General features: G+C 45.0%; 1 protein-coding gene across 1 annotated transcript; it reads left to right on the forward strand.

Annotated features, from left to right (window-relative positions):
• Positions 1–29,270: 29,270 nt before the first annotated feature.
• ATP2B3 (ATPase plasma membrane Ca2+ transporting 3) lies at positions 29,271–229,340 on the forward strand. The gene is made up of 21 exons (XM_029614564.1): positions 29,271–29,424; positions 37,691–37,813; positions 67,330–67,524; positions 70,128–70,385; positions 71,801–71,926; positions 95,034–95,159; positions 98,447–98,488; positions 103,944–104,108; positions 109,424–109,638; positions 110,954–111,196; positions 111,759–112,000; positions 115,250–115,484; positions 116,351–116,530; positions 145,151–145,238; positions 146,674–146,780; positions 147,533–147,724; positions 148,212–148,425; positions 150,568–150,779; positions 151,469–151,576; positions 181,877–182,059; positions 228,491–229,340. Exons 1-21 carry the CDS (start codon positions 29,271–29,273, stop codon positions 228,809–228,811), a joined length of 3,729 nt encoding a protein of 1,242 aa, XP_029470424.1. The 3' UTR covers positions 228,812–229,340.
• The last annotated feature ends 35,313 nt before the right edge of the window (positions 229,341–264,653 follow it).

The following is a 264,653-nucleotide window of genomic DNA, read 5'->3' on the forward strand; positions in this document are numbered from 1 at the left end:
TTAACAAGGAAAATGTTTTATTGATGCAGGTCTCTAAAGCCTTGTGTCTGCAGAGTTTGGTTTTTATACTAAAAAGGCAGGACCGCCAGGAGCCTTGGCATGCTGGAAGGCTGGGAAGTTAGAACTTAATGTGCTATGCAATAAATTTTACCGAGGGCAAGCCAAAATTAACCCTCAATAGTGTGGCTCCCCTCCGTACTAATGAGAATGATAACACAGGAAAATGGCTCGGCCACGCTAGCTGCTGGGAAATGCTCCTTGCTAACCAGTTCGAAGTGAAAAGGCCAGTTAGGAAGGAATTTCCTACCTTGCAACTTCTCCATAAGGACTGTGCTGAACCCCCTCCCTTCCCTTAAGAGCGATGTAGCCTCATCTGGGGCACTCCTCTCCCAGTTGGGGTTGCCAGCTCTGGAGAAACATTTTTACTGAAAGTCTATCAGATTTATACTTTCAAGGAAACTTTTTACTGTCAGAAGTGATGTGGGTTCTCCCCTCCACCGACCCAGTACTCAGATCCTGTCACTCACTGATGTCTCCGGCCCAAAATGCATCACTTATGGCTTCTGCGCATCACGTGCACCAGTGATGCTATAGCAAGCCAGAAGACAGATGTGCCAGGTCCAATTTTTGGCCATTTTTGCAAGCGGTTAGCAACCCTGATTCTTGTCCCCTCCCCTCACCTTGTCGCTTCCCCATCTATTCTCCCCCTTCCCCTTGGCACATTTTTCTTCTCTCTGTCTTCCCCTGGCACACTCTCACCCGCTATCCCCCACCCTCAGTGGTAGCTTGGACCATGGTGGCAGTGGCAGTGGCAGCTTCAGGGCCCGGACCCCTGACTTCAGCGGCATATCGGTAGTTCCTTGGCCCAACTGCAGACACATTTTCAGCAGGATTTTCTAGCCTTACATGCGTCACTTCCAGATACTGAGGACAACAGAGGGCGGTGGAAAAGACAGAGCCAAAATTATGGGCTCCTGTAAGAAATTTTACAGAACTTACATAAAGGTCAAATCTTTACAGGCATCCTGGAAATTTGCTGGTGGTTGGCAACCTTCCTCTCAGTTCTGCCTCCCTCCCCTAACTCACCCCCCAACCCATGTGCTGAAACCCCCATAACAGTCCATGGTGGCCTTGTGACAGAGCTCATTCCTCCTTGCCATACTGTCTCTGTCTGTGGTAGGTGTGAACATATTCGGCTCTAACCCCAGGTCCGGATCCACGTCTTGATGAATACCATGCCGGAGGGCAAATATTGTGAAGCATGCAGCACACGACGATGATATCTATCACTTTCACTGGCAAATAATGTAGTGCTCCTCCAGGGTGGCCAAGGTAGTGTAACCGGCTTTTGGAAATGCCAAATGTACATTCTATGACCACGATGGTTCTCGGGCGCAGCACTTCGTTATATCAAATTTCCGCTGCTGGCTGTGGTACAGACATGCTTTGCAACCATAACTAACATCTCCTGCAAAAAAAAAAATTGGAAAGAGTGAACTGTTGTTTTGGTACTCACCCCATAGAGCTTACATTTTAAATTTTCAGCTAACGCTTTTGGCAACCACACCAGAAAGCTTACATGTATAGAGGAATAGTTTGCACTTTGGCAACATGTACCAGAAAGCATGTACTATTGTCCCTTTGGTACCCACCCCAGACAGCTAACATTTGACTGTACAGCGGAATAATATGCGCTTTTGGCACCATGCGCCAGAAAATGTACACTATTTTGCTTTTGGCACCCACCCCAGAGAGCTTACATTTTGACAGTTTAGCTCACACTTTGCTTCGACTTCTATTTCAAACTTACCGAGCAATCAGCCTTTGGCAAACTTTTGAGCCAGCACCGCTTGTGCAATGATGAAGGAGTCACGGCTGCTTTCGGAAAACTTTGAGACAACACGGGGATGGTAACGCTCAAACTGGTGCGCGGGCGCACACTGACACATGTGTGCTCAGGGCCGCAGTGATTTTATAACTTGCGCACACGTTTATATAATACAGTAGGCGCACACCAAGACGCACCCACATTTAAACGGGCACACATCTAGGCATGTAAATGCCGCTTCTATAATGTAAGTCAGAGAATTTTAAAAGGGGGTGTGCCCGTCCACACTATTGTCAGTTTCACCAGTTCATCCACCAGTTTGCCCAGTAGAGAGCTAGGTTCTTCAAACCCCCCCCGGTTTAATAGTCTGCACTCTCCCCAGTTACCCTGGACTATTTAAATCCCTCCAAAGCAGCTGGGTTTTTTTTTCTGACTTACACCTCCTCCATAGCAGAAGTAAATGTATGCAGCAGGGGACCTGGGTACTTGCCCAGATGTGTAGGTAGATACTCGCACATCTCTTTGCCCCGTCCTGGAATGCCCACACCCTGTCCAAACCATGCCCCACCCCTTTTTGAAACTCAGTGAGATATGAACATAAGAATTGCCATACTGGGTCAGACCAAGGGTCCATCAAGCCCTGTATCCTGTTTCCAGCAGTGGCCAATCCAAGTCACAAGTACCTGGCAAGTACCCAAACATTAGATAGAACACAAGCTACTATTCCTTATTAATTACCGTAATAGTTTATGGATTTATCCTCTAGGAACTTATCCAAACCTTTTTTAAACCCAGTTACACTAACTGCTGTAACCACATTCTCTGGCAATGAATTCCAGAGCTGAACTGTGCGCTGAGCGAAAAAGAATTTTCTTCAATTTGTTTTAAATGAGCTGCTTGCTAACTTCATGGAGTGCCCCCTGGTCCTTCTGAGAAAGTAAATAACCGATTTTACATTAACTTGTTCAAGTCCTTTCATGATTTTGTAGACTTCTCTCATACCCCGCCTCAGTCGTCTTTCTCCAAACTAAACAGCCCTAACTTCTTTAGCCTTTCCTCATAGGGCAGCTGTTTCATGCCCCTTATCATTTTGGTCTTTCTCTGCACTTTCTCCCTTCTCTGCACTTTCTCCCTTCTCTGCACTTTCTCCAGTGCAGCTATATCCTTTTTGAGATACGGTGACCAGAATTGCACACAGAATTCAAGATGCAGTCTCACCATGGAGCGATACAGAGGCATTATGACATCCTCCATTTTATTTTCCATTTCCTTCCTAATAATTCCTAACATTCTGTTTGCTTTTTTGATCGCCACAGCACACTGGGCCGACGATTTCAATGCGTTATCCATATGACGCCTAGATCTCTTTCCTGGGTGGTAACTCCTAAGATAGAACCTAACATTCTGTAACTACTGCAAGGGTTATTTTTCCCTGTATGCATCACTCTGCACTTGTCCACATTAAACTTCATCAGAAGCCCGAGATGCACACGCATCTCTGAGTTATGAAAAGAGAGTGGGTGCATGCAAGCCCGATTTGTGCACGCATCCCTTAATTGATGCACACATTGGGCTTTTAAAATTCACCTTTTAGATTCTTCATGTGCACATTGCGAACAGCTTGCATGTTCAGGGAGTGGAAATGCTTCTTGTTACAGTATGCCATTTCTCTCTCGTGGTGGGGGGCTTGAGAGCGACATGGGTGCAATCGATTGTATCCATTGCATTCGGTATGCCAGCTACATTGAAAAAAGCACTCTTCAGCTCCTGCCACTCCATAAGCTGCTGTGGGTTCTTGATGTATTCCCTGACCCATTTCAGTACCAGGCTAAAATGCCTTGAAAACAATGACTGGTCCATGCCAGCCACCACTGCCACCTTATTCTTGAATGAGCCAGTGGCAAGAAAATGCAAGGTAGCAAGAAGCTTAACCAAATCTGTGAATGGCATGGCCATGATTAGTTAAGAGGATCTCTGATTTCGTCATAGAGAGAAAGTATTACCCTAAGAGCTCAGTCTGTATATCCGTACTACATCTGTCTCTGGTAACCCCAGCAGTGTTGTCCTCAGGCGAAATAGCTGCTGCCTGCTTGCCCTTCGGTGAACAGCTTGATCCAGGACAGCCTGCTCCTCTCGGACCTTCCTTTCTTCCTCAGCAATAAAACATCTTCTTTCTCTCGTTCCCTCTCTCTTTTTTGCTTTTAAAACCTCTGCTGTCTAATTCTTCGACTCACCCGCAGAATGCAGCAAACCATAAGAAAAAAAAAAAAAAAGTACATAATTCATGTTTACCACAGAGAAGCATCTATTCATAGCCACACAATAAACTAAAATGGCCACTAGAAATGTGACTTGAGTTTTACTCCTACTCTGACATGGCAATAAGTTTCCTGCATTAAGAAACATGCAGACTAAAATGTATCCCTGCTAACACGGCTCTTTGCATGGCCCAGTGACAGCTGATAGTGATTTGCATGCATCTATGCTAAGCATATTGCGGGTTTCATACTGTGGGTTCTTTCGGCGCTAAAAGCCATATTACACGTCTGAGTAAGGTTAGTGACGAAAAACCCCTGCTAAAACCCACTGCAGGCTCAATGACATCATCCCCTATGTGAATGAAATTGTACAGCACTCTGTACTATATATAAATATTTTATTACAGTATCACAATTATGATCTTCTATTAAAATAAGTGTGGGAAGACCTCCAAAACTGTGACTTTCCCACTTTTTAGGAGTACCAGATATTCTGGCTGGGGGAGACACTGAAGTTTTATTTCCTAGGGTTTGTGAAAATAAAGTTTGGATTTTTGAATCTGCATTTCTGCAATGTTTCCACTGAATGGCACTTAGTGTAGTGTTGGGTCGGGTACATTGGAGTGATGATGCTTCTGATGGTATGGTATCCACTTAAATCCAAGAGGGTTTTGGATGGGTTGAGAGATGTCCCGGGGAGGTATAAAGTCTGGGTCAGTTTAATGGGAGTTGCCCTTTCTAGGATGGAGTTTAAGACAGAAAGAGACCTTAAGGATGTACTGGACCTATAGTAATCAATCACTCATACAAAAGTAAACCTCAGTAGCACAATTTTTTCCTTTAACAGGTAGTTGGTAGGACCTTCATGACCTCAGCTAGCAAATGGCAGCAAGCTGTATAGACCTCTGGTCCAACTTTATTATAAATTTTATTTTCTTATTCACTCAGAGTCCAAAAAACTTTTTTTAGTTTTTTATCTTTTTTCTATAAAAAGTCATGAAACGTCCCCGGGGTAGACAGATCATATATTTCAACTTCACCCAAGTCCAGGAGCCAAACAAATAACCAGTACTTAGCTTAAATGTCCAAACTGGTTTTTTCCTCAGACTTCTGAGGTTTTTTTGGGCTTGATTTTGTTTGATTTTCTGGACCTATAGTAGCCAGCCTGCAGGCTGGTGGGCCCGGAGACCACCTCAATATGGAGTGGGGCCCTGCAGAGGGTTTTCACCATGTCAGAGTAGGAGTAAAACTCAAGTCACATTTCTAGTGGCCATTTTAGTTTATTGTGTGGCTATGAATAGATGCTTCTCTGTGGTAAACATGAAAAGGCCTGAGGCCGAGGGTGTGGAGAAGAGGCCCGTCCTCCCCTTGAAGAAATGGCCAGGAGGAAGGGATTGTTCTGAAACGAGGAGGGTCCCATGAAGATCCAGGGCATGGAGGATACCGGGAAGACCTGCACATTGCTGGATAGAAGAAGTGAAGAAATCCGAGTGGAAGGTCAAGTGACATGGGAGTCGTGAGTAGACCCTAATGCTGTAATGTTTATGTCCCACATGGATGTGAGTCTGGCGTTTAAAAGGAAGAAGAATCTGAGGAGAGTATTGTACCTGTCCCATGTGCTTGGAATGGGCTGGGATGTGAAAGAATGTGTACCTAAAAGTGGGAGAATTTGGGTTTGTGGAACTGTAAGGAATGTAAGCAATATATATTCCAGTAAAATGTTTGGTATGGGGAATTGTTGGAAGATCTAATTCCTGTTCAAATGAAGGCTGAGAGATTGGTACTTTTACCCTTTGGGGTACCTGATAGTATACTATGGGGAAGATTTACTCTGACAGTTGTATCCCATGAATTCTGAGTATTCAGGAAGAAAATGCCTGCCCTATTCTATTCCTATTGTTTGTGACTGGCTTGAAAAACCAGAAATAAAGTTGAGAGTTTGGGTTTTCCGGAGAGTGATGCAACTCTGTATTTGATGTTTTATTTTGTGCCAGCACTGAGGGACATTGTAGGGGCCAGGGTTCATGGAGAGGAGGAGGTTGGGGCTCCCCCTGACTGGTCAAGGGAACATGAGCTACCCCTCCTCTTTCTGTCCGTGTCCACTTCACCATCTGCATGACCCATAAGTTGGAACCCACCACATAAATGTGTGAGTCTAATCTCTTTCACCCAAGCTCAGTACCCCTTATCATTTTATGTGCCCTGGAGTGAGGCGGGCTACATAGGTTTTGGATAAGAGCTATCTTTGCATCTTGGTACTACAAGTCCCGCATGTTACAGAGAGAATTCCAGGCTCTCAATGCATTTCCCTTAATCTACATATATCAAAAGCTTTCCTAAAAACTCAAGTCTTAATATTATTTTCCTAAATTTACCGCAATTCAATTCCAATTGCATATCAATGAGTAATGCATTCCACAGTAGAGTGTTACGTTGGGCTGGCTGCAGGGTAAGCCCACGAACGGCCAAACTCACCAACAGACCCAGCTCCTGATGTGGCTCCGATACCACTTGAATGCCGCCATGCTCCTTCCCTACCCGGGGCCTCCCTAGGTGCATGCGGTGCACATTGATTCTTAAATGGGCCACGGTGGGCTGATAACATCAGCAGGCCCTGACTATATAAGGGTTCCTTGGATTGCTTATTGCCGCCTCAACAACAGGTCTCCTGCCTAGTGCAGTGTGTGTTACTCCAGTGTTCCTCTTGCATCCTGTTCCAGCCTTGCCCAGCCTGCCTTGATCAGCCTCTCCTCATCTGTCCTTGTCCCTGCTTCGGCCTGATCTCCTGGTACTGACCTCGTATCTTGGACTTGGACCTGACTACGCTTGCCTGCTGCCTGGACCCGACCTCAGTGTTGGACTTGACTATGTTTGCCTGCCACATGCCCCAACTCCTGGCCTGCTTCTTGTATCTTCTGTTTGCTGCCTGCCCTGACCTCGGCGTGGTCTTGGACTCTCGTTGCTTGACCACCCTTGGGACCCACCTAAATCCTGCTATCCACCAGAACCCAAAGCTCAAGCTGCGGAGGAGGCAACTGGTATAAGTGAAGTTCCAGCCTGTCCTGCTTCAGGGTGTGTTTGCCAGTGTCAGCCTAGGCCTCAGAGGTTCGCCTTTGAGGCTGCATCAATTACGCAACAGCACTAAGGGCTCATACTCACACCACTCATCACATAGAGGTTCCTGATATTAAAAAAACAAGCACCTCTGGTGCCTTCTAACTAATCTATGAGAGTAGAGGAAGCCTAAGCAATGCAGGATCACCTTAGCACAAGGCTCCGGTAGGCTGCTGAGGCAAAAGTGACCTATGAAAATATTTTGGTTGTGTTCTAACTAATGCCTTAAACACAAAAACGTAGTACTTTAAATTTGATCCTGCTCACTACAGGGAGCCAACGCAGTTCTACTAGCAATGGTGACACACATGATCACATTTTTTCCATCCAGGAAATAATTTTGCAGCCGTATTTTGAATGAACCCCAGAGGAAGCCCTAGGAAAAGAGTGCTACGACAACCAAGTGTTGATAACACAAGATCACGGACCAGAGTTTGCAAATCATGCATTCCTCCAAAAAAAAAAAAAAAAGGCTTCACAAGTTTAATGAACCTTAGAAAATAAAAGGAAGCACGCACCAAAGCAGAAATGAAATTCAGAAATGTTAAATGTGCATTGATTTGAACCCCCCTCATAGGAATATCCACTTCAGCCATGCTAGATTTCAAACTTTTCTTACCTAGTCAAAGATCCTTGGATTTTGCAGGATTTCACCCTCAGTTGGTTAAGACAGCTATGGAGTACCCCTCCCCCCCCCCCCCCCCCCCCCCCCCGCTGTACCTTCAGAGTCAGAGAAAGCAACCGCTCATTACGTCGTCCACATAAAATTAACAGCTCCAGTCTTGGTCAGGAATAAGTGTTGGCAGCGGTGCTAAGCAGATATTAAATAGAACCAGGGCCAGGGCTGATCCCAGGGGGGCGTCACACAGTGAGGTCCACATTACCCAAAAAGCAAGACCTGTTCAAAAAGCTTCAAAATTTTACTGCATAGGCCCAATAACACATCTATGGGGGGACGACGACGACACACAGGTGAGTTGTAGGCTATTTAGCACAAGAGTCAAGGGTTTCTCCCCACCCTCAGTGTATCCCTAAACCCTGACTGCTGGAAAACAGGAGGATGTGAGGGGAACAGACGGCTTTGCGTGCACTCTCTCTCCTGCACCCACTGGCTCTGAGCTACTGCTGCTTGCTCCCTTGAACAAGATGTTGGGCCAGATGTGCATTTGCCAGGACTGAGTATAGGGAGTCTTAAATTCTTATGAGCAAAGGGAGGGGGCAGGAGTAGTGAGACAGAAAGAGAGGGGTATGAGAGACCTCTCTCCTGCCCTCCCCCCCCCCCCCCCCCCCCCCGATGAATTAAAAAATGCAAGCAAGGCAATCTTGCATTGGGATCCCGAAAGAGATGGACCTCATCTGAGGCTTTCATACTAGGAACGTTGTCCTAGTATGAAAACTACAGACACAATTTAGAATGGGCTTTGGGAGGGGGGGCTGGAGGAGGAATGGAGGTCCACAGAGAACCTGCTTATCGGCTGTTGTTTTCGGTCTGCCGCAATGTTATTTCTGTATACCCAGTGACAGCTTCTGTTCACCTAAATCAAATTTGCTACTGCATCTGGTGGTCTGGCATTCCTGTAATCCTCTGTCGCTATCTTTGCTGTCACCGTCTCTGGCCTGACCCTTTAATATTCCCCCAGATGGGTCCTTTATAAGCCCCGGTGCCTGTCCCCTTCCCCCTCCCTCCCCATGCTGGCTTGCCTCTCCTTCTCCTTGCTTTGATATTGGGGAGTGGGGAGGGACCTGCAGGAAGGCAGAGCCTTTGCTGCAGCATCTATTCTCCTGTGAACTCCAAGAGACTGAATTAAGCTATTTCTCTCTCTCTCTCTCTCCTTTTTTTTTTTTTCTCTTCACACCATAATCAGTTCTGCTTCATTTAGCTGTAGTCAGTGACAGGGAGATAAATACTGCAGGAGTCTGCAGCACAGAAGAGAGGGAGGGGTTGAGACAGCATGAGACACCAACGAGAGAGAGAGAGACTGAGACGGAGCTAGGAAGAGAGAGACAGACCCCCAGAGAAGAAGACAGACAGAGAGAGAGAAGAGAAGAGAGACAAAGGGAGGAAGAGTGAGAAACAGAGAGAATAGCAAAGGACCTGAGAGACAGAAAACAGAATGGAACCGGAGAGACGCATTTTTTCCCCCTGATTTTATTTTTAACCACTTTATGCATTACTTTGGCAACACAGGTACAGATTGTCAAGCCAAATAAAGTTTCCTGAATCTGATAACAAGAACAGCACAGCATCAGGGGGAGAGAGAGAGAGAGAAAAAAGCGGCAGGGAGAAGCTGACTAGCCTGCTGCAGCCTCAAGGACAAATCAAGGGGAAACGAGCGGAGAGAAAAAGAGGGCAGGGGGAAGGAAGGCGTCCACACCAACCTGCTGTACAACCAATCTGCGTAGCGCTGGGGGGTGGGGGCGGGAGAGCGAGGCAATTTTATTTTCTTTCTCCTTCTATCAATTGTTTTTATTTTCTAAGAACATGCTGACACCCACGTTCCAGCTCAGGCAAAAAAAATGTAATTCCCAGGACTAGGCTGCAGAGGTGAAGGCAAAGAGAGAGGAATAGATATGGGGAGGGGGAGAGAGAGAGAACATGCAATCATAAAGTGATTGTATATATATATATATATATTTTGGCCGTTGTGATTTTGAACCTGCTGGTACTTCTCATTTGTACCGCGCCACGAAGCTCCCGCCCGGAGGGGTGAAAAGGCTTGGGCAGAGCCTGGTGCGATTATTTTCTGTCCCGAGAGTAACAGGATCAGAAATGGCAAGAATGTGAGCGAGGCGGCGGAGGAGGCCACCAGGGCTGCCTCCTTGCTGTCCCGGGCGCTGGGGGGGGAGGAGCCAAGGATGTGCATTCGTTTTGAAATTAAATGGGAAATGGCTGGAAAGTCAGGCCAGGTGTTTGAATCTTTGTTTCTTATGTTTTCCTGGGGGGAACCTCTAATTTTGTTAGATGTTCATAAGAAGGATTTCACTGAAGTTCTTGAAAGTCCTGAAAAAATGCAGTTCCACCTTTAAATAAAGTATATTATTTACCATTTTAAAAGAAAACAAGGACTGCTCTTTGGCGGGGGATAGGCAAACTTCTATGGAGATAATCGGAACATATAGATGCTGAAGGATGGAAGAGAGCTGCACTATTGGCGTCTTTTTTTTTTTTTCTTTAAAGAGGACTTTGATCTGGTTTTCCAGACATATTCTCAGAAAGCTTCTTTGGAATTCTGGGTTCAGTGTATCTGGCTGTTTCCTGATGTAACAAAATCGACTCAAGAAAAAAGGAAATTATTTCTTTCTTTCCTTTGGTGCATCTGCTTCTCTCTCTCTGTAAAGCACTTTGAGACACAATTTGCTTGAAAAGTGCCATGGTGGCCTTGTTTAAAAACAGATATCGTACTGATATTTTATGTATACCAGACCGCATGTATGACAGGATATTTAGATTTTAGATTAGCTGGTGAATGTAATATAATTTTATGCAATATTCTTATTGAACAAATGTTCTTATATGTTTATGTTAGATGATAATTAATTGTAATTTAATTATAGGTAATTTAAGTTCTAGTGTAATACTTTATGATGTCACATGCACCCAGCTCTGCATCAACTACTCAAACTGATGTTCAGCTATTACCCCTCATCAATGAAACCCAAAGACTGGAGTCTGGATGTCTCCTAAACTCCAACCTCAGACAAATCAAGCAGACAAAACTGTACCTGGAGACAGGCCACCTGGCTATCCTCTCTTGAATGGATTATTGTAACACATTATCAGGCCGATGCAATACCGTGCGCTAGCCGCAGCACACGGCTCAACGTGCAATTGGATGCGTGTCCATAACCCCGGATGCAAAACAAGGGTTAGCACGTCCAAATACATGTCCAATAGAGTGCGTAGCTAACAGCGCTCATTACATGTAAATTCAAATTGATGAGACTATTATCTATTTCCCCCCCCCCCATGCAAAAAAAAAAAAAAGGGCGCCCAATAGACACATTTTTACCCTTAAAAAGTGTACAGAAAAGCAGAAAATACTGCCTTTCTATACTTCCTCTGACTTAATATCGTGGTGATATTAAATCGTAGGAACACAAAAAGGAGAACTGTCAAAAAAAACATTTTTCTTATTTAAAAAGTGTGCCCGCGGTCAGGTTAGGAAAAGGGACGCTCAATTAACGAGCGTGGCTGTGCACAGGTTAGGAAAAGGTATGCCCGTAAAATTGAGCGTCCGTTTTCCTAACCCGCTGACAGCCCCCTCTCCTGGGTGCCTGCTGCTGAGGAGGTGCTAGGGGCAGAGTTTCCCCTGGCGCCTCCTTTTTACCACAGCAGCCTATTTGCATATTGCATCAGGCTCCCCGGAGAGGTCGATCGGCGCTCATTAGGAGAGCGGGTGCTCAGTCGTGAGTGCCCATTTTCTGCATGCTGATATTGCATTGGCCTGTATATGTGGATCTCCCACATAAACTCCTGTGCTGCCTACAGCTAATGTAAAACGCTACCGCCCTAAAGTTGAGTGCAACTACAGGAACCGCATCACCCAGTGCTCCGGGGACCTTTACCAGCTTCCTACCAGGCCCGATTCAAAACCCTATGCATTGCCTTCAAAGCCCAAGAAGGCCTAGGCCCTAGCTAGCTGAAAGATTCCTCCACCTCCACCCCCCCTTACAAACCCACCTGGAAACTCAGATCAGCCTTCCTACTTCTCTCAGGATGGCCGGAACCCATAATCTCGCCTCCTCTCGTTTCCTCCCCAGGCTCTGGAATACGTACAACACAACCTTTGTTATGTATATTGTATGTATTCAATATGGAGCGAATTCTCAAAAGGGTTCCGGGCGTAAAAATAGCATATATGTGCATAAGTACCATGTACACGCGTATATGCTATTTTAAAAAGATCAAGAGTATGCAGATATTTTCAGTTTCATGCATACATTTTAGCATGGGAGAAAAGGGGCATTCCAGGGCGGGGTTCTGAAGTACGCACTATAATTTATTTATTTATTAGGTTTTATATACCGTCACTAAGACAATCCATCGTATCGGTTCCCAACATATTAAAATACAAACAGTATTTACAGCCAACGCAGTCAGAATAATCAATTGCTATTTTGTAAGAGATGTACGTGTATACATTACCAAACGTGTTCGTGCACTTGTACACCTAATTGACCCATGCAAGTGAAATTGGACTTGACTGTTGTTTGCAGTTCTTGGGTATGCCCAATTTTATAACATGAGTGCGCAGGCGCGTGCATGTTATAAAATCCAGGGTGGGCACACGCAAGGGGGTGCACCTTGCGTGCGCCGAGCTGCGCTGCCTTCCTCCATTCCTACCCCCCCCCCCCCCCACACACACACACACACCACCTTCCCTTCCCTTCCCCTAACTCTCCCACCCCTCAGCCCTAAGCTAAACCCCCCTAAAAAGTTGCGTGCACCAGCCAAGTGCAGGTGTGTGATCCCGGGCACAGCAGTAAATTGCCGCTGTACCTGGAGGCTCCAGAACCGCCCCCAGAGAGCCCCAGACCGCCCACATCCCGCCCCGTCCCTTTTTGCAAGCCCCGGGACTTACACGTGTCCCGGGGCTTTATGTGCGTAAATCCAGCTGGATTTACGCGTGTAAGGTTTTTAAAATCTGCCCCAATATACTGTGTACGTGTATGTATTTTGCACTGTATTATATGTATAGCCTCACCTCCACTACCTATTAAGTTACCTGTATTGTATATATACAGTATGGGATACATTTTAAAATCTGCGTGCACACATGGATGTGCCGATTTTAAGAACATAAGAGGATGCCATACTGGGTCAGACCAAGGGTCCATCAAGCCCAGCATCCTGTTTCCAACAGTGGCCAATCCAGGCCATAAGAACCTGGCAAGTACCCAAAAACTAAGTCTATTCCATGTTACAATTGCTAATGGCAGTGGCTATCCTCTAAGTGAAGTTAATAGCAGGTAATGGACTTCTCCTCCAAGAACTTATCCAATCCTTTTTTAAACACAGCTATACTAACTGCACTAACCACATTCTCTGGCAACAAATTCCAGAGTTTAATTGTGCGTTGAGTGAAGAAGAACTTTCTCCGATTAGTTTTAAATGTGCCCCATGCTAACTTCATGGAGTACCCCCTAGTCTTTCTATTATCCGAAAGAGTAAATAACCGATTCACATCTACCCGTTCTAGACCTCTCATGATTTTAAACATCTCTATCATATCCCCCTCAGCCGTCTCTTCTCCAAGCTGAAAAGTCCTAACCTCTTTAGTCTTTCCTCATAGGGGAGCTGTTCCATTGCCCTTATCATTTTGGTCGCCCTTCTCTGTACCTTCTCCATCGCAATTACATCTTTTTTGAGATGCGGCGACCAGAATTGTACACAGTGGGCCGGATTTTATAAATTAGCGCGAGCGCGTACTTTTGTTCGCTCACCAGGCGCGAACAAGAGTACACGGGATTTTAATAGATACGCGCGTAGCCGCGCGTTTCCATTAAAATCTGGGGTCGGCGCACGCAAGGCTGCCCAAAATCGGCAGCCTGCGCAAGCCGAGCCGCGCAGCCTGCCTCCGTTCCCTTCCACCCCCCTGCACCTTCCCTTCCCTTCCCCTACCTAACCCACCCCCCCCCCCCCCCCCCCCGGCCCTATCTAAACCCTCCCCCTAACTTTGTGCGCGCCGGCCGGCTGCCCCGCTCCATGTTCCGGTCCCGGGGGCTGGTCTGGAGGCCGCAGCCACACCCCCTAAACGTCGCGTCACGCACAACACGCCCCCAAAACGCCGCGTCACTCCGGGCACGCTCCCCGATACGCCCCTCCATGCAAGCCCGGGACTTACGCGCGTCCCGGGGCTTGTGCGCGCTGCAGAGCCTATGCAAAATAGGCTCAGCACACGCAGGGGGGGGTTTGGGGTAGGTTTTCGGGGGGTATGAGCTTATCCTACACGCGTACCCCTTTGAAAATCAACCCGAGTATTCAAGGTGGGGTCTCACCATGGAGCGATACAGAGGCATTATGACATTTTCCGTTTTATTCACCATTCCCTTCCTAATAATTCCCAACATTCTGTTTGCTTTTTTGACTGCCGCAGCACACTGAACCGACGATTTCAATGTGTTATTCACTATGACGCCTAGATCTCTTTCTTGGGTGGTAGCACCTAATATGGAACCTAACATTGTGTAACTATTAGAGATGTGAATCGTATGATCGATCGTCTTAACGATCGATTTAGGCTGGGAGGGGGAGGGAATCGGATCGTCGCCGTTTGGGTTTTTTAAATATCTTGAAAATCGTGAAAATCGTGTAAATCGAAAACCGGCACACTAAAACATCCCTAAAACCCACCCGACCCTTTAAAATAAATCCCCCACCCTCCCGAACCCCCTCAAAATGCCTTAAATTACCTGGGGTCCAGAGGAAGGGTCCCGGTGTGATCTTTTACTCTCGGACCTCTGGTGCTTGTAGAAATGGCACCGGCGCTACCTTTGCCTTGTCATATGACAGGTCAAAGGTAGCGCCGGCGCCATTTTGTTTTTTGTCCCCCGAGGTCAGGAGCGTAGGAGATTGCTCCCGGACCCCCGCTGGACCCCCAGGAACTTTTGGCCAGCTTGGGGGGGGGCCTCCTGACCCCCACAAGACTTGCCAAAAGTCCAGCGGGGTTCCGGAAACGACTTCCTGCATGCGAATCGTTTTTCCGTACGGAAAAACGATTCGTGGCAGGAGATCGCTCCCGGACCCCCGCTGGACCCCCAGGGACTTTTGGCCAGCTTGGGGGGGGCCTCCTGACCCCCACAAGACTTGCCAAAAGTCCAGCGGGGGTCCGGAACGACCTCCTGCAGTCGAATCGTGTTGTCTACGGCCGGCGCCATTTTGCGCCGCCATTTTGCGCAAAATGGCGCCGGCCGTAGACAACACGATTCGACTGCAGGAGGTCATTCCGGACCCCCGCTGGACTTTTGGCAAGTCTTGTGGGGGTCAGGAGGCCCCCCCAAGCTGGCCAAAAGTCCCTGGGGGTCCAGGAGCAATCTCCTGCCGCGAATCGTTTTTCCGTACGGAAAAACCAAAGGTAGCGCCGGCGCCATTTCTACAAGCACCGGAGGTCCGAGAGTAAAAGATCACACCGGGACCCTTCCTCTGGACCCCAGGTAATTTAAGGCATTTTGGGGGGGTTCGGGAGGGTGGGGGATTTATTTTAAAGGGTCGGGGTGGGTTTTAGGGTTGTTTTAGTGTGCCGGTTTTCCCGCCCTCCCCCTTCCCCTCCCCCTTCCCCCGATTTACGATTTTTTGACGATTTAAAATAAATCGGACGATATTTTAAATTGTCAAAAAAAGATTCACATCCCTAGTAACTATAGCATGGGTTATTTTTCTCTATATGCATCACCTTGCACTTATCCACATTAAATTTCATCTGCCATTTGGATGCCCAATTTTCCAGTCTCAGATGGTCTTCGTGCAATTTATCACAATCTGCTTGAGATTTAACTACTCTGAACAATGTTGTATCATCTGCAAATTTGATTACCTCATTCGTCATATTTCTTTCCAGATCATTTATAAATATATTGAAAAGTAAGGGTCCCAATACAGATCCCTGAGGCACTCCACTGTCCACTCCCTTCCACTGAGAAAATTGTCCATTTAATCCTACTCTCTGTTTCCTGTTTTATAGTCAGTTTGTAATCCACAAAAGGACATCGCCACCTATACCATGACTTTTTACTTTTCCTAGAAGCCTCTCATGAGGAGCTTTATCAAACGCCTTCTGAAAATCCAAGTACATTACATCTACTGATTCACCTTTATCCACATGTTTATTAACTCCTTCAAAAAAGTGAAGCAGATTTGCAAGGCAAGACTTGCCTTGGGTAAAACCATGCTGACTTTGTTCCATTAAACCATGTCTTTCTATATGTTCTGTTTTTTTGATGCTTAGAATACTTTCCACTATTTTTCCTGGCACTGAAGTCAGGCTAACCGGTCTGTAGTTTCCTGGATCGCCCCTGGAGCCCTTTTTAAATATTGGGGTTACATTAGCTATCCTCCAGTCTTCAGGTACAATGGATGATTTTAATGATAGGTTACACATTTTTACTAATAGGTCTGAAATTTCATTTTTTAGTTGCTTCAGAACCCTGGGGTATACCATCTGGTCCAGGTGATTTACTACTCTTCAGTTTATCAATCAGGCCTACCACATCTTCTAGGTTCATCGTGATTTGGTTCAGTCCATCTGAATCATTACCCATGAAAACCTTCTCCGGAACGGGTATCTCCCCAATATACTCTTTAGTAAACACAGAAGCAAAGAAATCATTTAATCTTTCCGCGATGGCCTTATCTTCTCTAAGTGCCCCTTTAACCCCTCGACCATCTAATGGTCCAACTGACTTCCTCACAGGCTTTCTGCTTTGGATATATTTTAAAAAGTTTTTACTGTGAGTTTTTGCCTCTATGGCCAACTTCTTTTCAAATTCTTTCTTAGCCTGTCTTATCAATGTCTTACTTTTAACTTGCTAACACTTATGCATTATCCTATTTTCTTCTGTTGGATCCTTCTTCCAATTTTTGAATGAAGATCTTTTGACTAAATCGTTTTGCTTTCTTTCCACCTTTTTTAATGGGTGGAATACATCTGGACTGTGCTTCTAGGATGGTATTTTTTAACAATGACCATGCCTCTTGCACACTTTTTACCTTTGTAACTGCTCCTTTCAGTTTTTTCTAACAATTTTTCTCATTTTATCAAAGTTTCCCTTTTGAAAGTTTAGCACGAGAGCCGTGGATTTGCTTACTGTCCCCCTTCCAGTCATTAATTCAAATTTGATCATATTATGATCACTATTGCCAAGCGGCCCCACCAAATCCTCTCTCACCAAATCCTCTCTCACCAAATCCTGTGCTCCACTGAGAATTAGATCTAAAATTGCTCCCTCTCTTGTCAGTTCCTGAACCAATTGCTCCATAAAAATGTCATTTATTCCATCCAGGAACTTTATATCTCTAGCATGTACCGATGATACATTTACCCAGTCAATATTGGGGTAATTGAAGTCTCCCATTATTACCACACTACCAATTTGGTTAGCTTCCCTAATTTCTCTTAGCATTTCACTATCAGTCTCACCGTCTTGACCAGGTGGATGGTAGAATACCCCTATCACTATAGTCTTCCCCGACACACAAGGGATTTCTACCCATAAAGATTCAATTGTGCATTTAGTCTCATGCAGGATGTTTATTCTATTGGACTCTATGCCATCCTGGACATAAAGCGCCACACCGTCTCCCGGGTGCTCCTCTCTGTCATTGCGATATAATTTGTACCCCAGTATAGCACTGTCCCATTGGTTGTCCTCCTTCTACCATGTCTCTGAGATGCCAATTTAGTCTATGTCATCATTCACTGCTATACATTCTAATTCTCCCATCTTACTTCTTAGACTTCTGGCATTAGCATACAAACATTTCAAAGTTTGTTTTTTTGTTTGTATTTTCATTCTGCTATTTAATTGATAGGGATAAGTTAGAATTTTTTAGCTCAGCTGAGTTTTTAGTTACAGGCACTTGGACTACTTTTCTTATAATTGGAACCTCACTGTCGGGATGCCCTAATTCTAATGCATCTTTAGTATCCTTTGAAGATACCTCTCTCCGAACCATGCGCTGCTGAGCGACTGTCGGCTTTCCTCTTTGTTCTAGTTTAAAAGCTGCTCTATCTCCTTTTTAAAAGTTAGCGCCAGCAGTCTGGTTCCATCCTGGTTAAGGTGGAGCCCATCCCTTCGGAAGAGACTCCCCCCTTCCCCAAAAGGTTCCCCAGTTCCTAACAAAACTGAATCCCTCTTCTTTGCACCATCGTCTCATCCATGCATTGAGACTCCGGAGTTCTGCCTGCCTCTGGTGACCTGCGCGTGGAACAGGGAGCATTTCAGAGAATGCTACCCTGGAGGTTCTGGATTTAAGCTTTCTACCTAAGAGCCTAAATTTGGCTTCCAGAACCTCCCTCCCTCATTTTCCTATGTCGTTGGTGCCCACATGTACCATGACAGCCGGCTCCTCCCCAGCACTGTCTAAAATCCTATCTAGGTGACTTGTGAGGTCCACCACCTGTGCACCAGGTAGGCATGTTACTAGGCGATCCTCACACCCACCAGCCACCCAGCTGTCTACAATCCTAATAATCGAATCACCAAGTATGACGGCCGACCTAACCCTTCCCTCCTGGGCAGTAGGCCTTGGGGAGATATCTTCGGTGCGAAAGGACAATGCATCACCTGGAGAGCAGGTCCTTGCTACAGGATCCTTTCCTGCTGCATCAGATTGATGCTCTCCAATCATGAGACCTTCTTCCTCCAAGGCAGCACCAGGGCTGCCAGTCTGAAGTTGGGAGTTGGCTACTATGTCCCTGAAGGTCTCATCTATATACCTCTCTGTCTGCCTCAGCTCCTCCAGGTCTGCCACTCTAGCCTCCAGAGATCGGAATTGTTCTCTGAGAGCCAGGAGCTCTTTGCATCGCATGCACATGTACAATTTCTCACCGGTGGGTAAAAAATCATACATGTGACACTCGATGCAAAAGACTGGGAAGCCCCCCTCTTGCTGCTGGACTGCTGCCTTCATCTCAAATTTGTTCAGTTCCTACTTAAGTTTTAGGTTGCTAATGTCCTTTAAATGTATTAGTGAATTCACTATATGTGGCCTACATGGGAAAGATCAAACTCTCAATAAGGTGTTGATGTTTTTTTTAAAGTGCACATGTCTATAAATTAAAGGATGAGCTAGGGGTGGGTGGACGAGGGGTGGGAGGGTTGTGAAATGCAAACAGTCTAACTTCAGTTAGTCAGCCAGAGTGACTCACTGCTCTCTTGATTAACAAATGTTGGTACCTAATCAAACCAAATCACACTAACTGAACTGAACTATTCAATCTTTTTACTTAGGTATACACTGCTCCTAGCTTATTTCTAGCTTCTGGCTACTTTTTTTTTTTTAATATACAACACTCTAACTTAGCTTACTAGCTGCCTTACAGACTTTTAAAAATAAACACACTAACTACTGCTTACTAGCTGCCTTACTGACTGACTAAAAATATAAACAGTTTAACTTCTGTTTATTTGCTGCCTTACTGACTATTAAAAGCATAAACACACTAAATAATATTACCAAATAGTTAACTTTGCCCCAATACTTTTAAAAAAGACAATGTCCAAAGCAAAAACTTACTGATTCCTTTCAGCCATGCGCCCATATGTTATAAAATCCATGGCCGCGCACACATGCGCGACGGACTTTATAATCTATACACATATGTGTGGGCAGCACACACAAGGGGGGTAGAATTTATGCAAATTCTGTGTGGCAACGCATTCGGGCCTTCCCTAGTTCCCTCCCAGTCCGCTCCAATTAAGGAGCGGACTGGGAGGGAACTTCTCTACCCCCCTATCTAAACTCCCTCCCTCTTCCCCTCTCTTCTCCTCCCCACCCCCTAAACCCTACCTATCTTTTTTTTGTTGTTTGTTTTAGAACTTAATTCAGGTCCCCAGGCTGAAGTTAGTTGCGTACCCCGGCTGTCTGCTGGCACGCAAGTCTTCGGGACAGCATTCAATGGTGCTGTCTCAGCCCCCCCCCCCCCCCCCTCCGGCCCGCCCCTTTGAAGATGCCCGGCAGTTGTTCACGTACCAGAGTTTACGCGTGTGGCCTATTTGAAAACTTGCCCTTTGTGCGCAAGGCCCGGCCACGCACGTAAACCCCTGGATTTATGCGCGTAGGCCTTTGAAAATCTACCTGTATATATATACATAAACGCATTGCACTGTATTACATGTACAATATCACTTCCACTACCCTATATGATACTGCACTGTATTATATATGTTACTCCCCACCTATGGGAGGGGCCTCATAAATAACTCCACCTCTCAGCTGTGTGATTTAGAATGGGGATGAAAGACTTAACCCACACAATTAAAGGTTCTACCAAGGGATGGGGACAAGAAGCTGGAACAGAAAAATAAAATAAATAAATAATATTTTGTGTTGTATTTTATTTATTTATAATCATTTATGTATTGCTTAACAGAAAAATATCTTCCTGAGTGATTTACAACATAAAATTAAACAATTAATACAATCGGGTACATAATAAAATACAATAAAACAAAATCCAAAAACTATAAAAAATATTCTTTCATCAGACAAGTTTTTAACGCTTTTCTAAACTGAAGCAATTCTGTTTATTCTCTCATAAATGATGGTAAATCATTCCAAAATTTAGGAATCATTCCTGAAAAAGATTTTACTCTCAAGCGAGAAACATTCTAACATCCTGAGCTTTCAGAAGATGACCTGATATTGATCTGAAAGAACGATTGGGTTATACCAAATTAAGCGATTATATAACTGTGGGGAACCTTCACCTCTCAACAACTTAAACACCAGACCAGCTTTTTAAATTTACATCTGGCACTCACTGGAAGTCAATGAAGATCTAATAATAGTGGCTTACCCGGGGTTCTCCTCATACTCCCTGTCACTATATGAGCTACTGATTTCTAGATAATTTGCAATTTATGGGTAATTTTAACAGACAAAACTAGAAATAAAGCATTACAATAATCAAGGTAGAATAAAACCAAGGCAAAAGCTTCCTTTTTCAATACTACTGTATCCAAAAAAGGTTTGTCTAAGCAGTCTTATTCTAGAGTAACATGACCTGATCAAGCCTGAAATATGTTTCTCTAAATTTAGAGAAGAATCCAATAGAATCTCCAAAGATCTTACTTCTTCCTTCAGAAAAATCTCCTCCCCCATAAATTTCAATAGAGTATCACATCTATTATCCCCCTGTTGCGCTCGGGGGTGGACCCTTGTCCTGAGGCTGTTGAGAATGGCTCCCTGGTAGGGACCAGGAAGCAACTGCCCCCAGGGGGCGGAGCACTGGAGGAGACAGAGGCTAGGATGAGCTTCACCACTGGAAGCCCGAGGTCCCCCAGGGAGGAGCCCGTAAGGACCCAGGCCGCTTGGACTTAGATGGGCCTCGCAGGGTCTCTTGGGAAGATGGAAGTCCGGCGTGCCCACAGGCAGAAGGGGAGCGCGGTCAGGTTAGAGACTGGAGTTCAGATGGAACAAGGAGAACCAGAAGAGTGTAGGAGATGACAAGGCTAGGAACAGAGCCAGAATCTAGAGACATGGTCAGACGGGCAGAGGTCAGAGTCCAGGGATCAGTCCGAGAAGTAGTCAGCAAAGCAAAGGTCAGGTTCCGGAGGTCAGACAAGGTCACAGGCAGGCTGAGGTCAGAAGGCAGGCAGCAGGCAGGCAGGTCGAGGAGCAAACCGAGGTCAGTACCAGTGAGACAGTCCAGAGGAATTACCTGGGAGACAGGCAGACGAACAGGAACAGAAGGACGCTGGAGTACTAGGATGCAGGAACAAGGCAGGAACAGAACTGGAACGGAAGGATCCTGGAACGAGGCTTGGAACAGACTGGAACAAGACACAAATGCAGTGACAATCTAGCACGGAGCTGACCTGATTGCCAAGGCAAGGAAGTACAGGCAGGGACTTCCTACATCGGGGAATCAATCAGGGCGCGCCGGGGAACTAGGACCCGCCCTTGGCCCTACAAGAGGCCAGGCAGTCCGCGCGCGCGTAGGGGCGTGGCCAACACAGCCGAGGACGCCAAGCTCCAGTGTGAGGCCTGGTGCGCAATGGAAGGCACGGCGACCGCTGCCGCAGGACGCCGAGGCCTGGAAGTGCTTGCAGCTGCTGCTAGGGAGGCCAAACCGGAACCTGCCTTGGAACCATGGAGGTGAGCAGGCCCGTGTGCGGGTCAGGTGCGGATGGCGTGCGTAACACCCCAAATAAAGAGTCTCAGTCTATATTGCTATTTGCAAATAATATAGGCAAAATCAGTGCATGCCCGAAATCGGAGCGGCCTCCACCTTCCCCTCCCTTCCCCTACCTAACCCGCCCCCCAGCCCTACCTACCCCCCCAACCCTTTATTGCATAAGTTGTGACTGCCTCTGGGCAGGCGCGGGTTGCGCGCGCCGGCCAAGTGCCAGCGCACGATCCCCCGGCATGGCCTCGGTTCCGCCCCCGATTCGGCCTGCCCCCATCCCTGCCCCTTTCACAAAGCCCTGGGACATACGCGCATCCCGGGGCTTATGCGCGTCGCCGGGCCTATGCAAATAGGCTCAGCATGCCTAACCTCCCTACGCGCGTAGGGCTTTTAAAATCTGCCCCATAGTGTGTATGCATTATTTTAATAGTGTTCATCTCCCTTGAAATAAAATAAAATCAGGAAATATCTAAAAATCACTTTACTTGCCTTTGCTACATAATTCCAACTATCTGTCTGAGTATTACTGGATAAGTAATTTTCTTTACAGTAATTAGCTATAAAAAAAAAATACTTCCAGTACCAGAAACTGCTTTTTCTTTGTTATAAGCAGAAAACTGGAAGCTGCAGTTAAACTTTCCCTCATGACATCTTCCCTGTAACTCTCACTCTCTTTGTTCTAGTTTTTTTCTTTGCCTCTCTTCACTTTTTTTCAAGGGGTAGCAGTGATTGGTAATCAGTCTCATTAGCATTCGATCTCCTGCCTCTCATTGGCTTCAGGCAGGTATCGTCCACCCAAACTCTGATGCAAAAATCTACAGTTGATCATTTTAAATTAAAATAGTGTTTCATGGGCTATCCAAGAAAAGTTAATTATAACAGATTCTTCTAATATCTTCCCCTGTACAGTAAATGTCCACTTGATGTCTCTGTTGACCAGCAGATAGCTTTGCCAACTGGACCACATTCTTTCCCAAGGGAAATCAAAAGAAGGTAATAACTGTCATAAACAGGTGTTAATGGCCCTTTTGTTGCTTTCAAATGGAACATTTTCTCTCCTATTTGGAATTTCCTGATTTCTAAAGAAAGTAGGTAGGGGCTATCTCCTTTGTTACTTAATTTTCTTTAGCTAGACAAGGAAAAAAAACCCCCAATTAAACAAGCCACTAGCTTACACATGTATATACCCCTTAACCACCAGCTACAATACCTTCTACCTTGTCTCTATAATCATATAATTGTAAACCACTTGGTAACTCTGCACCTTGCTTTGGGTAAGAAAGCAAATAATCCTTGTAATAAATAAATAAATGCCCTTTGCCTTGGGCTATGATCGTGAAAGGCAAATTAGAAATATAGAAATAAATACTGTAAATAAGAACTCTTTTCCTATTTTGTGCCTGTGGAACAAAATCTTTCTTACATAAGAAATGTCGTACAGTGTCAGACCAAAGGTCCATTAAGCCTAGCATCCTAGCTGTCTGACAGTGGCCAATCCTGGTCACAGCTATCTCGTAGGCTCTCAAAGAATAGATCCAATCCATTTTGATCATAACCAGGAATAAGCAGTGGCTTTCCCAAGTCTATATGGCTAACAATGGTTTATAGACTTTTCCTTCAAGAAAAATCCTTTAAAAAAAACCCATCTATGTCTAAATCCTTTAAAAACCCAGCTATGCCAACTGCTTTCACCACATCTTCTGGCAACAACTTCCACAGTTTAATTGTGCGCTGACAGAAAAAAATAATTTCTACAATTTCTTTTAAATGTGCTACCTATAAGCTTCATGGCATGTCCCTTAGTCCTAATACTATTTTAAAGGGTAAATAATCATTCCCTGTTTATCCATTCCACCTAGTCAAGATTTTATAGATCTCTATCATATAACCTTTTGGCCGTCTCTTCTCGAGACTGAAGAGCCTAGCCTTTCCTTATAGAGGGGGTTGTTCCATTCCCCTTTATCATTTTGGTCACTCTTCTCTATACCTTTCCTAGTTCTGCTATATCTTTTGTGAGATGGGGTAACCAGAACTGCAAGCATGGTGTGGTTACACCATGGATTGATACAGAGGCATTATGATTTCCTCTGTTTTATTTTACATTCCTTTTCTAATAATATTATGCTTTTTTTGTCTGACCCAGTCCCCAGTCTCACAGGGTCCTCTTGCAATTTCTTCCAACTGGCTTTTGATCTAACAACTGTGATTACTTTTGTGTCATCTGTGAATATGATCATAGTCAGGGATAATCAGTATGCACATGAATTGAACCTTTTCCAATGGAGAGAAAGCTGTAGAACTAGCCGTCATGCTCTGAAATGCCAAGGGGCAGACTCTTGAACAATGTCAGGAAATATTTCTTCACAGAAAGGGTGGTGGATGCATGGAATGCCTTCCTGGAAAATGTGATGAAATATAATAATGGAATTCAAAAGGGCATGGGATAAGCACAAAGGTTCCCTAGTGGCTAAAAGATGGAAATGAAGAAATAGGATAACCTCGATGGTAACCATTGGTGCAACATTTCTGCATGGGTGTAACCTGCATGAAGCGGCAGTTACAACCCTAAACAACTTGCTGGGCAGACTGGATGGATTATTTGGGTCTTTACCTGCCATCATTTACTATGTTACTATGATCACCTCATTCTTCACTCCCTTTTTCAGATCATATATAAATAAATTAAAAATCACTAAATCCTGGTGCTAGTCCCTGGGGCACACCATTATTTTCCTTTATCCATTGAGAGAAATGACTATTCAGTCCTACTGTTTGCTATCTTATAGCCAGTCATCTGGCCACAATAGAACATGACCTCCTATTCCATGACTTTTTCATTTACAGATGAGCCTCTCATGAGGGACTTTGCCAAACACCTTTTGAAAATCCAGATACACTATATCAGCTGACTCTCCCTTATCATCTTTGTTTGTTAACACCTTCAAAAATTCTAACAAATTTGTAAGGCAAGATTTCCCTTGTTGGTTCTTCCTCATAAATCTGTATCTAGATGGCTAGTAATTTTCTTCTTCAGAATAGCTTCTTCAATTTTGCCCAGCACCAATGTAAGGCTTAGCAGTCTCTAGTTTCCCCAATCTCCCCTAAAGCCCTTTTAAAAAATGGGCATTACATTGGCCACCCTCCATCCTCAGGCACTATAATTGATTTGTATGAGATTACTAGTAGTAAGTCAGCAATTTTATTTTTGAGTTCTTTTTGAATTCTGGGATTAATACCATCCAGTTCTGGTGATTTATTACTCTTTAGTTTGTCAATTTGTTCTATTATATCTTCCCAGTTCATCATGATTTGATTCAGACCCTCTGAATCATCACCCTCAAAGAATTTTTCTGGTGTAGGTATCTCCTCAACACCTCCTTAGTAAAGACCAAAATAATAAATTCATTTAGTTTTTCTGCTGTGGCTTCTTCCCTGAGTGCTCCTTTTACCCCTTGGTTATCTAGCACTGACTCCCTCACAAGCTTACTACTTCAAATATACTCAGTAGCTCTGGTATAAGGGGCAAGGGGTAATGGTCCTTTCTGGTTATAGCATTTAATTCCTGATAGTCAATGCAGTTGGAGTGTACCATCTTTCTTAGCTACAAAGAACAACCTGGCTCCTGCGGGAGAGGTGGAAGGCCAGATAAACCCTCTCTCCAGGTTTTCCCGGATATACTGCATCATGGCTCTGGTTTCAGGGAGGGATAGCGGATATACCCAACCCCAAGGTGGCTTGGGGCCCGGCAGAAGGTCAATGGCGCAATCAAAGGGCTGGTGTTCTGGAAGTGTTTCGGCCATCTTCTTCAAGAACATGCCCACATATTCAGCATACTGGAGAGGCAGGCTCACGGAGGTTCCTGCCAAGGAAACAGGGGGGCGTTGAATCCGGAAAAGGCAGGCAGTTTGGCACCAAGGCCCCTATGAAGTCAGTTGAAGAGTTCCCCAGTTAATGATGGGGGAGTGAATTTGTAGCCATGGTAGTCCAAGATGATAGGGTGTATCAACTTCTCAAGGATGTAAAATGAAATAGTCTCTTCGTGCACAACACCGGTGCATAGGCACACGGGGGCGGTGATCTGGGTAATCCAACCCGGGAGAGGTTCACTGTGAATCAAAGAGATGACTATAGACAGAGTCCTGGGTAGCGTGGACAGGCCTAGTTGGATAACCAGTTTGCTCGAAATGAAACTCCCACTGGCACCCAAGTCTACCAGCGCCAAGGTAGGGAAGGCGAGCTGTGGCAGGACAAGGGAAACTGGCAGTGTACATTGGGGAGCAGGAGCGGCACAACCTAGGGTCATCTCCCCGCTGACACCTAGGTTTCGCAGTTTCCCTGCCTGACAGGGCATTGAGGCAACAGGTGACCCTTCCCAGCACAATAGAGGCAGAGACCCAGGGAATATCTCTGCTGCCTTTCCTCTGTTGAGAGGCGAGTCCGGCCCAACTGCATGGGTTCTTCAGAGCAAGGCAAGCCGGCCTCTGCTGAGGGATTCGGCACCAGGGTGCACGAGAAAGATGGGGTGAGGACTACTGGTTGGTGGGGTGCTTGGGATTCCCGACGCCGTTGCTGAATGCGATGATCAATTCTCCCCGCAAGGTCTATAAGAGCATCCAGGTCCTCTGGGAGTTCCCAGGCTGCGAGTTCATCTTTGACCCGAGGAAATAGGCCCTCCAGGAAGATGCTTTGGAGGCTATCCTCCCGCTAGCCCAGCTCGTTAGCCAGTGTGTGGAACTCAATGGTATATTCTGCTAGCATCTTTGAGCTCCTCCAGGGATGGAGTATGTCGGAAACTGCAGTGGTTAGGCATCCAGGCTCATCAAAGACCTGTTTGAAGGTCTGCATGAAGCAATGCAGATCCTGCAACAATGGGTCTCCTCGCTCCGATGGGGGAGAGGCCCAGGCGAATACCTTCCCAACCAGCAGGGAGAGGATAAAAGTAGTCTTGACCTTGTCACTGGAGAATTGGACCGGCTGGAGGGAGAAATATATAAACCATTGAGAAAACCCCAGCATACCAATGAGGAACCAGAAGGTGGAGTGTCGTTATTGTGGCTGGAGGTGCAGGTGGAGCCGGAGTAGCAGAACCAGCGGAGGTAGAAGCATCCAAGCGAGCTGCAAGATGCTCTACGGTACTGGCCAGCATCTCCAGGCACTGTTGCTGCTGCTGTATCTTTTGGGCTAGGCCAGAGATGGCCTGCAGACTGGGAAGATTCGCCGGATCCATGCCCTCAGCAAATTGTTGGTCGGTGGACCCCTGTGCCGAGACGAGGTTGGCGCTACCTACTGGAGGTAACCCCCCTGCAGGTCCTCATCATCAGGAGGTGGATAATGTCGGTGCGGAGACCCAACAGGACCTTCACCAATACCAGCCCACGTTCCCTGCAAGTTGAGCCCTTGGGTGCCGGGGCCGGCTGGACTTAGGCGTGGGTCTCCAGTCGTGAAGAATCCCACAGAGTCAGATGATGAGGCATGTCAGACATTCCAGAGGTTGAGGCTGGTGGCAAGAAAACGAGTCCAGTTAGAGGCCAACGGTCGGGGCAGACAGCGAGATGACGAGATCCGATGTACAGCCAGATGGTCGAGGCAGGCAGGAGACAAGGCAAGGTCCAGGAAACGTACCGAGGTCAGAGCCAGAGAAGCAGTCCAAAGAATCTGAGGAGTAGGAGCGGGAACACAAACCCAGGAGCAGGAGCACAGGGTCAGGAACCAGGAACGTGGAAACAGGAGCCAGGAACCAGGAATCGGAGCACGGAGTCAGGAACCAGGAACGTGGAAACAGGAGCCAGGAACCAGGAATCGGAGCACAGAGTCAGGAACCAGGAATCGGGAGCACAAAGTCAGGAAGCAACCAGCTACTCTCTAGGAGCGGGACCTGTTGCTGAGGGAAGAGGGAGATGGCCAGGCTGGGCATATATAGTCCCCGGCCTGACATCATTGGCTGGGGCCGTGGGAAGCTTTCCTGCCGCTGGCCCTTTAAATAGTGGGGAGAGATGCGCGCATGTGCCTAGAGGAGCCGACAAGTGGGTTGGCGTTGGCGGCGCCGGCATCCGTGGAAGCAGGGGCAGACTGGTGGGCCCATGGAGTATGGGACCGGCGGTGGGACGGTGCAGCCAGGAACCGGGTAGGAGTGGGTCTCCTGCCCCTGGAGGTGAGAGACACCGGCCTTGGAGGTTCACGCCTGGCGAGCACAGCATTCTATGGGGAAGATTTTCTCTGACTGTTGTATCCCATGAATTCTGAGTATTCAGGAAGAAAATGCCTGCCCTATTCTATGCTTGTACTTTGTGACTGGCTTGAAAAAACAAAAATAAGTTGAGAGTTTGGGTTTTCCTGAGAGTGATGTGACTGTATTTGATGTTTTACTTTGTGCCAGCACTGAGGGATATTGTAGGGGCCAGGGTTCATGGAGAGGAGGAGGTTGGGGCTCCCCCTGATCAGTCAAGGGAACATGAGCAATCCCTGTTGTTTCTATCTGGGTCCACTTCACCATCCACATGACCCATAAGTTGGAACCCACTAGGGCTCTTCAGCTTAAAGAAGAGACAACTGAGGGGAGATATGATAGATGTCTATAAAATAATGAACAAAATGGAACAGGTGAATGCAAATCGGTTTACTCTTTCAAAAAGTACAAAGTCTAGCAGACATGCAATGAAGTTACTAAATACATCATTTAAAACAAATAGGAGAAAATATTTTTTCACGCAATACATAATTAAACTGGAATTCATTGCAGAGGGCGTGGTGAAATCTGTAGCTGGGTTTAAAAAAGGTTTGGACAAGTTCCTGGAGGGGAAGTCCATAAACCATTATTAAGATGGACTTGGGCAAATCCATTACGTATCCCTGAGATAAGCAGCATGGAATCTATTTACTTTTCGAGATCCTGCCAGGTACTTGTGATGTAGATTGGCCACTGTAGGAAATAGGATACTTGGCTTGATGGATCTTTGGTCTGACCCAGTATGGCAAATCTTATGTTCTTATGTACATAAATTCAGAGTCTGACCTCTTTCAACCAAGGTCAGTACCTCTCATTATTTTATGTGCCCTGGAGTGAGGTGGGGTTACATAAAAATTGGTGCCCAAACATGAGGTAGAGAAGACAGTTTGGAGGGGATACAAAAACGTTTTGAAGTGTTTTTGGAGTTTGGGATTGTGTACGTTATTTTTTGCACAAGGGAAGTGTGAGTTTCAAAAGAGAATAATGGATGCAAGATGGCACCTGGAATATTTGATGCCGAAGACTTTCGCACCAGAAATGGAAGAAAAAGTCTTCTGAAACTGTGTGGATACAAAGCCCACAAGGAGGAAGGGAGGGAGGAGCTTCCTTATCAGCAAGGTGGAGGATGTCAGCAGGGTGTGACGCCAGGTGAGTATTGGGAGCAAATCCTATTGAGTCAAGTGCATGAGGAATGAATCACCATAAATGGAGGGAGTGCCATCTTGTTTTCATGGAGTTTGGTGTTGAAGAGTGTGCAGTGAGCGGTGCAGTGACTGGTGCAGTGACCAGAGCGGAAGGTGCCCACTGTGATCAGAATGCAGCGAAGGTTTCTGAAGAAGGCTCTTCTATGAAGAGTTGCCTCTGGAGTCACTGAAAGAAAGTGGAGAAGTTGCGGGTTTCCCAGTCTGGGACAGTTGCCTGCATGATGGTTGGCAAGGCAGTGGAAGGGCTCCGAAGCCAGGATTTCCCAGTCTGACCTAATGTTTGAGTTAAAGAGTTGGGAGCATGGAGTTGGAGTTCTGGAGCAGGCAAGTACTCAGAATGGAAGGAGGGCAGGTGGCCATCTGACCATAGTGCACATGCTGTGCACTTCAGCTGCATAGCCACCTGCTATCTGGGCCTGGGGTTCACGCGGGGTTAGTGCAGCGAACCAGATATTCAGGAAAAAGAACAGCATGAATTAACAAAAGTGGTGGAGATTCAACAGTTGGTGGCTGCAGGAAATAAGCAGGAGAGCAAGGCTGTGTAGAGCCTCTCGCATACAGCCAGTGGAAGTGAACGGATTAGTAGCAGAGGTAAGGTCTACCCTGGAGGTGGTGACTACCACTAGCGATGTGACCAGGGTCAGGCTACAGGCTGAAGAGAGTGCAGCAGGCATTGGAGTGTGCCCTGCCTTGGTCATCCAAAGCATCAGCTGAAGGAGTGGTGAAGGGTGAGGTGGTGTCGAAAAAACAGGAGCATCACGGGTAGAAGCCAGGCCGTAGTCGGAGGGAGTGCATGCGGTGCTGGTTACTAATGTTCCTGAGGAGATGTATTATCGCAGGCCTACATGCAGCAGGAGTGGGTTGTGGTTCAGGAGCATCTGGGCGAGACCTTGAAGAAGTACAGTATGAGGCTGACCCTTATGGACAGACCACCACAGTGGTTTTTCCCTGGTCCATGCTAGCCTGATTTGTATGTAGTGGAGCCGGCACCTGTGCCTGTTTCTGAAGAGGGACGGATGTCATCAGAAGCCCCGTGGTGCCTGCGGGAAAAAGAATCTAGCAGGCTCTAAAAAGCCAACAACAAACAAAATATAGGGAAAATACAAATCTTTATGGGTAGACTTTTAATGTCCGGTATCTTTAAGGGTAACACCCAAAAGGGAGTACCTCAATGTTAGGATATACTGTTTTTGCTTTAAATTTTTAGGTGAACTTTAGTGCTCATGTTTGTGCAGCATGTGTTGTATATTCTGTCTTGGTTGCAAACTCTCCTTAATAACCACAGTCCTTGAGAAATTGTAAGACTTCTAAGGGAAATTATTACACAAAATATAAATGAAGCCGCCTATACTGGAGCGGCTATTATCATGAGCTGAACTGCTTTTCACCGCGTTGATAATGAATACCTTGATCGTTTGTAACCAATTTCTTTAGGCTCATCCACGCTCTGTACTCCTGTGCTACGTATAAGACAATGTGCTTTGTCTGCCAGTATTAGTAGCTTTGTATCTTCCACATCCTCCAGCACCTGACCCTCAGCCATGTTCTGGTGAGGGGACAGGTTGAGTGAATACTGAATTTATCCAGTTTTACTCTGGGGATTTCCAGGATTCCCGTTTGCTCACTATCTTACAGGAAAACCTCTCTTTGCACATATAATGGAGATGAGAGGTGACTGTGTCAGCACATGAGCAGTTGCTGTGCCTCCCTTTTGTTTCCTGTGATTGAAAGTGCCTGTACGTATCCTTTCTTTCCTGTATACCGAGATGATTGTATCTCCCCATTGTTTTTTGGGTATGGAAATGACTGTACCCTGTACTGATTTTTGGGCTTCCATAAGAGCATAAAAAGTTGCAATACTGGGTCAGACCGAGGGCCCATCAAGCCCAGAATCCTGTTTCCAATAGTGGCCAATCCAGGCTACAAGTACCTGGCAAGTACCCAAACATTAAACAGATCCCATGCTTCTGATGCCGGTAATAAGCAGTGGCTGTTCCTTAAATCAACTTGACTAATAGCAATTTATGGACTTCTCTTCCAGGAACTTGTCCAAACTCTTTAAAACCCAGCTAAGTTAACTGCATTAACCATGTACTCTGGCAACAAATTCCAGAGCTTAATTGTGCATTGAGCGAAAAATATTTTTCTCTGATTTTGCTTTAAATGTTCTACTTGCTAACTTCTACTATCTGAAAGAGTACGCAACCAAGTTTCTGTTTTATTCATCATTCCCTTCCTAATAATTTATAACTTAATGTTTGCTTTGTTGACCACCGCAGCTGATGATTTCAATGTATTGTCCACTATGATGCCTAGATCTTTTTCCTGGGTGGTAACTCCTAACATGAAACCTAATATCATGTAACTACAGCATGGGTTATTTTTCCCTATATGCATCACCTTGCACTTGTCCATGTTAAATTTTATCTGCCATTTGGACGCTCAATCATCCAGGCTCGCAAGGTCTTCCTGCAATTTATAACTATCCGCTTATGATTTAACTACACTAAATAATTTTGTGTCATTGCAAATCTGATCACCTCGCTCGTCGTTCCGCTTTCCCCTTTCCAGATCATTTATAAATATACAAGCCGTGAAGCCCGTTAAAACGGGCTACATCCCTCTGTCTCTCACCTCCCCCTCATTCTCTCTCCCCTCACTCTTCACCACCCCCTACCTCCCTCCCTCCCTCACCCACTCCTCCCCACCCTCCCTCTCCTCTCACTCAGTCCCTCCCTCCCACTCAGTCTCACTCACTCCCTCCCCCCTCTCTCCCTCCCTCTCACTCACTCAGTCAGTCCCACTCACTCTCACTCAGTCCCACTCCCTCCGTCCTCTCCCTCAGTCCCACTCCCTTCCTCCCTCTCTCTCCCTCCCTCTCACTCAGTCCCCCCTCCCTCTCACTCAGTCCCTCCCCCTCACTCAATCCCTCCCTCCCACTCAGTCCCTCCCTCTCACTCAGTCACTCCCTCCCCCCTCTCTCTCACTCAGTCACTCCCTCCCCCCCTCTCTCCCTCCCTCTCACTCACTCAGTCCCACTCACTCTCCCTCAGTCCCACTCCCTCCCTCTCTCTCCCAGTCCCACTCCCTCCCTCAGTCCCACTCCCTCTCACTCAGTCCCCCCTCTCCCCTCTCACTCAGTCCCACTCCCTCCCTCTCACTCAGTCCCTCCCCCCTCACTCAATCCCTCCCTCCCACTCAGTCCCTCCCTCTCACTCAGTCACTCCCTCCCACTCTCTCTCTCCGTCCCTCCCTCCCACTCAGTCCGTCCCTCCCTCTCTCTCTCTTCTCCCTCCCTCGCTACTGGCCGCTACCGCCGCCCACTACCGGTACCGCCGCCGCTCGCTACCGCCGTCGCCGCCCGCTGCTGCCACTGGACGCCGCCCGTTACCGCCGTCGCTGCTACCGCCGCCGCTCGCTACCGCCGCCGCTCGCTACCGCCCGCTGCCGGTACCGCCGCCGCTCGCTACCGCCGCTCGCTACCGCCGCCCGCTACCGCCGCCGCTCGCTACCGCCCGCTGCCCGCTACCGCCGCCGCTCGCTACCGCCCGCTGCCGGTACCGCCGCCGCTCGCTACCGCCGTCGCCGCCCGCTGCTGCCACTGGACGCCGCCATTTTTTTTCTTTCTGACGCTGGCTCAGACCGACGTGCTCGCCCGCACATGCGCGGTAGAGCTGGTCTCTACTGCGCATTTGCGGCACGTCGGTCAAGCTTCGTTTATCTAGTAAGATTAAAAAGCACCAGTCCACGTACAGATCCCTGTTTACCTCTCTCTACTGAGAAAACTGGGGGTATCCTTTGGCATGGCAGATACTACCATAAGAAGCTTGCTGGGCAGACTGGATGGACCATTTGGTCCTTTTCTGTCAGCATTACTATGTAACTATGACCATTTAATCCTACTCTCTGTTTCCTCTTTTTTAACCAGTTTGCAATCTGCAAAAGTACATTACCTCCTAGCCCCTGACTTTTTAATTTTCTTAGAAGCCTCTCACAAGGGAATTTGTCAAACGCCTTCTGAAAATCCAAATACACTATGGGGTGGATTTTAAAAGGGTTACGTGCGAATACCTGCTCCTGCGCGCACCAAGCCTATTTTGCATAGGCCCGGCGACACGCGCAAGCCCTGGGACGCGCATATGTCCCGGGGCTTGAAAAAAGGAGCGGGCGGGGCGATCCGGGGGCAGGGGCGGGACCGAGGCCTCCGGAGGCAGGCGCAACTTATTTAACAAAGGTCGGGGGGGGGGCGGGTTAGGTAGGGGAAGGGAGGGGGGGCAGAAGGAAAGTACCCTCCGAGGCCGCTCCGATTTCGGAGCGGCCTCGGAGGGTACAGGGAAAGCCATTGGGGCTCCGCTAGGACTCGGTGAGTGCAAGGTGCACAAGTGTGCATCCCCTTGCCCGCGCCGACCTGGATTTTGTTACATGCGAGTGGCTGCTCGCACATGTTATAAAATCTACGCCCGCACGTACCTCTTAAAATCCAGCCCTATATCTACCAGCTCACCTGTATCCACATGTTTATTAACCCGTTCCAAAAATGTAGTAGATTTGTAAGGCAAGACTTCCCTTGGATAAATCCACGTTGAATGTGTCTCATTAAACCAAGTATGGTATATCTATATGTTCTGTGATTTAGTACTTTAGAATATTTTCCATGATTTTTCCCTGCACTGATGCCACAGCCAGAGCATAAAGCTCACAAGATACCAGTTGGTCATCCTTTTGCTAGTAGAATACCTCATCCATGCAAACATAGACAGGCTCTCACCAAATACAGAACAAAAAAAGAGACCATAAAGTAGAAACAGAAACATATAGACAAAACATCAAATAAAATCAATAAATGTAAAACTTTCATAATAGTAAAACATTAATAAAAAGAATAAATATTTCAAAGCAGCAGACGAATAGAAAATCCATTAATTAAAAACTCAAATAACTGTTATTTCCCCAAACAACAATAAATATTTTAAAACAGCAGACACATCAAATAATCCCTGAAAATTAAAACCAGTAAAGATTAATACATCTCCTGCTCTATACCTGGGATCTTTTGATGCCAATCACCCTGAGATTGTTGTTGATTGGGGGGAGGGGCACATAAACTCTATCCTCTCTTTTTCTCACACTCACACACTTACACATCTTCATTCTCTCAAACATTCCCCACATGCTTTCTCTCTCTCTCACACACACATGAACAAGCATTCTCGGACTCACACATAGGCACCTTCACGTACACACACTCACACAGGCACTCTCTCAAACACACAGAGGCACTCTCTCACACACATGGACACATACATACAGGCACTCACACAAACATGCATGCTCTGAGGGCCTTGTCTTTGGCCATTGTAATTTGGGTTCCATGGCAGCCCTCGTCTTCAGCCACCAAAGCTCCGCGGCAGACTGTCAGGACCTCAAGTTAGACTGCAGTGGAATGGGTTCTGAGGCAACTTGTGCTCCATGACGACCCAGCCAGTCCTTGTCTTCGGCCCCCATGAGATGGGAGCCATAGTCGCCTGGACTTCTTCTTCAGCCACCATAGAATGGGCTCCACCGCAGTCCCGCCGGACCTTGTTTTCAGCAATCATTTGGGGGAGAGGGGATGTGGATATGAAAGCTGGAAACTCCTGCACACTGTAATTCTCCCCATTCTCAGTAGCCTTGAGTTGGCTGCTGAGAAGAGAGAGGATCATAGCATGCAGTAGGCAGAGAGACGGTGGACAGTACAGGCTGGATTTCTTTCACAAGCTGCAGTTTTTGCTCCAAATATGCCGAATGACCATACCTGGGAACTTTTGACTTCCAGTCACCCTGAGATTACCATGGATTAGCAGGGGGGGGGGGGGGGAGGGCAATTGCACAGTGGGACCGGATGCTCACACTTACAGGTTCACACTTATTTTCACTGCTCATTCTCTCACGTCCATTTACACCTTTACTTCTGCCATTCTCCCACCAACACACACACACTCACTCACGTCTCTCCCTCTTCCATACACACATGCCCACTCACTTTCACACCCTTGCTCACTTGCACTCAGCTCCTACTCACCTACATACACTCTCAGATCTCTTCTTCCTACACAAATACACACTCACTCACTCTCACAGACATGCTCATTCATTCTCTCTCCCCCTCCCCCCTTTCAAAACGCACTAGCAACAGCAGACTCTAACTTGGGCTCCTGGAGCAGCAGCAGCCTCTTCCTTCTCCTCCTGTGCTGCGGAAGTGGACTCTGCCTGTTTCTTACTCCTCGTTTGATGCACGGGCAGGAAATCTCAATGTCGATTGGCCAAGGCAAACAGTATGAGGCGGGCAAGTGGCTGGATACAGGAAACAGGCTGTGCAGGAGCAGGTGGTGTCACGAGGAAGCGAAGTTAAGAGTTAAAAAGGTCCGGAGATGGTAGAAATCACTGTCGAGTTCCTCCTTTTTCAGCCGCGCAAGACCAATGATGTTCCTTTCTTCTTTCCGGGTCCAAGCAGATTGGTTTTGCTGCAGCGCCCGGAGATTTCTGGTATTTCCCGGAGACCCAGTAATTCTTTTAGAATTCCGGAGTCTCCGGGCCAAATCCGGAGATTTCCCAGGTATACGAATGACCACCCCTGGGATCTGTGCAAAGAGTGCCCAAGACATGCAGGAAGCTTGAGAACCTGAGTGATATCTAGATGAGAACCTAAAGAAAGAGGACATGTAAAAGTATATTTGTTTTGCTTTGCTGCTTATCTCTGCTGTTGATTCCTAATTCATTACTTGTGCTTGTCCAACATGAGAAAATACAGCCCTTGCCCTCTGTTTGACCGTTTTTATAATTTCTTGAACTCACAGAGACTGGGGTCAGTCTCTGAATCCTAGAATCAGACACTCATCAAGGGGTCATAAAAGATACAAATGCATCTTCCCTTTGGATATGTGGGTGACTGTATTCCACCCCCCCCCCCCCCCCCCCTTGGCATAGCATGAATATGGCTGTTGTTTTTTTTTCCCTTGAATTCCTGTGTAACTGTAGTAATACCTGAGCGGGACCTGTATCCCCTTAATCTCTCCCCTTGTGTGTGTACTAATTCTAGGACTACCTTAAGCTTTTCTCTGCTCTCTTCCTTTTTACGGATGTCTGAAATAGTGCCCCCCCCCCCAACGCCACAGCTCCCTGGCATCAAGCTTTCTCTGGCATGATGGCATTCTTGCCTTCCTCCTGACACACACACAGAGCCTGGAAAAACTGGCGCTCTGCTAATGAGGTCAGCAGCAGTGCTGCAGCGAGCCACCCACCCGGGCCCTGCTCCCTCGACTGAGAAATGCGCAGGATGCTAGGGGCGGGGGAGAGTACGTGTACGGGAATCTTGTGCATGGGACGAAGAAAAGAGCACGATTGAGAGAAAGAGAGAGAGAGGGAGCGTGCGCGCAAATCTCTTCCGAGCTGGATCCCTGAGGGTGCTGCAATGCAGTGCCCGGCGCAGGGGTCTAGCAGGGATGTCAGAGGCGGGCTCAGAGTCTGAGGCGCCCGGGACAGGGAGGGGGGAGGACGGTTTCACCCTCCCCCCCCCCCCCCCGGATGTGAAAGAGCTCTGCAATTATAGGCTGTGGAAGAAGTAGCTGGATAAGGCAACTGCACATTATAATCTGAACTACATATTATCCCTGTGTTATAGAGAGAGAATATGCAGAATCAGTTTATCTGTCTCCACAGGACCTCCTGCTACAATATCTATTTCTACAGATATCTATCAATCTCTGTGACCATCTATTTATGTCTAGCTAGTTTTACGGTATCTGTCTCCACGATGTTCATCCATATAATTTAAGGTTGCCAAGTGGCTGGTATTTGGCTGGCCTCGTTCGTTTTATGTTAAGGGAGACCACCAGCAGCCGGCAACAACTTTTAAGCTGGCAGTTGCCCATGAGCAGTCTCTTGTTTCTTCCCATTGCACTCCTTCATCCTCCTCCCCAGCTTCAACTCCTTCTCCTTTCCCCCCTCTCTACCTACTCACCTTATCTTAATCCTAAAGCTAAGCTGCCTGGGTAGCAGCGCTGGGCTCTGCTACTGTATCAGCGCACTTGTCCTACCAGTGCCAGGGACCTGTGAGCCAGTGCGTGCTCACAATTCCTGCAGCCACTCCGCCTGGCTCCGGCTATAGCTTTCCTTCTTGTAAGGGAAACCCATGAAGGTGCAGGTGAGGCTGCTGGGGCCCCTGTGAGCAGGCACTGGCTCACAGTCTGCGTACTCGGGCACCAACAAGAGTTTCCGGCACTGCTGGTATTCGGGGATAGCGGCAGTGCTCAGCGCTTGCCAACTGTGCAACTCAGCTTCAGGAATGAGACAAGGTGAGTGAGGGGGTAGAGACGCAGAGGGAAGAGGAGGAGGAGGCAGTGGAGCCATGAGGGTGGGAAAGTTTGGCATTTTATGGGGGGCGGGCGGGGGGGGGGGGGGTGTAGCTGAGTTGGCAATCCTACTACAATATCTATTTCTCATTGTACCCATTCTACACTGTATCTATCAATTCAATTCCAGGAACTTTATTGGCATGACCATTTGTACATTTGTTGCCAAAGTAATGTATTCAAAGTGATAGAAAAAGGGTTGGCCTGGCGGGAAGAGGTGCCTGGTTCAGTCCCTTGGTCAGGTCGTCTTCTGCTGAGGATACTGCGAGCCTCTAAGGGAGGGAGCGAAGGTCATTGTTAAGGGCGACACCTGGTGGCTGGATTTAAAGCCCACGCTGGAATGTTCCAGAATGAAGCCTGGTGCTTGGCTCCTGGCCTCAGGACCATTGTTGGAATGACCAGGCTGAGAACAGTGGGGGGGGGGGGAGTGTCTATTAAAACAGGGGAAACATCCCCAGATAGTTGCAAATGAAGGCTCATGCAGCACTGGTTGCTTCCGAACTGAAAGAAAAAGAAGAAAGGAAGAATGACCAGGCCAAACAAAGGTGATAGAAAGAAAGATAAATCTCTACAATATCTGCCAATGTTATCAATTGGTACGGTATTTATATCTACAATATCTTATCAATTTATTTGTCTCTACAGTGTCTGTCATCAGTTTTCTCTCTTGCTATTTTCCTTTGTTGCTTGTTTCCCCACACACCTTAATCTGAGCACCAAAGCACCACGATGGATGATGAAAGCCCCCCCCCCCCCCCGACCCCCACTCCAATCCTTTCCAAGATGAAACAGTAAAATCTTATAATGCTAAGACCACTCCTCTTCAGAGGAAAATATGTTGGGTGGTGGGTGGGTGAGGAGGAGAGGAGAGGGATGGTGACCATTCTTATTCTTATTTAATACCTGCATGGGTTTTTTGTTTTTTTTCTGCCAGGAGCTGGCTAATTAGAAAGGGCAGTATCCAGCAGTGATAGCTTCACAGGGAAGGTTCACCCCTGGAAAGTTTTTTTTTTTCATCCTCTTCTGTGCTAAAAATAGCCACGACTCTCATGTAATCAGTCCAGAGCACCCTGGAGGGGAGTGGGGAGTGGGGGGAGGGGGGAGAGGGAGTTCTGATGTGCGCACGGAAATCACTCAGACGCAGAGGAGGAAAATTCAGAGCAGCACCACGGGTGAGGCCAAGCAGCCGATCCATAGGTGGTGGTGAGGAGACCAAGCGTGGGAAGGCAAAGAGAAGAATAACCAGGTGGAAGCAGAAATAAACCCAGAGGTCCAGTCCTCTATCCCCCCCCCCCCTACCTCCTGGCCGGTGATGTCTCTAGGACCAGGCAGGAGCGGGGGGGGGGGGGGGGGACAATGGGAGATCAAATTAGATATGGCACGGGGACAAGCTAATGTAACATTTCCATGCATCACATCCACCCCCACAGCATGGCTCCCTGTCATTTCTGCACGCTGCACTGATAATGCACCTTTCTGTATCATTTCCACTCATGTCGTCAAGGCCATAATAAGTGATTTGGAGCACAGGACAGGCTGTCAGCTTGAGGGTCTCCATCATAATTCCTGCAAGCTTTAAACTAAAGATAAGTAACTCGGGGATATAGCTTCAAGCAGGCGTGAGAAGTAAGACAGGGATGTATCCTGAGCCTAAACTTCTTTAACATCTGCATCAGTGATCTCCCCACATCCTGACAAGCTCCTCAGTCCCAGGACGGAAACTAAATGACTCGAGAGATCAAATGCCTGCTGTATGCAGATGACCTGGCTATTTTACTTCTGATCCCAGAAGGTTTGCCAAAGGACCTAAGCCTGCCAGAGGCTTATTGTGAATCATGGGTTCTACAGGTGTGAATCTGTAAAAGCCAACAATTACAATTTTCCATAAAAGCAGTCAAAAATCTCCAACACAAATTCAAATGTTTCCTAAATAACCCAAAATCCGAGCTTACTGTGTATATCTCGACCTGGCGCTAACTGCATCTGGGAATTTTATACTGGCTACAAAGATAACTACAAGAAAAAGTCCCAAGGGCTTTCTATCCAAAGAAAAAAAAATCCCTGTCCAGTTACAATCCTATTGCAAAACTACCATTAACATTATTTGGTAGCATCATTCATCCAATTCCCCATATATAGGAGTGAAGAATGGAGTCTATACAGAATGGGCCAGAACTCCAACGTAAACCCTACACTTCCAGTTACATACCCTGCATCCACAGAAACTCCCCCAGCAAAGGGTACAGAGCAAAACTAGCATATTTCCCCTTACTACTCATTATGCAACAAAGAATTTTCAAATTCGGGTGTCACTTCCACTCTCGGGCACCTTATAAAGTAATATAAAACTCTGCTAAAAGGAACTTACTTAGCAAAGCTGCCACAGCAAAACAGCTAGGACTGAAACAGCAACAGCCCTGCTTTTGAAAAGGCAGCATTGCAAATGTTACATCAGGCCTTAGAACACAATAAACCACCTATAGGAAAAATAGAACAAGGTAGATGGCTATAAATCCCTGCACAGAAACCGCATGCTAGCAAATTACCTCCTCTCAGTCACCCATGCAGAACATGGTGGTTAAAGCAGCGGTCGATGAGCCAGGAGGCCAGGGTTCAAGTCCCACCTTGTACCCATGAGCAAGTCACTTTACCCTCCGTTGCCTCAGGTACAAACTTAGAATGTAAGCCTTCTGGGGATAGGGAAATTCATACTAAATGTAATCAGCTTTGAAGTGCTGAAAAAAGTGCAAAAAAAGCGGAATATAAAAATCTAAATAAAAAAAATTAAGACAGACCCTCACCAAATTACAAAATGAAAGACCATTGTGGAAGCAGCATTCACATTCCATGGTGGGGAGGAATTCATAGTCATCGTGCAATGGTGACATCTAATGATTGGATTTAGGGCTTATGACTACAGGGTTTGGGAAAGAGTCCTGGTCCCTTGTGTGCATAGCCCCTGGCTGAGGACTGTTACTGCAGTGAGTGGGCTAAGTGAGTTGAGAGGAGATATAAAATAGAGGGAAAAAATATCCGTGGGTGAATGAAGGGTCAAGGTACCAGATTCCAGCCTCGGTTTTGATTGAGCAGGAAGTCCAAAGGAGCAAGAGGAAACTGTCAGGTCCAAAAAAAGAAAATAGAAATGTGCAAACAACAACTGAAAGACAAATTCTGCATGAAATGCAATACTGGATAAATACAAATAGAAATCCATTTCCTCCTATATTGTGCAAAATGCAAAAAATAAGAGATGCACATTCCTGAAGTCAACATATTCAGCCACTAATCTGAAAGTAAAATGCTATTTTCTACCTTTGTTAATTGGGCATTTTATTTTTCTAATCACATTGGTCCCACTCTCTTTTTACCACTTTCCTCCTAACAACTTTTCAGGATCTCCTTTCCATTTTCTACTTCTTCACTCTCCTCCTCTCTTGTTCACTTTCTTCCCTACATTTGCCTCTGACAGTATTTTTCTTTCATCTAATTTTTCTCCATTTCTCCCTTCTTTACATCTTTATTCACTCATAGCTAGTTTTCATCCCTCCTTCTCCCCCTTCTTTCCTTCTCAAAATCTCCCTGTCCCAACCCTTCACCTCCCCAACTCTGCCATCTGTTGCCCTCATCGGTCAGGGATGGATTTGGTCTGCTGCGGCCCATCGGCACTGATTTAGTTCCAGTGCCATGCTGCCCCCTTCTCCCAACAGCAAACCTCTCACCTCTGCGAGATAATCCCTGCCCCCAGATCTGATCTTCATAGTGCAGCGAGCACAGGGACTAAACCTAAATTCACAGGCCCTGGCCCCTGCAGGGATGCCCAGAGGGGGTGCAGCCTGTAAGTGCCGGCTTTAGTCCCTGTGCTTTCTATGCAACTGAGGTCCAGGGAGAAGAGAAAATAGCGGTGGCAGTGGGAAGGGAACCATCCAATATATCTGGAACAGGATGGGGAGGATGGCAAAGAAGAGCAAGATATTTGCTCCCCACCCCCCAAATTTTGCTGCCGACGATCTGCTCTCAGCCTTCTATCTCCCCTTCACTGGATTGTTCCCCTTCCCAGTCTCCAGCTACCTGGCTCCCTTGGCCTTTTCCTACCAACAGTTACCTCCTTCATGGCTCTCACATATCTTTCCCTTCCCCACCCTGCCTCGTCATCCCTATACCGACTCTTTCTCTCTCACAACCACCCTCTCTCACTTCTCACAACCGTTCTCTTTCCCTCTCATCCCCTTCCAAGCTCTTCCATCGCCTCCAGTCACTCTCCCACCTCCCTCCTTACCAGCTCTCCACATTGTTTATCTCACACCCCTTCCTCGCCCTTCCACCTCTCTCTCTCTCTGTGTATTATCCCATTGTCCTTCCAAGCCCTCAATCTCCCTCTTACTATTACTAGGGGGTTCCATCAATAAAATCAGCACATCTCGAAGTCACTAGAAACAGAGCCTTCTCCGTAGCATTGCCTGAGCGGGTTAGAGCAATTGAATGTGGCAAAACATTTAAAAAGGCTTTAGAAACCTGCAAGCATTTAGCAACCTGGCCACGTAGTGACCAACCAGGTCTATTTCGGGCAGTATCATATACGCACTAAAGATTATCCCAAATGGAGGATGTGGCCCTTCACATTTTGTTTATTTAATTTTATCAATAAAGCTGTTACATCTTTTGTTTTGTCATGCATTGATTATAGCTTGTTATATTATTTACATGGAATATATTTTTTATGCATATCTCTTTTGCGATTCACCGTGAACATTTGTGTGATAGGCGCAAACTATAAATTTTAAGTAAATTCTAAATTGTTAAATTCTGACTTCTTTTAATTTTTTGCCTACCTCCCAGTTTTCCATCTGCCACTTTCCCAGCCCATCTGCCCCATCTTTCTCGTTCTCTTCTCCTTTATAGCTCTCCAATTGCCCCTCTTTTATCACTGTTTATCAACTTCCTGTTTTCCTTCTCCTACCTTTCACCCACTTGTTACTCCATTTGCAATCTGTGTACTCATTCCTGCCCCAGCCTTTATCTAATTTCTTCTGCTTCTTATCCCTTTACCATCCCAATTTCTTCCCTGCTTTCTTGTCTCTTATATCCTATGCAGTCTCCCATTCCCCCTTCTCCATACATTACAGGAGGACCTTGCAAGACTGGAAGATTGGGCATCCAAATGGCAGATGAAATTTAATGTGGATAAGTGCAAGTTGTTGCACATAGGGAAAAATAAACCTTGCTGTAGTTACACAATGTTAGGCTCCATATTAGGAGCTACCACCCAGGAAAAAGATCTAGGCGTTATAGTGGATAATACATTGAAATCGTCAGTTCAGTGTGCTGCAGCAGTCAAAAAAGCTAACAGAATGTTAGGAATTATTAGGAAGGGAATGGTTAATAAAATGGAAAATGTCATAATGCCTCTGTATCGCTCCATGGTGAGACTGCACCTTGAATACTGTGTACAATTCTGGTCACTGCATCTCAAAAAAGATATAGTTGCGATTGAGAAGGTACAGAGAAGGGCAACCAAAATGATAAAGGGAATGGAACAGCTCCCCTATGAGGAAAGACTGAAGAGGTTAGGGCTGTTCAGCTTGGAGAAGAGATGGCTGAGAGGGGATAAGATAGAGGTCTTGAACGAGTAGATGTGAATCGGTTATTTACACTTTCGGATAATAGAAGGACTAGGGGGCATTCCATGAAGTTAGCAAGTAGCACATTTAAGACTAATCGGAGAAAATTCTTTTTCACTCAATGCACAATTAAGCTCTGGAATTTGTTGCCAGAGGATGTGGTTAGTACAGTTAGTGTAGCTGGGTTCAAAAAAGGTTTGGATAAGTTCTTGGAGGAGAAGTCCATTAACTGCTTTTAATCAAGTTGACTTAGCGAATGGCATCTGCTAATAGTGGCATCAGTAGCATGGGATCTTCTTGGTGTTTGGGTAATTGCAAGGTTCTTGTGGCCTGGTTTGGCCTCTGTTGGAAATAGGATGCTGGGCTTGATGGACCCTTGGTCTGACCCAGCATGGCATATTCTTATGTTCCCTCTTACCTCTTAGGCATGCCCCTTTGCACAATCTCTCACTACCTATCCCATCCTTCACTTCTTTCACATCAATTCTTGCTCTATTCCAATCCTTCATCTCCCATGTCTTATCCCCAACCGCCAACCCACATCCACAGCTTTATCTCACATAACCCCCATGAATGCCCCCCCAGCCAATCTCACACATATTCCTTAGCCCTGTATTACATCATAAGAACATTAGAAATACCATGTTATGCAGTGGTGTAGCCACAGGTGTGCCTGGGTGGACTATGGTCCACCCATTTGGGGCTCAGGCCACCTATTCAGAGCTGCCTGACACTGGAAAATGAGGCCTGCAGAATGGCCATCCCATTGCAGATTCTATCGCACAGCAGCCAAAGGCCACCTTGTGCCCTACCCCATGGCAGATGAAGAGGCCTTCAGCATCACTGCTACAGATCCCATCCTGCGGCAGCCAAAAAAGGAGAGGGCTATTACAAACCTCATCTCATGTCAGTCGAAGAAGGAGAAGGCTGCTATGGACCCCATCCCATGGAGGTTGAAGAAGCAATTAGCATGGCTGTCACAGTCCCATCTCTTGGCAGAAGAAGAAGGGATCAGTCGGTAGCTGACCAAGAGGCCCTGTTTATGTGAATGTATGTGTGAGTAGGAGACCCTGTGTGTATATTGTGTGTCTGTTTGTGAGTGTATGTGATTGGAAGTCTGTGTGTGTGTATGTGTGAATTGAAGCCTGTGTGTGTATGTGGGAGCCTAAGAGAGTGAGAGCCTATGTGTGTGTGTGTGTGTGTGTGTGTATGAGCATGAGAGAGTGAGAGCCTGTGTTTCTGAATGAGAATCTGTGTGTATGTGTATGTCTGTGGAGCGTTCAGGTAGAGCCTGAAAGACTGAGAGCCTATGGGAGTGTGCACAAGCAAGAGTACATGCATGTGTGTGTGTGTGAGTGTGTGTGAGCCTGTGAGAATCAGAACCTGTGTGTGTGTGTGTGTGTGTCTGTGTGTGTGAGAGAACCTGTGAGGGAAGGTATTCGAGAATGAGAGCTTAGATGCGTGAGAGCCTGTGTGTGAAATGAGAGAGCATGTGAGAGTGAAAGCCTATGTGTGTGTGTGCGAATCTGTGAAAGTGAAAGCCTGTGTGTGTGTTTATCAGCTTGTGAGAGAGCACATGTGAGAGCCTTTGCATGTATGTATATGTGGGACAGCATGTGTCAGAGCTTGGGTATGTTTGTGTGTGAGGGTGCCTGTGAGAGAAAGCATGAGCCTATGTGAGTGTGTGTATGATGGAGCCTGTGAGAGAAAGCATGTAAGAACGAAAGCCTGTGTGCAGCCCTGGATTTGTCAATAGGCACCTGTTATGCCTTTGCATTTAAGGGCAGCAGGATAGCTAAAATTTGCTGCCTTCCAGCTCTGCTGAATCTCATTCAGCAGAGAACAGCCCTCTGCTATCCTATAACAGATCCTTTCAGGAGGTAAGGTGATGAAAGCACTAAAAGTGCCTTGGGGCAGCAAAATCCTAAATCCATCTTTACATGTGGGGAGGGGGAGGGGAGGAAAAGAAGAAGATAGGAAGAGACAGAAGAAACAGAAAGAATAAATAGACCCTGAAAAAGGAATTAGGAAAAGACTGACAAGGGGAAGGTGGAAAAAACAGACCAGGACCAACTGATTAGAAAAATAAAGAGGCCAATATTCAGCATTATTTACAGTAGCTGGATAAAGTGAGGTGAAAGAGGCTATTTTAGCCAAAAAATATCCTTCAAAAATTGGAAGAAGGCTCCATCTGAAGAAAATAGGATAAATCATAAGCTTTGTCAAGTGTAAAACATTGATAAGCAGGTGAAGAGAATTTGAAATGAAGTTGGCCGTAGAGGCAAAAGCTCATAATAAAAACTTTTTAAAATATATCCAAAGCAAGAAACCTGTGAGAGAGTCGGTTGGATCCGTAGATGACCGAGGGGTTAAAGGGGCTCTTAGGGAAGATAATGCCATTGCAGAAAGACTAAATTAATTCTTTGCTTCCGTGTTTACTAATGAGGAGATACCAGTGTTTACTAATGAGGAGATACCAGTTCCAGAGATGGTTTTCAAAGGTGATGAGTCAGATGAACTGAACTAAAGAGTAGCAAATCACTTGGACCAGATGATATGCATCCCAGAGTACTGAAGGGACTAAAAAATGAAATTTCTGATCTTTTAGTTAAAATTAGTAACCTATCATTAAAATCATCCATTGTATCTGAAGACTGGAGGTGGCCAATGTAACCCCAATATTTAAAAAGAGCTCCAGGGATGATCCGGGAAACTATAGACCAGTGAGCCTGACTTCAGTGCCGGGAAAAATAGTGGATACTATTCTAAAGATCAAAATCGTAGAGCATATAGAAAGACATGGTTTAATGGAACACAGTCAATATGGATTTACCCAAGGGAAGTCTTGCCTAACAAATCTGCTTCATTTTTTGAAGGGGTTAATAAACATGTGGATAAAGGTGAACCAGTAGATGTGGTGTATTTGGATTTTCAGAAGGCATTTGACAAAGTCCCTCATGAGAGGCTTCTAAGAAAACTAAAAAGTCATGGGATAGGAGGCGATGTCCTTTCCTGGATTACAAACTGGTTAAAAGACAGGAAACAGAGAGTAGGATTAAATGATCAATTTTCTCAGTGGAAAAGGGTAAACAATGGAGTGCCTCAGGGATCTGTACTTGGACCGATGCTTTTCAATATATTTATAAATGATCTGGAAAGGAATATGATGAGAGAGGTTAATAAATTTGCCAATGATAAAAATTATTCATGGTAGTTAAATCACAAGCAGATTGTGATACATTACAGGAAGACCTTGCAAGATTGGAAGATTGGGCATCCAAATGGCAGTTGAAATTTAATGTGGACAAGTGCAAGGTGTTGCATATAGGGAAAAATAACCCTTGCTGTAGTTACATGATGTTAGGTTCTATATTAGGAGCTACCACCCAGGAAAAACATCTAGGCATCATAGTGGATATAATACTTTGAAATGGTCAGTTCAGTGTGCTGCAGCAGTCAAAAAAGCAAACGAAAGTTAGGAATTATTAGGAAGGGAATGGTTAATAAAACGGAAAATGTCATAATGCCTCTGTATCATTCCATGGTGAGACTGCACCTTGAATACTGTGTACAATTCTGATCGCTGCATCTCAAAAAAGATATAATTGCGATGGAGAAGGTACAGAGAAGGGCAACCAAAATGATAAAGGGAATGGAACAGCTTGGAGAAGAGACGGCTGAGGGGGGATATGATAGAGGACTTTAAGATCATGAGAGGTCTTGAATGAGTAGATGTGAAATGGTTATTTACGCTTTCGGATAATAGAAGGACTAGGGGGCATTCCATGAAGTTAGCAAGTAGCACATTTAAGACTAATCAGAGAAAAATCTTTTTTACTCAATGCACAATTAAGCTCTGGAATTTGTTGCCAGAGAATGTGGTTAGTGCAGTTAGTGTAGCTGGGTTCAAGAAAGGTTTGGATAAGTTCTTGGAGGAGAAGTCCATTAACTGCTATTAATTAAGTTCACTTAGGGAATAGGTACTGCTATTAATTGCATCTGTAGCATGGGATCTTCTTGATGTTTGGGTACTTGCCAGGTTCTTGTGGCCTGGTTTGGCCTCTGTTGGAAATAGGATGCTGGGCTTGATGGACCCTTGGTCTGACCCAGCATGGCAATTTCTTATGTTCTTATGTTCTAAGTGGCAGTGGCTGAATATCTGGCTGTGATCAGTGGTTGTCACTTAGGGGGTCATTTTCTATCCCTATCACTCAGAAACGGGACTTTTCGCATGCGATAGCTAGATGGGGCGGAGTCAGGGTGGCGTCGGCACTGGAAGAGGAGGAGTCGGGGCGTCGTCGGGGCAGACGTGGCGGAAACTTCGCTAGCGGCGGAAATGGTAAGACCCCTTATCACTGCCAGTAGCGCGCCCAATAGCACCGCCTTTCACAGTGGCGCTATTGAGTGCAAAAGCCGCCAGCAAAAACACTGTGGTGTTGCGATTGATGCCGGCTATCGCAGGCCCGCCCCCCCGTTACTGCGCGATTCAGGAAGGCGTGCGAAGATAGAAAATCCAGCCCTTAGTTGGAAAAGTAGTTATCTGGAAAAGTGGTGGGCAGGATGTGGGAGATTGGGGAGGAGCTACTTATCTGGTTAACTTAGCCAGATGAGTGCCAATTTTCGGATGCATCCAGTTAAATTAACCGGGTAAGTTAGATCTGCTCATTAACTTTTACAGGGATATTCAGTGGCATAGTCTTATCCGGCTTTTACAGGGATATTCAGTGGCATAAGTCTTATCCGGCAAATTTACATATCTAGATAAATTTGAATATCTACCCCAAAAAGATCAGACAACAAAGGTAAAAAAAGTATATTTTGAGTTTTTAATGATGGAATATGCCATCTTTGGGAACATGCATTTCTAGAATTTTTAGTTTTTGCTTTATTATTTAGAATGCAGCTGTTCTTGTATTCTTGGACTTTCTATTTCGATTTTGTCTGCGTGTTTCTGTTTCTAATTTATTGTTCCTTATTTCTGTATTAAATAAGGGTCAGTCTGTGTTCTGCATGTGTGACAGAAATGCAGTATTCCTGCTACCGTGTAGTTTCTCTGTAGGGACTTGTAGGAATCCAGCTTATTCTAATACCCCAGTAGGTGGTGCATTAGTGTTCTAGGGCCTGATGCATTATTTGCCTTGCTACATTATCATAGATAAGGTTGCTGTTGTTTGAGTCCTGAGAGTTAGTGCTGTGCTTGTATGGTATGGCAAGTTCTATTTTTTTTTTCGCAGGGGTTTATATTACTTTTAGTGTTTAGTAGTGGAGGGATTTTGTTTTGCTGAGGACACATCAGGATAGGAATACATTTTATTTTTTATGTTGGGTTGTAATGTGAACTCTCCTAGTTCTGCTTTGAACCTGTTCTTATGATTATTGCTATTTTATTGCAGTTATGAAGATCTCTGCCTTTGTGGTAAAAGGACTTGTTAAAAATACATTGATATTTGTTTTATTACATGATTAATTGGATCTGATGTTCATTATGGGGCAGATTTTAAAAGCCCTGCGTGCCAGCGCACCTATGTTGCATAGGCTGCCGGCACGTGCAAAGCCCCGGGATGCGCGTAAGTCCCGGGGCTTTGTTTGGAGGGCGTGTCGGGGGTGGCGCGGCATTTGGGGGCATTCCAGGGGCGGGGCCGTGGGCCTGTGCCGGCCCGGGGGCGTGGCCGAGGCCTCTGAACCAGCCCCCGGGCCGGGGAATGGCGGCGCACGCAAGTTACGCCTGCCTCAGGCAGGCGTAACTTTCTTAACAAAGGTAGGGGGGATTTAGTTAGGGCTGGGATTTAGATTTCGGAGCGGCCTCGGAGGGAACAGAGGCAGGCTGCTTGGCTCGGCGCACGCAGGTTGCACAATTGTGCACCCCCCTGCGCACGCCGACCCTGGATTTTATAACATGTGTGTGCGGCAGCGCGCACACATGTTATAAAATCGGGCGTAGATTTGTTCGCGCCAGGTTGCGTGAACAAATCTACGCCCGTGCATAACTTTAAAAATCTACCCCTATGTGTTCTTTGCTTTTTACGTATCTTCTTCTGAATTCATAAACTGCAATAAATATACAATACATTGGAACAGATTAATAAGGAATGTTTAATGTCGGTAAGTGCTTGAAATAATTGAGTTAAAATATTTTAAAGTTACACTCATGACGCATGATCGCTGTTGCAGACTATTTAGAAATCCATTGTCAAGTGCACACTAATAGGCATTATTTAATGATAAGAGTATAGCTAGTAGGGCGCAGACCCATATGCCTACTGCTGAGTGCTCACTCATGTTAACCTTTGGCCCACCCAAAAAGTCAGTTCTGGCTATGCCACTGTTGCTGAGAAGGACCAAGAACAATTGAGCCCAGCATTCTGTCTCCAGCAGTGGCCACAACTACCAAGCATATCCCAAAACGTCGATCTGTTTCACATTCTCAGTCTCAAGGACAGCAACAGCTTTAGCTAGTCTACCTGGCTTATGATTTCAGGGGTTTGACCAGGAATGTGTCCAAACTGCTTTTAAACCCGGCTATGCTAGTCACCTCGATCCTGCAACATATTCCATAGCTTAATTGTGTGCAGAGTGACAAAGTTAATATCTATGATTTGTTTTAAATCTGCAGGTTGTTAGTGTCACGCCCCCTTGACCGCTTGCATCGCGGGGCGTTCCTGGGTCCAGGACTGACCTGGTGGGAGCCCCCTCTAGGGCAGACTGCATCAGTCCTCACGTTCTTGGTGCCTCCACCTGGGGAAGAAGGCGTCAGTGGATGGGATTTCCCTCCCTTCACCCCAGGAAAACAAATGGGATTGTGAACACAGGGCTGGCAGTATGTACAAATATGTGCAGGTTTAATAGACTATATCATTTATGTATTTATTACTTATTCATTTCTTTTATATACCGTCAATCTGTAAACAATCTAGACGGCAAACAAGTAAGAAATACAAGGACTAAGTAAAAGAAAACACAATAAAATTAAAATAGGCAAATACAGAATAAAATTCACATAAGCATATGCATTTCTACATGACTATGTACATGGCTAATAGGATGTCAAGCAGCACCGTTATCCACTCCTGGTTAATAGTCTCAGGCCACACAGCTATATACATTTCTACAAGGTAGCAAGAACATTTAATATTTGGCAATTTGGGGATGTTGGCCCCCACAGTATATCACCGTATAGAAGAGAAGGGACCTCTTGAGTTCCCGCTTAATCAAGTGTTATTATTATCCTCCCCCTTATTTTTTCCCCCCAAGTCTCACCCATGTGAAAAGATGCAACTGGGCTGGTGGGCAGTGTTAGCCTGGGGAGTCTGTTGTACGTAAACCGCTGCCCTCTCCTCTGTGCTGCTTCCGCTCTGCTGAAAGGGTCCGTGCCAATGCTGGGGTTCACGCCCTCCTGGGGGACCACTCGATCTGTCACTGGGATCCACGCTATTCCTGATCTGCCGCCGGGATCCACGCTCTCCCAGGGGACCGCTCCATCTGCCAGTGGGGTCTCCTTACTCAAGGGAGACCCAGGGTCACCTCCCGATCTGCCGCTGTGATCCACACCCTCCTGCGGAACTGCTCGATCTCTGGATCTGCCACTGTCCTTCGGTTCCCCTCCCTTGTTAGGAAGGCTTTTCCTGGCTTGTGTTTATAGCTCCACTAGGCACATGGCTTGTTTAGCATTCAGTGATTCAGACCTTCTGCAGTCTTACCTTATAATCGGGCCGATACAGTAAGGAGCGGTAGGAAGAGCTGCGTTAGTACCGGGCGCACCCGCGTTTGCCGCACGCACAGTCCGGCTCACCTACCGCTCGATACTGTATTAAAATGGCATGCAAATGCAAGCCGCGTCCAAGAAGTGTCCATGAAGTGTTAGGCTCGCGCAATCCATTTTACTGTATAGAGCGCTATACAGTGACTATACAGTAACCTGGGTGCGCTGGTACCTGTCATTTGAAATGTCATTTCAAATGACAGGTACCAGGAAGTGGACGGTTCTCCTACGCTCGGGATTGCCAGTCCTCTCTCCCCTCCTCCCGAAGCAACGTCGGCTTTCGCTAATGCACTGCCTTGAGCGCCCAAATTGCATTCATTCACCTTCGCCGGCGCTCAAGGCAGTGCATTAGCGAAAGCCGACGTCACACGCCGTGACGCCAAACGTAGTGACGTGACGTCACTACGTTTGGCGTGCCTTGAGCGGCCAAATTGCACGCACAGGCGCACATTCATTCATCTTCGCCGCCGGCTCCCTCCTCCTGCCTGAATGCACGCAGGAGAAGTGGCCGCAGCTCAGTAAAGGATTCTCCTGGGAGCGATCGTGTCAGAGGGCCCGTGCCGGCAGCCCCTGGGAGGCAGGGGAGCTGCAGTGCGACTCCGGAGGAGGGCTGCAAGAAAAGTAAGTTACACTTCACATGTCGTTTCGCTTTTCTCCTTTTTCGCTTTTCTTTGCTTCGGGAGGAGGGTAGAGAGGACTGGGCTGCCCCGGAGACCGGCACCCATGGACGCGGCCAGGGCAGGTGAGCGGGGGCTGGGGGAAAGTTTGCCGCCTACCCTTACCCCTGCCTCTAACGCAAGGGTAAGGGTAGGCGGTAAGTTAGCAGGTTAAACGCGCGGCAAAACTGCAGGTTCAAAAAGCGATAATCGGGGCACGCGTTACTGTATGGGAGGGGATAGCTAATCCGATCGTTTACATCTCATATACATGCCGCGGGCGGAAGGTGTTACCCGTTGATTTAAAGAGGCAGTAAGGATGGGTTAAAAGGGATAATGAATGGCGGGTTGGACTAATGCGGCCAAATTGTGAGTAGAAAGGAGGGTTAGAAGCAGGGCCGCACTTTACTGTATTGACCTGAATGATCTTAGCTCTACTAAGCTTATGGCTAGTCATTTGCTGTTACCCAGCCTGGATAGGTCACCTTCTCTTAGCCAAAAGGCCAAGCCCCTTGCAGAACTATGGGAATAAAATGTACCTGGCTTTTTTTTTTTTTTTTTTCTATTGTCTGAGAGCTCAGTGCCCAAGAGTCTGACTTCCCTTGTTAGTCAGGGTGAGAATCTGCTTTCTTCCTAGGACTGTTTTTCAGTACATTTTTCTCACAAATCCCTCTCTCATTCAGAATTCTCCAATGTAGAACTTTTCCAGTCATAGTGCTGTATGATTTAAAGAGCTATTTCACTGCAAGTTACCAATAGTAGGCCAGGGGGCTGTGACATGCAAATTCCCCTACCTGAGTCTCTGACTCATCTATTCAATGGTCATTTAAGCATCTTCACAGTAAGGGGTCTGGCAACCTTTTCAATCTCATTCTGGGTTTCCTGGGCTGGCAACTCATGTTATATAGCTGTGTTGTCCTCTTTTTTCGTCTGCTGTAATTCACTTAAATGGTAGCATGCTCTTTAACCCCTCTCTCCCTTGGGAGGGGGGTTTCATTAGTTTCATTGAGTGTCCCCTTGTTTTAGTATTTGATAAAGTAAATAACTGTCCTTTATTTACCCATTCCACATCACTCATGATTTTAGAAACCTATTTTATCCCCTCTCAGTTGCCTCTTTACCAAGCTGAACAGCACTAACCACTGTACCTCTCTTCTTAAGGGAGCCATTTCATTCCTTTTATCATTTCTGTTGCCCTCCTCTGCACCTTTTCTAGTTTCGCTGTGACTTTCTAGAGATGGGGAGACCAGAACTGCACATAGTACTCAAGGTGTGGTTACATATAGCTCAATACTGAGGCAATATGATATATTTTTGTTTTATTCTCCATTCCTTTTTGGATCATTCCTAGAATTTTGTTTACTTTTCTAACCACCACAGTGCACTGAAGTGAAGATTAGGACTTGTAATCCACAAGGACTCCAAGGTCCTTTTCCTGGCTGGTAAATCCTAATTTGGAATTCAGCATTGTGTACCTGTAGTTGGGATTATTTTTCTCTATGTGCATCATTTTGCAATTTTCCACATTAAATTTCACCTGCTATTCAGATGCATAGTCTCCCAGTTTTGCAAGTTACTTCTGCAGTTCCTCATAATCCACTGCTTTTTTAAAACTTTGAATAATTTTGATCACCACACTCGTTTCCTTTTCCAGATAATTTATGAATATGTAAAATATTCGGAAAAATGACCATATAGTTCTGCCCTCTCTTTCTGTATCAACCCTCACCTCTGATTTGAAGCAACTCCAGCAATATGATGCTCCAAGGACCCTGGCTAGAATTTCCTGTAGCTCTGAACTTCCTTTATAGGTCCTTCAGCCAGGGCTTCCTGTGGCACTAGTGATGACATCACATCCTGCATGGGTATATAAGGAAGTCTCCTTTGACCAGCCAACACCTCAGCACAGGCCATTCTGCTCTGTAGTGCATGTTGCTACTGTGCTGTTCCTGATCTTGTTTGTGCCTCATTCCTGTTCCTGTGTGTGTTTCCTGCATTCCTGCTTCTGTCTGTGTCCCCTGCTTTTTTCTTTGTCTTTTTCTTACCTCTCTCTTCTCCTTGTCTTGACCCTTGCATTCCTCTCAGATTGATCTCTCATGCTTGATCTTGGCCTGTAATCTGACTGTGCCTGAATGCTGCCTGCCATGACCTCTGTGGTATTCAGCTCTGCACCCACGCTGCTTGCCCTGACTTTGGCCTAGTATCTGACTTCACCTATTTACTGCCTGCCCTGATCATTGGCCTGTACCCGGAATTCCTTCGCTCATTGGGACCTCACCTAAGTCCTGCCAGCCGCCAAACTCAAGGACTCAACTGACAGGAAAAAGAGTTGGTAAAGGTGAAACCCAGACCCAGTCCCTGAGCATATCTGCCTACGGATGGCGTGGGCCTACTAGGCTGTGTCAATCATGCCTCAGTCTCAAGGGCTCACCGACCGTGACAGATTGCAGAGGCCATGAGCTCAGCAGACTCCTCAGCAGCTCAGGCCACACCCGTTTTGGCCTTATGAGTTCAACAACAGCAGGAGCAGCTCCAACAGCTTGTGGGCCTCCTTCAAGAGATGGTGGGTCGCATGGAGTCTCTCCAAGCTCGCCTTCCTGCACCAGCTATTCCTGCCTCACCGCTACTGGCTCCTGTCCAGGCTTCAGGACCTATCCCACATCTGGCCCCGCCTCAGACATTTGATGGAGACCCAAAGGCATGCTGGAGGTTTTTGAACCAATGCCTTATGCATTTTGAGCTACAGGCCACCAGCTTCCTCTCTGATCGAACAAAGATCCCATTCATCCTATCTTTGTTGTCTGGTTCCACTTTAGCCTGCCCCTCACCACTGTGGGAACTTAATGAACCCCTGATGCAGAATATGGAGAAGTTTCTCATAGACTTCAAATGTATCTTTGATGAGCTAGGATGTTCCTTCTAGGCAGCCACCATACTCCTTTGCCTGAAAAAAGGAACCGAGACTACAGGGGGATTATGCCATCTGGCTCCAAACCCTGGCTTTGGAATTAAATTGGAACAATGAGAGACTTGTATCCATATTCTGGCAAGGCCGGGCAGAATGTATTAAAGATGAACTTGCAGTACGTTCCTACCAGTCTGGAGGGTCTCATAGCATTAGTTATCAAAGTAGATCCGCGGTTCCAGGAGTGGATCAGAGAGAAGGAAGCTTACCGTCAGCAGTTCAAGTTGGCCTCAAGATTCCAACACCCAAGAAATCGGTCTTGCTCCTGCTACCTGAAGAACCCATGCAACTCAGAATGGTTTGACAAACCCCAAAGGAAAAGCAAGGGAGCAGAGCCCAGAACTTTTGCCTGTACAGCTGCAGGAAGGGATCCTCATGGCGATGGGGCCTAGTGGCAGCAGATGCAGTTCAGGCCCATGTGATGTTGCACGAGATGCAGAGCAGCACAGAATGGGGCAGAAGGTGGGACCTTGCTTCGGCTTGAGGCAGGGTCCTGCCTTCTGCTCCAAGAGAAAAGCAGAGAGTAGAAGTGTAGGACTGGAACGGCTGAGAGCTGCTAGCTGAAGCTGTGACTATGGCCTGGCCTGCCCTGCTTGTGCAGATCTGAGAGCAGGAGGATTCGGAGGTAGAATACGGAAGGTAGGTAGGGGGCACTCCATGAAGTTAGTTTGTGGCACATTTAAAACTAATAGGAGAAAGTTCTTTTTCACTCAATGCACAATTAAACTCTGGAATTTGTTGCCAGAGGATGTGGTTAGTGCAGTTAGTATAGCTGTGTTTAAAAAAGGATTGGATAAGTTCTTGGAGGAGAAGTCCATTACCTGCTATTAATTAAGTTGACTTAGAAAATAGCCACTGCTATTATTACTAGCAACAGTAACATGGAATAGACTTAGTTTTTGGGTACTTGCCAGGTTCTTATGGCCTGGTTTGGCCACTGTTGGAAACAGGATGCTGGGCTTGATGGACCCTTGATCTGACCCAGTATGGCATTTTCTAATGTTCTTATGTAGGGAAGAGGTCAGGAGGAGGGATGCAAGTGGCAGCTGGACTGGTTTGGACTTATTATAAAAGGTAGCAGTTTAGGAGGAGAGGATTGTGCAGCCGTTTCTTTTGATCAAGATGCCAGTGGCAGTGACTGCGTGTTGGGGTCAGTGAGAGTCTGAGAGGCCTCCCATTCTCTCTCAAACTCTCACTGATCCTAATACAGGCGGAGGGGGGACTGGGAAAGTGGGAGCAAGACTACTGGGGATGGGTGCAAGAAGGGAGAGGGGGCTGGGGAGCAAGACTGGGAGGTCTGGGAGGGGACTGAGGAATAAAATGGGTCTGTGAGGGGAGAGAGGTCTGGGGAGCAATACTGCTAGAGTATGGGGAGGAAGAAGGGGGGCTAGGGCACGATACTGCTGGGGACTGAGAGGGGAGAAGGGGTTGAGGGACTTGACTGCTGGGGACTTGAGGGGTGACAGGGTATGAGCTGTGGTTGCTCTTGATTCTGCTTCTGAGATGGAAAGTAGGAAGAGTTTGATTTCTTTCTGTCATTTTTGGGAAATGTGCAACTCTGAATATTTCTGTTGTGTACAGTACAGGAAAAATGTATTTGCTTTTCTTTCTCTGTTGCTGCCCTCCTGACAGAGCCTGGCATTTTGGGTTTTCCATTTAAGCTGTGTCTCACTCTGTTTCTATTTCTAATTTGTAGTCAGTTCTGTATTTGGTGAGGGTCGATCTGTGTTTTGCATCTGGGGACCTAGCTGAGGTATTCCGCTATTGGGTAGTGTCTGTAAAAGGATCTGCAGCAGTCGAACTTGTTATGTCTTTCCAAGCTGCACTTCCCAGTGCAAAGGGTGTATTCTGCTCTAGATCACTGGGCATCTGTGTGAGCCTGAGAGAGACTGCGTGTGCGACAGCGAGCATGCCTGTGAGAATGAACATGTGCGTTACAGAGTGCATGTTTGTTTATATTGTTATGGTATCTCTATTCTGTATTTGGTGAGGCTCTGTGTTTTGCATGGCTAAACAGAGATGAGGTATTCTGCTAGCGAATGATTTCTCTGAAGGGATCTGTATCAGTCTGGCTTGCTCGTTTTCCTAATAGGAGGTGTATTGGTGTTTTAGGGCTTGCTGCAATATTTGGAGTGTTGGTTTTTCATAGGGAGGTTTGAATGCTGTCAGTTTGTGCTGTCCTGGCCTGGGAAGTTTACTGTATTTATTGTAATTGTAATGCAGTTTGCCCAAGGCTTTCTGAGGGTCCCAAGCCCTTTTTACTTCTTTTATAAGATTTTCTGGTGGACACCACAGCAGTGCATATAAATATAATATACAGTTGCAAGTGGTATTTTTTTTTCTCAGAAGGCAGTATTATAAATGTTGTTTTTTTTTCATGTAAAATCTGTTATTCGGAAAGGGCCTAGGATGGAACTGGGGGAAGAGGAGATCTAGGATGGTGTTGGGAAGAGGGGAGGAAATGATTTTTATTTTGGGGTGGGATTAAAGAATTACAATATAAATGAAATTATTGAAGGCTCAATATTATTTTGTGTTGCTTCTTTCATTTTCAAAACAATACAGTGCTGAAATATTTCCAGATTTGTACCTCAGACACACCACCAGAAAAATCTCACTCTTTGGCCTTGAGTCTCATTTACTGGGACATTAAAGCTCACTTGTTACGGGAGTCCGGTGATGATGGTGGACCCTTAGCCCGAGGTGGTGTTGGTACTACCTGGAGGGATAAGCCCCTCCTGGTCTCCACCGTCGAGAGGCGAGGCTGGAGCGATGCAAGGGCAAACGAGAGCTTCGCCACTACCGGCCCTCATTCCCCGCAAGTTGAGCCCTTGGGTACAGTCCAGTGGTCGGTGTGAGGTCCAGTCCAGTGGTCAGTGGCAGGCAGCAATCAGGCAACAAGAGGTCCGGTCCGAAGGTCAAGCCAGGGAGATCCGTCCAAAGGGAAAAACAGGAACCTGGGGTCCAGATCAGGCAGAGGCAGGAACAGGCGGGCAAAGGCAGGAACAGGAAGCAGGAGCAGAATCCAACGCTGGACCAAGCAAGAAGCACAAGGAAGACCTGTTGCCAAGTCGTCGGGCAGAGGTTGCTGCTGTGTATAAATAGGGGCAGACCCCGACATGAACGGGAGGAGCCGGCGGCGTCACCCTGCCGCGGGCACTTTAAATCCGCTTGGGCCGTGTGCGTGCTCGCCTAGGGGGCAGGGCCGAAGAGGCTGACGGCGGCGTCCCTGCCTGCAGTAGGGACGGAGCGGCCCCGGCGGTGCGGGGAGAGCGTCAGCCCTGCCGGGGGCATGCCCACACCGCAACCCGAGGGCCAGAAGCAGCGGAGGAGCAAAGTGGAGTCATCCCGAGGCCGGTAGGCCTAACAGCAAGATAGGAAATTAGGCCAGGAAAGGGTGGCAGGGGAGGGAAAATTGGTCGATTATGCCAGGGAGGGGAGGGGGAGGCAAAGGGAAAGGATTTTGATTATGCCGGGATGGGGGAAGGGAAGTGGATGTGCATTTTTACGGAATCCCCTGCTTAGAATGTCACCGCATGTCACTGCCATCACCAAATTCTCTCTTGGCCTGTCTTACTATTGTTTTACATCTAACTTATGCTTTTGCCTGTTTTCTTCATTTGAGTCTGCTTTTCATTTTTTGAAAGATGCTCTTTTGGCTTTAACTGCTTCTTTCACCTCCCCATTAAATCATGCTGGTAGCCATTTGATCTTCCTTCTACCTTTTTTAATGCATGGGATATATTTTATCTCTGCTTCCAAGATGGCATTTTTAGACAACATCCATGCCTCATGCAAACTTTTAACCTTTGCAACCACTATTTTTAATTTTTTTTTCTACTAATTCCCTCTTTCTCACAGTCTCCCTTTTTAAAGTTAAATGCTACTGCAGTAGTTTTTGCTTAATGTCCTCCCTCCAGTAATTATGTCATATTTAATTGCATTATAGCAGCTAATACTAAGCAGCCCTACCCCATCATGATTCCACTGAGGACTAGGTCTAAAGTAGCTGCCCCTTTTGTCAATTCTAGGACCAGCTGCTCCATGAAACAGTATTTATGGCATCTACAAACTTAACCTTGCTGGCATTTCTTCACGGAGAGGGTGGTGGATGCCTGGAATGCCCTTCCGGAGGAAGTGGTGAAGACCAAAACTGTGAAGGACTTCAAAGTTGCGTGGGATAAATACTGTGGATCCATAAAGTCTAAAGGATGTGAATGAAGAGAAGAGGCATGGTGGTAGCATGCGGGAATTATGGCTACTACCTGGAGATGAATACCCTTATTCAATAAACACACTCACTGTTAATGCAACTCCGGCATTGCTCTATGCTTCAACGGCAAGAGGAAATGTGGAAAAAAAGGATTTGCATTCACAAAAAAAAAAACCAGGGAGTAGCTTGCTTGTTGCGGCGGTTACTACCCCAAACCAAATAAGTCTGATACTTCACTTCAAGGCATATCTAGCATAGCTCTCTGCTTCAACGGCAGGGGGGGAAAGACTGATACTTCACTTTCAGTATATATCCAGCATAGCTGTCTGCTTCAATGGCAGGGGGGGAGAGGAAAAGAGGATTTATATTCAGGCAACAACCAACAAGGAATGAATTACATAGTCTGGGCAAACAAATAATTATGGGAGTAGCTTGCTTGTTACGGTGGTTACTACCCTAAATCAATTAAGCCATATACTTCACTGGGAATACATATCCAGCACAAAAACACTGCTTCAACGGCAGGGGGAATAAAGAAAAGAGGAATTATATTCAGACAACTAACAAGGACTGAATGGCACAGGCTGGGTAAACAAGCGTGGGAGTAACTTGCTTATTGCAGCAGTTGCTACCCCTGACCAATTGAGCTGGATGTTTCGCTTGGATGCAGCTCCAGCGCTGCTCTCTACATCGATGGCTGGGGTGGAGGGAAACTGGAACCAGGGGGTTGCTTATGGGGGGCCAAGAGTAACAGATAAGCATGAGGAAAAAAAAAATAAAGTGGAAAGCTTGCTAGGTAGACTGGATGGGCCGTTTGGTCTTCTTCTGCCGTCATTTCTATGTTTCTATGTTACTGATGAGACTGATGTGTGGGAAAACACATAAGCGTGGGGGTAACTTGCTTGATGCAGCGATTATAAACTCTTAACCAAATGTCTGATACTAGACTTCTAATGCAACTCCAACACTGCACATTGCTCTCTGATTCAATGGGGGGGAGGGGGGGAAGGAAATTGGACTCAAACAGTAACCAACAGGAGCCCTGACCTTGGCGGTCTGAGTAACTGATAAGTGTGGGAAACTGATAACTATGGGAACTTGCTGAGCAGACTGGATAGATCATAGGGTCCTTTTCTGCCGTCACTTTCTATATTTCTATGACACTAATCCAATCAATACTGTGGTAATTGAAATCTATTACTATTGTGTTGACAAATTTATTTGCCTTTCCAATTTCTGCTAAGATTTTACAGTCTATTTCTTCATTTTGCCAGCTGGAGGTAGTATACCCCCGACTGCGATACTCTTACCTATTTATTACACATGGAATTTTAATCCATAAGGTATCCACAGTGCATTTTGTTTTCTGCAAGATTTTTATCCTGCTTGACTCTAGGCTATCCTTTGCCACCCTTTCACCAATTTGATCTGCCCTGTTATGTTGATATAATTTATACCTTGGTAGCACAGTGTCCTGTTAATTATCCTCTTTCTACCATGTTTCTGAAATGCCTTTTATGTCCATATCATTGTATAATGCTATGCATTCTAACTCACCAATCCTATTTTTCAGAAGTCTGTCATTTACATACAGCATTTTATAGTATTTTTTTTAGTTATATTTCTGTTTGTGTTTGTATTCACAGCAAAAGATACAGGCAGTTTATAGTCATTCACGTTTGTGTGCCCTTATTACATATATCTGGGCTACTTCAGCCTTAACCACAACCTTTCTGGGCTACTTCAGTCTTGACCACAATCTTTCTTTTTGAATTTTCTCTGTTCTTCAAGTATCCTTTGAAGATACCTCCCTCCAAACCATGAGCTTCTGAGCAACTGTCGGCTTTCTCCCATGGCCTAGTTCAAAAGCTTCTTTATCTTCTTTTTAAATGATAGTGTAAGCAGCCAGGTTCCCATTAGAATAGGCTCCCCCTTCCCCAGAATGCTCCCCAGTTCCTAATAAATCTAAAGTCCTTTTTTCTGCATCATCATCTCATCCACACATTGAGACTCTGAAGCTCAGCCTACTTCTTGGGTCCGGAACATTGAATGGGGAGCATTTCTGATAATACAACCCTGGAGATTCTGGATTTCAATTTCCTATATAAAAGCCTAAATTTATCCTCCAGAACCTCCCTATGTTATTGGTATCCACATGGACAGAGACATCTGGCCCCTCTCCAGCAGTCTCTAAAATATTATCTAGGTCAGCGATTCTCAGTCGGTGTGTCGCAACACACCAGTGTGTTGCCAAGCACTGGCAGGAGTGTTGCATGATACCCACAGCCGGCAGGGCCAAAGACTGGAGGTGCGGCCGCTGCCGGAGACCTGGCCAGCTGGGCTTCAGACCGAATCTCCTGGCCATCACCGGAGACCAGGCTGGTGGGACCGAAGACTGGAGCTGCTGGCCGCTGCCGGAAACCAGGCTGGCGGGGCCAAAGACTGGAGCTGATCAGCTGAGGGCTAGTGTATTTATGTGTATGTTTTTGAGATTGGAAGGGTGCTTCTGTGTGTGTGTGTGTGTGTATATGTGAGAGAAGGAGGGTGCTTGCGTGTGAGTGTTGTGAGTATGTAAGAGGGGGAGAGTGCTTGTGTGTTTATGTGAGGGAGGGTGCTTCTGTCTGTGTGTAAGAGAGAGATGGAGCATGTTTCTGGTTGGCTGTGGTTGTGAAAGAGGGGGGGCATGTCTGTGATTGAAAGCCTGTGTGTAAGTAAGAGAGAGAGAGCATTGTGTGATTGAGAGAGACTGGACAGAGAGGTGACGTGTATGTGTGAGAAAGACTGATCAGGGAGGTGACTGGTGTGTGTGTGTGTGTGTGTGTGTGTGTGTGTGTGTGTGTGTGTGTGTGTGTGTGTGTGTGTGAAAAAGAGAGAGACTGGTTGGGGAGATGATTGATGTGTGAGAGACAGAAACTGGTCCTGAGGGTGTGACTAGTGTGTGGTGTGTGAGAGAGAGACAGAGATTGGTTGTGGTCTGTAAGAAAGAGGACAACTTGAGCAGCTACTGCTGCTTCTGGTGTGACCTCCAAGGGATAGGAGTAGGAGAACTGCTGGAGAGGTTAAGTAAAGGTGGCTTTTTAAGTTCATTTTTCTTGATTGACTGCCATATTAATTATGGGGTATTGTGATGTGTCTGCTGTTTTGAAATATTTTATTGGTGTTTGGAGAATTTTTAATAATTTTTAAGTTTTTAATTGTTTTTAATTGTTAGATGTTATTCTGTTCATCATCTGTTCATCAGCTATTCTGAACATTTATTCATATAGTTTTACAAGTATTTCTGTGTGGGGATCTATAGCAGCATGGCTTTTTCTGTTTTCCTAATTGGGGGTGTATTTGTAGTGTCGCCTTTTTTATAGGTAGGGTTGTTCCATTTGAGTGCATGCCATAATGCAGGTGTAACTTTGTGTGGATTAGTCTGAGTGCATTATTGCAGATCTTGGTACTGTATTAGGTGCTATATTTCTGTTCCCATTTCTCCTGTTTTGTACTGCATGCAGAGTGGCATTTTGTGTTTCTATTCCAGTTTCTGTCTCCATTTTTTTAAATTTGTGGTCTTTCTATACTTGGTGAAGGTTGATTTTGTGTGTATGACCAAGATGAGGTATGTAACTAGCATGTAGGCTAGTAAAATACCTCACCTTATTTGTTGTATTTTCTCAATAGGACATGCATAGATGGTGAATTTGTCTTTTTATAAGTAGAGTTATTGCGCCTGGTAGTGGAGTGAGTTTGTGTTGCTGTTATTGACATAACGCCAGAATATCCTTTTTGTATGATAAGTTGTACGGGGAATGTTCTAGTTCTGCTTTATACCCATTGCTGAGCGTGGATGCAAAGTGTACATTTAGCCTTGTGTCTGTCGTGTGTTCAGTTTGTCACACATGTGGGAACTATCAGGTGTGTCCCAACAGAAAAAAAGGTTGAGAACCACTGAGCTAGGTGATGTGCGAGGTCTGCTGTCTTTGCACCAGCAGGCAAGCTACCAAGTGATCCTCATTCCCATCAGCTACCCAGCTATCTACATTCCTAAAGATCAAATTTCCAACTACAATGGCAGTCCTAACCCTGCCCTCCTGGGCACATGTCTATGGAGTCACATCCTCAGTGTGAAAGGATAAGGCATCACCTGGAGGGAAGGTCCTAGCTACAGGATCACTTCCTGCCTCACCTAGGTGATGGTCTCCTTCCAGGTGACCCTGCTCCTCCAAAGCAGCACAAGGACTGCTTGACTGGAATTGGTACCACTCTACTATTCCCCTGAAGATCTTGTCTATAAATCTGTCTACCTTATTTTATCCAAGTCTGCCACTTTGGCTGCTAGACATTGGACTCATTCTCTGAGAGCCAGGAGCTCCAGCTACACACATACAACCTCTCCCCAACATGTGGCACGTGATACAAAAATATAAATAGTCTGCACTCTGCATCTTAATTTTTGATGAGTTGTTACATTTTTTAAAGCTATTTAAGGCAGAGACGTTTACATTTAAGGATTTTTAAAATTGATTAGGGTTTAATTTTGATTAAGTATCTTGTATGTTAGTTTGTCAATGAATAACAAGCGGACTAAAATTAGTCAATCACTAAATCAGGGTTAATTGCACATTATACTGGATCACTAATTGACTCTTATTTTGAAGATTTTCTTCTTAATGAGGGTAATAATCTATATATCAAAAAATGTGACTGGATGACTAGGAGATGTGGAGGGAGAGTAGTGATCAGACACCAGCAATTGCTTCTCAGATCAAGCAAATGATCTTTGCAAACTTACAAATATAAACTTTGAATTAAATTCTAACCTTAAACTGCATACAAGATTAATTCATGCTATCTCTATATCCCAGAACATACAAGGTTATAAAATTGGAATTAAATTCTAATCTTAAAGTACAACAAAATTACTTAAGGTGTATTTCCCAGAATACACAATTATAAACAGAGAATTAAATTTTATCTTTAATATATACACAGGATTAATTCAGGCTCTCACACTACTTACCAGCATGCAAACATACACAGATAGTGATAGTTTAATTTTCTTTGCAGATTTATGTACTCTTTTCCAAAAAATCCAGCTAAACTGCCACCATACCAGCAGATGGAGCTTCTGCTGTCAGGAGTCTCGCAGGACTAAGGTTTACGCAGTTCCTGCCTTCCAACATTTCTGTGCTTTTAAGACAATTATAGTACTTGTAAGGCAATTACTTTAAACAAAAAAATCTTCAAAACAATCTCCTCTGCAAGTGGTTTAACAGTTTGACCCTCTCAGCCATTCTTCCTTCTTATTTCTAACAATACTTTCCATTACAACCTTTTCAGATCAAAACACCAGTGACCTAAACTGTACACAAAATTATTCAAGCTCTCTCTGTTTCCCAAAACACACATAATTATACATTTAGGATTCAGTTCTAACCTTAAACTTCACACAAGACTAGCTAAAGTTTTCTCTACTTCCCAGAGCACACCCATAATTATAAGCTTAGAATTAAATTCTAATCTTCAAGTACACGCAAGATTAAACTCTCTTTCCAAGAATTCACACACATATGCATTTAGCATTACATTTTAAACTTAATCTCCGAAGAAGAGATGGGAATTGTAAAGTTGAATTAGTTAAGTGGCTGGGCAGACTAGATAGTCCATACAGACCTTGTTTCCATGTTTATACTTTAACTGTTAGACTGGCACCACTTTCTCCTCCCCGTGCTGTGAAGGGGTCAAAGAGAATCCATGGTAAACTCACTCTAGCTAGTCCACCATTTGCATGACTCAGCAGCGTTTTTGAAGCATTGAGGCTTTGGTAAATATATCCAGGATATGTACAATTAGTGCCTCTCCATTTGATTGTGGGATGTGAACATAGAGCCCATATTACTCCGGTTTTGCAAGCTTTACACTGACTCCCCATGTCTTGGAGAATTCAGTTTAAGGCGATGGTGACTATGCTTAAAGTGTTGCGTAATACTGGGTCAGGTTATCTTTATGCTTCATTTTTGGAATCGGTCCCATCTGGATCTCTGCATTCTTTGTAGGAGGCTCTTCTCTAGGTCTCTACGGAAGTGAAGTTGATCTCAACTAGAAAGAGGTCTCTGTCAGTCTTTGGTCCAGCTCTCTGGAATTCTTTTCCCTGAGAGAACCGTTTTATCTTATTGAAATTTATGCAAGCTGCTTTTTTTTTGCTCTTGTCATCCCTTGAGTTTAGCTGTTGATTTATTTCACACAGATCGCCTAGAGAGCTCTTAAAGATTTTTACTAGATCCTCCATAGTAATATGCTGCATTTAGTACAGTATATAGGGGTCTGGGTTATATATCACCCTCAGTTGAAGAATTGACAATTTCAATTCAGTCATTGTTTTGCAAACACATCCATTTTTAGAGCTCTATAAAGCTGGCAGATGATTGCCTTTTTTTATTTTAGCTTTTAGATATTTTTCATATCTTAGGATTATTTTCAAATTTTTGGCTTCGTGTTTTGGTGTACTTTGGTCTACCAGGGTTCATTTTCAAATGCTGCAAAGCATTCTCTACTCTTTAGCTCTGGAATCCAGATTCTACTGTAAGGGGCAAGCTGACCCGTAAGACCCAAGGGGATCCCACTCACACTTGACAAAACAGACCATAAACAAAGTGTTGTGTTCCAAAACAAGATATAAAGATTACTGAATCAACAAATAAGCAATCCAGCAGTTTAGAAATCCAGAGAAACAGTTTAGCGATAAAAGATCAGTTTCTTAAACAGTATGAGTATGAAAGATAAGGCTGGAATCCTATGCTTGCTCTCCACAAGGCTTTAACTCCTCAATAGAAAACCAGAAAAGCCCTCTTCTTTCATTCAGAAACAACCTAAGTTTGTTCTGGATGCGGTCAGCCAATTTTCTTTCCTGAGACACAGGTTCAAAACTTTCTTGGACTACATTCCTCATATCCATATAATAGCAGAACAGAGCATCCTTCTCCTGCTTGGATGAGAAAAACAGCTATCCTTTCTCTTCCAGGAGCCCTGAAGAGGCCCATGCCTGCTTCTCTTTTGTTCCCTGGAAGATGTCCCCACCCAGTGACTCCTTGAGTCATCTCTATCATGGCTGAAACTAACCCAGCCCTTAGGGGATGGGCCATTGCTGTCACTCAAAATAACAATGGAATCTCTCTTTGCTGGAAGTTCTCTCTCCCTAACCAATGGAAAGGCCTAGATAGCCTTACATTTATATTTATTGAATGCTTATTTTTGTTAGTGCGTGTGTTTTAAATTATTTTAATTTGCTTATTCTTATTTTACTTACAGAATGATTTATTATTAGAACCATGTATTACTGAACGGTCTTTTATTTACTATTTATTATTGAGTAATACTTTAATATTTCCTGTGTTTCAGGATTAAGTATTATATAATTTATTTTTTTACTATTATTATGTTGATGCTGAGCTATACTGTAAATATTGTAATCTGCTTTGAGCTAATATTGTAATAATGGAATATAAATTCAATAATAAAAAATATCTGTGGCACACAAGCCCCTGTCCTCCCCCATACTGAGCTCGCCTACAGTACGAGAAAAAACCCAATCTATATCAATCCCATGTTTAACACCTATTGCTCCCTAGGATTGCCTTGATTTGATTTACACTGAATCAGAATCAGTGACATAATTTAATGCAAATATGCTCTTATTTTCTTCTCCTCTCTCTTCTTTCCTCCTCTCCCTGATTTATTCCTCTTTTTCATCCTTTTGTTATATTTTCCCTTGTTTCTTCCTTTTTTTTTCTTCCTTTTTTGTCCTTTTCTTGCCCCCTCTTTCACACTGCATGCTATTTCACTCCTTTGTTCTGGTCTTGATGTTTCTTTTCTTGTCCTTTCACTGTATTTGTGCTTTCTGCCTTTCATTCTGCTTCTTGTTCCATTTCTCTCTTTGTTGATTTCTTCCATTCTTATTTTTGTTCTGTACTTTGTTTCTTTTTTTATTCTTCCCTCTGTTTCTTTCACTCCTTTTGTTCTGTTCCTTCATTTTCTTTCCCCCTTTATTTCTCTTCTTTTATTATCTCATTCTTTCTTTTGTTCTCTTGCTGCTTTCTTTTATCATTCCTTTTGCTTTGCCTTCATTTCTTTTTCATTCTTTGTATTCTGTTCTTTGTTGTTTTACCTTTTGTTCTGTTCTTTCTTTGTTTCATTCTTTCTCGCTTCTTTTCCTTTATGATCTTCCCCTTCCTTTGCTCCTCTCCCTGACCTTCTCCCATTTTAGGCCTGTTGGAGAATGCAGCGGATTTCGAGAAGAGGAAGCAGATCTATGGCATGAACTTCATCCCGCCAAAGAAACCCAAAACGTTCCTGCAGTTAGTGTGGGAAGCCCTGCAGGACGTGACCCTGATCATACTGGACATCGCTGCCTTCGTATCCCTGGGACTTTCTTTCTATGCACCTCCAGAGGAGAGCAATGGTGGGTGTGCAGCTAGGTCCCCAAATGTATACTATGCAATGCTAACCATAAGGAAATGCAACAAAAGAAGGTACATCGCCAAAGAAAACAGAGACACCAACCTATCAACTTATGATGGACTAATAAAACCACAAACTCTACCACAGACATCTAAGAACTTTTCCCTATATAATCTAACCCTCTATTACCCCCCCAATGCTACCCAACTTTATATTCAAATTGTATTTGTTAAAACTCTAATGTTATTCTCCTAATGTAAACCGTTATGATGGCAAAACCGAATATACGGTATACAAAACATGTTAAAATAAATAAAAAAAATACAACAAAAGAAAACAATCCCTTCAAAACATACAAAAGTTACAACAAAAAATAGAAGGGAAAAATTAAATTTCATGATTTTATTACAATAATTTTAGAGATAAATTTGAATAAATTTAAAGACAGCAAAGTATACAGTTATATAACAATGCCGTAGGTAACACATTAGGAATTAAAACTTCCAAACATACATTTTAGTAAACACCAATAACCCACAAAACATACACACACTAAAAAAAAATCACATTCATAAGCCAACCTACACATGCATACAAGGAAAATTCAAAGACCCCGACAGAGGCCCCCCTTTCACTAATATATATATATATATATATAGCTTCTTCAGGGGGAACTTTTCTTAATATCAATACTGTTTCACAAAGTTTTTAGTACAATAGATGGTTCAAATTGAAACAACCATATTTACAAATGTTCTATGGCATAAACAAGCAAAGGTGTCATGTTTTCAAAAGATTGTGGATGCAGTATATAAAAGGTTTCAGTGAAGTTTCACTGAACCACAGAAGTTTTAAATGTTCATTTTTATCAGCAAATTGAATACGGCTCTGGAGACTGCCTCGATTTGTATAGAGCTCTCTTTTGATTTGAGAGGGAAGTGAAAGCGCTCCTGACTGTAAGCGGTGCTGAGAGCAGCGCTAGCTCAGACAAATCCGGGAACACCACGAAACAGACACTTGAAGATAAACTGCAAGACTGGCTGTACAGATCACATCGTGCAGGGAAAAGAGACATCGGTGATGTCTGTGCTAGGCAATGGTATCACATTGCACTTCCCTGGGGCCTCCTCTCTGGAAAAGGCACCAGGAAAAGACAGAAAATGTACAACCCAGTCAGTCCTCATCTAATCTTCTAAACCAAATGAGTTTCCATACTAGTTTTAAACCATCTCCAGCCACTGTGGAGGTGGTTTAAGAACCCAGCTCCTAGTGCATTTTCCAGAAAGCTTATAGAGGCTGAGCTTCAGGCATGTGATTGGGGCAACCCAGCATGAGGATCCCTTTTCCTTCCTCCCGTACATGGTCCAAAGCGTCCCCCCTGGAAACATTGAACCTCTGCTAAAGAAATGTTATGACTGGCCTTAGGCCTTAGAGTGCCGCTGTGCAGGAGACTCAGGTTCATTTCTTGAGGCCCAGCCCCTGCTTCCTGGACTGCCCGGAGCTGGAGGTGCTGCGGAGACAGTGCTCACAAGTCCTTGGGGAATGGAGTCCCAGCCATCACGCAATGGTGCCAATTACTTGCCATGCAAGGCCCCGTGACCTGCTGAGATTCCTGTACAGGGTACTTGTAGCCTGGATTTATTTATTTATTTATTTAGTATTTTTATATACCGACATTCTCGATACAAATATCAAATCAGGTCGGTTTCCATATAACAAAACTGTCGCGGTTAAGGCGTTACATTAAACAGAGTTTCTGAACATAAGAACATAAATTAAATATTAAATATTAAATAGACTACAATTTGCCCACTGGGCTTGTTTGCCCACTGGGCTTGTTGAACCCATGGTCTGACCCAGTATGGCAACTTCTTACGTTCTTATTACTGACCAAGCTTACATGGTTACTGGGTCTTTGAGGAATCCATAGTCTCTGGCCCTGGTTGAGAATGATTAGGCTTGATGGGAGAGGAGAGAAGTTTATAGGTCATAGGAAAAAATCCTCAGGAAGCTCAAAATGAAGGCTCATGGCACTGGAGCTCTAAGCAGAAGGTGGTTTAAATTGAACTGGAAACCCAAAGAACCAGGAAGAAACTGCTGAGTCACAAATAATAACAGAAAAAGAAACATTCAACACATTGCTCAGGTGGGGAAGATAACTCGAGAACCACCCTGCATGGTAAACACATAGAATACATATGATGGGCACCATTCTTACAACTGTGTAGACTTTAGGGAGTTAGGCTTCTAAATTGGCCTGCCTGAAAATTTATTAGAGCTGAGTGCCTTAATTTAGGCTTCTAGTTTCATTAGGATCCTACATTTAAGAGCCTAAAAAGTGGGTGGCTATGGAGACGCAGTTAGGACAAGGGGAAAAGTTAGAAGCTCAGCACTGATTTTCGGCGGCAGGCACTTAGAACCCTAAATCTAGGCAAATAAATAGCAGCCCTAAATCTAGGTGAATTTAAAGCTCAAAACTTAAGCTTCTAAGTTCAGCTGAAAATAGTCATCTGACTTAGTGGCCTACCTTTAGGCCTCGCAGTGATGTCACTCTCACTTATCACGCACCTTGACAAATCTATATTCTTCCCTTTCTGGTTGCAGCTTGTGGCAAGTTGTCAGCGGGAGCAGAGGACGAGGGGGAGGCAGAAGCCGGCTGGATAGAGGGAGCCGCCATTCTGCTGTCGGTGGTCTGCGTGGTACTGGTCACGGCCTTCAATGACTGGAGCAAGGAGAAGCAGTTCCGTGGCCTCCAGAGCCGCATCGAGCAGGAGCAGCGCTTTTCCGTCATCCGCAATGCCCAAGTCATCCAGATCCCAGTGGCAGATCTCATTGTGGGGGACATCGCACAGATAAAATATGGTGAGCTAGTGCTGGGGTTACAGCAGGGGCCTAGGCCTGACCTTCAGTCTTGCTTTTGGAATCCTGGCTTCTTGCAGGGCTTCTGGATTTTCTGCAGTGCTGGGTCTTTTCCCATCAGCAGTTCCTGTATCTGTTTATTGCCCCTCCTTTTCCCTGTCTGCTCATACCTTTCTTTTCTTCAGATTTTGTATCTCTTTTTAATGCCTCTGCTTTTCCCTGCCTGCCCCTCTCTCCTCAGCAGTTCCTGTATCTGTTTATTGACTCCATTTTTTCCCTGCTTTGCCTCACTGGCCCCTCAGCAGTTCCTGTACGTTCATTGCCCTTGCTCTTCCCTCTCTTGCCCCCCTCTCTCCTCAGCAGTGCTTGTGTAGCCCCTGTCCTGGTCAGGTCTTGGGCATGGGGGCATCTGGAGAGGGCCACAGACCATGCAAGGCCCCATGACCTCTCGAGGTTCCTGCACGGGGGGGGGGGGGATGGACAATGGCCAAAAATAGCACAAAAATCCAAACACAGTCTCTTTTTACTCTCCTAAACTCCTAAACAGGTCAGCTCTTGGTTCAGGCACCCTTCCACCCTGGGCTCTCTCAGTGCCTTTTGGGTAATTCAGATCTTCTTCTCACATTCTCTCTCTCTTAATGGAGCCTCTGACTGCTGAATTAAGTCAGTCAGCACTCCTGGAGATTTTCCTGAGTAGGCCGCCTCTCTCTGGACCCTCCCAAGACAACCCTCTTCCCTGCGTTCTGACTGAGGAAACCCCCTGCTTACCGGGGCCTCCTCAGGTGCAGATTTTGCATAAAAACACTTCTGAACTCCCTGGAGATCCAGGACCTCACCCCTCCTGGCTCCGGAACTTCTTTCCCCTTTCAGGCACCCGTTGCCCGAAAGGCTATCACATCACCAGGCCCCGTACCTGTGGAGGGACAGGCCCACCGAGTGTCTTCCGCAAGGAGAAGGCGCCTGCTCCCTCAGCCCCGTGCTAAGGCTGATTCTCAGCTCCAGTCTCTTGGCCCCCTCCCCCTCCCCACTCCCTGAATCACATGGATGCAGTTTTTATATTAACTCATAGCTCCTTCCAATGGGGAGAGGTAACTCACTAACCTAACACACCTCACTGCTCTGAGCTCAAATTAGAGGCAGGGTTTGGATGGAGACCTCCGACTCACGCTGCTGGCAAGCTGACCTGTTGAGACCACTGAAGCTAGACCACTAAGGAACAGCCACTGCTAGTACGGGCAGAATTGGGCAACTCGTCGCATATGAAATATTGTGCACGGTTACTGAGGCATGCACCGAAAGTTTCAAGCCACGACTTTGCATGCTATCGCTTACGAGTTATGACATGGAGGGCGGAGCCAGTTATCTCTGTACGACGGCATAGTGTACTGACTTTCCATTTCCTCTCTGATATTGGCTAGGTGACCTGCTACCTGCAGATGGAGTTCTGATCCAAGGAAATGACCTCAAGATTGACGAGAGCTCACTGACAGGGGAATCAGATCATGTGCGCAAGTTGGTGGGAAAAGACCCTATGTTACTTTCAGGTGAGTGAGGCTGGGATCCACTGGGAAAGCTAGCCCTCCAGCTATCCATGCTGCACCTGTTCTGCGCTGGGGCAGTGCATGTGAGGGGAGCCTTGCACTGCTGCGGCCTGTGCTGCACCTGTTCTGTGCTGGGGCAGTGCATGTAGGAGAGAGAGGTTTGCACTGCTGCTCTCCGGGCTGTACCTGTTCGGTGCTGGGGCAGTGTGTGTGTGTGGGTGAGAGACATTTGCACTGCTGATCTGCAGTACTTTTTACTAATAACAAAAACATAACTACAAGGTAAAATAATAAGGCCAACAATCACTATTTCACAACTGAGAGGCGGTGGAAGCTCAGAGAGACAGCAGTGATATCGGTTATCTGAGATGGGCAAACTGTGGCTAGGTCAGGGGGCTCTCTTCCTTTTCTGGTTCAGATTCAGGAAACTTTACTGGCATGACAATTTATACAGTTTGTAAGTGTTGGTTAAATAATAAACGAAGAAAGCAAACAGCATAATAATAATAATAATAATAATAATACAATTGCAAAGTATTGAAAGGTCCGCAATCAGGACAATTCTTGGGTTCTGGTGCTGGTCTGTATTGGTCTGGTAACAGGATCCAACATGCTTTGCTGCTGTAGCTGCGGTTTCTCCTGTTTCCCCCAAGATTATATCTGATCATGATCGTTAATCCCAAGTGAAGTGTGAAATAGAAAAAAAATGTTGTAAAGCATCCTAAGGCGTAACTGCTTCCCGGTTCTGGTCTGCTCCTGGTTTCCCTCAACAAGAACGACAAGAGCCGGTCTCTCACACAGCCTGGGATCAGTGTAGGGGTCGCCACCTCATCCCTGGTCAAGCCAATGGGCTGAGCTGGTCCTGGCTCTGCCCCACTGCTTGCATAGATCTGCTGCTCTGACCTTAGGGAAGTGAATGGAAAAATCATCATGACAAACCCATGCAAGCACCGAAGCAAACCCAGGACCAGATCTGCCTGCTCAGGTGATCTGGAGGTGAAGTTGTGACCCGAGAGCAAGAGAACCCAAACTGCAAATCCATGGACATTTCAGCACTCATTCTTTGGAGTTAAGAAATCTTTAATTTTCTGTATCAGTTTCTGGAAAATGAGAATCTAAGGAGAAAATACATTTCTGGTTCTGTTTCTCCAGTGTTGCACTGCATGCGAAGTCTGGCTTCTCGGGGTTTCCGATTGAGTTTTTGTCTACCTCTTTCACAACTCAACATATCTTGGGAACCAGGTCACCTTGGCACTTAGAAATATGGGCATGACACCCCAGATTCTTCTACCTCGAATGTCTTTCCTGGCCATCCCTAAAAGACAGATGCTGTCAGGGCTGGGCAGGCTGGTTGCAAATAATCCCCTAAAAAGAATGATACAGGACTCAAGTGTCTTCTGCCTGTCTGGTTCCCTTTCCTCGTGGTTTGGGCCCGCCGATTCTGGTGACTGGCAGTGCTTTTGTCAGGGACAAGGCAGGCCATAGTCAGGGTAGGCAGCATTCAAGTGGACTCATAGAACAGGCAAATGTCAGTGGCTGGAAGTCATACCAAATCTAGAGGAAGAGCAAAGTAGGCAGGGACAGGACAGGCAAGGCTAGAATACACAAGGAACAAGGTAAGACACACAGCCAGGAACAAATTAAGACTCACAGACAAGAAGAAGGTAAAACAAGGGTGAAACTGGGACGGGGTGCAAGGTAGGGTGCACACGGACAGGGTAGGCCACCAGGAGGCCTAAACAGGACAAAGGCAAAGCAGGAGATAGACAGACAGGGTAGGCCACTGGGAGGCCTAATCAGGACAGGGGCAAGACAGACAACAGGCAGGTGGGATAGGCTACAAGAAGCCTAGCCAGGATGAGGGCCAAACAGACAGCAGACAAACAAGATAGGCCACCAGGAAGTGTATACAGGACAATAGCAAGGCAAAGATCACAAAGACAGGATGAGGGCAAGGAATACACAGATAAGAAGTGCCACCAGAAGACCCAAACAGAGCAAGGACAAGGCGAGGTAATGCAAAGATGACCAAAGCAAGGAGCCTGGTGACTAGATGATAAGGCCCGGAGCTAAGAGTCAGGGTGAGTTTTATAGGTCTGGCCTTGTTGCGTCTTTTAGCCTTCGAGTTGGAAGCAAGAGCAGGACTGAGTGTGGGCCACTGAGGGCCCCTCCTGGCAGGAGGGTTACCTAGCAGCCAGTATCATTACAGCTGTTTTCTTTGGGCTGCACCAAATGGCTCTCAGTGTGTCTGAACGGCACAACACCTGAACTCCTGTGCTGGTCTTGTAAGTCTTGAGGTTATGAGACCAGCACAGGAGTTCAGGCACCATGCAGCTCAAATTCACTGAGAGTCACACGGTGCAGGCCCAAAATAAACCAGACATTCAGAAGCAGAAGGGGAATGTCACAGTAGCAGTAATGATTCAGGTGGCAAAAGCATGGGACAGGTGACAGAAGGAACACCAGGATGGTGGTGGCTTCAAGATCACCAGAAGCCCACAGTAGGTGGCAGCAAACCAGTGACAGCCAGCAAGGTGATGGGGTAGCTGACTCAAATCAGCTAGGGGGTGACTGAGGCTGGCTAGTTGGAGGCAGCTGTCTGGCTGGGGCTGCCTTTCTGGTGGGGTGGGTGGGAGGTGATTTGGTGTCTAGTTAGCTGCGGGTTGACTGGGAGTGTGGCGAGATGGTTGGCAGTGAGATGGGAAGGATATGCGGGGTTGAGAGTGGTAGGAGACTGGTGAGGATGAGGGAGGCTGGTTTTCTAGGGGGTGACTGACTGGCTGGATGGGGGTAGTTGCTGGCTGAGTGGAAGGTTCAGACTGGTGGGATGTGGGTGGAGGGATGAGAGGAGGGAAGAATGCTGGGATGAGGGTGGAGAATTGTGAGTAGGGAAGACTGCTGGGGATGAGGGTGAAGGGTTTTGGGAGACAGATTGGAGACAGAGTGAGGGTTTGAGAGACAGAAGAAGACTGCTGGGGACAAGTTAGGAGGATGATAGAAAGAGACTTGGTGGGGATAATATTGGGAGATTAACAGCATATTAAGGGTCCTATTCAGTCAGATTTTTTTCCTCATAGACATAGAATGAGAAAACAGTAAATCAGGCCCTAAATGAGGTACAACAGACCTTGGAAGGGTAATCCCAACAGTACAGGAAACAGTGACTTGGGAGCTCCCCAAACCTCCTTTTTGCTGCCCACCCCCCTATTCCCACTCTTAAACCTTGATGGGTACATCAGGAGGTTGAGAGAGCTCTCAGCCGCTGGCTCCTAAGTTTTCAACCTAGCACATAAATCCAAAAAAAATTGTCAAGGCCTGGCCTATTCACATTTAATTTGTGATCACTTATTCTGTATTTAGTGAGGGTCTGTCTGTGTTCAGCATGTGTGACCTAGGTGAGATGTTCTTTTCTCATGTAGTTTCTGTGCAAAGATCCATAGTAGTTTCACTTGTTATATTTTGCAATCTAGACCTCTCAATAGGAGGTGTACTGAGGTTCTAGGGCCCAGTGTAATATTGCCTTTTCATAGGCAGGGTACTTGTAGCTTATATTCTAAGAGTTAATAGTGGGACCCTTGTCCCAAAAATGTGACCCTCAGGACTAAGTAATAATTGTACATAACCACCTCCATATTTAACCTCTGCTCATAGAAAACAATAGTCTATTATTTGTTTCAATACTAGAGGGAATATAGTATGTGTATACCTTTCAGCCTTGTTGATGTCATGTAGTGGCATCTAGTGGTGAGACTTGCAGGTGGTGAGACTTGCAGTTGGTGTGTGCCCATTGGGGTAGATTTTCAAAACAGCGCACAGGCGTACATGTATGTGCACTACCCGGCGCGCACACATGTATGCCCGATTTTATAACTTGTGCGCGCAGGTGCACGCAAGTTATAAAATCAGGGGTCGGCAGGCGCAAGAGGGTGCACTATTGTGCACCTTGTGTGTGCCAAACCACGCTGCCTTCCCCCGTTCCCTCCCAGGCTGCTCCAAAATCGGAGTGGCCTGAGAGGGAACTTCCCTACCCCCCCATCCCACCTTCCCTTCCCTTCCCCTACCTCCCCCGTCCTTTCCTCCCTACCTTTTTTTTTTTTAACTTCTGTTTCAAAACTTACTTCAGCCCTGGGGCTGAAGTAAGTTGCACGTGCCAGCCGACTGCCAGCTCGCGATCCCTGGTCACTGTGTCGTAGACCTCTGACCCCGCCCCACCCCCGGATTGCCCCTTTAGTAAAGCCCCGGGACTTACACGCGTCCCGGGGCTTTACGCGCGTTGCCGGGCCTTTTGAAAATAGGTCCGGCGCGTGTAACCTTTTGAAAATCCGGCCCATTATGTCTGCCTTTTTCAGTTCTCAGTTGAATTGCTGTATTTTTGTTCCCTGGTGCAGAAATCAGTGGAGGCAAGGTATTTTTTCATGGAGATAGTAAATCTTAGACTCTACTTCTAGACTTAAAGTGTTGCTTCTTTTGGGGAGGAATCATGGGAATACCACTAAGAAGGAGTCTGCGTTATAGAACTCTCATTATTTATCCTAACTTCTGATTTGGAGCAAGTGCTGTATTTCGTGTTGATGGGCTATGCTGGATGTGTGCCAGTGATGGGATTTCCATTTCTGAGATATTTGTTTTGCTGCTAAAGTGTTTTGTTTTTTTGCTACCAGCTGCCTATCTATAATTCTTGCTATGGAAGCCCGTTGAGGTGAACTTGTTGATGGCCCCTGTTTTTGTATTAAGTAAATTTAGCATCATTGGAACCAACAACCCAAGGTTGGACTGAATCCTTTTCCTGGGGTTTGAGTTCTTTGGAGATGTATGTATTCAGTGGTCAGTTGGGGGGGGGGGGGGTGTCTGTTCATGCCCTAGAAGGGAAACTGTTTCACTGTCTAGTAAGGTGAATCACTGAGACAATACTCTGAGCCTGGTCCATTATACCATCTGCTTAATCACTTTTCATAAGTCACTGACCAGTGCTAGAATTGTAACCCCTAATAACCTGATTGTATTTTATGTACCCTAAGATTAAGGGGAAGGAGTTTACATAAAATTGGAGCCCAATGTGGAGCCCAGAGGGGTTTCTAAGTGCACTGTATGCAGTAGTAGCATTTAGCAACAATTTTTTATGTTTTGAACAGGACATGTGCATAATGTTTATTCGGTGAACATTTTCCCCTTTGACTTAAATGGAGCAAGATGGCCAACATTGTTTGAAATGCACAGTTGGATAAGGACCAAAGAAGAGAAGAATCCTTCTGAGGTTCTGCAAATCCAAAACCCATGCAGAGAAAGCCGGAAAGATGCTTACCGTACAGTGGCCCAAGATTATTTACTAATATTGTTAGACCTGTCTGCAGCATTCAAATCTGTGAATCATTCAATTCTAATTAACAGACTAACTGAAATAGGGCTGACTGACACCACAATCAAATGGTTCTCTTCTTACATTCAAAATCTCTATTTTCAAGTTAAAATTAAAACACAATTTCAGATAAAATAGAACTAAACAGGGGAGTCCCTCAAGGGTCTTTCCTGTCAGCCACCTTGTTTAATATTTATATGATTCCAATCTGTCACTTTCTAAATGGACTCGGACTTATGTACTATGTATTCACCAATGACATTCAAATTTTAATCCCGATAAATTCTACTATTGAGTCTATCGCTAAATTGACAGCTATGTATTTATCCATGATCAAAAAACTTTTAACGAACATGAAACTAATACTGAATGATGAGAAAACCGAAATCATTTTTTTAGACAGGAGAGCATGCCATGCTATGCCCCCTAACATTACACTTGAGGATAATAAAGCCAACCTTGTAATAGGAAGCAACACACCACGCGATTTAGGAGTTATTATAGACTCCGAACTTAATTTAAAAAAGCATATTGCTCATAAGTTGAAAGAAGGCTATAATAAATTGCATACACTTAAACGGTTAAAACCACTACTTGACCAAAATAAATTTAGAACTGTACTCCAAACTCTATTGTTTTCCAATATTGATATCTGTAATGCATTACTATTAGGTCTCCCTCAATCGACTATTCGTCCTCTACAAATCCTTCAAAATGCAACAGCAAGGGTATTAACAAATACAAAAAAATACGATCATATTACTCCTACTCTGTTCTCCTTACACTGGTTACCAATAAATTATTGCATTGAATATAAAACTCTATGTATTATACATAAAATAATATACGGTGAAGCAACAGAATGATTCAATGCACCTATCAGGCTACACACACCACAAAGGAATTTAAGATCTAGTAACAAAGGCCTACTGAGTATCCCAACGGTACAATCAGCTCATCTAATGCTGGTCAAAAATAGAGTGATTTCCCTAGCTGGGCCAAAAAGTTGGAATACATTACCAGAAAAGTTAAAATTACAGCAGAATCCGAAATCATTTTAAAAAGATTTTAAAACATGGCTGTTTTGCAAGGCCTATGACGAAAATGACCATGGCTAGTAATAGCTTAGTTGTGCAGGACAGTGGATATGAACATGATTTTTAGACTATTTTGCCTTGTTGATTATTTTTATTACTCTTTTATTGCCTCTGATTTATTTTATTTTAATGTACCTTCCTATGCTATGTTCTTATTTTATATATGATTATTATTGTATTTATAATATTTGTTTTATTTTCTTTTACCACTAACTATTTATTTATGTAAACTGTTATGATGGTATATTCCGAATGACAGTATGTAAAAATAAATAAATAAATAAGTATCAGAGAAAGAAAGAGTCATATAAATGTTAACAGCCAATCCTGCAACGAGTCAGTTTGCCCATGGTATGAAGCACCATAAAAGGCAAGGCAGCCATCTTGTTCTTATGCAATCTGAGAAAAGAAATGATAAATACATATGCTGGCAAATCTGCAGGATATCAAGACCTGAAAAAAGCTTAAGAGTTTCCCTGTTTGCCAGCCATTTAAGCAAACAAGTTTCTGGAGAATGTTCCTTGAAGGAGAGTTGCCAATTCATGTTTGGTGTGAGAGGAGTGGATTTCCAGAGACAGTTAGAGAGTAGTCCATGTTACCAGTGATAGAAGGTTCTAGAGTCACAGAGAGGTCTGATCTGTCTGCTGGAGAGGTGGTTTTGCCATGATAGAGCTCAAGATAAAGAACAAGATCCTGTTGAGTCTGGAAGGATGGTGTATGATCATGAATGTGGTCTGTGCAAACCTCCTCTGGGATTTGATTTCATGTAAGGCAGCTGTAATGCACCACATGTGCAGGAGTTGGAGCGGAGCAAGATATCAGTAAAAGCCATGGAGGTATATCGCTCCCCAGGATCAAGAGATACACCAGAGAGAGGTGAGTGTTTTTTGGTGAGAAGCTTCCATCATACAAGGAAGCTTGTGTTATGTCATAGAAGCCACCAGAGCTTGCAGAGCCATTACTGAAAGACATCTGTACAGTGTAGAAGGTGCAGCCTATCCTAGCACTGAGTACCCAAAGTGGCGATGTTACAGCTGGTGGGGAAAAATTGAGGGTGAGGTCAAGGCCTAGTACAGAAGTGGTAGCTGCCAAAGACATGCTTAGGTTTGGCCTTGTAATGTGGCATATACTGAAGAAGAGCCTTTGGTCAAGCCTAAGGAGTTGTTAAGGCCTAGTCTGACTGCCAGAGCAGGTGGGACTGAAATTACAGGCATTGCCAGTAATTACCTCGATCCATCCAGTACCAGAGAGGCAGCAGGTGCTCCAACCGTGATTAGTTAGCTCTCAGTGAGAGATGAGGCCCATTTCCATGGCCCTGATGAACAGCTTATCCAAAGCTAAATCGTACTCAAGAAGCATGGGATGCAGGATGGGGCAATTTAAAGGAGTTACTTAAAATACATCAGTTAAGGATGGTGAATATGTATATGCTGTCAAAGTGATTCAATCCTGCTTCTAGCCAATCCACTTTGTATGTGGTGAAATCAGCCTCTGCCACATTGTCATTGAGAAGCCGAAGATCACCACAAGTGCCATGTGGGAAAGCTCCTGTTATGGATCTTCTGCCTGACTACCATCCTGAAAGGAGAGGAGTATAACGCTACCCCCATACTTTCCATTAAGGGTAGTAACTGCCGTTCCATGTAGGTTAGCCCCATTCAGAAATGTTACACCATCCCTTTCTTCAAGTCTTTAGGGATCCACAGTGTTCGTCCCATGCCCTTTTGAAATCATTAACTGTTCTCATCTTCACCATCCCTTCTGGGAGGGCATTCCAGGTGTCCACCACTCTCTCCATGAAGAAATATTTCTGATATTGGTACCAAGTAGTCCCCCATAGAGTTTCAATTCATGACCCCTAGTTCTACTGTTTCCTTTCCAACGAAAAAGGTTTGAAGTTTGTGCATCATTAAATACCTTTCAGTCTCCCCTGCACCTCCTCTCTTCCAGGGTATATATATTTAGATCCTTCAGTCTGTCCTCTTAAGTCTTCCAACAAAGACCTCACAATATTTTGGTCGCCTTTCTGTGGTCTGCCTCCATCCTGTCTTTATCCTTTTTGTGATACGAGCTCCAGAACTGAACACAGTACCCCAGGTGAGGCCTCACCAAGGACCTGTACAGGGGCATTATCACCTCCTTTTTAAACTTATTGAAGCTGAAAGACTGGTAAGGCATCATGTGAGTGCCATTTGGAAAGAAACATATCCTTATGTGTACCTGGCTAATTGAAATTGTTGAAAGGAATTGAGATGATTAGGTGAGGGACAAAGCAATTTCTATGCTAAGGAAGGATCCCAAATATCATAAGCAAACTAACAACAATCCCCAGCTCAGTCAAGCTATCAAGGATGTGTGCCACAAGTGGAGTTATGGAAGAAACTTGAGGATGTACTACACTGGGTATAAACGTTCCCCAAAGAGAAAGTAAGACATACTCTCTGAACTCTCATCATTCCTCAGATGAAATTACTCAGAAACCAGATTCACAGCATTATCTCTGAAGGACTACAAGCATCCTTCTGTGCTGAGCTCTATTTCTGATCTATGTTATTGAAACAACATGTTTGAAGTCATGGTTAGCCTACTGTTTCCACCTCTTGTTTGAGAGCTTGAGGACTAGATGCTTCGAGGGACCTGATGGATTTACATCTGAGTGTTGCCAGTCACTTCAGCTGGGCTCAAGCCTATAAAATGGCATGGTTTGTGTTTCCCTTTTCAGGGTGTTGCTTGTTTGTGCACCGGAGGAGACTGCAATCCCAGAGCATCCTCTGGACAGGGCTTGTAAAGGCCTAGGATTGGAACTGTGTGCTAAGGCCCAGAATCAAACCAGGACTGTTGCCTGTCTTCGAGGAATGGTCCAATGACAGTATTCCCAGTTGCAGTTGATAGTGCCTTAAAATGTTTGCTTATGCACATCACATGAAGAACTTTACCTTGCCTTCCTAATGTGGAAGTGTATTTATTATTTTTTATCTGTGAAAATTAAAAAAAGAAACAAAAATACAAAATCTTTAAAAAGGTATCCAATATATCTTTTTTTTCCCCACTTTGTATACATGTTTGCTTACTTACTGTACATATCTCACTGCTGACAGAAAATGTTTATACTAAGTACAGGCAACCATTTGTTTTTCTACAGGAGATGCCACAGGAACACACAGTTTGGGTTTTTGTTTATCTATTGTGTTTTGCAGGAAAACAGCTTTTAAGCAGCAAGGATGTGGGGATCATCCATCCAGTGAATTGCCTCTCTCATTCGAAACAAGGATGAATCATGGAAGGAGTTATAAGTGCTGTGGAGAATTACTAACCAGCCATTTTCATTTTTTTCCTATCTGGAGTAACAGGAGCTGATTAAGGAGATGGTGCGCAAAAGGCCAGTGGCACCAGTGGAGTAAAATGTGTTTTATTAATCCACCAATTTCACATACCTGTATTCTTATAGCTCTAAGATACTTGGGGTATAGGGGAGGAGGTAAGTGGTCTTCAGGCCTCTAAAAGATTGTGATTGTTCAGGCAGGAAAAAAATAAAACATTTGTCACCCCTCTTAATGACATATTTTCAGGGGTAACGAAGTACAAAGGAAAACCCAAAGGAAATAATTTCCTGCCAAAAAGATAGAAAACCTTTCCTCTTTACTTGAGTTGCTTGGGTGAGATTCTCACAGGTTGACCATAAAACAAAGCGGGGAACTTCCTAAAATAATTACGCATCACATTATTTAAATGCAAAGCTCAGATAAAGGAAACTAACACATGTATGGAACAGTAAAAGGCTCTAAGTCAAAGATGGCTTACATCTGTCTGTGGCAGGAAAAAAGATCCTAAGAGATAAATCCAAATCCTATGCTATAAGGCATTTAAACTAGATAACGGGGGTTGCAGAAGGAAATTAGAATGTCACCCCCCCAATACAAATACAAAGAAAATGGGTGAAGATGATAACAAAAGTCATCTGAATAAGACACAAAACAAGTCCAAGAAAAGCAGTAACCAGAACGAGAAAAGCTGGAAAGCTGTGAGCATAAATACTCATAGTCTGGGCAATAAAATCCCAGACCTGCAGGCCCTAATGGTGGAGGCGGACTTGGACGTTGTTGCTGTCATGGAGACATGGTTCACGGAATCTCATGATTGGGATATGGTCATACCGGGCTATAATTTGTTAAGGAAGGACAGAGAAGAAAGAAAAGGGGGAGAAGTAGCTCTTTATGTCAAAAACAATATCCAAGCATCTGAGCTGCAAGGAAGATGGGGTAAAGAAGAAGCATTATGGGCCATCCTGAAAAAAGATGTTGGGGCATCCATTTTTACTGGAGTGGTTTAAAAGCCTCCAAATCAAACAGAAGAACTAGATAGAGATCTGGTTGAAGACATCCAAAAGGTGGGAAAGAAGGGAGAAGTGGTGATTGTTGGGGATTTTAATCTGCCGGATGAAGACTGGAGAATCCCTTCTGCAGAATCTAACAGTAGTAGAGAGATAGTGGATGCCCTGCAAGGAGCTTTGTTCAAACAAATGGTAATGGAACCTAAGAGGGAGGGAGTTATACTCGATTTAGGGTTCACTAACGGGAATAATGTCTCTGATGTCCGGGCGGGTGCCCACCTCAGCACCAGTGATCATCAAACAATATGGTTTGATATCGCAAATAGGATTCGGAGAAGTCACACGAAGATCTGAGTTTTGCATTTCAAAAATACAGACTTTGTTGAAATGGGGAAGTACCTGGAGGGAGAACTTGAAGACTGGGAGAAAATGAGAGAGGTAGAACAAAAGTGGGCCAAACTAAAAGGAGCAATTACAAAAGCAACTAATCTATATGTTAGAAAAGTAATCAAAAGCAAGAGATATAAGAAACCTATCTGGTTCTCAAAGAAGTAGCTGATAAAATAAAGGCAAAAAGAACAGCTTTCAAGAAATATAACCCAAAGGGAGGAACACAAGGAAGAATATCTGGTGAAACTAAGGGAGATGAAGAAAGTAATCATCAATCAGAAGAAAGGATTGCCAAAGATGTAAAGCAAGGTCACAAAACATTTTTCAGATACCTCAAAGAAAGGAGAAAGGTCCAAAGTGGTATAGTGAAATTGAAAGGTGAAAAGGATCAATATGTGGAGAGAGACAAAGAAATGGCAGAAATATTAAACAAATAGTTCAGTTCGGTGTTCACTAAAGAAGACCCTGGAGAAAAACCATCACTAGTTAACAAGAAAATGGAGGGGAGTGGAGGAGACGAAACTCAGTTTACAGAAGAGAAATTATGGGAAGAGCTAGGAAAACTGAAAGTGGACAAAGCCATGTGGCCTGATGAGGTTCATCCCAGGATACTGAGGGAGCTCAGAGATGTGCTGGAGGGTCCACTGCATGACCTGTTCAATAGATCCCTAGAAATGGGAATGGTGCCAAGTGATTGGAGAAGAGTGGTGGTGGTCCCACTTTACAAGAATGGGAGCAAAGAGGAGGCTGGAAACTACAGGCCGGTTAGCCTCACCTCAGTGGTTGGAAAAGTAATGGAGATGCTGCCGAAGAAAAGCATAGTGAACTATCTACAGTTAGAAGAATTGCTGGACAAGAGGCAGGATGGATTCACCAGGCGAAGGTCCTGTCAGACAAATCTGATTGACTTTTTTGATGGGGTGACTAAGGAATTGGATCAAGGAAGAGCGCTCGATATGATCTACTTGGATTTCTTGATAAGGTCCCACATAGGAGGCTTGTGAATAAAATGAGAAGCTTGGGAATGAGCGCCAAGGTGGTGGCCTGGATTACAAACTGGTTGACGGATAAATGTGATGGTAAATGGAACCTACTCTGAAGAGAGAGCAGTGTAAAATGGAGTGTTGCAAGGATTGGTGTTGGGACTGGTCCTGTTCAATATCTTTGTGAGCGACATTGCGGAAGGGATAGAAGGTAAAGTTTGTCTTTTTGCGGATGATACTAAGATCTGCAACAGAGTGGACATGCCAGAAGGAGTAGAGAGAATGAGATGTGATTTAAGGAAGCTTGATCATTGGTCAAAGATATGGCTGCTGGGATTCAATGCCAAGAAGAGCAGAGTCATGCATCTGGGGTGTGGTAATCCAAAAGAGCCATACATCTTGGGGGGTGAAGGGCTGTTGTGCATGGAGCAAGAGAGGAACATTGGGGTGATAGTGTCTATTGATCTGAAGATGGTGAAGCAATGTGACAAGGCAATAGCTAAAGCCAGAAGAATGCTGGGCTGCATAGAGAGAAGAATAACCAGTAAGAAAAAGGAAGTGATAGTCGCCTTGTACAGGTCCTTGGTGAGGCCTCACCTGGAGTATTGTGTTCAATTCTGGAGACCGTATCTCAAAAGGGACAGAGACAGGATGGAGGCGGTCCAGAGAAGGGCAACAAAAATGGTGGGGGGTCTCCATCAAATGACTTATGAGGAGAGGTTGAAGGACCTAAATATGTATTCCCTGGAGTAAAGGAGGTGCAGGGAACATATGATACAGATCTTCAGCTACCTGAAAGGTTTTAATGATGCACAATCGACAAACCTTTTCCGTTGGAAAGAAATCAGTAGAACTAGGGGGTCATATAATGAAACTCCAGGGAGGACGACTCAGAACCAATATCAGGAAATATTTCTTCATGGAGAGGGTGGTGGATGCCTGGAATGCCATTCCGAAGGAGGTGGTGAAGACAAAAACAGTGAAAGATTTCAAAGGGGCATGGGAGAAACACAGTAGATCCCTAAAGGCTAGAGGATGGAAATGAAGAAAAAAGTGCATGGGGATAACTTGCTGGTGTGACAGTTACTACCCTTAACCATAAAACCTTCATACTGTTGATGTAACTCCATTATTGTTCTCTGCTTTTACAGCAGGGGGAAAAGGGGAATTTATTCAGACAGCAACCAACAAGGACATTGGATTTTATGGTCTGGGAAAACAAATAAGCATGGGGAGAAAACAAATAAGCATGGGGGTAACTTGCTGGTGTGGCAGTTACTACCCTTAACCAACATGCCTGATACGTTGAATGCAACTCCAACATTGCTCTCTGCTTCAACAGCAAGAGGTAACAGGGAATTGGACTCGACTCAGACAGCAACCAACAAGACCCTGACTTGCCGTTTGGGTGTTTAAAGGTCGTTCAGCCGTTTGGGTGTTTAAAGGTCGTTCAGCGGGGGACCGCCGCTGAACAACCTCCTGCAGTCGATCTCCTGCCGGCGCCATTTTCCGTACGGAAAACGATTCGCGGCAGGAGATCGTTTTCCGGACCCCCGCTGGACCCCCAGGGACTTTTGGCCAGCTTGGGGGGGCCTCCGGACCCCCACAAGACTTGCCAAAAGTCCAGCGGGGGTCCGGAACGACCTCCTGCAGTCGAATCGTGTTGGTCTATGGCCGCCGCCATTTTGTGCCGCCATTTTGAAAAATGGCGCCGGCTGAAGACAACACGATTCAATTGCAGGAGGCCGTTCCGGACCGCTGCCGTTCCGGACCGCCGCTGGACCCCCAGGTAATTTAAGGCATTTGGGGGGGGTTCGGGAGGGTGGGGGATTTAATTTAAAGGGTCAGGGGTGGGTTTTAGGGGGTTTTAGTGTGCCGGTTTTCCTGCCCTCCCCCTTCCCCCGATTTACGATTTTTTGACGATAAATCGAGGGAATTGGTATTGTATCGTGGCCCTAACGATTTTTGACGATTTAAAATATATCGGACGATATTTTAAATCGTCAAAAAACGATTCACATCCCTAATCGTCAGCATTAGAAACTTTAGAAATAGTGGCACTAACTTGCTCCTGCAAATCCAACACTTTTTGATGGCAATTTGAAGAGAGAAGGTCCATCTTTGAATTAAGCAACTTTAGGGAATTTTCAAAGCCTGCTACCAAGCCCCACAAAGCCTCAAGAGTCACCGCCTCAGGACAAGATGGAACAAAGGACTCACCACCTTCAACGTTGCCAGTACGGTTTCAGTGGCCCGTTCGATGGAGTCTACCACTGCTGTTGGGCAAGGAAGATGAAGCCGATCCAGCCGGTAGAACTCGGGAAGGCACCCCCTCCACCACAAGTGCAATCAGCGCGCCGTCACTGTGCACCGTGTGAATGCTCTCCTGAGAGTCTTGATGAGCTGGAGGTGGGCGAAGGTCTGGGCATGAGGAACGCCTCTTCTGCAGGGGATCGCGGCTCTCCCTCACTACATCACACATCAGGATCCTTGGCACCCACCCACACTGGCAAAGTCATGAAGCAGGTAATAATTTGTTGTCCAGATGGGGGAAGAGGGTCTGGAGGGAAGACCCTAATCTTCCCTTTAATGCTTGGATGGCATCTCAAGTAGGAAAACAGGGAAAAAAAAGAAACAGCCAGGACAACAAATGCTGCACAGCCGCCATCTTGCCTCTCTCCTTGGTTAGCTTCTTGAGAGAGGACAAAGTGCCCCACTTATTGCCTTTTGATCTTCTTTTATTAGTTCAGCTGGTGGTGCCTAATATAAAATGTGTGAAATATGTGTATGGTTACCTTCATGCAAGAAGTAGTACAACTTTATTTTTTTAACTGATTTATAGTCTGCATAATCCAAGGTACTTGGTAGTGGATTACAGGAACATGCAAAATGAGCATAATAAAATACATAAAAACAAGTAAATCTAATAAAACATAAAAAGGTCAAGAGCTAAAAAATCTTATTCCATGGATGTTCGTTTTTTGGTTTGTATGTTGATGCCTAACATGGAAATTAACCATGTTTCAGATTGACATATCTACCGCAATTGTAATGTAATATTAAGCAGGTTACCACTTATGGGTTGCCGGAGGGCCAAAAACCATTTACTTGGGGGGCAGAGAAGGGGATGTGATTTTGGTCCCAAAAGCGTGACTGTCAGGTCTAAATATATAACTGTACTTAACCACCTCCATACTTAACCTCTACCCATAGGAAAAAAAATCAAGTATTTGTTTTAATAGTAGAGGGGATATAATGTGCTTATATCTTTAAGCATGCAGTGACATCTAGTGGTACAATGGGTTAGGCTTGCAGAATGCATGTATCTATGTTGTTGCCTGCCTTACTTAGCTCTTAGTTAACTTGCTGCTTTATATGTTCCCTGGTCCAGGAACTAGTAGAGGCCACACAATTTTCCATGGAAAGAGTAAATCTAAAACTCTAGGTTTTAAACTCCTAGACTTAAGGCATAGCTTCTTTAAGGAAGAGCACCTGGGAGGAATCATGGGAATACCACCAAAGAGAACAGCCTGCCCTGTCATTTATCCTAATCTCTGATTTGGAGTAAATTTTTGTTAGTGTGAAACCCAGACAGGGACTTGAGCTGGGGTCAGTCCCAGGGGACAGGATGGAAATATTAACCCTCAAGACCATCCCTCTTCCTGAAGCAGGGAAGAAGACTGCTTCGGGTAGCTCCCAAGGCCATACCTCCAGGTATCAGAGATAGGCATACCTGGAAAGTTTTGATTTCCAGTCACCCTGAAATTGTTGTGGATTAACAGGGAGAAGGGAAAGGTTTGCACAGACTTCCTCTTACATTCGCACACATACACACGCCCTGATACTCACATGCTCATTCTCCCACACACACTGTCTTTCACATGCTCATTCTCATTCACAAACCCGCTCACTTACCCTCTCACTCCTCTCATCCTCCCACATACCCCACAGCCACATTCTCACATACATGCTCACTCACTTCTCTCCCTCTTCCACAACCACAGGCCGACTCACTCACATATAACTTCTCACTATCCATACGCTCACTCACACTCACTTCTCTCCCTCTCACACCCTTGCTCACTCATACTCTCACATACGCACTCATTTTCTCTCTCCATCCCAAACCCAACAGGGGCAACAGCCACCTCCTTTGCACCCACAGGGCAGCAGCAGCTTCTTCCTCCTCCTTCTAGCCCATGTGACTGATGGGAGATCACCTTCTTCTTCTGGCTGCACGGGCCGATGTGAGAACACCTTCTTCTTCCATCGTGTGGCTGGACATTCCTTCTTCTTCCAGTCATGCAGCTGACTTTCCACCTGCATCCTGCCCGCCCAGCACAGGTGACTTCTGCCAGGGCCATGTGGGCCCATTTCTGCAGCCCACCTGAAGTTTTCTGGTGCTGGCTCAGAAACTCAGAAATTCCTGTAGGCCAACTAGAGAGAGTTCCCAAATGTAGGGCTTGGCAGCATAGGCTCAGTCAAAAAGGGTGGCAGAGGGATAGGAAGATGTTCGCTAACTTGCCCTCTTGCGATCAGATTTGCTATATTGCTGAATCTTGACTCTCCAGACTGTGTGTCAAAACTATGGTTCCAATTTGTCACTTTAGTTTTATCATTCTAGTCTTTCAGTTCCTTCCTGAAGTCCTACAGGTTCCAGTGTTTAACTCTGCCTCTGCATGGGATCTGTTTCCTGACTTCGCTTCCAGGCTGCTTCTAGTAGCAGTTCCAGCCTCGTAACCCGCCTGCTGATTGCAATTCGTGGCCTGCAGAAAAGTTCCAAATCCAGTTTTGCTTCAGCTCTTGTTATCTGCTGACCCCAGCATCCAGGCCTCTGCCTATCTGGGGTGAAACTATTGACTCCTGGGGTGCTTCACAGCCCGTTCCTGGTGTAGCCTGAAAGCCAGTGCTTGGGGCTTGAACCTTCCTGAGCAACATAAGTACCTGACAAACTAGAACCTGACAGTTTTGCTGCAACCCTTGTCCCACCCCCCAGCACTCCCCACACATGCAGTATGGAAAAGCCTACCTATGTGCAGCTGATTGAATCACCGCAGGGGCAGATTACCGCTCTGGCTGCAGATACTCCAATCTTGTACAAATAAGTAGCCCAGTTGCAGGCTGTAAATAATACTGTGGCACAGCCACCTCTGGTCCAGCCACCCGACTCAATTAACTCCGGCTCAGCCATTTCTAGCTCAGCCACCACCATCAATATGCCTGCATTCCCAGGAGTTCTACAATGACAGTACTAAGGTAGGATTCATGCTAAGCTTACTCACTGATGAAGCATTAAACTGGGCTTCCCCACTACTCAAGTGCAATAGCCCCCCTCTGTTGGGGAACTGGGAATTTTTTCCAGCCTCTGTTTCAGACGTTTGATGATCTCCTTAGTGTTCACACTGCTGAGTTGGCATGCCAGTGCTTGAGATAGAGATGCACATCCATTATCAGTTATGCTTCCTTATTCCGCCATTCAAGTCACAGACATGGCATGGAATGAATTTCCCCAGTGTTACCAGTTCCAGGGGTGACTGGGGGAAGACATCAAGCATGAACTGGCCAGAATGGATCCCTCTGAGAGGCTGAATGCATTTATTGATATTTGCATTAGAATTGACTCCCGTCTTTGTGATTGGCGGAGAGAACACAAGAAACAGAAGGCTATAAAAGTCTGAGCACTATGGGTCAGGAATCCCAGACACCCCTGTCTCCAGAACCCATGCACACTGCTGTGGGACGACTGCAACTGACTCCTGAGGAAAAAGAATGCTGGCAATGCCTGAATCTGAGCCTCTACTGTAGAGAATTAGAGCACTATGCTACATCTTGTCCCCAGAAACAACCAACAGGGAATGCCTGAGGATGCCAAGTGGCAAGCACATCAAGTGCTCCCTTGCTTCTTTCGGTAGCTTCAGAGGTGCCACTGAACACTAAGCTCATTACACATCTGAATCTGTATGTTCCTGCTACTTCTTAAAATCCTCGACTCAGTGTGCCATGGTGCACTCGTGTGCAAGTGCCAACTTTATGGGTATTGCTCTGGCAGATACTCTTCAGCTCCCCCACCAGATAAAGTCAGTCCCAGATACAGTGGAAATCATAGATGCTTTGTTCAAGTCCAGATCAGTGACCCAAGAGACTGTACGTCTAGAGATGTGTGTTGGGATCCACCAAGAGCGAATAACATTTAAACTCATTCAGTCCCCCCACTTACCAATCACCCTCGAATCATCCCCTGGCTATAAAAGCACGTTCCTTGATTGGCCCAGTGGGAGGACGACCTTCCCCTCAGAATTATGAATCACGCAGTGTTTCTTGAGCCCTGAAGTTGAACCCAGAGAGGGCAGTAATATCTCAACAAACCCATTGTCAGAAAATTCTTTCCAAGCATGATCTAGATGCCTTTTTCTCAGATAGGGGTCTGGAGGCATGAGGAATGTGCTCCGAAAAAGACTCTAGGCTCTAGAAGAACTCAGAACAAGTTAATGTATCAGCAGGCTGGGGAGATCATGGCACTGAATGTTCCTGAAACTCGACTGGGGACATCAGTGCCCTAGCAAAGACACATGGGTTCCACCCAAAATACTCCCATAAACAAGGTCCTAGATGCCTGGAGGTCATCCCTGAGGAGGGGGATAATGTTGGGGTGAAACCTAGGCAGGGACTTGAGCCAGGGTGAGTCCTGGGATTCAGAACAGGAGCCCTAACCTTCAGACCAGCTGGAGACCTGAAGACAGGGAAAGCAACAGAAAAGAAAACTGCTTCATGAAGGTCACTCCTCTAGGTATCAAGGATTGGCTGGGGCTCAGTCAGAAAGGGTTACAGGGGAACAGGAAGTTGTTTGCAACAACCAGAAGTCTGACTTGCCCTCTTGCCATCAGAGTTGCTACATACCAAAACCTGACACTCCAGACCATTTGTGCCAAAACTTTGGTTCCAGTCTGTTATTTCAGTCTTGTAGTTCAAGTCCTTCCGAGGCGCATATTCAGATACAGTTGGATGGCAAAGTTAGCCGCATAAATTTATCCAGCTAACTTTGGAGGTATATTTAATAGTGTAGCTGCGTATCTTAAAGTTAGCCAGCTAAGTATAGCCGGCTAACTTCAGGACAGCTCTTTGGCCCAACTGCTCTTAGCCGGCTAAGTCATCTGACTAACTCTGAATATCGGAGTTAGCCAGTTACCTCAGCTCCTCCTAGTTATGCCTTCAGAATGCCCCTAACTTATCTGGCTAAATTCTAACCACCTAACTTATTAGTCAGCTAGAATTTAGCCAGATGTGTGCCCAAAAACTCAACTAGCCAGCTAACTTCTGAGTTAGTCGACTAAATGCTTTTAATATGAATCTCCCAGTTCCTTCCTACAGTTCTTCCAATTCCAGTGTTTACTAGTTCTGCTTCCTCGTATGACCTGTTTCCTGTTTTTGGTTCCTGACCAGCAGCAAAGCTCCATATCCAGTTTAGCTCCAGCTCTTATTATCTTCCATCTCCAGGATCCAGACCTCTGGTCTAGCTGAGTGAAACAATTGGCTCCTGAGTATTTCCCAGCCCATGCCTGCAATGCCTGCAATGCCTGAGGCTCAGCTCCTTCCAAGTCCCATAAGTACCTAAAGGGCAGGAACCTGACAGTGATGTACTTCTTACTTATGTACCATGCTGGATGTGTGCCTGTGAAGGGATCCCCATTTCTGAGGGATTTGTTTTGCTGCTACAGTGTTTTATATTTGCTGTTGTCTGCCTGTCTGTAATTCTTGCTGCGGAAGCCTGTGGAGGTCAACTTGTTGAAGACTCCTGTTTTTGTGTTAAAGAAATGTGGCCTTATTGGAACCAAACAACCTAAGGTATGGCCTGAATCCTTTTCCTAGGGTTTGGGTTCACTGCAGGTATATGTATCCAATGGCCAGAAGCTTGTAAAAGCAGCCATTCCACTTGGGGTGGGGGGATGTCTGTTCATGCCACGGAGGGAAACTCTTTCCCTGCCCAGCAGGAAGAATGAGAAGTCCATTTTCAGCCACTAAGTGACTGGCAAAGATAACTAGATAACCTTATTGGCTATCTTAGCGGCGATATTCAGCGGCACAGCCACACCACTGAATATACCCGGCTATCTTAAAGTTATCTGGATACATGTATCTGGTTAACTTTAGGACAGCTCTACGGCATGACCAGAGTTAGGCAGATATGAGATAACTTATCCGGCTAATTTAACTCCACCTAAAAATGCCCCCAGAATGCCTCCAAGTTATCTGGCTTAAATGTAGCTGGATAAATGCCCTAGATATTCAAAAATCAGCATTTAGCCAGATAACTCAGCCAGCTAACTGCCTTTAAATATGGATCCCTCAAGTAATACCCTGAGATTGCTCTGCTATGTCATCTGCTCAACCATTGTTCAGAAGCCACTGACCAATAAAAGTATTGGAATCTCTTAGTACCTGATTGTATTCTACATACCCTAATTTGGGGTTACAATGGTATGGTAAGTTTATTACATCCCGGTACTAGGTGTGGTTTTTTTTCAATGGTTTTGTGTCTGCTGGGAGTTTGAGTCGCTGTTGTTGAGGTGACACCAGAATTTGAATATTTGTTTTTGTACAGTCGGTAGTAAGAGGAAAGTTTTGGTTCTAGTGCACCCATTGATGGTGGAGTTTCTGTGGACCCAGAGTGGCTGTTTGCAGAATGGAGGTGCAGGGTTTCTGTCAGGATGTCCCATTCTGTATAGCTTTGGGTTAAAGAAGGGCTCCAGATTTCACTCTCATAGAGGAGAATTATTGAATAGTACTTTTACTGTGTGATGAAATTAGGCCAGGGGTTTCTTTATAGCATCTTTACTGTTAGACCAATATATACATAGTCTGTATGCTCTGCCACTTGTTTGTTTACGTTATATTTGCATTTGGGTTGGAGATGTTTTGGCTTTTTCTGGAAAATCATAATCTTTGTCTTTTTCAGATTGACCTGTAGAGGTCCATGATGTATAGTATGTCTCTAATAGGTTTAGGTTCTCTTGCAGACCTTCTAGAGTCGGAGATAAAATAAACATATCATCTGCATAATTTCCAAATGATTTAGTTTCAGTCCTGGAGCAGGGGATCGCTCCGGCTGTGTGGGGAGATCATTGATATACGTTAAAAGGAGTAGCATCAAGACTGCATCCCTGTCTTACTCCTCACTTCTGCCCAAAACTGTCTGTTTTCTTGTTGTTTCTTTACCTTACAATTGATGGATGAATACATGGATTTAATTATATCATAGGTTTTTTTTCCCTCCCAATTCCAGTTTGTAGTAATTTAAGGTTGAGAGTAGGGTGCCAGATGGAATCAAAAGCTTTTTAAAATTAATAAAACAAGTCTTGACAAATTTTTTTTTTTTTTTTATATGGGAGCCAGTGGCTGAGAGTTCTCTTAACCTCCCTATCATCTCCACTGAAGCTGAAAAGTGGGAGTGGGAGGATAGTCCAAGGTCTGCCACAGCTCCTTTAGAGCGGGATTTATTAAAGCTGTTTCCTCAGTCTGTGTCTATGAGGGAAAATACTGTAGCTTAGTAAATCAGGCCCAGCCTGTCTCTCTCAATCCCCCCGTCTCCAGACTCTCATCCCTCCACTCTGTCCCAAATCTCCTTCTGTCTCAAACCCCTTACTCCCACCAGTTTCCCTCTGTCTCCCATTCCTCCATCTTTGTCCCCACCAGTCTCTCTCTCTGAATGAGTTTGAGACGCGCAGATGCCCAAATCTCTGTGCTGGTCTCACAAGTGTAGGGAGCATAAAGGAGAAGTCCATATTTATAGGGGGAGCAGAGGTAGTGTTATGGATGGGTTTGGCTCCCCCATGAGAGAACCTGAGACAGTGTGTTCCCAGAGTATATAAACCCCTGCCACCATCTTTGAGTGTGGATTTTTTAGTTATCTTCCTAGGGGCAGTATGTCCCTGTGGCTACTTCCTAATGGCTTGTTTTCTAGGGGAGGGCTCATGGGTTTCTGGGTTTGGGTCCTGGCTAAATTGGAGAAGACAAGATGCCTTTTCCTATTTTTACAATGCTTTCTGGAAGCCTTTTGTTTAGGAGGGGGAGGTTTTTCACCCTTCTGTCCTCTGGTTTTGATTTCCCCTTTCCTTAAGGATTTTCTTTTGGGTGTCTGTCTGCGTACTCTAGGGTGCAGGGACTTAGCTATGTTACCACCCCGAGGAAGTTCTGTCTCTCATTGTGAGAGAACCAAAGGATCATCAGAATCCTAGTAGGGGAATGAATTAGCATTCATTCCTGGGGAAAAGGTGTAAGAGGAGATGGAAGAGGACCATTGGCACCCATCCGGAGCATCCACTATCATCTCATTGAGGTACCCAGGGAAGAGAGGAGCTTGCAGTATCATCCAGGTACAAAGAATAGGGAAGAAAGGAGAATAGTGAATAATTGGACTAAAGGTATGGAAAACTGGGAATTTGCACCGACACATCTATAGCGGGATATCTTCTTATTCACCATCTTTTGGGGGAAGCTTAAAAACTACCTCAGCGATGGAATGGAATGGGATCAAAAGAGAATAATTGGCCTGAACTCTTGAATATTGGAAGATCTAAAGCATAAGCTGGGATTGGTAAATAGCAAGAACTGTAAAGGAACATTTATATCATTTTCCAACATCACTCAGTAAAAATTACGTTGGAAACCATTCTTTGCTTCCAGCCTGCTTATCCTTGCTGTTTTCAAGAAAGTAAAAGCTGGATGCTAAATAATACTTAGAGCCGAGGAAGTGCCCTCCCCCGCCCCCTATCATCAGGGAATTCTGGACACTCAGCAAAATATCATCAGGAGAGGACTTTATCAACCACATCTGTACAGAGGTGTGGTCCTTTGGGTTCCTGTGATGGGAACGCTAGCCCAGAGGCTCCACAACAGATAGTCAGTGGTTCAGGGCTCACTTTCTCTTTCTTTTCTTTTTTCTCGTTATGTCGGGTAGGCACGCACGTAATGGAAGGCTCTGGGAGGATGGTGGTGACAGCTGTTGGTGTGAACTCACAGACAGGAATCATCTTCACATTGCTGGGATCTGGCGGGGAGGAGGAGGAGAAGAAGGACAAGAAAGGTAAGAACAAAAAAAAAAAGATCTCCTGCTCACCCACACCCCCCCCCCCCCCCTCCCAATCTTGCCCTCCTCCCCTCCCCCAACATCGCAGTTTCTGAACTCATGATTTCCCTTTTGCATCTGGAGTTCTGCATGGTCACATGGGCCTCTGTCCTGCCAAAATCCCCAGCCGCACAAATCAGTTGATTAGCTGCAGCTACTTGTCCCATGTCTTTTTTTTTTTTTTTTTTTGGTCTGCTACTATGCCAAAAAAGAAAAAAATAAATAAAAATCAGGCCAGCTCGGGAGGTGGATGATTTGTCCATGTTCCATGGAGATTTGCTTCTCTGAATTGAGTGGGATGGAGGCCATGGTATTTTGACTGAGTGAAAGACGCTGTCCATCACATTCAGCTTATTTCCCAACATTTCACAGAACGGCAGCGGAGCTGGCACAGGCGGTTGTAAGCTCCTGTTGCTGTTTCTGTTTGCTCTCCTCCCTTCATCGTTTTGTCTCCTTGCCCAGCTAATCGACACAGGAGTTGAGGGAGAGAGAGAGAGAGAGAGAGAGCAAGCTGATACGCATTGCAAGGCGGAGGAGCTGTCGTTAGCAAAGGCCCCAGCCATGGTAATCTCTGCATGCCAGGCCTGCAGCATTGGACAGTCGGTCCATTCCCACAGCCATTACACTCGAATCACATGGCTACCCCTAAAGAAGGATGAGCTGCCAATGCACGGTCAGCAGGGTCGTGACAAAACCCAGGCACACACTGCTAATATCACAAGGAAAGTTCATTTACCCGCCTGAGGAATTCCTTCTCATTAAGGGCAAAAGAAACCCAAACAAAGAAACTCCTTTGAAAAAAAAAAATTAAGATTTTGTACGCGCCACAAACTCGTGCGATTTCCTGTGGTCTGCAAAATAAATAAATAAATTGTACCATTAACAGAAAAAGCCACAAATCATTTTTAGTTTGGTACAGTTTTGGAATGGCACAAATTTTGCCCAAGGCATAACTAAAGCCCAAGGCAAGCATTTTGGCATACCCACACACACACACATACACACACAAATCAGCCGTGCTAAAAGATGTGCGAAATATTCACTTGTGAGCTCGTACGCAATCCATAAATTTGGCCTCTGTAAACAGAAAGCCAATAAGGAGCAAGAAGGCAGAGAATGTGGGGACGCCCATGGAGCTCAGCGGGGCCTGTACTGCAGACGCACAGATCTCCTCCTCTTCCAGGAGTTCCTGAGCGTCCCGAGAAAAAGGGGCTTGCCCCCCACAACCCTGTCAGTTTGGACTGGGAGTCTTGCAACAGCACTGCCTCCCTCTGGTTTGTGTTTTAAACATTTCCTCTGTCCCACATCAAAGCCCCAAATGATGTGTGAATTCCATTTCATGGTCTTTTATTTACACAGTTTATTATTGTTTGTTTGTTTTTTTTCTGTTTCTCTCACCCTCTTTTCTTTTCCTCCTTCCCTCTGCCCTGCTACGGGGGGCCTTCTCGTCCCTTCCTTGACTTTCCTCCTCCCTCCTCCTATCTCTGTCGACCTCCGTTTTTGCTGCACTGTCTTCCTCTTCCCTCCTTCTTTGTCCAAAACTGTTTTTCCCAGCCACCACCAAAGCTGCCGTCACCGCTCATCCTGTCACCGCTGCTAACGCTTTCCTAACCTACGGCTACACCAACGGTATGTGCCTCAGAGACTCTTCCTGCCTCCCCACCCCACCCCACCTGGTTGTCTCGCCTCTTTATCAATGCTCTGGTGCAAAGTGTCAAGTACGGAGGAAAGAACCTACAAGCAATCCCTCTCCCGCAGATCCTGGGCTTCAGAGCTCTTGTGGCATTCTCTGCAGGCTGTGATAGCTCCTATGGGGACAGCCCAAGCAATATCCAAGGTCACTGCTGTCCATGACCTTTCATGGTCTCCTAGGACCCTCGTTCAGATGATGCCTCGGAAATCCAAAGCGTGTGAACCTCTGAAGAAGGGACCCATGTGTTCTTGAGAGTCCATGGACAGTAGGCTCTTCGGATATTTCCTGGGTTGATCCAAAAAAAAAAAAAAAGGATATCACAGCCTGCAGAGAATCCTTGGATCCCAGAGAAGCTACAACTGAGGATTTAAGGGTTGCAAGCCTAGAACTGAAATCCAGGTGTTCCACTGGAAGGACTGGGGAGAAAGGAACCAGCAATTACTGCTGTGAGCTGAGCTTCTATACCAATTAGAAGCGATCACCTAAACGGATTAAAAAGATACCACGATGACCTACTGTAGGAAAAGCTATAATTATGCAGGCCATGTTTGATGGTTCGTAGAGGGTGGCAAGGATTTCTTTGCTATTTTACTCTCCATCTTCTGCTCAGTAAATAAAAGACAACAAGTTGCCCATCCTAGCCCTGAACTAAAATGGCTTGTGTTACCTTTTTGGTCGCTCTAGCCTAGCCCTGAGCCATACTAACATAACTGCCCTCCCTCCACCTCTATCCCGAACTACAGCAGGATGAACAATGGTGACGGCTCCTCTACGACTGTTCAAAAGCTGGAGAGAGACATGTACGTGAACACCGTCACAGTGCATCACTATAAATTGCGATGCAGAGCTCTAGAGGTTACCTCTGTCCTGGAAAAACAGGATTTTCTACAGGCTGTGTAATGACTTTTTTTTAGGCCAGTGTAAGAATAATCAAAAGATGGGACCTGTGGGGTCTTGAAAACTCATGTACTGCAACCTTTTTAGATTATAATTGTGTTGTAAGGTTTTACTAAGGGCAAGGCTGCAGAAGCAGCTAATAAGTGCACTGAACATATTCTTAACACATTTTTAGGCCAGCAATGTACACAAATCTATACCAGTGTTTTGATTTCAGACCTTGAAGGAGAGTAGGGGGTGACAACAATTCATTCATAGCTCCCTGTCTCCCTCTCCTTCTCTGTCCTCCCAATGCTTGGTTTCCCCCCCACCCCCCTTTCCACCGCAGCCTCCTGAAGGCAGGTAAGTGCTGTAGCCTAGGAAGGCAGCTGCCAGGAGAAGCCCACAGCCAAGGAGTAAAGCTCTGATCCTGGATGCTAAATAAAAAGGAAAAAAAAAACCCCTTAAGAGCCCATCCTCCCACTTCCATCAGTCAGTGGCTGCAGTGGTTGCACCCCTCATTCCATGTAGCATTCATTCTGCTTGTGTCTTCCTTTGTGTGCCCTGCCCTCTGTGCTCCCCTCTGATTTGTCTGCTGACATGCATTCGTTTTGTCTATGCATCGTGTTCTGTGCGTTTTCACGTGCTGTGTTTGTCATCCCTTCTTTTGTTGTAGGAAAACAGCTGGATGGGGCGGTGGAGAGTAATCAGAACAAAGGTAAATGTTCGATGTGGAGCAAAAGCGCTTCCCCCAAAAGCGCCACCCATGCCAAGGCCTCCAAGCAGACTGTCTATGGCTTTCTTTCTGGGAACGGCTCAAACGCTAATCAGGCCAGAAATAAGATGGGAGACTTGCAAGAAACAATAGATGCTGAAGGAAGTGATGTCTTTAGTTCAGTAGAGGGTGCTTCTAATTCCAAGCCATTCCTGACCAGCGACTGAACATGGTGTTAGTTAGAGGCACTGTTCACTCTGAGTCAGTACTAAATCATTGCCCTAGAATTGTGTTAGGGGGTGCTCTTCCTACTGAGTCACTTCTGAACAATGGAGTCGTGCAGAAGAGGATGACTCTCGACCAATTGGATAATAAGGAGGCCCTCTTGTCACAACAGAGCATGCATTAAACAGGGCTCGCATCATGTTCCCACAACGCCACACTCTGGGGTAGGATGTTTAGACACCAGGTGATAGCTATGGGACCCCTCCTGCTGTTATGGAACTGTATTTTGAAGACAGTTGAGTACCCTTGAGTATAGTGCCTCACTGCCATCTGGTATTGGATCCCCCACCATTAAAATTCATTCCCTGATACCATTTGTTGAAAAAGAGTGCCCTAACCTGGAGCAAAAACATTTTCCATTTATTCTTATATTCACACACAGCCAAATTGTAAAATAAATTGAACTGACCAGTTGGTCTGGTCTACATTGCCAAGAATGTGTCCCAACTGCCAGCTGTAGAAGCATAACCACTTGTAGGATATTGCTCCTTATCCAAGTCAGTCTTTCTTGTTTTTCTTCTTGGTTTTCTATCATATCCTCTATATCCACCCCATTTGAACGTTTACCTACTGAATTTCCATTTAACAGTTGTACTATTCAAATTGCCCACCATGTCCGCAATCTTGGCATTATAATTGACTCAAATTTATCTTTGACCACAAATATTTCCTCATAGTAAAAAAATCCTTTTACAAATTTCTTTTGTTAAAAAAGTTAAAACCTCTACTCTATCCCTCAGATTTCCGAACAGTCTTATAAGCACTCATATTAACCAGCATAGATTACTGTAACTCTCTTTAGCTCAGTCTTCCTAATAACACCATTCGCTCGCTCCAACTAATTCAAAATACCGCAGCCTGTTTGTTAACCAATACTCTCCGTTGCGAACACATTACCTCTATTCTTCGATACTTATACTGGTTACCAATCCATTATCACTTTCAATATAAAGTTCTGTCCATAATTCACCACTTAATCTATAACCCAACAACTGTATGGCTCTGCACTAAGATTATACAAACCGTCGCGGCAATTACATTCACTGGACAAATGCTTATTAGAAATACCTACCATTAGAACCGCTAGACTTGACCTAACATGTAGAAGGGCCTTCTCAGTAGCTGGCCCCACCCTGTGATATGCACTGCCTGAACATATTCGACTCATCTTCATCACAAAAGAATTTTAAAAAGCAATTAAAACATACTTATGTTCAATCGCCTTCAACTGCACCAAACCTCTTTAACTCCCTTCCTTACCTGTTCAGTTCTGACATTCTAACCATCTACCTCCCCTATTTTATTTTTCTATATTTTATTAATTTATTTTATATTGTATTTTGCATTTTATTTGACATTATATTTTTATCATTTTATACTGCCTTTGTATTTTTTAGTTACTTGATACTATTGTAAACCACTTAGTTCATACTTTGTCTGTATAGGCGGTACATAAAAATTAATAAATAAATAAGTTCTCACACCCTATCCAAAACCCATTAGCCCCTGCCATCTCATCTTATCTCTAAACCCTGTAGCAATCTAAGCAGCCACCAAAACCAGTAGGGCTAGTGACTGAACATCAGACTATCACCAACATACTGGCATTGACTCAGTTGTGTTCTGGGGAGTTGTAGCCTTCTGGTACCAGCCTGGCTACCATCATGACCTGTAGTGGTGCTTATTTATGCTTCTTTAACCACACCTTGTTTTTTTCCTTATCCTTTCACTTATGTTTCCTTATCATGGCTGCCACTAACCTACCTGCATTGACACAGTTGATTTCTGGTAAGTTGAGGCTTGTTGGTACCAGTTTGGCTTACCCCATGGCCTGCCGTGTCACTGGATTTATTCAGCCTCTCCGCCGTTTTCCTATCACTCCATTCCACGTTTGACCCCAGCATGTCTGGATTCCCTTACAAGTGCTGGCCTTCCACCACCTCCATTCATGGACTTTGATTCTTACAGGAGCTTACTTAATTCAGCATCCAGGCAAAACAAGCGAGGCTGTTGTCCAGAAACATCGCTAATGTTTGGATTTTAACCCATGGTCTCTCCATGCAGATCACCCCAGCCTCTTTGGGAAGCTAATTCAGCCAAGCCACTGCTGTTAGAGTTGCAACCACTATTCTGTTCAGGTTACTCCAGGGTAGTTAAGGCTTTAACCAGCCAGGATTTACTCAAGTCCGATGCATTTGTACTTCCGTTCTCTGAACACTGAACCGCGTTTTCCTTTCTTTGGCTCTGCAGATTTCATAAGCCTGAGCAAACACTCAAGCCTCCACTTTCATTTGCTCTACCTGTCACCCCCCTCACCTATATTACGTTTTACCCGCCCTCACCACCGCACTTTGGGCTGAAGTTTTCAAAGCCATTTACCTGCATAAGCCCTGTTTCGTGTATGTAACGGGCTGGTACAAAATAGCCCAGGGCTCTGTGTGTGCATATTTATTTATTTATTTTTATTTTTTTCTATACCGACATTCTTGTAGAGATACAAATCATACCGGTTTACATATAAAAGTACATGCATGCATACCCCGGTTATGGGCATGCTTTTTCACAAACTGCAGAAAGGCGCATCAGGGAGGGGGTGGTGGAAGAAGGGGAGCAGAGTTGGAACTTATGCATATTTTTTTTTTTATTTTAAAGCGTATGAGCATAAGTTAACCTCCACAAGTTAGGCCCTCCGAAGAAGTGTAACTTTGTGCAAGTTCATCTGGGAGCCAACTGGGTCGATTAACCAAGCATTTTCAGATGCATGCAGACTACAGCCCTACCCACACAGTCATAAAATAACCCTCCCTCTGCCTATCCCAAGCGGGTATAAATTGTGCCACGGGTTTGGATGCCGCTGCCCGTAGGCTATCTCAGGCATCCACCACCCTCTCAGCAAAGTAGTATTTTCTCGTGGTTCCTTTATACCTTCCTCCCTGCAGCTTCATATCGTGGGCCCCCTTATCCTTGAATTTCCTTTTCTATGGAAGATATGACCTTCCCATACTTGATTTAAAACCTGCCAAAGATTTAAGAGTTTCTATCATGCCCCCAGCTTCCCTTCTTTCCTCCCGTAAGTACATTTTGAGCAGCTTAAGCCTCTCTTTGTTGGCTTTGTGTTGCAGGCCTTGTGTCATTTTAGAAGCCCTTCTCTGAACTGTCTCCATCCTCTCAGTGTCTGTACGAGGGTAAAGGTGTCCAGAACTGAACACAGTACCCATGGAGGGGGTGGGGGGTGGGTGAAGCTCTTACAAGTGACCTATACAGTTGCAATATGACTTGTTTTTCCTGCTGATAATACGTCTGTTTATGCGTCTGAGCATACTATGAGCTCTTCCACTTGTTTTAGTACATTGACTGGCTCCCTTGAGCTCATCTGAGATGATTTCACCCAGATCTCTTTGTTTGACAGTTTCCAGTTCATCTCCTAAATGATATGGCTAATGGATTCTTGCCTCCCAGATGCAAGGTTTTACACTTTTTTCACGCTGAAGCTCACTTTCCAAACCCTTCACTATTCTTCCAAATTTTTTTTTAACTTTTTCCACACCTTCTGGCACATCCACTCTGTTATGGATTTTGATACCTGCATAAAAGCGTATTTTGCCCTCAAGTTCCTCGGCAATGCTTGCTAATAAAGATACCGAAAAGAAGTGGCCCCAGCATTGACCCGCTGGACATAGTGCCTTTACCAGACTTTATTTACCACCGCTCCACTAGTTCCTCAGCCAGTTGACAGCTTTCTGGCTCACTCTCATACCATCCAGCTTGCTTACCAATCTTGATTGCACAACAGTCTCAGAAGCCGTAAAGAAGTCCAAATAGGCAACGTCTACTGCTCCTCCCTGATCCACCACTGTTGTTAACTCAATCAGGTTAGTCTGGCAGGCTCTTCCCTTTGTGAAATCACGTTGGCTGGGATCCTCCTTGTTTCCAGGTGCTGCACCATCTTGTTCATATATAGCAAGTGCATAGTTTTGTCCGCTACTGAAATTAGACAAACGGGTCTTGAGTTGCTCACCTCCTCCCTCTCTTTACTTTTGTGCAGCAGGACCACACTCTTCCAGTCCTTGGGAACATCCCCAGTCCTGGAGTACAAGTTGAATAGAGCTACCACGGGTCCTATTAGCACATTCATTTAGTACCCTGATAATATCAGATGGTCATGGCAGAGGTATGAGAATGAAAAAGACACTTCAGGAATCCTAATATATCCTTTACAACCTATAATGGCAAATGATGCAAACATTGTTTTTAAAAATCTAGAACAGATGTAAATTGTTGCCATAAATGTATGGCTTTCTAAAGGCAGATGTTTAAGATACTAAGAGAGTGATTTTTTTCTTAGAGTGGGGAAAAGCTTTCTTTGAAAAAAGCCCTTGGCCCACACAGTTGTGGAAATTTGGTGAACATCTAACTGTTGCCAACAGATGTCTGACTTCCTTACAAACGTTTGAAAATTTAGGAAGTAAAGTCTGCAAAGGAACACATTTAATTAAAAAAAAAAAAAAAGGAGAGTTTTAGCTCCAGTTCTGCAGAAAACCAGGTTCTTCACAGGCCAGGATACCTTTTCCTGGCCCAACAGAAGACTCATCCAAAGATGTACATGAGCTTTCCGGATCGCAGGGTCCCATCTTTACGTGCTCTTTAGCACGGTGAAGGAGCAGTGACCAGAACCATGCAGACTGTTGCCAAGTCCATGGGTACTTCCCTCCGAAAACTGCCTTGGGATAAGGGGCCCGCAGAGATCTGCCCCCGCCTTCCCCGTGAATATCCCTTTCCCTGAAGGAAGAAGGCGTGTAGATTTGAACATTGCAAAACTGTACGCGCTGTGGCCTCCCCAGACCTAACCCCCGCCACCTCTGAGCCCACCACCTTTTCCCGGGGGTGACCGTGGGTGCATTGTTGATTCCCATGCACAGCGTGGGTAAAGGGCTTTTGAAAATGCCCTCTAAAGAAGCTATTCATTAGTCACGAAAAATCGCACAGGATGTGTTGAGAAGATTGGGAGGGAAAGATACCTTTTGAGGCTGAATGCTTCTTTTCTAATGGTGTGGGGAGTCAGGGAGAGGGATTCCATGAAGTTTTATGTTCTTGTTGCATTACCGGGGTATTTTTTTTTTTTATTATTATTTTTTTTTTTTTTTTCCTCATTCTTTTTATCCTGTCTAAGCAGCTAAGAAGCAGGACGGGGCAGTGGCCATGGAGATGCAGCCACTAAAAAGTGCGGAGGGGGGAGAGGTGGAAGAGCGGGAGAAGAAGAGAGCCACTGTCCCCAAGAAGGAGAAGTCTGTCCTGCAGGGGAAACTGACCAAGCTGGCGGTACAGATTGGGAAAGCAGGTAAATGCAAAGGGGGGTGGGGGTGGGAAGGGGAATTAGCGCTCCTCCTCCCCACCACCCAAAAGAATGAATCTGAAACAAACCAGGCACCACTCCTTATCCCTCCCTGTGCCCCCTCCCCCCCACACACACACAGCCTCCTGTGTGATGATTTGAATAGTATAATTTGACAAATTCTGTGAATATGTTTCTGCTGGAAGTTATTCTAAGTCCTGAATTTGGGTGAACCGAGTCATTTATCTCCCTGTGTCTCAACTCTAATCCCTGGTTCTACCACTAACTGTGTGTGTGTGTCTGACCTTAGGGGGGAATCACTTTATCTCCCCCTGCCTCAGCTTTAACCCTAATCCACAACTCTGTCAGTGACTTTCTATATGAGCTCAGGTGAGTCACTTTATCTCCCAGGGTCTCAGTTTTTCTAAGCAGTAATTTATTTATTGATTTTATACACCGTCATTCGGACAAACCATCATAACAGTTTACAAATTAACTGCTATGTCTGCATCATTCATTCTCCCTTTAGAAAGCTTGCTTGCGGTCCAGGTTATTAAAAAAAAAATGGTACTACCGGGGTATCCAGCGAAGCAGTTGCTGCATGTCTTCTTCAAAAGTGCTTTAAAAAATTGTGAAATGTTTGCGTATCTATGTATTTGAATTATTTACAAGCCGATGCAATAATCTGCGTGTTAAGAACCTCTGCGCTGGATTTCTGCACGTGGTTTTAAGGCACAAGTTACAATTTTATTTTTTTTTTAACTCCCCATGCAGTGCGAGGGCACTAAGCAGTTCTCCCATTTTGGAACGCGCATTTTCTGTGTGCAAAGCTCATTGCCACATTGGCAGTAAGTCTTGCACGCAAAAAATGTACATTCAAGAGCAGGTAAAATGGTGCGTTTGGTTCAGCGCATCTTCCTGCATAGGCCTATAAATTAGATACCTATGTGTCATACAATAGATGCAAAGCACCAAATAAATCCAAATAATTATCATTGGAATTCTTCCAGCTGCTCTTTATTTATACATTAATTTCATTCTTTTTCTCTCCTCTTCATGATGTTACGGCTGTGGCTGCTGTGCTACCGCCTCACCACCAGGGGTCCCTCTAGTGCTGGCTTTCCTGACAGGCCCAGTCCATCTCCTATGTCCACTCTATGCTTAGGGTGTGCCCTTATAACCCTGCCTGACAGTTGCCTCGGGGCTTCGGCATCGAGCTCACCTGGGCTCCCTGCTCTAGCCTGCCTTGCCTTGCGTGGCCTTCGGGCCTATCCTTGCCTTGCCTTGCGCGGCCTTCGGGCCTATCCTTGCCTTGCCTTGCCTTGCGTGGCCTTCGGGCCTATCCTTGCCTTGCCTTGCGCGGCCTTCGGGCCTATCCTTGCCTTGCGCGGCCTTCGGGCCTATCCTTGCCTTGCCTTGCCTTGCGTGGCCTTCGGGCCTATCCTTGCCTTGCCTTGCCTTGCGCGGCCTTCGGGCCTATCCTTGCCTTGCCTTGCCTTGCGCGGCCTTCGGGCCTATCCTTGCCTTGCCTTGCCTTGTGCGGCCTTCGGGCCTATCCTTGCCTTGCGCGGCCTTTGGGCCTTCTTCCTTGATTTCCATACCTGGCCTACAGGCCTTCCGTGTGTGTGTGTGTGGCCTACGGGCCTTCTGACCTGCCTTGCCCCGTCTATGGTGTGTGGCCTACGGGCCTTCCGTGTGTGTGTGTGTGGCCTACGGGCCTTCTGACCTGCCTTGCCCCGCTATTGGTGTGTGGCCTACGGGCCTTCCGTGTGTGTGTGTGTGGCCTACGGGCCTTCTGACCTGCCTTGCCCCGCTATTGGTGTGTGGCCTACGGGCCTTCCGTGTGTGTGTGGGTGGCCTACGGGCCTTCTGACCTGCCTTGCCCCGCTATTGGTGTGTGGCCTACGGGCCTTCCGTGTGTGTGTGTGTGTGGCCTACGGGCCTTCTGACCTGCCCTGCCCTGCTTACTGTGCCCTGACCCAGCCTGGACCCAGACACTGCTGACTGCTGCCTGCCCTGACTCAGCCTGGTACCTGACTCTGTTCGAGCTTCCTGTCTCTCTCCACCTGGAGCCACCCTGCTGGGTGGTGTGCACGACTCCTGTCCGGAGCCCAAGCGTAACAGTATGCCGAAGCCATCACATTTTCCAGGGGAAGAGATAGGTCTGTGTCCTGCCGGTGAGTCAACTTTTCACTAATTCAAGATGCCTCCTTCTTTAAAGTTTTATACCTGCAATTCCTGTCAAACTTTGAACTATCCTAGCTATCAGAACTGTCTAGCCTGTGAACTTGTTGGTCAGGAACACTGGTCATGCAATAACTGCAACAAGAAAAATGTTTCTGTCTATCAGGAGTGTTTGAACTGTCTGGCTCCTAAACCAGGGTGGTGGAAATGCTCCTGTCTCCCGTGTTTGTTACCTCCAGGCAAACCCTGCCCCTGTTGTTCTGCTCTAGGACCAGCTGTGCAATTAGAAAAAGCTATCAGCTCTCCTAACCAGTATTCTGTTTCTGGCTCAACTAAAACAGACATTTTTGCTGGCAGTTTGTGGGTAGAAAAACCCAGGACTTACCTGGCCAAGAAGGCTTCTGTGAGACCAGTGCTAGAGCCTCGGGAACAGGTTTCTCTACAACGGAGAGAGCTGATTAACTCTAGCAGGGCTCAGCTTCCCACAGCTGCCAAGTGGACACTAACGAGCACCTTCCCTAGACGTCCTAGAACTGCCTGTGCCTTCTCTAAACTGCTCCTCCAGAAACAAAATCAGGAGCATCAGACTTTGGCTCGAGGTATCAAGCCCACGGCAGTACAATCTGTGTCTTCCATGCACACTACCTTTAACCATGCTACTCTGCCATCTGAACCTGCTGCACTACCCCGAGAAGAGCCTGAGTCTGCTGAACCGGCCCTGCTGCCGTCCTCGGAGGGGTCCGCACCAGCCCTGCTGACAGACTTTCTGACTCTGCCATCTGAGCCTGCCAAACCGGCCCTGCTGCCGTCTTCAGAGGGGTCCGAACCAGTCCTACTGACAGACTTCCTGAGTCAGCCATCGGAGTCTGCTGAACTGGTCCTGCTGCCACCCCGGGAGGGGTCCATACCGGTCCTGCTGCCACCCCTGGAGGGGTCCATACCGGCCCTGCTGACGCCCCGAGAGGGGTCCGAGCCTGCTTCATCGCCCCGAGAGGGGTTCGAGCCTGCTTCATCGCCCCGAGAGGGGTCCGAGCCTGTTACAACGCCCCGAGAGGGGTCCGAGCCTGCTTCATCGCCCCGAGAGGGGTCCGAGCCTGCTTCATCGCCCCGAGAGGGGTCCGAGCCTGCTACAATGCCCCGAGAGGGGTCCGAGCCTGCTTCATCGCCCCGAGAGGGGTCCGAGCCTGCTTCATCGCCCCGAGAGGGGTCCGAGCTTGCTACAACGCCCCGAGAGGGGTTCGAGCCTGCTTCATCGCTCCGAGAGGGGTCCGAGCCTGCTACAACGCCCCGAGAGGGGTCCGAGCCTGCTTCATCGCCCCGAGAGGGGTCCGAGCCTGCTACAATGCCCCGAGAGGGGTCCGAGCCTGCTTCATCGCCCCGAGAGGGGTCCGAGCCTGTTACAACGCCCCGAGAGGGGTCCGAGCCTGCTTCATCGCCCCGAGAGGGGTCCGAGCCTGCTTCATCGCCCCGAGAGGGGTTCGAGCCTGCTTCATCGCCCCGAGAGGGGTCCGAGCCTGCTACACTGCCCCGAGAGGGGTCCGAGCCTGCTACAACGCCCCGAGAGGGGTCCGAGCCTGCTACAACGCCCCGAGAGAGGTCCGAGCCTGCTACAATTGCCCGAGTAGGATCCGAGCCTGCTGTACTGGCCCAGCTGCCGCCCCTGGAGGGGCCTGTACCGGTCTTAATGCCGACCTTGGAAGGGTCCGGACCGGTCCTACTATCGCCTCAAGAAGGGTTACGGACTATTTCTCTGCCCCAGGTGGGGTTTGTGTTTCCCTTGTCACCCCAGGAGGGGTTATGGAAATCTGCACCGCCTCTGCTACCCCAGGAGGGGTCTAACCCTGCCGCCTTGTCCCAGGAGGGGTTATGGACTGCCTTATTGCCTCGGAAAGGAGTTGAACCTGCCGCATCACCCCCGGAGTGGTCTCCCGTTATTCTTGATTACCTCCTGCACAGATGGGATCCAGGAGGAGGGGGAGGCCTTGAGGGGGGGGTACTGTTACGGCTGTGGCTGCTGTGCTACCGCCTCACCACCAGGGGTCCCTCTAGTGCTGGCTTTCCTGACAGGCCCAGTCCATCTCCTATGTCCACTCTATGCTTAGGGTGTGCCCTTATAACCCTGCCTGACAGTTGCCTCGGGGCTTCGGCATCGAGCTCACCTGGGCTCCCTGCTCTAGCCTGCCTTGCCTTGCCTTGCGTGGCCTTCGGGCCTATCCTTGCCTTGCCTTGCCTTGCGCGGCCTTCGGGCCTATCCTTGCCTTGCCTTGCCTTGCGTGGCCTTCGGGCCTATCCTTGCCTTGCCTTGCCTTGCGCGGCCTTCGGGCCTATCCTTGCCTTGCCTTGCCTTGCGCGGCCTTCGGGCCTATCCTTGCCTTGCCTTGCCTTGCGCGGCCTTCGGGCCTATCCTTGCCTTGCCTTGCCTTGCGCGGCCTTCGGGCCTATCCTTGCCTTGCCTTGCCTTGCGCGGCCTTCGGGCCTATCCTTGCCTTGCCTTGCCTTGTGCGGCCTTCGGGCCTATCCTTGCCTTGCGCGGCCTTTGGGCCTTCTTCCTTGATTTCCATACCTGGCCTACAGGCCTTCCGTGTGTGTGTGTGTGTGGCCTACGGGCCTTCTGACCTGCCTTGCCCCGTCTATGGTGTGTGGCCTACGGGCCTTCCGTGTGTGTGTGTGTGGCCTACGGGCCTTCTGACCTGCCTTGCCCCGCTATTGGTGTGTGGCCTACGGGCCTTCCGTGTGTGTGTGTGTGGCCTACGGGCCTTCTGACCTGCCTTGCCCCGCTATTGGTGTGTGGCCTACGGGCCTTCCGTGTGTGTGTGGGTGGCCTACGGGCCTTCTGACCTGCCTTGCCCCGCTATTGGTGTGTGGCCTACGGGCCTTCCGTGTGTGTGTGTGTGTGGCCTACGGGCCTTCTGACCTGCCCTGCCCTGCTTACTGTGCCCTGACCCAGCCTGGACCCAGACACTGCTGACTGCTGCCTGCCCTGACTCAGCCTGGTACCTGACTCTGTTCGAGCTTCCTGTCTCTCTCCACCTGGAGCCACCCTGCTGGGTGGTGTGCACGACTCCTGTCCGGAGCCCAAGCGTAACACATGATGCTTCACTGCCTCCTGTGACCCCCTAATCTCCTTCTCCATCCAGGTCTGGTGATGTCAGCCATCACAGTGATCATCCTGGTGCTCTACTTTGTCATCCAGACCTTCGTGATCGAGGGCCGTGAGTGGAAAGCAGAGTGCACCCCCTTCCACGTGCAATACTTTGTGAAGTTTTTCATCATCGGTGTCACCGTGTTGGTGGTGGCCGTACCAGAGGGGCTGCCACTAGCTGTCACCATCTCCTTGGCCTACTCTGTGAAGGTGAGAAACCTCCCTATAATCTTTCCCGGACTTGCATGTCTTAACTATACTATCCCCCACGCTGACAGAGGAACCCCTCGCTATAGCATCCCTGGCTGATAAAGTCCCCATAGATTATAAATTCACTCCGGAGGGGGCGGGGTGCAACTTTGCACCAATTTTCAAAGCCAAACTTTCCCTTTCACAATTGCCTTAAGAAATGTCACCCTCACTTTTTCCAGGTGAAGTTGCACACATACTTTTGAAAATTGTAAAATTACTGTGTGCATTTATAAGCCCCTCCTCCACCCTGCCCCCAGAAACATCTCCTTACAAGCATGGGGTGCCGTGAGTGTTATTTTACCCTCATATAGGGCGGGCAGTTATCAAAGACCCCCTATTTCCATGGGTAAAGCACTGTTTTGAAAATTGCGCTCTCTCTCTATATATATATTTACCGTATATATATATTGACTCTTCTCTGTAGCATCCATACATTTCTATAAAATAATTGTGGATATAAAGTTATTATTCATGGTGGCACCTCTCTGTAAAGTCACCATAGATAAAAACCACCAGCTGGATATCCCAAGTTCTCCTTCAGGAGGTAGTGCTTATGCCTATACAGGCGCTACTTAATCACGCCAACTCTGATCTTTCGGTTTTTCAAAATGCCTTTATTAAATACACTGTTACCGTGTCCAGAGGAGAACTGGCTAGAAGGTGGCGAGGTCATGAAATTCCCACCGTCACAGATATAGAGGGCCGTATGTTATTGACCCATACATTGGGAAAAATCACAGCACATAAGAATAAGACGATACACAAGTTTAATAAAATTTGGCAACCCTTTGAAGAATGGAGGGCTGCTGGTACCTCCTAGATGACCATGGATACCTGTCTTTCCACATTTCTTTAGTGAAGTTCTCCTGCGATGGAGCTGGGGGCTATTTCCTCTTCCTACACATGATCAGTGATAAGGATAATGTACTGTCTGTTGGTACTAATGCTCACCTTATGCTGGCTCTGTGTGACCTGGGAATGGGGGGGGTGGGTTGCTTGCTGTTGGAAAATATGTTTGAAAATTGGTATTATTTAGTTTGTGATGCGCTGGCTCTTGTTTTTGCTTTCGAATGTATGATGGAAATGTTACATGCTTCATCGCTGTTTATGTTGCTATTTAACAATTGCCAATAAAATATCATTTTAAAAAAAAAACAAAAAAAAACCCACCATCTCTGGTGACACCTTGATATAAAGTCATTAGGTGAGCGACACTTCGCTGTAACATCGCCTTGGATTTACGGCTTTACTGTGCCCCCTTTGCGTTTTGCAGAAAATGATGAAAGACAATAATCTTGTTCGTCACCTGGACGCCTGCGAGACCATGGGCAACGCCACCGCCATCTGCTCAGACAAGACAGGCACCCTGACTACCAACCGCATGACAGTGGTGCAGTCCCACATGGGAGAGGTCCACCACAAGCAGGTCCCGGATCCTAGCAGCCTGAACCCCAAGGCCCTGGAGGTCCTGGTCCAGGCCATTGCCATCAACAGTGCCTACACCACCAAGATTCTAGTGAGTCCGCTGGGTGCCGCGCGTCCGTGGGCGGGGGAGGGGGATTCTTGGTCCACGTTGGCCACGTTGCCAACTGCGGACCGCCTTGCGAGATGCACGAATGGGATCTTCTTCGTGCTCCCCAGTCCATTTTGGCCACGATGTCATGCATGGCATCACGTGCGCGAGCACAGGTGGGCGCACGTTGCATGAGCTGAACGGAGAATGGTGCATGTTTTGCTGGGTGAGAATGGAAAGAAGACCTTGGGATAGGCCATTTCATAGGGAGCAGCAGCAGCAGTCATCGCCAAACGGTGTAAGCTGGGTGATGAGTAGCCCAGTATGCATCATGAGTTTTATGTTCAGCGCAAAGGCATAGATAGAAAAGTGGTTTGATTTTTTTTTTTTTTTTTTTTGACAGCGAGTTTTAGCAAGTGCATGCTAAGTCCAGAGCTGAATTGAATTTTGCGCTCAGCGGCAGTGCTGGGCTCCCCTTTTGCAGCCCCCTTTGTTTATGAGAGGGAACACTGACTGAGACGGTGGAGGTGGGGTGGTCTCCCCATCCTGTCTTGTCTCCCGCCAGCCTCCGGAGAAGGAAGGCGCGCTCCCTCGACAGGTGGGTAACAAGACCGAGTGCGCCCTGCTGGGCTTCGTCCTGGACCTGAGGCGGGACTACCAGTTGGTGCGAGACCAGGTGCCCGAGGAATCCCTCTACAAAGTGTACACCTTCAACTCCGTCCGCAAGTCGATGAGCACCGTGGTGAATATGCCTGATGGGGGCTTCCGCCTCTACAGCAAAGGAGCATCCGAGATCATCCTAAAGAAGTGAGTCTGCTAGAAATGTCTCTCCAGGCTATCACAATATTTAATGCCAGGTCAATAGTTCCCTCTGCAGGAGGCAGTTACTGGCAAGTAATGCCCTGTCCGGTTCCTAACAATCCCCTCTATCTGTGCAGCTGGGGGTGGGTTAATGTAAAATGAATGGGATGCTGATGAGGGGGGAATGCACTTTGCTGTTTTGTACCCTGCTTGTGTCATTTAGGCATCAGCCTTTGACTGAGCAAGGGCGGCAGAACCACCCAGCCTCTCAGAGAGGGTTAGTTTGCTCCTCTGAGCCCTTGTGAGGAGCAGGAGCAATAACTTATGATGGTTTAAAGAGGACATATTTTAATGTCACCAATTGCCTCGGCAGTGGGATGGCCACTGCCGCATCCCCAGAATACAGGATATCTTCACGATTAAAAAAAAAAAAGCTGTAGCCAACATTTAAAAGGTCGGCCTTTTCCCCACTCCCCTCCTCCCTAGAAGGTCAGAGCCACAGCAGGGAAGGCAGGCTGTTAGGGTAAAGGCACAGCGGGAAGCGCTGCCCGCTCCAGCAGCTCCTTCTCCAACCTTCCTTACTTTGAATACAAAGGAAGCAGCTGCCGTGGGGGGAAGAGCAGCCAGGAGATGGGGAATAAACAGTTACCGTGCCCCCTCCCTGCCGTTATTCTGTCCAAAGCGCTGAGAGGAACCTGAGGAAGAGGTGAGGGAGGTGGGGGGACGACAGAAAGGAAGGGAGGGGGCGATAGAGAGGAACCTGGGGAAAAGAAGTAGGGGAGAGAAATGGGGAGATTCCAGCGGGGGAGAAGGAAATGAAGGGGAAGCTTAGCGGCTAAAATTTCCACATGAACTTTGCACCTCTTATATCCATGCGGGCGGTTGAACATCTGCATTTGAAAACCAAAAGGTACGCGCGCCCTTTTTAGTCTCCCCCAGCCGGAGCATGCCCCCAGGCACGCCTGTTTTTGTTTCTTTTTTTGTTTGTTTGTTTGTTTTCTTTTGCGCTGGACCTAAAAGTATGTGCCACGTGGAAGCCGGTGCACGCTTTTATCTGGGCAGAATTCAGCCAGGCCATTTTATCCGAGTAAACCAGCTTTAAAAATTGGTCTCCCGCCCCCCGTCTCTTTTCCTACGACTTCAAAATGGAGAAAAAATAAACTCCACAGGAACAAACACCCGTAGAAAAAGTGCTGTGTGGGCTCAGCATTAAAAGAGAAGCCCCCCTCCCCTTTGCAGGCCGAGTCTGACGCGCTCATCCTTCCAGTGCAGGGAAGCCTGGTACTCAAGGCTTTCAGATGTTCACTCACCACGGCACTGCCTGTTCCTCAAACCGATGTGCATATGCTCAGGCCGATGCAATCCCGTGCGCTGCAGCCAGTGCACGGCTCAATACGCGATTGGACGCGTGTCCATAATCCCCGATGCAAAAAGGAAAATTGGTTCTTACCTGCTAATTTTCGTTCCTGTAGTACCAAGGATCAGTCCAGACTGCTGGGTTATGCCTCCCTTCCAGCAGATGGAGTCTGAGAAAACTGGAAAGGTACCCTTATACATACCGGTGTGCCACATGCGTCTCCTTCAGTATAATCAATATCAAAGCAGAAAGATGTCAATAACCAATGACTAGATCAAGTAAAGTAAAACGAACAACATCCGGATGACATGCAATGGAGGACCCTTCAATTGATCTAGTCAAAAGTTAATAGACAAAGTTCAAATAACCAAACCTGGTCAAGTCAAATATATATAATCTGAAAATTTTGACAGGGATCAGGACCGCAGATCATGCCTCTGCATCTGCTGGAATCAGAGAGATACTGAAGGGGACGTAGGTGGCACACCGGTATGTATAGGGATGCCTTTTCAGTTTTCTCTGACTCCATCTGCTGGAAGGGAGGCATAACCCAGCAGTCTGGACTGATCCTGGTACGTACAGGGAACGGGGATTTGGCGTGTCCAAATGCACATCCAATCAAGTGCATAGCTAACAGCGCTCATCGCATGAGCACTAACACAAAAAAAAAAAAATGTGCGCCCCACACATACATTTTTACTCTCAAAAATTAATGTCTGCCCAGAACAGGCGTTACTTCTTGTGGAGTCCCAAAAGTTCCTCCGACTTAATATCGTGATGATGTTAAGTCGGAGGAACTGAAAAAGGAGAACCGTAAAAAAAATAAGTCTTGCTGGCGGTCAGATTAGGAAACGGATGGCTCAATTGATGAGCATCCATTTTCCAAACCCGCAATGGCAGCCACCTCTCCTGGGCGCCCGATGCCGAGGAGGCACTAGGGATGCAAAATTTCCCCTAACGCCTCCTTTTTACCGCAGCAGCCCATTTAAATACTAAATTGGGTGCTCGGGAGAGGTGGATCGGCGTGCGTTAAGAGAGTGTGTGCTCAATCATGAGCGCCCATTTAACACGCGCTGATATTGCATCGGTCTGACTGAGCCAAAAAAACCTGGGTCAGTTGTGTAGCTTGTGACCTTTAAGGCCTGGAGTTGAGAACCCCCCCACCCCCGCCCACTAGAGGATAGTCAGGATGCTGTCCTGAGACCCTCCCCTCCCTGATCTTCCCCCATATTTCATTGCATCACCCTTATCCACAGGTGACTTTGCTGACTCTGACTGGTTTTAAACTGTCTCTTGGATGGAGCAATCTTCTGATCGGGTGACACGCCTGCACGTGCTGACATCATTTTGTCATAGTCCAGGGATGGCCAGTTCCAGTTCTCAGATGCCCCAAATAGGTCTTACTTTCAGGATGTCCACAATGCATGTTACTTGAGATGTTTGCATGCCCTGGATCCACTGTATGCAAAAACATCTCATGCCTATTCATTGTGAATATCCTGGTGATGGTCCTGAGGACAGGTGTGGGAAGCCCTGACCTAGTCTCCACCCTTGTTTTGCGACATGAAAGGAAAAGGTCGATAGGTGAATCCATGTCAGCTGCGATGGGCTGATCCAGTCCTAGTTTTACACAAGTTGCAATTAAGAACTCGTAGTCCTGTGTTTTTCTTAGTGAGATCGAAGTTCCCTCTCCATGCGTGCAGCAGTGGTAAGAGCCAGGCCTGGATCATCCTAATCGAGGTGACATAGAGAAATCTGCTCCTAGCTCTTCTCCTTTAATATTTGCTGCTCATATATAACCTTATTATTCCCATTGCTGCCTCTCTTCTGTTCTTTCCTCTTTCTTTTTTTTTTTTTTAATTTTACACCTGGTTTTTTTTTGTTTTTTTTCATGCAAGGTGCTCCAACATCCTGAGCAACAGCGGAGAGCTCCGTGCTTTCCGCCCCCGAGACAGGGATGAGATGGTGAAGAAGGTGATCGAGCCCATGGCCTGTGATGGCTTGCGGACCATCTGCATTGCCTACCGAGACTTCCCCGCCGTGCCAGAACCAGAGTGGGAGAATGAGAACGAGGTGGTTGGGGACCTGACCTGCATTGCTGTGGTGGGCATCGAGGACCCTGTCCGGCCAGAGGTGCATTGCCAGCTAGTGAAAAGAGCTCCACCCTTACCTGTCTCCTGCCACTGTAGGGAAAGTATAAACACATAAGAGATTAAATATTTCAGAATAGAGCTGCACCTGGAGTGGAGACATTCTTATGTCTATCAATTCCAAAAGGACTTGAAGTGTTGCTAAAGTGATGCATCATCACTGCTGAGAATCTTTTGGGTTTCTCAAAGGCCTTGCTCCTTACTCTCTACCATGAAGGATCCTTTGTGCATGCCCCAGGCTTTACTCCTTGTTTCCCCACTGCTGAGGATCCTCTGTGCCTTTTTCAGGCTTTCGCTCCTCACTTCCTCATCATTTGAATCCTTTATGCCTATACCAGGCTGTGACCCTTACTGCCTCATTGCTGCTTGGCCCAGGCTTTATCCCCCACTCCCCCACTGCTGAAGATCCTCTGTGCCTTTTCAAGGCTTTACACTTCACTCCCCCCACTGATGAGGATCCTCTGTGCCTTTTCAAGGCTTTACACTTCACTCCCCCCACTGATGAGGATCCTCTATGCCTTTTCAAGGCTTTACACTTCACTCCCCCCACTGATGAGGATCCTCTGTGCCTTTTCAAGGCTTTACACTTCACTCCCCCCACTGATGAGGATCCTCTGTGCCTGTTCCCAGCATTATCCCCTCAATCCCACACCGCTGAGGGTCATCTGTGCCTGTCGTAGACTTTACCTCTGAACTGTCCCGCTGCTGAAGATCCTTTGCGCCCATGCCACACTTTTATAAACTCAGTGCGGTAGCACAGGCCTCTGCCATTTTCACGCCCAACTGATTTCACCCTCAAACCTCTCCACACCTCTGCTGAAACACCTTTTTTTTCCCCCCCACTTCTAGGTCCCTGAGGCCATACGCAAGTGCCAGCGTGCTGGCATTACCGTCCGGATGGTGACGGGGGACAACATCAACACAGCCCGTGCCATCGCAGCAAAATGTGGCATCATCCAACCCGGGGAGGACTTCCTGTGCCTGGAGGGGAAAGAGTTCAACCGGCGAATCCGCAATGAGAAGGGAGAGGTGCGCTGCTGTTTCTGAGGTAGAGGGGTGAGGATGGAGGTGGGCATTTAAGGAGAAACGGGGGGGTGGGGCACCGTTTCACAACCGCAGCTAACAGGTCTGGTTTTCAGGATATCCACAATCAATACATGGGACATGGAAACACAGAACATGATGGCAGATAAAGACCACAAGGCCCATCTAGTCTGCTCATTTTCTCTTCTTGTTGCAAGGCCGCAAAGCCTACACGATCTCCCGTCATATCATTACTTTCTCACCTCTAAAGGTCCTTTCTGCTTATCCCAGGCTTTCTTGAATTAAGTTACTGTTTTGCCTTCACCATCTTCATTTCGGGGCCATCCGAGGCATCCCTACCATTCTATGAGTAAATATTTCCTTATGTCGCTCCTCCGTCAATCCATCTGAGCCTTCTGTTATGACCCCTTTATTGCTACTGAAAAAAATATTTACATGCTTGCATTATTTATACCTTCGAGATATTTGAAAACCTCTGTCATATCTCATCCATCTCTTCTTTCCTCTAAGGTGTACATATTTAGGTCCTTAAGTCTTACTAGCTAGAGCTTATGGTTCAGATTCTGCACCATAATGGTAGCCCTTCTCCGGAACACCTCTATCTAGATCTGTTTGGAGGTAGGACATCCAGAACTGGACATAAAACTCCAGCTGAGGACTCACCAATAATCTGTACAGAGGCATTATCACTTCCTTTTTTCTGCTTTTTACGATTCTCCCTATTTACCCTAATATTCCTTAGCTCATGTTTCTGTCTTGTTTCACTGTTTTGGCAACCTTGAGGTCACTATCTAGAATCACCCTCTCCTATTTGTTGTATGTTCATCAGGATCACACTTCTCATCATGTACTACCCTTCTCAGATTTCTGCACCCCCAAATGCATGACTCTACGCCTTTATTGCATTAAATTTATTGCCAAATTCTTGACCATTTCTCAAGATTTTTTGATTATGCTTCATCTTTTTCTACTCCATCTGGCGAATCCACACAGCAACAGATACTAGTAATCAACAAAAAGATAATTTTTTCCCTGCTAACCCCCTCCTCAATATCACAGGAAAATATTTGAACAAAACTGGACCCAGAATTGATTCATGAGACACTCCATTATCAAACTTCTTTCATTAGCGTGAAGTCTATATATCACTGCTATCTCTTGTCAATCACGGGGGACACTGAAGCAGTAGACATTGTATTATGGAAGGGATGGTTACTTGCTTGTGGCCTTCTCCATCCTCCATTTTAACTTGGACCTGGAGTGTTGGATTATCCCCCAGTTGATATCAGAGTTGGTGGCAGGGTTGAAGAGCTGGCCTGTTCTTAGCCATAAGGGTGACACCACATGCATATTTCATCATGGAGGGGCTGGTTGCCTACTTATGACCTCCTCTTTCCTTCATTGCAGCTTGGACCAAGATGAATTGTCCCTGTCCCCCACTGAGTCAGAGTTGGTGGCTGGATTGAAGAGATGGTCCCATTCCAGGGCCAGGTCACTCCTGAAGGGGTGAACCAAAGTGAAGGGGGGAGGTGTCACTGATTTTGGAAGCAACCAGTAGAGACAGGGAGATTTGGGGGGGAGCTGGCAATTTGGTTGGGATGGAATTAGGTTCATTACTTTTTGGTGACTGTCCCTTCTGAGAGAGAGGGAGGAGATAGGGATATGTATTTTATACAATATTACTTCATTTTATTGTATCTTTATATTTATTGTATATATATATTTTTTCCTTTGTTTAGTTTTATTATATTTTGATATTATTTGCATGTTCATTAGCTAACCTGGGTATTTGTTTTGGAGAAAGGCAGCATCTAAATGTGAAACGAAATGAAATTTCTTAACCTAGTTTACTACCTTAAACTCATCCCTTGACTTCTCAGCTTATTTATGAAGCTCTTGTATGGAGATGTCCAAAGCCTTACCTAACCTTACACAGAAATACAGAATGTGTTGGCAGATAAGGAGCCTTCATTCCACCCACTTTGCCTATTTGTGCTGTCCCAGGTCTTTTGAAGGGGTTTTCTCTCCCTCCCCTCTAGCGCCATTAAGGTGGCCATTCTTTCAGTCTTCTACCACTTTCACTGGAAGTCTCTTCCAGTTTTCACCACCCTTTCAGTGAAAAAGTATTTTTTTCACATTCCTTGTGAGCCCCCCTCCATCTTCATGACCATTTGCCCTTGAATCTTTTATTCTACAGAAAATGCTACATTCTAGTACCTTACTGAAACTTGCCATATATTCGAATGTTTGTATCATCTCACCCCTTCCATATTTAGCTCCTTCGGTCTTTCTCCGTGTTGGCTTATTATGCAGACTCTGCTCCATTTTGTTGGCTTTTCTTTGTTTACAGTATTCAAAGTGGGGGTCTCCCCATAGATCTATAGAGAGACCTCTCTTTATGTGCCTAAGTGTATTATTAGCTTTGTCACACTGACTGGCTACCTTGAGGTTACCATAGATGATGACACCCAGGATGTTTGGTGATTGCTAGTTCTTCCTCTCCAAAATGGAATTTGGTTCTTGGATTTTTGCAACCCAAATGCATGAGTTTGCTATTTTTTTTTATTTAAAGTGTAGTTGCCAAAGCCCCTGACCAGTTTTCCATTTTTTAAGTCATCTTTAAACTTATCTGTCCCCTTGGCATGATTATTCGTTTGCAGATTTGTATATCATCTGCAAACCGGCACACTTTCTCTTCTAACCTTCTATAATGTCACTTATAAAGTCTTGGAAAAGGACTGAGGCTAGCACTGATCCCTGTTGCCTCCGCTGTTCAGTTTCCCTTCCACAGAATGGAGCCCATTGAACTAGCATTCTACGTCCTGTTGCTCACCCAGCTTCTCACTGTTTATAATTTTTCATCCAGCTCTCAGATTAGCTGGCTTTCCCTTCAGTCTTCCTTTTAGGAACAGTGTACATTTGAAGGTTTTCTCCTTTCTCAAGAGGCTTATGAAGGCATATGAAGTTATTGAAAGTTGTTTGCTTATGGTGGCTAAGTTCTGTTATCTATATATTATTTGTTTGTTGATGTGTTTCCTTCTGTGAATGATTTTCGTCATTGTATTATATTGTAATGTTTTATTTTTTAGGTAATTTGAATAGCACAGTAAGTTTGATAAAGGTGGAAGATAAATATTTTTAATAAATAAATAATGCAAGACTATACTGAAATCCAGATAGGCCTTCTTTACTACACCCCTACCTCACCCCCCAGTCTATTAGTCATATCATCTATTCTAAGAAATAAAGCAAGGTGTTTGGCAAATTCTTTCCTTGTTAAACCATATTGCTTACTTAAGATCCTGTAGTTTACTAGCTTCAAGGTATTGCACTACTCTGAGTGGAGTAGACTTCTGGCGATGACTCGGAGATGAGCAGATATCCTCGATGTAGCTCTTTGAGAGCCAGTGGAATCATTCTTAATTTTCTTTAAAAAAAAAAAAAAAGTGCCTCCTTTGATATTTTTTTATGCACATGACAGATCTGATTGTCGATGGACAACTTTGTTATTCATAGACCAAACTGAAAGAGAATTATAAGTGAAACGTCGAAGGCACAGGAAGACAAAAATGGCGCCAGAGCCTAAGCACTGAGATAGAAGGAATGAACGAAACTTTGTTGCGTGAACTTACAGAAGCAGCTCTGAATGAAAAACTGCAGAAAAACTCCAGCTGTCGCTTGCTGAACTGGGTGAAAAGATTAAGCAAACAATGCTGCCATTGTTGCAATGGAACAGAAAGTGACGTAGCAAGAAAACCGAATGGAAGTTCTAAATGTAAGTGAACTTGAATTATGGGAGGAAAAATCAACAATGGGAAGGTAAAATAGAAGACTTGGAAAATCGCAGAAGGAACAAGATTTGTATTGCTGGACTTCCTGAGAGTGTCAAGGAGGGAGAGCTAAGGCAGTTTTGTGAGAAGTGGCTGCCCAAGGTGCTTCGAATAATTGAGAATGGTGAGAAATTTATAATTGAAAGAGGACACCAGCTGGAGACTTTGCAAGTAGGTAATGGTAATCCAAGGCAAGTAGTTGCTAAAATACTTAACTTTGTGGTTAAGGTTAAGCTACTTTCAGCTTACCAGAATAAAAAGGAGTTATACTACGAAAATCACAGACTATTGCTATTTCCAGATTTCTTGGCCAAAATGCTGGCCAGTTGTAGAGAGATCACGCCATATTGCACACAATTAGTTCATAAAGATATTAAATTATCTCTACAGTTTCCTGCTAAGTTAAGTTTCCTTGCTGGAGAGGCATGGATCTTTGATAGTAAGGAAGATGTGAAAAAATTCATGGAGATAATAATGTGGGTAAACATATACATAGTAACATTCGGGCCGATACAGTAAAGTCCGCGGGAGAGCGGACGAACATCTGCTCTCCCGGCGTGCGCACCGGCCCTTTGCTGGTGCGCGCGATTCTCTATTTAAATTAGGTGACGCGGTAAAAACGGGGAAAAGGAGGCGCTAGGGACACTAGCGCGTCCCTAGCACCTCCTTTTTGACAGGAGCGGCGGCTGTCAGTCATGACAGCAGATAAAGAACAAATGGTTCATCTAGTCTGCCCAGCAGTTTGGTTATGATAGTAATTGCTGCTCCGTGCAGGTTACCCTCGTGTTCTGTTGAAAGCAGCAATTGTCATCACTCTGTTCAGATTACCCTCATGTGTTCTGTTAAGGACAGTAACTGTCGTGTGCAGGTTACCCTCATACATTCTGTTAATGGTAATAAATGCCTTTCCATGCTGGTTACCCCTGTGCGTTCTGTTAAGAGCAGTAACTGCCGCTCTGTGGAGGTTACTCTCATGTGTTCTGTTAAGGGCAATTACTGCTGCTCTGTGGAGGTTACTCCCATGCGTTCTGTTAAGGGCAGTAACTACTGCTCCATGCAGGTTACCCCTATGCATTCCGTTAAGGGCAGTAACTGCCGCTCTGTGCAAGTTACCCCTATGTGTTCTGTTAAGGGCAGTAACTGCCACTCCGTGCAAGTTACCCCTGTCTGTTCTGTTAAGAGCAGTAACTGCCATGCCATGCAGGTTACCCCCTAATAATTTAGTTCTTTGCTGATGGTATTAAGATTGAATAGTAATGAGAAAGAATACATATTGTCATAAGACCGGACCTTGGGTAACATCAAGCTAGGTTGAGAGAACATTGCACAAATCTCATCTTTGGGTGAGTTTCCTCACTCCGAAGGTCATCAAATCTTCATAAGAGAGCACTGTTCTGTTCGTACATCTCACTTTGAATGTCAAAGTGGCCCCTAACCCCTACACTAATACCTAAACCTCACCTCGAGTTACTAGGTGGGCCTCCCATAGAGATATAAATACCTATCTAGTATGAGAGCATCATGGTTAGTCTCTCTCTCCCTTCCTCCTTCCCTCTCTCCATAGGTATTAACAGAAACTGCCTATTACCATAAAACACACCCCTTCTCCTATCACATGCAATATTTTGTCCAAAATGTCACACCATGTTATAAGTGAGTCCGCATTCTATCAAATTTAAAGATTTTTATAGGACAAGTTGAACCAGCAACATTAATTGCAGGACAGTATTATGATAGCCATGTATCCTGTTGTATACTACTGATATAAATAAAAAAATAGGAATATTCATTATTAGTGCTTGCCATATAATTTTTATTGAAACAAAACCATATACAACCACAAAAAAAGAAAAAGAGAGCATACGTGACAAAATAAATTGCCGCGCAATATGGGCACTTCAACTGAGGCATGCCGTAATTATTATTTCTCTTTAAAAATCTTTCTAAAATCAATTGCCTCTTGCTTTTTCTTCCTTGCGATTTCTATTATGGATTTTAAATGCAAAATGTGGATTCTGTCAACAGGCTGTATTTCTAATCTGCCTCTGTTACTTTTGGCGGAGGGGGAGATTCATCATTTTCATCACAACTACCATCACAGGACACTATGTCATCATAGGACTCTTGGTTTAAGGTATTTACTGTGATAGCCCTGTCGGAGAGACATTCATATGTTGGGCATTCATCATCAATATGTATCCATTCTTCCAAGTCATGGGTGTTGGAGAGTTCAAGCAACTCCTCATACATAGCATCGGCCCTTTTTATATCTTCTTGAGCAAATCCCTTAACTCTTCCTTTTCATCATCATCTGAAGCAATTTTTTTTGGGATCTCTTCTTTTGGAGCAGACACAAAGGCCCCACACAATTCTCACTCCCAGCACTTTTCGATTGTTGAGGACGAGATGGTCCCTCATGCCCTTTCTGCCAGGTCAAACACATTGGCTATGGTAAGCTTCCTGTAGTTGGTACCTCCTCCTCAATGAATCTCTTGATGAGATTCTTTCTGTAGAGCATCTTGAAGGTTGATATGATGCCCTGGTCCAGTGGTTGGATCTTAGAGGTCATATTCTTCGGCAGATAGCTGACTTTAATCTTGAAATAATGGCTTACCAAGCTGTCCACATGAGGATGAGTTGGGCAGTTGTCTAACAGCAAAAGTGCTTTTGGTTCTAAATTCTTCTTTTACAAATGACACTGCACAGATGGTACAAAAGGTTTATGGAACCACTCTTCAAAAATCTCTCCAGTCATCCAAGCCTTTTTACTGTGGCGATACCAAAACGCCAAAGTTTCTATGTTTTTGTGATGAAAACATCTTGGAGACCCTGATTATCCAATACACAATGGTTTCACTTTGTTCTTGCCAGTTTTATTGAAGCAAAAATCAGTGTCTGTCTTTCATTGCTTTAAATCCATGTGCTTTTTGGTCATCAGACTTATAGGCAAGAGTGTGGTCTGGTAACATTCTATAGCAAAGTCCTGTCTCGTAACAGTTATAGATTTGTTCTGGGGCCTAGCTACCCTCTTTGATAATTTTTAATTTTGCTGGATACTCATCAGCAGCTTCAGTGGAAGCAGATCGAATTTCACCTGAAACTGCAAATTGGCAAACTCCATGACAATTCTTCCATCTAGTAAGCCAGCCCTTACTTGCTTTGAATTCTTTTTTCTCATCCGTGAAATTTCCACGTTCATTGTCTAAGTATCTCTTTAATTTTCTGCCTGCCCCCTGATGATTTTGCCAGAGATAGCTGTTCCTTGCGCATTGGGTAAATCATGCGATCACAGCTTTATCCAGTGGGCTATCAGTTGCGGTTTTCAAACATTTTCGCTGAAGTCCTTCATCTGCATTAAAATCACTGGTTGCTTGTCACAGCGAGGCTTCTTCTTTTATCCAGCCTCTTAAAGTGGATTCACTCATTCCCAGCTGTCGACACACATATGACTACCTTTTTCCAGTTTTGAGTAAGTCAAGGGCAACCAACTTTTCTTGTACTGACCATGCTTTTCTTTTCTTTTTCTGGGAGCCTTCCATTAAGGTCAGGTGACCGAGCCGATGAAATCACTTTAAAATTCAGTCTTCAGAAAGGAGCTAAGGTTTTCGAAGGCTTCCACTTGCACGGGTTTATATAGAGCCTTGATTTCACATGTGTGAAAACGATTGAAAGCTAAAATCTTGAAGGTGTAAAACCAAATGGAAAACGCAGGTCGCCAAAATTGGGGTCCACTCAGTTCCCGTGATTTAAGTGATACCACGTTCTATCGAAGCGCGTTCTATTGGTTCTCAAGTGTAACAGGGAACAGTGTGTGATGTGTATGACAGTTTGGAAATTCATCACCTGAGACATTTTTGTGGGGAAGTGTCAAGGTTTGGACGACATCCTGGCTGGGAGATCTCTTCCAAGAAAATCATTGTCTTTTTGAAACCTGAATTCTTATTTTTGTTGTATTATGGCTAATGTGACAATATGTACTTTGAATATTGATGGTTTATATTTTCCAATAAAAAGGAAACATTTAGGAAATGGAAAACTAATATAGCTTTTATCCAAGAAACACATCTGAATGATCAAGAACATCAAAAATGAAAGAGGGTGGATGGGACAATACTTTGTCTTTTCCTTTACAGGGAAGTAAAGAGGAGAAGCAAGTTTGATTAATAAAAATACTCCTTTTGAAATGGAAAGGCAAAGACAATAATGGGAGGTTCATAATTGCTCTAGGCACACTTTATAGTCAAAAATAGCATTGTGAAATCTTTATGCTCTAATCAATATTTACAGAGTTTTCTTTTAACTCAATATTAGCAAAACTGGCGCAATGGGATGAGTATAAGTGATTGGAGGTGACTTTAATATAACAATTCCCTTTTCAGATAATGAAGCGGTAAAAGTCTAGATCAAATTATTCAAAGTGTAAGGGGAGGCAAGTTGGAAAATGAATCCAACATTATTTAAGTATCAGAAATATGTCACATATTTGAGAAATGCATGGGAAGATTATAAACTGCATGATCAGGCTATTACTTTCTGGAGCACAGCTAAAGTGGTACTAAGAGGAGAAATGATTGCATATCGGGCTCATCAGCATACGATAAGGAACAGTGAAACAGCAGAGCTATACAAGAGATTACAGGAATTAAAGAGGTAAATTTTAAAAAGGACGCGCAGGTCCTGGCATGTGCACACAGATACGCTGATTTTATAGCATGCACGCATCGCCGCACGCATGTTATAATATCCAATACTGGCGCACACATGAGTGCCCGGGTGCCCACTCGCGTGCGAGGTGGGGGGATTTTCTTTAAAAGGAGTGGACTGGGAGGGAACTTCTCTAACTCCCTAACAACCCTTCCTCCCTTTTCCTCTCTCCATCCCAATCCCTAAAACCCACCTAACTCACCCAAATTGTTTTGTTTTTAAACTTACCTAAGTAAGTTCCACGCACCAGCTGGCTGCCAGCACATGTTTCACCGGGACAGCGCCTAATGATGCTGTCCTGGCCCTCCCCTTTTTAAAAACCCGGCACTTCCACACAAATACCGGGTGATACGCCTGTGGCTGAGCCGCTCTGAAAATGCGCTTGGCGCACACAGCCCAGCCACGCGCATATCTCCCGGTATTTGTGTGCACCAGGTATGGAAAATTTCTCTGAAAGTGAGTACATTTTTAAAAAGGGCTCCAGGGGTGAACTGGGAACCTATAATGAGCCTGACGTCAATGCCAGGTAAAACGATAGAAGCTATCCATAAAACAAAATTACTGACTACATAAATAAACATGGTTTAATGGGAGAGAGTCAACATGGTTTTTGCAAAGGGAAGTATTGCCTTATCACTTTACTAGATTTGTTTTGCGGGTGTAAATAAACATGTGGATAAAGGCGACCGGTTGATAGAGTATTGCGAGTGTGGAGCCTCGAGCCGAGGCGGAGTTGACACTAGCTGCAGGGTGGATCCCAGCAGGTCCCCACCATTGGCAGGCAGATACAGTCGAGGCAGAAACCCAACTGGAGCTTCGCCTTTACCAGCCCATGTTCCACCTTGGGTTGAGCCTTTGGGTAACGGGACCGGCAGGTCTTAGGTGGGGGCCTCTGCTTGTGGCGAGATCTGTGGATGCAGCAGTGTTGGAACAGAAGAAGGCAAGGTGTATCCGGTGGCAGACTATGGTTGATGGCAGGTGGAAGTCAGGCTGGTCCAGGAGTTAGGCCGAGGTCATTATTGAGTATCTGTCCGAAGGGAAAAGGAGGGACAGATAGGCAGGGCAGAATTTATGGATTCAGCATATTCATAAATGATCTGGAGAAAAGAACAACAAACGAGGTGAACAAATTTGCAGATAACACAAAATTGTTTTGAGTCTTTAAAATGGCAGCGGATTTTGAAGAACTGCAGAAGGACACTGTGAGACTAGGAGACTGGGCTTCTAAATGGCAGAGGCAATTTAATGTGGACAAATACAAAGTAATGCATGTAGGGAACAATAATCCCAACTACAGGTACCTGATGCTGGATTCCTTATTAGGAGTCACCATCCAGGAAAAGGACCTTGGAGTCCTTGTGGACAGCACCTTGAAATCTTTGGCTTAGTGTGTGGCAGAGATCAAAAAGGCAAATAGAATGTTAGGAATTATTTAGAAAGAATAGAGAACAAACACAATACTCAAGTGTAACTGCACTTTGAGTATTGTGTGTGATTCTGGTCACCCCATCTCCTAAAAGACATAGCAAACATAGAAAAAGGTACAGAAAAGGGCAACAAAACTGATATATGGAATGGAACAGCTCCCTTATGAAGAAAGGCTAAAAACTGAGAGGGGATATGGTTGAAATGTATAAGATTGTGAATGGGGTGGGGTAAATAGGGAATGGTTATTATTTATCCTTTCAAACAACACTAGAACTAAGGGACATGTTGTGAAACCAGCAACTGGCAGATTTAAAACAAATCATAGGAAGTTTTTTTTCACTCAGTGCATTATCAAGGTACAGAATCTGTTGCCTGAGGACATGGTCAAAGCAACTAACACACGGGCCGATACAGTAAAACCCGCGGGAGAGCAGGCGCTCTGAGGCAAGCGCCCGCTCTCCCAACACGTGCCCAGGCCACTCTCCTGGGCGCGCGATCAAGTATTTAAATGAGGGCCCACAGTAAAAGGAGGCGCTAGGGACACTAGCGCGTCCCTAGCGCTTCCTTTTTGACAGGAGTGGCGGCTGTCAGCGGGTTTGACGGCCGACGCTCAATTTTTCCGGTGTCGGTTCTCGAGCCGGCTGACAGCCACTGGTTCGGAAAAGGATGCCGGCATAATTGAGCGTCCGTCTTCTGACCCGCAGGCCACGGGCACATTTTAATTTTTTTTTTTTAAATTAAAAAATTTTTTTTTTAAATTAAAAATTTTTTTTTTATTTTTGGGGCCTCCGACTTAATATCGCTATGATATTAATTCGGAAGGTGTACAAAAAAGCAGTTTTTTCTGCTTTTCTGTACACTTCCCCGGTGCCAGCTGAAATTAACGCCTACCTTTGGGCAGGTGTTAATTTTTGAAAGTAAAATGTGTGGCTTTGCTGCACATTTTGCTTTCTGTATCGCGCGGGAATGTCTAATAGGACCATCAACATGCATTTGCATGTTGCGGGCGCTATTAGTTTCAGGGGGTGGGGGTGGCCATGCGTTTTTGACACGCTATTATCCCTTACTGTATAAGGGGTAAAGCTAGCGTGTCGAAAACGCGCATCCAAACCCGGGCTAACAGCGCCCTTTACTGTATCAGCCTGACAGAGGGATTCAAAAGAGGATTGGACAAGTTCCTGAAGGAAAAGTACATAACCAGTTATTAGCCAGGCAGACTTGGGAAAGCCGGCACTTATCCCTGGGAGGGAGATACAAGAAAGGGATCAACTATTGGGGATTCGCCAGGTACTTGTGACCCAAATTGGTCACTTTTGAATGCTGGGCTTGATGGACCCTGGGCTGTTCCAGCATGGCTCCTCTTCTGTTCTTGTGTACATGTGCAAAATTTAGCAAATGAAATAAAGAAGGAAATGTCAAAATCAAACATGAGTTGAATAACTTGGTGGATACTAAAGCAACAAAGAACTTACAGTCCTTAAAATACAAATTACATCAGTGGTGTGGTAAAGCAGGTAAACTACTAGCCAGGTTGGTCAAAAAATGAAAAAAAGAAAAATGCAATAACCCAGATAATTTATTTAGGTCAATGGCTAAATTCAGCACCAGAGTTGGCTGAGGCATTTGAATAGTATTACACATTTTTATATTGCAAAAAGTCCTTAAAGGTGAATTTTAAAAGCTGGATGCAGGCCAAAGTCGGGAAATAGGCATGCATCTAGCACTAGTGAGTGTCCACACTATTTTATAAAGTGGGCATATGTGCACACAAGTGCTGATGCACGCACATCTCGCATCAGAAGAAAAAGGGGCGTGGTATGGGCAGGGCGTGGGCGTTCTGGGGTGCAGCCAAGAGATGTGCGAGCAAGTACCTACGTGTCTGGGCACACGCTTGTTGTAAATTGGCCACGTCTCTGGGCCCATGCCGATGCCCGTTTGAAAATTACCGTTTTCTTGTTTTAAATCGCATGAAGATTTTTTTCGAGGGACTGGTAGTTCCTCAGTTGACAGTGGATCAAAATCATTTGGTAGAGGCTCCTAGAAGAGAATTAGAAATAAGAAAGGTGATATCTCAATTACAATGTAGCTTTATCATGGTATTTTACAACCCGTGCATTTTTACCCTCAACATATGCACATTTGTATGCTTACGTGTGAATACATGCATTGCATTGAAACCATGTATATACCAATGCATTGAGTGCACATACTTTTCCTATCTAGTTTAAAAATATACATGCACATAACTAGGACTTACTGGTATAAATCACAATTTACATGTGTAATTGGCCAATTTTAAATTATGTGCGCATCAAGGAAATTAACCAGTTTACCAGTTAGTCCACCAGTTTGCCCAGTCCTTCTTCAGATCATCAAGACCTTCCTGGTTCTTTAGCATGAACTACCTTCAGTCCATTCAGACCTTCCAAAGAGTCAGTACTACGCAATACACACATTTCATATCACTTATGCCAGATAATTAGCAGGTATAAAACAACACAAGTAGGTTGCCAAATGTATGTGTTGGCCTTACCCTGGAAGGGCAATACACCGCCCTTTTTTTGTGCTTATATGTGCATGTGATAGTTAAAATACACATGCATTTGCAAATTTTATAAAATATGGGATACATGAGTGGAGGCTACTTATATGCACATTTTTACGTATATAAACTTTTGAAAATTCACCTTTAAGGTTTTATATCCTCATCAAATGTTGTCTATGTGGGTTAAAAAAGAGACATCCAGATTTTCAAGTCTAATATTACTTCTTTTTTTATGCTTTAATAAAAGAGCAAGAATTCCCTGAGGGGGAAACAAAATATTGTGGAACTGGTATTACCCGATTTAAAAAAATGTATAACATAGCACAGGGGTGGCCAACTCTGGTCTTCCAGATCCACAAACAGGCCAGGTTTTCAGGATATCCCCAATGAATATGCATGAGATAGATGTGCATACAACAGAGGCAGTGCATGCAAATACACTTCATGCATATTCATTGGGGATATCCTGAAAATCTGGCCTGTACATGGCTCTTGAGGACCGGAGTTGGCCACCTCTGACGTAGCATGTTTATTAAGATTTGTGCAAAAAGGGATAATAAATATGATGTGGAGTCTTTACTCACAGAATTGGTTCAACCTTATTGGCCCATAAATAAGGCCAATAAGGTTGAAATACCAGTGCTATGCAGGGCTCATTTTTGGTTCACATCTGTGAGGATGGCATGGGGATAGTGGCGAATTAAAACAGAGGAATTTAAATACATCACCTTTTTTGTCTTTTCAAAGACGGGAGGAAAAGGGAATTAGCAATATAGGTCATTTGGATCATGAAACAGAGAATTGTCTCATTTCAACAGTTAAGAGATAAATATAATATTCCAAACAACTGTTTTTTTCGCTAATCTACAAGCCCGCCCTTTTTGCTTGTCATGTAATAAGGATAATTTATAGCATATAAGAAATAATGATATGGAACAATCATTTGGGACACTACTAGGAGTTAATGCAAGTTAATGCGAAAATGCCATTAACGCATGCAAAAGCACCATAACGTTTGGTGCGATGCAAATGAGAAAAAAGGGTGGGAATTTTGGCCAAGTGGGCTGGGCTCACAGTGCTGTGAAGCTATATTGCATGGCTTTAATGCAAATTTTAACTACACCTTTTTCATTTGTGTAAAGCCATGTGATAGGGCTTTATTGCAGTTGCAATGGTTTTTGTGTGCCTGGAGAGCCAGCCAAGCTATCAGGGCCCTCCTGGGGGGGGGGGGGGGGGGGGGGGGGAGAGAGAAAGAGAGAGAGAGAGAATAGCCGTAATGCTCTCACACTAGATTGGTATTTATATCTCTATGGGAGGTCCACCTAGTCACTCGTGGTGAGGTTTAGGTATTAGTGTAGGGGTTAGGGGCTCTCTTGTGAAGATTTGATGACCTTTGGAGTGAGGAAACTCACCCAAAGATGAGATTTGTGCAGTGTTCTCTCAACCTAGCTTGATGTTACCCAGGTAGAGAGTCCATCAAGCTAGGTTGAGAGAACATTGCACAAATCTCATCTTTGGGTGAGTTTCCTCACTCCAAAGAGAGCACTATTCTGTTCGTACGTCTCACTTTGAATGTCAAAGTGGCCCCTAACCCAGCAAAGACCATGGAGAAAAGGCATAAGGCAGTCTGTCTTCCAGCCAGAACTGTACGAGAGCGCCTATTCCCAGGGACCAAGGATCTGTCCTGCGACTGTAGAAGCAAGGAACATTCGCATTTCAAGAAGTCGCCAGCAGGTCTAGGAACAGAAGGCCCCAGCAATCCACAATCATCTGGAATGCCTTGGCTGACAACACCCACTCTCCTGGGTCCAGACTCTCCCTGCTGAGAAAGTCCGCGCTTACATTGTCTTTTCCTGCAATGTGAGAGGCCGAGATCATCTGCAGATGACCTTCCGCCCATTCCATCAGCTGATCTATTTCCTGTGACACTTGCTAGCTCTTGGTTCCTTCCTGGAGATTGATATAGGCCACCGTTGTCGCGTTGTCCGACATCATGCAAAACACTTGATTCTGCAGACTGTGGCTGAACCAGCTGTACTGCCCAGGTCTCCAGGCGATTGATGTTCCAGGGGGACTCTTTGGCATTCTAGTGCCCCTGGACCATTAACTCCAGACAGTGAGCCCCCCAACCATCGAGATTCGCATCTGTCATGAGTACCAACCAGGCCAGAGAGGACAAGGGAACTCCCTTTCTCAGATGATCCTCCTGCAACCACCACTGGAGGTGGGAGCAGATTTCCATCGTCAAGTGGAGTTGAATCGCATAATCCTGAGACTGCAGTTCCAACGAGTTAGCATATGCGCCCTTGCCCACGGCCCACTTCCAGGGTAGAACCACACCATTGGGCATATGGTGTTCATCAACTGACGCACTTGAGACATCAATCTCTGGATACAAACCTCCGGTAGGAAAACTCTGTCCTGTCCCGTGTCGAAACAGACCCCCAAATACTCCAATGACTGGGATGGTTGAAGAATGTTTTTGGTCAGATTCACCACCCAACCAAGCTCCTGCAATAAGGAGATCACCTTGTGTGTCACCAGGCAGGTCTCTTCCTGAGACTTGGCTCGAATTAGCCAGTCATCCAAATACGGGTGCACCAGGATTCCTTCTTTTCGCAAGACTGCTGCTACCACCACCATAATCTTGGAAAATGTTCAGGGAGCAGTGGCAAGACCAAATGTCTGCACCCAAACACTGCAAAGTGTAGAAAGTGTTGGTGTTCCAATCAGATGGGAATATGAAGGTAAGCCTCTGACAGATCCAAGGAGGTCAGAAATTCCCCTGACTGCACCGCCACTATTACAGAATGTAAGGTTTCCATTAAAAAATGAGTCACCTTCAAGTGACAGTTGACCCTCTTGAGATCCAGAGGTCTCTGGTGCTCCTTGTTCAGGTCTAGTTCATCCTTGCCTCATCAGCCATGCACCTTTGCTCGTTGCCTCACACATAACACACAGACAAATAGACACACACATAAGCAGGTTGCCTCACACACAACATGCACACACACACACAACACACAGACACACATACAAGCAGGCTGCCTCACACACAAAAGCAGACTGCCTCACACATAACACACATACAAATTGTGCCTTTTCCCATTCCTCCGCCATCACCGACCTAGGCTCTGGCAGCGGCCTGTGGCCTCCTTTACTTTTCATTGACTGTCACTGACTTGGGCTCTGGTGGCAGGCCTGCGGCCTCTTTTTTTCCTCTGGGGCTATCACACGGGCTTCTCTTCACTTTCTTCAGCCACTGGCACTGCCGTTTCTTCAGCCACTTGGGCACTGCTGTTTCTTCAGCCACCGTCAGCTTGGGCTCCAGCAGTGGCTTGTGGCCCCGCACTGCCGTTTTTAGCTGCCACCGGCTCAGCGCCGGCAGTGGCTCGCAGCCATTCTTCATTTCTTCAGCCAACACTGGCTTGGGCTCCAGCATTAGCCTCTCTTCCATTTGTTGAGCTGCCACCGGCTTGGGCTGTGTGTGTGTATATAAGAGAGGGGGGTTGTGTGTATGTGTATATCTGAGAAGGTTGTTTGTGTGTGTATGTTTGTATGTATGTGTATATATGAGAGGGTTTTTGTGTGTGTATATGTGTATGTGTGTGTCTTTGAGGGAGAATGCCTGCGCACTGTTAACCCGCGATTGGACGCGCGTTTTCGACCCATCGAAAACGCGCATCCAACCCCCCCAAATCTAATAGCACCCGCAACATTCAAATGCATGTTGATGGCTCTATTAGGTATTCCTGCGCGATTCAGTAAGTAAAATGTGCAGCCAAGCCGCACATTTAACTTTAAGAAATTAGCTCCTACCCAAAGGTAGGCGTTAATTTCTGCCGGCGCTGGGGAAGTGCACAGAAAAGCAGTAAAAACTGCTTTTCTGTGCACTTAATATCCTCCGACTTAATATCATGGCGATATTAAGTCGGAGGACCCGAAAGTTAAAAAAAGTAAAAAAAAAAAGAAAAATAATTTGAAATAGGCCCGCAGCTTGTGGGTTGAAAACCGGACTCTCGATTTTGCCAGCGTCTGGTTTCTGAACGCGTGGCTGTCAGCGGGCTCAAGAACCAACGCCGGCAAAATTGAGCATTGGCTGTCAAACCCGCTGACAGCCGCCGCTCCTGTCCGAAAAGAGGCGCTAGGGACACGCTAGTGTCCCTAGTGCCTCTTTTTACCGCCGGCCCTAATTTTAATAAATTAAATTACTGTATTGCACGCATAGGAGAGTGTCCTGTGTGCGCACGCCCGCTCTCCTGCGATTTTTACTGTATCGGCCCGTTAGTGTAGCTGTGTTTAAAAAAGAATTGGATAAGTTCTTGGTGGAAAAGTCCATTACCTGCTATTAATCAAGTTGACTTAGGGAATAGTGACTGCTATTACTAGCATCAGTAGCATGGGATCTTCTTAGTGTTTTGGGTACTTGCCAGGTACTTGTAGCCTGGATTGGCCACTGTTGTAAACAGGATGCTGGGCTTGATGGGCCCTTGCTCTAACCCAGTATGGCATATTTTTATGTTCTTATGTAAGCTGTAATGACAACAAGTCTGAACTGTTCTCTAAGATAAAGTCCCCTTCTGAATTTCTTTATTAGTTACCTTATTAGGCACCCAACAAGAAGTTTTGCACTGCAGTTCCAACTCTAGATGTAAAGCTTGAGTCTGTGTGCAGGCTGTAACTCCATTGATCAGTTTCCAGGTTCAAAGGGCTGATGTGCGTCACTTCTGCTGCAGCACAGCTCACTCTGCCACTCCCCAGGAAAAAAAAACAGACAGTAGAACAAAAGTGCACTTTTTTCCTCCCTCTGGTTTCACTCCCAATAGGTGCAACAATCTCTCTCTGTCTCTTCTTGGTTGTTGAACAGTTCTTATAGGCCAGATCTTCACTCTGTTTGCCTGGTTAACCATATAACAGCTGGTTCTGCAGAGGTGTAGACTTCATGCAAAGGCAAACCAGTCCTGTGTCTAAGGTACAGACAGCTCTTTTAGCACCTCGCTTCTAGCAGCCGTTAAAATCCCTTTGGAAGGATCTATCTATTCAGTTTTAAACATTTTCCCAATGCAGGATACCGGGGGGAGGGGAGGGGGTAGTAAGGATCCAAATTATGGAACCCTGCCCATTTATTTTACTGGTGCCAAAATAAAACAGACAGGACACTCAGGATAGGTCTCCCAAAGAAAAGAGTTTACTCTAGAAAGTTAATGGTTATAAGTTAGCACTATCCAAGAATACACTGGAGCAGAAGTGCGCTCAACACATCTGATGTATACACCACAAGCGCAAATAAAGCTTTTCTTTGGTCACAGTTTAGTGCTTGTAATTTTTTTTATATTTAAATACTGTGTTTCACTGTAAGGAGTCACCGCATTGAAAATAAAAAAATTACAAGCTCTAAACTGTGACCAAAGAAAAGCTTTATTTGCGCTTGTGGTGTATACATTATAAGTTAGCACTAGACACACTTCCTCACTATCACATCCATGTCCCTCAATATTATAGGCTCTGAGATATCCTCCCCACCAGTTTATGGAATGGGGTCCCCTAACTGGAATGGCTCTCCCCAAAAAAGAAAAAATATGTGAGGTCACATTAATATAGTAAATTGTTAATGATAGCAGATAAAAGACCCAAGTGGTCCATCCCGTCAGCACAGTAAGCTGACGGGATGGACCACTTACGCTCCATGCAGGTTACCCCAGTTAACACAGGTTACCTCTTTTCTCCCGTGTCATTTCTCTTTTTTTTTTTTTTTTTTACCTCATGGTCAGTTTTCTGTTTCTTTTATTGTCTGTAGTTTTCTGGAGGCAGGAGCAGTTCTGTTTGTATTGTGGACACTTTTTCTATTTTATTGTTACTTGCTGATCTCACAGTGTGACTATAGAGTTTGGAGTGTAAGCAGCTTATTTTTACTCAAGCTTCGCATTCATTAAGGGCTGTCCAGTCGGAACATGCAACAAGCGGTGGCAATTCCAGAAGGCTTGACTGCTTTCCAAATAGTGACAACTGGTTTTAAGTACCTTGGGATTTTCATGACCAGAGACCTTAAAGACCTTTACTCAAAGAATTACATCCCTTTAATAGGTCATTTGAAATCAGATTTGTTGGCCTGGGAACATCTGGCCATTTTTTGAGCAGGCAGAATTAATGTACTCAAAAAGAACGTGTTGCCAAATGAATTATACTTCTTTCAACATATCCCCTGCTCTGTCCTGGTTAGTGTGTTTGACGATTTTAATAGTTCCATATCTAAAGTTAGATGGCAGCACCAGCAGGCTAGAATAAAGTTAAGCCGGCTCCGTCTGCCCAAGAAGCCAGGCAGTCTGGTCCTACCCAATTTACCGATTTATTATAGGGAAGCCCGTCTCCTGTGTTTAAAAGTATGGCTTACTTCTCAAATACTGCGCAATTTTAAAAGGGCCAAGCGCGTAAAAATCAGGGGTTACAAGTGTGGCCAGGCCTTGTCCGCATGGCGCACATTTTAGAACAGGTCTGACCATGCACGTAACCCCCATTACATGCAGAAGTGCCGAGCCCTGCAAAAGGGGCGGGACAGGGGGCGTGGTCTGGGCAGGGTAGACTGGGTCAGCGCCATTAGCCTTTGTCCCGGGGAAGTGCGCGCTGGCAGCCGGCAGCCGGTATGCAGAGATTAAGTCTGCTGTCGGGGAGCAGTAAGTATTAAAATAAATAAATGAGGGACAGGTAGGGTTAGGTTAGGGGTCAGGGAGGAGAGGAGAGGGGAAGAGGTAGGAAGGGTAGGGTTAAGGATAGGAAAGTTCCCTCCCAGTCCGCTCCGTAATTGGAGCGGACTGGGAGGGAACTGGGGGAAGGCCCGATTGCGTCGCTGCGCATATTTTGCTAAAGTTCCTCCCTCTTTGTGCACATGTTATAAAATCGGCGTGTCCATGTGCGCGCGCTGGGAACCGTGCGCATATGAACATGTACGCGCAAGTCTAAAAACCGACCCCATAGATTCCTGGCTTATTGTGGAGAAAGAACAATCTGAAGCAGTTAACCTGGCTATACTTCCTGTTTTGCCTTGTGACTCCCCTAAGAGCCAAAGAGTTTGGAAAAGTAGTCCTATCCTTGCCCATACTTTGCAAATATGGAGACAGGTCCATAAATTTTGGGGCAAGGATAGTGAAAGAATCTCTCCTATTGCTCCTGTATGCGAGAACCCTATTTTCTCAGGATGTACTTTTTCACCGGTATTTAAGGATCGGAGAGATGAAGGCTTAAAGATAAATTTAAAAGCTTGGCGCGTGCCAAAATCAAGAAATATGCACACAAGTCGGGCTTGTGCACACCCATTGAATTTTAAAACCCTCCCAGATGCGCTGTATCTCTCGATGCACCCACATGTCACTTGATTTCAAAAAGGTGTGGGCGGGGTGTGAGTGTTTCAGGGCGTGGCCAAGAGATGTGCGTATAAATACTTATATTTCCCGGTGCACTTTACTTCTGTTAAGAAGGAGGTGTAACTTATAAGATAAAAGAAATTTATGCAGGTTTAAAGGGTCTGGGGTAACTGGGGGGAGTGCAAGCTATCAAACCAGGGAAGTATGGAAGACCTAGCTGTTAACTGGGTGACCTGGTGGATGAACTGGCGAAACCGGCAACGGCGTGGATGTGTGCCCTTTATAATATACCCTTACTTTCATGGTAGAATCGGGATTTGCACGCCTTGGTGCACGTCCATTTAAAAATGGGCACACATATGCGCACGGCCAGGCTATTTTATATTGTGCGCACATTTTATTTATTTATTTATTTATTTATTTAAAGCTTTTTATATACCGATGTTCATGTACTAGTACATATCACGTCGGTTTACATGGAACCAAAGTAGGAAATTACATCGAACAAGAGGGTACAAATGAGAAAAGCAGGAACGTCCATGCCCCCAGACCACACCCATGCCCGCCCTTTTTTAAAAAAAATATGGGTGCATACCAGGAGATACGTGCATACGTGCGTGCTTCTTAAAATGCGCACGGCACGCCGGCCAGACAAACTCGCGTATCTCCAGATTTTGGTGTGCACCAGCTTTTTAAAATTAACCCAGATACAAGATATAAAGATATAAGCTGATATAGAAAAACTAAGATATGATCTTAAGGTTGAAAAGTATTATATGGGGTCCATATTATACTTTCGATGGCATTACCTAAATGTGTATCAGTGATTGTGCTCTGCGATTCCTTTATCTGCTACATGTTCTGGATTTCTGAGTACTGTTTGGTCATTTCTTATGACCCTCCTACTCACCATGTGCACTTTCTATTTGTGTAAATTAAGCTTTATTGTTGACTTAATTTTTATATACCGAGAAAATTGTTAAATAAAGTTATATGGATTTTATTACATCAGCTCCTTAGCATTAACTGAATCACAGGCTCACATTTTTTTGGAGCACTTTAATGTGCTCATATTTGTTACTGGTCACTTTTACATGAAAACTTTGTATTAGGATTGGATTTAAACTTTTGTCATGCAGTGAGAAATCTAGATAGGACTGTTATCTGTCTTGACCAGCAGGGCCGGTGCTAGCTTTTTTGCTGCCCTATGCGAACAATTACTGTGCTGCCCCACCCGATTCATTCAGTCTCCGTCCTGGGCCTGCCAAAAAAAGTCCAGCTTCCTCTATCAATCTATAATTTTAAAAACTAGACCCCCACCCCACCCCTTCACCCCTCCAACAGAATCAATGTCAAGGACAAGGTATTAGGTATGCTAGGCAAACCTTACAGCCTTACACACACACACACACTCCCACACCCCATACAGACACACACAATTAAATTATGCATTTATAACAGGTTTTACTTGGAAACATTCAAAAGTACAGTCTTCTAAGGCAAAAATATCACTTTCAGCATGCATATTATATAGACATACACTACTGTGTTGCCAACCAGAAAACTGCATAAACGACTCTTGGAACTCCTATGGAATTAGACCTTTTGTATTGCACGTTGGGTGTGAGCTTGGCCCTCCGAAAGCCATGAATAAACGGAATTACCAATATAATATAGAAAACCTCCCATACCAAAACAACCCTAACTGCCAGCACTCAAACAGCAACAATAGTATCTATGAAAAGGCAATACTGCACATATTATACCAGGCCCTAGAACACCAGACTAATCGCTGGCATTGATCGCCGTCAACACATCATGCCTGTTCTGTTTTAGTTTCATTGGCTTCCAGTCACATACAGGTTACAACACTAAATCTGCCTGATGACATATACAATGATTAATGTTATTACTGTTCCCTGGGCAAATGCATTGTTAAGGTTGTACCTACCAGAACATTATGCTCATCTCAACATTATCTTTTAGATATCCCTTCTGTGAAACAGGCTCACTTAGCTGATACTAGAGTACATTTTTCATGGCTGCACCAACAATATGGAACTCCTTACCTGAGCTGCTTTTTCATATGGATTGTTTAAAAAGTTTTAAGACACTTCTGAAGACCACTTTATTCAAGTTGGCCTTTGACTGATGAATGGCTTTACAGTCTACCTTTGGACATGGCATTTACTAGTATTTTATTGCATCTAGTCAATGTTGTTTGTCATAGGATTTTATTTTATTTTATTAGTTCAATTTAAATTTATTTCATTTCATTTTATTACTGTTTGATTTGTTTTAACTTTGTTATATTGATATTTATTGTTTTATATCTGTGGTTTTATACATATCTTTGTGCTTCAGTTGAAGCGATTAATAAATCCCAATAAACATAAACAAACAAACCAATACACCTCCTATTAAGAAAACAAATCAGACTGCTATAGATTCATACACAGAAACTACATGCAGCAAAATGGACCCTGATCAAATACAGAATAAAGAAACCAGAAAGTATAAATAGAAACATGCAGAGAAGAACTGAACTGGAAGCCACAAGTCAACCTCTATGTATAGAGCAAGAATAGAAAAACAGAAACATTACTATTCTTCATAAAACATTAAATAATAAAATCAAAACATATCAAACATCAATCATAATAGTAAAACCATATCCATAAAAAGAATAAGTATTTTAACAAACAGAATATCCAGAATTCCCAAACATCAATAAAATATTTCAAAACAGCTGAAACATCAAACACCAAGCAATAATTAAAACAAGGATAAAAAAAAGTCCTCTCTCCATACGAGTGAACTTTTTATTTCCAGATACCCTAAGATTGTCATGGATTAATGGGAGCAAGAAGGGGGAAGACTCACACACATATACACACAACCCAAGCACGCTCCCATTCACACACACACACACACACACACATATACATATCTCAGGCAAACGCAGTGACCTTCATAATAGGAATCATTGTGTGGTAAAGTGTACCTTTGTCACTCTGCCTTATACTTAATCATAGGTCAGTCCATGTTTTTTTAAAGATTTTTTATGCATTAATTCACCCGGTGATAATTTCCAAATTTCTAGCAATAATATTTCAATTTAAAATTATGAAACAAACTTATCTGAATCAAGTTGTTACTTCTTCATTCTTATTGACCACCATTGATTTTGAGCTTGATGCCCTCAGATGTATCAGCAATATAAGAATTCACTATATTGCTGTTGTATGCCCGAAATTGCACAATGTTTCGGACTAACATCGAGTCCTTCTTCAAGGGCGTAATTTATTTCACAGCATGGCTAATCTCGGCGTTTTTGTTAGCTTTCTTTGTGCACCTTGCGTGCGCCGAGCCTTAGGGGAGCCCCGATGGCGTTTCCCATTCTCTCCGAGGCCGCTCCGAAATCAGAGCGGCCTCGGAGGGAACTTTCCTTCCGTCCCCCCCACCTTCCCCTCCTTTCCCCTATCTAACCCACCCCCCAGCCTTACCTAAATCCCCACCCCCCCCTTTATGATTTACGCCTGCTGCTGTGCCGGATGCCTCGGTCCCGCCCCGCCCCACCCCCTCCCCGCCCCTTTTTTCAAGCCCCGGGACATACGCGCGTCCCGGGGCTTGCTCGCGTCGCCGAGCCTATGCAAAATAGGCTCGGCTCGCGCAGGGACACTTTCTCGGGGTTATGTGCGTAAATTACGTGCGTAACCCTTTGAAAATCTGCCCCTATAAGTATAGGAGGATTTTTAAGACTCATGATTAAGCAGCCCAACCACTTTAGGCTATTTGTTTGCCACAGTTGGTTTATGAAATCTTTTTTCCTCCTTTAAAAATAGTTTACTCTTTGTGATTTTATATACAAACCATGTCCATGAGTAAAGCACTGCTTTTCCTGCAGAAATTCTTTTAAAAATCATCCTACATTTCAATTCCTCACTGGTGAGCTGTAACCGAGAGCTAAAAGAGATGAAAGGGGAGGGGGAGAGAACGGTAAGAGCAGAAGATGAATGCCGGTGGGTCAGGGTACAGAGGAAAGAGGGGGGCTGATAAGTTGGAGCCGCTGCCGCTGCGAGAGATTGCTGTGCAGCCATCACCGAGGAATACTCTGCCCCAGGTATATAAAAAGCTGGTTCTAGAACTGAGTGCAGCACAAACTGGGCTTGGATGAGGCGTGATCCTGTCATCATTTTCTCCTCCTGTGTTCAGCTGGGCTTTACCAACTTATTCCCACCGGTTTTATTCTGGCTCCACGTGGCTTTTTGTACGCACTGTGCTTTATTACAACTGTTTCTTACGCTGGTACGACAGAATGTCCCCGCCCAAGAAGAAACTGTGGTTGGGACAACATGAAAAACAAAGCTGCTCCACAAAATTCTTTAAGAAACCTGGAAGGTTCCGTGGATAAATATTTTCATAAGCCTGGACCATCTTCCCGGTCATTTCCTTCAGTTTTAACGTTAATAGAAGTGGTTTTCTTGGATGACGTATCATGTGAGTCCAACGAAAACTGCAACAGTGGCAAAAGTAACGAGCCATTTGAGCTTGAAATGCAAACCAAAGAAGTTCAAGATAAATCACCGACGCAAATTACAGTTACTTCTGAAACTGTAAGCAGTGAACCTGTATTCTGGGAAGTAAATGATGTTATTAGAGACTTTATTGCAAAAATCTAGGCTGAACAGAATTTAGATGCTGATTTTAGTAAGTCAAAAAGACAATACTCATATTCTGTTAAGTTTTTAACAAAAGGTCTTTTTGAAAGAGAATTACTGAATAAAGAAAAACATTCACGTAATTGGCTGATATATTCTGTTAGTAAAAGTGCCGTATCTTGCGCACCATGTAGATTGTTCAGAGGTGAATCATGTATTGCAAAATAAAGTTTCTGTGATTTGAAGAATGGAATGAAAAGAGTTCTGGAGCATGAAAGTTCACAAGGACACAGGACATGTGTAATGAATTTGAAGCACAGAAGTAGTTATTTAAGTCGGGCTGACAACAAGCTGAACAGCTTGTAGAAGAAGCAAATTACTGGGGAAAAGCATTGTGCAGAGTTGTTGCAGTAGGTCATTCAATGACTTGCGGCGATAATGAAATTTTTCATTCTTCAAATAATGGTAGTTAATGATGGCATTGGAATTAATAGCACAATTTGATCCATTTTTGGGTGAACACATATCTTGTTATGGCAATAAAGTTAATGATAGTACTTTATATCTATCATCTACTATTTGTGACAAGTTTATTAGTGTTATGTCAAGAAGAATGACACAGGAAATAATAAGTCAAATATTGACAGAATAGAGGTCCATATTTAAAAGCATTTAGCTGGATAACTTGGAAGTTATCCAGCTAAATTAATATTTGGGTATAACTTGGAAGTTATCCAGCTAAATTAATATTTGGGTATTATCCAGCTAAAGTGGGTGTTCTGGGAGCATAACTGAGAAGAGTTGCATTATCCAGATAAGTTATCCGGCTAACTCCAATATCCAGCTAACTCTGTTCGCCCCATAGAGCTATCCTAAAGTTAGTCAGATAAACTTATCTGGCTAACTTTAAGATAGCTGGATATATTTAGCGGCACAGCCATGGAACTGCAAGTATTTTTCAATTAGCGTTGATTTAACAACAGATGGTATCAAATGTAGATAAACTTGCATTTCTCATCAGATATGTTGGAGAAGACAGAACTCCTGTAGAACGCTTTTTATGTTTCTTAGAAAATCCAGACCTCAAATCTCAGGAGAGCTGGGAAAGCTAGAGGGAGCATGAAGAGGACGAATGCTTTCTCCGCCTCCATCTTTCAGAAGTTGAGCTTCTTATTGACTTTCCTGGCTAAAACTTATCTGGTCAGTGGGGTGAAATATTTAATCCCCAGGTTTGTCCAGTTTAGCTGGGCAAATCCTTTTGAATATGGACCCTTTGGGTTTACTGATTGATGTTTATGTGATGACACTAGGTAGTAGTAGAAGCACTAGGTAGACTAGGCGACTGCCTAGGGCACCACTGATCGGGGACGGCATTGGCATGGTCTCGCCTTCTTCCCGCCTACGCGGCTGGAAAAGAAAGCACCACGGCGTAGTACTGCGCAGGCGGGAAGAAGAGACCATGCCGATGGCAATGTAGGTGGGAAGACAAAGACACGTCCTTGCCGCAAGAAGATACTGTACCGACCCGGGCCACACTGCACCGAGGAGCAGGAAGAGCAGCAGCAGCAGCAGCAGCTGAGCAACATGGCCACGCCCCTCAGGAAGCCGTAATGTTGGCCCCGGTCCCTGCTCAGCTGTAGGAAGCTGCGCAGGAGGCAGAGAAGCATCAACCCCCATAGCCCTGATGAAAGAGGAAGAGCACCATGGGCTGCGGGGGCTGAAGGATGAGGTTGTTACTATTGGCCTTGTGCTGCCAGGGGAGGAGCAGTGAGGGAGAGAGCATGTTTGTGTGTGTGTGTGTCTATATGAGAGAGGGCTTGTGTCTGCATGTATGAGAGGGCATGACCATGTGTGTGCATGTATTAGAGAGAGGTCATGTTGTGTATGTACATGTATGACAGAGGGCATGTATGTGCATATATGAGAGAGAAAGCAAGTCTGTGTGTGCATGTATGAGAGAAAGCATGTCTGTGTATGTATGAGAGATGGCATATGCATGTATGTATGAGAGAGCAAGCATGTGTATTCAATGAGAGAGAGTGAGAGAGAGAGAGAGAATAAAGTTTATGAGCAACAACTCCTCTCCTCACCCCCTGCTAATCCACAACAATCTCAGGGCATCTGGAATTCAAAAGATCCCAGGAATGGAAACAGGGGATTTTTTAAAATGTATGAATTATTGGGTGCTGACTGATGTGTCTGTTTTTAAATAGTTTATTGGTATTTGGAAAATTTGTATAACTTTTAATTACTGGATGCTATTCTATTCGTCAGTTGTTATGAAATATTTATTCTTCTTATTAGTATGGTTTTATTCTATTGATAATTTATATTTCTTGATTTTATTGTTTGTTTAATGAAGACTGTTTTTGTTTTTCCAGTGTTGCACTACAAAGAGAGTTTGGCTTCTTGTGGTTTCCAGTTCAGTTTTTGTCTACATGTTTCTATTTATAGTTTATGGTGTCTTTATTTTGTATTTGGTGAAGTTCTGTCTGTGTTTTGCATGTATGACTAAAGTGAGGTATTCTGCTAGCTTGTAGTTTCTATATAAGGATCTATAAAAACCTGTCTTGTTTTATTTTCCTAATAGGAGGTGTATTGGTGTTTTAGTGCCTGGGGTAATATTTGCAGTGTTGCTTTTTCAGAGGTAGAGTTATTACTCTTTGAGTGCTGGTAATTAGTACTGTTTTGGTATGGGAGGTTCACAATAATCGTAGTACAGTTTATTCATGACTTTCTGAGGGCCAAGCCCACACCCAACAAGCATTACAATAGGCTTAATATCAATTCCAATGTCCTTTTTACTTTTTTTCTGCAGTTTTTTTCTGGTTGGCACCACAGCAGTGCATGTAAATATAATATACATGTTATAAGTGATATTTTTACCTCTGAAGACTGTACTTTGAATGCCTTTTTATGTTAAATTATTATAAATACAAATTTTATTTGGGTGTAGGGAGGGTGTGACTCTGGTGGGGTCAGCAGGCCTTAAGTTTCGCCTAGGGCGCCTAGTAATCTTGCACCAGCCCTGCGTGTTGATTATTGTATTATATTAGTGCTATGCACTAAGGGGGTAATTTTGTAACACCCCACATTAATTTGCAGGGCTGTTAGATGCATAAATTAGAGCAGTTTTCAAAGCAAATTTGCCAGCATACATTCACTTTGAGAATTACCTGTGGCCAAACTACTTGCACGCAATTAGACCTGCTATTTAGTGTGGGTAGTTTCACCGTGGAAATTTGCATGCGTGCTTTTTAAAATCAAAAAGTAAGTGCATGAATGACAGCCTTGACCCCCACCTCTTCTGACTGCAGATGAAAGTGTGCATGCACTTGCACCCACATATCAGACAGGCAATTTTACGAAAGGCCATTTCCACTGGTAAGACACTGCCTTCGCCCTTGGAAATGCCCTTTAATATTACCCTCCCTAATGTTTGTATCTGTGTAACCTGCCTTGCGTGCTCTTGGAGTCATGGAACAGATCTACAGTGATGCTGAGGATGATTATTTTAGCCAGGAAAGAAGAGGTTTAGGTAGCAGTAGGCGTGTTTTGGTCGGGTTAAAGAAAATGTATGCATCTAGATCATATTTTCCAACCTCCACATGCTATTTTCAAGGGGAAAAAAAAAAACACCGGCAGGCAAATCAGGTGCAAATCCCTGCGGGTACTTTTTTTCCCAGGGAGCGGTATTCACAGGGATGCAAGGGAAAGTACCCACAGACTTTGCACCTATGCAGGCAGTTTTAAAAATTGCTCCCCCACCCCCAGTGTATCCATCTGGTAATTTGGGACTCTCAGTTCACCTCCCCCTTCCCGCATCCAGCGATCGCGTCAGGTTGAAGTTTTCAGGCCCTTGTCAAAAGAAATCGATCGCATCTGTTTGACGTGATCTCCCTCTGGCAGGAGACTCAAGCTTATAATACGGGCTGGAACCACTACATGACGAGAGCTTGTCAGTCTCTGCCGGTTGCCATCCAGGTGCTGCATGACTCTGTGGCTGCCTACCTAATCCGTATGTCCCTCCTTCCCTGGTTCTGTCTCCTAGCTGCTATGTGTTGTTCTGCTCTTCTCAGATTGAACAGGAACGTCTGGACAAAATTTGGCCCAAGCTGAGGGTGCTCGCCCGTTCTTCGCCAACCGACAAGCACACACTGGTGAAAGGTAAAGCTGGAAGCATGCAGTCCCCATCCCAATTCACTTCAGCCTTTCCCCCAGCACAGTTCATCCTTTCTTACCATGCCGAAGAAGCTCAGCCATCCCACCTGCCCCCATTGCCTTCTTGCTGTTCTGTCACACAGGACCTGCAAATAGGAAGTATCCAAGCAAGATTTTGCCGCGCCCTATAATTCATTCCCAATCAGTATAACAATATCTAGAGGGCGCTTTTCTGTAGCTGCAATGTTTCACACCTCTTTTTCCAGGGACTGTTTCCAGTCTGTCTTTCTTCCTTTGCCTATGTCAACCCAACATTTGAAAGCAAACGTCAAGTTTTATGTTTGGCCATATGGGTGGGGGGAGTTCAATATTCAAAGGCAGATAACTTCTGAGTTATCTGAATAAATGCTGACTTTTGAATATCTAGGGCACTTTTCCGGCTAAATTGTAGCTAGATAATTCATTATCACCCATCCCAAGCCTAACCCTTGCACCCATCCGGAACCTGAGCTACAATTTATCTGTCTCCGGGAATGTGGCATGCTCCTAACATGATCCAGTCAGCTTCCTACATTGCTCTGGGATTCATTTGAGACAAACGTTGCAGCTTATGCTTCCAGAGATGCTGCCAGAGCAATGTAGGAAGCTGGCGGGATCATAGGACGAGCATACCAAGATCTAGGGGGGGAGGTGAGGGGTGGATTGTTTTTAACTCAGGTGCAAGATGGATGGGAGGGTTAGGTTTGGGGTAGGGGGAAGGGAGGGAGAGGAGGAGCTGTGTAATTTACCATTATGAAGAATTTGGGGAAGGGGCTAGGGCGAGGGGGCAGAGAGGGCAGTGGGGAGGGGAAGGCTGCCACCAACCCATCACATTTTGTAGTTTGAAATTCTTCTTGGAAGGATTTGGGAGGGTGAGGCAACTTGTCCCAGCAGGCCAGATGATTAACATTTTGCTTGGGGTGGGGGGTGTCAAGGACTCTGGTCACAAGTCTACCCAGGACTTTTTGTTTCTTAAAAGTGAATGGCCACACACGGCCGGATAACTTTTAATAAAAATTGGCTATATTCAAATATAGCTGGTTAGCTTTAAAGGTGAGCTGGCTAAAGTTAGCCTTATAACTTTAAATATTCGCCCAGCCATTTATCCAGCGGAATATCTTGGATAACTTAGCCGGTTAATTTTAGCTGGATAAGTTATCCATTAAAGGGTTGTTTGAATATTGGCTTCTTGATGTGTCCATGTTAAGTGTTGGTTTCTCTGTGCTGAACAGACTAGGGGAGAGGAGTGACCTCCATTTTACAGGTGACAATGAAAAAAAGGGCGGAGGCGCTTTGAGATATCCAGCTCTCTCTTTGCCTGAAAGCTTTTCTGTTCCTTCATGTGTCTGACGTGGTATGGCTTTAGTTGCCTAAGCTGCTGGCACCGCTCTTGTTCTGGCAGGGATCATCGACAGCACTATCGGAGAGCAGAGGCAGGTGGTGGCAGTGACAGGCGATGGCACCAATGATGGGCCTGCACTGAAGAAGGCAGATGTTGGCTTCGCCATGGTGAGTTGGTTTTCTTCCCCACAGTGCTTCTCCTGATCTCCTCTCTGGCCTCAGCGGAGGCCCAAATCCACTCATACACCTGGATAAAGGAGGGAATAGAGGGCCGGGGAGGAGGGAGGGGGAGGGAGGGTGTCATTGAACTCAAGTCCCTGGAGACGGCTGCCAGTTAGCATTCATTTTTGGGATAGCTGTAGTGAATATTTATGAGATTTATTTGCATTTTGCAGTCTTTAGATAGTGGAAAATTTCTAGATTTGTTTATAATATCCCTCCACCCTTAAAAGTGTATGTCCATTGACAGTTGATCGAGGACCACAGTTTGACTCCTCTGCTAACCTTAAGAGGGACATAGAACTAAAAAGTAACATTTTTAAAAGGTTATTTCTTTCCTATCTGTACTTTATGCTCCTGCTGAGCCCTAGTGAAGATCTGGTGGTACGAAGACCTACTTCCTGGTAGATTAGAGGACAAGAGGCAGCTCCTTATCATTGATCACTGTTTTTTAGTTTCAGATAGTTCTTTAAAGCATTTAAAGGCTGATGACATCAGAAAGCCACTTGACCAATGGCAGCAGAGCAGTTGAATACAAAGGCTAATGAAATTACAATGCAATTAAGACAGTGGCAGAAAATCAGGTTTCACCAAAGCTGAGGACATCATAAAGCAGTCAGATCAGTGACATCAGAGCAGCTATTACAAAGGATAATGATATCACAAATCAACTAGGCCAATGGCCTTGTGGCTTTTTCCAGGGGCTGGCAGGCACAGATGTGGCCAAGGAGGCTTCTGACATCATCCTGACAGATGACAACTTCTCCAGCATCGTCAAAGCGGTCATGTGGGGGCGCAATGTTTACGACAGCATCTCCAAGTTCCTGCAGTTCCAGCTCACTGTCAATGTGGTGGCCGTGATCGTTGCATTCACTGGGGCCTGCATCACTCAGGTCGGTGCCACATGCAGGAGGGAGGGGGAGAGGGGCACTAATCGTGCCAGTCTCCTATAAGCGTAAGTTCCCCATTAGCATTCAGATAGCTATTCGTTAGCATCTGGATAATTCTTCATTGGCAAGCAGATAGCATTCTAGTAGAACTGAGATAGCTCTTCATTAATGTTTGGATAACTCTTCATTAGCATGTGGATGACATCTCTTTCACATTCAAATAGCTATTCATTAACACATGGATACCTTTCTACCAGAAGTCAGTTAATTCTTCATTAGTATTTAAACAGTATTTCATTGATATTTGGATAACTCTTGATTAACATGCAGCTAGCATTCTGGTAGGATTCACATAGTGGTTGGCTCACTCCTCATTAGCATTCATACAACAAACATCCAGCACCACTCAACCACTGCATGCCTGTTAGCTTATTCACACCTCTGACCCCATCCTCCCCTTCCACTTCCCCCTAACCCACCCTTCTGGCAGGACTCCCCTCTGAAAGCCGTCCAGATGCTGTGGGTGAACCTGATCATGGATACCTTTGCTTCCCTGGCACTGGCGACAGAGCCCCCAACGGAGTCCCTCCTTCTGCGCAAGCCCTACGGGCGGAACAAACCCCTCATCTCGCGTACCATGATGAAGAACATCCTAGGCCACGCCGCCTACCAGCTCACGATCATTTTCACTCTGCTCTTTGTTGGTAAGTGTGGCAGGGAAACAATTCAGATGCACAAGTTAGAACTGAGCTCATGTGCGTAGGCCCAGCCTAACCGTCTCCTTGGCACGTTTCTTTCAATCTTCCACTTTCACGACTCGCATGCTGTTTTCACTCATACCTCTAATTGAGTAAGGAATGTGATTTCACTTCAGACTCGCTGCTGTTTGTGTTCACACAAAAAAAAGAGATCAGAAAGTGAGTTTCTTATTAATCTGAAAATAACTAGTCAACCCAGGGAGTTTGGGTAAGTTATTCCAGTGACTAATGCTAGATTAAATGCATGTGGATGGAGTTTTTTTGAGTAAAATCCTGGATTAAGTGTGAATGCAAATGGAAACTAATCCACATTTGATCATGGAGTGTCATGGATCATGGAGATTATGGAGTATTAGTAGCATTGTGAAAACTGTAGTAGATATCTGGAATGTACCTCATACATAACAACAGTGCCCCCCCCCCCCCCCCCCTCAACTTCAAGCATTATAAAACACCAACATGGTGGAATTTCAGAATATCTGCAATGAGCATTTTTAAAATATATCTCTATACATTTGGTCTATGAAATAGGTTGATTTCCATATTTTTGTTATCCTGAAAGCTTGATGTATTTGTAAACCATGAGGATCAGAACCAAGGATTGCTGTGTCAGATCCTATGTATGAAGTACAGCACTAGATCAGACCAAAAGTTCTCTTTACCCATCATCCTGATTCTAGATGTGGCATGTGGCAGAAGCTTTAGAGGAAGTATACAGTATAAGGGTATAAATGGACCGTGATTGGTTCATTGCCTGTAACATTAATCCATACTAACCAGTGGCAAGATCTAGTGGGCACTGTCCAACAGCATTTATCTTGTGCTAGAGCTCATTGCCATGTGGACTCTTGCTTAGTCACCAATGTAACTAACCCCACTTCGTAGTCCCAGGGTGGGGGAATTTACTCTGAAGTCCGTGGGTTGGAGGCAGGCTCACCCGCATGGCCAAACTGGGCCAAGGATTCCACAAAAAACTCAATGTCCGCACCAGGTTTGTGCTCCAAAGGAAAGATAGTTTACTGCAAAAAATTAGCAGTTCAGCAAGGTAAACAAATATTTCACAGTTCTTAGTCCAGTACAGCAAAACAGCTGAAAAAAAACATCAAACACTCAAAATAAAAGTTCAAACTTTCAAAAATAACTTTCCAACAATCTGATTTGCTGTTTTTCACCCTCCCAGATCCTTTGTGGATTCAGAAAAAACTCCAAGTCTCTCTTAAAAATCTCCATTTACTCACATAGGATTGACTCTAGGATAACTCATCCCCTGTCCTTAGGTAGATGAGCTTCCCCAGCCCTACACTGAAGCCTCACACAGGCACAGCACTCCTATCTGGTCTTGCAGGCAGCCAACATAGTTCCTTCTCCTTGTTTTCAATTTCCAACTTCTTCGCTTTTCTCACTTTCCTCCGACTCCCTTGAGGACTTGTGGAAGCACTCCCAACTCCTCAGCACCAGTGGCACCATCTTAGTCATACCTTCTACATCTCTCCCATCTCTCAGTCTCTTCCCATTCTTTCTCCTCAAAATCCTTGTAGAAAGCATATTTTATACTCCCCTAAGTACCTACCCCCTACTGGACTGAACCACAGTGTCTCTCAGCTTAATGGCCCTTGCACTCCTTGTCCTCTTAGTGAACTTTTCTAGACAGCTGCACATTATAAAGAGCACACTGTAGAATACCTCTGCACTCCCAGTGACCTTCCCCTGCTGGAAAATCTTATGCTAGAGATAGACCCCATTCTTTCACATGACCAATTGCCATCTAGTGGCCATAGGGCCACACCAGTATTACAACTTATTTATTTTTATTTGTTTAAGATATTTACATCCAAGGTTCTATAAGAAAGGGGTCAATGTTTCATGTTAAGGCGGTGGATATCAAGATGCATGGGACAAGCATAGAGGATCCTTGGCAGGCTATTGCAATAGCAAGGGAAAATGAATAGACTGGATGAGCATTGCCGACATCGTCTGCTGCCATAACCCTACAATACTATGTTGGCTTGATATAGCATTTATATAAGACGGAGGGCCTGGAATGGGCTTGCCCCATTTTACACTTTCCTTCTCCTGCCCTCTCCCCAGGAGAGAAATGTTTCAACATTGACAATGGACGTAATGCCCCCCTGCACTCACCACCCTCCGAGCACTACACCATCATCTTCAACACCTTTGTCATGATGCAGCTATTCAATGAAATCAATGCCCGTAAAATCCATGGCGAGAGGAATGTCTTTGACGGCATCTTCGGCAACCCCATCTTTTGCAGCATTGTTCTGGGCACCTTTGGGGTGCAGGTGAGATCAGACGCCGGGGGGTGTGGGGGGGGGGGGGGGAATGTATGTGTGGGATCATGTAGCTCCAGGTTTGTACCTGTGCAGTCAAATCCCAAAAAAAGTGGCATTGATGTTGGAGTTTGCCTTGCCATTTAGCAAGATGGTGTGAAGGCAGCCATCTTATTGCCAAGTAATGCTGTTGATAGCAACTTGATATATATATATTTTTTATCTTAGCCCAGCAATTATTTCCTGTTTCTTTGGATTTCCATTTCAATTAGAACCAGCCTCTTATGGGCTATAGTTTTAATCTTGAACCTTCATTTACAATTACCCCAGGGATTTTTCCCCCTATTTTATAGCCCTGCCCAACTCACTTGGCCCAGTCATTGCAGCAACAGTCCTTGGCCAAGGGCCAAGCAGCTTCTCCAGACCTGGCCAACCTGGGCAGTGGAAGACCTGACCTGGGAATTGAACCCAGGTTTTCTGCATAATAACTGTGCTGAGCCACCGGGCTAGTCATGACAACCTGCTATTTCTAATGGAAGTACAGGCCCTGCCGACTTTTTAACATTCTGCTTCATTACTGCAGTAACCGGGAAGCACTGGCTGCTGCTTCTGACACTCTTCTTTCTGGCTCTAGACCACTGGCTGCTGTTGCGCTGGTTGTGTCTTTATCTCAACTCTCCTTTTTTCTCTCTCTCTGGCAGATTTTGATTGTGCAGTTCGGAGGAAAGCCCTTCAGCTGTGCGCCCCTGAACACAGAGCAGTGGTTGTGGTGTCTGTTTGTGGGACTCGGAGAACTCATCTGGGGCCAGGTGAGATCAGCCTCTCCTTCTCTCTCGCCATCGGGTACCAGTGGAGCAGGATGGTTATGGGTAGCAAATTGTGCTGTGCAGTGTCAACGTGTTTGCAGTTAACCAGGCTGCCGGGGGTTTCTTCACACCATTCAGTTTGAGTTGGGGAGTTGAGCTCATTGAGTAGCAGCAGAATTAACTGTGAAAGGTGGTACCTTTATCCCTTTGCTGCCTTTGAGTCACTGGTTAATTCAGGGAGTCTCCTGTTAAAACAACTACTCACTTTCTGTATAGTACGGTAAATCTCACCTTAAGTGCAGGAATCCTAGAGCAGTTATTTTCTTTTAATTGCTAAAATCTGTCATATTCTGCTTTGGAGAAAATACACTGTATATAAAATTGACAATCTATTTCTTAGAAAGAATTTTCAAAGTCCAAATGATCTAGTGGGGGAATTACAGAGCAGATCGCAAATGGGTCAGTTTTCCAACGGATCTAGCCAGCCACATAAGGACTAAACCAAAGCCTTTGAGTTTCTATTGCTCTGAGCAGCTACATTTAATCCCCTTTCACTAGGAGGCTAACTTTAGCTGGCCAGATTGAGGGTGGACTAAGGGATAGGCTTAGGTCTGGGGGGAGAAAGTAGGAGGCTAGCACTGATTTTCAACGCCAGCTGCCTAACTTGGTCGGTCAAAGCTAGGCACTGTGCCAGCAGGAATAAATCCAGCTGGGCTGGCCCTCAACTCTGCCCCTCCCTCCAATCTGCCCTTCTAACCATTGACAGTGCCCTCGTATTCCCCACCCCCATGGGAATCTGAAATGCAGTTGGGCTGACAGTGCCCCCTCTGACCCACCGGAAAGAATAAATTGAAGCAGGCTGAGGGCACCCAGATCTCCCCTTCCACCAGCCCAAAAGAATAACTAATTGTAGTGGGCTGAATGCATACAAATCTCACCTCCCACTGGACTGGAAGAATAATTGGAGTGGGCTGAGAGCCACCCTCATCACCCTCACAAGAACAAGAAGTGCCATGCTGGTTCACATCAAGGCTCCCTATTTACTCATTCCAAATCTGTTTAGCCTCTTTCCATAAGAAAGCTTTTCCATCCCTTTTATTATTTTTGTTGCCCTTCTCTGTACCTTTTCCATGTCCACTCTATCTTTTTGAGATGGGATTGACCAGAACTGCTCACACAACTAAAGGTGCGGTCGCACCATGGATCTGTATACAAAGGCATTATGATGTTCTCAAGTTGTGTTCTCTATTCTTTTCCAAATAATTCCTAACAGTCTATTTGCCTCTTTTGACTGCCGCTGCACATTGAGCCGAAGATTTCAAGGTATTGTCCATAAGGACTCTGAGGTCCTTTTTCTGGATGGTGACTGCTAACGTGGAACCCAGCATCATGTACCTGTAGTTGGCATTCATCCACATAAAATTGCATCTGCCATTTACAAGCCCAGTCTTATACTCTCATAAGTGCTTTCTCCTTTACTTCTCGATCCACTGCTGTTTTAACAACTCAAAACAATTTGAAGCCATCTGCAAATTTGGTCACCTCACTCACTTCCTGTCTTTTATCCAGTTACCAATCCACAGTAGGGGACACTGCCTCCAATCCCATGACCTCCCAATTTCCTGAGGAGTCTCTCATAAGGGACTTTGTCAAATGTATGCCACAGTTATGAGATGATGAGAGTTTCCTTACGTTTCAAGATTTATGTGAAGAGTATGAAATTTCCCCGGAGTCTTGTGCTTTTTATTTACAACCGGGGCAGGTTTTTGGGGAGTGCGACTTGATTTGTCTACACCTTTAAGGCAGCTGGATTGTCTGGAGAGATTTTTAAGTGATCCAGATGCTTATGTAAAGCGTATCTCACTTATGCACCAGGGGATACTTCGAGGCAAATTTAGTTGGGAGACTCCTTGCTCTATCATTAATTTATAAATGCAGATTTAGGTGTTGACCTGGATTCCAGGGCCTGGAAAGCTATTTGGATCTCTGCCCACCACATTTCCATATGTGCTAGAAGGGTGGAGCTTATGATTAAGTTACTAATTAGAACTTATCGTACTCCCGTATTTTATTCTAAGGGGCAGATTTTCAAAGGGTTACGTGCGTAACATACGCACGCAACCCCCAAAAAGCTGCCCCTGCGCGCGCCGAGCCTATCTTGCTTAGGCTCAGTGGCGCACGCAAGCCCTGGGACGTGCGTATGTCCTGGGGCTTCGAAAAAGGGGCGGGAAGGGGGCGGGTCCGGGGAGATGGCGGGGGCGGGACCGAGGCCTCCTTTGTTGCGGCCATGCTGGGGAATGGCGCGCCCAGAGGCATAACTTCTGCAACAAAGGTCAGGATGGGGGGTAGGGCTGGGGGGGCGGGTTAGGTAGGGGAAGAGAGGGGAAGGTGGGGGTGGCAGAAGGAAAGTTCCCTCCGAGGCCTCTCCGATTTCGGTGCGGCCTCGGAGGGAACTGGGAAAGCCATCGGGGCTCCCTTAGGGCTCGGCATGCGCAAGGTGCACAAGTGTGCACCCCCTTGCGCACGCCAACCCCGGATTTTATAAAATGCGCGCGGCAGCACGCACATGTTATAAAATCGGGCGTAGATTTGTTCGCGCCGGGTTGCGTGAACAAATCTACGCCCGCACGTATCTTTTAAGATCTGGCCCTAAATGTTTCCCTGGTGCCAGTGACCAATGTTGGAGAGGATGTGGGCAGATAGGTACATATATTCATATGTGGTGATTTTGTCCTGAGGTACATGGCTTCTGGTCATGAGTTACACAAGAAATAGCTGATCTCCTTCTCCTCCCTGTCCATGTCATTCTGGAACTGGAGTTATTGAGTAGATGGTACCGGTCTCTGGTTCCAGTGAAATGCAGAGCACTGGTCGGGCAGCTGCTACTGGCTGCTCGATTCACTATTGCGACTTTCTGGAAAGTCACCCCTAGTATAAATTATTGGCGCTCGCTGATGCGGGTTATTGCTGATTTGGAACAGTTAAGGTACAGCCTTAAGGGTGAATGCACTAAATATAATACTATATTAAAGAGTTATAAAAAAATGTTTTCTGAAAAACCTTTATCAGCATGTTTATTTACACCCTCATAAAAATCTCATAAATTAGTAAGGCAAAACTTCCCTTTTGCAAAATCCATATTGACTCTCCCCCATTAAACTATATCTGTTTATGTGGTCAGTACGGTAATTTAGTTTTCTGGATAGCTTCTACCATTATGCCCTGCACTCAGGTCAGGCTCACTAGTCTATAGTTTCCCATATCACCCCTGGAGCCCTTTTTAAAAATTGGCATCACATTAGCCTCCCTCCAATCTTCTGGTTTTAAGCGATAGGTTGTAAATCAGCAGTTTCATTTTTTTTAATTCCTTCAGAACTCTGGGGAGAATACCATTCAGTCCCAGTGATTTGTCAGTCTGAGTCATTGTGTCCTCAGCTTCGCAGTGATTCCATCTACTCATTCAGAGTCATCACCATCGAAAAATGTTTCCGGTGTGAGTATGACCCCCCACATACTCCTCAGTAAAGACAGAGGCAAAGAATTCATTTCGGTTTTCTGTTGTTTCCTTGCCCTCCTTTACCCCTCGGTCATCTAGCGGCCCAAATGAATCCCTCACAGGCGTTTTCCTTCAAATGTACTTGAAAACGTTTTTGGTACTTGTTTTTACCTCTATGGCACGCTTCTTTTCAAATTCTCTCTTAGCCTGCTTAATTACTTTTTTTACATCTAACTTGCCAGTGCTTATGCTCTTCCCTAATTTTCTCATTTGGCTCTGCTTTCCATTTTTTGAATGATGACCTTTTGGCTTTAATTGCCTCTTTCACCTCACTATTAATCCACACCAGCAATCATGTGGTCTTCCTTCGAACTTTTTTTAATGTCTGAGCCCCAAGGATGTCAATTTTAAACAGTGTCCATTCCTCCTGCAAGTTTTTAACCTTGTGAATTGCTGCTTTTAGGGGGTTTTTTTTTCCTAAAACATTTCCTCATTTTATCATAGTATCCTTTTTTTTTTTTTAGTTAATTGCTGCTGCAGTAGTTTTCCTAGTATTCGCTCTTCAGCGATTACGTCAAATTTTATTACATTATTGTAACCCCCCTCTTGGTTTGAGGTCCCTAATACAGGGGGTTCACACAGTCCCAGGGCCAAACTCGCTGTCCCTGGCCTCACCATTTACTCTGCAGTAGCCAGCCACTGGGAAGCCAGGGTCCAACCGACGGGAAGGAGGACAAGCCTCTGGGGCTCTAGGCTCTTGGTGGTGGCTACCCTGTACAGTCTCTTTCTTCACTCAGCTACTCTCTCACAGTATTCACAGGTGTAGGTTTCAGGAGATTTCAGCAGGCTGGTTCTTAGGGTGGAAGAAGTGGTGTTCAAGCCAAAAAAAAAATATTTTATTGCAACTTAAAAAAAAACAGAATCCAGGTAAGAATAGCACAAATCATCATCATCATAAAAAGAATGATAACTCCAAGTGCTGCAGTCTCTCTCTGTCCAGGTTCAGCCTAATCTGAATCAGCGTCCAAAGTCCAAATCCTTCTCAGTGACAGGAAAGAAAACAAAACTGCACAAAATAGGCAGGGGATGGCGATGGAAAAAAATATCTCCCTCTAAGCAAAAAGGGGGAGGGGGGTTGGGGAAACCTTCTTCAACATACAGCTCTTCCAAAAATCAGTTCTTACTCTTGGACACTACACAACCTACTTTTACTGGGCAGAGAGCAATGCAGTAGCCTGGTCTTAATGACTGCTTCATCTGGGCACAGAGCACTGGAACCAAAATCCTGTTGCCTCAGGTGGGGGGGGGTGCCTCTCTGAGATGGGAACTGGTCAAGAAAAATTGCCAACTCTCTTAAAGTCCAAAAATCCTCTCTGCTCTTCTGTTCTTCCGCAATTCAGAACCCTCCAGGTCTGTGAAGTTGCTAGCAGGGCTGTGGGACCTACAGAGATCCACCGGCAAAAATCCACTGTTCTCCAAAACAAAATCTAACTCCAACCAACAGAAACCTTACAACCACGTTTTGGGCCTGCTCAGCTCGGTTTATATAGGGGATCGCTGACAAATCCCCAAAATAGGGGGAAGGGTCAACACCTGGGGAGGATCTCAAAATGCAAATCTCTGTACCTTTTCCAATGCAACTATATCTTTAATTGAGATGTGGCTACCAGAATTTCACACAGTACTCTAGGTGCAGTCTCACCATACAGCAAATCAGAGGTATTATTTCCATTCCTAATAATTCCTAACGTTCTGTTTGCTTTTTTGACCATCACTGCACACTGAGCCAAGGATTTCAAAGTATTGTCCAAGGTGACACCCAGATCCTTTTCCTAGGGTGGTAACTCCTAATATAGAACCTAGCATCATGTGATTTACTATTTAACATCAGTGTGAGTTACTTTTCCCTATGTGCATCACTTTGCATTTGTCCACATTAAATTTCATCTGCCACTTATGCACATACTTTTAGATTTTAAAAAGTATGTATATAATTTTTCATGGAAAATTTGTGCAGACATTTTAGTTGGTATAATCTGTAAAAATAGATTTGACAGGATAATTTTCAAAACAGTCTTAAGCACATAAGTCTACTTTGAAAACTGTGTAATTTCTGAAGCGTATTTGCTAGTTAACGGATGTGCGGTGTTACAAAATTACCCATTAGTGGCTGCTGTGTAATTGCCGCATTGAACAGGGGAAGTGCGGTTTACAAATAATAAATTGCAACTGAAACTGAAAATTGAAATTGAATAATTAATTGTAGCCGGCCAAATGCACCTCGGACTTTAACTTCTCTTGCTCTACCATCAGCCTGCAACCTGCCACATGGGAGAGAGCCACCTCGCGGTACTTCCTCCTCACATTGGCCCAAGGGTCCACTCCATGCTACGTTACACAGTCTTACTTTCTTCCAGCTTGGCATCCATTGTTGCCAGGAACGTGATCGTCAGAGCAAAACTGGATGCCACACTGGAAAGAGGTAAGCCAGCATCCTCCTCCTGACTCATTAGGGGAGGTATTCATGGAAGTGCAGCTAGGGAGGGGCTTCTGATAGGTGGGAGAGAGGATCAGGTGACCCTCAGCCCACTACAGTTAATTATACTTTTGGGAGGGTGCAAAGGGGGATTGAGGCATCCTTGGCCGACTACAATTAATTATTTTTTGGGTACATGGGAGAGGGAATCAGGATGCCCTTGGCCCACCATAATTAGTTATTCTTTTGGACAGGGGAGAAGGAGAATTGGGGTGCCTTTGTACTGCTAAAATTAAATTTGTTGTGTTTGAGACATTGAGTTGTGGACCCCTGGTCACTACAAGAGATGACTCCTCCCACAGGTCTCTGCCCTGTGGGGACTTGTAGTGATAGGCTGGTTCTTAGCAGTAATACACACAGCGGAGCAATAGGCTTTATTATACAGCAATGTAGTTGGTGGCCCGGGGAACGGACTGTGAGCCCAGCCAGAGGAGAAGAGTCTCTGATGGCGTAGTCCAGTCTGTACTCTGCAGCGCAGATAAAGAGTCTCACCAGGTCTTGAGAGGACGATGGGTCCGGAGTGGTCCGCAGAGCGGGATAGGCTGAGAACCCAGGTACGGATGATATACCAGAGAGGGTAGATCCGGTAGTGGTCCGCGATGTGGGGTATGCCGATAATCTACAATAGCAGAGGTGAGGCAAGGCAGCGATAGACCAAGAGCTGAGGTACTCACTCTGAAGCTGGTAGCTGCTGTAGAGAGGAACCCCCTGAGGGCGAAGGTCTGGGATGGAGCAAGAAAAAGAAGAGAGAGGTAAGGCAAAGAGGACGCAGCCGTCTGCGACCGACGGACACAACAGTACCCCCCTTCTTTGGGTCCCTCCCAGGCCCCCTTCCAGGGGGTTTGGGTTTCCAAGGATGCGACTGATGGAAGTGTCTGATCATGTCTTTGTCGAGGATATTGACAGCAGGCTCCCAAGAGTTCTTCTCCGGTCCGTATCTTTTCCAGGAGATAAGATACTCCCATTGTTTACCTCTCTTGCAGACATCCAGGATGTCATCGATTGTATATGTGATATTCTCCTCAGCATCAAGCGGAGTGGGTTCTGGAGTCTTGTTAGAGAACTCGGAAAGGATGAGTGGTTTTAGTAGAGCCACATGAAAGGCATTGTGAATCTTCATGGTTGGAGGTAGTTTTAAACTGTATGTCAGGTTCCCAAGACATCGGAGAATGGAGAAGGGTCCGACGTATCGTGGTGCAAAGCGTGCAGAAGGTAGTTTAAGGTGAAGGAACTTTGTACTGAGCCATACCTTGTCCTGTGGTTGGAACTGGGGTACCTTCCTGTGATGAGCGTCATACGACTTCTTGGCCCTTTGGCCCGCTTTGAGAATCAAATCCTTGGTTTTTCCCCACAGTTGTTGTAATTCAATTGCGGTGGCTTGAGCTGCTGGGGAAGTCACGGACAGCGGCAGAGGCAATGGAGGTAATGGTTGACGACCATATACCACTTGAAATGGTGTTGACCCCGTAGCAGAAGCAGGATACGAGTTTAGAGCAAACTCAGCCCAGGGCAGTAGTTCAGCCCAGTCGCTTTATCTAGAGTTCACATATGAGTGCAAGAATTGCTTGAGTGTCTGATTCATTCTCTCTGTCCGTTGGATTGCGGGTGATAGGCTGAGGTTAGGTCCAACATGAAATGTTGAACTTCCGACACAATGCTCTCCAAATGTTTGCGGTAAACTGAACGCCTCTGTCCGACAAAATTTGGGCATGCCATGGAGTTGGACAATGTGCTTCACAAACAATTTGGCTAGTTCAAGCGCGGATGGTAGGCCTGGCAGTGCCACAAAATGTGCCATTTTAGAGAAGCGATCAACAGTCACCCATATTGTGTTGTTCCCACTGGAAGGAGGTAAATCTACCACGAAGTCAGTTGCAATGTGTGTCCATGGTTCCTCTGGTACAGGCAGAGGTTGAAGGAGACCCCAGGGACATCCGGCAGGGGGCTTCTATCTTGCGCAGGTGGCACAAGAGGCCACATAGGCTTGAACATCTGTTTTCATAGCAGGCCACCAGTAAAAACGTTGGAGCATGGCTAGAGTGTGACTCTGACCAGGACACCCAGCCAGACAGAAGTCGTGTGCCCATTGCAACAGCTTCTTTCTCATTCCTCGAGGCACCAGTGTTTTTCCAGCGGGGACTGTGTGGGTGGTGGCCAATACTACTTTTCCTGGACTGATGATGTGGCGAGGTTCGTCAGGTACATCCTCAGGAGAAAAGGAGAGCGAAAGGGATCCTACCCTGATGTTCTTTTCTGCAGGTCGGTATTTGAAGAGAAAATAAAATCGGTTGAAAAATAGCGACCAGCTAGCCCGCCGATGATTAAGACTTTGGGCATGTCGTAGATATTCCAGGTTTTTATGATCAGTATACACCGTTATTTGGTGTTGCGTGCCTTCCAACCAAGGATGCCACTCCTCAAAGGCCAGTTTAATAGCTAACAATTCTTTATCTCCAATTCCATAATTCTTCTCGGCTGGAGGGAAGCACCGCGAGAAGAATGAGCAGGGATGGAGGACATTGGTATCGCTGTATTGGCTCAGTACTGCTCCCACGCCGACGTCGGAAGCTTCGACCTCGATGATGAATGGGCGACGAGGATCGGGGTGGCGAAGACAAGGCTTTCTTTGGAAGACCTGTTTGAGAGTTTGAAAGGCTGCTTTGGCTTCTTTGGACCATCGGGATGAATTGGCCCCTTTTTTGGTCATGGCTGTGAGTGGTACAGACAAGGTGGAATAATTTTTGATGAATGTACGGTAGTTGTTCGTGAAGCCGAGAAAACGGCATATGGCTTTTAACCCTGTAGGCTGTGGCCACTTTTGGATGCTTCTCATCTTTTGGGGATCCATCTGAAAGCCATCTTTGGACACAATATACCCTAGAAAGGGCACAGATTCCTGATGAAAAGCACATTTCTCAAGCTTCGCATAGAGGTGGTTGTCTTGTAGTCTTTAAAGTACCTTTACCACATCTGCCTGATGCGTCTGAAGGTCTTGAGAGAAGATCAGGATGTCATCTAAGTTCACCACCACGCACTGGTACAGTAAGTCTCGCAGGATTTCACTCATCATATTCTGAAATACCGCTGGTGCATTGCACAAGCCGAAGGGCATGACTAAGTACTCAAAGTGTCCGTCACGGGTGTTAAAGGCTGTTTTCCACTCATCCCTGTGATGGATTCGGACCAGGTTGTAGGCCCCTTTGAAATCCAGTTTGGTAAAGATTTTAGCGCCCTGACATCTGTCAAACAACTCAGTTATCAGTGGTAGAGGGTAACAATCCTTGATGGTAATTTCATTGAGACCTCTGTAATCAATACAAGGGCGAAGGGAACCTCTAACAAACCCCCCCCCCCCCCACGCCTGCCGGGGACTTAGAGGGCCTGATAAAACCTTTTTGCAAATTTTCTTGGATATAGGCCAACATGGCCTCAGTCTCAGATAATGAGAGGTGGTAAACCCTTCCCTTGGACGGTTCAGAGTTAGGCTTGAGATTTATCGCACAATCAAAGGTTCTATGTGGAAGTAAATCGTCCACCGCTTGCTTGGCGATGACGTCCTGAAAAGACGCATACTATGGCAGTAGGCCAGGTAGTGATGGAGTAGTTGACATACATGGTAAAGGTGTGAGTCTTGATAGACATTGGTCGAGGCAGCCAGATCCCCATTGTGAAAGCTCCATAGTAGTCCAATTGAACTGGGGTGTGTGCTCCTGCAGCCAAGGCAGACCAAGTACTACGGGATGAATGGCTTTCTCGAGAACTAGGAAGGAGATGGTCTCGGAGTGTAAGGCCCAAGTGCAAAGGCATATGGGCTGCGTGATCAGGGAGACTTCTCCAGGTAATGGTTCATCATGTATAGATGACAGCAGGAGTGGAGTAGCCATCAGAGTAGTGGGAATTCGCAGATGTTCTACTAGCCTTTTTAAGATGAAATTTCCTCCGGCGCCTGAATCTACGAGTGTGAGTGTCTGAAACTCGAGACTTCTGGAGATGAGAGAGACAGGGAGAGATAAAGGAGGAGAGAGTGTAGTCAGACCTTGGAAGAGTCCTCCAGCGGATCCTAGGTCTGCCAGTTTCCCGGACAAATAGGGCAATTCTGGACAGCATGGCCGGATTGACCGTACTACATGCAGAGGCCCATGCATTTGCAAAACCATCTCTCCTTAGAGGTTAAATGGCTGTGGCCTACCTGCATAGGTTCATCCTCTTCACTGGGTGCAGCAGGTTGGGTAGAGGCCGACTGCATAATCCTGGGGCGGTTACCTCCCGAGGTGTGCTTCTTGGGGCTCTTGGTTTCCTGGGTCTGGTCACGTATCCGGCGATCTGCTCTCCCAGCTAAATCAATGAGAGATTCCAGGGTGTCTGGTAAGTTACGAGCCACTAGTTTGTCTTTTATATGGGAGTTGAGGCCCTCTAGGAATATAGCATGTAGACATCCCAAGTCCCAGTGAACTTCAGATGATAGTGTTTTAAATTCAATAACATAGACCGTTAAAGACTTGCTTCCTTGTTGAAGGTGTAGAAGAGTTAGACCCTGCTATGGTCTGACGAGCGGGGTCATCAAACACAGACTTGAATAAGTTGAGGAAACTAGGCAAGTCATTTAGAACAGTGTCGTTGCGTTCCCAGAGAGGTGAAGCCCAGGCCAGGGCTCTTCCATTGAGTAGTGATAAGATATAAGTAGTCTTGGAAACAGCAGTGGGAAAGTAATTCGGTTGCAACGAGAAATGCATACAGCATTGATTAATAAAGCCCCTACACTTCAGGGCGTCACCAGAGAAGCGTGTAGGAGCTGGTAGCAGTACAGTGGTACGAACAGCAACCACTTGTGGAGAGGGTTCTTTCTCCGGAGCTGTTGGTGCTTTCAGTTGGGCGTTCAACTGGTTGAAGACAATGGTTAATGTTTCCAAAGATTTTTGCTGCTCGGTGATCCGCTGGGCCAGGCCAGGAATGGCCTGTAAGGCTGAGAGCTGAGTCGGGTCCATGGAGTTAGCAATCTGTTGTGTTTGAGACATTGAGTTGTGGACCCCTGCTCACTACAGGAGATGACTCCTCCCACAGGTCTCTGCCCTGTGGGGACTTGTAGTGATAGGCTGGTTCTTAGCAGTAATACACACAGCAGAGCAATAGGCTTTCTTATACAGCAATGTAGTTGATGGCCCGGGGAACGGGCTGTGAGCCCAGCCAGAGGAGAAGAGTCTCTGATGGCGTAGTCCAGTCTGTACTCTGCAGTGCAGATAAAGAGTCTCACCAGGTCTTGAGAGGATGATGGGTCCGGTAGTGGTCCGCAGAGCGGGGTAGGCCGAGAACCGGGTATAGATGATATGTCAGAAAGGGTAGATCTGGTAGTGGTCCACGATGCGGGGTATGCCGAGAATCTACAGTAGCAGAGGAGAGACAAGGCAGAGATAGACCAAGAGCTGAGGTACTCGCTCTGAGGCTGGTAGCTGCTGTAGAGAGGAACCCCCCGAGAGCGGAGGTCTGGGAAGGAGCAAGGTCTCCGAGGAGCGGGTACCTCTACAGAAGTTGGTAACCCCGGAGGAAGGAGCGAGTTAAGGCCCCAGAGGAGCGGTTACCTTGAGAGTCCTTGGTGGTAGCTGGAATCCCCGAAGGGAAGGTAGGAACATGGCAAGTACCTAAGTTGTTCCGGAGCAAAATTACAGAGAGCGAAGGCGTCTGGTAACAGGCCGAGATCAGCAGGGAGATTTCTTGCTAACTTGTAGCTGGAATGGAGAGCGGAGGCTAAATACCCAGAGGTAGTGACGTCATGCGGTGGGGACACCCCCGAGGTTCCCGCCATGACGTAATCAAAAGGGAGGGCCGACACATGCGCGCGTGCCCCAGGTGACTTCAGAGGGAAAATGGCGAACGCAATCGCCCATGCCGGACCGGAGACGCCGGAGAGATCGGCAAGGAGAGGCGGAGGCAGCCATCTTGCTCAATGGAGCAGAAAAAGAAGAAAGAGAGGTGAGGCAGAGGGGGCGCAGCCGTCTGCGACCAACGAACACAACAAAACTATTTTTTCAGGAGGGTAAGGGGAGGCTCAGAGTGCCTCTGGCCCACATCCACCGATGAGAAAGGATTTAGCCAGCTAATACTGATTTTCAGTGCTAGCTGAGTGAGTTTGAACAGGCAGGCTTGAGAAATCTAAATCCAGCTGGATACATTTTAGTTGACTAGATTCAGCTAGAAATCAGCATAGCTTAACCAATCAAATTTTGGCCAGTTACATTAGGCGCTCAGGCATTTTTTGGATATCAACCTCGAACTAACTAAAGTTTACAATGCAGTACTGCTCCAAACACGAGTAGGGAAATCATGCAGAGGCATGGCTTTGGAAATGCTTTCCAACATAGCTTTGCATAAGGCTGTAGGAGCATTTTTAAGTTACATATTGAGTGTGTGCTATGCTCCAGGATGATTGTTCCACATATTGCAATATGTCCAAACCATTGTGTCATGACTAAAAAGAAAAATCTATGCATATATGTGTAGTGTTTGTATATGTTTTGTGTGTGTGTGTGTGTGTGTGTGTATGTGTGTGTGTGTATACATGTTTCTGTATCTGTCAGGCCAATACAATATCCATGCGGGAAAAACGGGCGCTCGTGATTCAACGCCCGCTTTCCTAATACGCACCCCTCTGCCTCACCCAGTCATGCAATGCAGTAGGAAAATGAGCCGCTGCATTAAAAAGGAGGCGCATGGGGAAATTGTGTATCCCTAGCACCTCCTCGGCATCGGGTGCCCAGGAGACGTGGCTGTGCGAGGGTTAGTAAAATGGGCGCTCTTAAATTGAGCTCCAGGGCTGGCATTCATTTTTGAGGGCTAAAATGTACACATCAGGTGCACGGTTATTTTTTATATCGGGGGTAATAGCTAATAGCCTCATCAACATGGCATTTACATGTGATGAGTACTATTAACTAAGCCCTGGTTTGGATGCGCGTTTTGGACACGTTGATCCCCTTATTGCATCAGGGATTATGGATGCATGTCCAAAACGTGCGCCAACTGCAGGTTAACCTGTGCGCTAGGCTGAGCACGCGGTATTGCATCAGCCTTTGTATGTGTATGTTGCCAACATTCTGCAGTTTCTAACTCTCTCCCAAAGTAAAGCAATCTTTTTTTAACAAACTCAGTTTCAATGATATGACAAGTTGTGTGGAGGGAGTGTGTGTGAAGGGGTGGAGTGTTTGGAGAATGCATGGGTGCGTGTTTGGGAATATGTGTGGAGAATGAACAGGGTGTGTGTAGGGATGTGTCTGGATGCTGGTTTTGTGAATCTTATGTACAGGATATGTGTTTGGGATTATGTGGGGGTCGTGTGTTGTGTATTTGTGGGCAGGGTGTAGGTATGTGAAGGCGTGTGCATTGGGATGTGTGGGAGAATATATGTAGGGGTATGAGTGGATGTGTGGGGGGTGCTGTGTGTATATGGGGAGGGTTTGGAGCAATATTTGAGTGGGTGTGCATGTAAATGTATGAGGGGTTAGTGTGTGGTATTTGGGAGTGAGGGCTATGTGTGGGAGATGTTGGAAGGTGGGTAGTGTGGGGAGGAGGTGAGGGTGTATGTTGGGAGTGTATATGGGTGACGTGTAGTTGTTTCAATTTATTCCTATCTATCAGACTTTACCTGCTTTTCTTGCTCTCTCTTTCTCTATCTGGGCCAAGCTGCTGGGGGAGAGGGGACAATATTCCACAGCTTCCAATCACGCCCCTTAGGCCCCGAGAGGGCAGAAAACATGATTTGTGCTGTTAAAAGCTGTGCATACAAACACACAAGTTAGGAGCATTAAAGTTTTATGTTTGGTTTTTATTTTATGTTATACGTTTTTTACTTTGCTATGAGCACCTAGATGTAGAGGTGAAAAATAAGTGTAACCTTTGGGCTGATAGTCCCAGATAAGGTCCCAGAAACCACACTCACTGATGTTCAAGCATTCCATATTGTTAGTTTTAAGCTAATGTCCAGGATTCCCTGAGCAGGGGGGAGAAAATTCCTGTAGGCCGTATGCATTGTTTTTGCTCACATCCCACTATAGAGTTCATATAAACAACACTGATGAGCGTCCAGTTATAACTACAGTAATAAATACTCTGGAAGTTTTAGGAAGTTTCCAACATAGCTTTTACTAATAAATTGTTCAGTTGATGGAAAAGTCTTTAAAGCCTTGGATGTCTCAAAAATAGGTTGTTGCATATTTTGTTCTTGAATAAATTTGTGACCTTTTCGCTTTCAATCAGTTTAAATTGATGTACCAATCCAATTCCAATTAATAAGTTTATTATTTCTCTTCCTCAAAGCAATGTGGGATAGTTTGTAACTCCCTCCCAGCTGATATAGGATAGTCTTTTTCTTAGTCAATCTAGTAAAGAAAGTCCAAATCTCTCATACCTCTCCAGTAGTTCTTCTTCCTTCTTCTCCTTACTACTCATAGTACTGGAAAGGCCACCTGTTTTACTTCTCTTCTTCTCTTACCTCCTTGAGATGATTATGCAAGTAGAAATAGTTCCACAAAGTCTCCTTCTCTCTCCTTTCCCTGTAAATGAATAAAGATCCATTCCTCTTCCACGATTCTTTATAGTCCACCCATGCCTCGCTCTGTGAGAGACACCACTCCTTAGATTACATACAGTGAGCCCCTGGGTGAGGGAAACCAGAGTATGAGATGAGGAGGGAGCAAAAACTCCTATCTCAGGAAGCACAAAAATAGACAGGTTTCCAGACGTGGTGCTGAAGGATCCCAACACTGTCCTTCCAAAAAGGTAACGTCTCCACTGGCGTTATGTGTTATGGTTCATTTTTTTTGAAACATGTAGATTTTGCTTTGCTACGCTGATGTGTCCAATGTAAAACACGCTCAACCTCAGGGGCAATATGTGAAAAAGTAAAGTGAGTTCCTGCCTGAACCTGAGGATCCAAGGGTGTTACGTTACCACACAGGGCCAAATTTAGGCATAGGTAACACGGGCATGTGCCTACGACATCAAATTCTCAAGGCGCCCCAAAAAACTGGGATTTCCCCCTATTGCTCTCTGGATTTCCAAGGGAGAAACCCACCAGCCCTCATCCTCTGCATGCCATACTCTTATATAACCCCATCCTGGGGAGCTTACTGCACTCCAATGGTGCCACAAAATAATTTGTCTCATTGGGGCTGGAAGCTCTCCGGGCTGGGTAATACACGGTCTCTCAACCCCAAGGCCTGGATGCTTTTTTGGTGGGGGGGGGGCGAAGATTGTTCTTTCAGGGCCTGGAAGGGTGAATTTTGTGAGCTTCCTTTCCCTGGGAGAGAGTACTTCTCTTCACTGTGTGTGCGGTTGGTGCCAATAAATACACTTGAGACTTTGGTTTAGTGTCTAAAATAAAATCTTTACTGATGGGTAATCTGATGAAACATGACACAATAAACTCAGTCCTCAGCACCATAAAACTTTTCCTTTCTTACGTTTGTTTCCCCTCTATCTTTCCCTCTACCTGGGTCTCAGTTACCAAGGCAAGGGAAACATTCCCCCTCCTGAGCTTGGAGAAGTGGAGTTCCCAGGTGGGCAAGCTATCCCCAGCATGGGAAGGGTAACCCCTTCCAAAATTGGTAAAAGGTAACAAAAATACTGTCTCTGCACAGAGAGTCAAAATCCTCTCCCTCCCCAGGGGAGAAGATTCCAGATGGAGGTCCTCAGTGGTCTCAAAAATCCTCTACTCACAGATATTTATTGGTTCTTCCTCTTTCTCTCACTTTATCGAATCCCTGATGGGAGGAATTCTCTCAGGAATAAATAGCTCCAGGTGTTCCTTCCAATGGGCAGGAAGAGGAGCAGCCAAACGTCCTCCCTGATGTTCTCAATGCAAATTCCTCTTCCCCAAACTGAGGTAAAACTGGCACCGGGTCACCGCCAGTCTTCTGTCCTCAGAGGGTGCAGAAGGGCAGATCTTCCCTAACCTGGGACTCCCAAAGAAAGCGCTCCCCATGAGCTCTCCTCAAGCAGTACCCAGGCATCTCACAAGGCTTATTACAAATTAAAGAATCTGAAAAGCCCAAAAACAACTCGGGATACAGATCCTACCCACCAGGGAGTGGATAAGCAGGGCATAACCCCTGACCTTGTCTCACAAACAGGACTTGCCTGAGTCAGAAGAGAAGGCCCAAAAATCCAGCATGGGAAAACCTCCAACACCTCCTATAACTCCAAAATCAAACTACACTGCCCCCAGAGCTCTCAGGAGAGAGCTACTTATAAAACCCACAGAGGGGGACGGCCAGTCCTGCTCCCTCAAAGGGATGGGCTGCACATGAGTGACACCGCCCCTAATTATAAACCTGCTCCATCCCTAGCTATGAGAATTTACCCAGGTTATGTGACCGGAGGGGCCATTACACTTAAATCTGGCCCTGCTTCCAGAGTTGATGTAAAAGTCCAGAAATCCCTCAAAATGCCAATGCTCCTCTAGTTGTTGCAAAATACCAAAATCCCAACCCAAGCCAATAATTACGCATTACCTGCCTCAGGGCAAAAATAGCAGTCAAATGCTCTTCAACAACTATGCATCAGTCAATGCACTGAAAATAGTAGCATCAAGTAAATGTTGGCAGATGAAGCATGCCAACCACCCTAAATGATGTCACGTGCTGGCTTATTTATTTATTTATTTATTTGGCTGAGGATCTGACGTGCATCTAACCTAGGACAATCAGCTGTGGAAACAGCAACAGCTAACAAAATGCATCAAGCTGAGCCGAGAAACTTACTCACCTTCCCAGCCTCAGGGGACCATGGGGTTACTATCGTGAGGTGGGGGATCGAGTCTCGGGGGCCATTAGCTGGGGGCGGGATAGCCTGCAGGGCCAGTACCAGGCTGAGAATATGCCACACAAACAAACCAATGAGCAGATTGAGTTGTGCTCCAAAAAATAAATACTCTTCAGAGTCAAACATAACGACAGCGCAAGTAGATGCAGAAATTAGACAGAATCATAGTTCCAGAAAATCCCTAACTCTTCTCTTTATAACCTCTTTTCCTTAAGTACAGTTATTTCTTACAGCAACACAGTGTCTCTGGTTACCTTGTTTCTTTATTTTCCTCAGTCGGCCAAATACTAGTTACTGACAAGAATGTCCTGTTCAGCTCAAGGAAAAATCCTTGTGGTGCAGCATGAGGATCCTTCGAGCCCAAAAGCAAGCTCCCTCTGGCACAGTTGGTTTCCTGGTCGAGATAAGTTTCTGCCCCAGTTAAGCACAGGCTTTATTTCCTAAACATTTCCAGACTGTATGGCAACCCTCTTCTTCTTCCCCTCGGGCCTTTGGAGATTTTTAAGAGAAAATCTCTGCCCCATTCCTACTACTCCCTTCTGTAACCCTAAGGCAATCTGTAACCCCCTTGCAATCTGGAGCAGCCCCAGTCTCAATAGAGTCAAGGTTTTTATCACTTCTCCTCAATGACTGAGCCCCTAGGGGATGTACCACCTTGTTTGTCAAGAAGGGCAGGTAGCACCTTCTGATGCACAGATGACCCAGAGCTCTGGAATATTCCTACACTGGCTCCAGGATAATCTCTTGCCCTCTCAACATGCTGTGCATTTCCAGCAGATGTTACGCAATGTTTGAGGCCATTCAGAGTTCCCATAAGGGGGAAAATCTATTTCAACATAAGACCTGCCATCACTCTCAACTTCTATACACTTCTGTGACATGGGGGGCCACACTTTGCAGGATGTATAATTAGGGCTTCTGATTTTTGGTTACATCTGAAAGACCCTGATAAAATATTCCAGATGGGGGAAATTGGGTTTTTTCAGTTCTGATCAAAAATTCCTGAAAATAGGTATAATGTGGGGAGCTCCCATGATGTCATCCATCCGCTGCGAGTCAAGAAGAGGCATGAGAATGGCAGCCAGATGATGTCATCAGAGCAGGTCAAGCAGGAAGCCCAAGCCCCGCTGCCTCAAAAAAATAAATAAATAAAAGATATGTAGCAGAGGAACAGACCTGTGGGGAGCCACAAGAAGAGTGGAACGGTGGGAAGTCCAAGCCCTACCAGCCAAGAAGAGGTACCATGTTAGATTGAAGTGAGTGAAGAAGGTAGGAGGGAAGAGGGAGTGTAATGGGAAGGAAGGAATGAAAAGGGAGAAGAGATGAGTGAAGAGTGGCAGGGGGAGTAAGATGGGAAAGAAGGGAAGAGGAAGGGAATGGGAGGGAGTTTGAAGGGAGAAGGGGAAGGGGGACTGGCAAGTGCAGTGGGGGGAGAAAGCCCCCCATCCTCCTTGGCCCCTCAATCACATATACTTACCCGCATACCAACCATCACCCTAGCCATATACACACCTCCTCCACTCCCATCCCTTGTAGCCACACACATCCCTCTCACAACATACAGGCTCACTTCCACACACATCCCCCTAGCCACATCTACCCATCCTCCTAGCCTCACTCACTCTTCCCCAACCCCCTCTCACCATCCCCCAGCCATACATACCCTGTCAGCCCCTTAGCCACGTACACCCACATATACTGTCAAGCCCCAGCTATATACACACACACACATCCTGTCACCCCTTCAGCCACGTACACCCATTCTGCATCCTTCCCCGACCACACACACATACACACTCCCAATCTTCAGTGGTGTACTAAAGGGGGGGGGCGAGAGGGGCAATCTGCCCCAGGTAACAGCTAGGAGGAAGGTGTCATTGGGAGGCCCCCACCCCACCAGCATTGTCAGAACTCCATTTGCCAGCAGCCAAAACGAAGAAACACTGCCAGTGGAGACCAGGATCATCCTTGGGGGGTGGGGGGGATGTGGAGACTGTTCCCTCTAAATTATGGACGTGTGCCACCACACATAACTTTTATTCCCCCCACCCAGGAAGATCAGCGGGGCCATGGTGGGGCTCATCACACTATATATCTAAGAAAACAAGAGATTCCCAAACCTCCAGGTGTTTCTTCTCCTTCCTGTCCACATGGCCCTGGAAGCAAAACATTGCCGGAGCCGCATGGACAGGAAGAAAGAGGAGCAGCGTCTGTGGCAGGCCTGCTGTGGATCCCATCTGGTGATGACCCATGAAGAGGAGGCCCAGGGGCTGAGGCCATGTAGAGTGTGTGTGTGAAAGTGATTGGAGAATGTGTGTGGAAGTGAGCCTGTATGTTGTGAGAGCAGCATGTGAGAGCCTCTGAGTGTATGTGAGAGACAGCATATGGGTGAGAGCTATGTGTTTGTAAGAACATAACACTAAGTAGATCCCATGCTACTGATGCCACTAATAGCAGTGGTTATTCTCTAAGTCAACTTGATTAATAGCAGGTAATGAACTTCTCCAAGAACTTCTCCAATCCTTTTTTAAACCCTGCTACACTAACTGCACTAACCACATCCTCTGGCAACAAATTCCAGAGCTTAATTGTGTGTTGAGTGAAAATGAATTTTCTCCAATTAGTTTTAAATGCGCTACTTGCTAACGTCATGGTGTGCCCCTTAGTCCGTCTATTATCCGAAAGAGTAAATAACCAATTCTCATATACCCATTCTAAATCATGATTTTAAAGACATCTATCATGTTCCCTCTAAGCCATTTCTTCTCCAAGCTGAACAAGCCTAACCTCTTTAGCCTTTCCTCATAGGGGAGCTGTTCCATCCCTTTTATCATTTTTGTCACCCTTCTCTGTACCTTCTCCATCGCAATTATATCTTTTTTGAGATGCGGCGACCAGAATTGTACACAGTTCTCAAGGTGTGGTCTCACCATGGAGCGATACAGAGGCATTATGGCATTTTCCGTTTTATTCACCATTCCCTTTCTAATAATTCCCAACATTCTGTTTGCTTTTTTGACTGCTGCAGCACACTGAACCGACGATTTCAATGTAGTATCCACTATTACGCCGAGATTATTTTCCTGGGTGATAGCTCCTAATATGGAACCTAACATCATGTAACTACAGCATGGATTATTTTTCCCTATATGCATCACCTTGTACTTGTCCACATTAAATTTCATCTGCCATTTGGATGCCCAATCTTCCAGTCTCACAAGGTCCTCCTGCAATTTATCACAATCCACTTGTGATTTAACTACTCTGAATAATTTTGTATCATCTGCAAATTTATTACCACACTTGTCATATTCCTTTCCAGATCATTTATAAATATATTGAAAAGCATCAGTCCATGTACAGATCCCTGCTGTACTCCACTGTTTACCCTTTTCCACTGAAAAAATTGACCATTTAATCCTACTCTCTGTTTCCTGTCTTTTAACTAATTTGTAATCCACAAAAGGACACCACCCCCTATCCCAGGTTTTCTCGACTTTGTCAAGCACCTTCTGAAAATCCAAATACACTACATCTATTGGTTCACCTTTATCCACATGTTTATTAACCCCTTCCAAAAAAATGAAGCAGATTTGTGAGGCAAGACTTGCCTTGGGTAAATCCATGCTGACTGTGTTCCATTAAACCATGTCGTTCTATATGCTCTGTGATTTTGATCTTTAGAATAGTTTCTAAGCACTGAAGTCAGGCTCACTGGTCTCTATTTTCCTGGATTGCCCCTGGAGCCCGTTTTAAATATTGGGGTTACATTGGCCACTCTCCAGCCTTCAGGTACAATGGATAATTTTAATGATAGGTTACAAATTTTTACTAATAGATCTGAAATTTCATTTTTTAGTTCCTTTAGAACTCTGGGATGCATACCATCTAGTCCAGGTGGTTTGCTACTCTTCAATTTGTCAATCAGGCCTACCACATCTTCTAGGTTCACCATGATTTGGTTCAGTCCATCTGAATCATTAACCATGAAAGCCTTCTCTGGAACGGGTATCTCCCCAACATCCTCTTCAGTAAACACCAAAGCAAAGAAATTGTTTAATCTTTCCATGATGGCCTTATCTTCTCTAAGTGCCCATTTAACCCCTCGATCCAACTGACTCCCTCACAGGCTTTCTGCTTTGTATATATTTTTTTAAGTTTTTATTGCTATACATTTTTATTTTTTTTTATAATTTTTTATTTATGCAATTTTCAGATATATTTACATCATATATCAAAAGAAATAAAGAGATACACATATTTATTACTTAACGGAAAAACAACATCAAAGTGAAAACAGTACTTATACTTTAAACTTAGATCTCTTAATCAAATAGGAAATCTGGGAGCAAGATGTACTTCCAGGAAACATAGAGCTCATTTAACATATACCTCAACTAATAAAGGCATAAACCTTCACAGAGTTGCACTATCCCCTCTTTTTCTTTTGGAGCCTCGCACCTCATTTTTTACCATCTAAGAACCCTCTGAGTTGTTCTGGTTCATAGAAAATATATTTATTTTGCTGATATCTCAATAAACATTTGCATGGGTATCTCAGAACTACAGTGGCTCCACGACTTATTGCCTCTGATCTCATAAGGAGAAACTTTTTTCTGCGTTCCTGCGTGGAGCGCACTATATCTGGATAGATCCAAATTGGATAACCATAATATTTAGCTGTTCTATTTCTAAAGAAAAACTTTAGAAGAAGATTCCTGTCTTGCTCAAATGCAAACGTTACCAATAATATACCTCTATTTTTAATTTCGGAATTTAATGATAATTCAATTAACTCTGAGGTATTCAAAGATTGCTGAGTCTGCTGTTGTAGTTCCTCTGCAACTCCCGTAGCTACCTCCAATTTCTTTGAGACAAAGCAAGCTTTAGATATAACAGGTAAAATTTCTTTTGGAATCTTTAAAGTCTCCAACATGTACTCTTTTAAACATCTCTGCTGGGTTTAATCTTCTCACCACTGGAAAATTCACTATCCGCAGATTTAAATAGCGGAGTGAGTTCTCAATATTCTCAAATTTTCTTTCCGAGTTAATCCCAGCCTTTACCAAAGTTCCTTGTACTTTTTCCAAATTGGTAACTTTCTCCTCAATTTTCTTTATATTTTCCTGTTGCATATTCAAAACCTTTTCTGTATTCAAACTTCTTTTATTAGATTCCAAAAATGCCTGTGTCAAGGTAGTTACTGCAGATTCAATCGATTTGCTATACAATCTAAGGGGCGGATTTTCAGAGCCCTGCGAGCCGGTAGGCCTATTTTACATAGGCTCACTGGCGCGCGCAGAGCCCCGGGACTCGCGTAAGTCCCGGGGTTCTCCGAGGGGGGCGTGTCGGGGGCGTGTCGGGGGCGGGCCCGAACCGCGCGGCGTTTAGGGGGCGTGCCGGGAGCGTTTCGGGGGCGGACCCGGAGGCGTGGTTACGGCCCGGGGCAGCCCGGGGGCGTGGCCGCGCCCTCCGGACCCGCCCCCAGGTCGCGTCCCAGCGCGCAGGAGGCCCGCTGACGCGCGGGGATTTACGCCTCCCTCTGGGAGGCGTAAATCCCCCGACAAAGGTAAGGGGGGGGGCTTAGACAGGGCCGGGTGGGTGGGTTAGGTAGGGAAAGGGAGGGGAAGGTGAGGGGAGGGCAAAAGGAAGTTCCCTCCGAGGCCACTCCGATTTCGGAGCGGCCTCGGAGGGAATGGGGGTAGGCTGCGCGGCTTGGCGCGCACCGGCTATACAAAATCGATAGCCTTGCGCGCGCCGATCCAGGTTTTTAGCAGATACGCGCGGCTCCGCGCGTATCTACTAAAATCCAGCGTACTTTTGTTTGCGCCTGGAGCGCAAACAAAAGTAGGCCTATTCGCGGAGTATGAAAATCCGCCCCTAAGTGTCCCATCTTACTTCTTAGATTTCTGGCATTAGCATACACACATTTCAAAGTGTGTTTTTTGTTTGTATTAACAACCTCCTTTTCAGTTCATATGGATAATTTCGAATTCTTTAGCTCAGATGATTCTTTACTTATAGGCACATGGACTACTTTTACTTTTATTGGAACCTCTCTGTAGGGATGCCCTAACTCTCTTGTTTCATTAGTATCCTTCAAAGATACATTCCCCTTAACCATGCACTGCTGAGTGACTGTCGGCTTTTCCCCTTGTTCTAGTCTAAAAGCTGCTCTATCTCCTTTTTTAAAAGTTAGCGCCAGCAGTCTGGTTCCACTTTGGTTAAGTTGGAGTCCATCCTTTTGGAAAGTCTCTCCCTTCCCCAAAAGGTATTCCAGTTCCTTACAAAACTGAATCCCTTTTTCCTGCACCATCGTCTCATCCATGCATTGAGACTCCAGAGCTCTGCCTGCTTCTGGGGGCCTGCATGTGGACAGGGATCATTTCAGAGAATGCCACCCTGTTGGTTCTGGATTTCAGCTTTCTATGTAAAATCCTAAATTTGGCTTCCAGAACCTCTCTCCCACATTTTCCTATGTCATTGGTGCCCACATGTACCACGACAACTGGCTCCTCCCCAGAGGAGCCAGATGTCGTGGTACAACTGGCTCCTCTGGGGAGCCAGTTGTACCACGACATGGGAAATCCTATCTAGGTGACACGTAGGTCCGCCACCTTTGCACCAGGCATGCAATTTACCAGGCAATTCTTATGTCCACCAGCCACCCAGCTATCTACAACTGTGGTGGCCGACCTAACCCTTCCCTCCTGGGCACTAGCCCTGGGAGACTTGTCCTTAGTGCGAGAGAGAGCATGTCCTTGCTACAGAGAGAGAGAAAGAACAGATCCTTGCTACAGTGCAAGAGAGAGTAGATCCTTGCTACAAAATCACTTCCTGCTACACCAGGATGCTGCTTTCCAACCGGAGACCTTTCTGATCCAAGGCAGCACTGGGGCTGCCAGACTGGATTTGGGACTTGGCTACCATGTGTGAGAGAGCATGTGAGAGTGAGAGCCTGTGTGTGTATGACAGAGAGAGACAGCATGTGAAAGTGAGAGCAGTGTTTGTGTGTGAGACAGCATGTGAAAGAGAGAGCCAGTGTGTATGAATGAGAGAGACAGAATGTGAAAGAAAGAGCCATGTGTGTGAGACAGCATGTGAGAGAGATAGAATGTGAGAATAAGAGCCTGAGTGTGTGTGCAGTGCCAGTGGAAGTGGGTCTAGCCGCCATAGGCTGTAAATGCATGACATGATCGTGCTCTCGCTCTCCGCCTGACACACACCGCAAACTCAAAAAACCAAGATGATCCCAGCTTAGTTACTCACCCATGCAATGTCTCATCCCTCCTGCACTCCCTTCAGATCTGCTGCCCTTACCAGCTACTCTATCACCCCGCCCATTTTCGGCATCCTAGGTCACAGCCTACTCAGCTTAATGCTTCCGCCGGCCCTGTGTGTGTGTGAGAGAGAGAGACAGCATGTGAGAATAAGAGCCTGAGTGTGTGTTTGAGAGAGGAAGGGAAGAAGATAGGTGGAGAGAGAAGAAGCAGAAAGAAAAAAAAGAGACCATGTAAAAGGAATTGGGAAAAGACCAAAAAAGGGAACATGGGAAAAAAAAAGCCTGGGATCAACCGATTAGAAAAATAAGGTCAAATAGCAAAGGTGAAAAGGGCATAAACTGGAGAGAGGGTCATGGAGGGGGAAGCTGCATGAGGTGTTTTTTCACTCAACGCACAATTAAACTCTGGAATTTGTTGCCAGAGGATGTGGTTAGTGAAGTTAGTGTAACTGTGTTTAAAAAAGGATTGGATAAGTTCTTGGACGAGAAATCCATTACCTGCTACTAATTAAGTTTACTTATATAATAACCACCGCTATTATTAGCAACAGTAACATGGAATAGACTTAGTTTTTGGGTACTTGCCAGGTTCTTATGGCCTGGATTGGCCACTGTTGGAAACAGGATGCTGGGCTTGATGGACCCTTGGTCTGACCCAAGGCATATTCTTATGTTCTTATGTGTCTTGGGAGAAGTGAAAAATGTGTCCTGGAGTCTTCTGAGGGAGTGCAGAGTAGAATCTCAATCTTGAGGAAGGGAGCCCCTCTTGTCCTTCAGTCATGGTTGGGGGCCTCTTTTTGGCTGATTCACCCTGGGCTCCCTACCCCTCTAAGGTCATCCCTGATGTAGCCTATCCCACTAGCAACCGAAGAGTGGAAAAGGCCCTCAGGGCTTCTATCAACAGTCAAAGAAGAAAGGGAGAGACCTGATGTAAGTCAAAGTGTGCGTGTGAGTAATATAGAATGTAAGAGAGAGGGCATGTGAGAGAAAGTGAGAGTTTGGTGGTGTGAGACAGCCAGACCATGTATGAAATAGAGCATGTGAGTTGTGAGTGAGAGAGTATGTGTAATAGAGCGAGAGTGTATGTGTATGAGAAAGCAAGAGCATGTATGAAAGAGCATGCACATGTGTGTGCGTGAGAGAGAGAGAGAGCATGTATAAGAGTGATTTTATTGTTTGTTTTCTGAGAAATGGCTATTCTTTTTTTCCATTATTACACTGCATTCATAGTCTGGCTTGCAGTGGTCTCCATTTCAATTTTTGTCAGCATTTTTTTAATATATATTTTGTGGTCTCTTTATTGTGTATCTGGTGAGGGTCTGTGTGTGTTCTACGTGTGTGATAGAGGTGAGGTATTCTGCTAACAGAGCAGCCTGGCTTGTCCTTTTTCCTAATATTTATTTATTTTTAAAACTCTTGTATACCGCTGTTCCAAAAAAGGAGATCAAAGAGGTTTACAACTAAACATGCATAATAAAATAACATAAAAATAAACAGCTTTCTCATTATTGTCATATCATAAACACATTAGAAATCAAAGAACTTTAAAAACAAATAAAATCATAAAAAAGTATAAAAAAAAAAACAAAAACAAAAACAGATAAGACAAATTTACACTCTGGGATATATAGTTATACCTTGAGAGTTTAACCGTATTCTTCTTTAAAAGCCATGTTTTGAGCCCTTTTCTGAACAATTTTGAGTCAAGTCATTGATATCAGGCAGTCAGGTAGTATATTCCAAAGTGCCGGCCCAGCAATAGAAAAACCTTTCTCTTTTACTTCACCTATTTGAGCTATTCTAATAGATGGAATTTCAAGCAGACCTTTATTTTGGGAACTTAGGAAGCGTGTTAGAGTATAAATCTGTAGTTTTGAACCAACCCATGGTGTATCTGAATTATTATTTAAATCAAACCGCAACAATATCTGTGTAGCGTTAATGCAAACTAATCATAAAGGAACAACAGATCATACACTGATGCTCACCCAATAACAGTATTTTCAGATTACTGCATCCAAGATAAAATCTTTATTATTTATTTATTCAAAATATTTTCTATTATTTATTATAAATATTGTCCTAAATACTGTTCACAAGTTTATGTATTATTGTTAGTATCTTAATTTTGATTCTGGCTCTAATAGGGAGCCAGTGTAAGTTAATGAGAATGGGTGTGATATGATCAAATTGTTTTGTTCCAGCGATTAATCTGGCTGCAGAATTTTGTAAAAGTTGTATGGGGCGTAATGTTGATATAGTAGACCCTAGAAATAATGAATTACAATAATCAATTTCTGAAAAAATCAAGGTTTGTAAGACCATCCTGAAATCACTCTTACAAAGTAGAAGTTTCAGATGTTTTAACATTTGTAACTTTACATAACCATTACAGAGGTGCATTGGGGTTTTAGGGCCTGGTATAATATTTGCAGTGTTGCCTTTTCAACAGTAGTATTCAGTGCTGGCAGTTGATGCTGTTTTGATTTGGGAGGTTTTCTATATATAGGGCTTCTCTACTCCTCCCACAAGCATCCCACCTCTCTCCTCCTGGGTTTTGTGTGGGTGTGTGTGTGTGTGTGTGTGAGTGAGAGAGAAAATGGGAACCCGCCTGGGATGTCTGTGTGTTTGTACCAATGAGATTCTGCCTGCGCTGTGTTTATGAAGAAATTTTGTGCTGCCCCACTAATCCAAGACAAGCTCTGGGTGACTGGAAATCACAAGATTTCAAGATAATTAGTTTTAATTATTGGGAGTCTGATGTGTCTGCCATTTTGAAATATTTTATTGCAGTTCGTAAAAATTTTAAAATGTTGTATGAACTCTTAATCATTGGATGTTATTCTATTCATCAGCTCGTTGGAAATGTTATTAGTATGGTTTTACTAGTTTCGAGAGAGGGGATCCAGAGGAGACAGAGAGGGAGTGAACAGGGGGTTGCTGTGGGTGGGGGGCGGAGCCAAAGGTAGTATCCACCCTGGGTGCCACAAACTTTAATCTATGCCACTGCCAACCCTCCCCTCCTGAAATCCAGGTCTTTCTTCTCCCCCACTCACTCTTGTTTTATGTTAATTCATGGTAGCTGTTGTATAGCTCTTTTTTAATAAAATTGAATCAACCTAAAAATGCCCCTAGAGGTATTGTTCATGACGTGCAAACACGGATAAATGCGTATTTTCAGTACCCTGCAAATGTGATTTGCAGTTTTAAAACATTTAAGATCAGACGTTCTATCTATAATGCAGTGCCATTCCAGACTCTCCACCAAAGAACTCTGAAAAAATAATTAAAATGCTTAGAGTTACATGCAGCTGTTAATAAAAGTTGTTACAAAATTTCAGTGCATCAGAGCTGAATGATTACAAGAATACTAATATATCCACGTCAGAATTTAACACCCCCGCTCTAATGTCTGCAAATCAAAAATCCAAGTTGCAGAAAAGTCTTAGATGAATCACCTCCATGCCAATCCAAACGGACTTGGTCAATCGCACAGAAATGAAATCTTTAAAACTGTGTTGCTGCATTAATATGCAGTGGGAGACAAAAGAGGTTTTTTTTTTTTCCTGTCTATGCTTTAAACAGCCCTTACGTTCTAACATCCTCATACATAAGGAGCAATTGATTGTCCCCACGTAGGACATGGACATTGAATAATGTAAACAATCCTCAGGATCTACAGTTCATTTTATAATGAAGTGAGGCTATAGGTGATGAGCTTGGAGGAGAAAGAGTCCGTATGTTTAATGACCATGCGCATACAGAAAATGATCCACACGAATCAAAAAAGGTCGATCTGCCAGTTTTGCCGGTAACCTTTAAACAGGTGAGCAGGCGCACACGTGTGCACATTCGTCAGCCCGCACCCAGGGATGCAGCCATTTTATAAGATACGCGCGTGCGTGTGCTCCTGTTGTAAAACAGCCTGATCACGGGAACATGTGCAATTTTAAGTGGACAAGCACCTATGTGCGCAAATGCCGCTTCTACCGTGTAAGTGGGGGAATTTTAAAAGACACGCGGGCCGAAGCCATTACCAGTTTTCCCAGTTCATTTCCAGTTCACACAAGTAAGGGATAAGACTTCCAAACCCCCCCTCCCTCCCAGTTTAATAACCTCCCTTCTCTCCTGCTAGCCTCTTAAAACTCCACCGATCTATCTTTCTTTATTTTATATCTTGCACATCATCCATAGCAGAAGTAGAGCTGCGTGGCAGGGGACTCTGGCACACGCCCGTGCGTGTAAATATTTACTCGCTGATTTCAGAGAGAAACTCAGGAACGCCCATGCCCCTCCCAGGCCTCACCCACGCCCCACCCCTTTTTTGGAACTTTTCGTTTGCGCGAGCAGGGGGAGAGACGCGCGTACTCAGGCACCTTCTAAAATCCAGCCCGACTTGTGCGCCCATCTCGCCAGGCTTTTAACATTCACCTTATAATCTGCAATATTACATCTTCTGGTGAAAGCAATCCTGGCCTTCTCCATCAGTGGGGAAGGTTAACTTATTGACGGTGCCAGTGTTTATGGATCACGGCTTTAACTTCATGAGCCCTTGGAGAACAGGGCAACACACACACACACACACACACATGCACAGATCATCATCCTAGCGTCATCATCCTGTGCCGGGCGGACACAAGAATTTTGATGTCTTCTATTAATGCAAGCTCCTGCCCGCACAAGTAATTCCTTCGTACAGCGCACCCGGCAAAGATGTATTAATTAATTTATTTATGGACGTTCGATATCCCACCTTTTCCCAAAGTTGGCCTCCAGGCGGATTACAATTAAATTAAATAACCCGAGGCATTAGAACAGCCTTGCAGTTGAATAAGAATATAGATGTGGAAATCGCTCCACTGGGAGGTTTTCTTTAAACTATCCAGGATGAGTGCTCTCACAGAGTAATAATCCCCACAGTCACCAAGGTTAGTGAAGCTGAAACAAACAAAAAAAAAAAATTATAATTATTAATAATAATAATAATAATAATAATATTAATCCAGTCTCCTCATATTAATTGAAATCTGGATTTTAACTATGGTCCCTCCTTAGTCTGCATGGAGAGCCTACGGTTAAAACCCATTCCCATTTTCTCTCTGTGTGTCTGATTTGGTGACTTCCTTTCTCTAGAGAGTTATTTTGCCCATGGATGAAAGGCCAGACCGAGCCCTTTAACGTGTCAGTTTGGGAAAGCCTGCAGAGACCTGGCCTCAGGAAAGCTTTTCAGCCCAGGTGTCAGGAAGGGCTGCGAGTGGGTGTTGTGTTGTGGAGGTGTGTGTGTGGGGGGGGGGGGGGGGGGGGTAAGGATGTATGTTTGAGGGTTTGGGAGGTGCAGGGGGCATGGGGTGTGTGTAGACTCTAGTGAGTGTACATATGGGTGTTTGTGTGTAAGGCGGGTGTATGTGGGGGGGTGAATATGTGACTTTGGAAGTGTTGGAGGTGGGGGGCGGTAGCTTTGAAGGTGCCTTTTGGTGATATTCCTTTTCCCTTTGTCTGCCTGTGTTGCTTAGTGCCAAAGTTTGAGTTGGGGGCAGGGGGTGCAGGAGAGGCCTTTTGAAATGGAGCACTGGTCACCATTCTGCAACTTCTAACAGTTTCCCCTAGAAAGCAATGGGTATTTCTTTTGAAGGCTTGGTTCTCTGAAAAATACTGACCCAATGTTTCAGGTTTTCAAATTCGTCCAAGATAGTCACATTTTCTTCCTGCATGTCAAATTTGATGAATTCCCATCCCTTTTCTTTTGCAGAGTTATTGTACCTATGGATAGATGGACAGACAGACATACATATAGTCATTAATTCCTTTTATAAACAACATTCCATGTATTGGAACGTATAAAGGAAAAGCTAGCACTATTCTGGAATAGATTTAACAGGCATATCACACATGCAAAACAGAGATACAGTAAAGCAGTATATAACTAGATTCTTGGCAGGGGGTGATAACTTTTTATTGGACAAGAGTAAGAATTATTTAAAAATGTTGCTTCTACGTGGACTTTCGAAACCACACACGGGTTCTTTCTGACATTGCATCTTAAGAAGGGACTTGGATGGTCTCAAAAGCTCATATATAACAATAGGTCTGGATTATTTTTGCATAGTTCAATAGGTTGATATTGCATCCTGCAGAGATCAGAGGTAAGACCCAATCTTTACTCTGCTTGGTCTACAGCTGATTGCCACCATCCCCACAAGCCACCTGAAATGCCTGAAGGAAGCGGGCCATGGGCCAGGCAAAGACGAGATCACGGATGAGGAGATGGCAGAGGATGAGGAGGAGATTGATCATGCAGAGAGGGAGCTGCGGCGTGGGCAGATCCTTTGGTTCCGTGGCCTCAATCGGATCCAGACCCAGGTAGGGACTGTGGCGCCCCATCTCCAACCTCTACAACCAACATTCCTCCACTTTTGTGGCTTCAGCAGGATGTAGCATGATAGAACATTATATATGTATTATATACATGTATATGCGCATGTACCATACATGTGAACATTCATATATATGTATATGTGTATATATAGTAATTAGCTGTAACATACGACATGTGCACATGTTTTTAACTACTCTTTGATTATTTAAAATGCTTCAAACTCTGGACACAGCCCCTTGGAATCAGACAGAATCCAGCAAATGTTTTTGGGTTTTTTTTCCTATTTTTCTCTCTTTCCGTTTAGCTCTCTTTTAAAAAAAAATATATATATATATATTGTTATTATATGATTATGCAGTTAAACCACCACTTAATCTGGCTGTACCTTTCCCCCTGTGGATAACCTCTGCTTTTCTATCTAGAGCAACCACAGAGCAGGAGGAGAAGGAGGGGCGGCTGGGGAGACCAACAAGTCTGAATAGAAGTCACTTAACCTACCCCCCCACACCCCCTCCCCCAACGCCCTTTTATAAACGACAACCCCCACCCCCTGCTTTCTTGGGCAAGTTTAATTCCTGAAGGATTAATCTTCTTACATAACTTCATTCAGTTTTCAGAATGAAATCACAGCAGGGGAGAAAATATAGAGATCCTGCGTAAAAATCACCTTGTGACTGTGTGGAGTACAGATGATGATCGCATTATTGCTATGAAACTGTCGCATCATAACCGTGTAAAGCAATGCAACGGGCCCAGAGATAGTAATATTGCTACGGTGCACGTCGCATTATAGCTGTAACGCTGTGGAACATGCACCGGACAGTAACATTATCTCTGTAGATTATGTAATATAATACGGGAACCCTTACGTAACACAGACCCAAGGGTGCACCTACTTCCACGCCAAAGGCATTTCTAGCCAAACCAGGCCTGAATCCCTGCACTCTTAGATGAAGTCTCCGTGTGGACTGTGGCCCTTTGCCACCCTTGAGTGCATTCTTAAAGATTCTCAGCTTTAGGAAGGAACCTCAGCTTCTCCTCACCCGAGAACCTTTCACTCTTTCTCTCCCCCCAGGCAGTTATACCTGCAAGAACAAGGCAATGAGCTATCATCCCCCTCCCCACCTTTTCTTCCCCTTCCATAGACTTAAAAAAAAAATAATTATATATATATATAAAACAATTGTTCATTATTTCACCTGCCAGTTTGCTTTATCAGTGGTCGTCCAAACCCGGGTTCTCCCTCCCTTCCTCTCTGAGATGCTGAAGCAACACCATCCCATCTCCCCCCCCCCACCCCCCAAACACCCGCACACGCCCCTTCCTGTTTATCTCATTTTCTTTCCCCCTGCAGATGGAGGTGGTGAGTACTTTCAAGAGAAGCGGTTCGTTTCAGGGGGCCGTGCGCCGGCGGTCCTCCGTCCTCAGCCAGCTCCACGAAGTAACCAATCTTTCTACCCCCACTCACGTTATTCTCTCCGCTGCCAATGTTGGGAGTGAGTTCTTATTTCCTTACTGCTCCGTCAAGTGATACCTTTCCAAAAAAAAAAAAAAAAAAACCTTTTTTTTTTTTTTACTGTATGTTTTTCTACTCTCCTTGTTATTTTAGATTTGTTTTTCCAATTTCACGTCATCTGTTCGCTATGATTTGTTTCTCTTTTTATTTTCTTTTTCATTTGTGCTTGGTTAATCTTTTGCTTCATGTGATCTCTTTTTTTATTATTTAAAAAAAATCTTTTGCTTTGATGGCCTGTTTCTAATCTCCTTCTTCATATCATCTCTTAAATTTGTTTACTTTTCAATCTCTTGTTGCATATTGTTTGGTTTTTTTCATCTGTTTGACATGATGTGGTTTTTTTTTTTAATCACTTGCTTGAGGTGGTCACTTTTTTTCTTTTAATCTTTTGATTTTTCTGGTCTCCTTTCATTTTTATATTTTTCTCATGTTGCTGCTTTTTTTTTTTTTTTTTTTTTACAGTTGAGCTGGTGTATGATTTTCAAAGCCATATTCTTCTTTATAACCATGCAGCTATCTTTGTTCTGTATGTGGATTGTACTGTATCTGCTTCTCTAGAGACCGCATATCCTGTGGCTTTAAAAACAAGTTTATTCTGTTTGTGATTGATGAAGCTTACATATCCTTTTTATCCTACTTGAGCTATATCTCTTGTTCTTCTAAACTGAATCTTGATACTTTCGTGGTGCTCCTGCCTTGTCTTTGTTTGTCTTTTTGAAGCAGCCATACCATTTTTCCTCCCCCAAAAATACCAATGATAAAAAATATATAATTTTTTTCTTTTATATTAAGCAACAAGATAACATTCTTGTAAGGCTTTTACAACAACACCACTAACCACACACAGTAAGTTACCAGGCCACAGGAGATATTTTGAGGCAGTCCATGGTTTTACAATTCCCATCTCCTAGGGTAAAGGCAGCCGATGTTTTCACACATCAAGAACCATGGAGCCAGAATGCACAGCAGCAAAGAGCCTCAGCTTTCAGGGGTGGGGGAGGGGATCCCTTCCTTCTCCATCCCCCCTCCCCCCCAAAGAGGGCCAACTCCCTCTCAACCTTCTCCTTGTCTCACCAATCTTGCTCTCTCTCACACACATAGAATCCCCCACTCCCTAGTCTCACCAATCTCCCTCAATCCCCCATTCCCTCTCATTTCCCCACAATTCTCTCTCGCTCTCTCTCTTTCTTAATTCCCCCACCACTCTGTCTTTCTCTCCTAACCTGTCTCCACCAGTCTCTCTTTCTTCCCTCCACCCTGTCCCCACCCTGTCCCCACCATTTTCCTCTAGCTCTTTCCATCCTGTCTCCACCAGTCTCTCTTTCTCCCCTCCACTCTGTCCCCACCATTTTCCTCTATCTCTTCCCATCCTGTCTCCACCGGTCTCTCTCTCAGTCCCCCTTTCTCCCCTTTCTCACCTGCTGGTGAAATGCAGTGTGCCTGCATTTCACCAGCAGACCACAGCTCTCCTCCTCTGGGCTGATTATGTCTCTGCCTCTTCCTCCTTTTAGCCTATGCTGGCTGCTGACATCATATAAACCAGAATTAATTTTTATACTTGTTGTAGGTCAGGGGTCAGGAACCTTTTTGGCTGAGAGAGCCATAAACGCCACATATTTTAAAATGTAATTCCATGAGAGCCATACAATATGTTTAAAACTAAATACAAGTAAATGTGTGCATTTTATGTAAGATCACACTTTTAAAGTACAATAAGTCTCTGAAAATATTACACCAGGCCTTAAGACACCAATACATCTCCTATTAGGAAAACGGACCAAGTCAGGCTGCTATAGAGACCTACACAGAAACTACACGCCAGCAGAAAACCTCACCTGAATCACGTGCTGTCCCTCACCTAACATAGAATAAAGAGACCAAAACGCGTAACAAAAAGCATGCAGACAAAAACTGAATTGGAAACTGCAACAAGCCAGAGTCTCTGTATGCAGTGTAACAAAGGAAAAAAGAAACATCACACATCCTTATAAAACAAATCAAGAAATATAAAATCATCAGCAGTAAAACTGTACTAACAAAAAGAACATATTTCGAAACAGCTGATGAGTGGAATATCCAATAATTAAAAACTCATATAAAACATTTCCAGATACCAACAAAATATTTCAAAATAGCAGACACAAAGATCCAGTAATGAAAAATAATAAGGATACAAAAATTTTTTTGCTCTGCATACCTGGGAACGTTTGATATCCAGGTGTCCTGAGATTGTTCTGAATTAGCAGGAGGTGGGGTGGTTTGCTTGGAACTTTCTCCTCTCTCAGTCACATACCAGCGCTCTCTCTCACACTGGCTCTCAATGACACACCTATACACACATGCTCTCAGTCACTCACATATACAAATGTTTTTTCTCTCTCACTTATATAGGCTCTTAATTACACATTTACACACATGCTGTCTATCTTTTCACGCTTACACACACACAGGCTTTCAATCACATAAATACATGCTGTCTTTTTCTCTCACACACAGACTCTCATTCACATGCTTACAAACATGTCCTCTCTTTCTCTCATTTACATACAGGCTCTCAATCACATACTCACATGCTCCCTCACCTAAATCAGCTCTCAATCACACACAGACACACATGGTCTCTCTCTCTCATTTAAACACAGGCTCTCAATCACATACTCACATGCTCCATCACCTAAACCAGCTGTCAATCAGACACAGACACACATGATCTCTCTCTTACTTATACACACAGGCTCTTAATCATACATACACATGATCTCTCTCACACACAAAGGATCTCAATCATACACACATACTCTTTCAAACAAACAGGTTTTCAATTACAAACTTACACATACAGGTTCCCAATGGTAAACTTACATTCATGCTCTCTCTCTCACAGGCAGGATCTCAATCACAGACATACTCTCTTTCACATATACAGGCTCTCAATCATTCACATACATGCAATCTCTCACTCACACACACAGGATCTCAAACACACATGCTTGCTCGCTCATTCACTCTCTCTCTCTCCCCCCCCCCCCCCGGGAACTCGCGGCAGCAGCAGCCACCTCCCAACGCTAACCTCCTTCATTTTCAGCCCTCGCGGAGGCGAAGGCGGAGTCCCATCGGCCGCGGTTGAAGATTTTCATTTTCCTCCGAGCCGCGCTGCAGTCTTCTTCCCGTCGGACACTGCCATGCTGTCAGCCCGGGCGGAACGCGGCAGGACAGCTGGAGTCAGCGGCACCGGCGTGCTCTCTTCTTCCCGCGGCCCGGAAGAGGAAGTGGAGAGCATCGGGTGCCTGCGCGGGAAGACCCGCGCAGGCACCCGATGACTCCAGCGCTGGCACCCGGCTGACACCCGATGACTCCCGCGCAGGCACCCGGATGACTCCAGTCGGCGTGCTCTCTTCTCCTCCCCCCCCCCCCCCCCGCGGCCCGGAAGAGGAAGTGGTGAGCATCGGGTGCCTGCGCGGAAGAAGAGACCACGCTAGTGTGGTCTCTTCTTCCCGCGCAGGCACCCGATGCTCTCCACTTCCTCTTCCGGGCCGCGGGGGGGGGGGGGAGGAGAAGAGAGCACGCCGGTGCCGCTGACTCCAGCTGTCCTGCCGCGTTCCGCCCGGGCTGACAGCATTTTAAGCCCGGGCGGCGGAGGACCGGGGAGCAGCTGGGTCAGCGGGGAACCGCGAAGTATGGCGACACTTGTCTGCGAGCCAGATGCAGCCCTCAAAAGAGCCATATCTGGCTCGCGAGCCATGGGTTCCCGACCCCTGTTGTAGGTGATGCTGATTTACATCAGCCAATGATTATTTTTATCCTGGTGATCAGGAAGGTGCAGGAAATGTGGGACAGCTTCCTGCCCCTCTCTCCAGTAACTGCCCCCTTGCCTCCATTCCCCTCCTCACCAGCATCTGCCCTCCACCTCCTCCTCCCCCCCAGCACTTGTTCCCCTGCCTACCTCTCTCCCATCTATCTGCCCTTCTACCTCCTTTCCTTCCTCCCCCAGCATCTGCCCTGCTACCTCTTTCCCTCAGCATCTGCTCCCCAGCCTCCTACCCCAGCATCTGGCCCCCTTGCCTCTTACAGCCCCCCCCCCAATCCCTAGCATCCTCTCTCCTGTCTCTTAGCCCCCCCCCCCCCCAAAAAAAATGTCTGAATCCCCACTGACCTTTCTGGAATTCTTGCTTATTTTCCCTCTCGCATGTTGGATGCCATCGTCTTCCCTGTGCTGAGTGGACGAGTCCCATGTGGCAGCTCCTCCCCATCTGTGCCAGCCCTGTGAGCATGCCCAAAACTCCTGGGCCGACACTTCCTGTAGGTTGATCTTAGTCATGGCGAGTGAGTTCTGAATATGGCCGCAGGGCCGGCAAAGACAAGGAGACCTGGCATCAGAAGCAGAGGCATGGGCTCTTCCAGCTCTCTGCCGGAGCCAGGTCTGTGCTGCATGAGGTGCAGCTTGCACAGCCACGCTATAGGAAATGACTTTAGGAAACAAGTGCCACTGACTTTGCTGCCACGCAGGGAATTTAAAGAACAGCAGGTCTACTCTCGGAGAGCTGCATGTGGGCCACCCCCATTGGGTCCCCGAGGATTCCAAACAGATCTGTTTAACAGGAAACCCAACCCAAAGAGTAGCAGTAGCTCTAGAGTTTGTATCTTTTGGTTATTCTGAAAGCCAGCCTTATTTATAGCCATCAAGGGACTCGAGGTTTAACGAGACACCTTTTTGCGATTGCTTCGGGTCATCAGGGTCAGGCTGAACTACTTCTGGTTTTGCCCTCCCATTGTATCTGGATTTTAGTCACGGCTTTTCTTAGAAAAACTGGAACCAAAAGATCTCGAACTGCATAGGGGTAAATCAAGAACTGACTCAGGCTGCTGTTGATGCCCTGGAGCCATCTGGTACTCTAACCAACAAATGAGCTTCCAATGTGCATCAGGAATTTTGCAGATTTTCCTAACTCTACCATAAATATCTTAGTATCGCTGATGTTTTCAGTTAGCTAGTACTCCTGCGGAAGTGAATCTGTAGCTATGTTTGTGTGTGTGTCGCATGGACATTGCAGACTTTGAAATGCTGCTGGCATGCGTCACACACCAGAATTTTATGCCTGACTGAAATAGAAATGCCAAGTTGCGCGTTCTGATTTGCACACAGAAAAGCCAAAAGCTGCTGATCCAATTGGCTGGGTCAAAGTTCTGACAATGGTAACATCACCCGGCTGAGATACGGCCTCCTTTGAATCTGGGCTCAAAGGAGGGGAATAGGGAAGGGCTGAGATTTATTTTTTTTTTTTTATATCTGGGGACTCTTCCTGATATTAATGAAGGGGCAGCCCTGCAGAGGTGAAGGGTCCACATGACGGAATGATCTGCTATTAAAGAAATACATACCAACAATACATGCAGCAGTACTTTCAAACTTACACCTAACAAGTACTAATAATATCCTTGCCTCAATCAATTTAACATTTTTTGTTATTCCTTCTCCATTCCATCTCCCCTCCATACTCAGAACAGCATCACAAGTGACTCCACATGCCTTGATTGCACTGAAGCTAATGATTATATGCAGCAGGATCCAGGGCACTACTTTATGTGATGTCATGATTGCCACTCTTTAGAACCTGGCTGCTCTCAGGGGGCTTGCAAGGGGAGATGGGAAGAAAGCTTGGCGATATTTAAAATTAGCAACTCAAAATGCAAAGTGGGTCATTTATATCAGCTGAGCCAGAACACTTAGAAAGCATTGCAGAATGCATGGGAGGCATGGGAATTTCTTTATTTTTTTTTTGCTTTTTAATATGAGGCCATTACTACAGAAATGAGGGGGTTTGGAGAAGTAAATATTTTTCTTGTGCACATTTTATTACCTTGTGGAATGCTTGAGTGATGCCCACATTTTAGGACCTAAAATTTAGCATATCTCCTACTCATATTAGCGCTCCCTGGTCTCTTGTCTTTCCACGGTTACAAAAAGGGTCCCAAAAACGGGCTTTCCTGTAGATTTCCCCAATCCCCTTCTCTGCAGGAGACCAGGGCCATAGCATTGCACTGAGTCCATAGCATGGCTGGAGCCTCTGGAGCTGCATGTCGGTCCTTCTCTCTCTTTCTCTCTCTCTGGCCCTCCCCACCCTGCCTTGATCTCAGTTTGTAGGAAGAGGAGAGCACAATGCCAGTGCAGTACTTCAGGCTGTATCCCTCTCTGCTGCGGCTTAAAACATAACACTGCCCCAGGCAGAAGAGGGAGAGGACATGGCTTCAGGAATTGCACTGCTCCTATGTGAGGTAGAAGGGTTGGTGGGCAAAAATGAGTGAGAGGTAGGGGTGGAGGAAGAGTGAGTGAGAGGGCAGGGTGGCAAGAGTGACTGTGGGAATCTGAGGAGCTGAAGGGACAGGAAGAGTGAGAGGTGTGAGATGGCAAGGGTGAATGAGGGTTGCAGGTAAGAGTGGAGGAAGAGTGTGAGGGTTTGTGGGGAGAGAGACAGAATGGGTGATGGCTGTGGAAGTAACGGAGAGGGAGGTAAGAGCAAGTGAGGGGATCTGAGGGATTGCAGAGACAAGGAGAGTTAGTGTGAGAGCAGGGGGCAAGAGTGAATGAGGAGTGTGGGTTAGAGTAGAGGAAAATGAGGGAGGGAATCAGAGATTACAAGGACAGGAAGAGAGAGGTGTGAGAGGGCAAGAGTGAGTGAATGGTACAGGTGGGAGTGGAGGAAGAGTGAATGAGAGGATATGAGGGGTTTTGGGGAGAGGGAGCATGGGTGAGGGGCATGAGGGTATTGGAGGGGAGTGAGGAGCAGGGGGGCAAGAGTGAGTGAGGGGATCTGAGGGATTGCAGAGAGAGGGAGTGAGAGGCACAGGGGGTGAGGAAAGAGATCTTAGGGATTGCAAGGAGAGGGAGTGAAAGGTGTAGTGGACAAACGTGAGTGAGGGGTGGCTAAGAATGGAGAACTAATGAGTGAGGGAATCTGAGTGATGGGTATGGTGAACTGGAGAAGAGTGAGGGGGCAGGGAGGCATGAGTGAGTAAAGGGATTGAGATATTATAGGGTATGAGTGAGGGAACTGGAGAGACTGCTGTGTGAATGAGGGTATTGGAGTAGTTTGGAGAGACAGTGAATAAAAAAATTGGAAAAGGTGTGGGGTGTGAGTGAGAGGATTAATGGAATTGTGAGTGAAAGGATCAATGCCTGGGGTAGTGGTGTGAGCGGATAATTCCTTCCTCTCCTGACCCTATAGCCTTCTTCCCAGATTCCTCCCCCTCCCTGAACCCTCTTCCCTCTCCCCCTCTCATTCTCTTTCCCTCTCCTCCCTGATTACACCATCCTCTCTTCCATCTGCATCTCTATCCTCCTCCATCTCTTATCCCTGCCTTAGATCCCTTCTTTATTTCCCTATTCTTCATTCCCTCTCTCCAGATCCCTTTCCCTTCCTTTTCAGCACAAATCACTAAGATCCCTTTTCTTCTAATGAAGAACCACATAAATTAACTGGACATAGAAATGTTAGAAAATGACTTTATTTTTTATAAAGTAAACAAAACTTACATTATTTAAATTGCAAGCATGTGCAAAATTGTGCAAATTTTCCATATAATTGCCGCAGAATTTTGAAAAAATCTGCCGCAGGAAACCAGGGGCTCGGCTCATAAGTGCTGCTTCCATTAACCTATTGTTGAATCTGTTTAAATAAAAAAATTAGAATTCCCTGATCTGGGCTTCACTCTTCCCCAGCTTTTCACTTGCCCTCCTGATTTTCCTTTGCTCTCTTTCCCTCCAGCTCCTTTAAAATGTTCTTTTCACTATTTTTACTTTTTTTTTTCAAGTAAGCATTCCTTTTATTCTTTCACTAATTGAATTGTTCAAATCTGTGCAAACTGGTAAAAAAAAAAAAAAAAAACCCGAGTGACCTTATATGTGGCCAGAGTTAGAATGTAAAATTATTAATGATGCATGCTTGTTTTTTTTTAAGCACAGTTACAAAGACTATACAAAGCTGGGCTTTTCTGCATATTTTGGGGCAAGTAGGGAGAGTTTCTGTACTGGCTGCAAAGGATAGAAAATTCAAAATTAAAGTTAATAACCAATTTTGTTGCTTGTCTCACAAAGGTCTCCTTGCCACATGCATATATCGCAGAACAATAAGACAGTAAACGTTTGAGTATGAGCCCATGTGTTTTGCTGAATGATGAAAACATATTGCTTCATTCTTTTTTATTTTGGTTCATTTTTTTTTTTCTTCTTCCAGCGAGACAGTGAACCACATTGAGAATCGACATGAAAGAAAACCTATTGATGACAATTAAAATCAAACTTTACATTTTTATTTTATTTTTTTTAACATAGAAGCTTTGCATATTTTTTTTCTCCCTTTTGTAGGAGTCGCTGAAAGGTGACCGGTAAGATTGGTAATCTGTGATGTTCTGCTGTCATTTCAGGCTTGCTGGGGCGGGATGCAGATCTTAAATTCTGCGAGAGATTTGTTTTAACCTGAAGTTTTCCTCTCATTTTTAACTTTCTTTAAAAGAAGAATACACATAGATAAAACATTTGTCTCCCTACTATATATTAAATACAGTATCAAGGGAATTATGGATTCCTCTCTGAACAGGTTAACTAGCATGTTCTCACTCCCTTTCCTACTGCACTACCACCAGCCTCTAGCTTGATCCTGGCTTCTCCACAGCCAAAGAGCCTTAGTGCTTGACCCATGCATTCACTGAATCCTAAAACAGATTTTGCTGCCCCCACGCCCACCCCTACTTGGAAGCTGTTCCATGTACTTTCTACCATTTAAAATAAAATTGCTCACTTACATTTCTCTTAAGCCTACCCCCTTGCTCCCAGCCTCATTACAGGCAGAATACTTTAGGAGAATAAGATTCAGTTCCTTAGTAGATCAATAAGCACTAGGGATGTGCATTAGTTTCAAACACATTTTAAAAACACGATGAATAAGGGCCATTTGTTTCATTTGGGGAGCCCCGAACCGAATCGAGGGCCCCACTGAGTGAAACAAATCTGATTGTTTGCATTCGTTTCAAATTAATGCATCAGGCCTAAGTCTAGGCCCAATGCCAGGGCCTCGCCTAGGGCATAGGACGAGGCCCAAAGTAGAGGCTGCAGCCTATGCCCTAGTGTGACACCAGCACCTCGGCCTAGGCCAAGGCCCAAAGCCAGGGCCTCACCTAGGGCCTAGGTGGAGGCCCAAAGTAGTAGCCACAGCCTAGGCCCAAGCGCAACGCCGGGCTCTCTTGTCTGATCCGTCAGGGGTATCCGATGGCATGGCTGGGCCTTGGGTCCTGAAGTCTGGAGCCTGGAGGCCTGGTCCCAACGCCTGGGCCTTAGCCTAGGCTGGATCCCAGATCCAGACACAATGCCATGACCCAGCCCAGAGGCCGGGCCCCAATGTAGGGTCTCAACATAGGCTGGAGCCTGGACCCAGGCCCAATGGTGTGACCCAGCACAGAGGCCAGGTCCTGGCACGGGTCTCAGTCTGGACCAGGCTTGACGTCATGACCCAGCCAGAGGCCAGGTCCTGACACCAGGGCCTAAGCCTGGACCAGGCTTGACGTCACGACCCAGCCAGAGGCTGGGTCGTGACGTCAAGCCAGGGCCTAAGCCTGGACCTAGATAGAAGGCAGGAACTGGCCTGGAGGCTGGGTCCTGATGCCTGGGCCTGGAGCCCGGGCCTCGCCACTGCTCCCTCGTCATCGTCTTCTTTCTTCTGATACCGTACACTGGTGTTGCACTGTCCACTGGGGCTGCAACAGAGTTAATTAACTCTGGCACATTCACTGAGTGGACGGCGCCATTTTGATGTATGGCAATTGTATGGCAATGCCATATATCTTCTGACGCCTCAGTGGACAGCGTCAGAAGAAAGAAGAGAATGATGAGAGAGCAGTAGCGAAGGAGCAGCGGCGAGGCCTGGGCACCGGGCCTAGGCCTGACCTAAGGCTGAGGCCCAGGCATCAGGATCCAGCCTCCAGGACAGGCCCCAGCCTTGGGCCTAGGACCAGGCTGAGGCCCAGGCATCAGGACCAGGCCTCCGGGCCAGGCCCCTGCATCAGGCATGGGTTCAGCTAAGTCGTTGGCCTAGAGTAGGCTGAGGGTGCGGTAGGTCGCCATGATCTCAGCCTACGCAAGGTCAAGGCTTCAGCCTGGGATTAGGCCTTGCTGGCAGATCCCTTCTGGTCCAGGTAATTGGGGGCTGAGGGGGAATCCTGGCCCAATATTTTTCTGGGCAGGCAGGCAGGAGCCCCCATTTTCAATTTTTGGCAGTTTTGGGGGGGGGGTTTGGGGGGTTTAATTGTTTGATTTGTTTTTTTCTCCTGAATTAAACAAATCAAGGAATCCATGAACTGAAATTTGTGGGGGAAAAATCTCTCGAAAATGAAAATGCATATTTTTCCCCTGCACATCCCTAAGAAGCACACAAAGCCATAAAAAGGCAGCTAAATTTCAACTCCCCCCCCCCTAAAAACAAAGACTGCAGTGATGAAGAATCCTTCCCCTAATAGGTTGAACTTCCATTGCCTGGTTTAGAATCTTTAACAAGCTTTTCATTCCATTCCCCAAGAAGCTCATGAATTGTAGGAAGTTAAAGGTCCCTGCAGAGGTCTGTATCATGCATGCATGCCTCTTTGCAAACACCCTGTGACCCAAAAGCCATTGTAAAACATACAACAGTGTCTCTTGATGCTGTTCCAGAGCAAGCAGTATACATTATGAAGATGGAGCAAAGGAAACACTTGAGCAGTATTGCTAAGCTGCACTCTTTTCTCATCAATCTGTAGAGATATGCACAGTGTTTAGTGTGCACGAATGTGATCTGATACGCATCAGTGCACACTAAAAATGAAACAAACCAAAAAAAAAAGTGTGAAGATATAACAAACTAAACAAAATCGATACAAAATTGTTTTGGCTTGCATAGCCATAGTAATCCACACCCATGGAGGAGAGTTTTCAAAGCAAATTGCATGGGTGAAAAGCATTGTACCTGCAATACTTGGCTGCCTCAACATTTCCCTCCCTCAGTGTGCCTGTGTTGAGAAAAGATGTTCCAGGATCATGTTTAAGATGAGGAGAGACATAATGCACCTAGATTGCACTTTCAACTGTACGTTCATTATTTTCCATGAAAAATTTACCCACAAAAAAAATGTACAAAATCAAAAAATGTACAAAATTTACCCACAAAAATGTAAAAAATGCACAGGAAAAACAGGTGCACATGCACTTTTGGTGTGAAAATCAGTGCAAAGTCTATGGGTTGAAGTACTAATGGACTTTTCCCAATACACACAGTTTGGAAACTGCCTCCACGTAAGAAACAGATTTTAATTTCAGAAAATAAAAGTACAAGATGCCTGCATATCAATTTACATGTGCAAGCTTATGCCCAAGTAAGATTGTCAACTGACTCCTGATTTTCAGGACAGATGGATCCAGTCCTGGTATTACCCTATTGCATGCATGGACTTGTAGTCATGCTCTTCTTAGGGAATATAAGAGGACATGAGAACTGGAAGTCCCAGCGTACAGTGGGATAAAACCAGAACTGGATCAACCTGTCCTGAAAATCTGGAGCCATCTGGCAAACCTATGCCCAAGGATTTAATTTCCTGCCACTTCTGGAATGGGAAAAATTCCATGAAGCTACGGTGTAAGCAAATACCTTTTGTAAAAGTGCTGCAGGTCCGTTGCCCTGAAGGGCTACATTTAAAGATGAAGAAAAGGGCCCCTTTCCATAAACTGCAGGAAGTTAAATGCTTGAGAAAAAAGATTATACAATTTCAAAATGGCTCAAGCAAAACTGACTTGCTGGCTTTTTGTACCTTTTTCTCCCCACCGTTGTCCGAAATGTGAACCTGGCCTTATGTTGCGCTACCTTCCCGTATTCCAGTAAAAGAAGAGACTTCAGAGTCACAAGCTGTAAATTTATCAGACAAGCTAACATACAGCTTGGCTCACTGCTGCGGCATTTCTTCCGCTTGCTTGTAGCAACAGAGCTCTGGGTTAAAAAACAGAGGGAGGTTAAGTGACTTTCCCACTAATGAATAGAGGGAATGGAAAGCAAGGATTAGCCCACACATTGCCAGCATGGATAATAAGCGAAGGCCAGAGACAAAGAACAGGTAGAGGGGGTAGAAAACACCTGCAGAATTATGACAGGAGATCAGTCTGGCCTGGCCTTGAGCCAAGCACGAAACACAACAATCCCTACAGCTGTCGCATACTTGAAACAAACAAACAAACCAAAAAAAAAAGGGGGCATAGGGAAGCGAGCCTGAAATGAGATAAAGTTATTGAAGCCCTTTTGTGCCTTCCCTTTCTGTGAGAAAATACAACTTTATGCCAAACCAAAAAGTCTTTCCCCCTCCCTGTTATTTCCAGCTCTTAGGAGGAGACGGATGGGTTTACCTGCTGCTCTGAACCTCTACTGTCCTTATTTTAGAGCTATCAATGTATCCACTCGTTGAATTCCGCTCTGGTTTAGCTTTATTTTATTTTTTTTTTCCAGCATTGCATTCTGTTTGCTGTCTGTGATCTTGGTGCACGGTGCCACATAAAAGGTTGTCTGCAGACGAAGGTGTAGCGGCGATATATATATATGCTGCTGCTGCAGCCATGTGCTGGAGGGGGCTGCTGGGGGTGCTCTCGGGATCCCGCGGAGAAATAACTTTCTGAAACGGAGGAGAGCAGAGCTGGCCCCGGCCCCCCCCCCCCCTCCTCCCATTAAGAAATTGGTAAAAAAAAAAAAAAAAAAAAGGATTAGACCAGGACAGCTTTGTGCCTTTTATGCAGCACCTTTCAAAGAGGGTTTTGCAACACTTTATAAAGCCAGCCAGTGAAAGCGCAGCGGTTTCTGGGTTGGAACCTGGCAGTATTGTACAAGGCAAAACCAAAAAACATGTGCACATATATTGGTAAGCGTTTTAGAACAACTGGGGTGACTAGCCTGTAAAACATTAAAAAAAAAAAACAAGTAAAACCCTCCTCACCATCCCAGCCAATATGTACAACACCAAACTCAGAACATTTAAAGAATCACCATTCAAGCAAAAAAATGCATGCTGGAAACCACCGCTTCCACCAGCACAAGCCCAGGCAAAGTCACCTGCCCGCCCTGGAGAGGAAATCCAGGCTCCAGCAAGGCCCTGGAGACCTAGGAGTGGGCACTTAATCAATGCACAACAAACCGGGCAGCCTGAGCCCAGGGGGAGGTTTAAGCTCTTTTCCTCAAGGTCACACAATACAGCTGGTGGCAGCCATGGTAGTTTAGCCAGCTTTCACCCCTCTGTATTTGAAATATTTCTTTAAATGATGATGATGATGATGAGGGGGGAAAAGCAAGATACTGTCATTCTTTTAAAAACTGAAGCTCAAAGGTTGGCCATAGCATGGCCCCACTGCTGCAGACGGCTTTTAGCTTTGTAGGCATCCATCCCTTCAACACGTGCCTACAGCGATCCTCACACCTCTGGTTCAAGCATCATCTACCACTGAAAGTCATGTGTCGCTCTGTTTTTTTAATCTGCTTTCTTCATGGCTATCTTTCCTCCCTCTCCCCCTCCCCCTCCCCCTCCCCCCTCCCCCATTAAAAAAAAAAAAGGCATGAATGTACGCAGCCATGACCTTGCATGCATGAACCTTCTTGCCCCGCCTCAGGCCCGGATTTAGGCCTAGGCAACATAGGCAACTGCCTAGGGTGCAAATTTTAAAGGTGCCAAACATGCTTGCCAAACAGAAGCCCGCTACCTGCTCCCGCTTGCCTTAGAACTATGGGCCGGCACAGCTTCAAAGGGAGCCGCTGTGGCACTCTTGCCTATGGGTGCCAAAATCTTAAATCCGGCCCTGTTTGAGAGAGGTTGGGTCAGCTGCAGTCCCCTTCCCCCCTCCAATACAGCAATGCTGGGTCTTCATACTCGAATGTTTACTGTGGCGATAATGCATGGAGCTGCTCTCCCAGCTTCCTCAGCTGGGGGAAGGGGAACCTCCTCCTCTTTCAGATTTATTTATTTTTTTACATTTAATTTCTTGCACCCTGGCCTAGACAGAATTGCACCGGATTTTGCCTTTTTCTTTTCTGTGCGTGCCTGAATGCGTGTGGAGGTGGAAACGCGGGGATCGAGGTTCTGGTCAGAAGTAGAACGCATACTCTGCAGCATGTGCCACCGAAGGAGCTTCTCTCTGCTGGGATGAGCTCTTTTCCTGTCTGCTTTCCTTTTTCTGTTCTTTGTACAGTTCTCGTTGCATGCTTTTACCAGGATGGTGCCTAAGCGTCTTTTTTTAATAACTATTTTGTGCAAAATTGTAACAAGGTTCTCTTTAAAGCCAAGGATTGATCTCGGAGCTTCCATCCCAAAGGGCAGAGCAAGGACACTGCTCCAAAATCAGACCTTCACCATGCCTGCATTGTCCTGCCTACCCAAGGGATTCCTGTTATTAAAATGTCTTTTCATATTCCCAGGGTTTGTTTGTTTTTTTGGTTTGTTTTTTTTTTTGCATCAACCTGACAAAATTATTCTCAACAGACATGAAACTTTATTTTATTTAATACATTTATATACTGTTTCACCAAATTCGAGAAATGACCGAAGCGGTTTACAATATTTTCCAAAATGAAAATTAGAAAATAACTTAAATTAAATAAAATTAAAACTTAAACAGCAGGGGAGTGAGATCAATGCAGTTCTGTGACTTAAAACCATTAATGACTTCAAAACTGCGTTTGGGGTTTTCCTGTCTACTTTGAAATGCCACTTTTTAAAAATAAAAAAACCTCCCAAACCCCAGAAATTGTCCTTGTGAAACCAGGCATCATCGAAATCAAAGTTAAAAAAAAAAAATATATATATATATATATATATAAAGATGACATAAAGGTAATAATGACTGGCGGCATTGACTAATGACAGCTTAACCATCTGCCTCAAGTTTGCTCTCTTCTTGCAGGCAGAAAGGTGAAATTGGGCTGGAATATTTCATCTGCGCCGATGGGCGGGCATAGACCTTCACGGTCGCACCCGTGCAGTTGCTGCTTTTTAGCCGCGGGCGCCATCCCTCTGGCACTCGGGGAACATTCAGGCTCAGATCCACGCAGATCAAATTCTGAACATCCAATGTGGAGTGCAAAGCCCACAAACCATGCGCCTGCCGCCAAAGGAAAACAGCACCCGTAGTTTCCCTTGGAAAATGAGGCAGCACAAAAGATGTGTATTTAAAGGGTGTGCATTTTGTAGCTGTTTTTTCTGCATGGGTGGCCGAGCGGGGGAAATCCCACGTGTGCACGCTGCTTTCCTTACCACCCTCCGACCCGGGCATGCATGCAAGCCCAGCCACCAAAGAACCAACTCCTTTTACGGTGTCCCAAAGGCGCAGGCAGTAAGGCAGCTGCTGTGACTACTTTTAGCCGCATTTCGGATGGGCCCAGGTGGGTTTTAGCCTGGATAAACACCTTTTTTTGTATTTTTAAACTTGCCCCCGGTAAGATAGGTTAAAGCACAAATGCTCAAGGGTTAAATGTGTCAACCATGACCACGACGATGACAATGGTTTCCACAAAAGCAACCTGTGGGTCCTCTGGGTGGATTAGTCAGCCTAAGCCTTCAGCTCGTGTCGCTGTAAACCATGCGAGCGTACCCAGGAACGTCTTTCCAATGTAAAAACTGCCTGCGTCGGTCCCCTTTGAGAGACAGCAAGTGCAAACTAAGCGGCGTGTGCTCGGGCCCAGATTTTGACATAGGCAACATAGGGTGCCATATTTTGAAGGCGCCGACTACGTAGGCCAAAGAGGAAGCCTGCCTCTGCTTGCTTTAGGGCCATGTGCCGGCACAGCACATATAAGGCGCCACCATGACACTCTGCCCACGGACACCAAAACCTTAAATCCGGCCCTGTGCATGCTGCAAGCCTTCGTGTACTTTGTGCCTGCTCTTTGTCTGGGCGGTGGTGGGGGCAGGAGGGGAGCCTCAGAATAGCACACGCATCATTCAAAATCAAACAAGCACGTGATTGTTTTCCTCCTGCCCCCCGTCTCCCCCCCCAACCCAACCTAAGCACACCCGCAAGAAAACTTCTTTTTAACACGGCTAAAAGTGTGTATCCACTGTGGAATCCGGGTGGGCTTTTGAGGAGGGCAGTTTTCAGTCAGGCCCCTTTTTTCCTGGCTAAAGCGTAAGTTGCTGACCTGTAACAGGTGTTCTCCGAGGACAGATAAGATGTGAGAGTCTTCACAGGCGGGTGATAGCTTGGGGGCAGAGCTTGCCTTGCTGCGCAGCTTCTAGAGCTTGCAGGGGGCTTCTTCTGAACATGTGTGGGGCTGTCTCGCATCACAGCCATCCCAGGGGGGAATTCCCCCGCCCCCTTCAGTTCTTCAGTTTATCTAATAAAGAAGCCAAACTCCTAGGGGAGGGTTCTGTGAGGACTTACATTCCGCAGTTCTCGGAGAACACCCGCTATAGGTAAATAACTTGTAGTTTCTCAGAGGACAAGCAGAATGTGAGAATCCTCACAGATGGGGAATCCCTTGCCTTAAATGAAAAATGAGATACAAAGTGAAAAAGGCTTAACGGCCACAAAAATGTTTTAGTTGGCACCTAAGGTAAAACACAACTCAGCAGTTAATCTAATCAGACCAAGGTGCTTTCATAGAACAACTATATATTATTACAGAAAAAAAAGGAGAATCACAGTATACACATTAACAAGAAAAAAATATCTCCAATTGTGTTTACAACATACAAAAATCAACCATACTTCTCACCTACATTAAAAATTGAATGAAAAAAACCCAGTACAAACCATAAATGCATTCCACTGATACATGGCAGTCATCAAACTGTAATCATAAATGGGTAAAAACACCCATTGTCTGACAAAATCTAACAAAATATGATACCTCATACTTTTAAGTGTTATACTATAGTGACTGAACCTTTGGTACACTATGTTGCTTCCTCCTGTGAGTTCTACAAAACGATTACTGTACAAATGTTCATGAAAACACACAGATTGCACAATATCTTCTGCCTCTGTTCAAAAACCCCAACAAAGATCCTCTGTTTCACCAACTCCTAGTTTAATCAGGGGGAGCTCTTAACTATTTAAATGCTGAAAGAGCTTATCTGATAATATCCTTGTTATAATGATGTTACAGAATGTTCATTCAGAGCCGTGGCTGTTGACTGGAGTCTATGTAGCCATTTGAAATATCTGTAACAAAAACATAAAAATCTCCCTGCTATTATAAAAATCAATATATCCCAAGGACATAAAAAGTGACCCACCATATCTGAACCTGCACCCTCTCACAATCTATTATCCGATTCAGGAAGCAATCCAGATGGCAACATGTAAGCCCTTATAAATCCCTCTTACCACTCTGAGAACCTCCCCATTCCTACCAACTGACCAATAAACTGCTGATAAACAGAAAAAAAACACATTTAAAGAATTTTGTTTAAAGAAAACATCCCACTCAGTTTCCTTATTTAGTCCTCCAGATTGTAGTGTCTACCAGTGAAAAATGAAATGCTGTTCCTGGCGTTGTAGGTGCATGGATATATCACCCTCTCCTTTCAAAGTATTGTACAACAACAAATTTTAAATGTTCAAAAGAGTGATTCATAGCCAATGGTCTAGAAGGCAAGCTCCCATTTTGCGATTTTATGTTCAACTATGCAGGCTTAAATACAACATTTTGTCTGTCCTATGTATATTTTATTACACGGACAGATAATCGCATAGATGACCTGTGTGGTATTGCAATCAAAATGACAAACCAAAGAGTTTATATCGCCAGAGCCATAAACGATATGTAGGATAGTTGAACATTTAGGGGTAGATTTTAAGAGGTAACGCGCGCGCCGAGCCACGCTGCCTTCCCCCGTTCCCTGCCAGGCTGCTCCGAAATTGGAGCGGCCTCGGAGGGAACTTCCTTACCCCCCCCCCCCCCACTCCACCTTCCCTTCCCTTCCCCTACCTCCCCCCCCCCACCAGCTGTCGTGTGGAGGCTTCTGGCCACGCCCCCATCCCGCCCCTGGACCGTCTCTTTTGCCAAGCCTCGGCGTCCCAGGGCTTTATGCGCTTCGCCGGGCCTTTTGAAAATAGGCCCGGTGCGCATATGACCCATTTCATGCGTAAATCCTTTGGATTTACGTGCGTAACCCTTTGAAAATCCGGCCCTTATAGCTCAAGACAATTTTCACACTTCGGTAAATAATATTCAACACTGGAGATGCTGTGTTCCAAAAAGAAATATAGCTTTTACTTAGAAAAACCGTCAAAATCAGCAGGTACAAAATTATTTCAGACTCAGAGCAGAAATCCAAATAGTTCTTCTGCAGACACTGTTCTTATGCTGCTTAATTCACTTCACACTTCAAACTGGACTCCTCCCAAAAAGGCCTTTAAGTCTTCAGACCTCCCCCAGAATGTTAGAGAATCCTTTTTAGGTTTCCACAGTAACTAACTGGCAAATGAATTGACCAGAACAAATCCCCTCCTTTTCCTTTAGGGTTGGATATCCCTGCCAAATTCCAAGCCACTTGCAAGAAAAAGGGACTTTCCTCTCACAGATCACTTGGTAGCCTGAAAGCCGAGTACAGCTTCTGCCCTATCTTCCTCCAAGTCTTCTGTTTACATCACCACTCCAAATTTTCTCAGATTCCTCTCAGTGACTCATGGATTCACTCTTTATAGTTCGAATAATAGAAGGACTAGGGGGCACGCCATGAAGTTAGCAAGTAGCACATTTAAGACTAATCGGAGAAAATTCTTTTTCATTCAACGCACAATAAAGCTCTGGAATTTGTTGCCAGAGAATGTGGTTAGTGCAGTTAGCGTAGCTGGGTTCAAAAAAGGTTTGGATACATTCTTGGAGGAGAAGTCCATTAACGGCTATTAATCAAGTTGACTTAGGGAATAGCCAATGCTATTAATTGCATCAGTAGCATGGGATCTTCTTAGTGTTTGGGTAATTGCCAGGTTCTTGTGGCCTGGTTTGGCCTCTGTTGGAAACAGGATGCTAGGCTTGATGGACCCTTGGTCTGACCAGCATGGCAATTTCTTATGTTCTTATGCTCCACTGTCCCACCCTTGGGGGGGATGGACCACATTGTTACCTCTAGGTGACACTGCCCCCAAGAACCTATCCATACTGGATCATTCCCCATTCTGATGTACAGTGAAGCCAGACAGGTCTCATGTTGCGAAAGTGGACCCTTGGACCGAGGTGAAGTTGGACTACCCACAGGGAGGGTCCTAGCAGGTCCTCACCGTCGGCAGGCAGAGCTGACTGGAGCAGATGCCCAACAGGAACTTCACTACTACCAGCCCACATTATCCTTAGGTTGAGCTCTTGGGTGCCGGGGCTGGCTGGACTTAGACACGGGCCTCTGTGCAGGGATGGATCCATAGGTGAAGAGTCGGGTGGCCGGAGAGAAGTAAGCAGAGTCAGTCCAAGCAAAGGTCGGGACTGGCAGAAGACAAGATGAGAAGGAGGCTGAAGTCAGGGCAGGCAGTGTTCAGGAAGACGAGAAGCAAGCAGAGGTCACAAGGCAGGCAGAAATCCATGATGGTCAAGAAGAGGTCCAAAGTCAAGCCAAGGAATCAATCTGAAGGAAGGAAGGCAGGATCAGCACAGCAGGAAGACACTGAAGGTAGATGAGGGAAAAGAGACAAGGACACAGGAACTCCGAAGACACAGGAACACGAAGGCAAAGTACAGGTACAGAAGCAGAATCAGGAACCAGGAACAATGTGACAAAGAGCTACTCCAGGAAGCCTGACTTATTGCCAAGGCATCTGAAGCAGGGCAGACCAGGCCTTAATTATAAGGAGGCCTGTGATATCATCACAGGGCACCGCAGAAGATTTCCTGCCGCGGGTCCTTTAAATGCAAGTAAGCCACGCACACACCTAGGGACAGCCCGTGCAACTGAGTTGCATCCCTGCTGAGGCTTGTTTGGCCTGCGCAGCGGCCGGCCGCATCCACGCCTGGACTCCAGCTGCTGTATCAGCGGGCCTCCTACAGCCCAAGGAGGAAGGTAAGAGTGGCAGGTCTTGAGACGGACCAGCGACCAGCCAAACGCAAAATCTCACACATGTACTGTTGCTGCCATTGGGCCCAGCAATCTCTACATGTGCCATGCTGATGTCTGTTGACTTCTATTTCTTTCTTCCACAGTGGACATCAAAGTGATGGCCCTTTCTTGTGGAAGAAAGGCCTTTTCCTGAGCCATGTCTAGCAGAGCTACTATGAATGCCAAGTGAGGTAATGGACTCAGATGGGATTTGGGATAATTTATGATGAACACTAGCAACTCCAGAACTCAAATGGCTTTGCTCCTTGATTTGTTTGCATCTTCTTGAGAAGTGCTGTAGGCCTAAATATACTGCAACCATTGCCAACCACTGCAAGTGCTCATGGTGCAGACACTAGGCTAAAGGGCAGGACCCACTACTAGAAATGGTGCTTTCCTTATGTAAATCTGAGATACTTCCTGTTACTTGGCTGTATCTCTACGCAGATATATGCATCCTTTAAATCCAAAGAGTTAGCTTCCTTTTTGAAGAAAGAGGATTAGGATGCCCAGGGAAATCATCTTGAACCTTTCTCTTACTACATACTTGTTCAAGGCCCTTAGGTCTAGGATGGGATGGAGTTCTACCATTTTCTTTAGTCTACCTCTAGGATGGGATGTCGTTCTACCATTTTCTTTAGTCTGCTTTGGATGCTCACTGTGTGGCAGGGAACTGCCAGTGGGCATCCTGACATGTACATGACTAAGACCCAGCAGAGGAACACACAGGCATATGTGCGCATTGGCACGCACAATTCTGTGCACATTGGAGGGCAAGCTGGGCTTTTCCCCGATGATGATGTCACATGCTCTAGACTACTTAGCCTGCCTGAAGCTAGAGTTTTTCCCTTGGCATCAGGTTCCTTAGCCTGTTCCTTGTTATTATCTTGCTTACTGTGTGCCTGGTTTTGTTTTCTGCTTGCTTGCTACCTGCCTTGACCTTGGAATGGTCTGGATTCTGTCTGCCTTGACCCTGGACTGGTTACTGGATTCTCCTTGCTTGCTGTCTGGGTTGACCCTGGATTGTGTTGGATCTCACTTGCCTTTTGTCTTCCCGACCCTGGATCTTCTTTTGGATTCTGCTGCTGAGTTCTTTAGTTGGGCTTGGCTCCTGCCTTCAGTTCTGCTCCTGTTCAGCTGTGCATTGTGCAAACCATCAGCCTTGTTACAAGTCATTAGTCATGTCTCAAGCCATAGGCCTTGCCCTTGTTAGTTCTCTGCTTCAGCTTGCATTTATCAGACCTTCAGCTATACATCTTGCCTTCATACAGACTCTTGGACTCTGTCTGGTCCGTGTCAGGATGCGCTCACTTGCTATTAGCGTGAGCCTTGGGCCTTGATTTGAGGTTGCGCCGCAGCACAGGGACTCATGCATTCACTGTTCCTGTTTGTCAGTCTGAAAGGGCTTCGGAGTGGCCAGAGGGCTACTCCCAGGAACCAGTAGAGGTCTGCCTGGCCCTGACAACTTGGAGAAAAATCCCCACCCTCTTTCTCCTGATGGGGCAAATTTCACCACTTTGGTTTCCAAGAGGGAGGAAGTCTCCTTTAGAAATAGCTCCTGATGCTAAAAGGTAAAGTGATAGACTTTTGGTGGGAAATTTGGTGGATTTCCCAATAGATGATGTTTGTATCCAGTCTGAATTATGGCGAGAAGTATCATTTAGAATTTAAATTTCATGAATTATATTTACGTAGTTGACTTGTAATCTGCTTTGATATTGTATACATTGCAGATTAAATTAAACCAGACCCAGCTATCTGAGCCACTGGTTCAAGTAAAACCTTATCTTCCCCCAGCAGAAAGGTTCTCCAGAATAGATACTGGGATATTGGCCATGTATTTTGGATTCAGTTAAAACTCTGTCTTAGGTTTTGGCTGGGGAGTGGTCTGTGGTTTTGGGGTTCTCTGCTTTCTGGGTTGAGATTGAGATTGACAAAGATGAAGGAATGGAAGATAATGCCTCTTCAGAGGATAGACTGTGCACCCACTCATGTAGACATGTGCCTCCTGGGTGATGTGGAGGGTGGGTCAGAAGTGACTCTACAAAGCATGGACACATGCAGGTCGATATTCAAAAGCCATTTAGACAGATAACTGAAAAGTTATCTGTCTAAATGGCTACCTGGCAATATTCATTGCTGGGAAGCCATTAGTCAGGTAGAATTTAGCCGCATAATTCAGAGGCATTCCAGGGGCAGGCAGGAGGCGTTTCCAATGGAGCAGAGTTAGCCACGTTAATAATTATATGGCTAACGCCAATATTCAGGCTGTCCTAAAGTTAGTCGGCTAGACATAATTGGCTAACTTTAAGATAGCCAGGTATATTCAGCAATGTGACCAGTTAACTAGCCGAGCCACACAGCGGCTGAAAATGGACCCCCATGGTCTTTAATTGATCCATAACTTCCTTGACTTTATCTCTAAAGAGATTATCTTCCTTACAGGGCATATCATCAATCCATGAGAGTCTGCACGTGCCAATTCCTATAGAAAAGGCTCCCAGTATTATCTCAAAAATATCAAAGGTCAAATAGACCACATGTTTTCCATACTCTTGACCCTTGTCCACTAGTGCTTTTAGGTCAATAAATGTCTTTTGTGGAAAACCATCTAAGAAAGCCCTGATCTTCTCTAGAATATTATATAAGTATTGATTCATAAAAAGTTGGTAAGATGTTATGCAGGAAATGAGCATAGTATTCTGGTAACACTTTCTTAAAGAGAATCACGTTACAAGACTCTTTCCCGGGGGCATTGAGGAGTGCATCATGTACCTCTTGGCTTTCTTGAGTGCTGATTCAACTACTACAGACTGGTACAAAATCTGTTCCTTGTCAAATCCAGAAACTTTTAAGACTTGATACATGTCTGCCTTTTTGTTAACAGAATGGCCAAAAAGGGGGGTCTCCCACATTCTCATCTGTGATTCCTAAGGTCACTGTTACGATTTCCATTGAGGACTCATTGAAGGATATCCCAAAGTTGAACCTTGGGTTCTACCAGTTTCTCCAGAGAAAGAAAGATCCTCAGGTGGGGATTTTTTCATTTCCTGTGGAGAGTGGTCAGAGTGAAGACCTATGGAGTCTTCCTATTCAGAAAAATCCTTAGCGCTATATTCTAAGGCATAATGTCATCCTATATAATCTGTCATTTCAGCTATTCTATTGCTATTAGTTACTCACATGATCTATTTATGATAGATGTACCAGTAGTTTATAATGGAGGGACTATGTTTAGCTCACCCATCCTGTGCTTAATGCCATAGTGCACAAACTTCAATGAAAGTTTACATTCAAAAAGTAATAAATCAATCAATCAATAAATAATTATACCAACAAGAACCTTCAGACTCTGAATCCAATGGTTGGATTGATGATGTGGCCTGAGTTTGTATCTACTTTTCTGTCAAGACCTGAGAACTTTCTCCAGTTGCTGCATCGATATAGCCATACTGAGAACTTCTAGGATTTGTTGGATCTCAGTCTACACTGACGTTTATGCTGTCAATGCTGGCACTCTGAGTTGAGCCCATTAATGATCCAGTGCCTGCTGAATCTTGCTAAGGTCCTCCTCAAAAATTGCTGATGCCTTCATAGGATGAAAGGCAAGAGGAGAGATCATATCTTCCTGGAGCACCTGAGGTGTATCACAGGCTGTGATTTGGGCCTTGCTGACAAAGTCTTCCTGTTCTCGAAACTATGCATTGACTGAGTCTAATGACAATGCTTCTTCACCTTCACTCAGTGCACTGCAGTAGTGCCCCTTGATGCCAATAACGATGAAGCAGAACCCTTCACTTTCATCTGGTGGGACCAACTAGAGATTGCTTCATTGACCCTTGGTCTCTATCAGTTCTTGATGTCAATGAAGGATGATGCCTCTTGATACTGATGCACCACCAGTGTCCACTGCAGCTCCTGGATCTCTCGGTGTTAAATGCCCCAAATGCCAATACAGATGCCTCAAATTTATTTAATGCAAAGAGCTTTTCCATGAGCTCAAGACAGATTTGAAAGCCTCTGGGAGTCATTTTCCTACATATGCAGCATCCCGAGGTATTGTGTTCATGCCTAAGGCACAATACACATTTGTCATAGGGGGTCTGTGGTCAGCGTAATGCTTCTCCACTTGGAGCATTTTGAGAAGCCACTATTCGTCTTCTATTTGGTGGACATTGTATGAAAAATAGCCAATGCAAAATCAAATGATTCAAAATTGAAAAATGGCCTAGGACTTCAGTAGAAAAGGGGTCCTATGCAAAAGGGTCCTATGCAAAAAGAATAGCTGGAGGGCAATAGAAAAATGAGGCAGTTTACCACAAGCTTGTATGACCATTCAGGACTGTGAGAAAAAAGGAATGTAGAAAAAAGAGTCCCCTTGCAACTGCTGCACATGCTCAGAAGAGTTTCTGAATGCTCTAGAAACTGTGCAGTGAAGCTTCTGACCAGGGCTGTCTCAGATGACATCACCTACCTATAATGACTCTCATATCCTGCTTGCTCTCAGAGAAATACATACTTACCTCAGTAAATGTCTTTGAAAATTGCCCTTCCCATCGAATGAAATGGAGTAGCTCATCTTTTCTGCTCTTAAGAAGCTATCAAACAATTCAGGATGTGTATGCAATAACATTCTGCAAGTGCAGTGTTCTACTGTTCACCACATGTAGCTGCTTCTTGCAAAGCTGGAACCTCCCACGTGGCCTCACTCCAGCAGTTTGTTTGTACTGCCAAAATCAAAATCCAGGCTATCTTCTGCAGCAGCTTTTGCAATCAAATATCAAATCACAATGTGTGTGTGTATATACTGTATATTTATATATACTGTATATATATTTTGGGGCTGATATTCAACTGGCAGATAGCTAGTTAAGTAGGAATTATCTGGCTATCTAGCGGCTGTTGAATATCTGCTCAAGTTCAGTGGCCACTAGATAGCCAGATAAGTCACTTATCCAGCTATCTAGTTAGCTGGATAAAGTGTGAGCAGAACAGGGCAGTGCTACTTAGCTGGATAACTTATCCAACTAAGTAGCGATATTGGAACTTAGCTGCATAAGTTATGCGGCTAAGTTTAGACCTACTATTGAGCACATCTAGACTTAGCCACATAATGCTTACCCGGCTAAGACCTGTTTGTACACGAATATTCAGGGGCATAGCCATGCCCCTGAATATCCTTGTAACTTAGCTGGATAAATCTTATCCGGCTAAATTACTTAGATGGCTAATCTCTCAATATCTACCCCTTTATTTTTTAAGGGAAACAAATGGCTTTAAACCTTACTTGCACTTTACTAACTGGATTTATTTTAAAATAACGGTCTTGCGGGGGTTTTCTTTTTTCTTTTTTGTAACCTATGCTTGTTCCTTGCACCTTTGCCACCCTGCATCTGTGTCCCTCCTCCCTCCCCACAGTAAATGCATGTGTCATGGAGGTAAGATACAGTAACTGCACAGCTGATTCTAAAACCTCTGCTTTTTTGCTTGATGCTATTTGCTTTTCAACCCAAGCTACTCCACTCCTCTGAACAATTTTTCACTTCACTTTTTTCTTTTCTTTGTTTTACAATACTGTTTTTTCCAATCAGTCCTTCTTTCATTAGACCTATATCTTTTATCTGTAATCATCTCTGTCTATAAATGTGTTTATAGGTGGATATTATTTGGTGGGGGGGGGGAGTTTCAAATATAATTCACACACTGAAAATGTACTCTTTTATGTTGTTTTTTTATTCTTCTCAATGTCAAGGGATTAAGCTATAATTGTTCATTCGCTGCCTTGTGATATTCTGAACAAGGGGGAGGCGTTGGGGCATCAGATATAAGGGAAGCATGGTGAATGTGACTTTTTTTTTCTCCTATCAGCCATTAATTTGTTGTATTTCTTTCCCTCGTTTGGAAATTAAATGTAAGTCCTGAAGAGCCTTAAAGGAGGACTGCCACACGTTTTCGCAAAGAAGGTTATTGCAAATTAACAGTCATCGCTTACTATAAGACAGGACACTTTGTAAACCTGTCATGTGGACCCCACAGCCGGACGGGTTTAACAGAATATCCGCAAAGAGCATGCAAGAGATAATTTCACATATACTGGGTCTCTAATGTATGTAACTGCTCTACATCTCGTGCACGTTCCTGGTGGATATCCTGAAAAACCCAACCGGCTGTGGAGTTTCGGGATGCTCTGCTGTACCAGGGGGTGATGTAAGGAAGCAGAACTGATTTGTAGAAAAAAAGCTGCACTCAAAATGATAATGATGCTCATTTTCATTATCAGACTAGCACAGTAAAAAACAAAACCAAAAGAAAACAGACTAACCAAAATTCATAGAAATAAAGGTCAACAAATAAGTTATAGCATGAAAAAAAAAAGCATGAAAAATTGTGGGTTTGTACAGATTTGTTTGCTGAATACTATAGGCTGTTGAAGCACATCTTCTTAAAATGGGACGGCAGTGTTTCCGGCATTCTTATCTGTTTTATGCTTATGTATTGCAAGGGCGTAATAAAGAAAGCAATTTTCAAAACACTGCAGTACCTCTCCCTGCAGACTCTGCACCAGTTTTCTAAGAGAAAGATTCTTCCCTTTAAAACTTGCTCAGCAAAAAGTACTCACGGAAGTTTGCATCTGCTTTTTCTGCAGGTGTTTATTCCATAAAAAAAAAAAAATAACACGTGTAGTTTTGAAAATGTAAAACTGTGGGGTCAATATTGAAAGGGATCTTACTGGCTGCTAAGTAAATACTTACATGGCTGTATCAAAGCCTTTGAAAATTTGACATCTTAACTGGCTAATTCTGCCCCCCCCCTAAATTTCACTAGGGGGCTAAATTTAGCCAAACAAAATCTGGACGGGCCTGGGGGTGGTGACAGGGCAGGGCCAGAAAGTTGATTTCCAGTGCTAGCCGCCTAACTTGGCGGCACAAATCTAGGCCCTGCAAAGGCAGCCCTAAATTTATCCGGCTAAACTCTCTTCCTGAAGGAAAAAAAAAAAAGCTTCACTTGCTGTCCCTCCACCTTCTCAATGCTCTGTTTTTAAAAATTGGCCCTGCAGACCCATCTTCTTCATCGCCTACCTGGACAATCGCTATTTTAAAATCAACTTGTCCCTTTGCCCCATCCTATTCCAGCACCTCCACCCCCTCACCCACCCTGCTGTCCGGACAAGCTCTCATTATTAAATAAATTGCCCCATAATCAGCCATTAGCTGGCTAACATTTGTCTTCTTTCAGACTACAAGTATAGTCTGTGGGGGAAGCCCTGGGATCCCCTGTCTCATTTTAGTCCAAATAAGGATAGAGGGATTGGGATCCCTTTACTTGCATTTTTTTTGGGGGGGCCAGGAAGGTAGAAAAAAAGGTATCAATGGGGTTTGAACCAGTAACCTTAGAAGGAAAAGGCAGATAAGCCAGGGAAATTTCCGGTCTAGTGGCTAGGTAGTTAGACATGCCATCAAAAGATCGGGTTTGAACACAATGTGTGCCCTGATCGGTGATAGTACGTAATGAGAGAAAAAGAGACCCTCCTTTGCTGGTACAACAGAGTCCTGGGCATGTTTTCTGGAACCTCTGCTCACCTGTGGGCATTGTTCCCACCCAGGATTCCTGCTCCCTGCCTCTCTCCAGGGCTCCTGATCCTGAGCTTGCAGCTCCAGTGTTACAGCTGCATGCTGAGATGCCTCCCAAGCTAGGCCTGGTTTTAGCAGTCTTTGCTGAACCTTCATCCTGTCATCCAGCCTCTTCTAATATGCTTTTTCTAATGTACCATTTTCTAGCAACCAGATGTTCCCTGACAGTTTCTACCAATCCAAAACCAGAGACTAGACCAGTCGGGAACAGGCGGCCAGAACATCTGACATTCTGAAGGACTTTACTAGATATCGTTCAAGTAATCCAGACTCAATTCCACAGCCTCCAACACAGGGTCAATACCCTGCAGGGGCCTCACCCAGACCAAGCTGAACAGTTGGTCTCATCCATCTGCCCACTTGCAGAGCCTTGAATGTTGCTCCCAGAAAAATTTGATGGAACAAGAAAGGAATTTCATGGATTCCTCAATCAGGAAAATTTCTGGTTCCACATATTTATAATATGGACTCTATTGTGAGTTTAATTATCAGCCTTCTTTCAAAAAAGCCTTTGGCCTGGGCTACCCCACTTCCAGTCTAGAAGAGTCCACTCCTTGACCATGTGGGCCAGTTTGTAGCTGTCATCTCTCAGGCTTTTTGGGGAACCAGATAGAGTTTAGCTTGCAAAGACAAGTCTTGTGCATCCTTGCTAAGGACAGCAGACAGTGGTGTGAATGATGCAAAGTTTTGTTGCTGGGCCGCTGATCTGGACTGGAAAGAACCAGCACCTTTAGATGTGGTCTTGCAAGCCACAAAATGGGTTTTGCAAGCCTCTGGAATGGCTGAACCCTCTGGGGAGCTCGGAGGCTCTGTTTACCATTTGCGTCCAAATTGACAGTTGCCTGACATATTTGAACCAGGAGAAGAAGCAAGAAGACCTCGGTGCCAAAAGAAATGTGCCACTCTTTAGTAGGCAATGCCCTTCAGATGTGGACATGATTATTGATAGCATGAGGAACTGGCTGTGTGTAGAGGAAAAAGAGAGAAAGACGATGAGCAGGTCTCTGTAATAATGAATACTCAGAGGCAGTAAGTATAGTACAATAAGGTACACACAAATGCAGGTATTCATATGTAGCAAGCTACTATAATCTAGGTTCCTGCCCCCGTGAGCTTCTCATGTGTTGGAGTCTTAGAATGTGGACTGATCTGCATCTGGATCTGTTTGATCTGTTTTGGACCTGTCAAAAAGGGTTTTCAACCTTGCAGAGACTGCAAGCCACCACAACCAAGGTGAAGGAATATAAAAATATGTAAAAAAAAAAACCAACCCAACCCTGTGTGCTCTCCTGTGAATGACAAATGTTCTGGAAGAACCATAATCCAGCACTCACAGTGTTAACAATTTGGGAAAAGGGCTGTACTGTTTAGCCAGCCCAGAGAACAGGACTACATAGCCAGCAGAGGAGGAAGCCAAAGGAATGCTTGGAGACCATTTAAGATAGAAAAGGCACAATTTGGCTGGTTCTGTCTGTGTGTGCAGGGTGGGGATGGCCAGGAGTTGGAGCCAGAAGCCAGAGAGAGAGGAGTGCAGCTGGCAGTCCTGAAATCAGTTCTTCGAGACGAAGAGACAGAAGTCTGAGCTCTGAGGAAATAGAGAGACAGACAGTTGTTCTTGCTTTATAGCCAATCTACATGTAAAATTCCCAGCAAGGGACAGAGGAGCTAGGACAGAGACTTCCTTGCCAGAGATATCTAGGCCCAGGAGCACATGGCAGGATCATCCTCCTAAGAGACTGAGTTAAATAATCTAAACTTTGCACAGAGAGTATCTTAGCAGAGGAGGGAAAAGGTTTATTTCTTTGCCTTTTGTCACAAATTCAGTCTCTCATCTTAACTGCTTTAGCCTTTCAGCCGAAGTCAAGCATAAACCCTTGCCACAGCCACACGAGATATGGTATGGAAAGAGAAGCTGTTGGACCGTGGTCTTTCTGTAAGAGACTGAAACCAGGCCCGTTTTCTGTTTAGTACCAAGTAAACCATTAGGGGAAGTTCCCTAGGAGAGAGAAAGCTTCCATAGACTGCAGTGCTCATCTATTTGATTTGTCAACTAGTCAGCTCCACCATCAAGAGGGACTTCTTCATTTTCTTCATTGTTTTTTTCCCACACAATTTTGTGTTTGGGACAGATTGAACCCTTTACAAACTGGTGGCACTGGGGTAGATCTGCCCCCCCTCCTCCCCCTACACCACCACTTTTTGTATACTCAGGCATAAAGACAATTTTTGAAAGTTGTGTACTTCACTGCATTTCCCCCCAACCTTTCTCTATTAGCATTTCTTAAATTTTTTACTAGCCATCTGAGTATGTTGGTTGCCCTGGCTAACAGGCCATACTCAGTGTTATTTTTTCATTGCTTGATTGAAAATTAGAAAACTGCAAGTTTATATTATTCTTCACTACTGTACTTTTCCTATTTAATGTTCTGGTTGGATTTACTGTCTACTTACACAATACTAGTAAAAGGGTTAATTATTGTTTTATTCAGGTGTGATGGTCATTGGTGCCACAAGTGAGAGATGCATTTATTCATTTTATTTATATTTTTTATATTCCGCTTTTCGGCACTTCAAAGTTTACATCAGAGCAGATATAAAAGCTTATATAAGAGATACAAGCTTGTTACAAATCTGTACTTTACAGAGAAAGTACCTGTGAAAGAGAAAGAGGGAGAGGGAGAGAAAGAAGATGTGTGTGTAAGTCTGTGTAATCTGTGTGTAGGTGTGTATGTACCTTGGAGTATTCTCATTGTTATTTCATTAAGTGTTTATGGCTCTCATCTGTACCTATTTCTTTCCTGTAGTCTGTTATGTTAAGTGGCCTTTATAGTGGAGATTTTTTGGTTCTCACATGTAAGTGCAACTTCCCGAATTCTTTAGAACTTTTTCTTTGAAGTTTAAGGAAGTGATTGGAGCCATTGAGTCTGATAATTTATGGGTCAATAATAATATAACATTATCCAGAAAATCATCGGGCCTAGTCATGTCAAGCTCAGGCCTGCTATTGTGTGTCTGCCATGATACTGACAGCCTCTGCCTCTATTGTGGGCTCGCAGGGCTCCTGCAAGTTAACTGCACCGATAGGTCATAAACGTGCCAGAGAACCCAAGGGGGAAATGGACAGTCCCAATTCCAGAAAAGGGAAGAAGCATGGGACAAGTACTGATAAGACAGCTTGGATTAAATACCTTACTAGGAACTTGAACCTCCCACATTATAATACCAATCTAGATGGAAGGGAAGGAACTACAAGATCTCAGTATAATCAGTTCAGGAGCCACAGCATACTTCATGGTTCTCATGTTTGCTTAGCAATACAAGGTTCTATTATAAGAGAAGGAGACGAGCATGGCGGCAAGCTTACTGTTGACTCTCCCTTATCATCATGTCCAGAGATTCAAGAGACTGAGCTATTGATAATGATAAGTCATGACCACCAGGAAGTAATACATTTTGACTTCATCCATGCCACATACCTTGCAATTGCCCTGGGATTGTCATGATCTGCATGTTCAGTGCAAGATACACCAGATGACCTTCTCCTCCACCTTCTGCCAATTGTCTTTCAATGTTAGAACAGAAGGACAATGAGCCAAAAAAAACTCAGCATGCAATTGTTCAGGTGTTATACATAACCTGAGAAAAAAATTACATTTTTACCTGTTAATTTTCTTTCCAGGAGTCCTGCTACACCAGTCCAATCCCAACAGGTGGACTGTGTCCCCCTACCAGCAGATAGAAGCAGAGCACACTGATTTCTCCAGTGACACCACACCACTGTGTGTAGGTGGTGCAACACCGGAAGAATCCAGAATCCCTATGTCAAAGCAATAAAAACAACTAACACAGATTGATGAAACAACATTCATAATTAATCCTCAACTTAGAGAACAATAAATTCTCGTGATTTTGCCCACCTGTGCGAGAGCATAAACCAAAATTCAACAGATGGAAAGGAACTGGACGGGAGAACTATACAACATAATGAGTCTGTGTTGAGTAGCCTGGTAAATGTATATAAAATACAGAAATCTGAGCCATACACTCCACACGGCCCTCAGGAAGGTGCAACTTCTTGGGAGGGTTCTGGACTGTTGGTGCAGGACTTCTGGAAAGAAAATTAACAGGTAAAAACTTCTCCTTCCATTTCATTCCACTACACCAGTCCAGACCCAGCAGGTGGAAAGTACCAAAGCCCCACTATTTAGAGAGGGTGGATGTTAAGGCCACTTTAAGGACACCTGTTAGTAGATCCATTTAAGCAATAATGTTTGGAAAAAGAATGCAAAGATGACCAAGTAGCCACCTTGAAAATATCTTCTGGCACAACTGCTATCACCTCCACCCAGGCTGAAGATTGAGCCCTCGTTGAATGAGCCCAAATTAATTCAGGAGCCCTATGTCTTTAAGCAACTATGGTAAAGTTATGGTGTCCCTAATCCAGCAAGCAATCATGCCTTTGGAGGTTGCTTCACCTTTACAAGGCCCCCCCAAAGAGTATGAACAATCTGAGTTCTCTGGAAAAAGTTACACATCTCCAAATACCCGAGTAAGACCTGGCTCATGTCCAAAAACCACAAAGTCTTGTTTTTGCCCCAACACTCAGACTTTGAGAAAACTGAAGGGTATCCAACTGATTCAAGTGAAATGGAGATAAGACCTTTGGCAAGAAGGAGGGCACTGACTGAAAGGGCAAAAACTTAGATCCAATAACTAAGAACATAAGAAATTGCCATGCTGGGTCAGACCAAGGGTCCATCAAGCCCAGCATCCTGTTTCCAACAGAGGCCAAACCAGGCTACAAGAACCTGACAAGTACCCAAACTCTAAGAAGATCCCATTCTTCTGATGCCAGTAATAGCAGAGGACATTCCCATAGTCAACTTGATTAATAGCAGTTAATGGACTTCTCCTCCAAGAACTTATCCAAACCTTTTTTAAACCCAGCTACACTAACTGTACTAACCACATCCCCTGGCAACAAATTCCAGAGCTTAATTGTGCATTGAGTAAAAAATAATTTTCTCCGATTAGTCTTAAATGTGCTACTTGCTAACTTCATGGAGTGCCCCTAGTCCTTCTATTATCCGAAAGTGTAAATAACTAATTCACATCTACTCGTTCAAGACCTCTCATGATTTTAAAGACCTCTATCATATCCCCTCTCAGCCGTCTCTTCTCCAAGCTGAACAGGGTCCTACAAGACAAGGCCTGGATTTCAGAAACCTGATGCACCAAGCAGGTAGCCATTAAGAAAACTGCCTTAAGAATAAGATCCCACAAGGAAATCTGCTTCAGTGGCTCAAAATGAGAAGCAACAGGAGCCTTAAGGACCACACTGAGATTCCATTGAGGAACCAAAAGCCAAAACGGAGGACGCAGCTTCTTGACTCCTCTCAAAAAACAATCCACATCTAGATGAGCCACTAATGACACTCTGCAAATCTTCCTCCTGAACAGGATAGAGCTGCAAACTGAACCATAAGGAAACCAAAGGTCAGACCTTTAACTAGCCTCTGCTGAAGAAAAGCTAAAATACTAGGAACATCAGCAGGTCAGGGTGTCAAACATTGGGCCCTACAGAATTCTTAAAAGATGCACCAGATTCTAATATAAGTGTAGACAGTCCCTTATTTGTGGGTTAGCATCAACCAGAGGGGCTACAGGTCTGGGACCAAGTCCGGATGGGGGGAAACAATCTTTCTGGACCTCGATATGGTCAGTCACTACTGTAGACAAAAGCTCACACTCCCAGCTGGAAAACCCTCACAACATGCAAGAGTGTCAATTATAAGAGCAAGGAAGCCAAAATTAGCAAAATGGGAAGAAAGAAAAAGTCAGAACAGTTTCCATCCATTCAACCAGTGCACTGGTTCACTTTAACTTAAATAGGAAAATCCAGGCAAAAATCACAAAGATCAAAAATAACATAAAAAATATCAATATAATAAAAACAATAGTTTCCTTGTACATTTTAGATCTTCTCACCACTCTCCCTTCTTTTGCACCTTCATCCATAGCAAAAATATCCTCCCTTCACTCTAGGATAACTAAAGTGAAGCTCCAGCATAAGCTGGTCAAGATGGAAAAAAAATATCCCCAAATTCAAAAAGTATTCTAAACGGGTCCCAGTTAGTCAAAAATTCCAGATGTAATCCAAGTTCTCAGAAGTCTCTTGATTCTCTTCTTAAACCGTACTTTTTTCTCACCATACTTGTTAGCAAGTAACCTGGGCAAAAAATCCTTTGATGCAGCCTTTTGGTATACCAGGGGGATGCCCTTCCCTCTGGACTGATCAATCTTTCTTCAAAAATCTTCTCAAAATGCAATAGTACTTCTTCAAGTCACTAGACCCCCAGAGATGAGGCCAGGACTATGCAGATCTCCGCTCCTTCCTCCTTTCTTTCTCCAGTCTCCTTCCACCCACTAAATACTTAGTATGTTCATGGAGACTTTTATATCCCATACAAGCCTCCCCCAAAAAGGTGGGGTAATGGCAAGGGGAGGAATCCTAGATATCCAAAAAACCCTCCTTCTGCCCATTGCTGGAAAATTACTAGGGAGCAAATATTAGTGACTAGCAAAGCCTCGTCACATAAGCCAAGGAAGTAGAAGTCTTCTGAGCCTTCAACAGAGTGGAAATAACCCTTCCTTCTTAAGCACGCCCTTTCAAGAGCTAGGCTGTAAGACAGAATGGAGAAAGGCTGCCCTTGACAATCGGGCCATGAACCAAAAGACTCTTGGCTTCTGGGAGCTGAAGAAGAAGGTCATCCTGAAATCTTATCAGAACTGAATTCTGAAGCCTGCAAGGTCAATGCAGGGCCACCAGAATCCCAGACTGCTTTCCACTTCTATCTGCCACAGAATCCTGCCAACTAGAAGCTAGGGAAGAAACACATATAGAAGGGTTTTTGTGGCCAGGGCTGGACCATAGCATCGATGCCCTGAGACTCAAATTCCTCACAATGACTGAAGATTAGGGGAACCTTGGTATTCATGCGAGTTGCCATCAAATCCATACAAGGGATACAATGTTTTGATAGGCCTCCTGACTGAGCTCCCACTTTCTGTGATCAAGATGATTCCTGCTCAGAAAGTTTCCTTGACTTGACAAGAGCTGCAGATTTTTCTCTGCCCAGGGAAAGAGAAAATGTGTTTCCTCGGACACCCAATGACTCTTGGTGCTGCCCTATCTATTCATATATGCCACTGCTGTCACATTGTTGGAGAAAATCTGGACCACCTTCCCTCAAATCAATCATAGAAAATTCAACGGTGCCAACCAAATGGCTCTAGGTTTCCAACCTGTTGATGGACTAAGTTGATTCCTGTGCGAACCAAACCTCCTGCATCACCTGGTCCAAGTAATGAGCCCCTCTCCCCTCCCCCAACTGGTCAGGATTGCATCCATTGTGACAAAAAACCAAAGCAGACACAACTAGATTGGCACCCCATAACAGATTCTGAAGGAGTGTCCACCAATGGAGTCTCTGACTCACCATGACTAGGAGGGGAAGGCAAAGGTTGTAATCCTGAGACTGGGGTGACCACAAGACAGAAGAGAACTCTGGGCCCGGGCCCAAGGAACCAGATCTAGAACTGCTGCCATGGAGTTCAAGAACTGAAAGTAGTCTCATGCCCTAGGCACTGGAAGATCAAGAAAACTGTGACTTTGAAGAATCAAACTTGTTCTTATGTTCTCTCTGCTGTTAGGAAGACTTGACCCATCTTGGTCTTGAAGTGAGCCCCCCCCAGATCAATGATTGAGAGGAAACTAGACTTCTCTTTGCAAAATTTACCACCCAGCCCAAGCTTTCTAAAACTTAGACCACTCTGCAGGACGCCTGAATACCTTCTTTATAAAAGTCAGCCCTAATCAGCCAATTGTTCTGGTAGGGATGGACCCTGATACCCTCGTGCTTCAGAAATGCCACCACCACCACCTTGACCTTGGTGAACACTCATGCACCATGGCCAGTCCAAAAGGCACCCTGAATTGATATGCTCTTAAGTATTAAAAAATGGAAGTAATTCTGGTCTTCCTGAAAGACAGAAATATGGAAATAAGCTTCCGACATATCCAAGGAGGACAGAAACTTGCCCTGATGAACTGCCAAGAGCACTGAGCAAAGCATCTCCAATCAAAAATTAGAAACCTGGAGGTTGTTATTCACCTCCTTGAGGTCTAGAATTGGCCTGAATAACCATCTTTCTTGGGAACGCCAACCCCTTTCCTGGAGTGGAACCGACACCACTGCTTTTAGGAGCTGCAGACTCATCAATCTTGACCACCACCCTCCTTTTGATAGGCAAAGACAAGGAGAAATCATAAAGGCATCGGGAACAGGAGAACAAAATTGCAGGGAATAACGGAGAAGGAGACTGCCCACAGGCAAGACCAGAGGATGGACCATCTAAGCTTCATTAGGAAATGTGACTACTCCCAGAGGACGTGCTGGAATCTGGCCTGGGCTTGCGGAATTCATGAAAGGATTGACTCTTGCCCCTAGAAGCCTGAAAATCTTGAAAGGAAAAACCCAACTGTTTACCTGACTTATACTGCCTGGATACCCAGAACTGTCTTTGACCTCTAGCTAAAAGAGGAGCATGGCTTATCCTCAGGGAGCCTCTGAAATTTAGGATCCCGCAGATTCTTGACCATCTATTCCAGATCCTCTCCAAACAAGAGTCCCTCTTTATAGGGAAGCTTACCAGGCGAGACTTTGACCAAGAATCTGCAGACCAGTTTCACAGCCAAAGTAGCTGCCTGGATGTAACCGACAAGGCCACTGACTGAGAGGAAACCCAAATAAAAGCATATATGATGTCCACCAGAAGGACAGCCAGATGGTGTCTGTTTACGCAAACTCTGGACTAACATAATCAGAACTATGGACAGCTAAATTAATACTTTCTGAAAGCTGCTGAATCCAGCCGAGGACAGCCCTGACCACAAATCCAGCAAAACTCAAAATCTGAATAGCTAAGGCCGTGAAAGCAAACAAATATTTCAAGGGATTCTCAATCCTCCTATCTTGAGGGTCCTTCAAAGAAGTACTACCCTCAACTGTAATAGTGGCATGCCTAGTGACAGCCGTGACCAAAGCATCTACTTGTGGAACCTGAAACAAATGGTTAACCGCCTCTGGAGGGCCTTACCGCCTCTGGAGGGCCTTACCCTTGAGACCCGACTCAAGAGCCTCCCACTCTGTCAACACCATCTCCACCTTAGAGTGTAAAGAGAAGGCCTTCATGGACTTGTGCTTTTCCTTAATAATAGAATCCCACACAAACTCCTCCAGAACCAAGACTTCTGCTATCCAGATAGGAGACAACCTGATCAATCAGGGATGCAATCTCCTTCTTATGAAAGAAGCAAATGACTAAATCGTCTTCCTTTTCAAAAAAACATTTTGACCTCAACAATAAACACACCATTTGCTGAATCAATCGAACCCTCAAGATCTATCTGATCCAAATCTAGATTAGTGAGGACCCTCTCTGGAGAACCTCCGAGGGCACTTGTGTGGGAGCAGGGCCACAATATTGACTTAGATTGATTCCAGTACTCCGACAGACCTTTCATCAGTATTGCATTTGGTGGTCCGTAGACTGTTCCCACAAACCACCTCACTCACCTTCCCCGGCCGGTCCTGTTCTGCTGCTTGTCAACTCAGCGAATGCTGCCAGCTAAGCCACATAGAAGGACGTCACTTCCCATTAAGCCGAGACACAGCTAGCAAGACGCCATCAACAGGATGTGCCGTGCCTCCTCCTAGGCACACGTGTGCACCGTTGCCCAGGATTTAAAGGAACCACAGCGGGAAAGTCCCCGCAGCCCCTAGAAATGACATTATCAGGACTGCCTTATATAAGGGCAGTTGCCCAGTAGAAACTCGCCTCAGCAACAGGTCCAGTTACTCCTAGAGGTGCACGTTGCTTCTCAGCATTCCAGTCTTCGTCCAGCTTGTCATTTTTTCATTTATTAAAATGTATTTATCACTTCACATAAACAGCCTAAGCGATGTACAAAATAACAAAACATACATAATAAAAACATATAAAAAACATTAAAAAATGACATCATAAGCAACCACATTACATGGGAGGGCCAATACTGAAGTTCTTAATCAAATGCCTGTTTTAACAAAAAACTTTTTAGAAGGAGTCAAAACTTTTGTATACATTCCAACATTCTGGGTTCCATAAGTAAGGAGCTCCAGAATATACGCGCTGCAACCGAAAAGGCAGAGTCCCTTGTTGTCATAAGGTGAGCAAGTCTGACTGAAGGCACATTAAGCAGTCCTCATTGAGAAGATCTCAGTTGACGAGATGGCTCATATATTTTTAGTAAGGCATTGGACCAAGGACAAGATCTCGAGTTGATTAATTTAGAAATTGTCATCCCAATTTTGTAAGCAATTTGCCAGTCTTCAGTCTTCGTCCTGCTCGTCTTCACTCTTCATTCCAGCCTGTTCCATCCTCCATTGCTCTCTAGTTCCAGCCCTTGCCATCCTGCCCCAGCCTATCCTTCTCTTTTCCTCTCCACTGGACAGATATCCGTTCTGACCACTGCCTAGACTTCAGATACGCCTGACCACCTGCCTCTGACCACTACCTGGACCTTGGATTCACCTGACTGCCGCCTGCCTCTGACTACTGCTTGGATCCTGGATACACCTGACCACCTGCCTATGGCCCTGGCTACTATGGACCTTCTCTTTTCACATCAGCAGAGACCCCACCTAAGTCTTGCTGGTCCCAGCACCCAAAGGCTCAGCCCGAGGGGGATGTAGGCTGGTATAGGTGAAGGTCTTAGCTTCGCCTAGGTCTACCTGCCAATGGCAAGAATCACAGATAACGTCAATCTCACCTCAGCCCAAGGGTCTACAGTCACAACAACCAGGCTTTGGATAGCACAAAAGGCCTGGTGCAAAAATCCAAAAGGAGAGAACTCCTGACTGGTAGCAGATTAAAAAAAGAAGCATAATGCACAGGAACTAAGGCAGGAGGAACAGCATCCTCCATTACAGAGGGGCCGACTGTCAGAAAATGCTGCGGGAGCGTGGCCCAAAATGGCTGACGCTCCTGCCAAATCCGCAGCCTCAATGGCCTCACACCACAGCAGCTCCAAGGCAGACTCCACAAAAGAAAGCTGCTCCAGGTGCAGGGAAGAACTGGAAATCCCCCTGGGGGCCCCAGGAAGTTCCCCTGCAGGGTTGCAGGCCGAGGACAGCAGTCCCGCGTCTGACGCAGCCCACCTGCAATCACAGGCCCCGCAGTGACAGCTTTTCCCAGGCCTGTCCATAGCGTGCTAGCGAAGCCTCCCGACTCAGTCTCTGAGGATACCAAAGCCCCAGAGCCCCCTCTCTAAAAGATAAAGACCACTTACCCCCAGGAAGCCAGCAAAAAACACTCCTCTCCCCAGAGTCTTAGCAGCCCCCCAGAAATATTTTTAATTTACACTGGCACTGAGCACATACAAACCAAGGCAGAGAGAGAGAGAGAGAGAAGGTGGGGGCCAGGAGAAAAGGAGGGGAGTAAACCAGGATTCCTCTAGACAGGCAAAGGGCAAGAAAAAGAATGTTATCTATCCTTCCTTGATCTTTTTGGGGTTTTTTTTTCTCTTAAAGATCAGAGACTTCCCCCGGGATCAACCAAGTCCTCTCTGGGACTGAGAACCCCCTGTTACCGGGCCCGCACAGATTGGTGCACCAGTGAGTCCTACCATCTGCTGGAGGCAGCGAATCCTGGAGTCTTCCTGCGCTGCACCGCCGCCTATGCACAGTGGCAAGGACGTCGCTGGAGAAATCCGCGTGCTCTGCCTTCATCTGCTGATAGGTGGCCACACCCCACCTGTTGGGACTGGAGTGGTGGGGCAGGATGAGATGGAGGAAGCTCAGAATTTGGGGATATATTTAACAGAGTGGCTGCAGCCAGACCACCCTCTCATACGTTGCTCAGTAGATTTGCTACCAGGCCAGAGACTCCATGCAGGAGAATTGTACTCGTTCTCTGAAACCGGGCTTAAAAGCAAATATGTGAAAAATATACAAGAACCAACATGCCGCAGGATGGCCCACAAGGATTTCTGATGCCCGAGTCCAGCTGTGCTGATGCCAGAGTCTCTGCTCCAAGCCATCCTGGCTCCAGTTCCTGAGTCTTCCTTCTGGGCGGGAGCCATTATCTCGGGGGAGCCTGACTCCGAAGGCAATCCTTTTGGTGGGGTGCCCAGGTCCAGAGGCTTTCTCTCTGGGAGGCGGTCCCCAAGAATTCCTTGTCAAGCAGATTCTGGACTCAAGGACAACTGCGTTACTTAATCAACCTCAGACACTTCCACCAAGAATATCCAATAACACTGTGCTGTCTTTCTGGGGAAAAAAAGGTGCTGGTACTCACATACAGGATGCATGGGGTTTGTTTGTTTGTTTGTTTTTTATTTGTTTGTTTTTTGAGGGACTGTGGGGCAAATCAAGCAGATGGAGCATAAAGATGGCGGTACACAGTACCGGAAAGTACCACCTGAAAAAAAATCCCTGCCAGTAAGCTAGCTCCTGAGACCCCCAAGAGAGGGAGTATACTGTCCCAACCAATGGGGCTTGAACCAGCAAATGCAGAAGGCAGAAGCCAGGGAGCTGAAGAGGAACTTTCTCTCTGCTTCTCAGTTCCTTATAATAACAGTGCAGATCTATTACTGCAACCCTACTTCTCTTATCACCTCCCTCTTAGACTGCTGCAACTTGCTCCTTGCTAGCCTCCCACTGAACGTTCGGTCTCCACGGCAATCTATTCAAAATTCAGCTGCATGACGTATCTTCCTTCAACATCGCTATGACCATGTAACCCTCTTAAATCCTAGGCTCTTCTTTGCAATACATCTGCTTCCCATAGCCTAGTGGTTAGAGCAGCGGGCTATAGAGCAGGGTTCAAATCCCACTGCTGCTCCTTGTGACCGTAGATAGACACATCACTTTACCTTCCATTGCTTCAGGTACAACTTAGATTAGGAGCCTTCTGGGGATAGGGAAATATTTCAGTACCTGAATGTAATCCACTTTGAAGTGCTGAAAAGTGGAGTATACATGGATTTGATTTGTCATGTATATTTGTCTTGACAAGATTGTAAGCTCCATAGCATAGGGACTGTCTTATATGTGTATCTGCACAGCACTGCAGATGTCTAGAAATGATATAGCAGGAGGAGGAGAGGTCACAGGAGATAAAGAGGCAGGGAAAGATATGTCTCAAATTATGTGGTTCCAGAGTTGAATATTTTACGCACATGGCCAAGTCATTTATATGCTTTTTTTCAGTACATGAACAATTCCTTTCATTTTTTTGCACTACATTACTCCTCTAATGCACCCTCCATTGAGTCAGTGTAGTTTGGAGTCAGACCTTGGCTAAGCGGGAGTAATTTCTAAACCCTCCCTGCTAGGATCATGGTGATACTTCTCTTTCACTCATTACCCACTTACCTTCCGGGGTCCTATTTCTTTCTTTTAAGTTGTGGGTCGCATTATCCAGTATTTGTTACATTTCTGTTAAGCTTTCTTTCTAACTCAGTCTTCAAAGAGGGAGAGAGAGACCATTGCACTATTGTTGTTTCACACAGTGCTGTCTGCTTTCCATGGCCTTTACCATGTCTATATACTGGTAAACTGGAGATTGGATCACACCATCAGTGTTTGTGCAGGGATGTAACTAAAACGAGATGGAGGAGAAGATGCATCTGGGCACCATTTGTTTAGGATTTAGAAAGGGGTAAGAAAAGTGAGGGAGACAAACAGTAGAACTTACATCTTTAGGAAGGCAATATCTGACAATGATGAGGAAACCAAGATCGCTATTAAGTTCTTTTGTCTTTCTTTCAGTGTTGATCATTTCAGTCGCAAATGACTTAACCTGGGTAGTTTTCAAGTTCCAATTACTACTACTATTGCTGCTTCCACTTATCATTTTTAAAGCATTACTGGACATACGCAGTGCTGCACAAATACACATGAGAAGGTCCCTGCTCCATGGAGCTTACAATCTAGTCGACAAGCATATTGGACAAAAGAGACTTTGGGAGTTTAATGTATTGAGAAAAAATGGTTAAAATCAATAAGGCTGTGAACAGGAATTGAGATTGTAAAGCAGCTTCCAAATGGTGGGGTTTTAGACTGTATTTGAATAAGGCAAGAGAGGGAGCATGTCGCACCAGCTCAGGAAGATTATTCCAAGCACACTGCGCAGCCAGATGGAAAGCACGGAGTCGGCAGAAGAGGAGAATGGCCAGATAGGATTGACGTATCCGACCAGCAGAGTGCACGAGGAGGGGTGTAGAGAGAGATAAGAGAGTAGTGAGGAGCTGCAGAGTAAAGGCACTTGTTGGTGAGTAAGAGGAACTTGAACTGTATGTGGAAGCAGAGAGGGACCCAATGTAGTGACATCAGATGAGGGGTTTTATGGGCTCAGCAACCCTGGCAGAAGATAAGTCGTGCTGCTAAATTTTCAATAGATTGTAGCGGGAAGTGCTGGAGTTCCCTTCTAGTATTGGGGATGGGGATGATGATTTTGAAAGTTATTTTCACAGGTAAATAGCAGCTTGCAAGAGTGAATTGATCATGTGAAAATTGCCTTCCATCGATATGTGTAAAAGTATGCACAGTGCTCCACAAGCACTTTTCACTGCATTTAGGGAGGAGGGTTGGTCTTTTGGGCAAGATCAGAATATAACACATAGAGATTATATTTTCAAGTCTACATGTGTTTTCTCTATAAAATCTACCCACATACAAAGCAAGTGCAAATGTCTGCGGGCATGCACATTCTTTCCCTTTGTAATTTGGTGCAGAGTCTGCAGGTAAAAAGCCCTCGTGGACTTTTGGCCGAAAGCAGACAGTCTGAACATTGATCCTTACCCCCCCCCCACACACACACACACACACACACATACACACAGCCTGGAAAAGTGTTCATGTCAACTTTTTCTTTTCTGTGGTGTGTATCTTCTGCTTGTGAAGGTTTATTCTTGTCTAAGTCCTTTACATAGATCTATCTCAGGGCCAGTGCAAGAGTCTGCAGCGCCCTAGGCAGACCAATGTAACACCGCTTCCCGCAACCCACCCTGAACTGAATGTGCCCCTCTGACAGGGGTAGATTATATAGAGTTACGGTCTCCCTCTTACAGTGCTCTCTCGCTCCCCCCCCCCCCCCAGCAAGTGTTCCATTACTGCCGACACCCCTCCTTCCACATTTTGAAAATGGTGCCCTCGTGTCCCCATGGTGGCACCCCCCGCCCACTAACACCACCCTAGGCAACTGCCTGGTCCCACCTAATGGTTGCGCTGGCCCTGATCTATCTATCTACCTTTCTATCTAAACAAATAGACTGTAACATAAATAATAGCTGGAAGGATATTATTACTGTTGTACGAATGAATGTTTCCCTCCCCCACCCGGCTGGAAAGCAGGAGATAAATAAAGCGATTGATTGATAATCAAGTATTTCACCTCCACTTCTCCCCACTACCATCCCTTTTCTTTTTCAGCTGTGAAAAGACCGCTCTAATGATCCAGCATGCGGTTTAACTTGTATATTCAGATTTCATCATCTCTAAGTAATCGCACATGTGTCAAGTTAGCCAAATAAATAGATTTCAACTAAATATTGGATGGCCTTTATTTCTATGTTATCTAAGTGGATTAGCAAAGCAATCGCTCTCCTTCATTCAAACAGATGCTGTATTATTGCAGTACCACACGAAAAATCAAATTAATAAAAAGAACTGGGGTTTTTTTTAACAACCTTGGGTAGATATTCAAAGAGCCTACCCAGTCAACTTTGGATATTCATCCACAGCTAACTGGCTAAATTTGAAAGACGCCTCCAGAGCAGGCCCTGACCAGGCCCCTTTCTTGTGCCTGGTGGTTTTGCACAGATTTGGAAGCAGTTAGAATTACGCGGTTAAAAGTCGATTTTAACCGCACAAATCCTTTGACTATCAACCCTATTGCGTCAAAAGTGATAGCCTCCCATGGTAGGTGATATTCTTTACCAAATAATGCAGCAGCTCTCCGTTAATGAACTATAAAGGAAGGTGTTTTCTGGATGCCCTATATCGGAGGGATATGGTTAATAACAACTCCAGGTGCATTATCACCAAGGTCCCGGATTAGCTTGAAAGATGCCTCTGTTGGGTTTCTGAGGCTCTAGCGGTGCATCTTCTGGCCATCCCAGCAAGGAAAATCCTGCAACATTACACAAACATTTTTATACCATGTAGGGTAGACTCCATAGCCTATCATCTTAAAACTAATATTTGAGCAAACATTAAGTGTTGCATGTCTTTGATTTCAGAGCTTTAAGGGGAGAGCTGGCCTGTGGCCCCTCCCCAAACGACGTTTGAAAAGGACTTTTGGGGAGGAGGTTTAAATCCCCAACAGAAATAATGTCTGATAAACCCATGTGGGGAACGCCCTTAAAGAGTGCCCATTCATCTCATGTTTTTGGTTGTGGCGTAGCCCATCGGTGTGGTTGCAATTGTCTGTACTAAAGGCCATGAGGCGAGGGATGATGTGAGTCCTTCTTGCAGCGACTGGACAATTATAAGACATTCCCTGTAATGTGGACTGAGTCATCCCCTTAGCGCACAGAAGAAAAACTAATTTCACCCTCTCTCTCTCTTGTTTTTCCATTCCAACTTCCAAATCGATTTACCTTCTTTCCCCTCCATCTTCTCCCGCATCTCATGCATGCCCCCCTCCGCTGCTCTCTTTTTCAACCTTCTCCAATCGCACTTTGCTTCCTTTCCTTTCTGCCCTTCATGTTCTCCACCTTTCCCATTCTGCTCCCCCTCCTTCTCTGCCTTTCCCCACCCCTCCAACCCTCTTATCCCTTCCCCTCTACATTCCCCCATCTCCCAAATTCCCTCCCCTCATTTCCCTTTTTCCTACTTCTCTAATCCCGCTTCTTCTCCTCATGGAACCCAATTCCCCTTCTTCCCCATCTCGCCAATCTTTGCTTCCTCCCTATCCTCCACCTTTTCCCCTCTCTCAAATTCCATTTTCCTCTCCTACTGTCCTCCTTACCCGCCTCTTCCATCTTGCTTCTCCTTTTCCCACGTTTCCTTACCCCTTCTTGCCTTCCCCCCCCCCCCCCCCCCCCCCATCCATCTGATCCCATTTCTCCATCATGCTCTCCCCAGATCCGGGTGGTGAAAGCATTCCGTAGCTCCCTCTATGGGGGGCTGGAGAAACCAGAGTCCAGGACCTCCATCCACAACTTCATGACGACCCCCGAGTTCCTCATCAATGACTACACCCACAGCATACCCCTCATCGATGACACGGACCCGGAAGATGGCGAGGAGCCCCCCGGCAGTCACCCCCAGCCCAGCCCACCCCTCTCACCCAACCGCAACAACAATGCCGTGGACAGCGGAGTCTTCCTGACGACAGACGCCAGCCGGTCAGCCACCTCTTCCAGCCCCGGGAGCCCCCTGCACAGTGTGGAGACCTCTCTCTAACATGAACCTTTTTTTTTTAAGTTTTTGCCAAGGATTGAGAATTAAAACAACAAAACCTTCAGAGCAGGCAATTCCTTGCAAGTTGTTTGCAAGATGGTCGGCAAAAAGCAAATAAAAACAATATTATGGAAAAAAAAAATTATCACTGTTAACAAAGCAAGGGACCTAGGCGGTCTCAACAGCTCATGTAGCTACAGCATCTTTTGATTATTCTTATGTTGATCCAATACAAGGTGCTGCAGCTCTCAGAGAATCTCCTTGTCTCCAGGACCTGATGCAGCAACTAGAACTCTGCAGCATGCAAAGAAAAGGTGACCCGATGTCCATTTCGGGTAAAGATGAGGATTAGTGTGAAAGAGGTGAAGGGGAAACTGAAAATTAATGGTGAAAGGTGAAAGGTGGCTCACTCTCGCTCTCTCCTTTCCTTATAAAGTCTGCTTTTTTAAAAAATGTATTATTTTTTGTTTTATATTTTAGTTCAGCAAGGGGAGTGAAATGAATGATCAAGACTGGGTCTTTGGGGAAAGAGCTGGTGAGAGAGGAGGGCCCCTTTGGGATTGAAAATGCTGAAATGTAAAAAAAAAAAAAAAAAAATTTGTTGGAGAAATACAAATACTGCAAAAGACTATTTTGGAAAGGGCTCCAGAGCCACAGAGGACTGCGTAACAAAGATATTACATTCACTGCTCCTCCCCCCTCCTTACCACCACCACCTTTGGTTTTCTTTTATTTCCCTTAATTAAAAGATTTTTTTTGGGGGGGGGAGGGGTAGTTGTCACTTTCTTCTGAGTGACTGGTGCCATCTGCGCGTTCATTGGGGGCCGCTTTTATGATAATCGCACCAAAAACACCCCAAAAAAGGGGGAAAAATTCCCCCCCAAGAAAATAACAAAAAGTTATTCTACACATCTTGTTATATGTATATATAAATATATATATTAAAAAATGAAAGTATTAAAAGAATAGACAATTTGCTCTTTATCCTTGGTCTGACATTTTAGTGGCAAATAGCCCCTTGAGACACACTGCTTGCTCGTGCACTGCTTTAATCGATTCAGATTTGGGGGAACCTTTGTGGGAGTGAAGGCTTGTGCATGTGTTGCCAAAGTTAACAGACAGGGAGCACGGTTTTAAAAGCCTTTTCCGTGGGTAAAAATAGTGTTTCACCCAGAAAAAAAAGGCTTTTTACAAAATCGCCTGCCCTACAGGTGAGTAAAAGTAGCCATAGGTTCACTACTGGTACCCACGGTGGGGGGGGGAGGGGTCATTCCTGGGGGTGGGCGTGGGAAAGGGGCTTTCCCTTAAAGCGTGTGACTTCTGAATTTACAAAACTATGTGTGTAATCTTTCTTGGGAAAGCTATTTGCACAAAGTAGCAGGTGGAAAAGTGTGCAGGTGGGTTTGCTAGGCAACTTTGAAAGTGAAATTTGTCACATAAACTGGTGGAAAGTCCACGGGTAAAAGATGCCTGCAGATTTTTTGCCCCCATGTAGGCAATTTTGAAATAGTCTGTATACTTGTAAAGTTCGCAGGCACTTTTAACTTGCCTACATTATGCTAATTTTCCAAGACCAGGCAGGGACATTTAAATACCTTCGAGGATTAAATGCATGGGAGACAGGCCTCTTTCAACAGAAAGGAGGCTCTGTAAGGAGGGGTCATGGGAGGAGGGTGAAAGGGGATAAAATCAGGAGTAATTTAAGGAAATAATTCTTTATGGAGAGGGTGTTGGAAAAAAGGATACTGTCAGAGTTCAAGAGAGCATAGAACAAGCACTGAGGGTCTCTGAGGGGTAGGATGGGACTGTGAAACTGAGCAGGAGATGCAGATGGGCAGAGTGGATGGGGCCGTCTAGTCTTTATCTGCCGTCATGTTCTGTACAGGTTGACCCAAGAGGTAAAGTAGTGTGAAAATGTCATGTATATGCATGGTTTTTTTCCCCGGACCTAAACTCCTCCGGGAAGACCTCCTCACAGTCCAGCTATGAGCATGCATACTGTGAACATCTCGTGTGTACTTTCTGCAGAGCGGAAAAAGATTATTTTCGGCTAAGTCATTTTACCTGGCTCCATAAGGTATTCATTCAGGTACATGGCTTTGAAAATTGTCCTCAAAGTGGTTAGAAAAATTAAAAGGAGAAAATCTATAGCAGTCATAACAACAATAAAATCAAGTTACAAAGCACAGAAAAATAAAAAGACACAGACAACAGGAAGCACAAGTTACCAACATGGTTAGCAGTCTACCACTCTCCATAAACTGTCTGCGTTGACGTTGGTGGGTTGATGGTGGCCGGGTGCTACCTACCAAGGCTATGGGGACATCGGAGACCGAAGAGTTGAGCAACATCCTCACTAGCCTCGGTGGCTGTTTACATTATAACAAAGCTTGCTGGTAAAACATGGGAGGAGGAGTGGTGGGAGGGCCTGGATGTTGGATTACTCATGAAGACGTGCATGCTCATCTCCGCACGATGGTAGAAAAGGAACAATATCATACAAGCAGTCAAGATTTTTTGGCCTACAGCTGGGAGATATCCTTAGCCATGTAAAGCATAATAACTGGGCAACCTGGATGGACCAATTGGTCTTTGTCTGCCATGTTATTATGGTTTTAGAAAGGACAATAAGCAAAGGACACAGACAATGCCAGGATTCTGGAGATGCTCCGCATCGCCTCTGGTTATACTGGGGACAGTTCTCAGACTGAGCACACTGGGACAAAGCCCGTGGATTACTTTGGGTGAATTTTCAAAGCTAAAGTACCAGGCATCCTTTCTCTCTGAAACTTGAGGTGGCTCCAAAGTACCTGAAGGCACTGGCATCTGCTTTTTCTGCATGTAGATGTAGATTTGAAAATACAATCTACGTGCATTATTTTCTTCTCCTGACCTGAAAACGCCCCTGCTAATGCCTCCTTTTCAATGCATGCATGGAATTTTAGCTACATGCAGGCAGGGTGATTTTCAGAAAGCCAGTGAATGGGAGGGAATTCCATCTCTACCTGTGTAAATCACCAGGGAGATCCACGTGCAGCTCACTTAAGGGTGGCATGCATTGCTCCCAATACCCTTCACCTGTTCCTTATAAACTGGAGGTAAGTTCCTCCCGAAACACTGCTCCTTTAGCTCACTGCATTTATGGAAATTAGTTCCAATTTATCCAACAAAAAGTATAGGGTAATGGCTCAATGTGGGGAAAACGGGGACCTGATCAGTCTTTTAGGGGAGGGGTAATGGAGTCCATTGGTATCCTGCTGTCAGTGCATACCCCCTTCTCCTCATGAGATAATGGCACTGAAGTTTATTTATTGCAGCATCTACCAAAACAGCTCCTGACTGGAGGATGGTTTTGCAGGTTCCCTCTCTTTAACTACCCCCAAAGTGTCAAACTCCAGTCTTTTAGGGACATAAGAACAAAAGAAATACCAGGCTAGGTCACATCAAGGTCCTTCCTGCCTCTGATCATGGCCAGGTCACAAGTACCCAGCAGATCCCATAAAGTAGCTCTATTTCTTGTTTACTCACTCCTAGAAATAGCCATGGCTTTCCCTAATCTACCAGGCTTATAATGTTTTTAAAAACTTTTCCTCCAGGAACTTGTCCAAACCTCTTTTAAATCCAGCTATGCTGGTCAGCTTAATCACATACTCGGGCAATAGATTCCATAACTCGATAGTGTGCTGAGTAAAAAAAAGTACTTTCTATGGTTTGTTTTAAATCTGCAGGTTATTAGTTTCATGGAGGTCAATATTCAAATAGATAAATAAAGGAATACTCTTTTTTTTACGTTTTTGACAATTATAGTACTAAATGTTCAGAAAGACATCAAAAAGAAAATACTTACTGAAATTTAACTATATACTGTGTACAATAATCCCAGCACCGAAAGCCTTCTTATATTTTAGAAATGACCTTCATAACACCCTGCAGTATTCTCGGGCATTGCTGCTCCTTCGCTATACTGCTATTAGGCCATTTTTAATCATTGGTCATATGCAATATTTTTACCTTTTTTGTATTTTTCAAAATTATACTAAAACTCAATCATTGCATATGACCAATGATTAAAAATGGCCCAATAGCAGTATAGCGAAGGAGCAGCAAAGCCTGAGAATACTGCACGGCGTTATGAAGGTCATTTATAAAATATAAGAATGCTTTCGGTGCTGGGATTATTGTACAGAGTACACAATTAAATTTCAGTAAGTATTTTCTTTTTGACGTCTTTCTGAACATTCGGTCAATATTCAAAGCCATTTCGACAGATGACTCACAAGTTAATTGTCTAAATGGTAAGGTTTGAATGTTGTTCTTGCTTATCTGGCTAAAAGTTTATTTATTTAAAAAAATGTATGCCACACCTATCTACAGTACTAGGCAGGTAATAAAAGTTAGCCAGATAAGTTATTATTGGGCTAAATCTTAAGTATTATTGGGGTAAATCATAGCCCAATAAGAAAGGGGCATGTTGAAGGTGTTCTGGGGCAGGGTTCAGTGAGCTGAATATCTTACCTAGCTAAATCTGATATTTGGAGTTGAATAAACCAAATAACTTATTCAAAAGAGGATAGCCAGTTAAATGCCAAGCTGCATTTTAAAAAAAAATGTCATGGGCCTAGTGGCCCTGTCACTGCTCCCCTACACACACATACAATCCAGAGCCCCACTCCAGCCTTCTCAGTACCTTAAATTTAAAAGATCTTCAGCCCAGATCATGGTAGCAGCCTACCACGACCCAGGCCCAGCACTTCCATGGTTGCTAGATGAGCTACTGAACCTGGTTTTCAGGATAACTAGAATATGTAATTTAACTGTAAACAAGGACCCCCTCCCCCCACACCCCCATGCAAGAAAAACAAAACTCCTGAAGGTTTATTGTGCATATTATGAAAACCAAGACCTGTTTGGTTACCCTTGAGAACTGGAATGTGACTCCATCGCAGAAAGACTAAATTAATTCTTTGCTTCCATGTTTACTAATGAGGATGTTGGGGAGATACCAGTTCTGGAGATGATTTTCAAGGGTGATGGTACAGATAAATTGAACCAAATCACGGTGAATGTGGAAGATGTAGTAGGCCAGATTGACAAACTAAAAAGTAGCAAATCATTTGGACCGGATGGTACATACCCCAGGGTTCTGAAAGAACTCAAAAATGAAATTTCAGATCTATTAATAAAGATTTTATTTATTTATCTATCTATCTATCTATCGAGTTTTATATACCGTCGTTCAGTTTTGCCATCACAACAGTTTACAAAGTTTCGATGTTTAACATGGTTTCCAAAGATTCATGTGATTGTCAACATAAGGTATGGACCACGGAAACTCGTACCTACTCGCCCTACTAGACATCTCAGCTGCCTACGATACTGTCAACCATCAGATACTAATGACCCGCCTAACAGAAATAGGTATCGCCGACACAGCCCTCTCATGGCTCTCCTCCTACCTCACACACAGAGAGTATCTAGTAAAAATCGACAAGCACGAATCCTCACACATACCTATCACGCAGGGCGTACCCCAGGGATCATCCTTATCCTCCACCCTGTTTAATATTTATCTCATACCCCTATGCCACCTCCTCTCCAAACTAGGCCTGAAATTCTTCCTGTATGCAGATGACGTGCAGATTCTCATCCCGTTTCAGGGATCCATAAAAGAACCTCTGCAACGCTGGGAATCTTGCCTCGCCACCATAAGCGCCTCACTATCCGAACTCCATCTAGCTCTAAACTCGTCAAAAACAGAATTACTCGTCATCTCTAAGCAACCTGAACGTTTTACTCTCCCCCTGCGACAGAACACTCCTCAAAATACAACCACAACCACCCCCCAGACCCAGTTTGTAAGAGATCTGGGCGTCTACATAGACCAACACCTAAGTTTCAAACCCCACATCAAAAATCTACTAAAAGGGGGTTTCTATAAACTCAACATCATAAAAAAACTCAAACCCCTCCTCCACACCCACGATTTCCGCACAGTCGTACAGACCACAATGCTCACTAAACTAGACTATTGCAATTCCCTATTACTAGGACTCCCCGCCACCACCATCAAACCCCTCCAAATTCTACAAAACTCCATGGCCAGAATCATAACAGGCACACAAAAAAGGGAACACATCACCCCCATACTAAAAGACCTACATTGGTTACCCATCTCCTTCCGCTCACAATACAAAACCCTCACCATCCTTCACAATTCTCTACACAAACATAATCATACCTGGCTCGACGAAATGCCTCGTTATCGTTCATCCGACCGACCCACAAGAACAACCCATGCAGGTACTCTACACACCCCGTCCCTAAAGGCAGCACATTCTACCCACACCAGAGAGAGAGCCTTCTCCGTTGCTGCCCCCACCCTGTGGAACTCTCTCCCCACCCTCCTACGCCAAGAGACATCCCTGCAAACTTTCAAGAAAGGAGTAAAAACATGGCTTTTCCGACAGGCCTATCCCGACACAAACCAAATCTAATCTCTCCCCAGCCCCCTCTGTTCGAATTTTCCCCACACCTTCCTATGCTTCCCCCCGCACCACCCATGGATACCCTTGAAGAAACAACATTCCCCCTACGGCTTAATTTTATTTTTGATCATGATCGGTCAATGTGTCCTTATTGTAAGGAATAGTATTTTGTTCTAAGGTTACATCGTTATAGCTTTACTTTTATTTTATTCATTGTACATTGTTCTTGTTATAATGTTTCATTGTATCACCCACTTGAGTTCTTTGTAAACCGGCATGATGTGCTGCACGAATGTCGGTAAATAAAAGTTAATAATAAAATAAATAAATAAATAAATAAATATTATAGGCTTTATAAACATAGATCATATTTCAAACTATGCGGTTTCAGTTATGTTTGTATTACGAGCTTGTATTGGTTCCACATGGTTTGCATGGGGACAGTAGGAGTGAGGTAATATCTGAGAGTCATTGGGTGTTTTTGTAGGCTTTGGTAAATATCCAGGTTTTTAGTTCTTTTTTGAAGGTTTTTTAATTTTGCTGTGTTCTAAGTTCGGTTGGGAGGGTGGGACTTCCTAGGGATATGGCTCTCTTCCGAGTTGAGGTAAGTTGTTTGGAGCGAGTAGGTGGAATCTTTAATAGACCTTTGTTAGCTGAGTGGAGGTTTCTGTTTGGGGAGTGTAGTTTTACAGATTAACTTAACCAGTTTGTTTGTTTTTTGTATATTATTTTGTGTAATATGGATAGTATTTTGTATTCTATCCTGAATTTTATTGGGAGCCAGTGTAGTGAAATAAGTGTAGGAGTAATGTGATCGTGTTTTTTGATGCTGGTGAGAGGTAAGTTGAATAGCAGGGAGTTGCAGTAGTCTAGGTTGGAGAAGATGAGTAGTTGAAGGACTGATCTGAAAGTTTTAGTTGGCGTAGGGTTAGGAGTTTGTGATATCCGTCTTTGAATTTAAAAGTGATGTGGTTCTTCAAGGATAGTTCATTGTCAGTTATGACTCCTAGGTTGCAGGCATGAGTGACAGGTGAGATTGCAGCTTTTTGGTTCATTAAGTTGAGAGGTGGTAGTTAAGGAGCATTGTTCTTTTTGTCCAGTATGATTATTTCTGTCTTATCGAAGTTTAGGATGAGTTTCATGTTGGTTAGTAGTTGTTTTATTTTGGTGAGGTAAGTGGCTGTTTTTTGTAGGTGTCTTCCAGAGTGTTGTGTATTGGGATCGATATTTGGATATCATCTGCATATATGAAGTGGGTCAGTTTAAGGTTTGAAAGGAAGTGGCATATTGGTAGCAGATAAATGTTGAAGAGTGTCGCAAATAGGGCGGAGCCTTGGGGAACTCCAATGTCAAGGTTTATTTTCTTTGAGAGGGTGTCATTGCTCAACACTTGGTAGGTTCTTTGTGATAGATAGGATGAGAACCATTGTAGGGTTTTTTCTTTTGCACCAATTTCAGAGAGACGGTCAATCATGATTGAGTGGTTTACTGTGTCGAAGGCTGATAATAGGTCAAGTAGGACTAAAAGGTAGCTGTTTCCTTTTTCAAAGCCTTTGAGCACAGAGTCGTTTAAAGATAGGAGTAGTGACTCAGTGTTCAGGTGTTTCCTGAAGCCAAATTACGTGGGGAGTAGGATGTTGTTTTCTTCCAGGTGGTCGCTGAGTTGGGAGTAGATGATTTTTTCGATAATTTTGGCAATAAATGGTAGGTTTGATATGGGTCGGTAGTTTAGTGGGTTTTCTGGATCAAGGTTGGTCTTTTTCATGATGGGTTTGATAATTGCTGATTTTAGGCAGTCGGGGTAATTTCCTTCTTAAAGGATAGGTTTACAATGTCGGTTAACATTTTGGTTATTGATGGTTCGATGGCTTTGATCGTCGGTATGAGTATGCAATTGATAGGGTGTTTAGCTGGGTTCATTTTTTTGATGATCATTTGGATTTGGAGTGAAGATGCTGTATCAAAGTTGGGCCAGCTTGTTTGATTAATTTGTATTTTCGGGTCTTGCATGTTGTTGTTGAGATTGTTATTTATAAGGTTTTTATTTTTTCATTGAAGAAATCTGTGAACTCATTGCTTGTGATCTTGGAGGTTGTTGAAATCTGGTCATTGGAGGATTTGGTTAGGCTTTGTATGATATTGAAAAGCATTTTTGGGTTATGTTGGTATTTGTTTATTTTATTTAAGTAGAAGTCTTTTTTTGTGTTGTGGATAAGTTTTTTGTAGTCAGCTAAGTGTGATCAGTAGGCATTAAGTAGAGTTGTTTTGTATTTCCTCCATGTTTTCTCTTTTTTTCTGTGTTCACGTTTGGCTGATCTGATGTTGTCGTTGTACTATTGGTTCTGATGCTTTGGGTTTTTTATTGTTTTCTTTATCATGGGGTTTATCTTGTCTGCTATTGTTTTGGTTATGATGAGCCAAGAGGAAGTGGTGTTTTCTGTGTTAGATATGTCTCTGTTTGATAGTTCTGGTTGTAGAATATCTTGAAGTGTCTCAATGTTAAAGGGTGGCTGGTAGGAGAAGGATTTATGTGGGCTTTTTATTGTAGTAAATTTACAATTGGAAGTCAGAGTGGAGTGGATTATAGAGTGGTCCGACCAGGGGATATTCATAACCTATCATTAAAATCTGCCATTGTACCTGAAGACTGAAGAGTGGCCAATGTAACTCAATATTTAAAAAGGGCTCCAGGGGTGATCCTGGAAACTATAGACCGGAGAGCCTGATTTAGTGCCAGGAAAAACAGTGGAAAATATTCTAAAGAATAAAATCGCAGAACAAATAGAAAGACATGGTTAAATGAAACGCAGCCAGCATGGATTTACCCAAGGGAAGTCTTGCTTCACAAATCTGCTACATTTTTTTGAAGGGGTTAATAAACAAGGATAAAGGTGAACCAGAAGATATGGTGTAATTGGATTTTCTTTATTTATTTTATTTATTTAAAAACTCTTCTATACCCTCGTTAAGTTAGATAACCATCAAAACGGTTTACAGCAAGGCACTATAATGAAAATATGAGTGGTATAGATTACAAATTAATCATGTGCCATCATAGTATGGTAACAATTTAGTACAATAAACTATGTGTGTAAGTTAAGTTGTCTGTTGGGAACATATTAGGCGGTGTGAATTTAACATTAATATGCATTTGTAGTTTACAAGAAGGTGTTTGACAAAGTCCCTCATGAGAGCTTCTAAGAAAGCTAAAAATTCATGGGATAGGAGGCGATGTCCTTTCATGGATTACAAACTGGTTAAATGACAGAAAACAAAAAATAGGATTAAATGGTCAGTTTTCTCAGTGGAAAAAGATAAACAGTGGAGTGCCTCAGGGAAAGTACTTGGACTGGTGCTTTTCAATATATTTATAAATGATCTGGAAAGGAAAACGATGAGTGAGGTGATCAAATTTGCAGATGACACAAAATTGTTCAGAGTAGTTAAATCACAAGCAGATTGTGATAAATTGCAGGAAGACCTTGTGAGACTGGAAAATTGGGCATCCAAATGGCAGATGAAATTTAATGTGGACAAGTGCAAGGTGATGCATATAGGGAAAAATAACCCTTGCTATAGTTACACAATGTTAGGTTCCATATTAGGAGCTACCACCCAGTTAAAGTATAAGGTGTCATAGTGGATAATACAATGCAATTCAGTGTGCTGTTCTGGTCAAAAAAGCAAACAGAATGTTAGGAATTGTTAAGAAGAGAATGGTAAATAAAACGGAGAATGTCATAATGCCTCTGTATCGCTCCATGGGTACTATGTGCAATTCTGGTCGCCGCATCTCAAAAAAGATAAAGTTGCAATGGAGAAGGAACTGAGAAGGGCGACCAAAATGATAAAGGGGATGGAACGGCTCCCCTGTGAGGAAAAGCTAAAGAGATTAGGGCTGTTCAGCTTGGAGAAGAGATGGCTGAGGGGGGATATGATAGAGGTGTTTAAAATCATGAATGGACTTGAACGGGTAAATGTGAACCAGTTATTTACTCTTTCAGATAATATAAAAATTGGGGGCACTTCATGAAGTTAGCAAGTAGCACAATTAAAATAAATCAGAGATAATTATTTTTCACTTAACGCACAATTAAGCTTTGGAATTCATTGCCAGAGGATGTGGTTAAAGCAGTTAGTGTAGATGGTTTTAAAAAAGGTTTAGATAGGTTCCTGGAGGAGAAGTCCATAAACTGCTATTAATCAAGTTGACAGGGAATAGCCACTGCTTATTTCTGGCTTTAGTAGCATGGGATCTATTTAATGTTTAGGTACTTGCCGAGTATTTTCAACCTGGTTTGGCCACTGTTGGAAACAGGATGCTGGGCTTGATGGACCTTGGTCTTACCCAACGTAGCATTTCCTACGTTTGCTGTGAGCTAGAGAATAATGGTACTAGCTTATTGCTATGATTTTGGGTAAAGGAAACAAATATCACAGATTTTGCAGCTACTTCAAAGCACCTGGCTAGATCCTAAAAGTTTGGCTCCACTCTTGAAGAGCTGTTATGTGAGCAATTGCTGGACCATGTAGCTAGGAAAGAGCTTTGGGCAGTTTCTCTGCTAATTGAAAAGCACCCATTAAAACGGTCAATTCTGCAGGAACTGGCAAGCTCCTTTACAGCAACGCAGGCTGGGCTTTTGACATATGCACCCACAAAAGGGTTCAGTGAAAAAAATAAAAGGAGGTTGGGGGGAGAAGGGTTGGAATTGGCTCAAAGTGGTATTCGGAAAACCAGACAAGGAATGCTTGGTGAAGATAGAGAAGCTTCGCTGGCACCGTGGAGTGGAGTGGTTGAGGGAGAAAGGGACAAGCTCCACAAGGCTGTGGTGCGCAAGCATTGCTGCTGTGCAGAAATCTAAAAGGGTGGGAGCATCCGGGCTGCACATATAAATCGATCACGAGTAGCGCAGAGGGATCATCAGGCTTCAGAGATGAAGGCATGCCTCACCTCCGTGCTGCGAAACTACTAGACTTACGGGACCCAGAGGATTGGGAATTCTTCAAAGTGGAGTGAAAAAAGTTAAAATGTGTTTTTCCTATTTTAAACCTCCACGATTTTTGGAGTGGCAATAAATATTTTAAATAAATAAAAAGAGAACTGCCCTGGCAGAACCACCTTAGGCTGTGTGGAGGTCTGAAACAACAGGCTCCAGATTCAGACGTATTGATCACTGCGTTACTTGAAATGTCATTCAACTGGCTGGGAAATATGGAGAACCTGGAGAAGGCACCCAGCAGGTACAAAACACAGGGGGTAATTTTAACATAGACTGCATAAATTTGCAGCTGCTGTAGTGTATGCCTAAGTGACACCAATTTTTAAAGCAAACTTGCGTGCATAAATTCACGTCGAAAGCTACCCCACAAAACGTTACCTGCGCAAAGCGACACCAGTCACTTTCAGGCCGATACAGTACAGTACAGTGCAGGTTAACAATGGAGCGCACTGTTAACCTGCATTTGGACGCGCGTTTTGGATGCGCTAGCTTTACCCCTTATTCAGAAAGGGGTAATAGTGCGTCGAAAACGCGCGTCCAACCCCCCCGAGACTAATATCGACCGCAACATGCAAATGCATGTTGATGGCCCTATTAGTCATTCCCACGCGATACAGAAAGTAAAATGTGCAGCCAAGCCGCACATTTTACTTTCAGAAATTAGCACCTACCCAAAGGTAGGTGCTAATTTCTGCCGGCACTGGGAAAGTGCACAGATATCATGGCGATATTAAGTCGGAGATCCCAGAAGTTAAAAAAAGTTAAAAAAAAAAATTTGAAATCGGCCTGCGGCTCATGGGTTGAAAACCGGACGCTCAATTTTGCCAGCATCCAGTTTCTGAATCCGTGGCTGTCAGCGGGCTCGAGAACAGATGCCGGCAAAATTGAGGTCGGCTGTCAAAACCGCTGTCAGCCGCCGCTCCTGTCCAGTGTCCTGTTTACTGAATCACGCGCACAGGACACTGACCTGTGCGCACACCGGGAGAGCGAGCCTTGCCCGCTCTCCCGTGAACTTTACTGTATCAGCCTGTTTGTGTGGGAAAAGTTGGTGGGGAAAATCATCTGCATACTTTTTGAAATTGAAAAGCATGCGCATAAGTGGAAACCCAACCCAGTCTCCACCACCAGAACATTTCTCCCCCAATGCGCTTTTAAATTACACATATTATACAGATATATATATATAGGGTATGTATGAATGTCATTTTACACACGTATCAGTCAGGGGATTTGTCGAAAGGGCCATTTCTGCAGATAAAGCAATGTTTTACTAAGAGAAAATCCCTTGTGACCAGGCTTGGCTATGTGGAAGCCTCAGCCAGACAGAAAGAACAGCAGGATGATGATATTGCTGGTATTCCAATCGGCTCAAGGGCTGGGTCGTCCAGCTTTACAGGTGCTCTCTCTGCACATGTGCCTTTCTTGCAGGTGTTGCTTAGACAGCCCGCTAACCTTGCCGGCACTTAGGATAACCAGATATGTGGCTTTGGAAGTCAAGAACTGAGTTTATTTGCCTAACATAGCATCCATTGCAATTCATTTATTTATTTAAAGACAAGCCGTTAAGCCCGTTAAAACGGGCTACATTACATTTTGTTTTCAGTCCATTTTCTAACACAGCACCCTTCTACACTTTTTCTCCCTCTCTCCCCCTTTCCTCCACTCAGTCTTACTCACCCTCTGTCTCCCACTGCCTTCTTCCCCTCACTCTCACCTCCCTCCCCTTCCCTCAGTCACTCCCACCTCTCTCCCCTTCCCTCAGTCACTCCCCACCCTCTCTCAATCCCATCCCCTCCCCCTCAGCCCTCCTCCACTCCCTTTTTCTCTGCTCCACAACTTCTTACCCTTCCACTTACTCACATCCCTGTCTCTCACCTCTCCCTCATTCTCCCTCTCCCCCTTCCACTTACATCCCTGACTCTCACCTCTCCCTCATTCTCCCTCTCCCCCTTCCACTTACATCCCTGACTCTCACCTCTCCCTCATTCTCCCTCTCCCCTCACTCTTCCCCACCCCCTACCTCCCTCCCACACACTCACCCACTCCTCCCTCCCTCTCACTCAGTCCCTCCCTCCCAGTCCCTCCCCCTCACTCCCTCCCCCTCACTCAGTCCCTCCCTCCCTCCCACTCAGTCCCTCCCTCTCACTCAGTCACTCCCTCCCACTCTCTCTCTCCGTCCCTCCCACTCAGTCCGTCCCTCCCTCTCTCTCTCCTCCCTCCCTCGCTACTGGCCGCTGCCGCCCGCCGCCGCTACCGTCGCCGCCCGCTGCCGCTACCGCCGCCCGCTGCCGCCGCCACCCGCACCATGGTTTTTTTTTCCTGACGCTGCCTAAGACCGACGTGCTCGCCTGCACATGCGCAGTAGAGCTGCTCTCTACTGCACATTTGCGGCACGTCGGTCAAGCGTCGTTTATCTAGTTAGATTTGTAGGCCGCTTCTCAAGAATTTATTTAAAGATTTGTAGGCCGCTTCTCAAGAAACAGCACCGATCCTCTGGTATTGGCACAGACACGATGAGTTCTCTGCATGATCTAGTTTAGTTTATAATGAAACAAAACCAAAACTGTAATTGAAGCTGGATTTGAAACGGGTAAGAAACGATGCTTTCCCCAGGAGTTTTGGGGCCAGAGGATCGGAAACTGCAGCTAGCTTGCAGAGAGCATTTGTCAAAGGGAAAAATCCCTCCAAATAATAAAACTGTCCCAGGCTGCCTTGGATCAACAGGACTAATTGGTACAGGAGAAACGCACAAGAGTACAAAAATACAAAATAGGCAATGTTCAATCAAGAAGTTCAGAATAATGAGAAAGCAAAGGTTATATGTCCTGCAGAGAAACTTAAGTCCAACAATGCATCAGGACATACAGGCTGATGCAATACCATGCGCTCGGGCTAGCACACAGGTCAACCTGCGGTTGGACGTGCATTTTGGATACGTGTCTATAAGCCCTGATGCAATAAGGGTGTCAGCGCGTCCAAACCAGGGCGTAGCTAATAGCGCTCATCACATGTAAAGTCCATGTTGATGAAGCAATTAGCTATTACCCCCCTGATGTAAAAAAATAATTGTGTGCCCGACATGCACTTTTTAACCCTCAAAAATTAACGCCAGCCCTGGAGCTGGCGTTAAGTTTTGAGGAGTCCTGAAAGTTGATTAGCAAAGCAGAAAGTACTGCTTTCCTGTGGTTCTTCCTATTTAATATTGTGCCGATATTAAGTGGGAGGAACCACAGAAAGCAACAGCGTAAAAACAGTGTAAAAAAAAAAAGTCTTCACGGCAGTCAGGTTAGGGAAACGGACGCTCAATTTACGCACAGCCACCTCTCCTGGGCACCCGATGCCAAGGAAGCACTAGCAACACAGAATTTCCCCTAGCGCCTCCTTGTTAATGCAGCGGCTCATTTGCCTACTGCATCGCGCACCCAGGAGAGGTGGATGGACGCACGTTAGGAAAGCTGGCGCTCAATCCTGTTTTTCCCATGCAGATATTGCATCGGCCTGACAGGGTGGCAGTGCAATAAGGAAAACAAAACACACTGAAGATAGATCATTACACATGAGCCACACTAAAGACCCTGAATTATTGGCAGATCTTGCTACTGTCTTTGAAAGGAAAGGGGCAATACAATGGGGGTAATTTCCAAAAGGATTTCTCACATAAAACTGGGTTTTACACGTGTAAAATGCACTTTACTCATGTAAGTGGGCTTTTGAAAATCGCTATAATATATGCCGATGAATTGTCCATAAGATATTCACATGTAAGTGCATTTTACGTGTGTAAATGGCTTTTGAAAATTGATACGACAGTATGTTTCATTTACACATGTAACTCCTTTGAAAATTGTCTGTGTTTAATAACATTGATAAATTGCCTTTTATTATAACAGCAATCAAAGCGATGTACAAAAAAGTTCAATAACTAAAAAGAGTATTAAAATGCAATTTAAATGTAAGTTAAAATTATATATACTAATAATAAAAAAATAAATAAAATAATAAAGTAATAGTAAACATCCAATAAAACTGAAGCCTAAACATATTGGGCCGGATTTTAAAAGGGTTATGTGTGTAAATCCAGAGGATTTATGCACGTAAGCGGCCTTACGCACGCCGGGCCTATTTTAAAAAGGCCCAGCAATGCGCGTAAAGCCCCGGGATGCGTGTAAGTCCCGGGGCCAGAGGCCTCCGACATAGCGGCCATTGCTGCTGTGTCGGAGGATTGCGTGCCGGCAGGCACAAAAGGTAAGACAAGAGTCGGGGGGGGGGGGGGGGTGGGGGGAAGGGGTAGGAAGGTTAGGTTGGGGTGAGAGAACAGGGGAAGGCAGCACGGCTCGGCGCGCACAGGGTGCACAATTGTGCGCACGCATGTTATAAAACTGGGCATACATGTGCGTGTGCCGGGTAGCGCACACACATGTAGACTGCGCGCACTTCTTTTAAAATCTACCCCATTGGCTAATAACATTTATTAAATTAACAAACATCTTTAAAAAAAGAAAAACAAATGCAGTAAATGAAAAGTTGCTAATAACAACAAAATGCAAATTTTTAAGGAGTTAAAAACTCTCAGGTAAAGCCTGGTCTTCAAGACTATTCTGAATTTAATGTAGTCCTTTTCTTCCCGAAGATAAAGTGGCAAAGAGTTCCATAATTGAGGCTGTAAATTTGGAGAACCATGTGTCCCTGGTATGCTGGAACCAAATTTTCTTTGGAGACTAGAGCCTTAATAGCTCCGCCTGGGAAGTGGGTAATGATCTAGCAGGAGGTTAAGGCACAAATAAACTAGCTAAATAAGGCGGGGTACCCCACCGAAGTGCTTTAAAAGCTAAACAACCTAGCTTAAATTGCATATGGTAAGAAATTGGCAGCCACTGAAGCTCTGGCAAAAGTGGAGAAACAATCTTTTTTTTTTTTTAATCAAAAAATAAGCTTGGCTGCAGTATTCTGAACAATCTTTAATTTAGGAATCAAGAGACTATGTTACATTGAGTTGCTGTAATCTAAATGGCTTAGTATTAACAAAAATGTCAGAGTTTTAAGATCATGCGTCTCCAGAAATGGTTTAAGTCATCTTTATCAAATCGCAAAAAATAATAGCATCTTTTAATTAAAGAAGAAATCTGGCCTTCAGAAGAAAGCATGGAATTTAACTTAACTCCTAATGTGATTACACTATCTTTCACCCGAATCTTGATCTCTTTCATCTCTGGTGAAGAGAAATCCTTTCTAAAAAAAAACAAAAACAAACACATGGCCTCAGACTTAGATGGATTGACTTTCAGTTTGAAGGAATGAAGCCAGTTTGATACTTTATTTAAGCATTCATTCAAATAGATACATTAGGCTTGGGCTTGAAACTGGCAACCAACTGAATATCATCCACATAAAAATAGGAACTAAAACCTAAACTCTGTATAAGTGTTGCTAATGACGTCAGCCTTACACTGCATGAGGTGGTCTTTCCCGGACCTTGCAAGAATAAACCAATGCTTTATGCCTTATGCGAAAAAGTGTTAGAACAATTGGATCAAATGGAGAAACAGGAGTCGATAAAACCTATGGCCTGATTTTAGAAAGCATTTAGTCAAGTAAACCTGGGTTTTACTCAAGTATATGCACTTTACTCGAGTAAATGGCTTTTGAAAATTGCAACAATAGTAGTTACATTTATGGGCGTAACTCCTTTTGAAAATTACCTCCTATAATTTTTAGCGAGTGGGCCACACCTTTGGTCTGTGTGCCAAAGCCAGATGTGCAGACTATAAAATGAGTTAATCCACTCAGAGGTAGAATCATACACTTTTCCTCATCCTCTAAGCTTAGAACATAAGACCATAAGAAACTGCCAATCCATACTGGGTCAGACTAAGGGTCCATCAAGCCCAGCATCCTGTTTCCAACAGTGGCCAAACCAGGCCATAAGAAACCTGGCAAGTACCCAAAAACTAAGTATATCCCATGCTACTGTTGCTAGCAATAGCAGTGGCTGTCAACTTAATTAATAGCAGGTAATGGACTTCTCCACCAAGAACTTATCCAAACCTTTTTTAAACACAGCTATACTAACTGCACTAACCACATCCTCTGGCAACAAATTCCAGAGCTTTATTGTGCATTGAGTGAAAAAATAATTTTCTCTGATTGGTCTTAAATGTGCTACTTGCTAATTTCATGGAATGCCCCCTAGTCCTTCTATTATTCGAAAGCGTAAATAACCGAGTCACATCTACTCGTTCAAGACCTCTCATGATTTTAAAGACCTCTATCATATCCCCCCTCAGCCATCTCTTCTCCAAGCTGAACAGCCCTAACCTCTTTAGTCTTTCCTCAGAGGGAGTAGTTCCATCCCCTTTATCATTTTGGTCGCCCTTCTACCAACTGCTTGTTTGCAGTTAGGAGGAATATTATACTTCAATATAGACCTGACGCAAGCCTATCAACAGATTTGACTGGCACCAGAAGCACAGCACCTCCTGGTAATGAAGAATCGCAAAAGCATTTAACAATTTACAAGACTCTCTTAGTAGACCAGTTCTTGCAGGAACTGGAGGAAGTGGTTTGTAATTTGATGATATTCATAACTAGGAACTTTTGAGTTGTAGTCATCCTGATAATGCTGTTGATTAGTTGAGGGCAGGAAGAGGAATAATGCATATCAGGTTTCTCTCTTCCACCACCGCCTCCCACACTTTCTCTCTCTTCTCCCCCCCCCCCTCCAGCATTTTCCCCTTCCTCTCTCCCTGACCCCAATAATCCTTTTGCTCCTATTCTCCCCCCCCCCCCCCAATAAATCAGAACTCCCCAGCACCCTCACTCTACCCTAAGCTGAATGTGTCCAAGTCCTGGAATCTCATATGCAGCCTGCAGATTGCACTTTCAAGCCGATACAGTACGGATGCGCTAAAAAAGCACCTTTGTTTTTGGCGCCTGCTCTTTGAATGCATGCTCAGCCTCCTTTTTTGGGCACACGATACAGAATGCAAATAAGGAGTCACACTAAAAGGAGGTGCTAGGAACAATTACGTGCCCCTAGTGCCTCCCTGGCCCAGGAGAGGTAGCTGTCAGCGGTTAGGAAAACGGACGCTCAATTTTACGAGCATCCATTTTTCTAACCGGTGCACAGCCACGGGTTAGGAAAATGGATGCTTGTAAAATATAGCATTATTTTCCTAACCTGACCCACCGGCACATTTAAAAAAAATTTTTTTTTTACCTTTTGGTTCCTCCGACTTAATATCGCTATAATATTAAGTCAAAGGATGTACAGAAAAGCAGTATTTTCTGCTTTTCTGTACACTTTTTCAGGCTCTGAGCATAAATTATGCAGATAGGCCACACATTTTTTTTTCCTGTATCCCGGGCAAATGACTAATACCTTCATCAACATGCATTTGCATGTGATGAATGCTATCAGTTTCCGGGGGGATTGGACACGCATTGTGGACATGCTAAACCCCTTGTTGTAGTAGGGGTTGCGGACACACATCCACAACATGCGTCCAAACTCGGTTAAAAAGTGCGCTCATCTGAGCGCACTTTACAGTATCGGCCTGTTTGTGTGCTGCAGCCATTTTCCAGTTTCTCCCCACATGCTGCTTGCAGTGTCTACTCCAGAGTCACCCCTCTCATCTCCTCCTGTTCCCTGCAGGCTTACTGAGGAAGGGGAGTGGCTGGAGTGGTAAACAGAGAGGTCCAGACCCAGCAGTTCCCTGAATCTCCATAATAAATATGGAGAATTCCTAGGTATGATGATATTTTGGCATCAAGGCAATTCCCACCAGGAATATTGGTATGGATGAGGGTTTTCACAAGGCAGGAGAATGTGGGTCCGAATGGCAACTGAAAGTGGAACAAGGCCTTAGGTCTCACCTCAGGGTTTCAAACCCTTACCATAGATGGTAGAAGTTGCTTTGAGTGCCAGGCCCCAGCAAATGTTACCTAAATATGGGCATTCCCAGCCTTCCTTTCTTATTATAGTCATTTTATTCCTCAACTGTCTACTTTGGTGAAGCCCTTTACACAGCTGCTGCAGACACAAACCTATCGGGAGTGGTTTTTAGACTGGTAAAAAAAAAAAACATCTGATGTACGCACTGGCCCTGGTGCATTTCTCCACTTTGTGACCCAGTGTTAGCTTGTGATCCATCCCAGAAGGGGAAGGCGGTCATGTTGGCTTACATATGCCTAGTGGAAGATGAAAGAACTATTGCCTATCCTTCCCTAGCTCTTTTAATAGCAGAACAGAACTAATTTCAGCTGGAAATGAAAGTGCTGATGATTATATTTAATTTAAAACATTTTCACTAATGTATGCTTGGAAAAAAAAGTTTGTCTTATGAACGGATCATAAACCGTTGATGAATATATTGGGTCTTCCCATTACAAGCATACGTGTGTGTGTGTGTTTATATACATATATATATATATATACACACACACTCTCTCTCTCGCTCTACTTTATTTTATTATCCACCTATAACAAAAAAGTGCTACGTGGAGTACAAGAACATAAATAATCCAGCTTCCAAAGAAGCTGCCAATATGAACATGTTGTTCTGGCCAGTCTTAAAGGTCAAGCGAACAAAAAAGACTGTGAGTCTAATATCAAACCGTGTACACCTAGTGTAATACAGAGTGCTGCAAAAATCTTAATGAAATTTTGATGAAACCGCATCAGCAAGCCTGACAACGGCCGTGGAATCACTTGCCGTTCGGACCACTCATCATTTGCGGTATTAATATGTCCATGCAAATTGCTTGTTTTAAATGATTTCAAAAACTTGTAAGCAATATCTGTTCCTCCATAGAGAATTCATGAGCCCGACAGCGGCCGGTGTTTCGCGATCGGTATCGCTTCTTCAGGAGTCAATTGCAACAGATCATGGAACACATGCTATATAAGAACAGAAACATTGCATGAAACAAAAGTAATATCATAAAGTACTTAGCTGAAGGTGTCACAGCACGCAAACCTTTATCCCGGACGATTCCGTCTCCCAAAGTCGATAAATTCCAGCGGGACAGAGTAACGCTGAAAAAACCTACCCTTTAAAAAGCCCGCGTTTTTGAGCACGTTGTGACGTCAAAACGTCATCCAAAAACCATTGCTATAGCAACAGAAACAGCTGTGAGATAGATCTGAAACAGAAAAATCAGACGTGATGACGTTACATTGAAATGACGCAACAAATTCCAAAGGATGTCTTGTACTGAACAGGTAATATACTTGAATTTAACCCAAAAGAGGTGCAATATTGCTTATTTATAGGAATACTTGATATTCTACTGCTGAATTAAGTCCATCGGGCTCTGCTGTATCTAAACAATGTATCCAGCGTTGTTCAGCGTGCAATAGCTGTGTATTGAAATCTCCACCGCGCCAACTAGGGGTCAATTGCTCAAGTACAACAGATTTTAAATCATCAAATTTGTGATGATGTTGAAGACAGTGAGATGTTAGCGGGGCAGTCAATTTACCCGTGGTGATGCAAGACCGATGTTCTATAAGCCGAGTTTTAAGGGCTCGTTGAGTCTTTCCCATGTACCATAGATTACATGGGCATTGTATTAAATATATCAGCCCTGTGGAACGGCAATTTGTGAACTGTCTTAAGACCCAAGTAAAGTCTATTTTAGAGAAGTACAGGGAGGATGTGTCTATCATCACAAGACACACTGTGCAAGATCCACATGAAGTATGTGCGCCTATCCGAGCCATAGGTTGTGGAACAGTTGTATCAGAATGAACCAATAAATCTTTGAAACTAGAATTTCTAGTAAAAGCAAAACGCGGAATATCTTGAAATTCATTGTAAATCTGAAGTAAATGCCAGTTTTGAGAAATAATGTGTTTCATGACCGAAGTCATTGATGAAAATGGCAAGACACAGGTGAGCACATCTGTCAACTCTGTCTGTTTTGGTAAGAATAGCCAATCCCTGTGGGTGTGTTTCGCACGTGTGTATGCGCGTTTGATGCAACGTGGAGGGTAACCTCTTTTCAAAAACCGATCTGTCAAATTCGCAGCCTGGCAGCGGAATTCTTCTGAAGTGGTACACAGTCTCCTGAGCCTAAAAAAATTGGCTCACAGGTAAGTTCTCCTTTAGAAATCGCGGATGGGCGCTGGTAAAATGCAGGAAAGTATTGGATGCAATTTCTTTCCTATAAATGGTAGTTTCAAAACCAGTGGATTTCTTCAAAATTTTTATGTCCAAAAAATTGATCACTTGAGAATTGGTCTCTGATGTAAATTTGAGATGGGAATTACATGTGTTGAGCCAACTTAAAAATGCCTGAAAATCAGAGGTCGAGCCAGTCCATAACAACAGCACGTCATCAATATACCTCTTCCATGTTTTAATGTATTGACCAAAGGGATTGTTGTTATATATCCACTTCTCTTCGAAGACAGCCATGTAGAGATTCGCCAAATCTGGAGCCATGGTTGCCCCCATGGCCGTGCCACAAATTTGTTGATAGAATGTGCCCTCGAAAGCGAAAAAAAAATTTTGTTAGGGCAATGTCTAACAATGTTAACAAAAAACTAGAAGGAATTCTGTGCGGACGCGGTCTCTTATCAAAAAATTCTTCAGCAATTAACATTTCATCTTGCGGAATGGACATGTAAAGCGCTTCAACGTCAAGAGTTGCTAATAAAAGTTGCATGGTGTCTTCTTGGAAAGATTCCAAAAACTGGATAATCTGTTGGGAATCCTTAATATAGGATGGCTGAATGTTGACGAACGGTGCTAAAAAATAATCAATGAACCTTGACAGAGGTTCTAGAAGTGATCCTTTACTAGAGACTATGGGTCTCCCTGGTGGATTGGTAATGTTTTTGTGAATTTTTGGTAAGTGGTAAAAAACCGGAACAACTGGATATTTGTTTACTAAAAATGTTGTTTCATGAGATGTTAAGAACCCTTGAGCTGTCCCTTGTTGAACCACCTGTGTAATGATGTCTAGAAGGTGGTTAGTTGGATCTGTCATCAAGACCTTATAGAACTGGCTGTTTGTGAGTTGGCGTTGAACTTCTGCGATGTATTTGACGCGGTCCATAATGACGGTCTTACCGCCTTTGTCCGCGGGTTTGATAATCAGATCATAATTCGATTGTAAATCCCTAAGAGCCAAAACTTCCGTTTTCATCAAATTTGTAAAAGACCGTTCAGTAGTGAAAGCTGATCTTAATTCTCGTAACGTTGTTTGATAAAAAGTGAAGATAATCGGATCTACTGGTCCAGGAGGAATCCATTTGGACTTATTTCTAAGGATAGATATGTCACAAGTGGGTGGTACATCTGCAAAAAAATGTTTGATGTAAAGCTTCCGTATAAATATAAACAAAGCCACCTCTAATTGAAATAGGTCCGCTTTAGGCGTGGGTGTGAATGTTAACCCTTTCTCAAGTATATTAGTCTGTGATGATGTCAACTGTATGGATGAAAGATTTAAGATCAGCGATTCTGTTGTGACTGGGATCGGGTTTGTCTGGTATAACTGGGTCCTTCTCTCCAACGACCACCTCGCGTCCGTGGGGGGCGTCGGGATCCTCGGCCTTGCCCTAAAAAACGATTATCACCCGAGGAATCTCTTGTCGGTGCCGATTCGATGTTTGAAAGAAGATCATCACCCGATGAATTGTCACTACTAGAATCGAAGGTAACTTTTGGTTTCTTTTTTCTTTTCTCGTCCATCCATGGATAGACGTAACCTTGTGTATAATCTTTTTCATCCCGTTGCAGTTTCTCCAACTTCATCTTTTTTAAATCATCCTTGAATTTGTCCAGCAATTCATTCGTACTCTGAAGTTTCTCAGTGTATTTATCTAGCTCCATTGAGCTTGATAATTGTTCCTGTAAAGTCTGAATTTCTGTTTGGATTTCTGCTTCTTTGGCTTGTGCTGTCTTTATAATTAACACCATTAAGTCTAAACTGCATTTGTTTAGGACCGCATTCCAATTAGACAGAAAATCAGGATCTTCATTATATAAATGTGGGGTTTTCAAAATCCGAAGGCCCCCGCGGAATCCTCTGATGGCGGCAATATTCTAATAGTGTTTCTGCATGTAATGTTGTCCTAATCAGTCTATGGTTAATTTTATTGTAATCTGACCAAAGGTCTATGTCTGGTTGATGTGCCAAAGAGGAAAAAATGGATGGTCTCAATAGCATGGATTCTATCTCGGCTGCTGAAAAGCTGAGGGTTTTCAAAGTATCTGGCCCCGCCATAGGTTCAATCAATATGACAATACAAAAAACAAAAGAACCAAAACTAGTCTTGTCACCGTAAACCAAGCGAACAAAAAAGACTGTGAGTCTAATATCAAACCGTGTACACCTAGTGTAATACAGAGTGCTGCAAAAATCTTAATGATATTTTGATGAAACCGCATCAGCAAGCCTGACAACGGCCGTGGAATCACTTGCCGTTCGGACCACTCGTCATTTGCGGTATTAATATGTCCATGCAAATTGCTTGTTTTAAATGATTTCAAAAACTTGTAAGCAATATCTGTTCCTCCATAGAGAATTCATGAGCCCGACAGCGGCCGGTGTTTCGCGATCGGTATCGCTTCTTCAGGTCACCATGGGGAAGAGGTAACTACAAGAGCAGGCCCGGCCTATGGTATCCTGTCAAAGATGGTGGAGGAGGTGTCAGACCATGACCTCATATTGTACCAAGTTTCCTGCAGGATTAAATATGGGCGGTTTTCTAAATGACCAGGGAATCCATTCTTACTTTAATGGCATAGGCAAGAGTTGTATTCATATTATGAAAATTGTGTGGCCTGGGAGCAGAGAGTGGTCGTGCCTCTCAGTCACTGCATGAGGGCCACTGGCAAGTAGTGAGGACCCAAAGCTCTGGCCCACAATCATTTTATGCGGTCACTATTGAACCAAGAAGTGAAAGAGTTTATAGCCGCTTGTGTAAGTTAACACTGACAAACCCTCCTTTGAGAAACACCCATGAACTGGCACCGGTAACTAACCCATAGAAATGGATAGGGCTATTTTAGCTGGTGCCTAGTTATTCACTTTTCAGAGGCATGGGACACTTTCTTGCAATGCCCAGAGATGAGCAATACTTCCTTTCACAGCTGAGGTGATGTTGGGGGTTTTGGAAAAGTTGGTGGACTGCATAATGGGGCTCAACTCAGATAACAGCTCCCCATTCCAGTCAGATTACCTATTCGTAGATAAATCACTGACTCATAACATCAGAAAAGTGGATGTAGGCATAATCTCCTGGTCCGACCATGCCCTTATTTCTTTAGTCATTATGTTTGATCAGTATGATAGAAGGAAAAAATTCTGGCGTCTCAATGATTCTCTCTCTTTCAAGACACAGCTTATATCAAAACTGCCACTCTTGCTATTCAAGAATTTTTTTCTTAATAATGATCATTCTGTGACTTCCCCTGTCACAGTTTGGGATTGCTTTAAGGCGTATGCCCGGGGACTATTTATCTCCCGGTCTTCTTTCCTGAAACATCAGGGAGAAGCAACATGCGTTTCACTCCATCAGAAAATTCAAGTTCTCTCACATCAACATTCCACAAACAATTCAAAGAAAACCTTTTCTCAACTTGTCAAGACTAAAGAGGAATTACAATGTTTAGAAACTTCCCGAATTGTCCACCACATGGAAATTGCTAAGCAGGAATATTCTGAAGGAGGAGAAAAAGCAGGCAAACTACTAGCAAACAGATTTTAAAAAATTACCCTCCAAAATCATATACTAAAGATCAAAAATGAGGTAGGTCAGATTCTTACACCAACACGGACATCAGGAAACAATATTTATCCTTCTGCCAATCCCTGTATAACACAGATACCTCAATAACCACAGAGGTGATAGAGAGATACCTGAACTCCGTTGCAATACCGCAAATAACTGAGACTATGAGGGAATCCTTGGATTGTGAAATCACTACTCTAAGATTCTCTCTGCTATTAAAAACCTAAAGGTGGGTAAAACCCCAGGTCCTGAGATGGCTTAACAGCTAAATTTTATAAGCATTTTGCCTCTTTATTAGTAGCATAACCTACAAAAGGTTTTCAATTACCTATACAACAGAGGATCTTTATTACCAGACTCTAATTTGGCTGGTATCACAGTCATTGCCAAGCCGGGTCATGACCCCTCCATATGCGGTTCTAGAGACCTATCTCTTTGATAAACTTAGACCTTAAACTACTAGCTAAAATATTGGCAGACCGTCTTAATTGCTTTATCTCTCAACTCATTCATCAAGCCCAGCAGGATTTATCCCAGGTAGAATGGCCAGTGACAATGTCTGCAAATTTTTGAAATTTTTATGGGGGGCCCATAAGAACCACACAACAACCCTCCTATTAGCTATAGATGCTGAAAAGGCATTTAATATGGTCCACTGGCCATTCTTGCTCACTACTTTAAATAAAATGGGATTCAGGGTTTCTTTCCAAAATTGGCTGCATTTCCTCTACCATAACCCCAAAGCATGTCTAAAAATTAATGGAGGGTATTCTGACCCTTTTGAAGTCAAGAGGGGAACCAGGCAAGGCTGCCCCCTTTCACCTCTACTTTTCACTATTTTCCTTGAGCCATTGAATGTTACCATAAGAAAAAACTCCCTTATTTCCGGATTTCAAATGGGGCCTCAATCTTTTAAGTTAACACTGTTCGCAGACAATATCCTATTTACTATTAGCGATCCCCATACTTCATTGTTAGAAATTGAATCGAACCTGACATCCTTCAGTGCTGTCTCCGGCTTTAAAATTAATTGGGCAAAGTCGGAGCTTCTCAATATCTCTTGCGATCCACACTTAGTATCATATTTGCAGTCACACCATCTTTCTAAATGGTTGCATATTGTGGTCCCGGGCCATACCCGGTCCCTCCTCCTACCTCGGGGACGGTCCGAGCCACTGCAGTGTCTCTGTGGCCTGTTCGAGCCTACCTGGCTCCTGCCCGCGGCGCTTCCTACTCGAGAGAGACACCGCTGGTGCGCTGTTGCTGGCCCCACCCCCTAGGCACGCGCGCGCAGAGGCTCAGCATTTACACTTAGCACCGCCCCGGAGATGACTTCAGACGCCCTCAGGGTTTTAAACCCTGCAACTAGCTCCACTCCTTGCCTTGCAACGAGGTTGTCTCCTTGGAGTGTGCTAGTTGCTGACCCTGTCTTGCTCTCCTTCCTGACTTTGGCTCATCCACTGTCTTCTGACTTCGGCTCATCTCCTGGTATTCTGCTGTCAGCCGCCTGCCCCGAATCCTGGTTTGTTCCTTCTTTTTGCTCTTTGTCATCCGGATTGCTCCATCCAGGAGGCCTCGCCTAAGTCCAAGCGGCTCGGGTCCTCACGGGCTCCTCCTGGGGGGACCTCGGGCTTCCAGTGGTGAAGTTCCGGTTGGCCTCCTGGTTCCAGCTTCTCCTCTTCTCCGTACTCCTGGACTTCTCTTCAGATACTCGCCCTCAGGAGACGATACATAAGTCCAAGTGGCCCGGATCCTCAAGGGCTTCTCCCGGGGGGATCTCAGGCTTCCAGTGGTGAAGATTTGGCTGGTCTCCTGGCTTGGATCGCCTCCTGGCTACAAACTCCAAGGTGGGCCTTCCCACGGTGCGCTATTATCAGTTCTAGCTGGCTCAAGAGTCCACGAATCCAACAGTTTGCAAGGGCATGGACCCGGCAGACCTTGCCAGCCTCCAGGCCATTCCGGGCATCGCTCAGCAGCTACAACAGCAGCAACATTGCTTATATGTTCTGATGGCGACAGTGGAGAGACTAACAAACCGTCTGGACTCTATGCCTCCCATAGCATCCCCTGCTTCTGTTCCAGTGCCGAGCCTCGGACCTTCGACTTCTATGCAGCTGCCAGCCCCATCCAAGTACTCAGGAGAAGCCAATGTCGTGGATTCCTCAACCAATGTTTTGTATGCTTTACTCTCCTGCCAACACAGTTTCCGTCGGATCTGGTGAAGACCAGCTACATCATTTCCCTGCTGGATGGCAAGGCTCTAGCCTGGGCCTCGCCATTATGGGAACGTAAGGACCCCATCCTGGGAGACTTGGAACAATTCGTGTCTGCTTTTAGACAGATCTTTGATGAGCCTGCTCGCAAGTCTACAGCGGTTACCGAGTTATTGCGGCTACGCCAGGGCGCCCGCTCACTAACCGAGTATGCGGTAGAATTCTGCACGTTGGCAACAGAGCTGGACTGGAGGGAGGACAGTCTCTACGGGATCTTCTTGGAAGGTCTGTCTTCATACCTTAGAGATGAGTTAGCGGCAAGAGATCTTCCTGATGATTTAGATGGAATGATTGACCTGGCAGGAAGGATCGACTACCGACTCCAACAATGCTCCCATGAAGGGAGGTCTGCCCGAAGACCATTGAACTTACCGCCCATAGGTTCTCGTCCGATGGCTTCCTCCTCTAAATCTTCAGGCAGACAAGGGGTGGAGCCCATGCAGTTAGGGCGAGGTCCCCTCTCCCTGGAGGAAAGAAGATGCCGAAGCTCGCTCGGTCTCTGCTTATATTGTGGCAACAAGGGGCATTTCTTGGCTCAATGTGACGAACGCCCGGGAAACACCAAGTCCTAGATCTCATAGGGGAGCTGACCCTAGGAAATGCCATCATCTCTCCTCAATGCACCGTACCGATGAGCTTAGAATATCCTGGCGGTTCCTTCGATACATTGGCTCTGATTGCCTCCGGAGCTGGAGGGAACTTTATCCTTAAGGACCTCGTCCAGCAATTACAGCTTCCGTGCAGCCCCTTCTCCCTCCGCTCAGAGTCTCCTCTATCCAAGGAACTCTCCTCCCGGGGAGTATTACCACCAACACTAAGCCCTTAACTCTCCACACCGGCCTCCTGCACACTGAGAAAATTTCATTCCTAGAACTGGAGAGATCCAATTATCCGATCGTCTTGGGCTTGCCTTGGCTCCAGAAACACTCCCCAGTTATTCACTGGAATACTCTTCAAATCACATCTTGGAGTCCGTCCTGTTTTACCTCCTGCCTGGCTACAGTCTCCTGGCCCTGCATTCCACTCTTGACCACCTCTGTGACTATCCCCACCAACTATCAGGACTATCTAGACGTCTTTTCTAAGGTGAAGGCCAAACTCCTCTCCAAACATCAGCCCTTTGATTGTGCCATAAACTTGGTGCCAGGCACCACTCCTCCCAGGGCACGGGTATACCCCTTGTCGCTACCAGAAACTCGAGCCATGTCCAGCTACATCCAAGAGAATCTAGACTGGGGCTTCATCCGGCCGGCCAATTCCCCTGCTGGAGCCAGGTTCTTTTTTTGTGATGAAGAAAGACTGCACGCTCAGACCCTGTATAGATTACCGTGGTCTCAACGCCATCACGTGACGTGACAGATATCCTCTGCCATTAATTCCCGAATTTCTAGACCGCCTACAGGGAGCCAAGATTTTCACCAAACTGGACCTTTGGGGTGCATATAACCTGATAAGGATATGACCAGGCGATGAGTGGAAAACCACGTTCAACACGAGAGACAGGCATTATGAGTACTTGATCATGCCATTTGGCTTGTGTAACGCCCCTGCAGTTTTCCAAAACCTGATGAATGAAGTTTTAAGGGAGATGTTTGCACACCTCCGTCATAGTATATTTAGACGATGTACTGATTTATTCTAAAGACCTGGCCATGCACCGCCTGCACGTTCGACAAGTACTACAAAAACGGCGAGCCAACAGTCTCTATGCCAAACTGATGAAATGCCAGTTCAAACAAGAATCCTTGCTGTTCCTGGGATACATTGTGTCCTCCACGGGCTTCCACATGGATCCAGACAAAGTAGTGGCTATCAGGGATTGGCCTCAACCGATGGGGATTAAGGCCCCCCCCAACGCTTCCTTGGTTTCACCAACTTTTACCACCACCTTATACCGTATTACTCCCAGATGGTGGCTCCGCCCACTGCCCTTACCAAGAAAGGTGCAGATGCAAAACATTGGTCTCAGATGGTGCAAAGTGCATTCCTGGAGCTGAAGAGAGCCTTTCTCCGGGACGTATGTCTCCACCATCCAGACCCTCAGCGTCAGTTTTTTGTGGAGGTTGACACATCCGACCTTGAGGTAGGAGCAGTCCTAAGCCAAGTATCCAGTAAAGGCAAAGCGTTGCCATGCTCCTACTTCTCTCGGAAGTTCTCTCCCGCTGAAAAGAATTACGGTATTGGGGACAAGGAGCTGTTGGCCATTAAGCTGGCATTTGAAGAATGGTGCCAGTGGCAAGAAGGGGCCCAACATCCTGTTATTGTCTATACGGATCACAAGAACCTAGAATTTCTGTGCTGAGCTCAACGCCTCAACCCCCGACAAGCTCGATGGTCCCTATTTTTTAGCCGGTTCAACTTCCTCCTCCACTACAGACCAGCGTTTAAGATCGTTCGGGCGGATGCTCTCTCCCACACTGCAGAGACTGAAGATATCCCCAATCCACCTCAATACATCCTATACCCTGCCAACTTGAAAAGAACAGAACATTAATTAATTTTTAACCAAAGTATTTTAACCCATCCCTCCCACCCACCCAACTTATTTCACATCACCTGTCCATCCCCATACAAGAAAGGCAAAATTCCAAAGTTCTTTTATATATATATATATATATATATATATATATATATTCTTGTTTGATGGGGTGGGAGATAATCTGAACACTTTCAAAGGGGGCAGATCTAACTGAACCTTCCAGGAGACAGTAGAAAAAGAAAAGAAAGAAAGAAGAAAGAAAATGTACCGTATTTTCCGGCGTATAAGACGACTTTTTAACCCAAGAAAATCTTCTCAAAAGTCGGGGGTCGTCTTATACGCCGGGTATCGTCATATAGGGCACACCTGCTCTCTGACCAGTTTCTCTCAATCACACACATGCTCTCAATCAAATGCATTCTCTCACTTACACACAGGCTGGCTGCTTCTCTCTCTCTCTTTCTCTTCCACGCCCCCCCGCCCGAGCACAAATAGTAGCTGCAGCCTCCTCCTCCTCCAGCCCCCGCAGGCCAATAAAGAAGAAACCCATCGGCCGCGGGAGGCTCATGCTGCTGTCTCCTTTCCCGATTACCAGCTCCTTCGACTGCTCGGGGCCGTTCCTGCTATCGCCGCTGCTATTTTTTCATGCGATTGAGAGAAACTGGTCAGCGAGCTCATGTGTGTGAGAGACAATGAAAGTGACTGCTCAGAGAGATGACTGATGTGTATGTGAGTGTGAGAGAGAGAAAAAGCATGGAAGTGAGAAATCTGGGTATGTGAGAAAGCATGGGAGTAAGAAGCCTGATTATGTGAGAGAGCATGGGAGCGGGAGGGCTGGCTGTGTGTGTGTGTGTGTGCGCGTGCATGAGAGAGACTGGTTGATAAGGTGACGTTGTGTGTGAGAGAAAGAGACTGGTGTGTGTGAATGTGAGAGAAAGAATGTGATTCAGGGAATGAGAAACCTGTGCACGTGGAGAGTGAGCATGGAAATGAGAGAGAGACTGGTGTGTGTGTGTGAGACAGAGAAAGTGATTATGAGAGTGAGAAGCCCGTATATGTACGGTAAGCAGAACACGGGAGTGGGAAGCCTGTGTGTGTGTATGGCATGAGAGAAACTGTTCAGGAAGGTGTCTGGTGTGTGTGTCAAAGACTGTTTGGGAAATGATTGGTGTGTGAGAGACAGAAACTGGTCATGGAGGCATGACTGGTATGGTGTGTGTGTGAGAGACATGGGCCCTAAGGAAGAGGAAGAGGAATAGGAGAGCTGCTGGAGGGGGTAAGGAAAGGTGGCTTTTTAAGTTTATTTTTCTTGATTGACTGCCATTTTAATTATTTAATATTATGTGATGTGTCTGCTTTTTTGAAATATTTTATTGGTGTTTGGAGAATGTTTAATAGTTTTTATGAGTTTTTAATTGTTGGATGTTATTCTGTTCATAGCTGTTTTGAAACATTTATTCTGCTTATTAGTATAGTTTTACAATTATTTATGTGTGGGGATCTATAGCTGCTTGCTAGTTCTGTTTTCCTAATAAGAGGTATATTGGTTTTTAGGGCCTGATATATGGTATTTGTAGTGTTGCCTTTTCATAGATAGGGTTGCTCCTGTTTGAGTGTAAAATTATTTTTTTTCTTAAAAATATGTATAAAAAAGCGGGGGTCGTCTTATACGCCCAGTCGTCTTATACGCCGGAAAATACGGTAGTATTAGGTGCCCATAAAGCCTAACCAGAAAGGATGAAAAAATGTAATAAAAGCATAGGTAAAAAAGTAAGTCAATAAAAACTATGCTGATAAAGGGCATACGCTTTCCGTCAGAGGATATCAGGAAACTAGCAAGGAGCTTCCAATCTGAGAAGGTAAGGATTGCACCTCCTTGAAACGATCACATTTCTGGGAAGACGTCTGTTTGGCCGTTATATATTCAAAGCTTAACATCTTGTGAATCTGTTGGGTCCACTGCATTAGCGAAGGGGGCGGGGCTGTATCAGCCCATCTAGACAAAGTGACTCATTTAGCAGCTAAAGGAGCTTTTGCTAGAAATATCTGGTGTGGTTTAGACAGATGGGGAATCACCCCATCCTGTAAACCAAAAAGTCAAAGCCTGGGTTCCAGTGGTAAAACAAGGCCCCATATAGAGTGGGTAAGTGCGTTTAAGGCTTCCCACAAACTCTTCACCCGGATACAATGCCAGCAACTGTGCATGAAATCCCCCTTTTCTGTCTGACATTTAATACAAATGGGAGAGGAGACAATTCCCATCATAAATGCTTTGAACTTGGAGGAGAAATGCCTGATGTAATTGTGTCTCGCAGAGTATTACATTTGCAAACAGAGCATACACATTCTAAAAACCTTTTTGCAAATCAGATTAAGTCAGGTGCAGTCCGGAGTTGGAATTCCAACGCTTAAGTACTGTTTGGGGTTCTGAGACTTGAGGAAGTGCATAAAGAGCTTTATAATACTGCGCACAGGAGAATCTTTTACCATTTGTACCATTTAATAATTCTTCAAGTAACTGAAAATCCCAAAAGCAGGATTGCATATGGACAAGTTCGGCAGTATAGCGGCGCACTTGTATGTAACCATAAAAATCCCCAGGGGTTATATGAAAAATAGACATCAAATCCTGAAAGCTATGAAGAGATCCAAGAGGAATACAACTGAGAGATTCGTAAAAGACCCTGAGTACCCCATCGAGAGAATAGGGGGTTATGGATACCCAGTGAAAAGGTGGGATTACCACAAATCCAGATACAGGCCGTCACTGGTCTAGTAAGGTGTAATCGGTGAGACAGGAATCTCCAAGCCCTTCTACAGGAGAAAACTAAAAGTTGCCTTTAGCTCTTTCAGGTAGAAAGTTTGATTCCATTTGTAGTACTGCATTTAAGGACAAGGGAGATACCCAACTTTGCAGAAAAAGTAAAGGGGTAGTGTACAGAGTTTCAAATATCCAATCCCTTATGTGACGGAGAAGATAAGATAGGTTATATAGCTGGAAATTTGGGCAGTTTAACCCACCTGCTTTTCAGGGCTTCATTAGAATATGTAGAGAGATTATCGGTTTTTTTCCCCTCCCCAGAGAAAGAAGCTAATACCTTTATTTATTTCCTGGACATCCTTCTTGTGTAGTCACACTTGGAGCATATGAAACAAATACAGCCATTTAGATATTTCCATCATCTTCAATAAACTGACTTTGCCTGACAGTGAGAGAGGCAACTTTTTCTATGTTATAAGGGTGCTAACCATTTTCTTCTTTAAAAGGGTCACATTGCAATCATAGGGGTAGATTTTCAAAGGGATACGCGCGTAACCCCCAAAAAGCTGCCCCTTCCACACCCTGCGCGCGCCAAGCCTTTCCTGGGGGGGGGGGGGGCGTGCCTGGGGCGTGTCACGGCCAGCATGTCATCGGGGTGTTCCGGGGGGGGGGGGGGGGGGGGGGGGGGGGGGAGACGGACATGGGCGTGGTTCCGGCCCAAGGGCTTTCCAGGGGCGTGGACGCGGCCTCCGGACCAGACCCCAGACTGGAACAGGGCGCGCCAGTGCACGCAAGTTATGCCTGCCTTGGGCAGGCGTAACTTTGTAAATAAAGGTAGGGGGGGGAATTAGGGCCGGGGGGCGCCGGAAAGAAAGTTCCCTCCGAGGCCGCTCCGATTTCGGAGCGGCCTCGGAGGGAACGGAGGCAGGCTCGGCGCACGCAGGCTGCTGATTTTGCACAGCCTTGCGCGCGCCGACCCCGGATTTTAAAAGATACATGCGGCTACGCGCATATCTTTTAAAATCCGGGGTACTTTTTTAAAATCTGCCCCATATAATTTAGAAATATCTGTTGGAACATGAATGCCCATATTCTTCATTTCTATTAGTACCCACTTAAGGAAGAACTCAACTGTCGCGCTAGGCTGGAGGATTTCAGAGACATCAAGCATTTCCAAATTATCACGGTTAATTTTAAGGCCGGTAAACCTTCCAAACTCCTGCTGGATCTGCAAGACTCTGGTAAGGTAACCTCAGGATTGCATAGATATATTAAAACATCGTCAGCTAAAGCCACAACTTTAAATTCCTGATCCCTGATTTGAAAGCCTTGGATGTCGGAGGCATCATTAACTTTGCGGAGGAGTTGGTCAAGCGATAAAATATATAAATAGGAGACAGGGGGCAACCTTGCCATACTTCCCGCTTTATCAGACATCACCCGATATGTTATTATTAGCCAGAATATTGGAGATTGAAGTCTGGTATAGCAAGGATATATATTTTACTATAGGTCCCCAGAATCCAAATCTTCCCAGAACAGAGAACATATATTACCAGGAGACCTTATCAAAGGCCCTTTCTGAGTCAAAGCCTATAGCTAGGGCTGGGATACTAGATTTTTTTCAGACTTCCATAGCGGAAATTAATTTAATGATATGGAAACCTACCGATCTGTCCTTAACAAACCCTGCCTGGGGATAAGAAATTATAGATGGGATCATATTACTAAGTCTATCTGCCAGAATACAGGCAAGAATTTTTAGATCAGAGTTTAACAGAGAGATGAGCCTGTAAGAGGACACTTGGCAGGGATCTTTACTGGGCTTTGCTATCACTGTTATAAAGGTTTTATTAAAAGCCTTTAGAAACGCCTGTTTCTGATAAGCATCCATGTAAAATGTACACAAGTTGAGGACAAAGACTTTGTAAAAATTCATTGTAGAGCTGTTGGGACCAGGTGCTTTGTGGCATTTACCTTCCTGAATTACCTTAGACACCTTACAGCACAGTGACCTTTTGAAAAGCCGGCCCTTAGTGTCCACTGAAAAAGTACCCTAGACTCCCGGGATGGGTAAGCACCTAGATGCTGTTCAGCTTGACAAAGTTGGTTATCTAAATTTAGAATGGTGGAGTTACGTTGTCTATTTTTCTTAATCCCAAATGCGATAATTTCACCCCTCAAGACCACTTTACAAGTTTCCCTGAAAAGGCTAGGTTTGTCTTGATGTTGCTTATGTGTTGTTTGAAAGTTTTTCCATTTCTGGATTAAAAATGTCTTGAATTCCACATCATTTCCCAAATGGCCAGGAAATCACCAAGGGCGAAAGGATTCTTTATCTATAGAGAGACAGAAATCTGCCCACAACATCGCATGATCTGAAATTGCAATGGGGCCTAGCTCTGCCCCTCTCATCCAGGATACATGTGAATATTCTCTAATTTCAGGGTGTAATACTCGCCCTATATTGATTAAATATAAAGTTCCTGCACAGATACGCAATGACTCTATTAGCAATAGATTTAAAACCAGGAGGGCAGGCTGGCTTGTCTAGGCTGGCATCATGGACACAGTTGAAGTCACCTACTAATATTAAAGAGCCTTGAAGGTTAGATAATAGATGGGCTACTAGGTTTGTAAAGCATGTATGAGTATAGGCATTAGGAGCATATACATTACAGATAGTAATAAGTTTGCTCTCCACTTTACCCACAACTATGATACATCTTCCATCACACTTACACAACCACCACCTAGACAAGGCTAGGCATCCGGCCACCCTATGGGCTGTGACTCAGTCTTTGCTGTGGCCTGGTAGCAAAGGGCTACCCCAGGCCACAGCAGGAAAAGCACTCTCCCCCCCCCCCCCCCCCCCCATCTGCAACCTGATATGGCTTGTTCACAATTAGCAAGCAAATTCTTGATTGTTTATGTTATTTCTTAGGAACGGTAGCTTAATAAACTTCAATAGAAATTCATGTCCCCTCCAACAACTCTGTCTCCCTTTAGTGGTCAGGGGCATAGCCCATTCATCTAGACTAGTCTAGGTGGATGAAAAGGAAGCTTTTTTTTTTTTTTTTTTTTAAATAACTTTTAATGCCTC

The sequence above is a fragment of the Rhinatrema bivittatum genome, chromosome 1, assembly GCF_901001135.1.
Source record: "Rhinatrema bivittatum chromosome 1, aRhiBiv1.1, whole genome shotgun sequence".
In the NCBI taxonomy this organism is placed as follows: Eukaryota; Metazoa; Chordata; class Amphibia; order Gymnophiona; family Rhinatrematidae; genus Rhinatrema; species Rhinatrema bivittatum.

Bases quoted from the DNA above. Each gene is read 5' to 3' on its own strand.
- ATP2B3 (XM_029614564.1), top strand. From the start codon at position 29,271: ATGGCACCTGGAATATTTGATGCCGAAGACTTTCGCACCAGAAATGGA. The intron at 95,160-98,446 runs GTAAGAACAAAA...CTTTTGTTGTAG, and splicing joins GGAGAAGAAGGACAAGAAAG to GAAAACAGCTGGATGGGGCG. The intron at 116,531-145,150 runs GTGCGCTGCTGT...TGCTCTTCTCAG, and splicing joins TCCGCAATGAGAAGGGAGAG to ATTGAACAGGAACGTCTGGA.